We start from the raw sequence: 229,109 nt of genomic DNA on the forward strand, positions 1-229,109 counted from the left end.
TTCTTCGGATACCCCCTTACCAGATGAAGATTTCAACTTGGATATGCCACACGTTTTCGTCGGAGATGAAGCATATCCTTTGATTCGAAACTTGCTCCACCCATATCCCCGTTCACTACTCCATTCGGAAAAGGAGTACTTCAATTCACGGTTGTCCAGGACCAGAAAGTGTGTGGAATGTGCATTCGGCATTATGACTACACACATAACGTCATAATAGATCATGAAGGACTTGAATCCCTTTTGGACGAAAATGTTGACATAAATAGAGTGCATGATAAAAAAAATCAAGGTCCAAAAAAATCCAAAAAAAAATTGTACTAAAACTGGACGTTTTGTGCGAAACTATTTCGATGGTTTTGTGAACAAAAATAAACTTAATTAATTTTGAAAAACAGGATTTATTTAGTTTTGCGTTAAAGATTGCTTCAAATAAAACGTTATTAATATTAGAAAGTACTTGAATTTATCGTTATGTATCACTAGTGTTGTGAGATGGGAGATGGAGATGGAAGATGTTATCACGGAATAATATTGTCGCTTTGAAGTGCTACTCTCCTCATCATTGTTGTATTGCACAGTAACAACGTTTGGTTCGTTGGAATGTTGATAGCTGATATTACTACATGGCTGAAGTGTTCCTGGTACCTTGAGAAAAGAATCTTCTGCAGGACGTGTAGGCGTAGAATAATGGTTCAGTTCGATGATATTAGTATCATTCAGAAATCTGTTTTTCTTATAAGCATGGTCTTGGACCACCTTCTGTAAATCCATGCGAAGGTCGAATTTATCTTCTGGTCTCAATTTTCGAACATGAGGTAGGAGACTTTTAAAAAATGCTTCATCTTCATCGTCACAGCAATGGTGATTTCTTGTTCGAGTAGCTTTAGCTTCTGCGCCTCGATGTCTATCAGCTGTTGTTGTACTCCTTTTTTTCTGGTTTTTCTGTTTTTACGACATGTCTGGAACCTCCAAGTTGCTCATATCGACATCCTCGACGAGAACCTCCTCATTCGAATCAGGGTATGCTGGCTGATAATCTTCTGCAAACTCCATAATATCAGTATCGTTTGCCGTTTCCACCTGCTTTACGAGGCTTCACCAGATCTTCGATAAATAGCATTGCTTGGAAATAAGGCCAAGACGAATACACTTCAGAGTTAGATTTTTGAGTACTTACTTTGAGAACTTACTTGTGAGATTACCTCCTAGTTCATTGGCCAATTACGTCCAAAGTTTCTCCATCATTATACGATGCCTGAATTGCTTGAGAGTTTTGTCCCATAACGGTTTTCTCGCAAAAACTAGCGCAATTAAAATTTCGTTTTCACTCTCCATTCTGATTCAAACAGACTTACACGATTAGAGTAAAAAACCCATTGTTGTATATATTTTTACATTCACGCTCGCGAAAATAACTTCAAAAAGACAATGATTTAACACATTTTCGTGAAAAGCGGAACCACTCCACAACTGCACACTTTTTTTACAACTAGCATTTTTTAACAGTTCGAAATTCCTTTTATTTTCGAAAACATTTTTGCTTACAAGATCGGATAAGATGACCACAAGCCAAATTGTTTGACCGCGCAAAGCACTTAGAAAAACACAAACATCGTTATTTGAAATAATGTTTGTTTCACAGAACATAACTTTCCATAATTAATTGCATATTATGAAATATTAAATACTACTTACTATCGAGAAACCAAGTACAAACGACCCTTATATAGCATGAACTGAGACAACCAAACACCCTCATCAACTATAGTATCATAGAACGTGTGTTTGTTTGTAAACAAAGTAGGCGGTACTGAGGTGTGCTGGTCAATTTTTTCTGCAAAATTGCTGCTCTGAGGTAAGTTAAGGTCGAACGCAATGTACAAAAAGATGTTTATATGAGTTGATTTTATCTCATGTTTCAGACGGTCACTTAGGTGAAAATGAATAAGGAGTAGGAGATATAGTGAAAATGGTCGCTGTCCAAAAACCATCGAAAACTAAAAATCCGGTATTGCTGTGCTGCAGTAACAACAGAAAAATTACGACGGCTGCGATTAGAACTTTAGCAGACACAGCAAAATGTATCCTGTAATGTCTTATCGGTCGAAAAATTACCCTAAAAACGTACCTTCGAACCAGCAGTTTCGTTACAATACGAAGTTCGTATTGTAACTATTTGTTCGTATTCCCCTATTTGGGGCGAAACCGACATGTTGCTGACATTTTACGTAAATCAGACACCTACCAATCAATTTCTGAGACTTTTTTACTCCATATAAGATATAATTCGACTACCACTTTTAGATATTAGCGCACTTATGGTAAATTAATGCTAAGACATACTCGATATTATTCTGCTTTTTAAAATATACTAAAACCATGCCAAAACCGTTTTCGTAGAATCACCGTTTTGAACTCAGTTTTTGTCCGATTTAAGATCGGTTTTTTTTTTAAGATGTGTAAGAAGATGCTAATATGTGGACAAACGCTTAGAATATTGATATTACTATTTGATATTTGGTCTTAAAACAAAATGGTGTCAAAAAACATCGAAAATTTCCTATTTCTCGAAAATTCAAAATGCCGCCATTGTTGCCCCTTAAGTTAAAATATGTTTAAACTCGAGGAAATTTATTTTTGCATCAAACTGGGAAACTGATTAGAAGGACGCACAACGAAACATCTTCAGTAAATTTTGATTGGTGATATTTGGCAGAAGGAACGATGCTCGGTATAGTAGAAGAGTAAGCATGTAACAGGAAGAATAAATTTCAAATTACACACAAGCACGGATAAATACTAAGCATGCTCTCACCAAAGCGGTATTGCGAATAATAGAACTCTTCCAGTTGGTCTCGACGGACGATGCTAGCCCAACAATTCAGTCGATGTAGATTCCTGGATTGTAGGAAATTCAGACTAGGAAGGTTGAATTGTCTACTCGGGCGAAATGGGCAGTGAAGTTGTAGCTGAGCTAGCAATGCTGGCGTGTCATGAATTGATGTAAAATTCTATAAACGGTGGTTGATGTTAAACACTTTCGTCGGTATTCAAGGGTTTGCAGACTTACCAGAGCACAACTACACGGTAGAAGATTATCTGGCTTTCGTAGCGCACGACGAACAAACAGTTTCTGGATACGTTCGATACGATCAGTCCACACGTCCCATATTACACAGGCAGCCTCCAAAATTGGATGAACTAATGACAGAGTGAGCGCCGTGTACAAGAATCGTTGAAGCATTTTCCAGTTTTTAAATAATTCCTAATTGCTTGTTGGCCTTATTGATGATGGATGAAACAAGCTGATTGAAGGTTAATTATGTGTCCACCAAATCTCCCAGATCTTTAACGCAACGATCAGTGCGGTAAATATCAGTGCTTAAAATATTGGTGATGCTGAACGATAGAAGCTGATAACATTGTCATTGGTCCTAATGTACTTCCCTGTGGAACATCAGACTTATTGCAATACCATTCTGACTACGAAGCTCTAAGTTTAACCGCCAGCCGTCTCTCACAAAGATACGTACAAAACCATACAACAAATGGACACGATCAAATGCTGCCTTCAGGTCAGTGTACACCGCATCAATTTGAAGGCGTTGATCTTATGTGCGCAAGCAATGTGACGAAAATTCCAGTAAGTTGGTAGATACCGATCTGCCTGGAGAAAAGCTATGCTGGGAGGAGCTAATGTAATTCTTCACCTGAAACAAGAGGTAATTGTGCACGATAGACTTCAAAAACTTTAACAAATCGAAAGAAAACGAACGATTAACTTAAACGAACCAGACTCGCGGTAAAAAAAGAAAAAAATAGCAAAAAAATAACTGATAACTCCAGAAATCGAACATCAACAAAAATGATAAACATCGCGCAAGGTTGCCTTTCTATAATAAACAGAAGGCTAAGTTCCATACCAGAATGTAGCAACAAGGCTTTGCTTTTAGAAGTCAGCAGACACCCGGGCATATTTCACAATACATCCACGATTTTAGCCTCAGTGAGTCAGTTCATACAGAGAAAAAGCACTATGTTGTATAAGTCATATGTTGCCTAGGTGTAGCAATTATGCTGCATAAGCGTTACAATTATGTTGTCATTTTTGGTGTTAAATTTTGACATTGCAACCTATTACGATTTCCGGCTTCGCTGGATTTTAGGACATTTTTCTATATTTTTACATAATTTTGTTATCATTTGACGTCCCAATTTGTCTTCTGAATCATGAAATCATGAGTCGTTGTGATCATTTTCGAGTTTTAATTTCTACCCGTGTAAAGGACGGTGAAAAGAAAATCTAGAAATTAACTTATGGTCTCTCTTGCAAAAGACGAGACGAGCGGTGAGTTACTCGTCTGATCAATTTTGTTATTGCAGATGGCGTGTTGGCTGGATTTTGGACGAGTAGTTCGTCTGTCACTTAGCTGTAACCAGCAAAGTTTCACTCGCGTTCGTGGCGAGTTGCTCGCCTCGTCTTCTGTAATAGGGGCCCATATGTCATCCAATTACACTACTGCGGAACATAAGTGTTACATAGACGTTTGCTATGTACAGCTTTGACCTAACGTTTCATGTTGTTACTTAAGCGTTGCCCAAGCATTAAAAGTTGGTTTCATAAGTGTAACAATTACGTTAGATAACCGTTACATGTGTATTACATAAGCATTATCGCTAAGTGTTACATAAGTGTAGTAAAATGTTCTGTAAGCGCAGCAATTATGTTGCATAATTATTGCAATCATGTTGTATGTAAGATAAATATGTATAACAAGCAGAAATCATGTTGCACAGGAGTTACAGTTAAGTTGCAAGGTCTTTCATTGGAGTTGCATAAGCATTACATAAGAGCTCCAGGCGTGCTGTAATAATGTTTCAGTCAAGTTGCATAAATGATACGCGAGCGATTTCTTTTGGGCTAAAGTTATGTTGCATTGACGACACATTATATCACATGAACGTCCCAATAAATAACTCCTATAGCTATCTGCATAAGCGTATCATTTACATTATATAAGCGATAAATGAGTGCTACATAAACGTTACAGTTCTGTTGCATGGGAGTTCTATAAGAATTAAAATATGTTACATAAACGAATCGATTGTTGTATGTTTTAGAGTTATGTAGCATAAATGTTACAGTTATGTTGCATGAGCACTACAGTTTTGTTGCATGAGTGTAACATACACGTTACAATAATGTTGCATAAGTGTAACAAATGGATTACAGTATACGTGCTATTATGCGGTGCGGTGAAGCTTACCGCTTGTCGTAATGGATCAAAGTTGCAAGCAAAAAAAATTTGCGTTCTTGTTGTATGAAAAATCAAAACAATGTTTGGGGCCAGATATGCTTGAATTGTGAGTCATTTGAAGAAAAGTAAAAATAGTAGAATTTTTCTTCCTCATAATGCAACATTTAGGGTGAATAAGAAACATGTACGATAGTTATATTTATCACTGGTGTGTAATTTGATACACATTTCTAATATTTTTTGTAAGATTTCTACTATTTTTGGAAAAGACTGACAAGCAATGGTTAATCAGAGATACAAAAAATGCCAGATAAAATCAAAAAATAATTGAAAGTTTACTTCCGGGAATTAATTCGACACTCTGAAATAACAATTTGTACAAGAAAAATCGCTAAAAATACACGCGTAACACCCCTTTATCTGACATTTAAAGTTTTTGAATTTTTACTTTTGTGATTTTAAACATAGGGAATCGAATGGCAGTAGTATTATGCAAAAACTTCCCAAGGAAAACCACTGTCGAAGACGTTCGATTCCCTATATAATTGAGTTCATTGGAGTTTTTCCACTGATATTTTTGATATTCACATTTTCATCATTTTTGATAGTTTTAACACTTTGACCTTTTTGTGTCTGTATTTTATATAATTTTTTTCAACCAAATTGTAGATAAAATGAGATCAGGGAATTGAGAAAAGAAACATTCCTAATTGTTTGGCTCAATTTCGTAATATTGCACAACATTTTCAATATTGACTTTTTCAGAGATATAATCAAGAATTATATGTAAAAAGGCCATATTACTAATGTATAAAACCAGAGTAATTATTTTCTGTCATTTTAGGGAAAAAAATGACATACTTTTAGCGAACTTTTTTGTAACAAGTTCAATTTAAGTCGGTGTGAACATGGTAAACATTCTTGACACTCTCGAACCTGATGAACTCTCCCTCTGAACATCCGGAAGTTTCCAGAAATCACTTGTTGCGACAAACCTGGTAGCCCCCAGAGGCCCCAGCAGCGGCGTCCAGCTGAAGAAGTGTTCATCATAACCACTACTACAAAGGGCAAACCGTCGCCACCTCGCCATTGATACGGAGAAGCTATTTTGCATCGCATCGGACCACGCGCGTCACACAACCTATTAACGGAACGATGACGTACCCACCTTTCGGTCGGTCTTTCGATTCATTCATTCATGTATTCATTTCACGGAACGAAACGCAATTCGCACACACAGTCACTCCAGTTCTCCATTCGGTGTTAGTGGAAGAAAGAAACAAATAAAAAAAAAATCACAGGAAGGTTGTGTGCAAAGCCACGACCGCAAGGTTGAAGTAGAATACTTTTACAAGAAAGATAACCCGGCTGCTTGCGTGTCAGTCATTTTTTCTAGTAAATAAACGTTGACCGTTCATTGGCAGTATTGTTATTTCTTTTTTTCTGATATTTTGAATGAAGTTCATTGAATATTTTTGAATTTTGTGCAAATGAGAAGTTGGAGTGCTGCCGCATTGTAATATGCACATTTAATACGACATCATTAAACGGGAACGGAACAAAGGCTACGGTTATGCAGAACGCGAATGCCGGCGCGATGCGATTCGCCTTAGCGTGGTGAAATGTACAGCTCTTTTTAAGGCGAAGTAGAGCTATACATTTCGACACATTTCGTCTTGCCGAATCGCATCGCGCCGTTATTTGCGTACTGCATAACCGTAGCCAAACACTAAGCGACGCAAACACGTAATAATAGTCAGAGTATGCATGTAGATGAAGATAATTAACTTTGGATTATAGCGCAAAACGAGAAAATATTAACTCTTCAAATATTTATTTGTGTTCTTCAAATTTCAGTAGTTCAATTTAATATCCGATGAAATGTCTGTTTATTATCTGATGAAGCACTTATATAGGCCAAATGATGCATTCCCAATTTACTAGGTCCATAGCTCTACCGACCGTGCTTGGGAAAGCGCGGTATAACGACCAATCAGAGGTCGAATTTTGTGTTTTGACAAGGCTTAAGAGTTTTCAATAGTACAATAGTTCGAATGATAAAATTGCAATTTCATGCATTTGGTAGGAATCTTAGAAGATTTTCTAATCGATTGCTGCAAAAACGAAGGAAATCCATCGAAAACTAACCGATTTATTAGCATTTGAAATTTTTCTCACTTTTTTCAGTTTTAGATTTTCATTTCACATCCCTATGTAGCCGAACTTCCAGAGAGAAGTACAGTCAGGTTTTTTTCACGCGGGGGATACGTACCTCGTAAAAAAACGCGTTAATTCGAAAATTCGCGTAAAAAAACCGCGCTAATTCAAAAATCCACGTAAAAAAAACCGCGTTAATTCAAAAATCCGCGTAAAAAAAACACGTTTTTTTTAAATCCGCGTAAAGTAGTCCAGCAAGAAGGGCTTTAGAAAAAAGCCCGAGACACTCTAGAACCAGTGTTTAATACAGTATTTAATTGTCCTCTTTGACGGTCGTTCCGGAACTTTCGGTGGGCGGAGAGAATTTTTTGGACTAAGTCTTTTACTAGATAAACACTTAAACGTTTCTGGTTCCAAACCCACGTTAATTCGGAAATTCGTGAAAATTTTTTTGAATAAGCGCGGTAACGCGTAAAAAAAATCGCGTTTATTCAAAAATCCGCGTAAAAAAACCGCGTTAATTCAAAAATCCGCGTAAAAAACCGCGTTCAAAAAATCCGCGTAAAAAAACCTCGTAAAAAACCGCGTATAAAAAAACCGCGTATAAAAAAACCGCGTAAAAAAAACCTGACTGTATTCTAATTCAAAATTAAATCTTCATTAATTCATTTGTTGTCCTTATAAGGACATTTGTTGAATTTATCAAAGGATGTAGTGTTTATCTTACATTTCTGTGTTACCTTGACAGTGAGGACTAAGGCGCACGGTCAACACAATGAGAAAGGTGTTTTCACATTGAAAACTAGACACGGCTTTACTGGAGGAAGTGTTGGCAAATGCATCTACCGCTAATACCACCGCTATCATACGAAAGCGCGTCGTTTCATGTGGGGAATATCAACAACGAAAAATGACGCGCGTCTAAGCATAACCCGAACTGTTTCGCCGTGCTGCTCCCATTTACCTTTACATCGGCCTCAGGGAAGTACCAGGGCTGCATCTGCATCTACCGCTGAGGCTGTCACTATACTGCTATTGGTACCAAAAGCTATTACCTCTTCAAATAAGTGTTTTATTTGTTCTCAAAAGAGCAATTGTTCAATTCAAAATCGGATTTATGCAATCGCATCTCTGTAATATTACCGACAATAATATCCTTCTGAACAAAATGATACAACTTTCCCATTAGGCCTCTGCCATAATAGACGCGAAAAGCGACGCGAACCGATTCGCTCGGCTGTAGGTTAATGTACAGCCATCAGTAGAGCTGTACATTAACCTACGGCCGAGCGAGTCGGTTCGCGCCGCTTTTCGCGTCTACTATGGCATAGGCATTAGAGAAAGTTGTTGGCTGATGTATTCACTTCATGCAAGCCTGCTGCTGTTGCTTCCCGCTACCACACTGAAACAGTATTTTAGTGAAGGGAGTGTCGTTGCATCAGCTGACCCTGCTACTATCGATGCTGATATACCCGCTGCAACAGCTACGCTATGCATAGCCATGCCACAGTTGTGGCCGCTATACGCTGGCCCAACTGCTGAGCAACTGCAACGCTATCCGTAGCCATGCCACAGTTGTGGCCGCCATTGGTATCCGCTGTACCTGCATCTGCTGGCCCAGCTGCTATCGATGGTGAGATCTGCTGAAACTGCTACGCTTATCCGCAGCCATGCCACAGTTGTGGCCGCTATCCGCTATCGATGGTACCCACTGCTCGCTCCCGCTGCTGCTAAGGGAGGACTGCTGTCGTCGCTGTTCAGAACTATTATGAGCGGCTTCGACTAACACAGGCTCTTATATATAGGGATGAAAATAGGAATGAATTATTTTTCGTACATGGTGGAATGATATAACTTGAAAAATATGAGTGACTTCATTCCGGCTCAGAGCGATCATTTGATAAGCTCCACCTCTTTTTTCAGTTTCTAAAGTTTTTCCTCAGTTTCGTAGCACGGATGCACAAAAATGATTTCTTGTCGAGCCGGACCGATAGCACTCTCATTGAAGCAACAAAATAACATGTTTTGTGTCGTGTTGTGTAGCTTGGCTGAAGAAAATGTTCCCGTCCCCGTGTCGCATGTAAGCAGATTATTGCGTTCAGCAGACAGTAGATAGTGTATCCAGCGAATAAACACCGATGGTGCTCTCACACACGCAACGGTTTTAACCCGTATCTTATTGCGGTTTGTAACATCAAGCGATTTCGTTTGCTCGCTGTTGCGTGTTGCATCATGTTGCAACTAGGCAGCTGGGAGACGACAAAATTCTGTTTATGCTGATTGATTGAATCGACTTCATATTAGCTCTGCATAGTCGAACTAACTACTTTTGTGAATGCGTACTAACAGGGCAGTTAATTATTCAATGTCGGTTATGCTGATCGCAGCGTTTGCGCTGTCACTACAGTGGGGGGTTTACTAAATAAAGTGAAAATTGGACAACTACAACAGAATTTGATTGCATCCCGCACAGAATGTCTGCTTGTGTTGATGCCAGAAAATTATTAACCTTCAATTTTTCTTTATTTGCCTTGAAAAAAGCATGTTGCGGTTCAAAATCGGTTGCTAATTACAACCTTTGAGCTGCCCTAACATTGGGGGAATTAAGATACACGGACAACATGCACTGTGGAAGCTATTTCACATTCAGTAAATTAGACGGGTGCGACAAATTTTAATTGTTAGGATGCAACACAGAATGCTTGCTTGCGTTGACAAAAATTATTAACTTTCAATGACTTGTTTATTTGCCTTCAAAATGGCATTTTGATTTCCAAAATTGGATTTCCTGATGGCAATCTTCATGCTGCCCCAACACGGGGGGAAAAATGGCTGTCTGGCGACACACGCTGAGAAAAACTGCGCTGCTCCTGAGACGTGGTGACCAACCACAGGGCTAGCGCTGCTGCTAAGGAAGGACGACTGCTGTTGTCGTTGTCTAGAACTATTATGAGCGGCTCCGGCTGAAACAGGCTCTTATATAGGCCAAATAGCATGTTTTCAATTGCAAGGTATATGATCCTGTTGACCGTGCTTGGGGAGCAAGCATATAACGACCAATCAGAGGTCGAATTTTTCGTTTTGACAAGGCTTGACTGTTTTCAATAGTACAATAGTGTGAATAATAAAATTACAATTATCTTATTTTGGGAAGAATCTTAGAAGATTTTCCAATCTATTGCTGCAAGAACGAAGGAAATCCATCGAATACTAACCGATTTATTAGCATTTGAAATTGGACATATTTTTCACTTTTTTCGGTTTTAGATTTTCATTTCACATCCCTATGTAGCCGAACTTCCTGAGAGAAGTATTCTACTTCAAAAACAGACGTAAATTGCACATGTTTGCTGGTTCATTTCATTGCCGGATCTACATCTATATAGGAAAGCGTCCAACCTTGGCCGAGGCTGAGTTGTATTTCGTCGTCTGTCCGAAGCGGACGGTCCCGCGTTCTCATCGAGTTGTGGAAAATAAATACAAAAAACGGCGCGCGTGAGAGTTCGCGAACGCACGTAAAAGTGGAAGTGGATACAAGTTCAAGGTTATTATTAATTAGCAAAAGCGGGTTCCGAAGGCGCTGGTTTATCTTATCTGTCGAGGCAAGTTATTTCAACCGGATTGTTTCTCGATTCCTAAACCTTCTTGTCGACAGGGAGATAAATCACTGACTTCCGGCAACCGATCAACGAAGGAGGCGTTGTGACGTTAAAGTGACAGTTTGTGCGTGAATTCAAGCAATTAAGCAACAAAAGACAGAAGTGGTGAAATAGGCTTACTGTGATTGGTTCGCGTAAGAGGCGTGAATCAGCTTGCTCAAAAGTGGGTACATGATTCACGCCAATTTCCCCCGAATTTATCAGCCGTTGTTGACGTGGTAATCGGTGAAGGTATGAATCATTCTGCTGGAGGAGTAAACGATCTCACATAAAACCGCTAGTGCGCAGTGTGAATGGTAATGGATCGGGCGCGGGGATTTCCTAATGGCGTGTGACTGGAGCATGATACCACGATGCGTCCCGTGTCCGTGACAGGAGAAAAGTGATCCACAGCCTACACACACGCTCGGGTGTCAAAGCCAGCACACCAACTCTGTTATCTCGGTGATTTGATCCGCACTTTGACGCAAAACACAGCACAGACTAATAATATGGCTGTCGTAGGTTGTCACCGGCTTACGGAACGGACTCCTACCTACCAGCCATCCAACCACGCTAACCTCCGAGCGGAATTCTCCATGGGTCGCCGATCGGTGTAGGATTGGAGAGTAAACAACAACACCAACAACAACCACGAACGCTTTCTTGTCTGTTTTCTCCGAATTGCATCATTCAGGGCAAATTATTACAGTCACGACGCAAATGACGTCAATCCCCCTTTTCTACATGAACGATTCCAGTGCCTCCGTTGGTCACACAACACAGGCTTTTTTCCAGTGGGGGATTCCCACTGTGCGAACTATACTACTAGTCGTATGTGTGTGCTCTATGCGAAATTCTTAGAAATCCAGTTCAAGACAAAATGCCACCAGCTATTATTGCGAGGAATTAACATTAACTTAACCTTGACTTTTGAATCTGCATTTTTCGAACGAAATAAACTAGCCATATAATATCACAGTGACCTCTTTCGTGGGGAATTTCCGGAATGCGTGGTTGTTGCACATGACATTTACTGCCCACGACTCAACTCTAAAAAAGAACCAAACTTCAACCTGTTTGCGAACATAACCTTATTCCACCAAAAATAGATAGCGAGTTTTTTTTTGCAAACTAAGCAAAAAAAATCCCCGACCATCAAAACAGAATGGAACCGAAAACTATCAGGAAGGTGAGCCACACCGGGCGGAAAAACTTGAAAACGTATATCGACAACCGAAACAACTGGAAACATGTGTGAAAACAACAACACAAAACAGGCACGAACACGTTGGCGGTTCCGTCCGGGTGTCGGACGAACGGACAGACAGAGAGTATTATTGCTGCAAGTCATTCCAACAAAGGAGAAAATTTAACGCCTCGACGACCCTTCCGCCATCTTCAGTCCGACCCTTTGCGCACGCAAATTTAGACGACGACACGCGTGTTCATCCCGTGTTTGTGAGTGTGCGTGCATGAACTTCTTGAATCATAAGCAGCGCTTTGCGCTGATAAATAAGCGATGAACGGAAATGGGCTTCATTCCACGGAAGCGGGCGATGATTCATTGTGATTTCGTTCTTGAAACGTCATTCTGGGCCGATTGTCTCCACGTTTCTTCGCTTTCATGATCGGTAATCATCGATGGATGATGTAAATACCTATGTGTGTTTCCAGCTGACGATTCTCACGGTAGAGTTGTTTTTCTCGAGATACAACTTAGGCAGAGTTTCGAGTATAAATAAACGTCCATTCTAGTAATACAATTAGATGACAATATCCCTTTAAAATCGTGGTATCCCCGAAACAGTCTTGCAATGCGTTTCATCATCCAGAACAATGCAATCATAACCACGCACTGAGCCAGTCATAAAACTTGAATTCCGAAATCCAATCAACCTTACACCTATCTACAAGTAGACACCCAATTATACGCAATAGACACTCAATTTTAACAAACCACACCAAGACTTCTTGCAGTGATTCTTTTGGCAACAACTCTACTAAGGATAAGGATTCGGACAGTCGACAATCCTACTGTAGGGGTAAGCGGGGTAAGACCGCCCCCTTAAGCATTTCTGTTTATAGAAAAAAAAGTTGCGGCTGCAATTTTTTTTTTTTTTTTGCATTTTTTCTTCGCTATTCAATACCCGCATTTAAAAAATAAGAACTGAAATATTTTTGTTTATTTTCCAGCTTTTTTTTTTCAATTTTAAAAATTCATTGAAAATGTGCAGATCTTTTTCATGCGGGGTAAACCCGTCCACCAGCGGGGCAAAATTGCCCACTATTTTTGAGGATAACAAATATTTTTAGGGCCAAAGCGGTTGATTTTCTCGGTATAATGTCTTTGACAAAGTTGTAGATGGTATTTTTTTCTATTTAAATAAAATATACACTGTGAAAAATCTGAAAAAAATAATTTTTTTTTCTAAGTTTTAACTTTTTTTGTTTTTCGATTATCCAAGTTCAAATCAATGTTTAGGTAACTTTTTGTGGTTTTCAAAATAAACAGATTTTCCAGAATTGGGGTTTTTCAAAATATTCAATTTATAATAAACCTGTTTTTAAGCTAAAAATAGAAACTTAGTAAAACCACATACTAGAGATGGTCGGGTATGGGAAATTTGTTACCCGTACCCGACCCGTACCCGACTCAACGAAAATTTTCAAACCCGTACCCGACCCGAACCCGAAGTCTGGTTTGTTTAAAATACCCGTACCCGACCCGAACCCTAAAAATATCTATTCCAACTACCCGTACCCGACCCGTACCCGATAGAAAAAAACGCCGAAATTGCCGGTACCCGACCCGTCCTAGATTTTTTTTTTAATTTTTTATTTTAAAATGCCTGGGTACCTCGCGTATTTTTAGGCTAGAACCGAGTGTGCGTGTGAACGAATGATAATGAACCCAGAGTTTCAGGCGGGTGGTCCACTATAAGGAATCGGTCCACTATGAAAAGTGCATGTCTGGTAAAGTTTAAAATAAACGACGAGTCTTATAAACACAAAGGGAAAAATTTGATAATTCACTGCATTTGCCAAAAACCTGTAATTTTGAGTATAGATTCGGTGTCATCGATAAATTCTAAAAATCGGTAAAAAACAGATATTTCTGCACATGCAGCATCCTTGGTCACAGTACAAACCAAGACTATGCAATCGCTGTCAAATATCATATATTTGTTTCGTACTAAACATCTCAATGCACAGTGGGAAAGCGCTGGCCACCAAAACAAATGTTTAAACGTCAGCTGTTTTATATTATTTTTCCATTATTGATATAACATTTAAGTGCTTAAGTCCAAAATTTGGGTGCAATATCATCAAATTTGATTTTTTATAACTTTAAAAATATATCATAACAGGTCGGACTCGATTATCCGGAACATCAAAAAAATTTTCATTCCGGATAATCGAATTTTCCGGATAATCGAATCACACAAAAAATACTGAAATTTTGCGATTAACGAACATAAAATAAATATTTCTTTTCTTTACTTTACTTGTATAATGCAGTGGCGTAACCAGAAGTTATTTCTGAGGCGAAAAGGGTAAAAATCTTGAGAAGCAAAAAAAAAAAAAAATTGGACATTGATTATTGTCACTTAATTCGGACATGTCCCAAACATGCCGGAAGTGACTTAAATGGTAACAAATATGCCAGAAGGGATGGTAAAGGCAAAATTTCGGAATAAAAATTGAAAATGGACACCGAAAAAAAGAAATTCCGGATAATCGAGTCTAAAATTCCGGATAATCGAATTCCGGATAATCGAGTTTCCGGATAATCGAGTCTCCGGTTAATCGAGACTCCGGATAATCGAGTCCGACCTGTACTTTCGAAGAAAAAGTTGATTTGTATTTAGTTTTTATCTGAGAGAGATGTATATTTTTGATGTAGCGAAAGTAGATTCATGGATTCAGTTTCAATCCGTGCAATTAAAATTTAGTAGTTCTGATAATCTTCTGTGAATTAAGGTTGAATTCAATGGGATTTGTCTACATTTTTTCATCGACATTCGATTGATCCATTATTTTTAACGCGGTAGATAGAATTCAGCGACGTGGGAGACGGTTCGAAACGGACAAATGCATTGAAGGTATGCAACGTATGTTAACCAGCTCAAAAAAATAACCAATCCAGTCGATGTGTCGCTTCCCCGCAATGCTCTTCAGGCAAATAAATGTTACGAATTCAAAAGAATTTCAATTCCACAGTGACAGGCATCAGCAACGTGTTATTGTTTTTGGGTGGTTGATGCAAGTGCTTTTAAGCAGTGTCTTCAAGGTAAAAATAAAAGTTTAGGCAGATTGTTTCCGATATCAACTGTGCCATCATTGTCTAGTAAGATCCCGCCTATATGAGTTTGTCATCTATACTGTGGGTGTCATTATAATTGATTGCTATACCTTTCTAGGAGAACGGAAAAACCCAAGACAGATAATTGATTTTTTTTTATATATATTATTAGTAAATAATGAGTATGTGTGTCCAATCACAAATGGTGACTTCTCAACACTGTTAGTAATTTGTAATTTTAATTGTTAGGATTTGTTTGCTTTCGCAATTAGGACTTATCATTCGTAGGGATTTAAACCTACTTGTCAGAAAAGGGGAAGTAAACTTACAACTAACTTAATTGCTAACTTATTGGTTATAAAGACAGCTTATCGTAGCAATTGAGGATTGCAATGATTTTTGTCAAAACTTGACCAGATCGGTACAGCATGAAGTATTGCTGGACTAAAAATTTGTTTGTAAATCAGAAGTTTATTCTTTAAACAAAGTTTGGAATTTCTATTAATGAGAAGGTTTAAACATCTCGTATATTTGATGCACTTGGCTTGTATACTTTCAATGTGCTCTTTACATAAGTTTTTTATCGTAAATTAGTTCCAAGTACTTAACGTGTCATTATTATTATTGTTCTTACTTTGGGCTTATTCCAGGAGATGGTTATATATTATTTTACTAAAAAAAACTCCAACTTATTTTACAATATATGTGAAGAGATATCAACTTCACCGTCAATTTCAAATAATAAATAAAAATACAGTAATAATTGATTACATAGTGAAAGTTCATATTTACTTGTAAATTAAAAATTAACTATACAGTATTTTAATTCTAAATTTATGGTTGAGCGACGTTTTTTTAAAATATTGATATGCAGGGTTTTGATAAAGTGAGAGCTTTCGTAAATACGCTTAAATCTCCATAGCAAAAAAATGAGCACATTTACAAGTAAATTAGACTGCAAACAAACCAAGGCGAAAAATAGAACAGAAATAATTTATCTTTCAGAAATATTTATTTCAAAAATTGAAAAAATAAATGCTGGATTAATTTACATCGACTACGATACTCTTCATATTTTATTTCATCAGGCCTACCGGTTCCCAATTACATTTCTTGCCTGGTTCACTATGACATTCGTGAGCATAAAAACAAAGCCAGCTGGCGCCTCTCTCTCAGGTTTTTATTACCTATTATAATATATAATATTGTTTTAATTTTTATAGAAATAATTTTTTTTTTCGCGAAATTTGGTTGATTTGAGGAGTTGTGCAAAAACTACGTAATCTGTTTTTGTAAAAAGGACGCCCTGTGGCGTTGCTTGTGGTTGAAGATCATAAAATTCTGTTTAATAAAAAAGTGAGGGGAAAAGTGCTAAAAAATCATGAGAAATTTAGTCACGTGCTTTGTGAACGTCCCCAAATAAAAAGTGGAATGTAGATTCGTGTTCAGCACCCCAAAAATAAGTAAATACCATATTTTTGTCGTATTTATCGACACTTTTTACTTGACAAGCATTTGTATTAAGTCGCCTCACTGTGCAATGCTCCGTAGTTTTCCTGACAGTTATGAAAAAATCCCGACAAAAATTCCATTTAAATCAAAACCGTTGCAGGAAGAACTATTCAATCTAACATAAGAAAGCGATAGCATGATGTCATTCCCTTGGTGCATAGACTGCCGACAACTGTCAGAATATGTATTGGGCGATCCCTCGTTGAGTGAGGATGTGCAATTTTTTCTCCGATCTTACCGATTATCGACATTAGGAAAACACCCAGGCTTGAGATGATAAAAATTAAATTCTCATAATGCACGAAAATTGAATTACCCGTACCCGACCCGTACCCGACCAATTGAGAATTTTTCAAACCCGTACCCGACCCGAACCCGAAGCCTTGGTTTTTTAATTACCCGTACCCGACCCGAACCCGTAAAATATTTTTTGGCGTTACCCGAAACCCGACCCGAACCCGTCGGGTACGGGTCGGGTACGGGTTTCGGGTAAAAATACCCGTACCCGACCATCTCTACCACATACATAAGACATACGTAACACTCAGGAAGAAATCTTCCAAAAAAGTTGGTACAAAATGAACTACTCGAAAGTACCAACCTCTGTAAAAAAAAACTCTGTTTGAGTAGTTTATGGAGGTTGTGTACCTGCGCAGCCCTGCATTTGTCTCGTTCCCACTCGAAAAATGCAGCATTGATTTTGTAAACAACTTTTTGACAGTTTCGTGAGGGATTTTGTCGAGGGCTCGAGTAGAGCCGCTATTAAGAAAATTCATTCCGTTCATTTTCGTCGAGCAGTTCATACTCGTGTTGGTACCTCGGTTGGTGATGTGGGGCAAAGAGTACCAAAAAAAATCGCCAGTGTTACGTATGTCTAAGTATGTGGTAAAACTGTCTGTATGATTTTTTTGAAGACTTATTATGTATGGAGTAATACTAATAATTATAATTTTTTTATTCATATTTTCAATTTTTTCATGTTTTTTTTTTTTGAGGAACAAAATTACCAACGATTCTATACATCAAACAAACCGCCCAAAAAAATTCTTTGCAAAATTTGAGCTGGTAATATTTCTATTACTCCATGATATAACAACCATCAAATTTAAGCTTACCTTTTGCAGATTTTGCAGGCAAAAACATGTTTTTTTAAAATAAATTTAAAAAAAAATTTAATTCTATTTTTATATCTTTTCTTTGATTTTTTTACAGTGTATACTTTTTTCGGAAGTAAAAAAACTGCTATTTTCAACTTTGCTGGAGACGTCATATCGATCAAACGAACCGTCCTGGCTCTAAAATTATTTTTGTTCATTAATACCATTTTTACACAAGTTTACTTTTTTCAAAAATTAGTCGCGGTAAAAAAATATTACTAGAAAAGCTTCAACCAAATCGAAAGTGGTCGATTAACATCGATGTCTTATGTGGCTTGAAATTGCTTTACTGATACCCTTTGTAGTGTCGAGGCATTTGGGTTTTGAAGTAAAATAACAAGCAGTTGTACACGTGGCGGTTTTACCCCATGTATAGTGGGCGAAGTTACCCCCAGTGGAACATTTTCATATTCCATCGAAAAAGTAGTCAAAATTACAAGATCACTCACGGCCTTCGACATTTCCGAAAGAAGACAGATTCAGGCAAGCGGTTAAACGTATATTCACGAATAAAACAATAAATTTTTAGACGGAAAAACCTTAAGTCCCGTTGCCGCAAAACAATAGCGCATTGACTGGTTGCCAGCTGAAAGGTTGTTTTTGATTATTTCTGTGACCGTTCGCGCACTATCAAAAAAGAAAGGGGTGCAAAATGTTATGTAATTCTACTGTAATAGACATGTTAAAGAAATTTTTCAATTGTTACATAATTTGGTAGTAAAACTACGGGGGGCGGTCTTACCCCGCTGGGCGGTCTTACCCTGTTTACCCCTACTTTGTTATTCAGGAGACACATTTAAAAAGAAATCTGAGCCCAACGACTCAGACTGGCAAGGGTTTGTTGAGGACAACCTAACGATTGAATCCGCTGAAGTTACATCTAAGATTACCTGGCAATCGAAAAATGACACATAAGGTAGTGATCTTTTCTCAATAATCCACGCCGTCAAAGATGTAAGTATGACAATGCTGATTGAGACAATTTTGCAATCAGTATTGACAAACCCATCACATTAGGTACGGTCTTATCTGTTGAACCAGGTAAAACTGCTTATTGGTAGGCATGTTTTATAGTTGTTTCTTTGTTAAATTTATTTTATTTATTTATTTATTTATTTATTTATTTATTTATTTACTGGTCTTCGATAGTATCGTACAGACAGTTCTTAATATTAGCTTATTCTATATTTAAAGATAGTTCTACTAATATCAAAGTCATAATATACAGACACAGCATTAAACACACGACAACACATATCGATTGGATTGTTCTGGCCCAATAAAGTACGATGCATATAAAGTCTCAAGAAATCTGATCGTCCAGTCGTTCTAGATGGTACGTTGAAATGAACTCGTTCTAGTAGCTCCGGGCTATCCACATTGTTTGCCGAAAGATCAAAAATAAACAAACGTTGCAGTAGACTCCTCCTATTTGTCAGAGTGTATGAGGGCGCATCGGTGTTCATAGGGAGGTAGACGGAGTGGATCATCCCAAGGCAATTTTCTCAGAGCATACCGAACGAAATGACGCTGGATTCGTTCAATCCGGTTGATCTGAACAGCGTGATAAGGTGACCAAACCAGTAATCCATACTCCAGTATACTGCGTACTAGTGCACAGTAGAGCGACTTCAGGCAATAAATATCATTAAACTGCTGCGTATTCCTTTTGATGAAGCCCAGTACAGCATAAGCTTTTGCAGTAGTAACTGCAACGTGCTGAGCGAAACATAGTTTACTGTCCAGAAGAATGCCCAAGTCTCTCACCGAATTCACTCTAGTGATACTGACTGTCTCCATCTTATAATCGAATAGCGTGGTTTGCCTGATTCTGCAAAATGATATGATATTACACTTTTGTACATTCACTTCCATTCCGTTCAGTGTACACCAATTCAGCAGCAAATCAATGTCGGATTAACACAGCAGTCGACTCTCGATGCTACTACACGGTAAAACTTCAGATCATCGGCGAACATATACTTGGAAGATTTCATAGTGGAACACAAGTCGTTTACATACAGAATAAATAATAGTGGACCCAAGTGGCTCCCTTGGGGCAGGCCTGATTGAAGCCCAAATGGGAGTGAGCTAGTACCATTCACATGAACAAAAGCACTGCGATTGGTAAGATAAGACAGTATCCACCGCGTCAACCACACAGGAAATCCCATTTTTTGAAGCTTTTTGACCATCAAGATATGCGGCACAGTATCAAAGGCTTTAGCAAAATCAACATAAACGGCATCGATTTGCTGGCGCTTCTCGAGTGCTCTCGTCACAGCAGAAATAAAGGCCATCATGTTGGTGACAGTCGAGCGTTTTTTCATGAACCCGTGTTGCCAATCCGAAATAATATGATGAACCTTCGGGTAAAGCGATAAGGCTTTCAAACACTTTCGGCAGACAACTCAGAATCGAAATTACTCGGTAGTTCGTAACGTTATGGGAACTACCTGCCTTATGCACGGGTGTAATTGAAGCAGTCTTCCACACGCAGCGCAGTTTTTGAAGAGCAGAGGTGGTAGCCTGTCAGGTCCGGCGCCTTTCGATTCATCAAGCGATTGCAGCTTCGACGACACATCATCCGGCGAATCAATTGCTTCTCAGTTTTCTCGACAAAATTGTGAAAGTAGATCTTACGCTTCCGGTTTGCCCCGAAATTCTCGATGGAACACAGCTGGGGGACGTTGGGCGGATTCGCCGACTTGGGTACCACATCGATATTCAGCCGCTCCATTTTCTCCAACGATGTTTCGTATGGTGGGCCGACTCCAGATCCGGCCAGAGCACCACGTTTTCGCTCTTATGGTATTTCTTGATGACCGACGCAAGTTTCGGCCGGCACATCGTACTATGAATTTCCCCACAGCCACATCAGCACGTTTTTGGGAACTCGGTATGTGAAATGAATTTCACCTCAAAGTTCACTTCCTTCGTGGACGGGACTGCCGCTTCCTGGCATGTATGTCATGTAAGCGCACGCAGTTAAGCATCCTTTCGAGCTTCTTGTCGTTCGGCCGTTCGGAACAGGTTTTTCTTTCGATGCTCTGATTGTTCTCCGATAGTGCCAAGATGTTATAGATAACGAAACACGCATATCCGGCATCCACAAAGTGCTGCACGATGTCCATTTTCGACGCGGCGGGATACCGTTCTTTGAACGCGCATACTTCTGAACAGAGTAGTTTCTCTGTTTTCGCTATAACGGTTAGAGTTCGACTGATAGAGCTGTCAATTTTTTTCTGGTGACACATGGGTTACTATGATTGACGCTGCATGGGTAGTTTCGCCAGTGGGTGTAAAGGTAAACCCATGAAACTTCAAACTTCAAACTGTTATTACTCAGCAACAAACTCTTATTACTTAGCAACTACATGTACAATTCACACAAACTGACTGGATTGCGTATTATAGATCGATCTGTGCTCTTACTGTATAGAATAGTTTCATCGTTCAAAATATCAAGTATAATTGTTAAGCTGTAATCCAAATTTAGATGTCAGGTGATGCCCACCGGAAATGGGTTAACATGGGCTTTGGGAATGACCAGAAACTGCACAGGCCTTCTTCCTTCTACGCCTGTTATAATTGCGTGTATTGAAGCAACGGCTCTACCACTCAACGCCACAATAGCATTCGCTGTTTTTCGATCAGCAGTGGGATTCTTGAGCAGAAGCACCAGCCATTCTGCAATCCAAGAATACTCATACATCTCCCTTACAACTACAATTGGCCGTGTGCCGATAGCTCGCTCCACAAGTACAACTTGTAATCCTCAACTATCCTGCTACAAGTTTGTCGAAGAAAGCAATGCTCTGACTCTCATGCCTAAAGTAAGAGCGGCAATATTCAGTGGAATATTCAGTCAGAACGGAACGAGAAGCTAGATAGTAAGCGAGAAGTTGAACCGGAACCCCGAAAAAAGCAAAGTGAAAAATGTTAGATAGAGAAAGAAGAAAGTGGAAAGTAGAAAGCTGAATATAAAAGTTGTAAATAGTTGAGTGACTTCAACAAGCATTTTTCTGTAACTCGCGAAATTTCTCTCAAGAAAGTCGACCCTTACTTACCTTACCAATCAGACGAGAGCCGTGGTGGCTCGTACTGTATCAGAAATTTGTCGCCATGTTGCTCGGTTTTGGGCTGTGTTTCGTCAGTTCCCCAGGCGTCTCATCAGCCGCAAGTCTCCGCAAGTCACAAGTCTGGTCGAGCCATCGTGCACGCTGCACCCCTCTATTTCTGGTGCCGGTAGGGTTGCTGAAGAGAAGTGATTTCACAGGGTTGTCGTCCGGCATCCTTACGACGTGACCGGCCCACCGCAACCTATTGACTTTCGCCAGGTGTGCAATGGGATTCTCTCCAAGCAGCGCGTGCATTTCATGATTCATGCGCCGTCGCCATTCTCCGTCGTCCGTCTGTACTCCACCGTTGATAGTCCGCAGCACCTTCCGTTCGAAAACTCCAAGAGCGTTAAGGTCTTCCGCGAGAAGCGTTGTTGTCTCGATCCCGTAGAGGACTAACGGTCTTATCAGGGTTTTGTACAGCGTCAACTTCGTGCGTCGTCGCACTCGATTCGATCGAAGTGTCTTCCGAAGTGAAAAGTGGGCACGATTTCCTGCCTGGATGCGTCTCTGGATCTCTTCACTGGTGTTATTGTCGGCGGTCACCAGTGACCCCAAATACACGTACTCATCGACCACCTCAAGCTCATCACCGTCTACAGAGACTTGAGTTGGGAGGCTGATGTTGTTCTCCTTGGAGCCTCTCGCTCGCATGTATTTTGTTTTCGACGCATTTATCCGCAGTCCGATCCGTCCAGCTTCGGCTTTCAGTCGGGCGTAAGTTTCGTCTGCCGTCGCAAAGTTACGTGATATGATGTCGAAGTCATCCGCGAAGCCCAGGAGCTGAACAGACCTTGTGAAAATTGTGCCCCTCGTGTCGATGCCCTCCGGATCACACCCTCAAGGGCGATGTTAAACAGCATACAGGAAAGTCCATCACCTTGTCTCAACCCTCTACGCGATTCAAAGGGACTCGCGAGTATCCCCGAAACACGTACGTAGCACATCACTTGCGCCATGGTGGCTCTGATCAATCGAGTCAGTTTATCCGGAAATCCGTTGTCGTGCATGATCTGCCATAGCTGTTCTCGATCGACTGTATCATAGGCCGCCGTGAAGTCAATGAAGATGTGATGTGTGGGCACGTTGTACTCGCGACATTGCTGTAAGATCTGTCGGATTGAGAAGATCTGGTCCGTGGTGGTACGGGCTTGCATGAAACCCGCTTGGTACTGATACACGAACCTCCTGGTTAAAAGTGATAGACGACAGAAGAGAATCTGTGAGAGTATTTTGTAGGCGGCATTGATAAGCGAGATACCGCGGTAGTTGCGGCACTCCGGCTTGTCACCCTTCTTGTAAATGGGACAGACGACTCCCTCCATCCACTCGTCTGGCAGTTTTTCCTCCTCCCAAATCCTGAAATTGACCCAGTGCAGCGCTCTAGCCAGCGCCTCTCTTCCATGTTTCAAGAGCTCGCTCGGCAGTCCGTCTTTGCCTGAGGCTTTATTGTTTTTCAGCTTCCCGATCTCACAAAGAACTTCATGAATATCGGGGGCTGGTACTCGGTCATCCGCTGCTGGTGCTCCTAGGCCAGTTCCTGCTCTGCTTCTGTTTACTGTTTCGCCATTCAGGTGTCCATCGAAGTACTCCGTCCACCTGTCGACCACCTCGCTGGCATCCGTCAGAAGGTTCCCATCCGCGTCGTTGCACATGTCGGCTTGCGGCACATAGCCTCTGTGGGACTGGTTTACCTTCTCATAGAATTTCCGCGTTTCACTGGCACGGTACAGCTGCTCCAGCTCCTCATGTTCACGATCCTCTTGCTGGCGCTTCTTTCGTCTGAGAATCGTGGTCATGTCGTTCCGTGCCCGTCTGTAATTGGCCTTGTTCTCTCTCGTTGACCTGCCCAGGCATATCGCCCAGGTCCGATTCTTCTCATTCACCGCTGCCTCACACTCCCCGTCATACCAGTCGTTTCTGCCACTCGATGCTTCCACTCCTAGTGTCACCGTTGCGATAGCTGTGCGAATGCTGCACCAGCCGTCTTCAAGAGGCAATGCGCCCAGCCCCTCCGCTGTGGGTAGCACCGCTTCAAGCTGTTGCGCGTATTCCTCCGGGGGGTTCGGCGATGTCGCGCGTGATAAACGGTCGACAGTTTTGAGCGCAATGATACCGCAACTAGGTAGTGGTCCGAGCCAATATCCGCACCGCGATAGGTACGTACGTTTGTAATGTCTGAGAAGAAGCGGCCGTCGATGAGAACATGGTCAATTTGATTTGCTGTACGTTGGTCAGGTGATCTCCAGGTGGTTTTGTGGATGTCCTTACGGGGAAAGAAGGTACTTCGGACTGCCAGTCCTCGGGAAGCTGCGAAGTTTACACATCGCTGGCCGTTGTCGTTCGTCACGGTGTGCAGGCTGTGCGGGCCGATCACCGGCTTGTACATATCTTCCCTACCGATCTGCGCGTCCATGTCCCCGATGACGATCTTGATGTCTCTACGCGAACAGCTATTGTAGAGTTTCTCCAGCTGTGCGTAGAACTCTTCTTTTTCTACATCGGGTCTTCCTTCGTGAGGGCAGTGCATATTGAGGATAGTGTAGTTGTAGAACCGGCCTTTTATTCTCAACAAACACAACCTGTCGCTGATCGCCTGCCGCTTGATCACACGACTCTGCATCCTGCCCAGCACTATAAAGCCGCTACCCAGCTCATTGGTTGTGCTCTGGTAGTACTGTGCCCTGCGGCCACAAATTCTCCATACCTTCTCTCCTTTCCGGCAAAGCTCCTGGAGCGCAACGATGTCGAAGGGGCGATCTACAGTTCCATATACCGAGCTTCCAATCGTCGCCTAGGTCGCTGCCAATTGTTCCGGTCCGTATTCAATTCTTGATTGTTCGTAGTATTTTAATGTTTCGGAATGCTGCCTCACTAGGGCTGCGGATGCCTAGTCTCGCGACGGGGCTGCCGTCTTGGGTGTAGCTGGCGAGACGCCGCATTTCATAATTCAGCCGTCCGCTCCGGATCAGACGCTGTTTGAGCCGCCCCTAACATAGGAAACAGACGCTCAGACAAGCTGCCCTCCTAGGAGAGCAGCTCCCCCTTCCCTGTCAGCATACGACCAAGTTCCCACCGGTTCACCGATCTTCCCTTGGTTGCTCGTATCCCAGTTGGTACCACGTGGAGGTAGGGATAGGAGTTGCTGGGCATTATGCTTTGGACCACACTGGGGTCTATTTTATGCCAACTAGTACGGGTGTACTGCTAGTACACACTGCCCAGCCGTTTACCAACCCACAAAACTTTATGAGTGGAATTGAGCGTAAGGTGCAAACATACGGTTATGGCATTGAAGTTGAATGGAATAAATATGCCAAAAGCTTTTTTTTTAGGGGGGGGGGGGGATTTGTTAGTAGCTTAAGCATTTATGATAAATATTAGTAAATAATGAGTATGTGTGTCCAATCACAAATGGTGACTTCTCAACACTGTTAGAAATTTGTAATTTTAATTGTTAGGATTTGTTTGCTTTCGCAATTAGGACTTATCATTTGTAGGGATTTAAACCTACTTGTCAGAAAAGGGGAAGTAAACTTACAACTAACTTAATTGCTAACTTATTGGCTATAAAGAGAGCTTATCGTAGCAATTGAGGATTGCAACGATTTTTGTCGAAAATTGTTAATAATTTTATTTGACATAGCTTCTAATGGTTCAACACCAGTAAGTCTATGTAATTCGAGTGTACTAAACCAAGGAGGACACTTCAAAATCATTTCCAGAATTTTATTCTGAATCCTTTGGAGCGTTTTCTTCCTTGTTGAACAGCAACTTGACCAGATCGGTACAGCATAAAGCATTGCTGGTCTAAAAATTTGTTTGTAGATCAAAAGTTTGTTCTTTAAACAAAGTTTAGAATTCCTGTTAATGAGAGGATATAAACATCTCGTATATTTGATGCACTTGGCTTGTATACTCTCAATGTGCTCTTTGAAAATAAGCTTTTTATCATAAATTAGTCCCAAGTACTTAACCTTGTCAGACCAACTTAAAATAACCCCATTCATCTTGACAACGTGATTATTGTTTGGCTTGAGGAAAAAAGCCCTAGGCTTATGCGGAAAAATGATCATTTGAGTTTTAGAAGCATTGGGAGAGATTTTCCACTTTTGCAAGTAGGAAGAAAAAATATCTAAACTTTTCTGCAATCGACTGCATATGACATGAAGACTTTTTCCTTTTACGGAAATGCTTGTGTCATCGCAGAACAATGACTTTGTGCATCCTGGAGGCAAATCAGGAAGATCTGAAGTGAATATGTTGTACAGGACTGGACCCAAGACTGAACCTTGAGGTACACTTGCTCTGACAGGAAATCTATCAGATTTTGAATTCTGATAGACAACCTGCAGAGTTCGATCAGTAAGATAATTTTTTAAAATTTTGATTAGGAAAATTGGAAAATTAAAAGTTTGCAATTTCGCAATCAAACCTTTATGCCAAACACTGTCGAATGCTTTTTCTATGTCTAAAAGAGCAGCTCCAGTGGAATAACCTTCAGATTTGTTAGCTCGTATCATATTAGTAACTCGGAGCAATTGATGAGGTGTGGAATGCCCATGGCGAAATCCAAACTGTTCATTTGCAAAAATTGAATTTTCGTTGATGTGTGACATCATTCTGTTAAGAATAATTCTCTCAAACAGTTTACTTATTGAAGAAAGCAAACTGATTGGTCGATAACTTGAAACTTCAGCTGGGTTCTTATCCGGTTTTAAAATTGGAGTAATTTTTGCATTTTTCCATAATTTGGGAAAATATGCAATTTTGAGGCAGCAATTGAAAATTTTCACTAAAAATTCCATTGTGCTCTCAGGGAGATGTTTGATTAGTATATTAAAGATTCCATCGTCACCAGGTGCTTTCATATTTTTGAAATTTTTAATAATTGATTTAATCTCATTCAAGTTAGTTTCAATTATTTCTGCAGGTAAAAAATTCTGGGAAGAAATTAAATCAAATTGACGTGTGACTTCATTTTCAATTGGACTCACAAAGTTCAAATTTGAGTTATGAACATTCTCAAACTGCTGAGCAAGTCTTTGAGCCTTTTGTTCATTGGATACAAAAAAAACGTTCACCATCTTTTAAAACTGGAATAGGCTTTGAAGGTTTCTTAAGAATCTTCGACAGCTTCCAAAATGGTTTTGAATATGGTTTCAATTTTCCAACTTTAGTCTCAAAATTTTGATTTCTCAGAAGAGTAAATCTATGTTTAATCTCTTTCTGTAAATCTTTATAAATAGTTTTAAAAACAGGGTCACGAGAACGTTGATATTGACGTCTGCGGACATTTTTCAAACGAATTAGAAGTTGAAGATTTTCGTCAATGATTGCTGAATCAAATTTCACTTGAGCCTTTTAAACAGAATAATTCCTGGCATCAACAATGTGCAATTGTTTAATGCTTTAATGTTTTGCAAATCAAGCTCATCATTATTGAAATTTCTCTCAATATGAGTTTTGTATCTTTCCCAATTAGCCTTGTTATGATTAAAAACAGAGCTCATAGGGTTTAAAACTGATTCATGTGATAAAGAAAAAGTTATTGGAAGATGGTCAGAAACAAAGTCAGCATGTGTGATCAAATCACTACATACATGAATTTGATCTGTTAGCACCAAATCAATTGTTGAAGGGTTTCTTACAGAAGAAAAGCATGTAGGACTATTCGGAGACAAAATAGAATAGTATCCTGAAGAACAATCATGGAATAAAATTTTGCCATTGGAATTACTTTGAGAATTATTCCAGCAACGATGTGTAGCGTTAAAATCGCCGATTATAAAAAAAATCGTACGATTTCTGATGAGTTATTGTAAAACACCTTTAAAATAATTTTTGTGCTCGCGTGTGCATTGAAATGGTAAATATGCTGCGGCAATAAATAAAATCCCAAGTTCAGTTTGAACTTTAATTCCCAAAGTTTCAATAACTTTCGTCTCAAGATGGGGAAGAGCACGATGTTTGATTCGGCGATGAATAACAATTGCAACTCCACCGCCGGAACCCTGAATCCTATCATATCTATGAACCACGTAATTGGGATCATATTTTAATTTTATGTTAGGTTTCAAAAATGTTTCAGTAATAATTGCAATATGCACATTATTTACTGTTAAAAATTTAAAAGCTCATTCTCATTGGCCTTCAATAAGCGAGCATTCCAATTTAATATTTTAATTGTTTTATTTAAAATCATTGCTAAATTTTAAATTAGACACAATTTAAATAGTAAAATTTGTGCCTATCTGAATGGCTTCAAACATGGATTTTGCCTGCAACATGGCGTTCATAAGATCGAACATTGCCTGTTGCAGAAAAGAAAGTTTGCCTGCCGTAATAGGTCCCAGGCAGTTGACATTAGAAAAAATATTTTCGGCAGCAATATTAGCTGGAGTAATAGGTGTACAATTATTTTCTAGCGTGTTTTGCTTACCCATATTAACGGTCATTTTCGAACTACCAACACTAGGCGGTATAATGTTCGAACTACCTGTAACCTGTGCATAAGTTAAACGGGTATGCAAAGGAGTAGGTAAACTATGCGTCACTGGTACGCTTGGAGAATTTTGTTTTGAAGTTGGTTTGAATTGAGAAATTGAATTTTGTTTACCTTGCCTTGCCTTAACAATTGCTAAACGGACTGGGCATTGATTATAATTTGACATATGGTTGTCGATACAATTCGCACAGCGAAACTTTTTACTCTCCTTCACAGGACATGTGTCCTTTTTGTAAGAAGAGTCTCCACAATTAAGACATTTTTGGTCCATGTTACAGAATTTGGAACCATGGCCATAACGTTGACAAGTACGGCTTTGGGTGATATGCTTTTTCAAAAAAAAAAAAAAAAGCATGTGCTTTTTCAAAAAATTTTAAGTTGTTAACCTCATTGCGGTTAAAATGAATTAAATAATTAACAAGGGAAATTCCAGTTCTCTGACTGTTTTCGCCTCGTGATTTTTGTTTCATTAGAATTACTTGGGTAGGGGCTATGCCAAGTAATTCTGTTAAAGTAAGTTTGATCTCATCAACGGTTTGATCGTTGGTGAGACCTTTCAATACGACCTTAAACGGCTTGGCGTTCTTGGTGTCATATGTGAAAAATGTGTACATCTTGTCAGTTAAATACTGAACAAGACGATCACGACCCTTTATAGAGTCGGCTAATAAGCGGCATTCACCTCTACGGCCAATTTGATAGGTAACTTTAACGTCAGAAAGAAACGTTGAAAGTTCCTTTTTGAAAATATTGAATTCAGAAGAAACAGTTTCCACAATAGGTGGAACATTTTCCTTTTTTAAAGAATTGACATTTTGTATAGTTTCATTACTCATAACTTCCATTTCACCAGCTTCTTGCTCAGGCAAAATATCAAAAGGATTGTCACTACAGACACTCGAAGTGTCAGAAAGAGATGCCTCTCTTTTCCTCCCTGCAGCGATGCGAGGTTTCTTTTTCCGTCCAGCCATTTCAGGTGATACGAAAAAAGTTAAAACAAATGTTAAATTCAAAAGTAGGTAGTCTTGAGAAAGACTGATGAGAAATAACTTTCAGGTAGTCTTTAAAGTCAAAGACCAGTCCACAAGCAACCGAAAAAACGTCTGATCTGTGGGACAGTTCAAGACGCACTGATGCCAAAAGCTTACTAATGGGTTATATTTTGACGACTCAAAGGAGAAAAGGATATCGAAAGAAAGTTTCGGGAAGAACACTGGAACCAGAAGAAGGGAGAAGGAAAAAAAAGATGGAAGTGATTTCGTTTTGATTGTAAGGCTTTTATAATGTCTAAAAAGCTCAATGTTTCTTATTAAAAATGGTGCAAATGTGGTATGGTTATTTTGTTTGAAAAAACTGCCAAAAAATTATGGGTTTTTGAAAATTTTTCCTTGAATGTATAATACATAATCTTTTTATCTTGATTCTACTGCAACAATTTTGTAAATTTTGCCATTTACATTTTTTTTAGTTTACAATTAATAAGAAATTCTGTATTTAGTGATTATTTCTCAACATCAAAGTACACCGAAATCGAATCAGTTTGTTACGAATGTATATAACTGTGCATAGGTGTCAATAGTATACGTAATGTCTCTTAAAACTGAGGATGAAACAAGAACAAACAAGAAACAGTAAGCAACAGAAATAAGAAGAGAACTAGAAGAAAAAGAGAGATGGAGAGGAAAAGAAACATGGAGAAAGAGAGAAACATTATTTTGAATGGCAGACTTCACCAGCCAAGTTTCATGGAGTTGCTCGCCTCGTCTCCTGTAATTTTGCATAACAGAAGTAAAAAGAGTTTGCATTGATGTTGAAGTTATTTAAAGTATATAATTAAAAAAATTATCAATAATTGACACATAATAGCTCAAATATTATTTACAAATAAAGTAAAAATGGCTCAAACATGAAAAAATGAATGAAAAATGGTAAAAAATACCTAAAACGACTTGAAAATCATAAAAAATAGCCGGGAAAAAACCACAGAAATAAATAGAAGATTCCTTTAAAATGGTTTAAAAGTATGAAACACCCAAAATAATTCCAATATTACCCAAACATGATTTGAAAATAATTCAAGAGTGATCAAAATGGCAATCAAAACAGAATGTCACAAAAATCATTCAAAATGACACGTAGAATATTCATTCAATATCACATGCAACAATAAGAATTCAACTATATGTGAAGAAAAAAGAAAAAGATTTCAAAACAGTGGAACTCAATAGGTTATTGAGCAAGATCGCGCGAAATGACCTATGGTCGAATATCGACCATTTTTGATTTGAATGAAACTTTGCACACGTATTTGGCTTAGCAAACTGAGCATTTTTCACAGATGGAGAGATTTTTTACACCCATGAGTTACATTCTAAAAGGGCGTATGCCTTTTGGCATAGGTTTTATTCGAAGCATTGTAGCCCAGAAACCGTTGGTTGTATAGAAAAACTGTCTGAGAATGAGTTGTAGGGAATTAAAAATGTACCAAAAAAAAATATACACTGTACAAAAAAAATTTTTTTTGACCAAAAAAAAGGATGAATTTTTTTTTCTATTTTTTTTTAAAGAAACTTGACGTTAATACGCAACTTTTTAAAAAAAGTCCAGGATGGAGAAATGAAAAATAATTTTTTATGGTAGATTAATTTTTTTATAAAAATTCTAATTCAAACATTTTTCAAAATATTTGTATTCTGATGATTTTAAAAGATGCAGAGAGTCATTTTGAATCAAAAAGCTCTTGGTAGTAAACATTCTAAAGGCATCGGTTTTCGAGTTATTTTAAATTTAAGCTCGAAAAATTAATTATATTTAGGAAAATACACGTTTTTCTTAATTTGTCCATGGTTCTCCAGCAAAACCATACGTTCATTGGAATGCTTGATCAAAAATTTACAATTCATTCTTTGACAACAAAACGATTGGATAAATAACTCAAGCGCTAAACCTTAGCCTACCTACACGTTCCCCCTTGCCGAATGTTTTATAAAAAAATATGTTTGTCGGGCAACACTACCTACTTGTTTACTAATAATAACTGTTTGTAAAGTACGCAACCAATAACTACTGGGTTACCTACAATATCTGTTTTCGTATATAAATACGATTGCACTACTCCAGATGTGTTAGTAACAGTTTGCATTTTGTGAAGATGAATAAAGTGAAAATGGAATATGTACACCAAGCCCAAATGCTGTAAACCCTTTCCTGATCATCGGTGCTCATCAAGCTTACGCAAATTAAACGAAAACTTTATTGCAAAATTAAAAATATTGAACAGTCAAGCTCATTTTAATACGTCTTTATCAATTTGTAATTCGTGTAGTTATTGGAATAATAATCAAGCCACCATTCATCCCTTCGTTGTTTACTATTCAGAATCTAGAACACTGAAGAATATCAGCTTCATCATAATATCGAAAGTACTCCATCATGATACTGTTGCGGTTCAGATGTTCATTGCCAAATTAATGAGTTTTTTTAAAACAACAATAGAGTTGAAGAAAGCGATATTAATGTCTGATGGAGCTGCCTAACAATATAAAAATAGAAAAAAACTTTGCAAGTCTTTGCAAGTTCAAAACAAAATATAACGTCGATGCAGAGTGGCATTTTTTGCGACTTCTCATGGTAAAGGCCCATGCGATGCAATTGGTTGCATATTAGAACGAATGGCAGGAAATGCAAGTTTAGCTACAGAACATTGAACATCCCATTACAAGCGCCAAAGAATTGTATGATTGGTCTAATCAGAAAAGTAATAAAAATTCATCAAAAATGTCATTTAGTTGGGTATCATATGAAGAATATGAACAAGGAGTAACAGAATGGAGCAATATTTTCAAAAAATCTATAATAATAGCTGCCACACAAAAGTATTACTCTTTTGTTCCGATTTCAGAAAATAAGATACAAACGAAGCTGTATTCAAAAGATGACGAATGATTCACTATTCACTTATGATGTATATAAAATATAAGGTGAAACTAGTTCTGTAAAGTATCTATGTCATAAAAAAATATGTTCTTAAGATAATAAAACTCGAAAATAAATATTTGATTCTTATATATATTTATATCACTTAAAATATTTAACTCTGTTCTTGAGAACCGTTCGCCCAATCGTTTTGTTGTCAAAAAATGAATTGTATATTTCTGATCAAGCATTTCAATGAACATATGGTTTTTGCTGGAGAACCATGGACAAATTAAAAAAAACGTGTATTTTCCTAAATATAATTAATTTTTCGAGCTCAAATTTAAAATAACTCGAAAACCGATGCCTTTAGAATGTTTACTACCAAGAGCTTTTTGATTCAAAATGACTCTCTGCATCTTTTAAAATCATTAGAATACAAATATTTTGAAAAATGTTCGAATTAGAATTTTCATAAAAAAATTAATCTACCATAAAAAAATATTTTTCATGTCTCCATCCTGGACTTTTTTTTTTAAGTTGCGTATTAACGTCAAGTTTCTTTAAAAAAAAAACAAAATTCAACTCTTTTTTTTTTAAATTGAAATTTAATGTTTATTTTTAATTTTTTTTGGCCAAAAAAAATTTTTTTTGTACAGTGTATATTTTTTTATGGTGCATTTTTAATTCCCTACAACTCATTCTCAGACAGTTTTTCTATACAACCAACGGTTTCTGGCCTACAATGCTTCGAATAAAACCTATGCCAAAAGGCATACGCCCTTTTAGAATGTAACTCATGGGTGTAAAAAATCTCTCCACCAGTGCAAAATGCTCAGTTTGCTAAGCCAAATACGTGTGCAAAGTTTCATTCAAATCAAAAATGGTCGATTAAATTTTCGCGTATTTCCAGGCGATTTGAAATGATTCTGCTCTATTGAGACTTCGTTTAGTGCAACAAAACAACTGCAAGTCACAATGAGAGAGGAAAAGAGCACGCGTCTGAGCGGACGCAACTGAAAAATCACAGCAATCCAGCTCTCATCGCAGTCTCTGCGCTGTAAACCGCAACGTCATAACCACCATCATGATAAGGAGGCGACGACGACGACTAAGAGTATGTTTTTCCTGATTTGCTTTTGATATTATTTTCGGTTCTCACTGTAACAACAAAAAACATGCTATCAGTGCGTTGGCAACACGAAGACACACCCGAATACAGATAACGCTGTAGGGTTTCGCTAGGAAGGTTGCCAAATACTGTTTAGAGCGCCTAAATATTATTTAATATAATTTAGTGTTCAGGATTTATGTAATATAATATTTAGATCATAAATTGATAATAATGTGCATGTTCAGCTGGCAACACTGGCTGTCAATCAATTTAAATAGATTTATTCCACCGGGTCCCGAGTCAGTTTGGCTTGGATCGTCGTACGAACTGGCCGAAAGTTTCGCTAGCTTTCTGAAAGTATAAATTTTCCAGAAAAAAACTCATCAAGTCCACGTGTAAAAGGAAAGAAGAAAAAAATGTCCACCGATCATCGCAGCTGTCCGATGAATGGCCACGCGAATGGCGATGCCACTGAAACGAACGGTTGTCCTGAGACGACGGCAGCGCCGACGGAAACACGAGAAGAATTTTTGGCCAAATTCAAGCGTCCGGATCTACCGTCTCGTTGCACCTGGACGGTTGGAACGAACGAGACGAGCCCACACCACCATGATGAGCTGTGAGTACATAGAACATAGAACCGTGTGTAACGAAGGAGGCTGTGAAATGGCATCTTTGGACTAGATCGTGCATGGATTCTGTATTGTGTGTCTGCGTTTATTGTGAAGAGAACGATAATTTAATTATCTGTTAATATAATATATTATCTGTTAATATAATATATTAATATAATATATTATATTGTGCAAATTAATTGAAAAACTGAAACATATTATTACACCTTCGAGCAAAAAATTCCACTGCTACATTATTTATTATGTCTGTAGAACTGCTGCTTCACCTGCTTCGAACTGTTTTCGCTGCTCGTTTTTTGCAGTTCTCATCGAATAATAATAATCAATCAACCTTATTTATGTTTTCGTTTGAAACAAATTCGTACGAAAAATCATAAGTAATAGATAAAAATATAGGATATACAGTATTTTTATTTATATTAATATTATATGCGTTGCATGTTTTTGATGACGTGATTAATAGGAAAAAATCCGCAAATGCTGTGCCTTCATTTTAACTAGAAAACGAACGCAGATAACCTACTGAGCAGAGGGTCAACTTCCGAATTGAACGTTCGAAATAATCAGTTAAAAAACCCCAAAAATGGCGCGTCAACACGTCGCAAATAAAATTAGAATAAACACCATGAACTGTAACTTAGGAACATAAAGTTTTGGAACATGTCCAAGTTACCTGAGTTCCGTGATATAGATCCGATCCCACACCATTGTTGTACGCAGCTGCAGATTGTTACCAAATGACGAACTTTTTTGGGTGCATTAAGCTCCTTTTCGCTTATTGTGCAGTCTTTCGGAGCACCCTGTCGATCGAATGAGGTATTAAGTGTTGTTTACAAACACAAGCCGCTCGAAGTAACATTCTGTGTTAATTTAATGATGGATTCTATGAAAAGGGAAGGTAGTTTACCTTTTCGTGATAAGTTACTCGAAATCATGAATTTCAACACGTTTATCTCTTAGACTATCACTAATAAAGTTCGTCCTGACGGCGTCCCCGGACTCCTGTTGTTCACTGTTTAACTGTTTGACACAATTTTCCATGAGCAATTCCACTACAAGCTTCCGGACCCTTTTCATGCCTACTGCCGAGCATAAACAAACGTGAAACGTGCGTACGTACCTTTCCCAGCGATAAACTGTCAAACGGATGAACTTTTTCCTGATATGAAGTGCCTACTGTGAATCTATTCATTTTCATGTTCAACCTTCTAGAGAACGGCTAATTAACTCAGCCGCACGTGTTTGCCAAAAGTTCACATGGAGCTCGGGACACAAAAAAAATATTTTGTGGTTGTAAACAGCGAAAAAATAGTTATTCCAATTATATAAAGTTGTTATCAGTGGAAACCAAACCACAAAAAAAACGAAGGCAGAGCCGTATCAACTACTGTTTGAACGCGACCAACAGCAAAGTAATTTCGCTGTTGTGGACGCAATGCGATAAGCAAATGTGCACGCTGCCCCTGTCATGCGAGAACAGGTGCTTCCGTGTCTGTTATCTTCTTCAAAAGAAGAGTAACTATTTTATTTCGACTGATCTTTTTGTTAATTTTGTTGTTTTCGTACCATAGCAACAATCCATGGCTAACTTGACATTATGGTTATGTTATACCATTTCTTACGGACTTATCCATTTTGCTTTTTTTTCTCGAAAGCGTTCCTCGCCCGAAAGTGATGGAAACGATTCTGCAAGCCGTCGGAAACACACCGCTGGTCAAGCTGAATAAAATCCAAAAATCGGCCGGCCTGAAGTGTAATCTCTGTAGGTAACTGTAACGATTTCTGCCCTACCAGTTAGCACTCATGCATTCGATTTTTTCCCCAGATGCCAAGTGCGAATTTCTTAGCCCGGGAGGATCAGTTAAGGATCGCATTGGACTGCGCATGATCGAGGAAGCCGAACGACGGGGTCTGATGAAGCCGGGCTGTACCATCATTGAACCGACTTCGGGAAACACCGGAATTGGGCTGGCTATGGGCGCTGCCGTCAAAGGGTACAAATGTCTGATCGTTATGCCGGAGAAGATGTCCAACGAAAAGGTGGACACGCTGAAGGCTCTCGGTGCCAAGGTGATCCGCACACCAACCGAGGCGGCCTTCGATTCACCGGAAGGACTGATAGCTGTTGCCCAGCGGCTGCAACGGGAAATCCCCAATTCGATCGTGTTGAATCAGTACACTAATGCCGGTAATCCGTTGGCTCACTACGACGGAACGGGAACGGAAATTTTGGATCAGTTAGAAGGTAACGTAGACATGGTTGTTGTCGGTGCAGGGACAGGCGGAACCGTCGCTGGTATTGGTAGAAAAATCAAGGAGGCTAATCCCAATTGCGAGATTGTCGGGGCTGATCCGAAGGGATCCATTCTGGCGCAACCGGAGGAATTGAACAAATCAGACGTATCCTTCTACGAAGTAGAAGGAGTAGGATATGACTTTATACCGACCGTTTTGGACCGTAGCGTTGTGGATCGCTGGGTTAAGTTCAATGACAAAGCCGCTCTACCGATGGCTCGTCGGTTGATTGCCGAGGAAGGCCTGCTCTGTGGAGGAAGCAGCGGTGGCAACGTCGCATGTGCTCTGGAAGCTGCGAAAAACCTCGAAGAAGGACAAAATTGCGTGGTCATACTGCCGGACAACATTCGCAACTACCTGACGAAGTTCGTTTCGGACAATTGGATGGAGGCCCGAAAGTTTAAAACCTCCGAAAATGAGCACAATCATAAGTAGGTTTTTTCTCGAGTTCTCCAACTTAAATTATACTAAACTCAACGTTTTCAGGTGGTGGGATAACGCAATTTCCACGATCCCTTTCCCAAGCCCAGAGATGGTCGACCCAACGGTGTCGATTCAAGATGCGATCATGATAATGAATCGCGAAAACATCAACCAGCTGCCGGTTATCGATCAAGACGGCACGATCAAGGGTGCGGTCTATTTACCGAATTTACTTAGCAAAATGTTGAATCGCTTGGTCACTCCAAAGGATACCGTATCGAAAGCAATCTTCAAACTATTCGTCAAGATCGATCGGCAGGACAGCATTGGACTTGCGTCGCGTATCCTAGAGAAGGATCCTTTCGTGATGGTTGTGCAGCAGGAAAAAAGACGTGAGTACAGTAGGATGGTAATCAAATTCGCGAGTAAAAATTACTGATTTTTCTACAGAAACGGACAAGGAGAACTTCGTTCACGTCGAAACACTGGTGGGAATCCTAACGCAACGTGACATGATGCAATACTTAGTAAATCCAGACAGTATGACGAACAAAGGATCCAAGAACGGACAGGTGTTTTCGCAGATGCCCATGCCGGGGCCTTTTTAAATGAAAGGCAGGCCAACGAGACATAAGGAAAACATCTTCAGAAAAAATAAGCTTCGATGGTTAAGGAATTAAAAGACTTCAACAGGATAAAACTATATTGAATTTCTTGAATGATTTTTATATTCAGAAACACAAAAAATTCCTAAAGTTGTAGACGAAAATATCTTCGCGATACTTATGACAGTACTAACAGTTAATTTTTCAAGTCAAACTGTAAACATAGATAAAATTTTAAATCAGTTTAGAAGAAAATATAAAAATTCACCAGGAACTATAACTCATATTAGAATACTGAACTATTGAAATTGATGAAAATAAACAAGGTGCATACACAAAATTTTTGAGATTTTTCTTAGGGAATAGTCGAAACTCCAGACTGAGCTGCCGATAGCATAATATGAGCCTATAGTCTTCGGAAGTTGCATGAGCATGAGCATGATTGACCGCCCGCGGTTGCTACTCCGTTTTTGCCAGATCAGCTGTAATTACACAGAGAACCAATGAATGATGCTTGGGATTAACATTCATCCTCAATGTGTAAAAACTGGTGACCTTAATCTTTATATTAGGCAATACCAGCGCCGGCCGCATCGCATTAAGGATATTATACCCACCGATGGAAAAAATCACAGGAAGGTTGTATGCAAAGCCACGACCGCAAGGTTGAAGTAGAATACTTTTACAAGAAAGATAACCCGGCTGCTTGCGTGTCAGTCATTTTTTCTAGTAAATAAACGTTGACCGTTCATTGGCAGTATTGTAATTTCTTTTTGTTTGATATTTTGAATGAAGTTCATTGAATATTTTTAAATTTTGTGCAAATGAGAAGTTGAAGTGCTGCCGAATTGTAATATGTACATTTAATACGACATCATTAAACAGGAACGGAACAAAGGCTACGGTTATGCAGAACGCGAATATCGGCGCGATGCGATTCGCCTTACCGTGTATGCATGTAGATGAAGATAATTAACTTTGGATTATAGCGCAAAACGAGAAAATATTAACTCTTCAAATATTTATTTGTGTTCTTCAAATTTCAGTAGTTCAATTTAATATCCGATGAAATGTCTGTTTATTATCTGATGAAGCACTTATATAGGCCAAATGATGCATTCCCAATTTACTAGGTCCATAGCTCTACCGACCGTGCTTGGTAAAGCAATCGTATAACGACCAATCAGAGGTCGAAATTTGTGTTTTGACAAGGCTTAAGAATTTTCAATAGTACAATAGTTCGAATAATAAAATTGCAATTTCATGCATTTGGTAGGAATCTGAGAAGATTTTCTAATCGATTGCTGCAAAAACGAAGGAAATCCATCGAAAATTAACCGATTTATTAGCATTTGAAATTGGACATATGTCTCACTTTTTTCTGTTTTAGATTTTCATTTCACATCCCTATATAGCCGAACTTCCTGAGAGAAGTATTCTACTTCAAAACCGCGCTGCTCCTGAGACGTGGTGACCAACCACAGGGCTAGTGCTTCTGCTAAGGAAGGACGACTGCTGTTGTCGCTGTCTAGAACTATTATGAGCGGCTCCGGCTGAAACAGGCTCTTATATAGGGATGAAAATAGGAATGAATTATTTTACGTACGTGGTGGAATGATATAACTTGAAAAATATGTGTGACTTCATTCCGGCTCAGAGCGATCATTTGATAAGCTCCACCTTTTTTTTCAGTTTCTAAAGTTTTTCCTCAGTTTCGTAGCACGGATGCACAAAAATGATTTCTTGTCGAGCCGGACCGATAGCACTCTCATTGAAGCAACAACATAACATGTTTTGTGTCGTGTTGTGCAGCTTCGTTGAAGAAAATGTTCCCGTCCCCGTGTCGCATGTAAGCAGATTATTGCGTTCAGTAGACAGTAGATAGTGTATCCAGCGAATAAACACCGATGGTGCTCTCACACACGCAACGGTTTTAACCCGTATCTTATTGCGGTTTGTAACATCAAGCGATTTCGTTTGCTCGCTGTTGCGTGTTGCATCATGTTGCAACTTGGCAGCTGGGAGACGACGAAATTCTGTTTACGCTGATTGATTGAATCGTCTTCATATTAGCTCTGCATAGTCGAACTAACTGCTTTTGTGAATGCGTTCTAACAGGGCAGTTTATTATTCAATGTCGGTTATGCTGATCGCAGCGTTTGCGCTGCCCCTACAGTGGGGAGTTTACTAAATAAAGTAAAAATTAGACAACTACAACAGAATTTGGTTGCATCCCGCACAGAATGTCTGCTTGTGTTGATGCCAGAAAATTATTAACCTTCAATTATTTTTTTATTTGCCTTCAAAAAAAGCATTTTGCTGTTCAAAATCGGTTGCTAATTACAACCTTTGAGCTGCCCTAACATTGGGGGAATTAAGATACACGGACAACATGCACTGTGGAAGCTATTTCACATTCAGTAAATTAGACGGGTGCGACAAATTTAAATTGCTAGGATGCAACACAGAATACTTGCTTGCGTTGACAAAAATTATTAACTTTCAATGACTTGTTTATTTGCCTTCAAAAAGGCATTTTGATTTCCAAAATTGGATTTCCTGATGGCAATCTTCATGCTGCCCCAACACTTGGGGAATAATGGCTGTCTGGCGACACACGCTGAGAAAAACCGAGACGTGGTGACAAACCACAGGGCTAGTGCTGCTGCTAAGGAAGGACGACTGCTGTTGTCGCTGTCTAGAACTATTATGAGCGGCTCCTGATTTTTTTTTTTTTGGATTCAATATTCTTTATTTTTTTTACGGTATTTTCATTATACATTTGTTTTTTGAACATTGTGAGAGATTCAATTTTATCAACTTTTCAACTCTGATGTTTTTAATATACTATAAGTGTTACTACTTTTTCCTTTTCTACGTACATGATTTACATTTTAATGCTCGGCGTTAGAGTTTTAATTATTAAATAAATATACCTAGCTACTTATAAATAAAGCTCACGAATGAGCACCGCACTAGAGTTAAGTGCATTGTTTTTAGTGTTTTCAGCGTGTGCAGAGATTATGTTTTCGGTCATATCGGTACCAGCTATTTGATGCACTTCTGATGTTCGGGTTCCGAAGGGCACGTTCAAAATCATTTTCAGGAACTTGTTCTGGATCCGTTGAATCTTTTGCAGGTGGGTTCTCGCGCAGGTTCTCCAGATCGACGAGGCGTATAGAAGCATCGGCAGGATGACCTGTTTGTATACCGTCAATTTATTCACGACGGATAATTTCGATTTTCGGTTGATTAGCGGGTACAACTTCTTCATTAGCACTAAGCTTTTCGTTACTGTTTGTTCAATGTGGGGGCGATAAAGTAGCTTATGATCATAGGTCAAACCAAGGTAGCGAACATTTGACGACCAGGGAATATCCACATTGTTCAACCGAATCTTTGTTGTCGGCACCAAACGTTGACTATTCCGATGTGGGCAGACTATGGTCTGAGTTTTTGCTGCATTCACACAAATTTTCCATGAGGTGAGGTAATTCACAAAGACGTTAAGCCCAGTTTGCAGCTTTTTAACTATTTGGTTGATCTGTCTGTCCTCGTACATAATGGCGGTATCATCAGCAAACAGCAACAGGATGCCTCCATTGGGTAGTTCAGGAATATCTGAGGTGAATAAGTTGTACAGAACAGGACCAAGGATGCTGCCCTGTGGAATACCAGCTCCTACGTCGTATGGGTCAGACAAGCCACCCAGCACACAGACCTGAGATTTGCGCAGCGTAAGATAGTTTTGCACAATCTTCACTAGATAAACGGGATAGTTGTAGCGCTGTAGCTTGTAGATAAGCCCGTCGTGCCATACGTTGTCGAATGCTTTTTCTATGTCCAGGCAGGCCATGGCAGTTGTTTTAGATAGCTCCTTGTTCCGATTTATGAGTTTTGTTACTCTCTGCAGTTGATATGTTGTTGAATGGCCTCTGCGAAAACCGAACTGTTCGTCCAGGAATATGTTGTTCACTTCTGCGTGGCCCAGAATACGGCTGTAGATGCATCGTTCGAATACCTTGCTGAGGGCAGAAAGCAGACTGATGGGACGGTAGCTTTTGGGGCATGTGGGATCCTTTCCTGGTTTCAAAATGGGAATCACTTTCGCCAGTTTCCACTTTGTTGGAAAGTACGCCAATTCAAGGCATCGGTTGAACACTTTTTCCACCACAGACCAGACTGTTGGTCCAAGGTTTTTGAGCACAAGTTCAACCTCAACTCCGTCAAATCCAGGAGCCTTCATGTTCCGAGAGAATTTAATGTTGTTTTGTACCTCGTCCACTGTTATCCGCTGATCAGGTGGTAAGATATTCGGTGTGCGGGCCAGAATTACTATCGATTCACTGACAGCTGGTTCGATTCCACTCACAATATCACGACCAAGATTGTGGAAAGCGGCAAAATGCTGAGAGATAGCACAAGCCTTTTCGCGGGAAGTTAGCAAAGTTTCACTATTCACTATTAATGGCGGAATGGGTTTTGGTTTGTTCTTCAACACTTTAGCCACACGCCAAAATGGCCGTGAGCAGTTGGGCAAATTACGTAATTCGGTTGCAAACTGTCTGTTTTTCACTTTCTCCAGACGTTCTTGAACGATTTTTGTCAGCTGTCTAGCGTAGAATCGGTGCCTAGGGTTGCGGGTACGTTGATATTGCCTTCTCAGCGAGTTTCGCAAGGAAATTATGCGCTTGGTGTTATCGTCGATTTGCGCAAACTTACGTGTCACTGGAACAGATGGGATGTAGCGGCACTCTGCTTCCTGGATGACGTCTATCATGGACTGTAGAGTACGATCGATGTCTCCCGTGCTGTTCAAAGTGATGTCCGCATCAAGATGGTTTTCAACATACCGCTGCAGCTGAACCCAATTTGCACGATGGTAATTTCTTCTTTGTTGAACTTGACGCCGCTCTACGTTAGCACCAATCTCAGCGATGACCGGAAGATGATCCGAGGAGAGCTCTGTTATGGTTTTCGGAATCGAAAATCGATCGGTGATGTTGGTCAGAAAAATGTCAAGCTTAGAGCCTACACCACCAGGAGAGATGTAAGTTGGCAATTCCGGATGAGCGGGATAGTAATATCCAGCTTCGGAATCTTCTACGATGATGTTACCATTTGAGTTGCACCTGGAGTCACCCCAAGCGGAGTGGCGAGCATTGAGATCACCTGTGATGACGAAATTGCCTCCTCTTCTAGACAGCTTTTGGATGTCGTTCTTCAATTTCACCGTGGTTCCATTTGCCCGTCGAGACTGCTTCGGACAATAGACCGCAATAAATGTGAGTGGTCCATCAGTGGTGGTAATTTCGATTCCTACAGCTTCGACAAAGGTTGTGTTGAAACTCGGTAGTGATTTGTATGGTAGTCCTCTCCTTATGGCGATTGCAACCCCGCCCCCAGCTGAGGTTGTGCGGTCCAGTCTGACTACCGAGTGTTCCGGCAGGCAGAAGTTTATGTTCGGCTTCAAATGTGTTTCGGTTATTGCAGCGACATCGATGTGGTGTGTGTTCAGAAAATGTAGAAGTTCTAACTTCTTGTTGGACACAGAGCGGGCATTTCAGTTAAGGATTCGAAAGAATGGATCCATGACGGTAGTAAAAAGTCATCATGACCGCAATCTGTTCCTGGTTGGTGCGAAAAGCCTTTGTTTGCTGATCGAGTTTAAGAAACAGCGTAGCTAGCTGTTCCATCGAGTACAAATTGCTATTTGCTGGGGGCATGCTGGCAGCCTGTGCAGAACTCAAAAATCCGGGGGGGTCCCGGCTAGGAACACCACCAGTTGGAGGAGGTGGAAACGGCAACGTACTTGAAGTCGCTGGCGGGGTTGGTGTAACGCTAGGTTGTACACTTTTTCTATTCGACGGTCGCTGGCGATTGGCAATTTCACTTCGAATTTTGATAAATTCTGCTCGTTTTGGACAGGAACGGCTGTTCGTAGCATGCTCTTTGTCACAGTTGAGACACTTGATTTGTTCGGCATCCTCAACAAGACAATCCACTGTTCGATGCGGACCTGCACATTTCATGCAGCGACTCTTGATGTGGCAATTCTTTGTGCCATGTCCATAGTTCAAGCAATTGGAACACTGCGTGACATCGCGATGAATCGGTTTGTATCGCTCCCATTGCACGATGATGTTGAATAGGGCGGTGATTGTTTTCACTGTGCTCAGTGTAGTTGAACCCCTGGTCAGGTGGATCAGGTATAACTGATCACGATACTTGATGGCTTTGTTGTGTCTTATCATTTTGTATACTGCTTCCACTTCTAGGCCGCAAGCGACAAGTTCCGTTTTCAACTCGTCCAGTTCCAATTCCGGTAAACCACGCAGTACAACTTTGAATGGTTTTGTAGCTGCAATATCGTGAGTAAAATACTCCGCTTTTGTTTGCTTCAGGTAAGCCTCTACTGCCTTGTAATGTGGGGTGGATGAAACGACGATTTTGTAGCCGTCCGTGCATAGCCTCAGGGTAGCTATCAGCCGTTTGCTGATAAGTTCATTGAAGTGTTGCCTTAGTCCAGGCGGGAAACCTTTTACGTAGAAAGGCGGCATTTTCTCCTTCTTTTCCGTTTTCTCGGTAGTTTGGTCAGCCAGCGATGCAAACTTGTTAGCAGCTAGTATCTTCTTGGCGATTCCATCATCCTTTTCAGCAGGGTCACGAGGACGCTTATTGTTTTGCTCCTTACTGGAACCCGTTTTTCCCATTTCGTTGGGACACGACAACGTACTGTTGTATAACGAATGCGATAGGTAAAATAAACGAATGCGATAGGTAAACTAAAACTTTCAGTTGTTGTAACAAACACGTCTGTACACACCAAGCGTGAGACGAATAATGAGCGGCTCCGGCTGAAACAGGCTCTTATATAGGCCAAATAGCATGTTTTCAATCGCAAGGTATATGATCCTGTCGACCGTGCTTGGGAAGCAAGCATATAACGACCAATCAGAGGTCGAATTTTTCGTTTTGACAAGGCTTGACTATTTTCATTAGTACAATAGTGTGAATAATAAAATTACAATTATCTTATTTTGGGAAGAATCTTAGAAGAATTTTCAACCTATTGCTGCAAGAACGAAGGAAATCCATCGAATACTAACCGATGTATTAGCATTTGAAATTGGACATATTTTTCACTTTTTTCGGTTTTAGATTTTCATTTTACATCCCTATGTAGCCGAACTTCCTGAGAGAAGTATTCTACTTCAAAAATCGCTTCTAGCGACTAATGAATACGTATAAACCAAGCCTATGATGCGTTGACATCGTCGTCAGTGTGCGAGTTATTCTTATTCTTCGCACATTTGCAAACAGACCTCCATGGTAGCCCAGTCAGAATTCCCTGGAACGCGAGTCGGACCATCGGACCCATCTCTCTCAAAATTCATGCGGGTTGAACGAAATTCGCTCGAATTATGTGTTGGACGCTCTTTCTTTCGGTTTTTTCTGTCTTTCTCGCTTTGGCGCAGACCTTATTCTCACCGATAGCAAACGTCGCGCAAACAGATGCACGAATATATTAACTCAATGATGGGGATTTTTTTTTTCATGAAAGAGAGTTCGTGTTTTCCTACTCTCACTCAACTCAACGGGTTTTTTTTTGGTGGTAGCTGGTAGGTGCAAGCGCAAGTGCAAATTGCTAGTTGGTTAGAAGCTTTTGTGGGCTAAGAAAAAATAATGTATCCGAAAAAGTTCGGCAAATGTTTGTGGCGGAGAATGGCAATTTCCGGTGCACGGCGGTGGAAAATTGTAGCTATCGGCCAAAAGTCATTAACGTTACGAACTGCCATCGTAACTTTTTCTCTCTCAGTTTGCCATGATCAGACAACAAATATTTAGCTAACCTTTTATAGTGTTTAACATAACAAAAAATGAGATTTCGGAAATATTAACTTAAACAACTTTTTTAACAATTTTAAATTTTGTGTATTGATAATGTAAAGCAAAGCTTTGGTCCTACATACCGTCTTGAAATTTGAACTTCTGTTTATTATACACAGACTTCGCAGCCAACTGTTGAGTGTACAGGACAATTGCGGGGCTAGAGCTACGATCCTTCTGACACTATCAGTTTTCCCCGAGCTGGAGAGAGAGAGAGAGAGACTTTTTTATTTCGAATAAAGTTGTTCCTTGATCATTGACAAAATTGATTTTTTTGACGTAGAATACGTCTTACGGCAACATATATAGGGGTTCAACTTCAATACAGGGGTGGCATTGCGCAGCTCGATTCGAACGATTTTCGCTTTTTTCGAGTAGGTCACATACTGCCAGGTATGCTTTAAGCTTAGAAGGAGCTGTCATTGTCATTTGCCCTGCGGTTCATCTAACCCGCAAAGTCAAAAAATACGAAAACCGAAACATAACGCCCCCCAGCGATCATTTAGTTTTGTTCGAGTTGCTCGAAACGAAATGCGCAATGTCACCCCAGGGATCCAATTTCGAAAACCGAAAACATATAGAACGTCACGAAAATTGTCCAATTTCAAACGTTCTAAACTCAGTCAGTTTTCAACCGATTTCCGTCATTTTTGCAGCAATCGATTTGAAAATCATTTAAGCAACCGTCCAAATGCAGAAAATTGTACTTTGACTGTTCGAACTATTGTACTATTGAAAATTGTTGAACCTTGTCGAAACGTAAATGTCGACCTTTGATTGGTTGCTTGCTGCCTTTCCCTAAAAAGGACGACAGAATGGAGTACCTTGTTAGCCAGGAATGCACTCGTTGGGCTATATAAGAGACTGCTTCTTCTCGAGCAATCTCAGTTTACTAGCAGCAGGCAGCAGCGGCGGACAGTAGCAGCGATGGCAGTGGGCAAAGGCGGCGTGGAGCAGCAGCGGGCAACAGCGGCGGCGGTAGTGGTTAGCTGCAGAACCTAACTTTTCCAATTCGGCTCCCTTTTGATCTGAGTTGGACCCCACCAGTGGTAATTCAATTCAGATATCGTTGGGTGAATACAGCCAGAAATTAAATGAGACTCGCACCGCCAGGTGGATTGAGAAGCCACCATCTTCCAGGGTGTATATATAGGGTGTGTGCACATATATAACGTGTGTGAATATTTATAGCGTGTGTCGCTAGCGTGCGTGGCTAGCTATATAGCGCATGCATGTCTATAGCGTGCGTGGCTTGCGTGTGCATGGTTATATAGTTTCTGTGCTTGTCTATAGCGTGTCTGTGCATGTCTATAGCATGTCTGTGCATGTTTATAGCGTGCGTGGCTAGCTATATAGCGTGCGTGACTAGCAGTATAGCAATAAAAATTATCATATATAGTTTCAAATAAATCATCTCATGTTGATTTTACACAGTAAATCATTCAGAACTAAATCAAAAATTTGCCATGTCAAAAAACAATATTCAGTTGTCAATAAATGGCATTGACAAACATTATTAACCTCTTTTGATTTCAGCTAAGCCTCAAAGTTTACTGAGTGTATTTTAACATTTATTTGAAGAATGTTTGCGCCAGTGAACCTGAATCACATAATTTTTCGCTCAAGTCCTACTATTTGCAGCGATCAGTTTTAAAAATATCTACGCTACTGCAAACTGCAGAAAATTGTTCGTATTAAACCTAGGTTACCGGGAATGCACTATAGGCCCTCATCGTAGCCACTGCCTAAATTAAGCTTTCTCAGTGCAACTTGATACAAAAGACAGCCACAAAACAATAGAATTTAATTCTTGTTTTGGATATGGCGTCAAGTGAAACTGCTTAGTTGCACATAGCTTCTGCTGTTGTTCTTTGTCGTTACCGGTGCCGTCTGTAGAGGTAAACGTCATCTGGAACAGAGAGACCATTAAATTGATTAACCCCATTGAGTGTATTCCCAAACCTATTGCAAGAAATACATTGACTTAAGACAGGCTGTCGTATTCTAGGTTAACTCTGCGGTCGTGTCTAATAAACAACCTCTTCAACTTTTTCACGATGGGTAATTCCTTACATATAATTAGTTGGTGTTAAGTCAGATTAACATTTTAATATAAACAAATTCTAGATTTACTACTCTTTGAATTTCGGAGTGTTCAAGCTTTTGTGCAATTCTGATGTGACGGGCCCGTTTGATTTATCACTAACAGCATGTTTCTCCTACTTGACCCATTATGGCCAAACAACATCTGTCGTTACAAACCCAACCAACTTTTCAGAAACAAACCCCCTGTGGTCAATGAAAGCAAATAAATATGTTACCAAAATCGAACCATCGAACCGCACTGTGTCAACAGGGTGTGTTACAACTGATTCAATTGTGACGTACGGAGAACTTACAAAACAAATTTCTTCTGAATATGTATTAAGAATTTTTTCCTTACTGTTACAAGTGTATACAAATTTTAATAACAGTTCGAATATTTCCAAAACAAATAAAAACAAAGGTTCAAACTGTAACTGTTTTCAGTACAGAGCATATAGCTCTGAAACTAACCTTATAATCGTTCTGGCAATGCTTTCCGGTCGGAGGGCTGTGGAATGAGCGCGAAGCCTTTTAAGACCACTATTGTTGGCCCTAACTAGTGTTTCTTGAACTGGTATTCCGCGAACATTCGACTAATTGAAATCAGACCAATCAGGAAAAAAGCTTCGATGAGCTTTTTATCATACCAATTGTTTCTCCTCTATGTTTTTCGAACTGTTGTGAAAGATAGAAAAAGTTTTAATGATTTGCAAAATATTGCAGATTTTATCAGGTATTAATCAGGCATTAGACGTAAAAAACACTTGCCATATTTTGTTTGGATTTAAGTTGCATAACATTTTTACTAGGGTAAATATGTTTGTTAAATTAGCCGTTACAAATTTGATCTGTAAATACTTTATGTCATTTGTACTCAGAAATATAGAAAATTGGAAAGGAAGGGAAAAAAAGATCTGAGTTGTTATGCTTATATTCCAAGTTCCTTGTTGAATTTAGTATGAATGAACAAGTCCAGTGATGATAAAAATGTCGTTGCCAGCATATGTTTAATAAGAATGATAATTCTACAAGCCTCTACAAATTTTTGCTGAAGATTTTGCTAAAGAAGCCTTATTTTACCTCTCGGTGTTATTTCAAATATATTCGGTTCAACACAATTGGCATACAGCACTAAAACCTGAAAATCGCAGCACTGAAACGTGAAAATGCAGTATCAAAATCTGCAATAATGCATCCAAAACCAGTTCAAAAGCAAGTCAAGCATTATTCAAAGATTTTCAAAACTCCATCCCCTCTCACTCTTCCATAACGTTACTACCCAAATTCGTATGAGGAAAATATTCCATTCACTAATCATAACAAAAACTAGTGAGTAATGTCATTGACGAAATCGCAACGCAATACAACAAACGTATGATTTCTCGGTAACAAACATAGCACATTTTGGGATCTGTTTGGCTGCTATAGAAAACCTGCTGAAAAAAATACCTTCCGAACTACTTACTCTCCCTCCCATCATCACCGCACCGCATCATCGCTGCTGCGTCACTGCGATGCGAGATGCAATCCAACCAACATTTAAGGGCTATTCCCACTGCTTCCGTTCCGGGACCGGGCCGTGGCTGTTCCGCGTGTCGTCCGGGCTCGTTTGAGATTGATTGCATGCGTTCTTATGAACGCATTCACACCGACGCGCCGTGCCCAGACCGGGACAGCGTTGAGTTGCCGTCGTGCTGCTGCAGTGCGAGAGAAAAACTATCGTTGCCGACGATACTTTGTGTTGGCCGGAGAGTGCACGGAAGGCACTCGGGTGGATGCGTGTATGTTGTAGTGACATATTTCGCGCGGAGTGAGCTGCGGTATGAAAAAATGCAGTGTGAATGCATGAAAAGTCCCGGGCGAGCCCGGTCCCGGCCCGGTCCCGGAACGGAAGCAGTGGGAGTAGCCTTTAAGAGTATGTTTTTCCTGATTTGCTTTTGATATTATTTTCGGTTCTCACGAAAACACAACGCTGTAGGGTTTCGCTAGGAAGGCTGCCAAATACTGTTTAGAGCGCCTAAATATTATTTAATATAATTTAGTGTTCAGGATTTATGTAATATAATATATAGATCATAAATTGATAAAAATGTGCATGTTCAGCTGGCAACACTGGCTGTCAATCAATTTAAATAGATTTATTCCACCGGGTCCCGAGTCAGTTTGGCTAGATCGTCGTACGAACTGGCCGAAGGTTTCGCTAGCTTTCTGAAAGTATAAATTTTCCAGAAAAAAACTCATCAAGTCCACGTGTAAAAGGAAAGAAGAAAAAAATGTCAACAGATCATCGCAGCTGTCCGATAAATGGCCACGCGAATGGCGATGCCACTGAAACAAACGGTTGTCCTGAGACGATGGCAGCGCCGACGGAAACACGAGAAGAATTTTTGGCCAAATTCAAGCGTCCGGATCTACCGTCTCGTTGCACCTGGACGGTTGGAACGAACGAGACGAGCCCACACCACCATGATGAGCTGTGAGTACATAGAACATAGAACCGTGTGTAACGAAGGAGGCTGTGAAATGGCATCTTTGGACTAGATCGTGCATGGATTCTGTATTGTGTGTCTGCGTTTATTGTGAAGAGAACGATAATTTAATTATCTGTTAAACAACCGTGCTTATATATTGTGCAAATTCGTTGAAAAACTGAAACATATTATTACACCTTCGAGCAAAAAATTCCACTGCTACATTATTTATTATGTCTGTAGAACTGCTGCTTCACCTGCTTCGAACTGTTTTCGCTGCTCATTTTTTTGCAGTTCTCATCGAATAATAATAATCAATCAACCTTATTTATGTTTTCGTTTGAAACAAATTCAAATCATAAGTAATAGATAAAAATATAGGATATACAGTATTTTTATTTATATTAATATTATATGCGTTGCATGTTTTTGATGACGTGATTAATAGGAAAAAATCCGCAAATGCTGTGCCTTCATTTTAACTAGAAAACGAACGCAGCCTACTGAGCAGAGGGTCAACTTCCGAATTGAACGTTCGAAATAATCAGTTAAAAAACCCCAAAAATGGCGCGTCAACACGTCGCAAATAAAATTAGAATAAACACCATGAACTGTAACTTAGGAACATGAAGTTTTGGAACATGTCCAAGTTACCTGAGTTCCGTGATTTAGATCCGATCCCACACCATTGTTGTACGCAGCTGCAGATTGTTTCCAAATGACGAACTTTTTTGGGTGCATTGAGCTTATTGTGCAGCTTTTCGGAGCACCCTGTCGATCGAATGAGGTATTAAGTGTTGTTTACAAACACAAGCCGCTCGAAGTAACATTCTGTGTTAATTTAATGATGGATTCTATGAAAAGGGAAGGTAGTTTACCTTTTCGTGATAAGTTACTCGAAATCATGAATTTCAACACGTTTATCTCTTAGACTATCACTAATAAAGTTCGTCCTGACGGCGTCCCCGGACTCCTGTTGTTCACTGTTTAACTGTTTGACACAATTTTCCATGAGCAATTCCACTACAAGCTTCCGGACCCTTTTCATGCCTACTGCCGAGCATAAACAAACGTGAAACGTGCGTACGTACCTTTCCCAGCGATAAACTGTCAAACGGATGAACTTTTTCCTGATATAAAGTGCCTACTGTGAATCTATTCTTTTTCATGTTCAACCTTCTAGAGAACGGCTAATTAACTCAGCCGCACGTGTTTGCCAAAAGTTCACATGGAGCTCGGGACACAAAAAAATATTTTGTGGTTGTAAACAGCGAAAAAAAAAACGAAGGCAGAGCCGTATCAACTACTGTTTAAACGCGACCAACAGCAAAGTAATTTCGCTGTTGTGGACGCAATGCGATAAGCAAATGTGCACGCTGCCCCTGTCATGCGAGAACAGGTGCTTCCGTGTCTGTTATCTTCTTCAAAGGAAGAGTAACTATTTTATTTCGACTGATCTTTTTGTTAATTTTGTTGTTTTCGTACCATAGCAACAATCCATGGCTAACTTGACATTATGGTTATGTTATACCATTTCTTACGGACTTATCCATTTTGCTTTTTTTTTCTCGAAAGCGTTCCTCGCCCGAAAGTGATGGAAACGATTCTGCAAGCCGTCGGAAACACACCGCTGGTCAAGCTGAATAAAATCCAAAAATCGGCCGGCCTGAAGTGTAATCTCTGTAGGTAACTGTAACGATTTCTGCCCTACCAGTTAGCACTCATGCATTCGATTTTTTCCCCAGATGCCAAGTGCGAATTTCTTAGCCCGGGAGGATCAGTTAAGGATCGCATTGGACTGCGCATGATCGAGGAAGCCGAACGACGGGGTCTGCTGAAGCCGGGCTGTACCATCATTGAACCGACTTCGGGAAACACCGGAATTGGGCTGGCTATGGGCGCTGCCGTCAAAGGGTACAAATGTCTGATCGTTATGCCGGAGAAGAATTCCAACGAAAAGCTGGACACGCTGAAGGCTCTCGGTGCCAAGGTGATCCGCACACCAACGGAGGCGGCCTTCGATTCACCGGAAGGACTGATAGCTGTTGCCCAGCGGCTGCAACGGGAAATCCCCAATGCGATCGTGCTGAATCAGTACACTAATCCCGGTAATCCGTTGGCTCACTACGACGGAACGGGAACGGAAATTTTGGATCAGTTAGAAGGTAACGTAGACATGGTTGTTGTCGGTGCAGGGACAGGCGGAACCGTCGCTGGTATTGGTAGAAAAATCAAGGAGGCTAATCCCAATTGCGAGATTGTCGGGGCTGATCCGAAGGGATCCATTCTGGCGCAACCGGAGGAATTGAACAAATCAGACGTATCCTTCTTCGAAGTAGAAGGAGTAGGATATGACTTTATACCGACCGTTTTGGACCGTAGCGTAGTGGATCGCTGGGTTAAGTTCGATGACAAAGCCGCTCTACCGATGGCTCGTCGGTTGATTGCCGAGGAAGGCCTGCTCTGTGGAGGAAGCAGCGGTGGCAACGTCGCATGTGCTCTGGAGGCTGCGAAAAACCTCAAAGAAGGACAAAATTGCGTGGTCATACTGCCGGACAACATTCGCAACTACCTGACGAAGTTCGTTTCGGACAATTGGATGGAGGCCCGAAAGTTTAAAACCTCCGAAAATGAGCACAATCATAAGTAGGTTTTTTCTCGAGTTCTCCAACTTAAATTATACTAAACTCAACGTTTTCAGGTGGTGGGATAACGCAATTTCCACGATCCCTTTCCCAAGCCCAGAGATGGTCGACCCAACGGTGTCGATTCAAGATGCGATCATGATAATGAATCGCGAAAACATCAACCAGCTGCCGGTTATCGATCAAGACGGCACGATCAAGGGTGCGGTCTATTTACCGAATTTACTTTGCAAAATGTTGAATCGCTTGGTCACTCCAAAGGATACCGTATCGAAAGCAATCTTCAAACTATTCGTCAAGATCGATCGGCAGGACAGCATGGGACTTGCGTCGCGTATCCTAGAGAAGGATCCTTTCGTGATGGTTGTGCAGCAGGAAAAAAGACGTGAGTAGAGTAGGATGGTAATCAAATTCGCGAGTAAAAATTACTGATTTTTCTACAGAAACGGACAAGGAGAACTTCGTTCACGTCGAAACACTGGTGGGAATCCTAACGCAACGTGACATGATGCAATACTTAGTAAATACAGACAGTATGACGAACAAAGGATCCAAGAACGGACAGGTGTTTTCGCAGATGCCCATGCCGGGGCCTCTTTAAATGAAAGGCAGGCCAACGAGACATAAGGAAAACATCTTCAGAAAAAATAAGCTTCGAAGGTTAAGGAATTAAAAGACTTCAACAGGATAAAACTATATTGAATTTCTTGAATGATTTTTATATTCAGAAACACAAAAAATTCCTAAAGTTGTAGACGAAAATATCTTCGCGATACTTATGACAGTACTAACAGTTAATTTTTCAAGTCAAACTGTAAACATAGAAAAAATTTTAAATCAGTTTAGAAGAAAATATAAAAATTCACCAGGAACTATAACTCATATTAGAATACTGAACTATTGAAATTGATGAAAATAAACGAGGTGCATACACAAAATTTTTTAGATTTTTCTTAGGGAATAGTCGAAACTCCAGACTAAGCTGCCGATAGCATAATATGAGCCTATAGTCTTCGGAAGTTGCATGAGCATGAGCATGAGCATGAGCATGATTGACCGCCCGCGGTTGCTACTCCGTTATTGCCAGATCAGCTGTAATTACACAGAGAACCAATGGATGATGCTTGGGATTAACATTCATCCTCAATGTGTAAAAACTGGTGACCTTAATCTTTATATTAGGCAAAACCAGCGCCGGCCACATCCGAATGCAGGTCAAAGAAGGAGTGTGTTTGGGAATATGTTGACGTGATACTCGCTTTATTGGAAGCCGAGAACACCTCTGCACTTCCACGAAAAATCACTGGGATGTTGGAGAAAAGGGTAAGGTTTGCAGCAGGTTTCGTTTTGGTAAACGATGCGCTGAGTTCTAATACCGGGTTCATAATACCAAATATCGCGCGTACGAGTTCATTATATCTTCTACGGAAATCATAACGCGTTCCGAACTCATTCCGGTTGATGATGTAACACCGCAAAAATAAAGCGCACGCGAGGATACCGGACCTATAACCTAATTAAGACAGACTCAAATATTCGAAAATATGCTTATGAAGTCATTATGCAACTACCGAAACTAATCTCTCATTGATTTATCTCAGCTGACTACACAATGTTACGAAGCAACCAGATATGCATTAACCAAAAACAAGAAAAAAGTAAATATATAGACCCTCAACACATACTGCAAGCGGTCAGCAAGAGAGCTTCAAAAACGGCCTATTTGCTTCGCCATCGCCGTTAGAATCGAACGAAAAAAAAAAGAAAAAGAAAAAAAAAAGATGTGTGCGTTGGCAGACGAGTCGCGTATAATCCTGATATTAATTGCAAATAATTGCGATATTTGGTGGCGATTAATTACAATGTTTTGTCGCGATTAATTATTTACGATATTTATCGAACGAACGAAACCTACTCAGAATCACTGCGTGCTGGAATAGAACCTACGGGTGGACAGTCTACGAATAAATGGTTTGGTACACCTCGGAAGTCACAACACACCGAAAATCTATATTTGAGCAAAGCTCACCTGGGCCGAAAACACGTTTACCCCGGAAAGTTATGCGCGACCGCTCTATTCCCTCTTACCGACGCATACGCGCGGAGACACGGTATTTCGCGTTGATTACCACTTACTTCTTGAATAATAAAGCGAAGATACCTACTGAGTAGGAAAAACTGGCAAAGTTTCATGCATTCATAGCTAGAAAATTTTTAAAAATGCAAATATGCATATCTAACAAGACCGAGTACTAATTAGATTTAACAAAATGCCAAAACAATCGCAATCAAAATTTATTTGCCATGCTGACCGACAAGATTTCTACTTAATTAAATTTAAAATTGTCTATGTGTTTCAATATTTACTCAAAAGCTAGAAAAATCATAAAACAAGGGCATAAAACTGCTCAAAATGTTCGTAACAGCGTCTCCGTTCACCTGAGGAAATAATATCAACAATGAAGACTGACGCGCAACTGTTTCGACGCAGTTTCGGCCCAATCGGTAGATTAAAAAAATTCAAAACCGGCTTCCACGAAGCCGCGGTCACAAGCAGGGATGCCACAAACACAGACCAATCTGTGCAAAACAAAATTCCCACACAAGTATATGTACATACAGAACTGCAAACGCGCCCTTCAAAATACAGGCCGATGTTAGGCCGACGCCACACTGCAAAGGACGCGGCGCGAAATGCGTCATTTCTCACGCAAGGAGAAAAAAAAACAACAATGAAAACTGACGCGCATTAAAACACATCCCGAACTGTTTCGACGCAGTCATCCGAACAGCATCGGCACCAGTACGCACCGTACCTACTGTAAACGATTGAGTGAGAAAATTCCAAAACCGGCATCTAAAAAACCGCGATAACAATCAGAGATGCCACATATGTAAATTTAAATTTATTTGTGAATTATAAATTTCTCATCCATACAGTTTACAGTTTACAGATTTGTAAAGCCATATAGATTCCTACGATTTTCTACGAAATTTACAAATTTTGATACAGACTTTTATACTGGAAATCTGTAAAACATTTTCGATGTTCAGTATACAGAAATGTAGGATCCCCACAAAAGGAATTGTGAAAAGCAGAAAAAAAACATTGGTTCCCTTTTGCATGCAAATCAAACAAAAAAAACACAGGCAAAACGTCACCAACACTAATACTTATCCTTTAATTCTCGCGTCCTCTCTGAACCATCATGCTGGTGCGAGAACGTGCCGCACGCAAAAGCAACCTTGCACTTACTCACACACACTTATGGCATGGCAAGGGCTAGCGGGAAACGTGCTCCGCCACCGAAAAAGAAATGCAGCTCTCACAAATAAGCCACAAAATTGCACGAATCTTTCACGGATTTCAACATTGACGTCACTCTCACCGATAATACGAAACCGCCACATTTCGTATTACCTTTTACTCTACCCTTTGCACTTAAAATATAACGATTACGTGACGGGAAGGCTAAATAAAATACGTCGACATTATTGCACTATCCTCAATCGTACACGACAACCCTCGGAACACTTCATCGCGATTCAAATCAAACACTTGGAATTCACACAGAAACAACAGCGGCCTTCATTCAATAAACGTAGACACATCCCTTTTCCGGATAGAAAATATATCTTATAAAAACTTGAAAAAACGATGAAAAATTCCGACGAGAAACATTTTCACGTCCGTTCTTGATCACAGCTTGCTTCGATCCCCCTATAGTCTTCGGAAGTTGCACAGGAAAAAAGAAAAACTAAACGATACGTAAACTACCGAGATTCCTAGGATTTTCTTCATAGATGTCCTTCGGATCATACATGATACAGTCAGTACGTAGCTTTCGGCGTCACTGAAACCCTTGAGACGACGGATGTCTCCGAGTGGCGATGGGTACCGACCAAGCACAATGTTGCTGACGATGGAAAGGAGTACCAAACCTGACAAACGATATATGGCTGCGGGAACCAGAATTCCTTCGCCTTCAGAAAGGAGATTGGCCAACAAACCTGTTTTCTGCTAAGACCACTGAAGCAGAACTGAGATCGCATCTACTGGTGTACACCCAGCCTAGTGAACAAGCGATTCGTCTAGAGAATTTCTTGCGTGACGGCCTACGCGTGGCGGTTCATCAGCAATTCGAAACGCAGTTGTTACAAGAAAGCCTGCGTGGCTGGGAATCTACAGAAAAAGAACTACATCGACGCAGAAAACTATCTGTTTCGAAGTGCTCAGTTCGCTGCCTTCGCTGAGGGGAAATTGATACTTCTCCGATCTAGCCTGCTGTCCCTATGGGATGCGTTTCTAGACGATTCGACCTAGAGTTTCTAGACGATTAATCGATCGAGGTGCAACTGAACCGATCATTCTCCAGATAGATCATCCTGTAACTGGTTGCATCATCTGGCCAACAACACGGCATTAACGAAATTCTGGGACGTTTTTGGAACAATTTTCAGTCTTTTCTAATACGAAACATTTTTTTGCGTAGTAACTAATCCAGCTTTCCACGAGCGGTAATACACACTGCAATCTTGTCTCGATCTCGCTACGATCAGTACTGTGAAACTGTTCATTGGACCCTCTGTTTCCCGAATTTCCTCCAGACACGCACCACCCAACCTAGTTTTACTGACGACTGGTTCGCTGCTGCTGCCTTCCCGAATTTTTAAATTAGTGAGCAGCTTCACGTGCTCAACCATAAGTTGCCAGGTTCGCTTTCAATAGCCTACTGTTCCGCGATCTCTTCTTCAAGCAACGACGATGACGATCCATCATCTAAAAATACGAAAGTCTCGACTTGCTTCCCGTCTCCATACAGCGTGAAGGCCTATACACAATGGGTACGTTGCGGCTGCGTTAACGGCAATTTGACAGTTAGCCCATACATTTTCTGTCAAATTAACGTCAACGCAACGCAAACGTATCGATTGTGTTTAGGCCTTAACTGGGACATACCGGAACAGCGAATATGATTTTGTGCCGTATTGATTATGGTGAACGGTCTCAGCCGGTCTTGCGTAGCAATACTCAGAGGGAGAGAATGTTGTGAGCCAAACGAACATGAAAGGTGACACATTGAGAGGCATCAGGGTTCACTTCATCTCCTCCAACGATCGCTTCGAGTGGTATGCCGACGCCACCGTGTCTTCGCCCTTATGGCATTTCTTGATAAACGACGCAACTTCTAGCAGGCACCTCGTACTATAAATTCCCCGTTCACGACCAGCCCGGAGCGAAGGAAGAGCAACTTTGACATCCATTTCTCGCTGATTGTCAGCCACAGCCGCACCTTCTTGGGGAACTTGGTCGGTGAAATAAACTACACCTCGGTGCTCACATCCTTCGTGGGGGAGGTAAAATACGAAGTGCCCTGCTAATCGTTGCCATCCAAGGTGAGATAGGTCTCGTCGTCCATCACCACTGCCACGTCGCGATTCGCCGGGAAAATCGACTTGACCATCTTATTCAACCGCTGTCGCTGCGTCATTGCCTGCAGCTCCGAGACCAGTGGACGGGACTGCCGCTTCCTGACATGCATGTCCATGTTCTCCGGATACTTTTTCACTGTTTTACCGCATGCACCAACTTCCCGGCCAAGTGCACGCAGCGATTAAGGCACTTTTTCTCGGTCTTCCTCTTCAGCATCGCTTGAAGCTTCTTGTCGCTCAGGGTCGCTGGCCGTCCGGAACCGGGCTTTCTTTCGATGCTCTGATCGTTGTCCAATAGTGTCAAGATATTGTAGATGCCGGAACGGGCATACCCGGCGTCCACAAAGTGCCGCACGATGTCCGTTTTTGACGCGGCGGGAATACTCTCCTTTGAACACGCACACTTCTGAACGGAGTAGCTTCACTTTTTTCGCCATCACAGTTAGAGTTTGACTGGTAGAGCTGTCAAATTTCTTTATTACGTTATTGCTAAACAAGGAATGGAGAATGTTTCAATCATGATGTATAAAGACATGGTGTAACGGTATGTCAAAAGCAGAATCGGCCATATTAGAAAAAAAATTGCCAGCGAGTAGGTTTGTTTATAAACAACTAGGGCATAAGAATTATCGCATCTCATAATATATCATTTGGATGCATTTAAGGGGTAATATCCACCAAAAAAAAATTCTTCTTATTTTTTTATTGGCTTAAATCATGCTAAAACCACAGATAAACAGACGTGCCACTGGATGACGACTTCATCGACCAGAAAAATAACGATAATTTTGAAATTTTGCTTAGTGGGCAATAATGCCGCTGGGGTCGCTATAAGCAACTTCCCGAGCAGTTGCAATGGTGTGCGTAATACCAAAGGTAGCTGTCACTTTTGTTTTGGTCATTATCGCCATTGTCTTTTATCGCGTTTGTGCTACTGTTCGAAAAGTTTGCCAATTTACTGAAAAATCACAAAATAACAAAATAAAATAAATAAAATTCAACCTGATGTTCGACACGCGAAGAACAATAATCAAAGCAAACCGATTTTGACACATTTTTTTTTTATTTTGACACATACGTGTGAATGTGTTGGTGTCTTCAAAACTGCACTCTGTTTCTTGCGCGGACTGTCCGGGACAGAAAAAGGGTAGTCCGGGATAGTCCGGAAAATGTAAAAAAAACAGTGATAGGACAAAGTGTAGTCCGCGGGGTAGCTTCACCGCGAAAACGAAAACGACATAAGTTAGTAAGCAATAAGCTCACATGGTGGCGCATGAGTGTAACGGTTCGAATAAGGACGAAGATTTTTCAAAATTTTTGTTCGAAGAGGCACGTCTGTTTGTCTGTGCTAAAACTATCCCAGAATCAAAATCCACATCGCCCAAGTACTGATCTAAACTCAAAACTCATTTGAATCAATTTTTACCGAACAACTTTCATGCACCAAGACAACAATTTTCGTTTATTTTGGCGATGTTCGTTTTTTTTCTATTATTGTCCAGGACCGCACAAGGTGCGCAATAGTGAATTCAGTTCAAAACTATATCCACTACTACAAAAACAAGACACAAAAGTTTAGTAAAGCGGGCAATGTATGTAGTTTCGCGGGAATGCGAAGATGAACGGGAATAGAAGGTGTGACTAGAATTAGAAAAAACTACATACATTGCCCGCTTTACTAAACTTAAAATGTAAGTCAATATGACAAAAAAATGAAATTAGTTCGTAAAGTAAGACACAGAAGGACGAACTGACGAAATTCTGTGAAAAGGCAACGAAAACTACAAAACATTTTTTTAGCGAAAACCCAGATGTGATCGCAGTCCAATCTGATAAAGGTAATAAAACCAATCTGATGAAGGGACAAAACATATCTCACAATATCACGCCATCCAACATCTTGATATCAAAGAATTAACAATGAATTTGCTAAACGGTTGCTCAACCTAAATCTTATCGACAAACAGACCGCAACAAGACCAACTACATATAATATAATGCCCTATGCCCCAGAATATACGGACAGCCCAAAGCGCACAAACCAAATCTACCACTAAGGGCATCTTCAGAGGTGGTCCAAATCGTTGTTTTGTTCTATTTTGAAGTAGAATACTTCTCACAGGAAGTTCGGCTACATAGGGATGTGAAATGAAAATCTAAAACCGAAAAAAGTGAAAAATATGTCCAATTTCAAATGCTAATAAATCTGTTAGTACTCGATGGATTTCCTTCGTTCTTGCAGCAATAGATTGAAAAATCTTCTAAGATTCTTTCCAAATGCAGATAATTGTAATTTTATTATTCCAACTATTATACTGTTGAATATAGTCAAGTCTTGTCAAAACGAAAAAATCGGCTTCTGATTGGTCGTTATATGATTGCTTCCCAAGCACAGTCGACAGAATCATAGATCTTGCCATTTGAAATGTGCAGTTTGGCCTATATAAGAGCCTGTTTCACCCGAAGCCGCTCATTATAATTCTAGACTGCGACAACAGCAGTCCTCCCTTAGCAGCAGCAGTAGCAGTGCAGTGGATACAGCAGCAGTATCAGCATCGATAGCAGGGCCAGATGATGCAGGGCAGCGGATACCAATGGCAGCGAATAGCGACCACAGCTGTGGCAACGGATTTCACCATCGATAGCAGCAGGGCCAGCTGATGCAGTGGGGCATTTTAGTGAAATGCTAACAAATGCGTCCAATGAAAAGAACGTTCTGGAAAGCTGGCGTTCAAAATACATGAATCGTCTAGTTTTGAGTGTCAAGCTTTTCAGTGTTTATTTTCCCCCAAGGAATACTTTATTCATACTGCCAGTGATAACGCAAAGATGTGATCGGCATCTTATCCGCTGTAGCAGTGCAGTGGATACAGCAGCAGTATCAGCATCGATAGCAGGGCCAGATGATGCAGGGCAGCGGATACCAATGGCAGCGAATAGCGACCACAGCTGTGGCAACGGATTTCACCATCGATAGCAGCAGGGCCAGCTGATGCAGTGGGGCATTTTAGTGAAATGCTAACAAATGCGTCCAATGAAAAGAACGTTCTGGAAACCTGGCGAAATTTGGAGCAGAACGTTCTGGATACCTGGCGAAATTTAGAGCAGATGTACATTTGGCTTCATCTCCGTGTCTCAGAACGTACTGAATTATCTTTTCCTTCAGTCATGAGCACAACATCCGGAAAGCTTTCATTATAAGCATAAACATTAATTTTTCGCATAATCAAAATTCAAAAATTGTCAAGTCCAAATCATGACAAGTCACTTACTATATTAATGAAAACGGTCAATTCTTGTTGAAGCGCAAAATTCGATTGATCTGATTGGTCGTTAATATGATTGCTTCCCAAGCACAGTTGACAGAAACATAGATCTTGCAATTTGAATGTGCTGTTTGTCTATATAAGAGTAAGGATGGAAAATATTGACTGAAATGGCTATCGATAGTTATCAATGATTTCCTACCACTATCGATAACTATCGATAGCTTTTTCATCCCTATATAAGAGCCTGTTTCAGTCGAAGCCGCTCATAATAGTTCTAGACAGCGACAACAGCAGTCCTCCCTTAGCAACATCTTAGCGGGTATCAGCATCGATAGCAGCTGATGCAGTGAGGCACTTTAGAGAAATGCAGTCTCTGTGCAATAGTGTGCACTAGTTCATTCAATGAAAAGTTGACTCATTTCGACAACACATAAGTCGTCTAGTTTTGAGTGTTAAATCAGCCTTTCAATGTTTATTTTATCACAAGGAATACTTTATTCGCACTGTCAGTGATAACGCCAAGATGTGATTGGAATCTTATTCGATATTGAAGAACAAATGAAAAAATGACTGATACGCAAGCAGCAGGGTTATCTTTCTTGTAAAAGTATTCTACTTCATCCTTGCGGTCGTGGCTTTGCACACAACCCTCTTGTTTTTTTTGGAACAAACTCAAATTCACTGCTGCACCGGTGGTGTAAATTTTGTTTTATACCAGATATAAATTGAAAAAAATTGAAACTGGTATACGTTTTGGTCTATTTTTGTCACTTTTTGGAACAAGAAATAGATCAAGCTAAACTCAATGCTCACCTAATATTCTGAATGTATCTTAAAGCATTTTTTTTTCAGCTTTCCAATGGTGATGTCAAATTCAAAATCGGTGGTTGCGAACTTGCTCAAAAACACGTTTTTCTGATGAAATCCAAGATGGCGGCGAGATCCAAGATGGCGGTCTTTTTTTTCTACTTCAAATGAAAGCTCTATCATTCCTCTTGAAAACGATGTGTTGGTTGCAGGTTCAATGACAAATTTAAGAGAAATAAATCAATAAAAAGGTCAAGAATTGCTCAGAAAACAATTTTTGTAAAAACCGTTTAACCGATTTGTGCCCGAGGGGTCACTTAATATGAACTAACCAAAATGGTTTTCTCATTTTTTCGCTGCTTTCAATCATTTAGACATAAAAATATCCTTTTTGAAAGACCTCATGTCACCAGTGGGACGGTTTCAGCGAGAATTGCTCATTAGCAGAATGGACACCAATTATTTTTCAATAAATACATATATGTCAGCAATATACACTATTATAACAATTTAGTGAGAAAGTTTGGCTCGAGTAAGTAAAATGTTAAAAAACGTTTTAAATTTTGAGTGAAATTTATATAATATACATTATGCTATTTACCGCGATCATTGGTGCTTATTACGGGAGAGTTTACGGTGAAATCAGAGTGAAGTGAACACAATTCTACTACGGGACTCACGTAGGTTAACAAAACGTCGCGCAAAGTGACAACTGCTGTGAAGTCTGGGTTATGAGTTTCAAATCACTGAAATGAAAATTAGAATAGTGACGTTTTGCGTTGATTTTTTTCACGACCATTTTGAACAATGAAGTGAGTTCAAGAAGATGAGGAAGGTTTAAAATCCGATTGATTTGTGATCTAATGTTAATATATAGCAAATTTATTTTTCATTAACGAAACTCTCTTTGAGACTAACAAATTTTTGTGGCTAATGAAACGTAAGATAAAAAATTGATCTTTGAATTAAGTTTAGCGGTAGGACTTAAAAGCTTTGTCCTCTCGAAAAATGTCCTCATACAAAATTTCAGCTCAATCGATCTTCGGGAAGTGGTGCCTCAAAGCGGCCAAAGTTTTTTGACTTTTTTGACTGATGAAGTTCATGAACTGTTTGATATCGAATTTTTTTGTATGCCAAATGTCTTAGAAACGTATATAACGTCGAGATCTGGTCTTCTCTAATAAAAAAAATTCGAAGAAAAATTTTTGTGCTGGGAAACTCATTTCACTTGTCTTATTCTCATTTTCACTTCACTGTCAATCTCACTTCACGGAGATAGTTTCTGTCACCTCACTTTAAATGGAATCGGGAATAGGTCTCAAAAAGTGAAGTGAGCGTGGGAGTGAAATATATATTTTACCGAAAAGTAATTCCCGTAATAAGTAACATTGGCTGAATATCGCACTGAATATGAGCTGTCACAAACTTAGATCATTGCAATATTCGGCAAATTTGTAGTACTATTCGGGGACTACAAATTTGTAATATATCGTTTCTCAAAATTGTAGTGGTGGAGTAAGCTATCGGTAAAACGAAACGGCAAACGAAAAAACACCCAGAAATTGAATAAGCAAGCCGGATTTGAAACTCAAATAAAATTCATAACGTTTTCGAAATAATATGCAAAATGCTCGAAAATATTTTAAGAATTACGAACAAAATTGATAAAATCTAATTTATCAAGCCCGAACCAAACACCATGCGAGTAAAGCCCAGTACGCGAAGCGGGAAATCGCTTGAAGTCTCAAAAGCACACTTGTCCGATTATGATACATTTTTTGGTCCGATCATGATTCACCCTGGTCCGATCATGGTACAAAATCTATGATCAGGAAAAACGATATAATTAAATGAATTTACGTCGGATTTGCTATAAATTGTTATTTTTGTACACTAGACAAAAAGACTTTTCCGATAAATATATTTTATTTAGGATTCCATGTAATATTGATGGTGAAAATGTGACACGAAAAGCGATGTACCTTGAAAACAGTCTAAATTGGTCGGATCATGATACATTACCCTACTGCTTTTTATTATTTTGATGATTTCATACAATACTTTATACCCAAAGTTTTCGTATTGGATCCTAATCAGTATACGATTTATCAACAGGGTATGTAATAGTAACAGTTTTTACGAAACGACTGCTAAATAAAAGATGAATTAGGTGAATTCAACGAATATTTTGATAGTTTTACCAACAAATTTGCATTTTTTTTATAGCTCAACTGATGAAGACTTCACAGAAAGTTTTTTTGAGTTCGGTGAAAGAAAGCGTAGTCGTTTTTAATGTACTTACTACTTCACTTCACAATCCAATAAATATAGGTAATCGATTCGTTTAAAACACTTGGAAATAGCACTTTCTTCGTAATAATTTAACAAAACGATGATTTTTCACTTTCCAATAAATTGAAGGATGAAAAAAAGCAATGAAAACGTGATGCACTATCTTTCGCTACACCGTTTTCCACGGTCGCAGTTTAAATAATTGCACCGCTTTTAGTGCCACGCTAAACGCAATCTAACCAACAATTATAGTAAATTCTTTCTAAAGAATGTTCGAAAAAAATTATTTATAAGCGTTTATTTTGCAAACAGTGAAATGGCTATTCTATTGCTTCTTTTTTTTTTCTAGCAGTTTTAATTCTCAATATAATCGACACTAACGAACAAACTTGGCAACATTTCGCTTACTGAACTGATTGCTGCTTGCGGAACGCTTCAGGCGCTCACATCAGATCGCAACAGTTGTAGTAGCTAAGAGTACGAGTATTGGGGAGCAGTGCCTGCCAGCTGTGAACCGTTGCTTTCGCCGGAACAAGATACTGCCGTCAGTAGAGCATCGAACTGGAGGAGGCTTTTTTCGAGCGGAAACTGTTGGCCGCCATGCTCATACGCATATGCTGGAACGTGAGCGGGACGCTCAGTCTGCCGTCCCGATGCTTGTAGCACTCATTGTAATCCAACCGCATGCCCAGTTGTCGCAACGTTTCGCTGGTAGAAATCGTCAGCTGGTACAGAAACTGGCCGACGAAGTTATCGTACTCGTTGCCGATTTCCTGCAGCAGCGTTTGATGGGTGGCCAAGTGCTGTTCGAACGTTTTTGCCTGCTCGTCACGCTCGAGCATTCGCTCCGTGGTGGTACCGTACTGTCCCTTGCGTTCACTGGCTTTGATATGCTGCTGGAAGGCGCGACGCGCCTCATGCTCCTCGAAACACAACCGATAGAATCGCTCCTGCCATTCCTCGAGCTTTCGGACGGTGTGAAAAACGTGATCCAGCGTGTTCACAATCTGCTGCGAACTGTCGTCCAGAAAGATACCGATACGAATTTCCTCCAGAAACTGCTGGTGCGCTTCCAGGATGTCATCTAGTGCTTTAGCTTGATTAACCCGTGGTAAGAATTGCACCCAAGAGCACTCAATAACCTCGAACAGAATGTAGTACTGCATCTGACAGATGAAGTTAATCATTTGCGAGGTGGTCAGCTGTAGCCGCAGGATGATCGGACCGATGTGCTTCTGCAGGGGCCGAAGGGATTTCGCATCCAGCATTTGTCGCTTCCAGGTGCGGCACAGCATGAACTCAATGTGCTTCATGTTCCACAGGTGCTTGAAAAAGGTTTGATACCGGCACAACGAGGGTTCCAAGATTGTCGACAGCGGGCCGCTTACCTTGTACGTCAAACCGAACACATCCCAGCCGGATTCGCCATCGTAGTGGGAGAGGAAATGTACGTCCAGATAGTTTAGCACTTCCGGTTCGTCTTGCTCGGACGATGAAATGCGAACCGCCGACGCTAGTATGGAAAACAGATCGTGCTGGAAGATTTCGCTCGCCGGTCGGTCCAGCTCTGCATGGAGGTTTTCCATCAGTAAATCCGCGAAATGACCCTGACCCAAGAGGATGTAGTTGCGAAGGGCCTGCAGATGATCAAGCAGTCGGTGCGGTCCGAGAACTATGTCCAGCACCTGCTTGGAGGTGTTCAGATAAACGCTATCGATCAGCAGGTGCAACTTTGTCGTGCACACCGGTGAGAACAGAGTGTCCAGATTGTTCTCCAAACACTGCTTCAGATCGTTTCTCGCCTTGACGGGAGTTTTGTCCTGACAAACCTCGCGCAGAAAATTTATGCTCTTTCCGATAACCAGAATATGTCGCGCCATCGTTTCGGTGACAAAAACCGGCAACATGCTTCGCCGGATGCGATACTTCTGGTGCCACAGTTGATCGAAGCCAACTTCGCCGATTTCCTCGATGAAAAATTCGCAATTCGGATCGACGATTTCACCGTTGATCAGCCATCGAATGAGAGCATGCTGCAAGGGAACACAGGCTGCACGCAGCAGTTCAAGAGCACACTTTCGGTTTTCCGGATGGCCAGTGGTTGTGTAGTCGTATACGACCGTGGCCAGTGCACCCCCTTTAAGCTCTTTGCAAGAGTCGGAAATCAGTGCCAGCCACTGGAGCCGCTCCATAGGACCAGCCAGCCAGAGGCGTAGTTTTTTCAACGTTAAACGGTCACCATCTAGAAAACAAAGAGTTAAAACTTTGAGTTTTTCTTAGGACAGATTGCCAACCCACCTGATTCTCTCCGCTGGCGGTTTAAATCTTCCTGAAGAATAGCCAGCATTCCATAGTACTGCGTTAGTTCTCGCTGCAAAGCGGACATGTAGCCCTGACCGAAGTTACCCTTCATGTAACAGTCGCTTTTTGGATCGGTAAACTTCAGCACCCGGTTGTGGAAATGGCCAACTTCGGCCAACTGCAACAGCATTCCGGCATCGCCAATACTCAACGTTCGTCCCTTGATATGATCCAACTTAAACTCCCCTGTTACGATATGTTTACGCAGATACTTGCCCTGAATACCGGTGCAAGCGTAGATCACATCCTGGATCAGATGATCCTGGAGGTTAACGGAAGACGCTTGATTCTCCTCCTCCGACAGTTCCCCGGACGTTGTCGAACTGCGTCCATCTACTGCCATCGAACTTGCCCGGAAGGGCATCAATCTCATTCCTCCACCGGTTCCGCCATTATCTGTCGATCGGTTGCGCAGTTCAATCCTGGAGAAAATATTCTCCAACCCTCCTCCACAGGCATCCGATCCGAATGTCGTCCGAGAGCCGCCCGCTTGCGGTAAACTGCCTCCACTCATATCGCAACGCAAATCAACACTCAAATACTGACCGTGGCCGTTCAAACCAACTTTACCATCCGCCGAATCTGCCAGCAGTAGCAAAAATTCCAGGATCTGCGCCCTCCGTTTGCTTTCAGTCTAAAAATAAACTCCAATTAGGATAATTGGAACATAATCCTGAATTACTCACATATGCACTCAACTGCTCGTGCAACCCGTTAAACAGGGCACAATCACTCTGGCGATGGCCACCGCCCCCACTGCTAAGATGCTGCCCGATTCGGGCTACTATGGAGTTCTCATCACTGCCGGAGGCAGAAATCGAATTCGGCGTATTGGCAATCAGCTGCGTCGCACCTTTCAGCAGACCACCTAACAAATAAGCAAATTTTGAGACCCAACTTTTCGGACCCAGTAACATTACCGGGCAAAAATAAAAACAGATTGTCCTCACCGTGATGCTCGCCGCCAGCTAAGCTTTTGCACAACTTTCGCAGCAGCTCGTAGATTTCGGTGTAGTTTTGCTGGCGCTGGGAATGCATCTCGTCTCGCCAATTCGCAGGAATGCAGACAAATTTCGCTGCGGTCTGCGACCCCACTTATCGCGCTTTACTCGATCAAAAAAACAACACAAATACAGCACACAATAATTGGATCTATGCGCGAAGCGAATGAGGTGTGTGATTTTTTTTTTGCTCTTCTTGTTTTCTTTTACCCGCTTTTTCCAGCAAACCGAAACGGTAACTGTCAAACGTATCGAGAATTCATAGGGATGTCAAACTAACTATACGATTGTTTGCACCCCAGTGGACTTGGGTTTTACGAAAAAAAACGGGAACAAGGAAAACCGCAGCCTGGTTTTCAAATTGAGAACTATGTTGCATAAGGCTGCACACAATGTTTTGTTTCATGGATGAACTCCAATTTGTATCACATTTGTATTATCACACCTTTCTGAGCTTGATTCTTTGCTGTTTTGTTAAAAAAACATGAGTTTAATTTGGATTATTTTATTTTGGTGGCTAATTTGCCATCCTGGAATGAATTCAAGGACATTTTCATTGTTGGTTTTTTCTTGTGCCGTTATTTCGACAATCTAGGCTTGTTTTTTTCCTGACTTGAGAAAACGATTTTCCGCAATTCTTATCTCTATTCGAAACCCTTTCCGTTTAGGACTTTCAAAGCATCCAGTTATTTACGGGGTTATATACCTTTTTGCTCGAGAAAAAAGAGCAAAACTTGGAACTTTTTAAGCGTCTAGCACCGGTCCAATTGCATAGAAGTAGTAACTTTCTGAAAGTTCACGCAAAACACGTTTGTTCATAGAAATACCAATTATTTGGCGAGTAATGGCCGTTTCCTCGAAATGCTTTTTTTTGGCAGAGGTTTGCGGTGTTTAGGATAGCGACGCAGCAGATCAATTGAAATCAAAAACCTCATTTAAAAGTGTGCCGGGTTGTTTTCATAAGTATTTTGTTTTCAGTACAAACCGGGAACGTTTTTCCCGAAAAAAGTAGGAGGGTGGTATTCAAGACACGACCGCATGACGTTGAGTACCGTATTCTTATAAAAAAAAAAAAAAATATTCCATTGAAGCAAATAGTAGAGGGAATTGCAACACTTCTTTTACAAAACTTCTGTAACAAAATTTCGAGGCACCAAAAGGTACCAGTTGCCGATTATTCTCGTTTACTGGTTAGTCCGTCCAGAATTTCAGCCATTTTAGTATTTTGCAGTAGCCATTTACTACTAAAAGCCACCAGCATAACGGGTGAAACCGGCACGAGATGACCGGTACTATTTTGTCTTTCCTCCTTTCAGCTGCTAATACCTAGCATCCGCATGTCGCTGGTGCAGTTTTGGAATCAAAATGATGGGGCGCCGGCCGCTGTCGTAAAATTAACACCAACAAACAGATGCATATTTGCAGGGTTTTATCCGCTAGCAGCAGCATTTTGTAATAAAACAGAAAATTCAATTAGCCGCTTCTGTAACAAAAATTCGAGGCACCAAAAGGGGCCAGGTGCCGAATATATCCATGTTTTTGGTCAGTCCGTCCAGAATTCTTTCAAGATAGCGTCCGTATGTAGCCGGTACGGTTTAGTAATGAAACTGATGGGGTGAAATGTTCGAACGGTACGTTTTATACCAAGGCTTCGTCAGATAAATAAAAAGAAGATGGAGCTACATAGGTGATGGAATGGTAAGGAAAAATTTTTCTTGAAAGCTGCGCCGGCCGCTGTCGTAATATTAACACCAACACAAACATGCATTTATGCAAGGTTTTTTCCGCTTGCAGCAGCATTTGGTAAAACAGAAAATTCAATTAGCCGCTTCTGTAACAAAATTTCGAGGCACCAAAAGGGGCCAGGTGCCGAATACATTTTTGTTTTTGGTTAGTCCGTCCAGAATTTCAGCCATTTTAGTATTTTGCAGTGCCATTTATTGCTAACAGCCACCAGCATAACGAGTAAAACCGGCACGAGATGACCGGTACTCTTGTCTTTCCTCCTTTCAGCTGCTATCACCTAGCATCCGCATGTCGCTGGTGCAGTTTTGGAATCAAAATGATGGGGCGCCGGCCGCTGTCGTAAAATTAACACCAACAAAAAGATGCATATTTGCAAGGTTTTTTCCGCTAGCAGCAGCATAAACATCGGAAACAGAAAGTGACCACAACAATAACAACAAAGTCAGATCGATTGTATCCGTTAGTGTCGACTGTGCTTGGGAAGAGAGGTAGTGATTGGCTGCGCGGTATGATTTAGACAATCGATATTGATTACCAATTTTTCAATAGTGTATCTCAAAAAATAGTTTGTTTTTGTTACATAAATTTAACCGTAAAAGAATTTCTGATCGATTGATGCCAAAACCTCGAAAACCTGATTATAGATGACTGCAAAATAAGCGCTCAAAACCTGACCACTTTTCCCTGGTTTTCTCTGGTTGAATTACTAGATTTTCAAATTCAGGGGCCTAACTTCGATATAGACGTTAGTCAACGTCAAAAACATGTTTTAAACGCTGAAAATTGCATTAAAACTTTTTTCGGCAAAGTTAAGCTTCGTGTATCAAAAATCGATTATTTAGCGACCGAGAAATTTAAGAACGAACCTTAAAAAAAAGATGAAGAAAATCGGTTCAGTAGTTTCGCCGCAATCGTAAACACGGCAAAGTCATTTATTTTTTTTTGAGAAACACCATTCCGAGATAAACGCGTATAAAGTTTCAAGTTTAGCTTATGCGAAGAAGCGCGCTGCAAATTATTCTAACTTTCTTCCTTTTGCTCAGATCTTCATGAAATTTTTTAAAAATGTTTCAAGATGTTGTAAAGGATAATACAATAAAAAATCGGTGTTTCGAAAACTAAAAAGGTATATAACGCCTGATTGAGAAATGTTTTTCATGAGCTCAAAAAAAAGTTTTGACGTGGGACTACGTCTTTCTTCACTATACTAAGGTACATTCTATGAAAACTAGATTTAACATGTACCGTTTTTGGTTGGCGGAATGGAAGATTTTAGATGCTAATAGCACTCAAACAACTGTTCCGATTCCAATAGTTTATATACCGTTGGAAAGCTAAAATATACAAGATTTGTATAACATGATCATTTTAGTTACCATTTTCTTATTACTGCGTGAAAATTGCGGAAAAGTTTAAAGGTCGAATATCCACATACATTTTTCATACCATTGGTATATTTACCTAACGCAGACTTCAAAAACATAGACGAAATGACTTCACGCATTCAATCATTGGCTAGCAATGCCGCATTCATCACCCATAGTAAGCGACGAAGAAAGAAAGCAGAGATGCTTCCACGTGATTGGTTCTTACCCCAATCACCCAAGTTCCCCTTTAGTGACGCTATAAACTTTCCGTGTTGAGAGAAGATCATTCCCTGGTCGACCGCCAAGGCCATTGGAAGACTTGGAAGCCGTTTGGGTGCTGCCGATAGTGTAGGTATAGTGTGTCGTATATCAAGCGTGTGCTGAGTAGCGTGTGGGTGTGTATGTGTGGGTGTGTGTATATGTGTGAGTAGTGTGTGCGTGTTTGTGTGTGTATGTGTAAGTAACGTGTGTATGTATGAGTAAGTAACGTGTGTGTGTGTGTATGTGTAAGTAACGTGTGTGCATATGTGTAAGTAACGTGTGTGTGTGTATGTGTAAGTAACGTGTGTGTGTGTATGTTCAAGTAACGTGTGTGTATGTGTAAGTAACGTGTGTGTGTATGTGTAAGTAACGTGTGTGTGTATGTGTGCGCGTGTTTGTGTGTGTGTAGGTGTGAGAGCACCGGGTATGTGAAGAAGTTTGTGAGGCTTAAGCAAAAAGTGATGAGAAATTGCATGAGACTGTTATGCATTTATAGGCAGTTCATATACTATCAAAACACGAAACTTACGTCGTCAAAGTGTGAAGCAGCTTTAATGGGGGCATTATACGAAGCAAATATTTTCTCGAAATGACGATCAATATTTGCTTGCTGTGTTATATCAAATTAAACGAAAAATTAGGCAAATATTTGCTTCGTCTAATGTCATTCTTTGCCAGTTAGTTCACTACTGAGTGAAGTGATTTTTTTCTTTGTTCATTAATAAAATTGTTTGAAACCTGTGAATTGATAAAAAAAAAGTTTAAAACTCGTAAATCAATGCGACCAGAAATAAATAAATAATTAAAACTCAGTCTGTGCAACTTGGGTCGTGACCGTAGTTTCACATGAAAAATCATCTTTGCAGGTTAATAACGTAGACAGCATTTGATGCTCTTAAACTAACTTATTCAGAGCCGTTTTGAACGGATTTTTTAGTATTCCATCATTTTCCTACGGTTTGTACTGAATTTGCCTTCACACTTAATATTTCTTGCCGGGTCTCGGTAACTTATTGCCGAGAACGACACCACTGAGTGCTCGGTTAAAAAAATAATGACAGCTGTTATATTTTTTCGTAAATCTCGGTTCACCCAACTGAAATTCCGGCACAAAATATCCGAAATCTCGGTAGTAATATTTTGTGCCGGAATTTTAGTTAGGTTGAACCGAGATTTACGATAAAAAGTGACAGCTGTCATTATATTTTCAACCGAGCACTCAGTGGTGCCGTTCTCGGCAATAAGTTACCGAGACCCGGCAAAAAAATTTAAGTGTGTTGTTCAATGCCTGCCCAACACTCAGCTTACTCCCAATAAACTGAAAGTATTGGACACTCCAGTAAGGAAATGTAGCACGAGCAGGAACATTGGGCCCAACGGAACATTGTCAGCATATCTGAAGCGATTGTTTGATGACATGAAAACCCTGGAACCTACACTTCTGCAAATATTCGCAACAAAAACCGATCATGAATTTCGGATTTGAACTTGAAGAAGTTTTGTTTTTCATTTCGTTTTCATGCGAATTGATAATAAAATTGTAAACAATTTTTTGATACCTTTTATTAATAAACTTTATTTGAAATTAGTTGTCAGTTCATCCAACTAACGAACACGATTCGCTAGTTGGGTGGCAGTTGTGTTCCAACCAACGAATTTCTGCTGTATTAAATTTTAACCTGTTCCACTTTTCCGGCAACACTGCCCAACTCGTATCGAAAATCGAAATTTTTTCACAAGGGAAATTCATAACCATAAGGAAAAACAATAAGAAGCCCAAATGACACGTACTGTCTTATGTGATGAGCAGGGATGCCACATGTACAGATTAATCTGTATTTTACAGATTTTTGGCCGAAGTAACGGTACAGAATCTGTATATACAGATATACAGATTTTCGTCGAAAAGTACAGATTTACAGATTTTTCGAAATTGACATTAATTTTTAAAAACAATCCAAATTTTATTTCATTAAATATTAAGCAAATTGAACATATTTTCAACTCCTCACACATTTTAAGCTGAAAATTTCGTTTATGTACCATAAAAACTTAAAAAATACAAAGTTTTTTATGTTTAAACAATACAGATTTTTTTTACAGATATTTCTGTTCCAGATACAGATGCTCAGATTTTTTCAAGGGAAAACACAGATTTAAATGTGGCAACCCTGGTGATGAGCTCGCGAGTTGGGTTTTAAGTTGCGTGCGAGTTGTCGTGTGTGAGAGAGAGTCAAAGGCAATTTTTCGCTGCTGACTGTTTATCGTGAAAGCTGCAGTCTATAGCTGCGAACGGTGGCCAATCTGCACCGGATCCGATCCCGTCCATATTGACCAAACGAACAAACAAAACGACGGAGGCCAACAGTATGCGGCAGTAGGCCCGCAGAGAGACAAGCTGCTGATGGAAGAAAAAAGAAAGGCTCAGCCTGTGTACGAGTCAGCATAACGAGAAGGAGGAGGAAAAAAACACGAAGAGTAAGTAGCTAACGAAGAACGCAAAACAGTTCCACTTAAATCTAGTAGTAGCAGCTGGTTCCGCAATGGCACTACGGAAGGTGAAGGGAAACTTCGAACGGATGTTCGACAAGAATCTCACGGACCTGGTCCGGGGTATCCGCAACAATAAGGATAACGAGGCGAAATATATTGCCCAGTGCATGGAGGAGATTAAGCAGGAGCTGCGACAGGATAACATAAACGTGAAGGCGAACGCAGTTGCAAAACTGACCTACTTGCAGATGTGCGGCTACGATATTAGTTGGGCCGGTTTCAACATCATCGAGGTAATGAGCTCGAATCGATTTACGTGCAAAAGGATTGGCTATTTGGCGGCCAGCCAGTGTTTCCACCCGGACAGCGAACTGCTCATGCTGACCACCAATATGGTCCGGAAGGATCTCAGCTCAACCAATCAGTACGATGCCGGTGTGGCACTGTCCGGCCTCAGCTGTTTCATATCGGGCGATTTATCGCGGGATCTAGCGAATGATATCATGACCCTGGTGAGTCTCATAATTAAGTTCTTTTTTTTTCCTCCAATCTATAAAGTAATATATTTTAGATGAGTTCCACACGGCCCTACCTGCGCATGAAGGCGGTCCTCATGATGTACAAAGTGTTCCTCCGCTATCCGGAGGCACTGCGACCTGCCTTCCCCAAGCTGAAGGAAAAGCTCGAGGATCCCGACCCAGGTGTCCAGTCAGCGGCCGTGAATGTCATCTGCGAGCTAGCAAGAAAGAATCCGAAAAACTACCTTTCGTTGGCGCCGATCTTCTTCAAGCTGATGACCACTTCCACCAACAACTGGATGCTGATCAAGATTATCAAACTGGTATGTTCAAATTTTCCCCATCGTTTAATCCCTCACTTCGGTTTCGTTTGATTTCTTTATGATTTTCTTCACACAAGTTTGCCAGCCTGACGACAATCGAACCGGCACTCGGCAGAAAGTTGACTCATCCTTTGATTGAGTTGATTTCCAGGTTTCTGAATGCAGCAGCATGCACTGCTGCTATCTTACCGCTAGGCGCACTCGTGTGTGCGGTGTGTTGTGTTTGTTTTTATGTTGTAATGAAAACATACCATTCTCCCATTGCAGTTTGGTGCTTTGACTCCGCTAGAACCTCGACTAGGCAAAAAGCTAATTGAACCGCTGACCAATTTAATTCATAGGCAAGTGTTGTTTCCTTGTAGAATGTGTTATGCTAGATGAGTAGTTGGTGGTAGCTCGGGAACTTTCCAGTGGGAAAATCAGTACGTTTTCGATGTTTGTGCGCTTGTTGACTATTCCGATCAAAGCAACCTGGTCAGAATTATCAATTTTCCTGTCTTTTGATTCAAAGAAAAATATTTCGATATTTTCAAAGAACGTTATTAGTATTCGCCTTCATCTACGTATATTTATAAAAGTGTTGTATATTTATAAAAGACTTGATAATTGTGAATAATGTATCGGAAGATAGAGATTTTTAAATGCGCAAAATAGTTTTCACTGATCCATTCGGGAAACGATGCATAATAACAAAACCTTAAAGTCAGTTTGCAGTCCATTCCGTTTTGTTTCGGCAAATAGTCCATGGGTGATCTTAGTTCTTTCATCTGCTTGACAAAACGCCTTTAAGAACTGATAGCTCCAAGATACGATCGAAGCTTAAAATTTGCAAAATTGCGGTTGTCTTCGCTAAATCAGGACCTAAGCCGTCTTAGTCTATGATATGACCTTCAGATGAAAACCGTACGTTTTGATCCGTTACTTCATAAAGGTTTCGATTGTATTTTTCTGTCGTCCTAAAACGGCTCTACTCCATGAATACCAGCGACCATGCTGTCAATAATGAGCTGGGAGAAATAACGGCAGCCAGCCGAAATAAGTGAAAATATTATCTTCATAGTACTGGGCAAGATGCGCCAACGCGTGTTGAAGTAGCAGCCGATCAACGCAAAAATGTGTAAGTTAAGTATAAAGGCCGGTTCTTCCACTACTGCATTATCAACGTGCACTGCCCACATGAAGGAAGTCCCGATGACGAGAAAGAAGTGTCCTACGCACAGCTGAAGCAGGTTACGGTAGCTGCCCACGACGGGACGTAAAACTCGTCATTGGGGACATGAATGCGGATGCAATGTACAAACCGATAATCGGGCCAGATACAACCCGTAGTATCGTAGTCCGAAGTACCTTCCCCCGCAAAGATATCGTGGAGATCACCTGACCAACAGATAAAGAATCAAATCGATCCCGTTCTAATCGACGTCTGCAAGCGCCCAAAACTCTCGACGGTATAAAATACCCACAGAAGTCAAACGCCGCGACCAAACATCGAGTAACTGCGGGACGTCGGGGTTGCACAGGAATACGCGCAGCAGCTGGAGGCAGCGCTCTCAGAGATTGCTCTTAGAGATGGCTTAAGGAGCATCCGATCCGCTATAGGTAACACTACTGTAGCGCTACTAGGTACTAGAGCTCCGAATCATAGAATTGACTGGTTTGACGGCAAATGCAAACAGTTAGTCGAGGACAAGAATGCAACACGGGCGAGACTGCTGCAACACCGCACGAGACCGAACGTGCAACGATACCAACAGACCGGAATAGGCAAAACTCAGTCTTGCGGAAGACGAAGCGTCAGCAGGAAATCGAGATCGCGAGGCAGTGGAGGAACTGTACCGTGCAAATGACACACAAAAGTCCAAAGAGAAACTGAAAAGCTCCCGCAAAGGCTATGTTCCACAAGCTGGCATGTGCAGGGACCCAAACGGCAACCTTCTCACGAAAAAGTGTGAGATGACCGAAAGGTGTAAGCAGTCCTACGACGAGTACCTTAACAGCGATGTAGCAAAGAGCGTGGACGAAGTAACAGTTTGTCTCGGTGTATCCGCAGATAACGACGGAATTCCAGCCCCTTACCTTCAAGAGGTGAAAGAGGAGATCGGCCGGCTGAAAAACAACAAAGCAGCTGGAGCTTACCTATTCCCACCAGTTGTGGCTAAAGCGGGGGTTATTGTCAAGATTTTGGAGGAGGAGATAGTACCGGCGGAATGGATGTAGGGTACAGAGGGTACAAAAAGGGCAACAAGCTGGATTGCTGCAAATACCGTACAATCACGCTGCTGAGCGCCGCCTACGCTATGGCAGATTATGCACGATTACGGTTTTCCGGATAAACTGACACGGTTGGCAAGTCAACGATGGATCGGGTGATGTGCGAAGTTGAATTTCGGGTCCCGTCTGAATGCGGTATATTTTTCCAAGTCTATCATATTTTCAGTTCGCCAATTTTTCGTTTTCCCAGCTGCAAACACTAACTGCTTCTTATGAACTCTCGAGTCCCTTCGAATCTCGACGAGGAATTTTAGTGCTTTATTTAATATCGGAAGGTGTAAAAGAATGCGCGGATATTGGCACGAGTGGCACGATATTCAGGTGATCCGTTCAGGTTTTTGGCTTCACCAGCGACATCGACATCGACATCTCAAGGTTTCGTGCTTGAGAAGATGACGGAAACGTACATCAGTCTGAAGGATGAAGCCTGACCATTTGTACTAACCATAAACGCATCAAAGATTAAATATATGAAAGGAAGAGGTTCCTGAGAGGACCGTATCAACTTCCAACCACGAATTCATATTAGCGGTGATGAAATCGAGATGGTAGACGAGTTTGTGTTCCTGTTCGTGACTGCTGACGATGACACCAGCAGAGAAATTCGTCGACGCATCATGGTAGGAAATCGTGCCTACGCTCGAATGACATGCGCCGCCGCACGAAATTGACTATCTACAAAACACTGATCAGACCGGTAGTCTGGGAGAATCACTCATTCGTTCAAATCTGCTCAATAAAGTAGCCTTCACAGACGACATGGCTGGGGAGCTGCAAACATGGACCTAAATGAATAGAGACGACTTCTTCGAACAGCGAGGGACACGTCGGCTTGGAGCTGATTGGTAAAGTAAGTATTTACATTCGACTTAAGCTGTGCCTAGTTGTTCATTGTAGAAAAGAGTGTTGGCACTTCAAAGAAGCATGACAGGTAAACAAATTTCGATTCCCATTTGAAATTCGGTAGTAGGAGACTGTAAGGTCGTGAACATCCTGGCGCAGCCTGCGCTGCGAAGGCGACAGTTCTTCTTAGGGCTGAACATTAACCCACGGCAAGGCGAACCGTCATCGCAACGCAAGTCGCGTCAGTATGGGTCCGATCTAAGGAAAACCTATCCCAACGGAAAATTACAATTACAGGAAATCTGGAAAAAGTACAAGAAACTCGGATCTGTGGCTGACAAAACACGCAGAAAATGTGTGCGTAAAAAGGTTCTTCTACTGATACAATGATCATCTGCGAAATGAGAAACAAATCATCGGTGACCATTTGATCCATCAAGGAAAACCTCCAGTTTCAGGGTCCGAACACGGGTTACGGAGCAAGTTCGCATGCAAACTATCTAAACAACTATCTTCGGAAACGTATTTTGTGGACTGACGAATGGATGTTTAAGATCTTCAATCAGAAACGACGGGGGAAAACCAGGTGAAGCGTTACAGGATCGTCATCTACAGCCTACGATAAAGCACGGTGTTGGAAACATCATGGTCTGGGGCTGCCTTGTCTGGGCTGGAGTAGGAAACTTGATTCAAATAAACGGTATCTAGCTCAACCACTTCGCCATCAATAATGAAAATCTGCGTGAGACAAAACCAACGGTTAGCCTGCGCAGTTGCCTATGTGGGAATGAAATGGCCTGTTAAATAACCTCACGCTGCTATGAACAGCGATATCGGCAGATTAGGCAACACTGAACAGAAGTGAAGAACACGTCAGCTGGCTTCCCTGTACGACCATTGTTGTTGAGGGGTTCGTCATAATGGGGTTGTTGTCAAACTACAGGTAATAAAATTGCGGTGTCAGGGGGGTGGAACTACCTGATCAAAGTCCAGACTGGAACCCTATCGAGAATCTCTGGGCAATTCTGGACAATAAGGTTGACAAATCTTGCGTAGCGAACGAGGACACATACTTTACGTCGTTGGCAAGAGCCTGGAGGGATATCAATCCACAACACCTAGAGAATTTGGTAGAGACCATTCCGAATCGCCTTCAAATAGTGATCGAAGCTCACGGTTGTTATATTCTATACTGAAGATCTTAAGTTACATAACCATTGTTTCTCATTATGAAGTTCTTATGGGGATTTTTTCTTGTCGTTTTATCGATAAATTCTGATTATTAACTTCACGAACTTCGTTTGAAGCATAAATGATCTGTAGGGGGAATAGAGGCATAATGAGCACCCTAACTTGGATGCTGATTTAAGCATGGAAAACGACAAAAATTTTAAGCTGTCTCCAGTGCAAAACTTGAATTAACTATCTATAATTAAAGGTACACTTTTAACAAATTGAAAAGTTTATCGTATAATGGTGAAAAACACAAATAAGATTCATGCATCAAAAACTAGCAATCAGTCGATGTTTTGGGCACAATGAGCACCCCACTGGGGCATAATGAGCATTTTGCTTCTGGGCCCATAACCTACGGCTGTAGTGTTAAAATGGTGATGATCATATTTGAACATGATGCACATAACAGCTTTAATTAAACAAATTTAAGCATCACACATTTAAAGTAATATTTGAAAGACACCATCGGCATTGGTAAGTTTTTTCTCGAGCTACTCAAACCTAATAACGCTTAGAAGAGAATCCGTCATACCGTTCCTTTCTAAACTTCAATCTTTACTTGCTCCATTTCTCCCTCCCATACAACTAACAGCACTTCGGCGATGAGTTTGCTGTACGAGTGCATCAACACGGTGATCGCGGTGCTGATCAGCATCAGCAGCGGAATGCCGAACCACAGTGCTTCCATCCAGCTGTGCGTGCAGAAGTTGCGTATCCTCATCGAGGATTCGGATCAGAATCGTAAGTATTTCCACCCACTATTAAGCTTTTCACACCATTTATTTTACTCCACACAGTTAAATACCTGGGCTTACTGGCGATGTCCAAGATCCTTAAAACCCACCCGAAGAGCGTACAGGCGCATAAGGATCTGATCCTGGCCTGCCTAGACGATAAAGACGAATCGATTCGACTACGGGCTCTCGATCTGCTGTACGGAATGGTATCGAAGAAAAATCTGATGGAAATCGTGCGTCGATTGCTAGGGCATATGGAACGAGCCGAGGGCTCCGCATATCGCGATGAGCTGCTTTTCAAGGTGATCGAAATATGCTCCCAGGGATCTTACCAGTACGTGACCAACTTCGAGTGGTATCTGACCGTACTGGTGGAACTGATCCAGCTGGAGGCTGGTTCGAAGCACGGTAAAGTGATCGCCACCCAGTTGTTGGATGTTGCGATCCGTGTGCAAGCCGTTCGTACTTTTGCGGTCAACGAAATGTCCTCCCTGTTGGCGTCCTATCCAGTTACATCTCAGAACAGTACCATGCACGAAGTGCTCTACGCGGCGGCTTTTATTGTCGGTGAATTTGCGAATCATCTGGACAATCCGGAGCAGACTCTGAACACGCTACTGCAACCCCGCCAGGTGCCCGGTCATATTCAGGCCGTCTACGTGCAGAACACTATGAAATTATTTTCCAAATTGGTGCACGACTGTCTGGAGGAGGATAATTTGGAAGATATCCGGAAGTATTGCACAATGGTGCTTGAAGGACTTACGGTTTTCCTAAGTTCGGGGGACATTGAAGTACAGGAACGGGCGAGCTCGGGTTTTATGATTATACAGATGTTGAAGGATCAGCTGGACGGAACATCTGAGTCGGAGATTATCCCGGAAATCGGTGCGTCGGCTGAGCCAGAAGTACAAGTTCTAGGAAAGCCCTCGATCCCAGAAGATGTGGCGGATTTGATTCGGGAGATACGCGAACTGTTCGAGGGTGATTTGAATCCAGTAGCACCGAAGGCACAGCATAAGGTTCAGGTACCGGAGGGATTAGATTTGGATGCGTGGATTAATACTCCACCGCCGTCGAGTAGCGAATCCAGTGACGAGGAGAAAATTTCCCTCTTCGGTCAACCGTACGAAGATCACGAAGCGAATGGGAACCACAAGGCCTACCGCAAGACGGAACAAAGCCAGGAAGAGTTGGAAAGGGTAAAATTTATCACTGATTAGGTAGTTTTTGCTCAGAGCTAATTTTTTGTTAATTTTCAGATTCGTGAGGCTCGTATCCAGGAACAATCGAACAATCCTAACTATCTCAAACCAACGAAAAAGATTACTCCCAATCAAGATGACTACCAAAATACCGCGTCGGAGAACTACGAAGAAATCCCGATTGCGGAAATTGCGCTGGAAGTTCCTCTTCAAATTGTCTGTAAGTTGTTTTATTTTATTTTTGTTTTCTGTACCGGGGTTTCATCCTTTTTGTATGTTACAGCCACTAAGCGGTCGGACAAATACTTGCTGGAGCAGCAGCAATCCAAGTCTACCAAATCGGCAGCCGGGCAGCAGAGCAAAAAAAGCAAAAAGAAGTCGAAGCGACACAAGCGAAGCAGTAAAGCTAAATACAGCGAAACGGATTCCGACAGCGATGGTAAGCAAAGAGACAATATTTTGAAAGCATGCTAAAGTAAAACGATTTGATGTTCTAGATCCAAAGCCATTGCATGTCGTCAACACGGTGGTCGAGCTGCCGGAGGGTGCAATCATGTCTGACAACGAGGAAAAAACGGTCGAAGACCCGAACGATCCTCACCGGGCGTTGGACATCGATTTGGATATGTGAGTGTTTCCTACTGGTAATCAAATTTTTTTCTGAACAAAGAAATTCTTTTTAGACCAATCGTGGAGGAACGATCATCTCGCCGGTCAAAGGTCAAAGCTGCCCAGACTAGCGGCCTTCTGGTCGATCCCGTGGAAGGCAGTTCTGCTACGGCGCCAAGTAAACCGAGACGCAATCTCCCAAGTGCCGCGGATGCGGATGGCAACGAGGCGTCGGAAAAATCCGCAAAGAAGGAGAAGAAAAAGAAGGATAAAGATAGAGATCGAGAGCGGTCGCATCGTCGTCGCCACAGGCGATCAACAGAGGAGCAAGAAGAACCCCCCAAGGAAGTACAGCACGCAGCAGCAACCAAGTCCAACCGAGAGGGTTCTTTGGAACTGCTCGATCCGCTGGAGATCGAAAAACCAACCGAAGCAGAAGAGAAGAAAAAATCCAGCAGAAAGAAACATTCAAAGGAGAAAAAGAGTGCCAATCTGGACGAGTCCACTGGTGATCAGGAAGCGACGGAAAAGGTCCATCGCAAGAAGAAAAAATCCAAGAAGGAAAAATCCTCTCGGAGTGAAAAAATGGCCGACTACGAGGAGGCGCTTGGAATCTCCACTCCCAGCAAGGAGGTTATTTAATAGATACAGGAAGTTTAGCATACCAGCAGCAAGAACAAACCAGCCGGCCTTTACTGTCCGACCTACTATAATAGTCTATCCGTTTTTTCCTACGCCTAGTAACTCAAAGTACTCATTATCATTACGGTATGATTATCAGTTATGTTTCTTCAGACGGAACAACTTTATGCCGCCTTTTTCCCGTTTCCGTTGAGAGCTAATCTATTATATGCGCGAGAGAAACAGCAAAAAAAAAACGTAAACCTTAAAAGTAGTAGACATAAATACAGCCAATTTCCAGACTCGCGCGATCGTGCGAGTAGTAAATAAAAATTAAATGCCGAGAGAGCGAACAGACTTACTCAATTTTACCATGTTGGAGATTGACCACAGAGAAAAAAAAGAAAGAAAAAGCTGGGCCTCGGTAAAGTTTGTTGGCCGCCGATGTTTTGGAATACGCAATAAAGATAGTTTAACACACATTTGCTGCACCTACTGAATCGTAATCCGTAGACCTAAGAACGTAACATTGCGTAATGAACAAGAAAAAATACAGAGAGGACATACATCTTACCTAACAGATGATGATTGTTAATTAATCAGTAATTACAGGCATATGAGCATTATATATTAGTGCATTATTAAAAAAGTAAAACTGTCAAAATATATAGATAATTTATCATATATCTTGAAAATTGTTTGTGTTCGTGGTTGAATGGTATCACAATCTGCGTTGCTATAGAAAAAGGGCTTATTTACTTTGTTGGCCGACGGATCGTTTGCCGGTCTCTACTTCCACTGCGCACATCCACCGAGTGCGAGGCCTACCTCTGAGTCGACGGGCTCTTCTTGTTGACTATGTGTTCAGCCCACTAAAACCTACCCCGCTGTTTTACCTTTATTAGATCGGTAAGTTTGTATACCTGGTAAAACTCGTGTAATTCATGCGTCTGCGATCATAGAACTTTGCGCTCAAAAACTTCGAGCGCTCGATCAGCTTCCTTCAGCGTCCATGCTTTATATTCGTAGAGGGTAACCGGGAGGATCAGCGAGTTTGCAAACTACGGGACCAAAGCTGACTACGTAGACCGTAGAAAGCCCTGTTCGGAGCTGCAACTCATCGTTTAGCCTCGCCTCTTATATCGTTGTCACATGTAATAAGCGTACCAAGATAAACGAATTCTGCCACCACTTTAAATCGTTCCCCATCAATCTCCACTTCAGCACCAACATCACCGAAATTTCCACGCTCCCTGCCCTGCTTGTTTTGGAAAAGTTCATGCTGAGTCTCAACTTCACCGGTTCCCTATTAAAAGGTCTGCTTGACGGTCCTCCGATGTTGAAAATTGGAGAACGCATCTCCATCAACGTTACGAAAGCGACTGATGTCTTGCCAGCTATCCGCACGCATAATTTCGATCCTCTTGCGTCATACGGCTCAGCTTAATTAGTTTCGTCGGAAAACCGTGTCTAGCGTTATCTGCTACAGCTCCTTTCTTCTCACTGAGTCGCCCTAAAACCTACAAACTGATGGTCTGCAAGTTATACTCCCGGAACTCATCAAGGATCTGTCGCAGGGTGAAAACACATTACACATCACCGATACGGGTAAGTTCCTGCTTCTGACTCTGTTGACTATTCTACAGAAGCTCCTTACGTCGTTTCTAGCAAAGTTGTCTTCTGCACTGGCGAGTATCAGCTTCTTCCGACGGTGGACTCTATTTTCGGCAGCTCTTGCCTTCCTGTATCTTTCTATACTCTGACGTGTGGTGTGGGCAAGTGACTCCTTGCAAGTCTCTGTGCAAGATTTCAGCACGTTCGACAACCGTACGCGGATAACGGTAATGTTGCCACCTGACATGGATGTTTTGCTCGGGGTAGATAACGGTCAGAGTCAATGTTTGGTCCCCGAAAAGACCTAACATCAGTAACGTCCAAGTGCCGACCGTCAATCAGTACGTGCTCGATCTTGAGGCAGGCTTCTCCATTTGGATTGGGCCTCCAGGTGTGTTTCCGAATATTTAAACATGAAGCTACATGTGGACATTCCTCTGGCCGCGGCAAAGCCTCAGGCCATTTTCGTTGCGAGTGAAGGCTACACCCTTGAATGTCTGGACGGAAGTATCACTCCTTCTCAGGGGCGGATTAACGCGTAGGCGAAGCAGGCGGTCGCCTGCTCGTCAATCATCGAGGGGCGGCAAACAGACGGCTAATGCGTGTGTTTATTTTTTAAGCGACGAGGAAATTTTTTCTCTCTCTAGCAAGATTTCCATTCACGTGCGACGCGACCATCCACATTTTCATGTACTAACGTTGTACTAACACTCCACATGCCACAAGAACAACTGTCTTGCAAAATTTCAGCTCAGTCGGATTTGGAAAAGTGGTGCCTCGAAGCGTTCAAAGTTTCACTTTTTCGGCCGATAAAAAATGCACAGGTAGTTCGTAAAATGTTCGATATTGAAAAAAATGGTCTTAGAAATGCATAAAACGTCGAGATCTGTCATAATCTCTTAAACTAATTATCTTAAACTTTTTTTGTAAAAATCAACTTTTGTAAAAATCAATCCGTTCCATGCAGCAACCATTCTCTCAATCTTGTTGTTAGCGATGGTGCCAAGTCATGTTTTGATGCAGTAGACTTTTTCAGTGTCGTGCAAGAAATTTTCAACTTCTTTTCTGCTTCAACTCATCGTTCAAAAAACACAATACTTCTCTTAGGAACCATTCAAATATTACATAACGCGGAATTTGGCAATTTTCAATACCCACCCACCCCCATGTAACGCAATTTTACATGTTGGCCACATGCAATATAACGCTCCGCTGAATACCCTCCCACCCCCTAGAGCGTTATGTATTATTTGAATGATCCCTTACGGTAAAGCCTCTGAGTGGAACGCGTTGGGAAAGTCGAATTGATGCTGTCATTCCCTTGAGGTTTAATATAGGAGAAATTTATTATGCCCTATATGAAGCAATCGGGATCTGAAGCAAGATGCGTTCGCAAGAAATACTGCAAAAAGCCTAGCAAAAAAAATTGATAAAATCAAATTCTTATGCAGTTTAGTAGCTTGGCATTCAATTTTGTTCAAAATCAATTTAGTGAGTAAGTACCTTCAAAAAATAATATAGCAGTTTCGAAAACACTATAGACTTGATAGGCAACGTTTAAAACTTTTTGAAAAATATGAGAAATGAAGGTTTGAATAGCGTCATTACTGATGCTTTAGAAGTAAATCCGGAGTTTCAAACAGAAACACGAATTCGGCCGAGAATGATAAAGAAACAGTTTGCATACGAACAGTCAGATGAACCAATTACATCGAAAAAGCTCTCTTTCAAAGTGAATTTCTTCTATTCTGTATTGGATGTAGCTATTGCATCGTTCGATGATCGATTCCAGTTAATGAAAAATCACAGTGACAATTTCAGCTTCTTGCATGATATTCACAGTTTAATGGGTTGTAGTACAGATCAGTTAGAGAAAAGTTGTCTAAATTTACAGAAAATCCTCACACACAAGAAAGAGTGTGACATCGATGGACATGAAATGCACCAAGAACTTGTTAGTTTATCACCTTATTGCCAGCTGAGGCGACTCCAATGAATGCGTTAAACTACATCACAAAAAATCAACTGATTGATACTTTTTCAAATGTTTTTGTATCTTTGAGAATTTTACTCACTTTACCCATTAGTGTAACAAGTGGTGTTCTTTGAGCTCCTGAAAAAGACATACAATGAAAGCGCAGGAGACACATCCACAGTTCGATCAGCATTACAGCGCGAGAAGTGTTGGGTACAACTGCGGCAGCTGCGTCCAATGAGTGGTTCGACGCTGAGTGCCAGCGAGTGACGGAGGAGAAGAACCGCGCCAGGGGTCACATGTTGGCCACGGCTGTGACTCGTCAGAGCGTGGGTAGATATCGAGATGCTAGAGCCGCTGAAAAGAGACTCCATCGCCGGAAGAAACGACAGCATTGGGAGCGTCTTCTTGCGGAGGCGGAAGGTTGCTTCTCCAGGCACGATGCGAGGAGCTTCTACAAGAAGGTCAACGGAATTAGGAATCGAAACGTGTCAGCTCCTGTCATGTGCAACGATAGGGAGGGGAACCTGATAACCGATAAAACAGAGGTGGCCAGGCGTTGGAAGGAACCCTTCAGTGTGCTGTTGAACGGTGAGGGAAACAGTGGAGTCGAAAGGAGCAGGATGACTATTGAGGATGATGGTCAAGCTGTGGATCCACCATCCATGGACGAGGTGAAGAAAGCAGTGGAAGAGCTGAGAAACTGCAAGGCAGCTGGGAAGGACGGCATTCCCGCCGAACTCTTCAAAGTCGGAAGCGAACAGCTGTATCGTGCCATCCATCGGATCATATTGAGAGTGTGGTCTGATGAAGAATTGCCTTCGGACTGGTTGGAGGGTCTCATATGCCCGATCTACAAAAAAGGTCATCGCCTGGACTGTAGCAATTATCGGGGCATAACTCTTCTCAATACCGTGTACAAAATTCTCTCCCGCATCCTGTTCCACAGACTGAGGCCGTTGCAGGAGACCTTTGTTGGCGAGTACCAATGCGGTTTTCGAGGGGGACGCTCCACGACGGACCAAATGTTTACCTTGCGACAAATCCTCGATAAAATTTCGAGAATTCAACTTGCAGACGCACCATCTGTTCATAGACTTCAGGGCAGCGTACGATTCAGTTAAGAGAAATGAGTTATGGCGGATCATGCTCGAACATGGCTTCCCAACAAAGCTGATTAGGCTGATACGTGCCACCCTTGAAGGTTTTACATCAAGCGTCAGGATAACCGGTGGGATATCGGACCCTTTCGTGACGTTAGATGGTTTGAAGCAGGGTGATGGGCTGTCGAACTTATTGTTCAACATCGCATTGGAAGGTGCTATACGGAGAGCTGGTGCAGGAGAGGTGTGCAGAGAAGCGGCACCATCATTACGAAATCGCACACGCTTCTAGGTGGTCCCCGTGGTTCTGTGGTTAGCGATGTCGGTCGGCCAGCTCTCCCAAACGGTTGTGATATTGGGTTCGATTCCCGATCAGGTCGAGGAACTTTTCGAGCGAAAAATTTTCTCGACTCAGCACTGGGGCACGGTGTGTCGTTGTACTTATCCTACAACATGCAAAATGTGCCGAAAAACAATATCGATATCGAATTTTCTCAACTAATCTAGTTGATCGAGACCGCATTAGCCCCAGACTAGCGTGCGATATTGTTGTTTGTTCTAGGTTTTGCGGATGATATCGACATTATTGGTATTAATCGTAGAGCAGTGGAAGAGGCCTTCGGACCTCTCAGGCAAGAAGCTGCGAGATTGGGGCTTGTCATAAACTCTGCCTAAACGAAATACATGGTGGCTGGCAGAGTGCGTGGTAGTCCGTTGGAGGTTGGTGCTGCGGTGGTGCTAGATGGGGAAACATTTGAAGTAGTCGACGAATTTATTTACCTGGGAACATTAGTGACATGTGACAACGAGGTTAGCCGTGAGATAAAGAGGCGGATAGCAGCCGCAAACAGGGCCTTTTACGGACTACGTAACCAGCTAAGGTCCCGCAGTCTGCAAATCCGTACTAAACTTGCACTCTATAAAACACTGATTCTTCCGGTGGCTCTCTACGGCCATGAATCATGGTCGCTGAAAAAGGGCCGATCGGTGAGCTCTTGGTGTTTTTGAGCGTAGGATTTTGCGTTCAATCCTTGGCGATAAACTAGAAAATGGTGTTTGGCGCAGACGCATGAACCATGAAGTGTACCAGGCATACAAGTCGGCGGATATAGTCAAGCGGATAAAACACGGCAGGCTTCAGTGGGCTGGGCATGTAACGAGAATGCCGGATGAGCGTCAAGCGAAGGCTACATTTAGCAGGAATCCCGATAGAGGTCGTCAACTTCGGGGTGAACCCCGCACTCGTTGGATGTGTGCTGTCGACGAGAATGCACGCGAAATAGGTGTTAGGGGCGATTGGAGTATAGCAGCCCAAGACCGAGTGACATGGCGACGTATTCTGGATTCGGCACTGGATTGATAATCGGTCTGTCGCCTTAAAAGTAAATTAAGTAAGTAACAAGTGGCGAGAGAAGTTTCTCAAAATTAGAACTTATAAAGACGTAACTACGATCGACCATGTCGCAAGAACGTTTGTGTGGCTTGGCGATAATATCGATAGAAAGACAGGTGCTTCAAGAAATTGATATGTCGGAAACGATAAAAAAAATTTCAACATTGAAAGCATGAAATGTTCATTTTTGAATTGTTAACACAACACATGCTGTCTAATAAAATTTTCGAGTCTATAGAAAATGCGTTTCATATAAAATAAAAATTTGAGGGGGGGGGGGCGGCAAAATCAGTCTTCGCCTGCAGCTCAAATCAGCCTTCGTCCGCCCCTGCTCCTTCTCAACCTGTGCGTTTGCGTCTCCGATGACGCTTTTATGTCATGTTTAGGGGAAATGGCCTAGCCACTCGATGGCAAACAAGAAAATAGACTGTGGCGCAGGACACGAATAACCAGTTGTACGAAGTATAATTGGTTGGCCACGTAGCACTTACGTCAGGTGAGACCTCCATCTGATGGAAGTAGACCAGTTGAGTTTTATATCTTACGGTCTGGCCAACTTCGTCTCCGTTCCGGCGATGTACGAACCCTTACTAACACGCAGAGAATTTATCCCCAGGATACCTATAACTCGGTGAAGGAATCGTGAAAGAAATCGCAAACATGATCCGGGGGATTCCCACTCACGATTATGTTTTCAAGAATCCTAGAGCCATATACAAGGCATTCCTGAAAGTTCTTTTTCAGGAATCCTTTTCAAGGACGCTCAGGAATCCATTGTGAGGAATCCTAGAGAATCTATGCGAATCGTATGTATTCGTCCGGGAAGGATGCCATCTTTCACGCCTCGCTTGCGGTTATGGATTGCAACTGCCGACCGCTTCCAACCGACTTGCGATGTAACCTCTGTAACCGGTGCTGAAATTCACCCTCTTTCACGATAATTTCAAAAGGATTTGGAATCATTCGAGAATCGTGTTGCAGTAGTTGCACACCCCTTGTCATTAGATGACCCTGTATTGATACCGACACTTTGTTCTAATTTTCATTCGCTATTAGTACGTACTTCTAGACGGTTCAATAAATGAGTTTGGTTTAGTTATATCGCGTGTATTACTCAAATAGAACATGGTGTCAGAAGTAAAAAAGTAAAGTTTGTTTGTGAAAATAGTGTTTTCTGCGTCATTGACATCGCGAAACAAAAAGTAACAAATAATCGAGACTTTCAAAAAGCGTCACGGGAATAGTGATTGTGGGAAAACGCAAAGTCGCAATTAGTTCGCGACCATTTTGTTTTCAGCAGTTATTACGCATCCTCATTGAAATGGATAATCAGCAGTTCCAGCAACTTTTGGATCATCAAACCAGAATGTTTGAAGAGCTTTTCCGTGGAATAACAGCGACAGTGAATCAACAATCAATAGCCGCTACCGTATCGGCTAGTCGCCAGCCATGCACTGCAAGCGTTTCGGTACCTCAGCCATCGCCGCTTGCATTAGAAGGAGATATGGAAGCCAATTTCGAATTTTTTGAAAAGAGTTGGAGAGACTACGAAAAAGCCATTGGAATGGACAGGTGGTCAGCTACAGATGATCCTCAAGTATAATTGGTTGGCCACGTAGCACTTACGTCAGGTGAGACCTCCATCTGATGGAAGTAGACTAGTTGACTACGGTCTGGCCATCTTCGTCTTCGTTCCGGCGATGTACGAACCCTTACTAACACGCGGAGAATTTAACCCCAGAATACCTATAACTCGGTGACGGAATCGTGAAAGGAATCGCGAACATGATCCGGAGGATTCCCACTCACGATTATTATTTCAAGAATCCTAGAGCCATATGTACAAGGCATGCCTGAAAGTTCTTTTCAGGAATCCTTTTCAAGGACGCTCAGGAATCCATTGTGAGGAATCCTAGAGAATCTATGCGAATCGTATGTGTTCGTCCGGGAAGGATGCCATCTTTCACGCCTCGCTTGCGGTTATGGATTGCAACTGCCGACCGCTTCCAACCGACTTGCGATGTAACCTCTGTAACCGGTGCTGAAATCCACTCTCTTTCACGATAATTTCAAAAGGATTTGGAATCATTCGAGAATCGTTTTGCAATTTTTGATTTTTCTGGAATAAATTTCCAATGAATTTCAGAATCATTTTTAAATATAAATGTTTCGGAATGGTTTGAAAATCCTTTTAACTAAATCATTCTAGAAATATTTAAGGCTTTTGAAGTTGTTCTAGAATCATTTGAAGATCCTTATCAAGATAATAAACTGGTGTTATCTTTCTCATACGAAAGGACAATACGTTCAAAATCTAGGTAGGAAAGTAGATTGCGTTGTTTGCTTTGTATTTCGAAACTAAAAAAAAAATAAACTCAGCCACACGTCACGTATCTTTGCTTCTTCTAATGCTATCAAATTTAAAATTTAAATCGTTCAAAATCTGTCCACGTGGTACGTGGATGGCCCCTAAGGGACCATACTTAAATGACGTATCATTTATGGGGGGAGGGGGGATATCATCATTTTGTGACAAGCTGAGACAAGGGGGAGGGGGGGTTGGAGTAAAATCGACATAGCATTTTTTTAAAGACTGATTTTTTTTGCAGGAAAAATGTATTATCAATATACACTAAAACATTGCACAAAGCATTGCAGCGAGATCTGTCGAAATGTATTTATCTGTGGCATTCTGAAATCTTCTAAAAGCTCTGTTACATAAACAATCACTTGGATTTCCAAACACACAATCTGTTTTGAATACTAAAATCGTTGCTTTTTTGTTGCTTTTAATAGTGAAAATTACTAGATACTCGTTTCATTTCCGGAATAGTTTCTGTGTTTTCTGCAGACATGGATCATACTGAGTTGTTTAAACACCTTTACTCCTTGTACCAAAACACAAGCCCTTCGAAACAGAAGATGCAGTCACGAGTCTACAAGTTCAAAATAAATTGAATTAGACACGGTTTTTTTCAAGTATTATTTGTATGTATGTTACTACAGTTAGGTTTTTATTACGTATACCTCGTAAAAAAAACCGCGTTAATTCGAAAATCCACGTAAAATGAACCAGCAAGAAGGGCTTAGAAAAAAACCCGATACGCTCTAGAACCAGTATTTAAAATTGTCCTCTTCGACGGTCATTCCGGATCTTTCGGAGGGCGGTGGTTATTTTTGGACTAAGCTTCTACTAGATAAACACTTAAACGTTTCTGGTTCCAAACCCACGTTAATTCGAAAATTCGCGAAAAAGTTTTTGAATTAGCGCGGTACCGCGTGAAAAAAAATCGCGTTAATTAAAAAATCCGCGTAAAAAAAACCTCGTAAAAATCCCGCGTATAAAAAACCGCGTTTTTCAGAAGCGGAGAGAGGGGGGGGTATTCGAATGCTACGTTTTTTTTCAGGGGGGTTTAGGTTTTGTGACCAAATGCTACGAGGGGGGAGGGGGGGCTTAAAAATCATGGAAAAAATGCTACGTCATTTAAGTATGTTCCCTAACCGGTATTTAGATTAAAGTATGACAATGCGGCCGTCAGGAACTGATGACTGGAACATGCAAGCGCGAGAGAGAGGGAGAGTGACACGGAAGAACATACCTTTAGCGGATTCATAAGTGATGAACAGAGCTTTTAAACACGTTGATTGGGGTAGCTTTGATTCTATCCACCGTACTTGTAGACAAGGGGGTAACCCATCGGTTTGGGCCTCAAAGAGCGGGGCCAGGCTCAACCGGACCTCTTCGGGCCTTCTCCTCAAGAACGTTTGTTTCACCCTTTGCCTACGTGTGTCCCGACTATAGCCTGACTCGCCGGACACCAGCACCTCCGCCAGAATGACCAAATTCTGATGACACCCAACGCCTTTCCTATTGTTACGAAGTTCGATCGCCTGCTGATTCGGCCAACATCAAATCCCACGTGGCTCCGTTGGTCTCTCGTCCTAATGACCGCTTCTCCGCACCAGTGTAGCGATTTTCCTTCGGCAGTCACTTTTCGACGTGACTCCGCACCAGTGTCAGGGTTTTCCAGCGATAAACAGGTCGAACCTTGCCAACGTTCTTTCACTTGCACTTTACTTTTTCTCCAAAATCGTACCATTCACTGAGGATCATGCTACAACGATTCTTACTCCACGGCGGTCTACTTCTCAATCCTCGATCGGTTTTTACCATCCTTCTCTCAACCTCTCATTTTCCGTCTTCCTCTCCCTCTTCGCCAGAGAACAGGATACAGTCGTGCTCGAGTGTATGTTCACCAGCCCACTGCACTGAAACTGCTTCGAGATGTTTTGACAATAAATATAAATATTTGGGCTGGTGTAGATAATATTGCGGATAATATATAGGGCGGTCAGTTTAAAAAAAGAGGTACGATAAAATGTTTTAAAAATCGGCGTAATAGAATTAGGATTAAACGTTTTCGATAAGCGTGTATCGGCCATATACGATAGAATAAATCAATCGTGTGAAAGTGAATGAATAGCAAATCGCGTTGACGGCATTCAATTGTCTCGCTCATATGCGAGTATGAATAAACTCATAAACTAGACTTTTCAAGGTGGCAGCACTGTATTCCTCCTTGACCATTGAGTGTCCTTTGGGTTTCTTCTTAACCATCAAAAGTCCTTTAAAAAAGGCAGACTGGAAACCCGGTTCAGTTTTGAGACAGACGTGAACAAGAGTTGACGGGTTGTGAAGTGACCAGTTAAAAAATTATTTGAATAAGTGATCAAAAATGGAGAAAGCTGGGTGACTATTTACACTGATGGAAAATTTAGGGTTAATTCTAAACCTACTTAATTCTAAACAATAATTTTGGGAGCCTTTATTTATCTACAATAACAAAAAGTAATATTTAACATTTAACAACAATATTCTACAAAAAAACTCACAAAACGTATAGCATGCATGTGTTACAAGTTTATTGTTCCGATTTCAGCGGTAATAAGAGACAGTGAGTAATTTTGAGTTTTCCTGAGAAAACCTGAAATTTGAAGAGCAAATCTGGGTAACTCTCGTGTCTCCGAATATCTAACCTCAAACCTTTTCCCTACCGCGAATATAAACATAAAAAAAAATTCAAGGTAGTATTGAGTAAATTAGAGTTACTCCCATGCATAAGAGTAACTCAGATAAAAACTGTTTTACCCCTTGGTATTGTGCATTTAAATAAAAATTATCAAAACGTCGCTGATGAACTGGCAGTCAGGCTCACTTCCGATGTTTGTATGTTTGTTGTTCTCACAACACTGCAACCATCTCAGTCGCCACTGCGCTGTCAGTTCGGCTTACAAAAACAAATACATTGAAATCATTCCCGCAGTTCATGTTGTGTGAACACCGTGAACACGCAGTTATTCTATGTGTTTGTAAAGTCGGAAGCAAGTTCGGAAGTCGGAAGTCCGACTTCCGAACTTTAATTTAGTGCTGACGCCACAATATTTTCTTCAGACTTGGATCGGTTTACAAATAACTTTTCTTCTCGTACCAAAAGACTAATAATTTTTTTTTATAAGGGCTCATTCAAACGCGTTCAGTGGTGGGGGGGTATTCAGCGAGGCGTTACATTGCGTGTGGCCAACATGTAAAATTGCGTTACGTGGGGGTGGGTGGGTATTGAAAATTGCCAAATTCCGCGTTATGTAATATTTGAATGGTTCCTAAGTGTTAAAGCTTGTATTTCGGTACGGTTTTTTTTTTGGAACAGGAAGCAGAGTCAATCTAATGGGTTGGGAATTTTCTTACAAAATTCTACGAGGGGGGCGGGGCTGTGGAAATCATGGACAATGCAACGCCAAGAATGTTTCCTGTCTTGAAAGTACCTTCCCGCACCAGATGGTCTAAATACGTGAAAAATACGCATATTGAGGTGTTTTCATTTTTGTGTGTACTTTCGATTTGGCTCCAAAGCATCGATAATATTCCTCTTTGTTATCGATAAGTTTCGGTTGGCGAATGTACGAACGGTATTCAACATTGTTTCAAGTTTCGGTAATTCTATCTGGTAATTATTTGAATTTTTATCAATGGCAGAAAACAATAAATGTTAACTGCAACCATACTTTGATTGAATCTAGCAATTTGTAACATTTCTGTTTTATTTTAACTTTTACATCAAAGTAAAATTATCGCAGTGATGTCGGACGACAGCGATTCCAAGGAGTACGTAGTCGAACGGATCCTAGCCAAGCGGACGTCCCGTGGTGTAACGAAGTATCTAATCAAATGGAAAGATTGTGACTCGTCCGAAAACACTTGGGAGCCGGAACAAAACTTGTGCTGTCCAGAGTTGATTCGGGACTTTCTGAACGAAAAAGAAGCGAAGAAAAAATGGCGCCCCACTAGCAAACGCACTTCAAAACGTGCCTCTGATCCAGCAGTACCCCACAAGGTAGAAGATGTTGAGAAGAAACCGAACGACGTGGATAACAACATCGACGCTAGAGTACTCAGGAAGCGGGGCAGATCGGATCCCACCGTGAACCGGACAGCGGACCAACCTCCTGGCGTTGATGGTTTCCGGAAAGGTTTAGTTGCGGAGGATATTCTCGGTATTACATCTGAGGACGGCAATCTGTTTTTTATGGTTAAATGGAAAAACACTGACGAAATTGAGATGGTAGAATCGGCGCTAGCTCGGAAGCATATTCCCGCTATGGTCATTGACTTCTACGAGCGGCGAATCATTTGGAGTTCGGATCCTTCAGAATAAGTTGTAGCTTATGATGGAGAATTGTTCTATTTTCTAATTCAGTTTTATCCAAGTTATTTGTTACTAGTTTAGAGAAATTGAAAAAAGTTCAAAGATAGAAATATTTTTAAAATGTATTAATGTCACCTTTATAAAAAAAAAGAGAGAAACAATTTAATTGCAGTTTTAAAACCAAAACTTCTATTTCTATGATAGACGTATATTGAATACAATTTAAAATTTCCTAGCTTTCCCAGTACAATTTCCATCATATTGAAGTATTAGAACTCACGCACAGATGGCATTGCTTTACACGTGAATTGTTCAGGTTCTTACAAAAGTACACTGATTTTTTTCTTAAAATTAAAAGAAAAAATAAAACCTGAACTATCTGAAGGTGATGAGCTCAGAGTAAGAATTTTCCTAATATTAGTCCCAATTGCTTTACTCCGAAATTGTTAATTCAATCGACAAAAATAAATTTGACAGTTCAAACTAGTCTGAAATCCACTCCGCCAGTCTAGCAACACACTGACTATAGTTTCAACAGTTTTTACACGAGATCAAAACAACAGTTCCGGTAAAAGGTAAAAACTAGTTACATATTATTATATTTAAAATATTTTGTGAATTTACAATGATTCTACGCAGGTGGACTTCAACGAACGATGAGCACCTTTTCGGGATTTTTCGCTGAGCTACCGGCTGTTTCGGCTGATCGATTTCTGCCAAAAAACCGTTCGGAATCGGTAGTGTTCTTCTTATCGCACTGTCACTCTGATCATATGGCGGGACTGGAGCAACCTGAACCTCTTCCGGGTCCACTGTACACCAGCCCAATATCGGCGGTTTTCCTCAAACATCGTTTTCCCCATCTGACGGGTGGAATTCGTACGCTCGAGGTTGGATGTGAGTTGTCCTATTCAAATTTTAAATCTTGATTAAATTTATCGTTATTTAAGGTGTTACCTCAATCACGCTGACCACAGGAAACATCAGTCGAGAAGTACAGGTAACGGCCATCCCTGCGGGTCACTGTCCCGGTTCGATAATGCTACTCTTCGAAAATGAATCGCATCAGCAAGTTCTCTACACCGGTGATTTTCGCCTCTGCGCCAAAGATTTACGAAACATTTTGCCACTTCGCTCCGTCACTGTGGATGCCGTCTATCTAGACACAACCTTTTTCAGTCAATCTTACGCATACTTCCCGTCGCAGTCGGAAAGCCTAGCGAAGATTCTGTCGCTCGTCGCGGAATGGCTTGCCCGGGATGATCGCAACGTTGTTGCGATTAAGCTTCCCGCCCTATACGGTTCGGAGTATCTCTTTGTGGAGTTGGCCCGCAAGCTGAAGCAACAGATTCACATTCGTCAAGAGGAGCTGCAACAGTATCGGTATTTAGCTAGTCTAGACAATTACGTGACAGCGAATGGAAAGTTGGCACGCATTCATGCCTGCCAAGGAACGAATAGAATTCGTACCGAACGGTGGGTCTGCTCGTCATTGGAGGCTTCTACTAGTGGGCAGCATGTTCGCGTTATTCGACCATCCGCACTTCGGTGGCGTAACTTGCGGGCGGGTAAACCCTTCTGCAACAGACTATCGGAGAATTGCGAAGATTACGCCGTTTGTTATTCTAATCACGCCAGCTGTGCTGAGTTGGAGGATTTCCTTCGCTACTTGCGACCCAAACGGGTGCACTTTAATGTGCTACCGTGCGATGATTTGGAAGCGGAGCAAAGGATGAACCATTTAGTTGCAGAGATTTTACCCAAAGCTGATGAAGTCGTCACAGAGCTCGCACCAATGAGCTTCGAAGGTATCGTTTACCGGAAATCGGTGGGGAAATGTAAGCTGGTGCTTTCCGACGACGACGACGACGATAGTGGGAGTGGCCAGAAAGAGGTACTCCGACTGCCGAAACGGGTTCGAAGTTGATGTTTACTTCTACTAAGATATATTTAATTTGTTTTAATATTTAAAAATTCTGATGTTCACGAAACAAGAATGTTTTTTTTTTAAAGAAAATCACAACCTAACTGTATTATTTCTCTAATTTTGTTGACCAGTGTGATTGTTTACCTAGTTCACGCGCAAGCTAATCAGATTTGTAGATAGAAGGTATGTATAGCTAGTATCTATCAGCAGCTTGAGCAGCCTTTTCAGATAACGTATACAAAACAAAGGCGAGTTAGTGTCTTGTATGCTTAGACGAAAATTGGTCCGAAGCTTTTGGCTGAAAGCATCTCTCATTACGATGGCGATGTTTGCGGTTGTAGGAGTCCTGGTGGCGCTCATTGTGACCAGCAGTGCCAGTAGTAAGTGTTTTCCTTTATTTTGTAACTAATGTTAAGCTAATAGTACCACTTTTTTTTCAGGTGAAAAGCTGGAGACAGTGCGACGTGTCATCGTAGATGTGGATGCTGGAGCAGACGACGCGTGGGCGTTGTTTCACCTGTTGGCAACTCCGGGCGTCTTCGTCGAAGCTATCAGCTGCGTTCGAGGCAACACCAATGCGACGAATGTTGGCCGTAATGTCCTCAGAATATTAACCGCCCTCAACGGGGAGAAAAAAGTATGGATTAGTCTAAAAACAGCTCAGAAAGTAAAAATATTGTTTTTTTTTATTTGCCCAGGTTCCAGTGTACGTTGGCTCGAACGAGCGACTGATGACTGCGGTTCCGGTGGTCCTGCCCGAGAATATGTTCTTCGGTAGTGATGGCTTCTCGGATGTGGATTTTGGAGACTCCCAGCCGGACATGACTTTACTGAAATCCAATGGCACATTGGCGAAACTGTACAGAATAATCAGCGAACATCGCAACGATATTAGTTTTATAAGCTTAGGTCCTCTAACAAATTTGGCACTGCTGCTTAAGGTTTACCCAGAAACGCGTCAGTGGATTAGGGAGGTTTTTATAATGGGTGGTAACCGCCACGGTGTTGGTAATACCCAAAATGCGGCCGAAATTAATTTTTACAACGATCCGGAAGCGGCCAACATCGTGATCAACAACTATCAGGGGAACATTACCATTCTTCCGTGGGAGACAGCTTCCCGGGATAATTTGGTGATGAATCAGGTTGGGTTCAATGAAATTCTTCCTCACAGCTAATTATATCAACTTGTCTTCCAGACCTGGCGGTTCGATTTCTTGGGAAGCAAACCCAATCCATTTATGGCGATTTTGAACCCGGTAGAGCGGAAAGCATTGGGACCAACCGACAACTGGATGCCTTGTGATGCGTTGGTTGCGATGGCATTCACCCATCCCCATCTGATCACCGAAAGCAAACGGTACACAGCGAATGTAGAGCTGCACGGTTGGCTGACCCGTGGTCAGCTAGTGCTAGATCATGCCAACGAGGGAAAAGGAAATGTTACGATCATTGATAACATGGACACGGCTGGTGTGGAGCGATTACTAATAACGTTGGCTTCCTACTAGCACATGTTGGCTAGTTAGCAAAGGCTAAGATACTGCGAAAAAATAAAGATTGCTCTGTTTTTTACCCAGATTAAAAGATCATAAATCAAAACATGTGTCTGAAGGTCAGAAAGGCTACAATTAAAATGATCCTGAGATCCAGAAAAGGCAATGATCCTAAACTCCGATTAATAACGGGGCTGTCGACCGGTCACTGCCCGAGTAGGTATCACCACAAAAAAAAAGAATGCACTCAACAGAATGTTTGCCAATTTAAAACTACAACTGCTAAAGCGTGAAGCATTTTTCAATCAAAGGAGGTTAATATTGGGAAAAGATCGAAGCAATCTGCGACCGCGAGTGGACGTAAAAATTTTTTGCGTGCAAATTTTTGCTCAAATCTAGAAAATATGCCAATATTTTTTAATTCTGTACAGTGTCTTCCGTTTTTACCGGACATCCCAAGCAGAGTCAACTCATTGGCCTTATTAACGTGTAGTGAGTGTGTCAACCCGGGTACAAAGAACACTACCGAAACGAAAGAAACAGTCACGGCACGGCAAACATGCAGGACACGCTAAATAAGGAGATTGATCGACGAAATCATCAATACGACTCTCGGGGAGTGTTTGACGCAAGGAAATTTAGTGCACCGCGTGTGAAAAGTGTGAAATTAGTAAATTTCAAAGCAAAATGTGGATTTCAATGCGGTGCCCATTCGACTCGCCGAATTGTCTTTTTTTTCGTTTCACTATTATGTAGGGGGAAGTCCTCTATGTCCGGACCTAATGTCCTAATGTTGTTTTGACATGATGGGAGAAGAGTAAATGAAAACTTTTTGCAGTGTACAAATTTTGGCATCACTGTCTGCAAAGGTAAACAAACGAGAGCTGTCAAAAGTTTCAACCTGCTGGTACAAAGTGTAACGCCTAAACCTTATACTAATCTTGAAAAGACTTTTTTGGACCCTTAAGGGTGAATTGCACATAGAAGTCAGTGTTGGTAAGTTTGTTTTGCATTGCAGTGCATATTAAACGCATACCTAATCAAAAAATTCTATGGAAAAAACAAATTCTTCAAAACATTAGTGAGTCCTCTATGGCCGGACACTATCTCGTCCTCTGTGTCCGGACAAGAAAAAACTAAACATTGAACATGGATTTTTCAAAGACTCTTTCTTCTCTAAAACAGGATATGGAACGAAAAACAAAACCTTCTTGGTCTTCGGAGAATCTAAAGACTTCTCTGAATATGGTGCTCTCGAAACAGATGACCATAGGAGAAGCAGCCGTTAAGTACGGGGTACCTAAAAGCACTCTGCAGGATCGTATCAGTTGCATCAGATCTGGTAAAGATATGATTATGGGGCCCAAGCCCGGTGGATTTACAAGGACATTTTCCCCCGAATACGAGGAGCTGCTTGCGCATCATGTCACGGATTTGGCAAATCGTTGTATGCCACTTACCAAGAAGGAGTTTTCCAAACTTGCCTATGATCTCGCGGTAGAGCTCAAAATTCCACATCGCTTCAACATTGAGAAGGGTGAAGCAGGGAAAAATTTTTATTACAGTTTCATGAAAAAGCATGGCTTTACACTGCGAACTCCGGAGTCGACAAGTCTTATGAGAGCTGTTGGATTCAACCGTCCACAGGTCCAGTTGTTTTACTCGAACCTTGACAATATGATGACGAAGTACAGATTCGAACCGTCCAGAATATATAATTGCGACGAAACGGGAGTTACTAGGCATCAAAAGATTCTAGCTCCCAAAGGTGTTCGACAGGTTGGTAAACTAGCTTCTGCTGAGCGTGGAAAAAATATAACAACCATTTTTTGTATGAGCGCATCCGGGAACTACATTCCACCACTGTTCATCTTCCCAAGGCACAAAATGAACCCTAGACTCATGCTGAACGCCCCTGCACAAAGCATGGGAGTGGCTCAGCCAAAAGGCTGGATGACTGGGGATTTCTTTCTGAAATGGCTCGAGCATTTTGTGAACTTTGCACATCCATCATCCCAATCGCCAGTATTGTTGATTCTTGACGGGCACAGCAGCCACAAGACGCTACCAGTGATCAACTTTTGCAGAGATCATTTCGTCCATCTTCTGAGTCTTCCGCCGCACACGAGTCACAAACTGCAGCCCCTTGACAGGACATTCATGAAACCGTTTAAAAACTCTTATCATGAACGCTGTAACGCGTGGATGCGGAAAAACACAGGAGCTCGAATAACAGACTACGAAATTGCTGGGCTTGTGGGAGAAGCTTACGGGAAGGTGGCACGAATTGATATTGCAGTTTCGGGTTTCCGGTGCTCAGGAATTTATCCATTCGATCAACATATTTTCTCGAACGTTGATTTTCTTCCCTGTGATCTCACAAATCTTCCGCTGAAAGAATGTACAACTGACCCTGAAGATCTGGATGTCAACCCGTCAGCCCATTCGGTAGCTACAGTTGTCGCATGCATCCAAAAACTGTCACTTCTACCCGATGCCGCACAGAAACGTTCGGAATCTAGGAAGCGAAAATCAGAAAAAAGCACAATTCTTACATCATTCTCAAATAAAACACTGATTGAGGAAAAGGAAAAGAAAAAGCGAGTTAAGCAGTCCATGCAGAATTTTCGTAGAAAACAGAAACCAACCGAAGGACAGAGCGAGAACAACAAAGAAAACCACTTGGAAATAAAACGTCCTAGACGTGTTTGTTTAGTTTGCCAGAACACCAACAAGGAAGGCTTTGTAAGGTGTACATCATGCAAGGACTGGACACACAAGGCTTGTGCGGGTATTGTAAAGCGTCTCCCTACATTTTTGTGCCATTGGTGCAGGGTTTGATGAAGAAGATTGTTTTGTCCGGACATTGAGGACACTGTGTCCGGACATAGAGGACATGTTTCGTTTTGACTGAATATGAATTCAAAATGTTTTCAAGCACTAATCGAAACTAAGCAGGATTATTTTTTTCTCATGTTATTTCTTGATCATAATATTGTTTTTCTTTGAAATAGTAAATAAATAAATAAATAAAAAGTTGCGTATTTTTAGTTATTGCTTAAAAACCTGAAGTGTCCGGACATAGAGGACTTCCCCCTACAGTTCGCTTTGTACGTTCGTTCGTAAGTTTGTGTGTTAAGCCTGTATTACACTCTTTGACCGGGCGTCAAATATTTGGCACTTTTTGACATAAAAATTTGGTCAAATATAATTGTTTGCCACTCTCCAATTTTAACATGGGTCAAACACGGGCAAACAACAACCATGATGTCAAATAAGTTTGTCCATTATGTCAAAAGGTCAAATATTTGACCATTAGACAAAGAGTGGGTTGTCCGACTTTTCCTAGAAAACCATTCCCCAGAAAATAAAGTGTCGAAGGATTTTCCCCAGAATGAACCATTCTCCAGAATACCAAACCCCAGAATATACTAGTTACCAGAAATCTAAACCCCTGAAAGTACTAGTTACCACAAAACCGTTTCCCAGAATACACCAATGCCCAGGAAACTATTCTCCAGCATCACCGTAACCAGAAAAAAACATTAGTATTCAGTTATTATATTTTTAACATTCTAAATTATTTGACATTTGAATTAACACTTGCGTACCAGACCCCTCCAGAGCCGAAAATATAAAAATTCTTTTACCTGCCATTCCGCAAGATCTAAACCGAATTTGATCGAACCTTTTTCAAAGGATCACAAATTTATCATAGTTTTCGGGACAGTAGGGGACATTTGTTCCGGATTTTTCGAGGGGTACGGTGGAGTAAGTACCCTTCAAGAAACACAGGCTAAGTTAAAAACGGTAACGAAACCTTGCTTCCACATATCAAACTTTAGGTTTTTGCAAAACAACACTAGTGACGATCGGTATTTCGCCACTTTGTTTTAATTCGATAGTCGGATTCCCTCAGCCGTGCCATTTCTGAATTGACTGTTTATCGATGACTGCAGCCCCTAGCCGGGAAGCGTATGAACCCGGGCGCAGCGGACGAACGGGCGGCCCACACCACCACACGGCCGGACGCCCCGGAGTGCGTTGAGGCAGAAGCGCCGGCAGGCCCACGGCGCGACACCCGCACGAAGCGGGAGCACGACCGCAGAGCCAATCCTTATCCCGAAGTTACGGATCTAATTTGCCGACTTCCCTTACCTACATCGATCTATCGACTAGAGACTCTAAACTTTGGAGACCTGCTGCGGATTCGGTACAAGCTGTTGAGAGTTTGCGTGCCTCAGTCTTCGATTTTCAAGGTCCAAGAAGAGAATATCGACACATTAATTCAATACCATGCTCTACTAGCTTGTCCAACCATATCTCTCTATGAAAGACTTCCATGGCTAGTATGACTGTTAAACAGAAAAGAAAACTCTTCCGATATCTCTTGTTGGCTTCTCGAAGGAAAGGATTCATGTTGCCATGATTACAAAGGCGCTACCGTTTCCGGTGTGCACGGCAATGCAAACGTATACTCAACAGGCTCCGGAATTGTAACCGGGTTCCCTTTCGCTCGTTTAATATATACTAGTGGATGTTGCATCAACCCAGGTAAATGAACGAACCTCTACAGAGGTAATTTCTGCTGGGGGGCTGCACCCCATGTGAACTAGATTAACCGAATAAAGATAAGAAGGGGTATTTTAGATTTTTGGTCAAGGAGCCTCAGAAATCAATTCGCTACTGTGTGGTCGACTTGTGATGCTCATTCAGCCAAAAACGGTTACTGAAAGTTGTCTGATTTTATGACTATGGCCTGGTGTCAAGCGCTTACTTATTTACTCCATGAAAGAACAAATGTATTAGTTGACAATAAGTCGATTCAAATGATAGAATCGTTATACATTTCAGATATACAAAAACTCAGTTTTAACAGATTTTCCATGTTAAAAAAATAAAAATGCATATTTCTTCGTTTTTGGATAACAGTTTCCTGGAAAACGGTATTTTCTGGGAAATAGTGTTCTGGGCATTGATTCATTCCGGATAATAACTTTCTGGGGATTAGTACTTTCTGGGTAGCAGTTTTCTGGTGATTGGTACATTCTGGGATTTTGTTTTCTGGGGAATAGTTTTCGATTAATTGTTATACAATCAAAGAGTGTACTACAGGCTTTAGCATTGGAAACCGACGCTACGGTGAACCCTGATATGGGTGAATCAAAAACCAGTTCCAGTACGGGGAAACGGCCTCGGCCTGACAATACGCCTGATCCCGCGGTTGAAAAGTTTTTGGTCAACAACAGATTCGCTGTTCTGGAAAACGCCACGGATCCCGAAGTAGTGAAGAAGGAGAAAATCCCGCTTTTCTATGTGAAAGGCTTCCCGCGGTGCAAGAGATACTGCAGAAACACGAGGTGGAATATTTCTCCCACGATATCGGTGCAGATAAACCCCTCAAGGTTGTTCTCCGCGGTCTTCCTGACATGAAAGTTGACACCCTGTTGAAGGAACTGAAGGCAAAAGGACTCAAACCAATCCAGATCCATAAGATGACGCGTCACAACAAAACTCGGAAGTACCGTGATCAGTTATATCTCGTAAACCTGGAGAAAAATTCAACGTGCCTGCACACTTAAATTTTTTTGTCGGGTTTTGGTAATTTTTGCCGAGAACGGCACCACTGAGTGCTCGGTTGGAAAAAAAAATGACAGCTGTCACATTTTTTCGAAAATCTCGGTTCAACCTAACTGAAGTTTCGGCACAAAATATTAACGAGCCGAAATATCAGTTAGGTGAACCGAGATTCACGAAAAAATGTGACAGCTGTCATTATTTTTTTAACCGAGTACTCAGTGGTGCCGTTCTCGGCAATAAATTACCGAGACCCGGCAAAAAATTTTAAGTGTGGCAGACCTGCAGTCCATACGAGCACTTTTTCACATCATCGTAGCCTGGGAGCGCTACAAACCAGTGCATCGTGACGTCACCCAATGCTCTAACTGCCTGCTGTTCGGACACTGGACTAAAAATTGCCATATGGCGTACCGTTGCATTAAGTGTGGCCAAACATACGCCCTCGATGCCTGCCAGCTGATGGAGACCGCCGATCCGGTGTGCGCCAACTGTGGGGCTGCCCCCAAAGCAACCAGTAGAACGTGCCCGAAACGCGCAGAGTTCATCGAGATTCGTAAGCGGGCATCCACCAACAATCAACCAGGTCGCCGAAAGGTGCCCCCAAACAACACAAAGGAGTTCCCTGCCATTGGTTCCCGGCACCCCATACCTTTGCTCGCCCCACTACCGCTGAATCCAACCACCAAACCAATCACAGCTGCCTCTACGTATACTAAAGCAACGTGATCCGTTAGTCGTTCACCCCGACCAGGTTTCCAAGGGAACTCGTCCGCAATGACTTTCTCCCAAGCTGCAACTGGCACAACTGACAGCGAACCCGTGGAGCAATACGTTTCCCTGGTCGTGGAATGCATCAACACTTTTCGCAATTGCAAAAGTAGAGCTGAACAAGTGCAATCTGCGGTGATGATCGCTTCCAAATATGTACCGTGAAATCATTAAGATTGCTAACTGGAACGCTTCAAAAACAAGAACGAATCAGAAACAAGAATTACGAGCTTGTTGACTTTCTCAACGTACACAAAATAGACATTGCTATTATCACGAAGACGCATCTCAAACCTGAGGTGAACATCTTCCTTCCCGATTTCCGATTTGTACGGCTAGATCGAGCATATTCTTCTGGAGGAGGTGTGGCTATTGCTCTTCGGCGTGAAATAAACTGTCATTTGCTACCGAGTTTTCAACTCAAGGTAATCGAGACCGTGGGAATAGAAGCAACCACTGGAGTCGGTCCCATTACCATCATCGCAGCCTACTGCCCCAAGCAAGTCAACGTAAGAGCGGGTCGGCAACGAACCTAAGAAGCAACATCATCAAACTGACAGGCATGGAGGCATGGGCAGTTCATCATTGCGGGTGACCTCAACGCAAAACACCAAGCCTAGGGCGACATTCGACGCAACCAAATCGGCCTGATTCTCTTCAACGACCTACAAGTAGGCCACTACAAAATCCTAGGTCCGGCCGCTCCCACCCGGTTGAGCAGATCCGGAGTACACGCAACCATCGACCTGTTCATCTCCAATATGGGCAACATCACCGACCCGGTTGTTCACCAAGAACTCAGCTCGGACCACTTCCCAGTGGTAGTCGAAGTTGGATCCTCTGCTAACCGATTCCAAGTCTCTCGGCGTAACTACCATCGAGTCGATTGGGCGCGGTTCCAGCGATGTGTGGACAACACAATTGACTACAGCGTCCAGCTTGAGTCCTCAGAAAACATCGACCAGTGTCTTCAGTCTGTCGATAAGGCATTATCCCTGGCCCGAGATCTACATGTGTCGTCTTCTAGTCTGGTGAGTAACTCTCTGAACCTAGACAACACAACCAAACGATATATCCAATTCCGTAATACTATAAGACGACAGTACCAGCGCTCTGGCCTGCACCACCTTCGTCTCAACAAAATCATCAAAGCCAGGTTGCTGGATTTAAGAAACAAACATTTTTCTCATCATCTTCGCTCCCTCCCAGTCCGTGGAAAGCCGTTCTGGAGACTTACCAAAATTTTGAAAATCAAACCAAGATCTATCACCCCCAACAGCGATCCCCGGTCATTTCCTTCTAACAGCATCTGAAAAAGCCAATGCACTTGGTCAGCTTTTTGTCAACTACTACAATTTGGGTCATGCCATGGTTAGCCCGCACGAGCATGCCGTCCAGGAATGCCGTCCCGATGAATCTTAAACATCTGCTGATGAGGTGCTAGCTGCCATCAAGCGCACCAAGAACATGAAGGCCGCCGGCGTCGATGAGGTCTTCAACCTTGAGTTGAAAAACTTGAGTCGAGAATTTTTTGAACACCTGGCAACGATCTTTAATAAGTGTCTGGAGCTCAGCTACTTTCCGTCTCGCTGGAGGTTAGCAAAAGTGATCTCCATCCACAAACCCGGTAAGGACCCTACCAACGCTAAAAACTATCGTCCCATCAGCCTATTATCGTGCATCTTGAAGTTGTTCGAAAAATTGATTCTTAGCCGCTTACTAGAATTCGTAAACCAGGATAACATCTTCCTCCCAGAACGGTTCGGGTTTAGACAAGGTCACTCTACCGTTCACCAACTGACTAAAGTTACTCAGATCCTAAGGCGGAACAAGTCCGTTAGTAAAACATCTGCTATGGCATTGTTGGACATCGAAAAGGCGTTCGATAATGTCTGGCATGATGGCCTGGTGTTTAAGCTAGAGCGATTCAACTTCAAGATCATTAAGAATTATCAGTCGAATAGATCATTCCAGGTCTTCCTCAACAACATTTTCTCTGATACGTTTAACGTGGATGCTGGGGTTCCACAGGGTAGCCTTCTTGGTCCCATCCTGTTCAACATTTTTACCTCAGATGCACCTCCCCTTCCGGGTGGTGGCATCCTGTCTATGTTTGTAGACGATACTGCCATTATCTACGAAGGTCGAGTGATTAGAGCTTTGACGCGTAGACTACATGAGGGCCTGAATGTTCTGTCCGACTATTTCAACAGCTGGAAGATCTGCATAAATGCAGCTAAGACCCAGGATATTATATTCCCGCATTCAAAATCAACTCGACTTGTTCCACCTGCCAATGTGGGAATCCATCTCAATAACACTCCCATCGAATGGTCGAGTGAGGTTGTCTATCTTGGTCTCTCCTTGGACCAAAAACTTCCATTTCGTTGACACGTAGAGAAAACTGTTACCAAGTGCAACATACTGACCAAATTCCTCTATCCTCTCATTAATAGAAAATCCACTCTTTCCCTCACCAACAAGCTTGCCATTCACAAGCAAATAATTTTACCGGTCATAGAGTACGCTTTGCCTGTCTGGGAGGGCTGCGTTAAAACCCATCATCTTAAACTTCAGATTGTTCAGAATGAAATATTACGTATGACACGAAACTCAGAGATCAATCGCCTGGCTGGTCTTCAGGTGCTGGAGGAACGGAGAACAATATCGTTGACTAGGTTCGGAGAGTCCTGCGCCAGGTCACCTCACCAGATCATTCGTGAGCTGGTACCTTAGTTTTAAGTTAGTTTCAAGTTAGTTATTCGTAGTTAAGTAGGTTATCAAAATTTATTTTTCAATTAAGAACAAGTCCTATACTGCCGCCCGCATAATAAAAAAAAAAAATGTGCCTAACAACTAGTTCGGGATATAGTCACGACTGTATGGGCTATCGTTAAGCCATATGGATTATAATCCGTTTATGGTTATTAATTATGCGGGCGTTCCAATCATAGTAGTCCCATGTTCTACACAAATCTTATGCACGCTGGGACAACTATGCGTGAAAGGACAGTATAAGCGTTAACTGTAAAATTCTACACAAATAATGTAAATCTATAGAATTAAGTAATCAGCAAACCTCAAAACAAAGATACAGATCCTAAAAGGCTAAACAATTATTATGTAAACCATATGTAACCATTTAAAAAAAAATAGAAATAAATGTAAATGAGCTGAAAAAAATAGAGAGCTCATTCTTTCGGATACGCTGAAGCCGACATGGAGAGGACTACCAAGGAGCGGACTACAACCAAGGATCGGACAGCCAACAAGGAGCGGACTACCAGGAAGGCAGCAGGAAGACTGCCAAAGGCGAGTCAACCGATTTTGGAAGACCGTCTTCAGGTGGAAGCGGCTTCAGGACTGGACGGTTCGCCATTCCGGGCTTTAAACGGACCGCTTGTGGATGTTGCGGCTGGGGAGAGAAAACCAAAGATGATGCGGCCGGTGTTCTACGACTACCACGCTCGGGCGGTGATAGACGATGTCACTGCTACCGTGTCCTCCGCCGGTCACCACAGAGTGTAATCCAGCCTTTACTCGCGATTACTTTTCTTTACACGATTAAAACTAATTAAAAACTATTTTTACGACATGTTTAAACGACACAACTAATCGTAATGAACGGACAGCGACTTTGCGCAGCGTCGGTTGACCGAAAAAATGGACCGCAGCGCAATAGGATTGTCCACAACACCGGGAAGTTTAGGCTACCGTCCGCTCTGCCTCGTCGTTTTGATTGCATCGTCTCCATCAGATTTCATGATGTCTTTTCCTTCGCCTAGCTCTCTCCTTTCTCAGGCTGGATTCGGATCAGGTTCGAAACCAATCGGCTCAGGATGCTCTCAGAATCTGCTGCATCTAGCTTTTTGTTGAAAATCACATTCTTTGCAATCGTAAACTATCGCTTGCAGGGATCCCAGACGCGATAGCCATTTGCAGCGTAGCCAATCATGATGTTCTTTTCCCTCTTTGGGTCCAGTTTTCCTCGGTTTTCTATTTTCACCCAAGTAGGTATACCAAACAGTCAATCCGAGATTTTCGTCTTCATTTCTACCAGTCCATGCCTAAATAGAGTTCCTGTTCCTAAATGGCCGAATCTCCGTCCTTCATAGCCTTCGTAACCATCGCACCTGCTTCACATAAATTGTCAGCGACTGAGTCAGATACATCACGCAGCTCGATGTCCAACCTGTACAATTGACCGACTGGCCGGCTTCTCACCATCATTCTGTTTTCATCAATATGTCGCCTCGAGAACAGGGTACACTCCAACTGTGGTGCAGTGCATTTCGTTACCTTACATCCCATCATAAGGTCCGTCACACCTGAATCGCCTGTTTTCTGTGACATCATAGCAACGGATAAACGCCCCACGATTGTCGTAGCAATAACGTCAGTTTCTCGGCAACGTTCGCTCCAAACTTTTGCTGGCAAAATTTTCCTTTGCCCTTCCGGTTCCGAGTCACTCCGGCTTCTTCAGTAGAGCGATTTTCCGGACACTCAACTCGTTTATGTCCTAACTTTTTGCCGCCCATTTTTTTTACCAGCAAACGCCGATTGTCCGGAAACCGTCTGAAACCGCTTCTTCACACATTCCAGGGTCAGATGATTGGGCTGTATCGTCTCGAGGGCCGTAATGAGCGCTTCAAAGAATTTCGGCGCTAGTAGGAGCTGACACACCACATCTTCTTCCTGCATGTTTACCCAAGCAGCACTTGTAACATCTTTTTAAATGATAATGTTCAACATTTGTTATAATCATGTTGTATTGTAGTTGCATGAAATTTTGCTGGTTGCTATATTGGAATCCTGAACTAATGCTCAACTCGATGTTGATTTTAGGTAGTTTTAAGATTTTTCAACACATTTTTCAGATATTCGCTACGTATAAGTATATATTTAGTGACGAGAAACATATCACTTATTCTTTTTGAAACTTTATTTTAACTAATAAATAACAATATGGTTTAGATAACATTTAAAATACGCGTAGTTAACAACAGCAAGAGCAATCAACAATCAAAATCACATAAGAAGTTAACGATGAAGCAAATGGCCAGCAGTGGTTTTTCAGTTAGAAATAATAAAAATTCATGGAAAAGAATAAAACGGAATGGAAGTTTCAGGAGAAAAAAGTTGGAAATAGTGCAAGATAGTAAAAAACATTCACCATCGTCACTGGTTTGTAGTGGATCTGTTGATCGAATCGAACTGTGTCAGTCTCCAGAATTCTCGTCTCAGGAAAACCCATCAAAAGTACAAGAATATCCAAGGGTCCCGGTTATCGTCGACAGACCAGAACATCACAAAGAAAATGTAACTGACGCTCTAGACAATGGGAGTAGTAGCGAAGAAGATTGTATCAGTAAAGTCAATGTATGCGGGCTAAAGCAAAATATGTATGATTTCCGCGAAGAATTACGAGATTGGGCTGTATCATATCAAATCAAGCACTCCGCTTTGAATCCACTACTTTCTATTTTACGACACCATATACCGGATAACGTTCTTCCTACGGATTCCAGAGCACTTGTGAAAACTCCAAGAAGAACTATTGTACAATCAATTGATAATCAGGATGGAAAATACTGGCATTATGGGTTGAAAAAAATTCTAACAGAAATTTTGACAGGTGTTGGTAAATTTAACTCAACAAATTCACTCAACATTAACATAGATGGATTACCGGCCTTTAAAAGTTCCTCGATCTCCTTGTGGCCTCTATTAGTAAATATTCATGAAATGAGACGAGATATTCCGCCTTTTATTATTGGAGTTTTTGCTGGAATAAGTAATTCTCACTTGTAAATGTATACTTTTTCAAAGTAGTTACCTAGTTTTATACAATTTAAGGTAAACCTAAAGATATCAATGCTCTTCTTGAACCTTTTGTTCAGGAAATTATTGATGTTCTAGCAAACGGTAGAGTAGCTAATGGTGTAAATATATCATTTATACTGAGGTGCTTCATATGCGATACTCCAGCCCGATCAATGCTTAGAGGTAAATATATAAAAATTCAATTTCATAAATAATTTGCATTTACTTTGTCTTTGTACAGGTGTGATTGGTCATAACGGGTATAGCTCTTGCTTGAAGTGTGTTACTGAAGGCGAGTATTCATTTACTGCTAACACGATGATTTTCCCGGAGTTAAATGCACAACTTCGCAATGATGAAAGCTTTCGTGCCAGGAAGTATGAAGGTCATCATAAATTTGATAGCGTTTTGGAAAAAATCAACGATTTAGATATGATTAAAGATTTTCCAATAGGTGATGCTTTACACCTGATTGATTTAGGTATTACGAAACGGTTTTTAAGTGGCTAGAAAACAGGAACAATGAACAATTATAAGGCTAAATGGTCAACAAAAGAAATTGAGCAGGTTTCAAACTTTCTTAAAATTACCAAGTTACCCAGAGAAATTAGACGTCAAGGTCGAGGCTTAGAGCATTTATCGCGTTGGAAGGGAACAGAATTAGGGTAATTTTTCATGTATACGAGTGTTGTTGTGATTAACAGGTTTTCTGTTGAAAAAGATATATTTCACAATTTCCTTAATTTGTACTGCGCAATTTATATTTGTTCTAGATACGATCAAAGCAGGGATAACTACTGTATTGCACGAAATATTATATTTGATTTTTTAAAAGGGGTCAAAATACTATACGGGCCTCAAATGTTTTGCAGTAATATGCACAATCTGGTACATCTTGTTGACGATGTTGAGAGATATGGCCCACTTGAATCATTCGACGGTTATCCTTTTGAGTCTGAACTGTATAATTTGAAAAGCATGTTACGAAGTGGCAATTCACCTTTGTCGCAAATTTCGCGAAGAATAACTGAAGAACAATCAATCACACTTAAAACTAAAACGATGCATTCTCGACGAAACAGGCTAAACCCAACTTTGAAACACCGCTGCTCAAACTCATGTAATGTTGATCCAAAAATTCAAACACTTTTAGATTTTTCTTTTGCGTCAGTCTATCTCTTTGTTCATTTTGAAGATTTTTGTATCAATACTGAATCGTCTTCCGATAGTTGGATTTGTACGAAAGACTTTAAGTTAGTCTCTGTAAAGTATATTATTAAAATGTCTACCGATAACTTCATTAAACTATATGGAGCTTCTTTATCAAATATAAATGATTATTTTTTTAAGCCCGTTCGATCATCTTCTTCACAGATTTATTGTTCTTAACATTAAATGAACCTGCATTGTTTGTGTTTATGAAAGTGACTAGGACCGCGGGTGACTTCAAAATAATACGCAACTAGTTCCGAAAAATAAATTGTATTTTAGCGATTAGGTTCAGCCATTTTCTCTCACTTTATTGCTAGTATGGTTGAACGACATGCGTTATCTCTCGCTATCAAAACCGAACTGCCACTGCCCTCGAATTGAACGCGATATGATGGGTCAGTGGTGAATATAATTGGGATCACGATCGTCGTGTGATCGTGTCATGCCTACACAAATACAAATTTTGATTACCGATCTCGTATTGAATGATAAGGGGAAATGATCGCTACTGTGGATCACATCTTAGGGATGATCAAATAATCGGCCTTATTTTTAATTGTGAACATTCCGGCCGCCTTGAAATTATTAAATTTCAAATATTAAACTATCTTATTCAGCAAAAACTTTAACTAACTAATTGTTATTTCTCTGTTGCAATTCGATATCTGATTCGCTTATGGCTAATAAATGTCCCTTTTTCTGTTGGACATAGTGCTCGAAAATATCTTGGGTGGACTGTATACTTGTTGTGCTGCTTCCGTGCGGAAATGCACATCGCCGATGACCAATGAGGAACTGGTTGCTTTCTACTTGATGACAGGATCGCGTCTGCTTCACGACGAGGTAACTGCTACCTTTTCGGATTGACGTCTTGCTATCTGCTACTTTCGGATCGACGCCTGGGTGATCTACTAGTGGACTGAAGATTATATGCTGCTATGTATATTGCGTGCTGGAGGCTGCAACTGGTTGCTGATGTTGCCTTCTAGGGATGCACTGATGAGTGTGCATAACTGCTCGAGGGTGCTTTTACTCCTACTGACATCCTTCTCGGTTGGGGAATGATGGCATCACACGTTGCTACAAATGAGAGGGTGCTTTTTAAACCGAAAATGAGCACTTTAACATGACTTGCCTGGAGCGGAGGCTGTGCGCACAGTGCTCAGAAGAGTCCTACGTTTGCTGCAGCGCTGACATCATGTGAAACTAAAGAATAAATTGTGTGCGATACCAAAACCAACCGAGACCCAAAAACATGCTGGACGTCACAGGGCAGACTAAGTACAAGATGATTAAACGGACTGGCTTTTATGATGAACTAATGATGACTTCTTGGCGACAATTGCCCCGGAACCCGGGACAAGGTGGCTACGGGAGATGAACATTTCTTGAGTTTTTTGCAAATTAATATTAAACAACTACTTAACTGGAATGCGGAGGACCTCCGCTTGGAGACCTCCGCGGTGCCGCAGCACCAATGCCCCGAAGACTAACGCTCTTCTGTGTGGGACATATCGTTATCCCGAATAGGGAGGATGCAAATCTTCGAGATGCCTCTTGTGAAGACACCATCTTTAGTCCGGACGGCTACCACCCGAATGTTTCCATCTTGGCCCGAGAATATGTTGACTATTCTTCCCAACCGCCACTTCTGAGGAGGTGAATTGTCCTCTTTAACCAGGACCATGGTTCCAACCTTAATGTTGTCACGTCTTTGAGTCCATTTAGTTCTGTTGTGCAAATCGGAGAGGTATTGTGATTTCCATTTTCGCCACAGTTGCTGTACGAAGGCTTGCGTTTGTTGCCAGTGCGATAAACGATTTTCTGGTATTTCTTGCAAATCTGGCTCCGGAATTGCCGTGAGTGGTCTGCCTATCAGGAAATGACCTGGGGTTAGCACCGAAAAATCGTTCGGATCAGTGCTCAGTGGTGTCAACGGTCTAGAATTGAGGATGGCTGAAATTTGCTGAACCACGGTGTGTAGCTCATCGTACGTTAGTGTTTGGATTCCGATGGTTTTACGAAAATGGGTCTTGAAGGACTTAACGGCCGCCTCCCATAGTCCTCCAAAATTGGGGGGGCGAGGCGGGATGAACTTGAAATCAATTCCTTCCTCTTCAGCAAACTTGCTAGTGGTGTACTGGAACTGCTGTTCGCTAAGCTGTGACCGTAATTTTTCGAGTTCTCTGTTTGCTCCAATGAAATTGGTAGCATTATCGCACATGATGATATGGGGCTTCCCACGAATCGCAACGAATCGTTTCAAGGCAGCTATAAATGCTTGTGTAGATAAATCTGCCACAACTTCCATGTGCACTGCCTTGGTCACTAGACAGACAAAAATGCATACGAAGGTTTTGATTGGAATTCCTTTACGACCTGGGTATTTAATTTGAAATGGACCGTAGAAGTCTAGTCCAACCGACGAAAATACTGCTCCAGGTGTTACACGTACCGATGGTAAATCGGCCATTAACTGTTCGTGATTCGTTGGTTTGCTTCGGTAACAGGAGATACAGCGATGAATTACCTGGCGAGCGAGACTGCGAATACGAAGGGGCCAAAATTTCTCGCGTACTGTAGCTATCAACAACTGCTGCCCAGCGTGAAAATGTTTACGGTGATAGTGCTCAAGTACTAGCTTCGTTAGCGGATGTTGATGATGTAAAATTATGGGATGCCTACGGGTCTCTGACACGGGTGCGTGACTTAACCGGCCGCCAACACGAAGTATACCATCCGTCAGGCGGGGGTTTGTCGACAATATTATTGAAGACGACTTTAGTGGTTTTCCCTTGGAAAGGGCCGAAATTTCTTCTGGAAAACTCTCATGCTGAGATACACGTACGAGCGCATTTTCTGCTTCATTGTATTCAATCGAGGACAAGTCACCTGTGCGTAGGTTCTCGCGATTTCTTTTTGCCGAGTTGTACATGAAGCGACGTAACCAGCCAACCAATCTGATGAGTTCTGGCAGCGACGAACGTAACGTGAAAATTTCACAAGCGGTCATTACTCGAACGGGAAGAGCTGATGTTCTCTCCTCTAACAGTGATTTATCTAAATCAAGTTGTGTTTCTGATGAATTCGGCCAAGTAGCATGATCTTGACGCAACCACAACGGACCATTGAACCACAAAGATTGATATTGAAGCTGTACCGGTGTCATTCCTCGCGAAATGATATCCGCTGGATTCTCAACACCAGCAACGTGACTCCATACTCCATTTTTGGTGATATGCTGTGTTTCTGATACACGATTCGCTATAAATATCTGCCACCGGGACGGCAGTGAAGATAACCAACACTTTACAATCATCGAGTCTGTCCAGAAATAGGCGTTAGCGGGTAATTCTATGCTACTTCGCAGTTTTTCATATAGATGACTAAGAAGTAAGCTGAAGAGAGTTCTAAGCGAGGAATGGAGAGTTTTTTCTTTTTGCGAGAGAGGTCTTCCAAAGGAGCAACGCGAGATTTAGAGGTGATCAAACGCACAGTGACTGAGCCATCTTCCATCTCACACCGCAGATATAGACAAGCCCCATAGGCTGCCTCCGAAGCGTCGCAAAAACCGTGTAGCTCTACCGATCTTAAATCGTTGGTGTAGCATGTCCATCTTGGAACCGTCAGGGATTCGAGAGCTGCGATATTCCTGCGGTATTCATTCCAGAATGTTTGAAGATCTTCTGGTAACGGAACATCCCAATCGGCCTTATGCTTCCACAAATCCTGCAAGAAAATTTTAGCCAGAACTGTGACAGGACCGATCAAGCCAAGGGGGTCAAATATACGTGCTGTATCCGAAAGTACCACCCGTTTGGTGATTGTTGGCTCAGGGTTCCACTGAGGAACAACAAATAGAAAATTGTCGGAAGCTGGTTGCCATATCAGCCCCAACGTTTTTATGGGTGACGTAGACGAATCAAGTGCGAGAGTAGCTCGATCGTCCCTCAGAATCTGTGGTATAGTCGATAGGAGTTCTGCGTTGTTGGAGTTCCACTTCCTCAACGTGAAGCCTGCTGAATTCATGAGCTGTATGATTTCTGCTGCTAGTGCCTTTGCCTCTTCCAAATCATCTGTACCTGTCAGCATGTCATCGACGTAAAAGTCCTTTTTGATTACTCTCGCTGCAGCTTTGGTTGTGGCTTCTCCTTCAGATGCCAACTTTTGAAGGCTTTTGGTTGCCAGATACGGCGCCGAGGCTGTCCCGTATGTAACAGTGGTTAATTGGAAGGACTTGACAGGTTCGGTTGGAGAACTTCTCCATAGTATGCGCTGAAGTGATTGATCAGCATCGACTACCTTTACCATACGGTACATTTTGGCAACATCTGCCACCAATACGAATTGACGAAATCGAAACCGAAGAATGATGGAGAGTAAATCTTCCTGCACAACGGGTCCTACCATGAGTTCGTCGTTTAAGGATATTCCCGAAGATGTACGACAGGAAGCGTCGAATACAACCCACAGCTTAGTTGTTGTGCTATCGGGTTTTAAGACCGCATGATGAGGCATGTAGTACGAGGGATAGTCACTCGCTTCCTCGTGTACTTGTTGCATATGACCCATGGAGATGTATTCATTCATAAAGGTACTGTACATAATTCTCAACTCCTCGTTCGTAGCGAATCGTCTCTCCAGTCCGTAGAACCTTTTCAGTGCGATGGGTTTTGAATCCCCTAACTGACTAATTACGTAGTCCTTCTTGGGAAGTGTTACTACAAATTTTCCTTCACTGTCACGTACCGTCGTGCGTTCATAGAGTTCTTCACAGGTCGATTCTTCTACTGAATGCGTACTCTTGATGTTGCATGATTCTACTTCCCAAAATTTTGCTAGCAGCTCCCGAAGATCATGTGTCGAACCCGAGTGAGTAATGGTTCTAGGAACTTCAAGTTTACTACCAGGGATACGACCCGATACAACCCATCCTAAAACAGTTTTCTGAAGAGTGGGTCCGTCATCTGTAAGCTTCATCCGCTCATTCATCAGTAAATCGTAGTAGTATTCCGCCCCAATGATGAGGTCTTTCGGACCCGGTTGATGAAATTCAGGATCTGCGAGTGTTATGGTATCCGGAATCGCCAATTTCTGCAAATTCACTGCATGCAAGGGTAGTTTGGATGTGAGCCTTGAAAGTACATGTAATTGAACAGTTTCCACGTATGATGAAATTGAGAATGATCGAGCCGCAATTGTTGCTTCAACCTTTCTTGTAGATTTGACTACAGAACCACCAATACCTGCTACAGACAGGTAGCTGGCACCTTCCACTAACTTCAACTTTTGAGAGAGGTTTGTGGTTATAAAGCAATACTCCGAGCAGGAGTCCAATAATGCCCTGGCTAGCTGGACATTTCCATACATGTCTGACACACGCACTATGGCGGTGGAGAGTAAAACTTGCCTTGTCGAGGCAAAGATGTTGGTATTGAAGCAGTTGGATTTGATTACTTGATCTGTGGTGTTTGGTGTATGTTGCGAATTTGTGTTGGCAATAGGGTATGAGCTTGTAGATTGACTTGTGTGCTGAGTAGGTGTGGTTTGGTTCTGGGCTTGTGATTGTGTTTGCGGTGTGTTCATTGCCTGGGGACCATATTTGACTCGTGGGACGGAGGAATCATTCTGCGATGCTGCTGACGTTGCAGACCTTTCACCAGACGATGGCGCGTTATGCAGAAGCGTGTGGTGTTTCGTCTGCTGGCACACACCTCTTGTGCACACTCGAACCAAATGCGTGGGGGAAAAACAATTCAAACACAACCCACTTCGTTTCACCTTCTTATATCGTTCACTAACTCTCATCTTCAAAAATTTCTGGCACTTGAAAGCGGAATGCGGGCTCTCGCCACAAAATGGGCATCGTTTAAACGACTGTGTTGACGCATGAACAACGGTGAACTTCGACTTCTTCACCTCCGCATGTGCTGGTCTCAGCGGAGCGATTGATTGAAGGACGGAGCAATGATTCCGAAGAAAACTAACTAGCTCGTCGTATTTTGGAACTTCTTTCGAGCTATGATGCGATTCCCAGTGTCGCAGCGTGATTTGATCCAATCTCGAACACATCATATGTGCCAAAACAGTGCTCCATTGCGAAGAATTTTCTCCCACCTTTTCCAACATTTGCAAGTTTTTATCGAACTCGCTAATCACTTGGTTTAATCCGTCGTAACTCTCCCGCTTCATTGGCTCCACAGCAAACAATGCATCAAGATGCGCTTTTACTATTAATTTGCGGTTCTCGTAGCGCTTCTTTAGCAGATCCCATGCGATTTCATAGTTGGCTACCGTCATCTCGATGGATTCAATTTCCTGAAGGGATTCTCCTACAAGGGATGAGCGAAGATACGAAAACTTGTCCATCGCACTGAGTTGATTATTGTTGTGAATCAGGCTTTGGAACATATCTCGAAATGTAACCCAATTACTAGTTCTACCATTAAAGCTAGGCAGCCGTATCTCGGGGAGTTTGACCCTTGACATCGCCTCGGGAGCAGCCTGTACTATGGTCGGTGTAGGACACGACACTGGCTGGTCGATCGGTTTGGGAAGCAGAGCTTGCAACGATGACTTAAGCTCACAATAAAGGTCTTCTGTAGATTGCATTACCTCGACATTTTCGGCCTCACGCCTTTCAGCAAGCATCTGCACCCGCGTAGCCCGTTCAGCTGCAGCTTCTTTAGAGTCAGTTGATTCTTTTTCGTCAGCTTCCTCGACCAGCAATTCTATTTTTATACGAACGGTGTAAAACTTTTTCATTGCCGTTTCAAGAAGCTCTAGGCGACTCTCAACTTGCCCTATATGTTTCTCTGCTTTGAGTTTCTGTAAAAACTTTCTGGCACCCTCGAACGTTGCCAACAACTGCCTCTCCTGCCTTTTTAAATCACGCAAATCACTAGCCATACTTAATATTTTTGCACTCTCGAACTAATATATCAAATGGTAATGTTCACTATGTTAGTATACCTTCACTTCAGTTAGTCTATTATTAATATTCCATAAAAAATGTTTCACTTTGATTCACCGTTGACAATACGCGATCGCGATTCGACTCGACGTCCCACGGATGACAGAAAATGAATCAACCCAATTTGACTGCAGCGAGGGGAACCAACCAGGTGAACAACCGAGCGAAATTATAGCCAGCAGAACCAAGACCAACCGTCAATCTAAGCAGGGATCACAAAATTCGCATGCAATGAAAGTACCAGTTTTCACCAAATCATTTTAATTTTCTACCCTTTTTTGATGAGCATCACATGCTTGATGCCACCACAGATCTCATGCAAATGTTAACTTCCCTCTGACAGCTGACTTTGTAGTAGCTGAGCTCGTCCAAGCTGCCGATCGATGTCCTCATGTTGATTAGCCGCTACCATAATCCATCACCGTAACCACGTTATATCCAACAAAGCACTCCAACTGCAATCGCGATGGCGATTGTTCCGCGCACTTTCACTAGTCCGCTAATCACCGTACAGTCCCACCGGTTCACAGTATCCGGCTCGAAGGACCAAAAAATGTTTATGAAAGTGACTAGGACCGCGGGTGACTTCAAAATAATACGCAACTAGTTCCGAAAAATAAATTGTATTTTAGCGATTAGGTTCAGCCAATTTCTCTCACTTTATTGCTAGTATGGTTGAACGACATGCGTTATCTCTCGCTATCAAAACCGAACTGCCACTGCCCTCGAATTGAACGCGATATGATGGGTCAGTGGTGAATATAATTGGGATCACGATCGTCGTGTGATCGTGTCATGCCTACACAAATACAAATTTTGATTACCGATCTCGTATTGAATGATAAGGGGATATGATCGCTACTGTGGATCACATCTTAGGGATGATCAAATAATCGGCCTTATTTTTAATTGTGAACAGTTTGATTTAAAAGATTTGTATTGCAAAATGGTAATGGTATGTACCCAAGACAACAACAAGCCCAAAGCCGTATTTGTACCACTTATTCATACAATCCAAGAGCACTTGTTTTATTTAATTCGAATTGTAAACTCTAGAAGCAACTCGCCTGAAAAAGACTATGTATTGTTTTTATTGAATATTTATTTGTTAAAATAAAATAAATCAATCAAACTCCAACTAAAAATTGCACACGCAGGCTTTTCTCTACATTTCCAAACTTATTCGTCAAATCATCAGCGCTAAGATAAGTTTACCCTAACGCAAGGTGTCTAATGACACTAAATTTTAACAAAATTGATTTAGTAACAATTTTATTGCATTAGCGAACAATAGTCTGTTGACACATCTTCCAAATCCTGGTCGTTCGAGTGTACCACATCTTCTGTGCTTGCGGTATGTAATAAATCGTTGATCTTTCTTTTGCGCTTACACGCAACCCGTTTCACTGATTGACCGGAGCCATATCGTTTCACCTCTGTTAGTTTTTGTCTCAAAAAATCACTGAAAACCTTCTCGTTTTGTTCCTTGGTGTATTCGCAATCTTCAGCTTTAACTACACGGTTCAAAAACTCAACTATGTGAGGAAAACTGTCCCTGAAACTTTTATTCTTCGTTGCTTCAATCGTATTTTGTTTAGCACGACTATTTCCTTCCCATGAATAATCCAATAAAACCGTAGGATTAATTAATTTTCTTATAGCAGTTCGAAAAAAGGGAGCTCCTTCTTTTTTTCCTGTGAGGTTATAGATTGTATGGAAATACCTGAAATATTTGCCTTCGAAATCTGTATTTTTTAGACACTCTTCTAGCGCGTGTAGCTCTTAATCAGTTTCAATTTTTTCATGCTTTCGAATTCAGAAAAAAATTCAGCTTTGGCTACATGTTCTTTTTCCCGTGCAGGCTGCTGATACTCCAAAAGTTTGTTTATATTTGCCATAAAGCAAAGTATTTTCTCCAAAACTGCTTGCTGTGTATCGATTTTAGCCTCAATTTGAGTCAACCTATCCGACTCATGAATTTGATAATTTTGCTGATCGTTTTCCTCATCGATACCGTTTGATTGATCTGTTTGTACTAATTCCGTCAGGTAAGGCGGTTCATTGATACAAATAAATTCTGTTTCATCCTGCACATAAAATTCTGCTTGACTGGAATTTTCTATCTGGAAAAATAATTTAACTGTAGACAAAAAAAAAAACAAAAAAAAAAAAACTTCCAAAACATACTGCAATCGAGTCCGCCTGATCCGCTTTACCCATTGCACCTTCTGGTATAACAATATTTGGTGTTGGATTTATTTCATTTAATTCGAGCTGTACATCAGTGATGCACAAATTATTCGCTGCCTGTTAAACAGAGTCTGATCAGAATGTGAAACGTAGAAAAATAAATCAAATGAATATACCTTGTTTTTTGGCTTCAAGGTGTACAAATTCATTCGTATTTTTTCCAGCTTTTTCGGCGGTCGGCATCGCGTTCCTCTGCTCTGTTGTACGGCGTCGCCGGAATCCGTTATCTCTTCCAAATACTCAATTAGTTGCTCGGCTTGTTTATACGAAGAGCGATGTCCCAAAATTTTGCATTTACGTGTTTTCCATTCCTTACCGGGATAAGCCTGCTCATTTCTGGATAGAGAAATAAGGTTGTTCGGTGGCCATTTCACGGTATCTTCCGACACCCAAAGCGAGGGAACAATAGTTAAAGCAGGTTTCGACAACAAAGTTTTTCTCGTTTGTACTACTGAAAACGCCATTTTGTACTGGGTCTGATTCGTACATCAGAATGTTTTTCCAGACAATACGCCAGTGCAACCAGATGTTTTCATTGCGCGTGAGCATTTAACTTTGTGTGTTTCACAAAAAATTGTTTTTGTCCCGGTTTCTGTGCTGACATAAATTATAGCGCCAAGGGGTTCACAACATTCTGGCATTTGACAGGTATATTTGTAAGTAACATGCATTTGTTCGCATGCAGTTAGTATTCGTTCCTTTAATTGTTTTTTTTTTCAATTTTTGAGAAGATTAAAGAGATTTCAATCAGATCATAAAAGGTTCGTTATGGAATTGTGCAGTTTCCAATAAATCATTATTACTTATAGCACTGCAATATTGCAGTATTGTAAGGTAGTGTTCTCAAACTTAATTAAAACTTCATGTTTTTATAATGCGGTTAGTAAACAATATAGCTACATTATGTTGCACCTTGTTATTGCACGGATATATTTTCTTGATAAATGCAACAAGAAAATATAACTAAAGCAACATTGTGTTCGGCCATATTTTTTTTCTAAAAAGTAAAACCTTTTTAGAAAGCCATTTTCAACTCAAATGTATAATACACGAATATTTTCCCAAAAATCCTCAATGACTGTTTTTTTTTCCAATGCTAGTATTTAATGAAAATTTGTTTTCGGTTGCATATTTTCGATAAAAAAGTATTTTCAAACTTGCAAAATAATATTAAAATCCTCGAGACCTTTCAAATTACCATTTAAAAGAGGCGCTTGGAGAAATGCGCACTAAAAGCTTCAATTTCACGATAAATTTTGAATCGCATAACGATTAACTTCTCACAGATCGAGATTTACCAAAGTTGGATTTCACTTCCATACCTAAGACTTTCAACAACGTAAATATGTCTAAGCTACTTTGCATGATGCACCGAAATGCACGACGAATCGGCCATAGGATATGATCAAAGTCAAAAGACAAATCGATCGAAATGATTGGTTTTATCGGAATGACAACATCCTCGCCTTTTGGTTTCTGTACATCACCTCGATTCTTGAAATATCCAGGAGGCTGGCAACAAGGCTAACTGATAATACGTGCCCCGAAAGCTATCCGTTAATGTCATTGATTTATAAGTGATTTTAGGGGTCAAACTTGTTAAAAAGTGTAAAGTTGTGATCTGTGATGCTTCATCTAAGTGAGAAAAGTGAAGGTTTTGTGAAAAACACAGTGTTTCTTGAGTGGAAGTTATAATTTATCCACGAAATCAAATTGAAAATTGTAAGGCAAGTTAGGTTGCGTGAGTGTGAGTGCCAACTTCGTGCGTCGCGCTGACTAGCGGTTCATTATTAACGTGCGAAAATGGAGTGCATGGTGGTGTGATCGAAGAGAATTGCACTACCTGAAGAGCGGAGAGAGTAGCGTTGCGCTGTGCTAGTCGGCGTTTGTTTCGCTGGCATAGGCATAACCAAAATAAAACAGATGAGTATATGTTTTTTTTCTGTATCAAGAATGCATAGGCTCTGTGTGTAGTGGTTTTTAGCGGGCTTTGGACTTTGTCAGAAGTGTGAATGTGTGATCTGTTGGGTGCACGAGGTGTGGTAGCTTTTCGGCTGCGAGTAGTTTTTTTTTTTTTGTTTGCAAACCAGATTGTGCGATGATGTTTAACTGTTTAACTTTTTTCTCCCACAAGTAAAAGCACTAAGAATTGTCAGGTGAGTTAACTTATCAATGGGCTCGATACGACATACACGATTTGCGTTTGGTGTTATATTTATTTTCCTAAATGGTCCGCGTTCGAATATGGTTCACATCATGTGATGATCCATGATGATCGTAGCACGCCGTTTTGATTGTGCTCGTCATGAATGTTTAACTGTTACAGTTTTGAATGTCCAAATTGAAAACAGAGTGCAATTAAGGTGTTTTTCTGGGGCCTTTTTCTCGTGTAGTTTTGTGTAATAGTATTGTTTATTAGAATTTATGGTGGAATAGATTAAATGATATGTATTCACTGATATGTCGTGTGCAATGAATTTTTGAACGCACTGACTCTCGCATGACAGGTAATAGAAAATTCAATAAAGTTGAGTTTGACATCTGATGACTATTTAGTCAGCCTGAAATAATCATGATTGGTTTGGTCTTATCAATAATTTTAAGACTTTGGATTAGTATGTACATCTACACCTGATGTTTGCACTTAATGTTTTAGATACACCAAGCTTTGCCATTTTTCTATCTTTCCAACAGGATCACACCCAAGGTAATGAGTAGCTCAACTTAGTAATGAGCCAACATGACGCATAGTTCGCCTCGAATCCGTCATCTACCACGTTTTTGCACGGTCAGGCTTCAAGTAGGGTTCTATCAGCCAAACATGTGTTCACCTCGAAAGCAATGGTTGTGGATAATACATGAAATCTTATGCTTCACTTTTTCGATTTTTCTAGCTTTTGGGCTGCTTATGTTTTGTATACTATGTTCCAATAATGACTAGGTCGGCATTTTGTTAACAAACTTAAGACTATAATATCGATGGATGGTCAATATGGAAATTTTCATTTTTAAATTATTAAGGCTTTGTATGCATGAAACTTTGCCAATTTTTCTATTTAATAGGCAACATTCGCATCGACAACTAAGAGAGAATCGGCGTTAAATGTCGTAGTGTTTCGATGTAAACCGCGTTTCCGGCTCGGGAGAATTTTACTTATATTAACGTTTTCGGAATATAATGATTTCGAGGGGTATACCCAGATACTTGTTCATGTCTCACTGTGACTGTTTAACCGAAGATTTCGTCTGGTCGATAAATATCGCGATTAACGAAAACGCGATGTATACCTTCCCAAGAATCGCGACGGCCGACGTGCGTTCGTTTCTTCTCGGGATTGGGATTGACTCGGGATCGACAAATAGCTGATTGCTACGAGTAGCATGGGCTACATCGCGTGCGTCGTACGCAGAGGATCGCGACGTTTGGCTAGAAATTTGCTCATGGTTAGTTTTCGTAATAAGCGTTTTTCGCGGTATCTTATCTTTATTTTGGAGCAGACAAAGTGTATACGAGAAACGTCGTTGGTCGATCTGTTAGGTAGAAAATGTCCGGTTGACCGAACCCCTAGAGACTCCGCGTCGGTACCTCCATGAGGACAACGCGCAACTGATTTCGGTGTAAAAAGGATCACCTTACGAGGAGATATCATATCATTTGAAGTTGTCCCAATTTGATCAAAGGTCCAGTATCCTTGCGTACGATTTATTGTTGCGGTGTTACATTGTCAAACTGAATGACTTCGAATCGCATTATGAATATCGTGACGGATATAATAAACCTGTTCGCGCGATACTTGTTCTAAAGAACCCGACACTCGAAATCAGCGCATCGTTTACCAAAACGAACCCTGCTGTGTACCTTGCCCTTTCTCCAACATCCCAGTGATTTCTCGTGGAAGTGCAGAGGTGTTCTCGGCTTCCAATAAGCGAGTATCACGTCAACATTTTCCTATACAAATTCCTTCTTTGACCTGCATACGGATGCGGCCGGCGCTGGTATTGCCTAATATAAAGATTAAGGTCACCAGTTTCTACACATTGAGGATGCATGTTGGTCCCAAGCATCATCTGTTGGTTCTCTGTGTAATTACAGCTGATCTGGCAATAACGGAGTAGCAACCGCGGGCGGTCAATCATGCTCATGCTCATGCTCATGCTAAGCTACTTTGCATGATGCACCGCAAAAAAGGGAACACAAAAAAAAAGGAAATTTTATTCTTCTTTTCTTAAATTCACGTACTATATGATTCAACAGGTTATTGATGCTTTGTGTTGGTTTGTTTCATTGATGGATATGAAGCAATAAAAGATACTTGATTGTGGTTGTAGTTAAGCAACATGATGTTATGGTTAACTAATTATTAACATGAATAACACTATAAAACTGTGTTATACTGATGCACGCTGAAGCATCGTTGTGACTTTTGGTTACATATAGGCTCCACCTCTTGCGCTTTTTCAGTTACATTACAGTTGAATTGAAGTAGTGGATGTAATTTTGCACCCTTAACGCAAGTTGCATTAAGCGTAACGTTGCCTGCTATGTAACAACGTGTGCTGCTTGGAATACTTCCATTGCCCTTAGCTCTCGCAGAGACTTCACGACAAGAAATAAAAATGCCTTTACTTTTTCGCTTTCTGCCAGTTTCAGTTCTTGAAACTGCTTTTTCAGCATTAACTTGCCACGCTCCTAAGTATTTTTCAAAGCGTCCCAGACATATTTAGCAGTCTTTTTATATTTTGCATACTCCAGCTGGTCGGGATCGGTCACCAATTCTTCGCATACTCTTCCTCGTCGAATGGCTTCGTCAAACATCCGAATGGGTTCTGGTTTTCTACAATCCGAAACTTCCAATTTTTTACAATCCGAAACTACCAAATTCCGAAGTTAGTGCCTTCGAACAACTAGAGCTTCTCCTCAGACATTTTTAAAATCTTCGGCGATCTTGAAAAAAAAAACCTAACTGCAGACAGACGTTCAAGTCTTGTTCAAATTGCCGTTTCTAATATTTGCAAACTTTCGAATAACAACATAGTGGCTAGAAGAAGTATTTTGACTAATAGATTGGATTTCTCCTCAAATGGTAACCATACCAACATGGACATAAATAAATTCAGACAGCATGTGTGCTATGCGTTATAATTGTATCTTTATTTCACAACAACTGAATTTCCTTAGAAACAAACTTTGTACATTACGACTTCAACCTAAAACTGGGATTAAAAGTAAGTCATATAAAAAGGCAGTATGAGTTGGTTTAAAAAATGTGATTAACCTGAATACATGTCGACAGATCTGTTTTTTTTTTTCACAAATGAGGAAGCTAAAGCTGGTTGACAAAAAAAACTTCAATTCATCCGGAAGTTTGTTGCTTCTCACATTCATAGCACGTGAATCTTAACTACATTTTGGAAAAACTCGGCCGTTTGTTGAGTAAAATACTAGTGTACGCTATCTTTTATTAGCTCTTTTGTGCCGTTCTTGCGTTTTTCTTATATCGAATGTTAACTATCATTGTTATCATGTTTTCTACTATACTGATTAGTGGGTAAACCTAACATGGGAGAAGGAAATTATACACAGTTTTTGCTCCGTTGAAAAACTAAGGAACTACTTTCTCTAATTTGCTACTACGTTCGGAACCTATTCTAACAAAAACTTTTCTTTATCGCTTGCGACAGTTTCAAACTTAACTGGACTGGCTGTCTCATCGGAAACGTTAACACCATTCGCGTCAAGAAGACATTTGAGATAGCACGTGATTTTTTTGTGGAAGAATTTTTCGTTATTTTAATTATCGGTTTCGAGTGAAAAAATACTTGTTGAACAGATTAGCTTGTCTGAATAATAATAATTTACTGTGAAATTGTGAAAAAAGCTGGTGTAGTCGTGTTAAAGCGAGAGGACGCTGGGATTAATCTTGTGGCCCTCAAGTAGTGAACCCCATATTGGCATTTAAGGAAAAGAAAAGTTAGTGACGTGAGAAGAAAAGATGGATGGGGATGAAGATCCCCCGGAGGGCAATGAACGAATAGACAGTGGCCAAGGAACAACAAATGCATTCTCCTTTGGAGCTGTGGCTTCGGGAGCAACAAATTCAGGAACAATCCCCAAAACGAGCGTGCAGGATAGAAGCAACCCTCCGATGAACTACGAATACACGTATGAGGATGAAGGACCGTATCGATTGCTGTTTGAGCTCAAAGGAAAGAAGCCAGATGCGAAAATTAACAAGTTTTCCCTCGGAAACACCCTGCGGAAGATGGATACAGTAAAAAAGTTTATTGCCGACATGAAGTACAACGGGCGTCATACAATCATCGTCATGATTAGCAGTTATCAGAAGACAAATGAACTGATGAAATTGATCTACACAACTAGCAACACTTATAAATGTTATGTACCGAGACGGCTTATTAGCATCTATGGCGTTGTGGCTGGAATTCCAGCAGATATTCCGACGAAAGAGATAATGAATGATATGGTTTGCGACGTTCCAGTGCTTGGTGTGTATCGATTGCACCGCTGGGAAGAAGGTAAGGAAAAAATACCAATCAATCGTGTTAGTGTAGTATTTCGCGCAAAGACACTGCCAGAGAACGTAAAGACATTTTGCTGCCTTAGCAAGATACAGCCATTTATTCAAAAAGCAATTTTCTGCCAGAACTGCATGAGTAACAGTCACGCCACAAACAAATGCAGAGGCCAACAAAGGTGCGCAGTATGCGCAGAGAAACATGAGGAGGTGGATCGGTTTGGAAGCTGTCAGCAACCCACGTACTGTCTACACTGCAGGAATGGAGACCATCGTACTGGAAGCAATAAATGCCCAAAAAGAGAGCGACAAAATAAAATAAAGAAAATAATGGCTGTTCAGAACCTGACGTATGCAGAAGCCAACGAAATATGCCCGATCAGAACGCGCAACCAATTCGAGCTGTTGAGCACAACAAAGGAGTATCCGGGAATAGAAGAGAGCTACGCGGACCAGTTAGCTCATACCTCTACGGAACCACTAAGTTTTCAGTGGAGAAAAGCAAACAAACCAAGAGAAGTGGTGACTGCAGCTGTAAAAACGTATCCAGAAATCAAAAAACCATCGGGAAAAGGCGTTAAGCGAAGCAAACCGGATATGGGTACACAAGGCCCAAACAAGCAGGATTCAATTGTAATTATGGAGAAAACGGAAATGAAAAATGGAGTTGGCCTGAACAACAAAGAGAAAGTGACCGAACAAGAAAAATGGGAAGGAATCATCAGAGACACCGCGGCGAAGTCTGCGAGACAAAAAGTTACGGAAGGAGTAATCAATAGTTACACGGAATTCATTAGTCAACCAGAAGTCAATGAAAAAGTGAAGAGAAAATTCCAGATGTGCTTTAAGAAACATGTTGACTTGAGTGATGTAATTTTTTCTGATTGTAAGAAGTCCCAATCAAACGTTTAAAATGGAAGAACAAATAAAATTTGTTACAGTGTAATATTCAATCATTAAGTAAAAACAAGGAAGAATTATTAAGAGTGCTAAGAGAAGAAAATTATTTGGTTGCTATACTATCTGAAACATGGACGGCCATTGAACATGAAGACACGAAAAAATACAATGTTCCTAAGTATCATAAAATCTTATGCTCACGTAATGACAATTATGGTGGAGCTGCAATATACCTCCGCAATGATTATATATATATTTTTTTTTTGTTAGGGAATTAGAATTACGTTGTCCATTGATGTGAACTTTTGTAATATATATCCCAGTCAATTGCTATACGTGTCCCCTTGCAAAATACAATGACCACTATTGTTGAGTGATCAGGTACCTGCACCGACACGCTCCCAGTCAGGTGAAATATGGTTTATGAAGCCAATCACCTTCCCAGGATTCAAAGACCAAATCTCTTTGGGCTGTAAACAGCCACTGCCAAGAAACCTTGATCTGCGTTTAAATAATGCACCACAACTGCACAGCAGATGTTCCGATGTCTCGCTTTCCATATTACAAAAGCGACAGATATCATCCTGAACCCGGCCTATGTTCTTTAAATGATACTTACTCGGTCAGTGCCCCGTTACTAGGCCGACGTATGTACAAAGAGCTCTTTTGTTGAGCTCTAGGAGCTTTTTCGAATGATTCTCGTTTGGTGTGATAAATCTTTTAGATTGGGAACGCTTTTTGACATCAAACCAATTGGTTATCACCTTTTGTTCCTCCCAGCGTTTAAGCTCCATTTTCACTGCACAGTTCGATATACCGCAGAAAGGTTCTGGGCCGATAAACTGTGAGTTAGATCCTTGTTTTGCAAGTTCGTCTGCCTTTTCATTCCCACCAATGCCACAATGTCCTGTAACCCAATACAAATTTACTGAGTTTGTTTGACATAGCTGTCGCAACGTGAGAATACATTCCCAGACAATCTTGGATGTACATTTATAAGCATCAAGCGCTTTCAGTGCTGCTTGACTGTCAGAGAAAATAAAAATATTTGCATGTTTGTATTTCCTAGTCAGACACACATTCGCACATTCAAGGATTGCAAAGATCTCTGCTTGAAACACTGTTGGCCAGTGTCCCATTGCCACTGAAATATTAATTCCAGGGCCGAAGATTCCTGCACCAGTTTTGGTACCTATTTTTGAGCCATCTGTGAAAAATATCGTTGAACCGGGACGGACTTCAGGAACTCCGACTTCCCAGTCTGCACGCGACGTTTCGCATACCTTGTAGGGAATATCATGGTTATCCTGAGGTGCCATCCAGTCTCCATTCATACTCATCACTGGCCCTCTTTTGAAAAAGTCCACTATTGTCAGGTGACCCACAAGATCACCTGACAAGATAGTTTTTGTTCTTTTTAGCTTCAAGGCACTCTTTTCTGCTTCTAGTTGCACGTATTCGTACAACGGCAGCAGATGAAGAATTGCATCAAGAGCTTTTGACGGGGTGCTTTTCATTGCTCCTGCTATAGCAATGCACGCAAGTCGTTGAACTTTATCTAGCTTTGTTCTAGCGGTGGACTCTTTGGTTTTTGGCCACCAAACTAACGCAGCGTAGGTCAGTTTTGGACGTATAATAGATGTGAATATCCACATCACCATTTTCGGTCTCAAGCCCCACTTTCTCCCAACGGTTTTGGAGCACAACCATAATGCACTGACCGCCCTGTTGATTGCATAGTCACGATGTGCATTCCAGTTTAGCTTGGCATCAAGGATAACTCCTAAGTATTTAACCTGTTCACTGAATGGAATTTCTACTCCTCCAAGCTTGAGAGTTTTTAGATTGAATTTCCTCTTTCTAGTGAAAGGTACGATTACAGCTTTTGTCGGATTAATGCTGAGACCCTCCTTTATACACCAAGACTGGGTATACTCCAGAGCCTCCTGCATTCTTTCCGAAACTATGTTGTCGAACTTTCCTCTTACCAAGATGACTATGTCATCAGCAAAGCCCACAACTTCGAAACCTTTAGCTTCTAAGCTTTTGAGAAGATCGTCCACCACCAAAGACCACATAAGTGGCGAAAGAACACCTCCTTGCGGACATCCTTTCGTTGCCCTTACCGTAATAGGCGAACCTCCCAACTCAGAAGTGATTTCTCTTTTTGCAAGCATGGTATGAATCCAGTTAACAATGCTCGTGTGAAATCCTTTGTTCTTCATTGCACTAGACATTGAAGAATAGGACGCATTATCAAAAGCACCTTCAATATCCAAGAAAGAGCACAGAGCAATTTCTTCAGCTGAGAGTGACTTTTCAATTTTCATGACCAGCGTATGAAGCGCTGTTATAGTGGATTTTCCAGTTTGATAGGAAAACTGGAACTTTGAAAGCGGTATTGTTTGCATGTAAGATGTATGAATGAAATCATTCAGCACTTTTTCCATTGTCTTCAACAAAACCGAAGAAAGACTAATGGGTCTGAATGATTTAGGATGCGTCTTATCACGCTTCCCAGTTTTAGGTATAAAGATTACTCTTACTACCCTCCATTTTGATGGAATATGATTCAACCTCAAACTGGCCTTGAAAATCTCAATGAGAGAAGGAATTAGTATTGCTTCACCTTTTTGAAGCAATGCTGGAAATATTCCATCTACACTTGCAGACCTAAAAGGCTCAAAGGATCTCATAGCACTTTCCACCCTGGTTCTCGTAAAAATTTCATCCGCCACATCTGATACAGTATTTTCCGTTCTAGCAGACCAAGAGCTAGTCTGCGTAGAACAAATTTCAACTAAATCAGAGATGGCTGAATCCGTCTTTTCAATAGAACCGGGATGATTATAGTTATCAGATCGTACAGTTAGCGCAGCTGAGTCAGTACTCACAAGCGGTTGCAATTACCATACCAAAACTAAACCTAACGATTGCATCAGTGTACCTAAGTCCGATGGTTACAGCGAAAAACTTTGAAGTAGACGTGAAAAAGATTATCAATGGATTGAGAAACTGTAGAAGAGTTATAATCGGTGGAGATTTTAATGCACACCATGAGATCTGGGGTAATAAATCGAATGACGTAAAAGGCAGCATACTCATGGATCAAATTGCAATCAACGATGTCATAGTCATCAAGCTGAACTGGATAAACAGCCATCTGCAGTCGATATTACGCTATGTTCACCGCAACTGATGGGGACCAAATGGAGCACGCTAGAATTTAACATTGGAGATGGCCATCATATAGCCATCGAAGTTGAATTGCAGAACGAACGAAAAACTAGAGGAAAAAGAATATATAACATGAAAAAAGTGAGAGAAAAGTTGAGTGAATTAAACGAGCATGAAATAGGGAATATATGCGATCTACAGAAGTCAGTGAGTAGAATTTATAAGGATAGCAGTAAAAAAGACGTTCACACACCGAAGTTTTGGTGGACAAATGAAGTTGAAGAAGCGTGGAAAAAGAAATGTGAAGCCAGGAAAAAGTTTAACAAGCAGTCATCGATGGAAAATTTATTAGAGTATAAAAGAAAAGCTGCAAAGTTTCAGTGGCTGAAGAGAAATGAACAGAAGAAAAAATTTAAAGAATTTACAGAACAAATCACACCTTTCTTATCCTCAAAAGAGCTCTGGACGAAAGTGAACAGATTAGTGGGCAAATCGCGTTACACTAAAGAGAATAATATTGTACACGAGGACCCGCAAATGGCAACAGAATTTTTAGATATACACTTCGGTGGCCATGACCCCAGATACAGTGAACCTAATATGATCTTTCCCAACTACGACATACTATCGGAAGAAAGATGGAGGAAAATGACAAGCCGAAAAAAGAATACTTCTCCAGGAGAGGATAGAATATCATATGAAAACCTAAAAACATTGAAGGTAGCTGTTGTCAACAACGTTGTTAGAGACTTGAATCACATGTGGCGCACAACCTACTTACCAGCAGAGCTCAAAACCTTCAAAGTCGTAGCAATCCCCAAGCCGGGGAAGGATCAAAATACCATACAGAGAAAACGTCCCATTTCTTTAGTGCCTACTCTAACAAAAATACTGAACTCAGCGGTACTTGAAGATTTGCAGCTACATCTGGAAGAACATAAAATAGTTCCGGAAAAGTCGCTCGGATTTCGCAGAGGGTTTTCTACAACGACGTGCCTCTCGTATGTCATCAATGAAATCAAAAGTGCCAAAAGAAACAAACAAATGGTGGCGACTATTTTCGTGGACCTGTCAAATGCATTCAACACAGTGAAACTGGACACCCTGGAAGAAATAATGTATCGGAAAGAGCTTTCTTACGAAATAGTCAACTGGATTGTGAAATTTCTCCGCAATCGACGGATTAGTTTTCAGGTCAACGGAGAAAATATGATACGATTCATCAGTGATGGGCTACCACAGGGAGATGTGCTGTCCCCCACACTGTTCAATGTGTATACATCGGGCCTCCACGAGATCGAGCAAGATGGAGTAGTTTTGGTCCAGTATGCGGACGATTTTGTGGTGATCATAACGGGAAGGAATGAGCGGGGGCCTAGTGTGGTTGGTAACGTCTCCGTCAACCACGCTCGACGCCTGGGTTCGAATCCCACCGCCGACATAGGTGTCGATGGTTGTGAGGTGGCGTGATCCACTCACAACCAACCCAACTGGTCTAGATTCAATCCTAGCCGACACCGGGAGATTTTCTGAGGCGAAAAATCTCTGGGATCACGCCTTCCATCGCATGAGGAAGTAAAGCCGTTGGCGCCGGTCCGTTAATAAACGGGTCGTGAGTTAGGGTCCTGGGTGTGGAGTCGCCTCCCTGGGCGTCGGTGATTGGCCACAACAGTGGCGGAACTAGACCGACGGAAAATAAACGAGAATAAAAAAAAAAAAAAAAAGAAACGGGAAGGAATGAGGACGAGCTGAGAACAAGAGGGCAACAATTTATGGACAGCTTCGTGCAGTGCTCTAATGAATTGAGCATGAAAGTCAACGCGGAGAAAACCAAGGCAATAATTTTCACGAACAGCGACAAGCAATTGAATGTCAGGATTAATGGTTCAGTGATAGAAACAGTTCGTGCACACAAATATCTAGGGGTAACGCTAGACAGAACGCTAGGATTCGGCAAACACACTAGAGAAATGACGGGAAAGATAAATGATCGGCTCAACATGTTGAAGGTTATTAGTGGCACCAGAAATGGAGTGACTCCGGAGACTCTAACAGATGTATACCAGGCTCTTATTCGAAGTGTCATAGAATACGGATGTACTGTCACCAATAATGCTTGCAAAACGAACAAAAAGAGACTGGTGGTATCAAATAACCAGTGTCTTAGGAAGATAACCGGATGTACCAAATCTACACCGCTGAATACGTTAATTGCATTAGCCAGACAAGAACCACTTGAAACACGCCAGGAGTATTTGACAGCAAAGTTCATTACAAAATGTTTTACCAACAATAACCTGATAGCGAACCAGCTGAAGCAAATAAACCAGGAGGCTGATGAGGAGAAGCTGTCATATATGGAAAAAGTCTACCTGAAGCACAAGAAAATAATTGAAAAGGTAATGACAAATGTAAGTGGAAGACAAATTCAGGTCGAAGTGCAATCTACCATGGATGAAATGGATACAGCCAAAAGAAATTGTAATCCTCTACAACTTAGGCAACTCGCTATTCAGACTATCAACGGAAAATGGGAAAACAGGCCTAAAATGTACATTGACGCTTCAAAAATGGAAGGACTCTGCGGAATCGGTGTATACGATGAAGGAACAGGAGCCAGATATTGTTACAGACTGGAAATGGAATCAAGCATCACATCGGCGGAAATAAGTGCCATTGAAACAGCTTTAGACGTGATAGACCTGCAGGAGAAACAAGATTATATAATATTAACGGATTCAAGATCTGCATGTGAAATGCTATTTATAGCTATGGAAACGAAAAATAGGCCAGCTGTACTGAACGGAATCCTGGAAAAGGCTGAAAAATGGAGTGTAAGCTTCCAGTGGATTCCTGGACATGCAAGGATAACAGGAAATGAGCTGGCCGACTTTTTGGCAAAGTCTGAAACCAGTGATACAGCAGAGAGAAGAAACAATCAAAATTTTGAAAAAGATGCATTTCTATTATTTAAACACTGGAGAAAACAAACAGCTACAGAATGGTATAAAACGTATGCAAAGGAGAAAGGAAAAAAATATTATCAGATACAGCAAGAACTAGGCGAGACACCGTGGCACTATGGAAAAGGATTCAACAACGTGGGAACAAGACTGTTAAATAGATTGGTTGCAGGGCACGATTCTCCCCACACTGGCTGGCGATAATGAAAATTGTGCACCAAGGCTCCTGTGAAATTTGTGACGAGGAAAATACTGCTGAACACATTATTCTAAACTGTGTAAAATATGATCACGAACGGACAAAATACTCTTTCGAAGGTCGATTCAGGACGTTAGTTGAACTTTTTCAAAAGAGAGATGTTCATTTGTACAAAGAAGTGTGTGAATTTATAAAAGTCTGTTGGTTGGAACTGTGATTTGGAATTTGGAATTTATAAGAGGGCATATAGTCGCTAGTCACTAGCCCTAAATCTTGTGAACTGTCAGAAGACAGTTTACACAGAGAAAAGAAGAAGAAACGTTAACACTAGTTGAGCTAATACGATTTGATAATTGTGCTTGTCTTGGACTTGTTTTTTGTTTTGTTTTTTATTTCTGTAATGTCATGGAGGAGTGATAATTTTTTACCTAAACTCATCACAAACATTAACATTAAGGTTAGGTCAACCCTAATAGTCGTAACCTCGTACAAAAGTGGAACATTAGAACCCTGTATAGTTTGAAACTGTTCTAACACGTAGGGGAAAGTAGGTAAAGACGGACACTGCGGGTAAGATGGACACTTAATATTTCACAAACTAGAATGTATTATGATAGTTGAGTGATGCGAATACCTTCTTTATAGTGTGTTAATGCTTTTGAGTTGCATTATCGGTTTTCAGCAAGCAAACTGTCAAATTTGTAAGTAAAGCAAAGAATATTTTCGTGAACGCGCAATTTGATGTAATTTTTATTCCACGGAAAATAGTGAAAAACTCGTGAAACTTACGTGTTTTCATTTGTTCACAATAGTAAAGTGATTAATTAGTCTTTCCTCGGTTTTCTAGTGAAAATCCAGCAGATTTTCGATGTTCCGATGAAGAGCTACGATCGTTTTAAAAATTTACAACCAGGTCGGGCAAGACGGACACACTAAGGTAGGGAAAGATGGACACACGGATTTTCCAAGAATTTTCACATGTAGCATCTGTTGTGTACTACAGATGTTCACAAAGAACACCCGCGAGAGAAACCAGCAGATATTAATCACTTAGCAGTTAGAACAGGCCATATAGGCGGAAAATTTTCGCCTTCATCGAAACCCATCCTCTCAAACTGTTCACGTGATGTATAGATGGACTCCAATAACGTAGAGTAATGTATGGCCATCACTTAACACATAAATCAAAAGAATACTTAACGTACTACATCTTTTTTGTGAGTGTCCACCTTTACCTTCGTAGTGTCCATCTTACCCACCCCAAGTGTCCGTCTTTCCCAACCATGTCAAAAAACAGCAATTTTGTAGTCCTAATTTTGAAGTCCCAAAACACATAAAACTTGGAGGAAGTTCACTTATACCAAAAATGATTATGAAAACAAATGACCTTAAGTTTCAATTTGTATGACTACTGCGATCTGAATAGCAATACCTAAGTAATTATTTAGATTAAACCTTAGGGTGTCCGTCTTTACCTACTTTCCCCTACCTTTATTCAATGGATTTTGCCTACTAGTGTGTCTGTGTGTAGGGAAACAGAATTTTTCATTGTATTTTACTATTTTTTTTTCGAAAATAAAATATAAAACCTATCATTAGCTGGTAAAATAACGTTCTAAAATAAATCAGTGCTAGCTGGAATGCTGCTGAACCTGTTTCATATTAACGAAATTATCCTGCTGTTGAACACTGTTCCAAATATCACAACACAGGCACTCACTAATCCAACAACACATACAAAAAACAGGATCAAGCTTTCTGAACTGGACCTGGTTCGCTATTGCGGTGGACAACGAACGACGGTCGATGTGGCTAATTCATCAAATGTTTTGTCTATCGGTATTCGATCATCGTACAGCGTTGGAGCCTGTAGGATTATTCCCGCAGTTCCTGCTAGAACTGCCAGGGTGAAAATCCACAGGAACAACCGGTCGAGCACCATGGCTACGTATTTCCAGTCCTCTTTAACCTGAGGGCGAGTGTATTTTATACAGTTTTCTCTTCCATACATGATTACAATACTCACCTTCGTGGAGTCCTCCAGCATCTTCGTGTGCTCTGCGATGAACCGAACACAGAAGCAGCTCCGGTGCACCTCGACCGGACAGCGGGAATGGATGTACGGCGGCTGTTGGAAGACGGGACTTTTGATTCCAGACGGAACGGCCGTGTCGGTAGCTGTTGAGAGAGACATTTCTTCCGATTCGGAGTGCGGTACCTGCAGGGGGCCATGAATCTGACAGCTGCCACCGAATGGTCCCGTGCCTGACAGACTATGCAATTGAAAATTACTTCTATCAATTGTATCATGATTAATAATGCCATCGATACGTCGTTTTGATACAATTAATCGAAAGAAGAAGTATTTTGAAATCAAGGGTTTTTCGACCAGAAAAAAAGGAAAACAATTGAGAAGAATCAATCGAGAAGAGAGAGAAATAAAATTACGATTAATAACGTTCATAAATACCTTAGCGGCGATAGATCATCATCTTTTGATGATATCCTATTATGAAAACGAGCTACGCGGTTTAATGTGCTTGTTGAATAATAAGGATAAAAGCAAGCGTGTGGTTCTTTGGATAGCATTTTTCTACAAAAAGCCATGTAAAGATAGAAAAAGCCGTTAAATCTTTAAATGTGTGTGAAAAGTTCATTCAAAAGTATTGAGTATAAAAGTATGCAAAAAACATAACAAGTTTTTTTTCTCGGTAAAACCAAATGTCCTAAAATCGTACGGATGGATACAACGATACGCACCTATGGTTTTCGATGTACGCTGGTCGTTTCATGAATAGAAAACGAGGTAGAAAATCTGCAAGTTTTAAAGGGCGATGGTAACAAATGGAATTTTATGAATAGGGGTTTTACCTACCAATGAAAAATGATTTAACCCAAGGTGCCATTCTATGGGTTTGAGGTGATCGGAAATGTACGTTCAGTACCACGACCGTAACACATATACTGAAATGAATATATTGATATAATACTTACATATTCAGACCCTTAATTTTAGTTTCATTAATCACGTACAGACAGGTTTTTTTTACGCGGTTTTTTTACGAGGTTTTTTTGTACGCGGATTTTTGAATTAACGCGGTTTTTTTTACGCGATACCGCGCTAATTCAAAAAAATTTTCACGAATTTCCGAATTAACGTGGGTTGAAACCAGAAACGTTTAAGTGCTTATCTAGTAAAAGACTTAGTCCAAAAAATACTCTCCGCTCACCGAAAGATCCGGAATGACCGTCAAAGAGGGCAATTTTAAATACTGGTTCTAGAGCGTCTCGGGTTTTTTCTAAAGCCCTTCTTGCTGGACTACTTTACGCGGATTTAAAAAAAACGTGGTTTTTTACGCGGATTTTTGAATTAACGCGGTTTTTTTTTTACGCGAATTTTTGAATTAGCGCGGTTTTTTTACGCGGATTTTCGAATTAACGCGGTTTTTTACGAGGTACGTATCCCCCGCGTAAAAAAAAACCTGACTGTACATCAAAAATTCTTAACCTTGGGTTGCAATGAAAATCTCAATGTATTTGCTGCAGGGGCGAATGCAACTTGCAAAAGCAACGTAGTAGGCAGGTGTAAAACTGTCAGGTTGATTATTAAAGTTCTACCATAAGATTTTTCCTAGCGGCAGAGTAGGCAGTGTTACTTTGCAATCGTATCCAAGTGAGTTTTAAAACTTTCTTGCACATTTATTTTCGGTTTGCACGTAAACCCTACTAACAGTGCATTATGTTGTAGTATACAACTTACATCGGCTCACCCCTCACGGTACTTGGCAGCGCTGCATTACGTTGCCGTTTTTCTCATTTCCCTTTTTCATTCTTGTATTAGGGTTGTCGATATTAAAAATAAAATATCGATATTCGTTTTATCGATATTAGAAACGGCATCGATATTGAAATCGATATTACGTGTCGATATCGATATTTTATCGATATTTTCCTTTATATATTTTTTGTTTGGATTTTAGTTAGGCCTGAAACAAGCTGAACGCCGACGTGAGCGATCGGGCGAGATTCTTGCCGAAGGTTAATAAACAGCCGTGAGGAGAGTTGTTCATTAACCTACGGCGAGAATCTCACCCGATCGGTCGCGTTGGTGTTCAGCATGTTTCATGCCTTAAGCAGGTATTAGACGAAGCAAATATTTGCTATTTTTTAATACAGATTTTATTTTGTGCAAATAAAAATCGTACCAAAAATAGCAAATATTTTCGTCGTCTAATACCTGCTTTAGTATTGCATATTCCGGCGAAGTGTTTGCTATTTCATCTCGTCCGTTAGGACAGCGGGCCGATTGCTGACCGCTTTACGCAAGGTGCATTTTCCAATCAGATTAAACCGACGTTTCGTGAGCCGCGTCTCCTAATCCTCACTGATCCATTGACTAATCAGCAGCCAGTTACTGAAGCATCCTACCTGAACATTCATGTTATCGCTTATGTAACACCGATTCTTTACTGAAATTCATCGATCCTGCCATCCCAATGTAACACCAAGGCATCGCATTTGATCGGTTTAATGTGGTGGTAACTACCCCGAGAAGTTCCACACCCAAATTTCTGGAAATTCGCTCTATACATGCTGTCAATAAAAAAAAGAAATATGGCAGCCATATTTCTGTCGAACTGCTTACATTTTCCATCTAGCACTTATTGATTCTAATACCAACAATTCTGGTACCTACTTTTTAGTTGGTTTGCCCTAAAATAGCTGAAATAGAGTAAACGTCCTTTAATTTCTATTGACCTATTTTCGAATAAATATATTTATCAATGGAAAACCAAGCCTTAACCAGTGTGGCCACCCAACCGAGAAAACCGGGAAAAAACCTGGAATTGTTTGGAACCGGGGAAAAAACCGGGAATTTCACTGGATATTACAAGCCGGGGTGAGATTGTCAGCTATCTCATGGCGATCACTAAAATTCCTTGAATAAGTTTTCTCGAAAACGACCAAGAAAGACTGGTCTTCTGACCCGGAAGAGATGGCTGACAGGTCACGGGCTGGATGGCACAATCTCACCCCGGCTGCCAGTATATTCAACTCATTTCTCACAGTGCTTATATCAGTTCTGTTTTTATTCATCTTTCTCTTGGAAACTAACTTGACCACGGTAAGCTCCCCGGAAGTAGCAGTCAAACGGCTCGAGTTTTGCCTAGAGCAAATGGTTCACGAAGATAATCTCGCGGGAACTGTAGTTGACAGATTTCGCCAAGAATACTCGCAACTGTTGGGTATGCATTCGACGGAGACATTGCTGACTTCCTACCGCCGTAGTGAAAAACGCCTTGATACTTTCTGTAGAGATCTGATAGCTGATTTAGGCAAGAAACGTCCTAACTTGACCGTGTTTATTAAGGAGATTTTGATCCAGCGATTGGTTTACGATGCAGTACAGGATGCCGGTGGTGGAGACGAAATTGATATCACCAAGTCGTTAATCTATTATGCTCGCGTTTCACATAGCCGATATATTGAATTGTTGAAGACAAAGAAGAAGGAGAATTCAGATCAAGATGAAGAAGCCAGAAAGAAGAATGCCACGGCCCGTGCTCTTGAAGCTAATGTGTTTAAGTGTAATTCTTTTATATATTGAATCTTCGGTGGTTGAGGTAAAAACGGTTCCTACAAACTTAATTTGGCCCAGGAGTCCCCGGTAATGAGTATTATATGCGTTGTTTATAAGTTTTAAAAATTCTACGCCCCTGCGAGCGGCCTTCCGGCAGTTAACCGGAACATTCTCCATGGTGGACGAAAACCTGCGTGCAGGCTTGTTTTCAAGCTTTTTCTGTGTTTTTTTATTAATTCCTCCTCCGTTTTCGCGACAAAATTGTTGGAATAGATCTTGCGCTTCAAGTTTGCCCAGAAATTCTCCGTCACCTCCAAAGATCGCTTCGAGTAGTGGGCCGACGCCAAATCTGGCCAGAAAACCGTGTCTTTGCCCTTATGGTATTTCTTGATAAACGACGCAACTTCTGGCAGGCACTTCGTACTGGAAATTTCCTCGTTCACGGCCAGCCCGGAGCAAAAGAAGAGCAACTTTGACATCCCTTTCTCGCTGATTGTCAGCCACAGCCGCACCTTCTTGGGGAACTTGGTCTGTGAAATATACTTCACCTCGGTGCTCACTTTCTTCGTAGGGGAGGTAAAATACAAAGTGCCCTACTAATCGTTGTCATCTAGGGTTAGATAGGTCTCGTCGTCCATCACCACTGTCACATCGCGATTTGCCAGGGAAATCGACTTGACCATCTTAAACCTCTGTCGCTGCGTCATTGCCTGCAGCTCCGAGACTAGAACCAGTGGACGGGACTGCTGCTTCCTGACATGTATGCCCATGTTTTCCAACAACTTTTTCACTGTTTTACCGCATGCACCAACCTCCCGACCAAGTTCACGCAGTGATTTAGCCACTTTTTCCTCGGTCTTCCTCTTCAGCATCCTTTGAAGCTTCTTGCCGTTCAGGGTCGTTGGCCGTCCAGAACTGGGCTTTCTTCCGATGCTTTGATCATTGTCCAATTGTGTCAAGATATTGTAGATGCCGGAACGGCATACCAGGCGTCTACAAAGTGCCGCACGATGTCTGTTTTTGACGTGGCGGGGTACCATTTTTTTTTACCGCAAACGTTATCCTCTTGAGAAAGATGACGTCCGTCACATTTTTCGAATTTCTGCAACAATATCTCTGGATTAAAACAAGCCTGAACACGCTTAAAAAGTGACTGTATTAGAATGTAATTCGATAATGGGATGTAAATCGACAGTCACGCTTTTTTAACCCTTAACTGTATGAAAAAATGCAGAATTCTGAAGTACAAATAACCGGGAAAAATATTTGAACGAACCGGGAAAAACCGGGAATTTAATTTCGAGTTTTGGGTGTCACCCTGCTTAACGTTTGTTTTCAGTATAATGTGCACTTTCAATGAATATCTTATATTGTGTGTAAGCATTTTATATTTAATTTTGATGCCATGATGAATTCATGATCGGTAGGCAAAATTTTGCCGGTAGCACTCCCCTAATGGCAACCGAGAATATCGGACAGCAATATCGAGTCGCAATATCGAAATATCGATAATATCAAATGCGCCAATATCGGTCAAAAATATTGATATTGTGACGAGCAAATATCGATAATATCAAATATCGATAAAATATCAACAACTCTATCTTGTATGAGCATCTACACAACGAGGTTATAATAAAGTTTGTCTGACGACCATTATATTCCGTGTTTCATTTCGTTATCGTAGTCAACAGGTTATGAGCTCAGAATTAAATCCGCGGCGCGAGAAAACAGTTTTTTATTCCAATGCAGTACTGAATAATATTAATTTGTTTAATAACCGGTTAAACTTGTAAAAGTGCATTTGAAAGACAGTCAACATGGCGGACGCAAAATTCGTACTGGAAAAGTTAGGTGATACAAACTATACTACGTGGCGTTTCCGCATGGAACTGCTTCCAATTAAGGAGGAGCTGTATGAGATGGTGTCTTGTCAGAAGCCGGAGCGGCCGGATGCTGTCTGGTTGACGAAAGACGGAAAAGCACGTGCAATTATTGGACTTTCTTTGGAGAATAATCAGCTAACGCATGTCATGAAGGCGCAGACCGCTAAAGGGATGTGGGAAGCGCTTCAGAGCTTCCATCACCGGTCCTCATTAGTGAATAGGATCCATGTGTTACGGCAGCTACTTCGGTTACAACTTGAGGAAGGTGGCAATATGGCGAACCATATCGCGAGCATTTTGGAATTGTCCCAGCGTTTGGAGGCGATGGGTGATACGTTGAATGGATTCTGGATGGTAGCTATATTGCTCTCTAGTTTGCCACAATCTTACGACGGGTTGATCGTCGCTCTAGAAAGCAGAAAAGACGATGAACTAGATTTAGAGTATGTTAAAGGAAAGCTTTTGGACAAATGGAGACGAAGAAATGAAAATTCGATTCATCAAAACAAAGCTTTGAAAACTGATGGAGGTAAAATGTTTGGTTGGCGAGACCCGCGAAAGACTTGCCATTATTGTAAAATGGAAGGGCATTTTCGTAAGGATTGCCGTAAGCTGGTAGAGGATCGAAAGAAAACTGAACGAGAGGAAAGAGAACGTGTCACTTTTGCATGACACAAGAGCAAGAGGAAGAATTTTGTTTTGCTAGTGGCAGTGGAAGCATGAGTGATGGTGTGGCATGGTCCATCACATATGGCGAGTGACGTTTCGAATTTTAAAGCAACTGCAGGCGTGTCGATCACCTTAGCTGATGGCAGCGAAGTTTCATCGAATGGATCTGGTGATGCCAGTTTGATTACCGTTGATGGAGAAGGGAAACCTAGAAAGATATTGATCAAGGAAGTTCTGCGCGTACCATCGTTGAAAGGAAATTTGCTTTCGATTAGCAAAATGACTGATGAAGGATATACGGTAATTTTTGAAAGTTGGTACGCGCAAGAATGGTGTCGTTATCGCAGTTGGTGAACGAAATGCTAGTTTATACCAGCTCAAAGAATACAGAAAAGCGTTGTTAACTATGACTCAACATCAAGACAACTGTCAACATATGTGGCATCGTAAATTGGGCCATCGCGAACCTGGAGCTATCAAACAAATTGTACGAAACGAGTTGGGATTGAATTTGAAACTGGTTGATTGCGGAATCCGATCAGTTTGCAAAGTCTGCTGCGAAGGAAAAATGAACAGAGCACCGTTTCCTGCATCAGAAACAAAAACAAAAGCTATTTTAGATATGGTGCACACAGATCTTTGTGGCCCACTAGAAGTACCTACACCTCGAGGCAATCGATTTATTATGACGATGATAGATGATTTTTCTCGGTATACTATAGTGTATTTGTTAAAACATAAAAGTGAAGCGGAAGATAAAATTAAAGAATACGTGAGTTTGGTCCACAACCAGTTTGGGAAGAATACAAAGGTTATAAGAGCGGACAATGGTGGCGAATACTCGAGCTTATCTCTAGAACGTTTCCTAAAGCAGAATGGAATTATTCTCCAACAAACAATACCTTATAGTCCTCAGCAAAACGGTATCGCTGAGAGGAAGAACCGTAGTTTGACTGAAATGATGCGGTGTCTTCTCGCAGAAGCTAAAATGAGTAAAAAATATTGGGGCAGCTAACTTTTTACAGAACCGTCTTCCAACTGCCCCGGTGTCCAGAACACCGTATAAACTATGGACAGGTAGGTTGCCTAATTTTAAACATTTTCATGTATTCGGTTGCGAAGCACTTGTATATGTACCCAAAGAAAAACGACAGAAGTGTGACGTCAAGGCTGTGAGAATGACGTTCGTCGGATATGATGAGAATCGTAAAGGATTCCGGTTTTTGGATAAAAATAAAGATACAATACTTTTCAGCCGAGATGCTAAGTTTTGCGATAGCGAGTTTACTAATGAACCACTTCTTACTACAGCGCCAAAAAATTTGGAGATGGAAGTTGATTTGAAGGACGTGAACACAAGCCAGGAACTGGGTGACCCTATGCAAAAACCATTCATAGCGAATAGTATAAACGGTGATTCTGTAGAGGATGAAGAATCTACATACGATGGTACATCTAGCGAGGAGGAGCCATTCACTGGATTTCCACGGCGATCATCCCGGAATAACAAAGGAGTATTGCCGAAGAGATTCAGGCACGAATTGAAAAGCGCGAAAACAAATGGAGTAGAACCAAAAAATTTCGAAGATGCTGTGTCGAGATCCGACCACAAATCTTGGATAGAAGCCATGGAAAGTGAAATCACATCGCATCATCTGAACGAAACTTGGGAATTAGTCGAGCCACCAGCGAACAAGAAGGTGATTGGTTGCAGATGGGTTTTTAAACTCAAACGGAACGCATCAGGTGAAGTCGTTAAATATAAAGCAAGACTAGTGGCGCAAGGTTTCGGCCAACGCTATGGGCTAGATTATGATGAGGTATTTGCACCGGTTGCAAAGCAGTCTACGCTTCGTATGCTTCTTGCTATAGCTAGTGATCGTGGAATGTCACTCAAGCACTTGGATATAAGAACAGCGTATCTTTATGGAAACTTAGAAGAGGAGATTCATATGCGTCAGCCCCCTGGTTTCATACCAGCAGGAAAGGAAAAGTTAGTTTGTCGGCTACGGAAGAGCGTGTACGGCTTGAAACAGTCGGCACGCTGTTGGAACAAGTGTATCGACGATGTTTTGGTGAAAGCTGGGTTTCGACGAGGTGTTGCAGATCCGTGCCTGTACAGTAAAATGGTTGATGGAAGACAGATTTACATTTTGATATATGTCGATGACATTCTTGTCGCTTGCGAGGATGAGAAGCATCTTTCGGAAGTTCAGGATGAGCTGAAGAAACATTTCGAAATAACAGAGCTTGGTGATTTACGCAGTTTTCTAGGAATGGACATTGAATCTAAAAATGGTAAATATTTAATCAGTCTAAAGGGTTATATTGAATGTCTCACAGAAAAATACAATCTTACAAACGCAAAACCTATCAAAATTCCAATTGATCCAGGTTACGCAAGGGATGCAGGAAACAGTAAACTCCTCAAGAATGATAACGATTACCGAAGCCTGGTGGGTGCTCTTCTGTACATTTCCGTTAACAGTCGCCCAGATATAGCTGCGAGTATGTCGATACTTGGGCAGAAGGTGAGCTCACCGACAGAAGCGGACTGGTCAGCAGCCAAAAGAGTTCTCAAGTTTCTCCACACAACTAGTGATTTGAAGTTGACGTTCAAAAATAAAACTGATAAACGGTTGCTGGGTTTTGCAGATTCTGACTGGGCGGGTGATGTAGCAACGCGAAAGTCTACAAGTGGATATGTTTTTTTGTATGGTGATACAGCAGTTTCTTGGTGTAGCCGCAAGCAAACATGCGTTTCATTATCTTCCATGGAAGCGGAATATATTGCACTTAGTGAAGCGTGTCAGGAAGCTGTATGGCTTAGGCAGCTTCTACTGGATTTCGGCGAGCGACAAGAGGACGCAACAATTATCAATGAAGATAATCAGGGATGTATTTCATTTGTGAATGCCGGTCGCACATCGAAAAAATCAAAACACATCGAAACACGCCAATTCTTCGTGAAGGACATTTGTGTACGTGGAGAGGTTAAATTACAGTATTGCCCGTCAGAGCAAAACATAGCTGATTTATTCACAAAGCCACTTGGTATTTCAAAGGTAATGCAACACAGCGAAGCTTTGGGTCTATCCTCGGGTCTATCATAAAATATGGAGCAGCCGCATAAGGTAGAGGAGGAGTGTTGTAGTATACAACTTTGAAAGCATAAATTCGATCTAAAAACAAAACTCATCGCGTCACATTATCGCCTGCATCGTTGCACGCATTTAAACTCAATCGATCAGAGTGTGCGGTGCAAAGAAACTCAAACTATCGAGAGAAGGCAGATTCAAGTTGGATTCAAATCTGGAAAAGTGTTACTCAGTTCAACTTTGCACGAGTTCATGCCATCACTGCTAGAGCGTCTTACCCGGGACATCCCGGGGAAAAATCGATATAAACTTACAGACTCTGTAGACTGTTGTGCAATGGTGAATGAAATTGTATAGCCATGTGCTCATGAATGACTTTTATTTTCCTCTAATATATTTTGATTCGTGTAAGAAATGCGATTTGCCCATTAGTTGATATTTAACGCACATTTATTTCATCATCATGTGACGATTCGAAAAATACCATTCTTCCAAAACACAAAGGCTAGATTGGAGAAAGTAGAATATGAAAGCACTTTTACAAGTGATCGTAGTTTATAGGAAATGCGATTGAGGGAAGGAATATTCCATACCAACGCACACTCAGTATTCATCAATTCATCATCACGCAAGGAGTAGGAGAAATGCTTGCGCGGGAAAGTAGAATATGAAAGGATTTGCACAAGTGATCGTAGTTCATAAGAAATGCAATTGAGAAGAGCAATATACCCTACACTAGGGAACCTGTATATTAGAGAAATGACAAGACATCCACCGTCAGGGCAACTGTCAACATCAAAACGGATAACGGCAATGTAAAATTATACAACTCGCCCGTTTTGATTTTGACAGTTGTCTTAACGGTGAGTTTCTCGGCGTCTCTCTGGTGTATAGGCTGACTACCCTACACCAACGCACTCTATTCATTCATCATTTCATCCTCGCGCGAAGACGCGAGAAGTAGGCGAATTCCTTGCACAATTAAAAGATCGCCATTGTATCACCACGCGAGGACGAGAATGGGGAAAATAGGATCAGCGCATATAAAAGGACGTGCACAAGCGATTGTAGTTTATAAGTTTGATTGCAGCAGACGAAGTACACAAACAAGGGAACAAACAGAACTTCTAATTAGAGATTCCGCACGTGAATGAAAACAGTTATTAGTTTGTCACCGTCGTAAACAACAAGTCGAGAATGATCGTATTGAAAAAGGTTTGTCTGTCATCCAGCAGCAGTTTCGAATTTATTATTACAGTTAACTATTCATTATTGCAGAAATGGCAGGAGTCTGGCAATATTTCAAGAAGGTGCCCGGCGATAAGTAAGCGCAATCCTTGAAATGTCCACAGCAACTCTCGTGCAAGGGTTCATCTACCAGTGGTCTTTTAGGACACTTGCAGAACAAACACAAAATCACCGTAAAACGACCATCCTCTAAAGAAGCGGTAACTACAAACCCAAGTCCTCGTAAAGTGTAGAAGCTAAGTAGTCCTCCTACAGGATCTTCGTTGATGTAGTTTGTGAAACAAAAATTACCAGCCAAACTAATGAACTTTATTAAATTTTTCGAGAATTGATCATCTTTTTAAATTGTTTTAGGAATTCGATTCCTTTTTGCATTTTATGTGACAAAAATAAATTCCAAATTAAATAAATCGCAGTTATTTTACGTTTCGTTCAAAATTTCTTTTACATCCCGGGATTCCGGGATTTCCCGGGAAATCATATTTATATTTCCCGAATCCCGGGAAGCTAAAAACAGTCGGGAAATGGACGCTCTAATCACTGCCTAGCGGTGATTAAGAAGCGATTTCTCTCGAGCGAAATCAAACGACGCTAGTTAAACTGCCTGAAGGAAGAGTACCGATCACGTGCACATAGCTATTCACGGTGAAACAAAACGAAGGCAAAAAAAGCTGATGGGGAGGAGAGAAACAAGCCGAAGCACGTGGCACGTGGCTCGTGGCTTAGCTAGAAAGCAGGATTTGATTATGGTGGAATGGACACAGTGCGAGCTGTTCTTGCTGTAGCGAACAAGTCGAGCAAGGCAACAATCTGGTGCTAGGATAAACTTCGTTTTAGACGTATTTATCAGCAACCAAATCCTCGCTATGTCCTGTTTTAGTCTGGTTTACTGTTCGGCCACCGCTGGAGTTGTTCTGCCGAAAATGTCCATGTCATCAACAAAGCAAACGAGTTGACTGGATTTGTTGAAAACCGTACTCCGTGTGTTGATGTCCGCCCGATTTATTACGCTCTGTAGCGCAATGTTTAATGGCAGGCATGAGAGACTATCACCCTGTCGAAGCCCCCTGCGGGATTCAAATGGCCTCAACAACCCACCCAAAATCAGTTTCTCCGGAAAGCCGTCGACCTCCATATGTCTTTTCGGGCGATAGTGTCATACGCGGCTTTGAAGTCGATGATTAGCTGGTGCGTGGGGGTCCTGTATTCTCGGCTTTTCTGGAGGATCTGCTGTATGATAGAAATTTGGTCCGTCACGAAGCCAGCCTGATTACTGTCGCCTTTCTTATAGATAGCGCAGATAACCCCATCCAGTAGCTCTTCTGTATCCCATATTCTTGCCATCTGCCGGTACGAACTGCCTTCTCCGGACCCATCTTATAAGCTCTGCCCCGAGGCCATCCTTCGCATCCGATTTATTGTTTTTCAGCTGCTTGATGGCATTCTTAACTTCGCCTATCGTTGGCGCTGGCACGTTTTCTACATTTGTCGTGCCGCCGGAATCACTTTCTCCGCAGCCATGGTCCTCCTTCAGGTGTTCGTCGAAGTACTGCCTCCAATACTACCACCGTTATCCCAGCACATTTCGGCTCGCGGTACAAAGCGTCTGGGCGATTAAGTTTCTGGTAGAACTTTCGCGTTTCCTGAGAATGATGCAGCTGTTTCAGCTCTGCATGCTCCTCCTTCAGGCGGCGCTTTTCTCCCGGAAGATTTGGGCTCGCTGCATCTTCTTCTGTCTGTGTCTTTTTACACTCTGACGAGTGGCACTGCGCATCATCCATCACTCTCCTACATTCGTCGTCGACCCACTCGTTTCGTTGGGTTCGTCCCACATGGTTGATGACGTTTTCCGCTAGGCTGTTTTGGTGTTTCAACAGTCCTCGAGAGAAGCTTTCTCCGGCTAGTCCTCTTCTGACAGCGCAGCTTCGAGTAAATGCGCGTAGTTTTCGGCGACACTAGGCTTCTCAGTCGCGCGAGTCGACGTTAGCGCTCCTATAGGATCTGACGTCGATGATGTCTAAGAAGTGCCGAAAATCAATCAAAACGTGGTCGGTCTGTGTTTCTTTCTGATTTACTGACCTCCCGGTGTACTTGAGTAGGAGTTTGTGCTGGAAGCAGGTACTACGCACGGCCATGTTCTTGGAGGCGGTGCCAGCTAGGATACGAGCAACCAAGGGAAGATCGGGTAACCCCGGTGAGAACTTGACCGTATGCTGATAGAGAAGGAGGACTCTTGAGCTTCCGAGCATCTGTCTTCCATGTTAGGACCTAGGCAAAACGGCACCTATACTCCAGGTTAGGGGCGGCCGATTACCGTCCTCGTGCCAACGTGGGACAAAGGGTTGGTGCGCAGGCCTTACAAGCCGCCACCATAAAACACTCACAAGTAATGAACGAAGAAATTGGAACTGGAACAACTGACGAAATTAAATTGCGTGTTTATAAAGACTTACCCATATAAAAAAGGGACAGAGTTGATCCACTGATGTTTGACCGCCAACGAAATTCACTACAGGTGGGATAACAACTTAGATTCGTCTAACGGAAAACGCATTTGTATGCGTGAACGACGACAGAGACGCAAGCAACAATTCTACCACTAACCGATAAGAACATTTATATACCAGACATACCCCTCAAAACATCGGGGCGTCGGATAGACCCACTAGCCACCTCACGGACACTACGCGCGTGAATATAATTAAAAAAAAAAAACCATCAGCTAACTTTGGCTTTGACACTTTGTTACATAGCAGAAAATGTAACCCTCGGTGCAACATCAGCAGATAATAAAATATTGACTCCGTTACCTTAGCTCAACTGTTATGTAACTAAAAAATCGCAGCGAAGTTTCTGGAAACATCGCTGATTGCATCTAAGTCGCGAATTACAGACAACTTACAAGCAAAATGTAGATATAGATGAGGAAAAATAAAAAAAGCAAAATGTAGACAACTTGTACGTCAGATTCACATTATTATGTAGTAAATAAAGTGGTTGTTCAGTCGAAATGGTGATATTTCGGATAATAAGCATGTATCAAACATTTAAATTCAACGCTGCCAAAATCATGGGCAAATAGGAAAAAAATCCTGGGATCCTCAGTAATATCGATAAGCTGATCTCTGATGATGCACAGCCTGTTCCCAAGGCTGCCATTCTAGAAAGTGCTTCGTTTAATGTGGCTCCAATTACAGAATTTATGGATTTATCAACAGCGACTTTACAGAAAAAAGCTCAAACAACTAGAGGGAAAGCCGAGGTCATCATCGCCTCGGCGTACTTTCCTGCGGAACAAAAGGAAGCCTCTCCTAGAGAAGTAAGGAACTTATCAACCATAGAAAAGCAAACAGTTCTTAATAGGACGTGATGCGAACTCATCAGATCACAGGTAAATTCTTTTCGATTACTGTACAGGAGAAATCCACCAAACAATCACCTAGGTTACAAGCGCTCTATGGGTATGCAACAGAAAAGCTGGGGTCTCAAACCCAGCATCATACACTGAATGTATAAAACAATAATCAGATCATGAACCTACACCTACGCCTCATTAGTCTGGTGGTCCAGAACGACTCTCCTCTCAAGTTAAGCTTCGTAAAATCAAAAGTTGGCCTGCCAATCGATTTGTGGAGCTATGGGAAGTACTCCATCAATAGTTCCAGATCCTAAGCCTTCCCGCATAATCAATAACCATAAAATGTGCTTTACAACTAGTTCGGGGTATAGTCACGACCATGTGAGTTATCGTAAAATCATCTGGACTATAATCCGTTTATAGTTTTTGTTTATGCGGGTTAGAAATAGGGTGGTCGGTATTACCGACTTTTCGAAAAACCGGTATTTCGGTATTCATAAAAATAAAAACCGGTAGAACCGGTAAAAAACCGGCATTTTTCTTTTTTTCGGATTCATGCAAACCAGAGCGACTCGTGTTTTTTTAACCTACTTGCTCAACTACAAAAGTCTGAAAATCATAGTTTGGGGAAGTGATGACAATCATGTCCGCAAAAAACGCAAGTTATTCTCACTGTACTATTTAAAACAAAACTAAAAAATTAACATTAATTTTGATTTTGATTTTATTTTTTGCTCAGCGTCTCAGGTTGCATCTATGGACGTGTCACTGCATAACTATGATTTTGGATTTATGAGTACCTATGCTTTATTACGATCCAGATTTTTTTTTGTAAGATTTAAACCATTGCACATAGGAGTACGTAGAACAAAAACTTGGCCAAAATTATTTTTATGAGTTTCCAGATAGCAAATCTAGAGAAACATTTCAAAAGGTCTATCTGCTTTGATCGATTGTTTGATCGGTCACTTTCATTCAATCACCGCAACTTATTAAACATCTTTTTTGACACGTTATTTGCACAAGTTGATAGCGGAGGGATCACTCTATCATCTGAACAAAAAAACACGCTTGGGAGAGCTACTTAAGCTAAACATTTCCAAAATGAAAAGACGTTTCGGAAAAACGATGAAAGCAGATAGGACTTTTTGAAATGTTTATCATTTACATTATTTATCATTTACATTTCTAATGTGTTTTAAGAGCCAGTTCGCAAGAGGCGCAACCGCATGTTGTTTTGATGTTCTCCGATTGGGCTGAAATTTTCAGCTTTTGTTTGTCTATTCAAGGTAGGAAGTTTTGCAAAAATTCAATTTTTTTCATTGAGGTTAAGTGGGGTAAAACGGCCATTGAAAATGATATGTCCACAAACGTCCAAATTCTAAAAAGTGCAATAACTCCTGCTAGACTTGATGGATTTTCCAAAAATGTGTGGTATTATTCTACACTAAGATTACTTCAAAACGCATGGTAACAATATAGGGTAAAGAGGTGAATTGACGGAAAAAACGCATTTTTCTTTTAAAAATTGTCAATTTTCAGGGTCATCCTACTCTTTTCAACATCGCTAGAAAAAATATGGCGTTTTGTAGAGCAACTCAAGAGCTTTGATGTCATGTATAAGCCAAGTGTGCCAAATGGCGTAAAACGGCCCTGGAAGGTTTTTTTTTTTTTCAAAAAACTGTCAAAATCACTAAAATCATTTTACTTCCTGCTAGACTTGAAGGATTTTACTTAAAATTTGGATTATCACTGTACCTCACCAGAACTACCTACTTTACTAGAAGATAGGCAATTTGGGGTAAAACGTTCCTTGAAGATTTTTTTTGTCGAAAAATGCCGTCAAAATCACCAAAACTGCAACAACTCGGGTGAGACTTGATAAATTTACTGAAATTTTAGATTATAACTCTAGTTAGATACGAACTTAAGGGTAAGATGACAAAAGTGACAAATAGATTTACATGACGAGAAAAAATATTTTTCTTGGAAAATACTACTACATTTGAAAACTGACTAAAAAGGACTGAACTTTTTCTTGACTTTTTCACTAGGTTTCAAGAAAAGCATCAAACCCTGTAAAAGACAATATCGATGAGACGGTTGCTGAAAGACTGCAATATTTCGAGTTTTGTTAAAGCAAATGAAGTAAGTTATGGTTTGAGTTTCATGTTCATCTTTTTAATTTGATTGTTTTTAAATTTAATTTAAATCTTTTTAATTTGATTATTTTTAACTTAATTGTCATCGGTCTCATTCTTCGCTTTTTCCTGAGTGTTGGCCAAAAAAATCATGTTACTCTGGTTGCTGTTGTATCAACAAAAATGAACAATCATTTTGGAAAATCACGACTTCGAACATTAATGCTTAACAATTTTTACTCATGATGTTCTTCAACTTTCATCAAAGCACCATCTTCCTTTACGCTAAGTTTTGCATACATAACTCGTGCAAATAACGATTTTATTTGCTCCACGGATAAGTAGGTACTCGGTTGGAATTATTTATTTTCGCGACCATCATGTTGATAATATCTTTTACTTTGTTTGAAGCTTTTCGTGAAGTCAAGGAAAACTTTAGTCCTTTTGAGTCACTTCCCAAAAGATGCATCTGGATATTATGCCAAATAAAAGCTTTTTAGTTGTTTATCAAATGATAACTTCTGGTTCTGGACCTTTTCTGTAGAGAAAATAGCATCCCGAAAATCGCTAATTATTTCTCAAGAAAGATATTTATTTTCGTTAGGGGCCATCCACATAAAACGTGGACAGATTTTTAACGATTTTGACCCGCCCCCTCCCCCTCCGTCGACAATTGTCCATATAAATTCTAAAAAAATTGTATGGACCGTGGACATTAGCCAACCCCCCCCCCCCCTCCAAAGCTGTCCACGTGGTATGTGGATGGCCCCTTATGTAAATCTATTTGTCATTTTTGTCATCTTGCCTTTAAGTTCGTATTAACTTAGAGTAATTATCTAAATTTTCATCAAATCTATCGAGTCTAACCCGAGGTCTTGCAGTTTTGGTGATTTTGACGGCATTTTTCGAAAAAAAAAATCTTCAAGGAACGTTTTACCCCAAATTGCCTATCTTCTGATAGAGAAGGTAGATCTGGCAAGGTACAGTGATAATCCAAATTTTAAGTAAAATATTTTAAGTCTAGCAGAAACTACAGTGATTTTAGTGATTTTGACGGTTTTTTGAAAAAAAAACTTTCTAGGGCCGTTTTACCCCATTTGGCACACTTGGCTTATACATGGCATCAAAGCACTTGAGTTGCTCTACAAAACGTCATATTCAGATATTTTTTCTAGCGATGTTGAAAAGAGTAAGTATGAGTGTGTATAGAGATTAGCTGTTTTACTTAGAAAATAAATTTATGTTCAATGTTGCTTTTGTGTAAATGTATTTATTATATACACCGTCATATGCGTTTTTAACGCCTACCTAAATTGGTAGCATTCATTAGCCCTACAATGATTTATGAAAATTGTGACAAGTTTTCTTTTCAATTTTAAGAAAAATACCGAAAATACCGGGTTTTTCGCCTCTCCAATACCGGTATTGAAAAAAATATCGGTTTTAACGGTTTTACCGGTTTTTGTTTTACCGGTAAACCACCCTAGTTAGAAACCTAAAAATACTAAAATATTTCCAAATAAATTACCCAATAAAAAGCAGTAAGGTGGGAAAGAAACCAATCTTCGAAATTCCCTACAGAACATAAGAGACAGAACGGGAAAGTTGGGAAAAAGGTGGGCCCAGAATTCGTGACGGCTCACCTTGCTTCTACACAGACAAAAATTAACGATTTCGCGGGAGCGGGATTCACAGGGCCAAATAAAAATAAATTTTTCTTCATGGGACAACTGTGTTCTAGGCGGATATACGCGATAATAGAATGCGCGAATACGTGTTTAGAAAGAAATTATCGACACGCAAACATCTGCATTTTCTACGATAGTCAGGCAGCACTTAAACCCCTGAATTCTCCTGTTTGCTGTTTGCTCCAACAGCCAGCTAAGGAAACAAGGTTAATTTATACTTAGTTCCGGGTCACTGTGGGGTCGAAGGAGCCTTAGCCAGACGAGAGTCATCCACTAACTGTGTTGGCACTTTAAAAGCTGAACTTGCTGAATGGGAGAAAGCAACCATTAAAGCAAACTGGGTTAGCACAAGCGGGTTACGACAATGAAAAAAAGCAGAGAGCCAATTCGCGAGAAGAACTTCGTCTTCTAAGACTCATTAAAAAAGACCCGAGGACATTCACAGGTATAATCACAGGGCACTCTCCCAGCAAGTATCATCTGAAGAAGCTAGGCAAATCTGATGATGATAAATGTCGCCTTTGTGGTACCGAATCATTTTTTTCGCAAGTAGATAGCTTATTCAAAAAGCACACGACGACGAGACCTATCTCACCCTGGATGGCAACGACTGGCAGTGTCTTTCGTATTTCACTTCTCCCACGAAGGAACTGAGCTTCGAGGTGAAATTTATTTCACACACCAAGTTCAACTTATTTCGTACAGTGCATATATCAGTTTTTGTTTTTATTCAACTTTCTCTTGGAAGCTAACTTGACCATGGTAAGCTCCCCGGAGGAAGCAGTCAAATGGCTCGAATTTTGCCTAGAGCAAATGGTTCACAAAGATAATCTAGCTGATAGATGTCGCCAAGAATACTCACAACTATTGAGTATGCATTCAACGAAGCGAGAAGCGCCTTGATACTTTTTGTAAAGATCTGATAGCTGGTTCAAGCAAAAACCTTCCTAACTTTACCGTGTTTATCAAGAAGATTTTGATTCTATCGTATAGTAATGCCACGTTAGAGCAAAGTTTCTCCGTGAACTAAAAGTGCGTAGTCATGAATCTAAATGAGGAAAGACTTGTAGCGCAGCGCTTGGTGCACAAGATGCCGGTGGAGCAGACGAAATTGATATCACCAAGTCATTGATCCCTTACGCTCGCATTTCACATAGCCGATATGTTGAATCGTTGAAGGTAAGGAGAAAGGAGCAGTCAGATCAAGATGAAGAAACCCGGAAGAAGAATGCCATGCCCGTGCTATCAAAGCGATAGAAGCCAAAAGGCGGACACCAGAAGGAGGAAGCACTGATGAATGAGGCTCTCTTTTCACTCTAACACCCTCATGAATAAGCTATCCATAAGAGCTCACATATAGCTACAGCTCACACAAGGCAACGAAACTGTCTTGTGTTGCACACGACAGCTAATTCTTGCGCATGTATTTTGTTCGTTCGGACATGACAGCCTAGTTTACTCATTTTGAGGATGTCCTGTTGGCTTGGCTTGCGCTGTTGACAGCCTGCGGATCGGCTGCGGCTGTCATCGACTCGCACTTTTTCGTTTCTCCTTTTTCTTAGGCCGGTGACATATTGAAAACAAAGCAAACCGTTTCATATGTGTTTCCATTGTTGATATTATTCCTCACGTAGGAAAAAACGTGCTTCGCACCTTCTCACTTTTATTTTAGCATCGGCCTTACTGTCATGAATTATAATCACCTGACATCCCGCTCGCATTCGTGCGGAAGGGTGTCGATTATAGGCTGTCATTAGCGACAGCCCGTTTGGGATTGCATGTGTGTGCTGTCGTCAGTTACTGTCGAGTTATGTACCGAACGTACGGGGAGCAGGGAGAGCTGTGCAATGCAATGACAGCCGAATTGGTTGAAAACGTGCTGTCATGGATATGCAGTCTTTTTCAGAAGCTTGGTTAGTTTGCATTTGTGCTTGTGTGCCATGAGAGCAGACAACCAAATCGTGAATCAAAAGCGCATAATGAGAAGTAAAAGTATGCAGTAAAAGTAAGACTCTTAAGTGTTGTGAAAATCTGTCCCGGTAATGAGTACACGCAAAACTTTTCCTTATTACCTTAGAAGCAATAGCGCAAAATTGCCTTCAAGGTAACAAACCTATTACTAAAAAGGCAATAAAATTCTTCCCCAGTCAAGTAACAACACATACTGTCATATATTTAGCACGTGTTACGGAAGTACGATTATCTAATAATGGTCGTTTCAACCACATGCAACCACATGCAAAAACTGCTCCCTTTCCATCTTAAGTAAAAAAAAAATCACACACCGTCGCATATGTTGCACATGTTACAAGTTTCTTCAATCTCCAATTCATCCGGTGAGCGTGTATTAGTTCGCTCGCTGTATGCATACGGAGTAGAGACAGAATATGACAAGAGCTGCCAAGCAGCATTTTCCCCGTCATAGAGTATGCAAACGTTGATGATTTCAAAGACTTGAAATGCGTCTTTAAATGACCGGGAAAACCGGGAATTTAATTCCGGGTTTTGAGTGGCAACCCTGTGCCCAACGTCCCCCAGCTGCATCCCATCAAGAATTTCTGGGCAAACTTGAAGCGCAAGATCTATTCCATCAATTTTGTCGTGAAAACGGAGGAGGAATTAATAAAAAAAGAAGAAAAAGCTTAAAAACATGCCTACACGCATGTTTTCGTCCGCGTCCGCCATGGCGAATGTTCCGGTTAACTGCCGAAAGGAATTTTTTGCAAATAAGATAATAAAATTACCATTAATGGGAATTTTATTCAACTCCATAATCTGTCTTAGTTTTTGTTTCATCACCATCTGAAAACAGTCCATTTTTCAACCGCAAACGTTAGTTTTAGCTTAAATAATTAGCATTCGAGCTCTATTTAAATTGAAATGTTTAAGTAGATATAGATATTTAAAATAAAAACCCTCATATTATCAGAAATCAAAAAAAAAATATAAGGGATAAAAACTGTAGTGACACGGCTCCATAGAGCCGATCGATCAAGAGCATAAAATACGGCCTCAGATAAACGAGTGCTGATCAACAGATTGCAAGTTACCTCAAGAATAAATGTTCTCTTCTAGTTGAGACTCTAATCGAATAACACGCGTTTTAATAGTCAAGAAATGCCAGAAGTGGCTCCTGAACGGCTACAATATAGGGTAGGGAACGGCTTAAGCAGTGGCGGCTATTTAAATCAGTCGAAGAAAGCTGGCCTCAAACTCCTGGATTTTGATCAACATAGACAATTTCAATGATGGAAACGAAAACTTTGATTGTCTAGCTGTCTTACGAAATACCGTTAATCACAAAAAAACCACACAGAAATCACCATTCGAAACAAATCGACCTATATTGCAGCCATTCAGGAGCCACTTCGGGTGCTGAAAAAAAAACACCTGCAAAACAGATGGAAACTGCTTAAAATAGGTTCGGGGCAGCGATGGAAGAAAATCGTTTCTAGCGATTTTTGAATACATATAAATCTCCTTTGTGATGCATTAACATCTCTGTCAGTGTGCGATATACATTTACTCTTCTCACATTTGCAAGCAGATCTATGTGTAAGACGAGTTACGAGGATTGCAAAGGAGCACCATGTATATAGTATCCCTGCTGGCGTACTCTCTTTCTCTTCCTTCGCACTATTCGCCTCTTGTCGTGACCAAGCATGGAAAAGCTCACTCACTAGCAATATTTCATGCAAATGTGTTCTTTGATTCATCAGTTATCGTTCAACTATTTCCACTCGCGTACAAGTTTTCCATAGAAACGCTGTTGATTGTTTTTCGCTTCTAAGAGTTCCGACTACCATAGAAGGAGACTGAATGATTCAAACACGATAGTATTTATTGTATCCAAGTTCACTTGCATTCAACATTATCGCGAGAATCTTTGAGAAGTTATCGCCAGTGATACAAAGCTATGAATCCAAATGAACGTTAGATTGCGTTCAATTGTTTGCTTACCGGAGGAAGCAGATATCATCAATGCTAACGGAAATTGCAGCATGGTGCATAAGCATGTGATACTTGATATCACCAAGAATTATCGTGGTATATCACGGTGAAAGCACGACGTGGAGTAGCCGAATTCAGCCTACAATCAGCCAACATTTGAAAGAATCATTGCGATTGCTTGAGTGCAATCGTTTACGATTCTTTCGTGAAACACTCGCTAGATGTAGCTCGCTCCGCCTAAAGCAGGCAATACTGAAACAAAATCATCAAAGAAAGCTACCATATATTTCATTGCTTCAAGTTGTCTCTTGCAAGCTTGAGAATGTGTAACTTTTAATAGCGATGGTTTGCTAGGATTGAAAGCTTATAAATAGCACGTTCAGAAATGATACCTGAATGATTGTTATGCGATACGAGTTTTTCCATCCTTGGTCGTGACTGCTAACAACCACATCTGTATCTGAATATGCACAGCTGAGTATATGGGGTTAGTCGCAATATGTACATATGATGAACAAAGATCATTCATGATCATTCAGCCAATGGTTGAGATTTTTGTCAAAAAGAGAGGGAAAAAAAAGTGGGTTGTCTCCTACTCCCATAATGAGATTGTTTTGGTGGCAGGTTCAAGTTCCCAGTTGGTTTAGAGATCTTGCTTGTATAAAACGTGTGTCAGGATGGACAAAAAGGTAGAAAAGGTTAACATATCCGCAAAAAGTTCGGCAAGTTTTCGCAGTAGAGAATGGCGGTTTCAGATGCGGAAGGCGGAGTTCAAAATATTAAGAAATTATTTAATGAAATTGATCGCTAGTCTTTCGAAATAACCTGTAAAATGATATACACTATAACTAGCATCGAAAACATTATGATTCATTAGGGTGGTTCATTTATTTGACATAGAGTGGTTTATAATATTGTGTAAAAATGAGTATAAAAAGAAAAAAATCACTTTTCACTCAATACCAATAGAAAAACTCCTGAAAATATAATATTTGATACATCATTGTCGTTAGGGTGGCAATGTTGAATTGGAAAAAAATACCATGTAAAATGGCAAGATATTTCAAAACAAATTTACAAAATGTTTCAAAAAACTACTCTGTGCAAAAAAATATAACTCAACCAAAATTAAAATTGTGTCTCGCGGAAAATGTTGAATGCTTCCATGTCATTTACAAAATCACACACGGGAGGTGCATGGAATTTGAATAATGTTTTCTATTCCAAGTGTCTTGAAAGTACATGAAACGGTGGATACTGATGGAATATGTTTTTTTGATTTTGTTTGAAAAATATACTCTCTAGGACACTTGTACTTGTTTATGCGAATGCTGCACCAGACAATTTATTCGTTTTATTTAGGGGCCGTCCACATACCACGTGGACAGATTTTTAACGATTTTGACCCCCCCCTCCCACCGTGGACAAATGCCCATATGAATTATAAAATTTTTGTAAGGACCGTGGACATCACACAACCCCCCCCCCCCAAGCTGTCCACGTGGTATGTGGACAGCCCCTTACCACAATAATGTTCTTCGCCAGGGATCTCAATCAATAAGCAACACAATTGACTCGTTGTTTCTGAGTTTGCGTCGTTTTGACAGTTCAACCATACATTTTCTGTCAAGTTTACATCATCAGAACGTGAACGTGCCCATTGGCTGAAACTTTGTATAGTCGTTTTCATAGGCAAAAAATGCCCTTTTGTGCTATAGGTTCAATTTTTTGAAACACAACTCATATTGAAAAGCTATTGAAAAATGCTATTATGATGGTATTGATGATTACCAATACTTTTAGAGCCAACACGGTTCGTTTGAGCGGTGTGACGTCTTCGGCAAAGTTGCAACTTATAGTTTTGTCTTCCAAAAAAATATAGACTGTAAAAACATATTATTGGTTTTTTGAAAACAAATTAAAAGAAAATTAAAAATTAATTATCCAAAACAGCCCATTTGAAAAAAATCGATTTTTTTTTATAAAAACTTCGAAAGATTACCTGAACAACGAAACCGGTCATGGAGGAATTAGAAAAAAAAGCTATTTTTTTTTCACGGGGTACATCTTTTTTGGAAGTACAAAGTTATTATTTACAACTTTGCCAGGTACTGACATACTGACTGACAATCAAATAAACCTTTTTGACCGTAAAAATATTCTTAATTCCTCATACAGTGCTCTATTGGAAATTAAAAATATGTCTACAGTCGAAACGGTTTGTTTGATTGACATAGTGTCTTCGGCAAAGTTGTAGATAATATTTTGTCCTTCCAAAAGAAAAATATTCCTTTTGAAAAAACGATTCAAACAATTTGTTTTTTAAAAATTTTTTTTTTTTTTTTCAAAAAACGATAATTTTTTTTTTCTTAACTTCTGAATGGTCGGACTGGTTTCATTGTTTTTGGCAATCTTTTGTAGGTTTTATTAAAAAATCAGATTTTCAAAAAATGAGCTCATTTGAATACATAATTGTTTTTTTCGTATTCGATGCTACTTATAGGGTATAATGTATAGGCTATTTCGAGAGACTAGCAATCAATTTCATTAAATAAATTCTAAATGTTTTAAACTCCGCCTTCCACAATTGAAAAAACGATTAAGTCCCAGAGAGTCGATTTTTGCAATTTTTTTTTTCAGATGACACCAATTCTCGACGTTTCATGCGTTTCTAAGTCATTTGGCATCGAAAACCGATTTTTTTTTTGCTATGAAAATACAGTTATCATCCGATTATATCAGTACCCGATTTTATCTGCCCCCGATTTTATCACCTTTTTCACCCAATTTTATCATCATATAACATTGTATGCCCACCATCTCCGAATCTCGCAATTATTTACAAGTGCCAGTTCCACTGTCATTTAAGATACAAGCTTTCGTCTTTTAATGTCTGTAGACAGTATCCTCGATTAATTTTTATTTTTAAAATCATTGGTGTTGTTTCAACTACTTCATCGATTTTTTTCCCTCTCTAGTTTTGCTCAGGCCTATCGGTCCAAAAAGCCAGGGATTGTGACTGTTAGATACGTTACGTACGTCATCGATTTGTTTCTGCTTCTGGGTGAATGAAGAAAAAGTACAAAAAGTCTCAATTTTCTTGTGTTTTGAAATGTATTGAAGAGATATTTTGTGAAAGGGCTATCAGTAAACCACAAAACACATTTTGGGTCATTTCTGATCCCTCTTCCGTAACCTTAGAAAATAGCTGAAACTAATTTTTTGAGCTGCTTGAGATATGTATGACACTAAGAGAACAACTTCACAGCTTTATGCAAACACTAATACCTAACCTACGAACTAGTAGTGAAATTTATGTTTTACTTATATGAGAGCCCTCCCTCTTCCAGAGGAGGGATGGGTGTCAAGTGACCATTGACATATTTCTTACTCCTAATAACCTCACCATGTCAAATTTGGTTCCATTTGCTTGATTAGTTTTTAAGTTACGTAGAAGTTTGTGTTATATTTGTATGGAAGCCCTCCCTTTAAGAAGAGGAAGGGGTCTCGAGCTACTCTAATAACCTTTTCCGGCCTCAAAAACCCCTACATAAAAATTTTCACGCCGATTAGTACAGTAGTTCCCACGTCTATAAGGATCAGAGAAGCAGACAGACGGATAGAACTGCTTTTTCATATGATTCGATTTCTTGTAGTAATCGAAATCGCTGATTTTACGTGTTAAATTATTGGTTTACCATCTTTTATAACAAAATAATAATAAAAAAAAAATTCCCGATTTTATCACTTTCCCTATTTTATCACTCCAAACATCATCAAGGGGGTGATATAATCGGGTTATCACTGTATTTGCAATGGTCGACTAAATTGATTGCCCGGTTTTGTGATGGAATTGCTCTGATATGAAACATGATGGTGCAACATCGACGTGTTATATTACAAATTACGTAACGCTGAAAATCTAGATTTCAGACCCCCCCCCTCCTATGTAACGATAGGTAGCGTTCGACATGACTCCCCCCCCCTAAAATTACTTACCACTAATCAGTCTGACTCCTCTCCGAAATTTTCAATTTCGAGCAAACATGATAGTTACGTAACTGTCTCTACTACCCCCCCCCCCTCCCTCCCTCCCTCCTACGTAACAATAAGTAACGCAGTGATTCTTTGTAAAAAGTCAATCCGAATAAAAAATAAAATATTACACGTAGGTACCCTGAAACTTATTGTTGCTTGAAAAGAATTATTGTTATGTTTACTAAAAATCTTAGTTCAATACGACTAAAAAGAATTTAGTTTTAAGAGATAGGTTCAAGCATTTGAATGTCTACTATCAATCACGCAAACTATGCCAAACTTGCGTTTTTTAAATTTATTTATATCAGGTAGCCACCTTCTCTCTCTCTCCTCTTAGCACTACCTCTGAAATTAATATGAGGAAAATGTTCCATTCACCAAACCATAACCAAAACGAGAGGTAGATAAATTCTTCGGCATAACCGCAAGCTTAACGTAGGATAATTCGATTAATTGAATAATAGAAAAGTTTGGTACCTATTAATTTCTGTATTACCTGCTTAAGCAGCCTTTTTTTAAATGAATAAAACAAAAAAATATTATATAATATCATGTTTCACACTACTCCAGCAGTTTTCCATTAATTGGTGTAGCAAACCTGCTGAAAACAATCGTTGCCCAAGTAGTCCGATAGCCTAAAATAACTCTCCCTCCCGCCGTCACCGTACCACATCATTGCTACTGCGTCACTGTGATGCGAAGGGGACAAGTCAAGTTTATTATTCTCTTTTGCTATCGTTTTTCCTCGTGCGACGAGCCACGTACGGAGAAAAAAACACAACGAGTTGCGCGGATCACTCTCTTCTAAGAGCTGTATATAGTCTAGTTATGTATTTATTATTTCCGAGTGAGCAATGCATCAACATTTTGTTACGTACTGAGAGGATTCAAGTTTATTCATTACTTGAACACATCGCAATCTGTACAGTTTGGGACAAAACGACAATCGGGTCATAATCGTTTCGTTTCCATCGCTGGTTCGGGGTGATTGGAATAGTGTCCCTCGATGGGTAACTTTAATTGATTATTGTTAAAGTTTGCTAACTTAGTTTTACAATCTAAACACAAGTTCTGACAGAGAAAAAGATAGAGTACAGATTGATATACTTCTGTTTGAATTTCACCCACCACATTTCGAGTATTTCGTCTCAATACACAGGCGGTTCCTAAAGCTGCTTAGAATATGTTCCCTACCCTAGGTCGATTTGTTTCGTTTATTGTTTGTGCACAGATTTCTTTGTGATCAACGGTATTTTTTATATTCGTAATACAGCTAGACAATCAAAGTTTTCGTTTCCATCATTGAAATTTTCGATATTGATCAAAATGCAGAGTTTGAGACCTGTTTTCTTCGACTGATTAAAATAGGCGCTACTGCTCAAGCCGTTTCTTACCCTATTTAGATGTGTATTTCGTAGCTAAAAAACCTTCTTTTTGGCTTGCTTAGCAACTCAACTTTTAGTGCCACGAAAGCAAAAAATAGACAAATCTTTTAGTCACTTACCTAATCGAAACGAGAATCATGGCAAATATCAAATATTTGCCCAACAGAGGTACAACTAACGAAGTAGGTGGAATGATTTCTACTACCAGTAGGAAGAACACATGGAGACTAATGAGAATTGATATCGAGAGAGTGACCTGAAATCAAGAAAACTTATTTATTAGAAAACCATTTAAAAAAAGTGTCTTAACCGGTACCTTTTCTCCACTATCAGAGGGTAGATAGAAAGTCAAAACGGTCAGAAACGATATTCCCATGCAGGGTATAATGATATTAACAGTGTAGAACAGAGTCTTCCGCCTCATGGTGATGTTAAAAGTGATGTCCAGGTAGGGTTCATCACAGCAGGTGTAAAATTTTTCGTTTCTGAAATCAGAGTTTTCGTAACATTAAGAAGGTAAAGTTAAAAGTTGCGCTACCTACCGTACAGCGGGTACTTCGAGGATGTCCCATTCTACGGACATGTAAAATTCGGACAGATCAACACCGACGTCTACCACGTTGCTGCCCGACTGTTCGTCCATGTGGCGTAAGTCAACCTACAGCGTGGCGACAAAAAGGGGAACCAGTTAGGAACGGTACTTTCCGGCCCGGTGAAAGCTGCGAGCTTACTGGGATAATTAAACGCATGCGTAGTTCAAAAAACAAAACAACATCATGGGCATGTCAATGTAAATATAACATAGCAGGTTTAATTTTCAACCAAAAATTATAACTGCTAAGGACATCCATATACATTTAAAAATCGTAAGGTTTTTTTTTAACATGTCAGTTATGTAGCATTGAGAAATGGTTTAATTATCAACTGATTAAGAATAAAAGATATATAATATACCGAATGCATTGATTATAAACATATAGTTATTTATCAAAGTGGGAGGTAGTATTGAGAAACTGTGTTATCAAACAAACCTTAGTGTGTAATGTATTTTTTTTTTTTTTGGTACCCGAGGCCTGGTGTGAATCGTGTTCAACTGGGAAACTTAATGCTAGGTTGGAAATGAGGCTATTTTAGGTAAAAATCTTTTTTTTTTTTTTGAGAAATTTAGCATAACAATATGCGTCTAACTTAAGCTTTATTCAACGATTGAGTCGGTCGATATAAGCCTAGTAAAGTAACAAAAATCTAAAAAAAACAAGTTTTTAAATTGTGAAAATAGGGAAAGAGATGAAAAGAATAAAAAAAAAATTACTTAATAGCAACCTGTTTAAATTCGAATTAGGTGTGTTTTATGTATGTTTTAATAAGCTTAATTTATATATTTTTAAAGAACAGGAATTCATTGTTTGTCCGCTGGTAAAAGAAAATCTTTTTAGAAGAATATAACATTACAATCATTACGGTTTTGTATAACTCATTTCGAGAAATCACGAGGGGCAAGACAGTGAGAATCTCGGAAATTTTTCAGAGAGGTACAAAGACTGTCTTGGTTTCAACAGTACGATCGAAATTATTTTTGCAGCAATCCTGATAACTTGCGTTGGAAAGGCTATAGCTCATTAGCTATAGAATTCGTTTGTCATATTGACGGCTGGCATTATCGATAATCAAAAAGGCCAGAATGAGAAAAGGATTCCAAATTGAGCACAGAATGGTGAACAAACTCTTTAAAAAAAAAGAGAAATCCAGAGAAAATCTAAAATTAAACTGGAATAAGCGGAAAAATACTTCTAAAGGACAGAAAAGTTCGAAAAATAAAACGTTTCTAACTTTCTAACGATCAGAGAAAACTAAAAAGTAGCAAAGACCTTACGAAAATTATCCCAAACAGACTACTAAAATAATTTGAGTTCGATGTAAAAGTTGCGAATACTTTTAAGTTCAGTAACAATCAAGTTTGTTTGCTCGGAAGTTTGTTCTCTGTGCTTATAGAAGTAATAATTCTGATAAAATTTTCACGAATACAACAAAGTCGTAGAGTGGATTTTGATCATAACCTAAAGTGTAGAGTTAAAAATTTACAAACAACACCCAAACCAATCAGTCATGCATATGTCAAAACAAAAATTAATTCAGCCAATTCATTCGAAGTACATGGGAGAAGCGAATTTCAAGTAATTAAAAAAGAAAAATACACCAAAATAACTTTAAACCAGTTCAAGAAAAAAAATGTGATCATGTGAAAATGTAGACAGATGTATCGTACAATTACGCGTGCCATGCCTTGTGCTTTGTCAGTCGGTAACAACCATGCTACTGCAAAATGCTCACAAGATTAAAGTATCTCAGTCCGTCACCACTATTCCAAAAGCTTGTTCAGGCTTCGCTTCAACCAACATGTTCAACTTGTTCTATAGGCGTTGCAGTTATGAATCGAAACGAAAGACGATAATGGAATATTTTTTTAAAGGAAATAATAACGGAAAACAAATCGCTGGTGTTCTCTCTTTGGTTTAGGTTAATTTGGGGTTAGAATTTGGTACGCATTTTAGTTATTTGATTATAAGCATTACCATACCAAAAATTTTAAAACCGTTGTTGGTTCTTGCAACATTTAAACATCAATCAAAAGCTGAAATTTGCATTCAAACTGAATACTACGGAAGTGTTAGCCAAGTCATAATGATTTTTCGTACACCCCTGCATCGAGCACTTGACAGTTTGACATTCAATCAATCACGCACTTGAGTCTGAATTTTGAAGCTTCTCTCCGTAACCTAGGTGAACGTTGGACAACAGCAAAATGCGTTTACACATATGCAAACATGGTATCTAAATTTAGTATTTTCTAAACAGCACTAACTTAGAATAAAATGATAATGAAAACAAAAATCTGCATTCACAATCGCGTTCGTGCTTTAAAACTAGGTGACATGAGTTGCGGTTAATCGCAATGATTTATGACAAAATCAGCGGAGAAAATGTAACATAGCGATGCTAAGTAAAATGAAATTGAAAAAACAGAATTGCTTGTCCGCTTAGTGAAGCGTAAAAGGAACGATGATTATTGAACTTTGTTCAGTTTCGAATGACTTAGTATCACTGAAAATAATGGCTTTACAGGGAAGAGAGCCTCCCAAAGAAGTGACCCTCGAATAGAGTTCTGTTAAGCAACCTAACCTATTTGAGTAATTTCGCTTGAAATTATGTATAATTGTAGATGAATTTACAGATGCCATTTTTCCAATTGATTTATTATATTCTCAACAATTTATGGCGATTTATGCTCGATTGATCAGATAACATCGTTGAAGATCATTGATCAGATGAAATCGTTAGCTGGTACTGAAGGGGAAGACACCTTAAAAATTTGATTAAAATATGTATCCAGTTTTTTGTTAAGATTGAGCAGATTGTAACCTCAGAAGAAAGGCGACATCTAAAACTCGTTTAAAATCTGTCCACGTGGTATGTGGATGGCCCCTAATAAAAATGCTCGTTCTGGAGAGTCTCTCCAGAGATTTTTTTTTACGTAACGCTGATCTTATGTCCCCCCCCCTCCCCTATGTAACAAATCGTAACGCTCAAGAAAGCTCCCCTTCCCCTTCCCCTATGAGCGTTACGTAATTTATGGATACCGCCAAAGCGGTCTTGCCCCTCGGTATTATTCAGTTTTTATTTGACAGAATTAATATATTCTTATTTCAAACTCCGACCCTTTGTCATTAGTTTAAGCGTGTCGATCTACAACACTTTTCATCCACTCCTAACATTATCACCTTATTTATTTACATTGCTCGATTGGTACCTTCGTTTGACACTGATTTGGTTCCTTTGGTTTCATCTTTGCGGGACTCCTATTAGACAACATAGACTCTGGTCTTATTCTGCTTCATATTAATTTCATTTAAACTACATGCCGTAAGCAAAACTGGTTTAATTCAAATGTATTGGGAAAAAACTTCAATAAATATGGTTGTTGAAAACCATTAATAATTTATTAATGATGAACTCAAAAACTGCTGATATACACACTTAAAATTTTTCGCCGAGTCTCGGTTATTTATTGCCGAGAACGGCACCACTGAGTGCTTGGTAAAGAAAAAAATGACGGCTGTCAAATTTTTCGTAAATATCGGTTCAATCTAACTGAAATCTCGGATTTCGCATATTTTGTGCCGAAATTTCAGCTTGGTGAACCGAGATTTACGAAAAAATGTGACTCAGTTTTGCCGTTCTCGGCAATAAATTACCGAGACCCAGCAATACATTTTAAGTGTGTAAATGAAATTCATTGGTTCCCCTGACAAACTTCTTGGAAAACTTAAATTCAAAATAATTCTGTCGTCCTTTCCAATTTTAAACCATGCGAAATTCATAATTCACATAACTTATTCCACGTGACTGAAACTCACTTGAATTAACCGTTATTTTGATCCACGAAAATAAATTTCGTGGTACGTCTGCTTGTGTATGAATACGATAACTTGTGGTCGTGTCTTATACACAATCCTTTAGCTTTTTCTTCGAATTTTTATAGACTGACACTTCGAAATAATCGTTCAGATTTTCTGTTGGGTGTCGTACACAGTGTTATGAAAATGACTGCAAGACAATGAGTTGCAATTGTTATTCATCGACGGATCAAACATCGTGCTCTTCCCCATCTTGAGACGAAAGTTATTGAAACTTTGGGAATTGAAGTTCAAACTGAACTTGGGATTTTATTTATTGCCGCAGCATATTTACCATTTCAATGCACACGCGAGCTCAAAAATTATTTTAAAGGTGATTTACAAAAGCTCACCAGAAATCGTTCGAAATTTTTCATAATCGGCGATTTTAACGCTAAACATCGTTCATGGAATAATTCTCAAAGTAATTCCAATGGCAAAATTTTATTCGATGATTGTTCTTCAGGATACTATTCTATTTTGTCTCCGAATAGTCCTACATGCTTTTCTTCTGTAAGAAACCCTTCAACAATTGATTTGGTGCTAACAGATCAAAGTTATGTATGTAGTGATTTGATCACACATGCTGACTTTGATTCTGACCATCTTCCAATAACTTTTTCTTTATCACATGAATCAGTTTTAAACCCTATGAGCTCTGTTTTTAATTATAACAAGGCTAATTGGGAAAGATACAAAACTCATATTGAGAGAAATTTCAATAATGAGCTTGATTTGCAAAACGAAGTGAATATTGATTCCGCTTTGGAAGCATTAAAATGTGCAATTGTTGATGCTAGGAATTATTCTGTTCCAAAGGCTCAAGTGAAATTCGATTCATCAATAATTGACGAAAATCTTCAACTTCTAATTCGTTTGAAAAATGTCCGCAGACGTCAATATCAACGTTCTCGTGACCCTGTTTTTAAAACTATTTATAAAGATTTACAGAAAGAGATTGAACATAGATTTACTCTTCTGAGAAATCAAAATTTTGAGACTAAAGTTGAAAAATTGAAACCATATTCAAAACCATTTTGGAAGCTGTCGAAGATTCTTAAGAAACCTTCAAAGCCTATTCCAGTTTTAAAAGATGGTGAACGTTTTCTTGTATCCAATGAACAAAAGGCTCAAAGACTTGCTCAGCAGTTTGAGAGTGTTCATAACTCAAATTTGAATTTTGTGAGTCCAATTGAAAATGAAGTCACACGTCAATTTGATTTAATTTCTTCCCAGAATTTTTTACCTGCAGAAATAATTGAAACTAACTTGAATGAGATTAAATCAATTATTAAAAATTTCAAAAATATGAAAGCACCTGGTGACGATGGAATCTTTAATATACTAATCAAACATCTCCCTGAGAGCACAATGGAATTTTTATTGAAAATTTTCAATTGCTGCTTCAAAATTGCATATTTTACCAAATTATGGAGAAATGCAAAAATTACTCCCATTTCAAAACCGGATAAGAACCCAGCTGAAGTTTCAAGTTATCGACCAATCAGTTTGCTTTCTTCAATAAGTAAACTGTTTGAGAGAATTATTCTTAACAGAATGATGTCACACATCAACGAAAATTCAATTTTTGCAAATGAACAGTTTGGATTTCGCCATGGGCATTCCACAACTCATCAATTGCTCAGAGTTACTAATATGATACGAGCTAACAAATCTGAAGGTTATTCCACTGGAGCTGCTCTTTTAGACATAGAAAAAGCATTCGACAGTGTTTGGCATAAAGGTTTGATTGCGAAATTGCAAACTTTTAATTTTCCAATTTTCCTAATCAAAATTTTAAAAAATTATCTTACTGATAGAACTCTGCAGGTTGTCTATCAGAATTCAAAATCTGATAGATTTCCTGTCAGAGCAGGTGTACCTCAAGGTTCAGTCTTGGGTCCAGTCCTGTACAACATATTCACTTCAGATCTTCCTGATTTGCCTCCAGGATGCACAAAGTCATTGTTCTGCGATGACACAAGCATATCCGTAAAAGGAAAAAGTCTTCGTGTCATATGCAGTCGATTGCAGAAAAGTTTAGATATTTTTTCTTCCTACACTCGAATTACATAGACTTACTGGTGTTGAACCATTAGAAGCTATGTCAAATAAAATTATCAACAATTTTTGACAAAAATCGTTGCAATCCTCAATTGCTACGATAAGCTCTCTTTATAGCCAATAAGTTAGCAGTTAAGTTAGTTGTAAGTTTACTTCCCCTTTTCTGACAAGTAGGTTTAAATCCCTACGAATGATAAGTCCTAATTGCGAAAGCAAACAAATCCTAACAATTAAAATTACAAATTTCTAACAGTGTTGAGAAGTCACCATTTGTGATTGAACACACATACTTATTATTTACTAATATTTACCATAAATACTTAAGCTACTAACAAATCCCCCCTTAAAAAAAAATGTGGAATTCCCTGCAAACCTCAACAGTAAGGTAGTGGAAGACCGGCCAGAGTAGTGGATACAAAAAGACTTTCTCCTTCTTGCCTAAATCACGGTTCAAGCTTAGTGATTTGGATATCAATCAAGATGTGTATCAGAAGTTCTAATCCACATCTTCATTGATTAAGAACAATTGTTTAAACAAAATTTCGATTCGATTTGTTCCAAAACACCATATCGATGAAAAGTATGACCACTCGACTCTATTTGTACCCCGAAGCTTTGTCGATCAGCCGATTCACTGGTTGATAGAAAACTTGAAGTTTTGGCCAAAAGATTTATGGCCCCCGATCAACCCGGACCATGAGGAAAAACTATTGCGCAAAATAAACCTGCTTGGTGCCTCTGACAGCTTAGTTGCACGGTTTAGTTCATACCTGTGTGATCGATCACTTTAGGGGAGTGTGCATTTTAACTCCGTTTGTTAATCTGAGTGGTGTACCTCAAGGAAGTAACTTGGGACTGGGTTGCTTTTTACAATATTTTTAAATGATGTCAGTATTTTGCTTGGCAATTGTTGTAAACTTATATACGCGGATGACCTAAAACAATATTTCGTCGTTAGAAGATGCATAGAAGATTGTCACCATTTGCAGCAGTTTGTAGAATGGTGCTATCGTAATAAGCTGAATGTCAGCATCCCTAAATGCTCTGTACTGACATTTGATCGGAATTAGCAGCCTATAATGTTTAACTGTTGAAGTCGTGGCCAACAGAGTTGAAAAGATGAATGGCTTGGGTGTGATAATGGTTAAAAAACTCTCCTTAACCAGTCCTCGATCCGTCGTCATTGCTAAGGCTAAGTTGGGATTTATAACCAAAATAGCCAAAGTTTTTTTATGATCCGTCCTATCTTATAGAATGCTTCACTAGTATTGCTTCTACATCAACTGACCCGGAGTCTACGAATCGGAAGAGTTCAAAAACGATTTCAGAAGGCAAAATTTGTTGCCAAGCTTCTGAACAATGAATTTGACTGTCTTATATTACTACCATTACTTGATATTTGTGTCCCATCGCGTGCTCTAAGGACTCCTTTGCTTCTGCCAACATGGACTTATCGCACATCATTTGGATTCAATGCGCCTATGTCTTCGATGATACGTGAATTTAATTCTGCAGAAGTTTTATTCGAATTTGGTGAGCGTTCCGGTTTTTGATGTTGACGGTAACGATATATTCATCAAGACTTTATGTTCGATGGATAAAATGAACCAATAATCTTGACCCGTTGGATTATTCGATTTGGGCGTATGTTGAAGCAAAAGCCTGCAAAACATCTCACCCTAGTGTGAGGCCGGAGGACTACGTTCGAAAGGAATGTTCTAGCTTCCGGCGTAGTCTCGCGGATATCATTGCTAAAAATGGAGGACACATCGAGAAAATTTGTTGGATAGGACCTTAACCAGATAACTAATGTTTTAAGAAAAGAGGGCCTCTCAAACAAATTTGCCCCGGGTCCCCCAGCGTCTAAATCCGGCCCTGGTGTAAATTTTCACAATCAGGGAAATGTGTTTCTAAAAAAAATCTTGTCTTAGGGATCTTTACTGGTGGACTACGAATAAAAATAAACTTTCCGGAGGATTCTCGCAGTAATTTGTGCCTAATTTCATACATAATGACAGCCAGTGTTGTCTGGTATCTAGATTGAATGTCCAATCTTCCAGATTTTACAGATTTTATTTTCTAGAGACTAGGCTAGACAACATTCTTTTTCTGAAAACTATATCGTTATTGTCCTTGATTCTCGAAACTCTTACTCTTATTTGTAAACAGTTCAAAATATACCAACGGTGTCCTGCCCCTAGTGAGGTCCTTTATTCGTTTATCTTTCGGGTCTATTTCTAAAATTTAGGATGAAAATGATAATACATTTTCAATTTTGATCACAATAATGTGAATAAAATATACGTGCCCTGTTCTGCAAATCTGATAATTTTAAAAGTCCATAGTTGTATTTGCGCACTGACTGGCGATTATTTATAATTGCTGGCCTAATGAAGCGCTCAAATAACGCAGTAATCGTAATTTTTGAACAACACATTGCATAAAACATTCTCAAGCAGTATGGCATTAAAAACCCTGATTTCGGAGATTAACTCTAATGCCAAACCCCTTTAGCTGATGCTGAGAAGTAGATTGACGAATCAACGTGAGTAATTAGGCGAGAAACAATGCTGTTCGGCAGTTGAAAATGCCGTTTTTTCAGTTATCAATGGTTTCGAGAAACCACGCAATCACAAGACATCATCTAATAAGCTATGTGCCAAAACATTACATTATTGGAAAGCGGACTATACAATATGCTAGGATGCTATATTATAGTGAATGACCCTGCAGTCTATTATATTTTTCGGATGCGCAAGTTGAGATTTTTTTTTACTTATAAGGCGAACAACTACATCATTAAACGAATATGCTAACATTAAAAATATGTCTAAATGGAAAAATAATAATAAATCATTCATCTATTTGAGAACGACGCACAAGAGTATGTTTTGTTTTTTTTTTTTTTTGTAACGAGAAGATGCACTTTTAATCATGTAGCAATATCAAATTTCATATTCACACAAACAGCAATGCCAATACTATCTCAAATTTGAATATCAAAACTCAATTGGACTCATAGTTATATAAAATGCTTTGCAATACTGTCAGTCGGTTAATAGTGGCTAATAAGAATACTAACATGTCATAAATCAAAACGATAGTTAAATTTCATTATCGTTTGTAAAACATTGTCGTAATGCACGGCATTCTAGAAACATTTTATTACGTTTTTATCTAACTTGCAGGTTCATTTAAAATCATAACAAATACGTTTGTTTTTTTTTTTTTTTTTTTTTTTTTTTGAGTAGATAAGAATAGTTCTTGCACCTTAAACCCGTCATAGGTCCAGCTTCCCAGCTTTAAGACACATGTCTGGACATCATATGGAAAATATTCCACATCGATTGAACACGACGATTTGTACACGGCGGGGGGCTGCCAAATAACCAAACCAGTATTATACACTGTTGCCTTAGTCATTAGGGTTACTTCATAATGACCATCAGCACTGTGAAGAGAAGAAACGCACAGAATAGTGAAAAAAAGTCCTCGAAGAAACAAAAAAGAGACAATGATAGGTGTAATTGCAATTGCGGAAACGAAAAAGAAATAAATCAGAGTAGGCCATGAAACCTGTCAACGACCGAAGACCGCCTACACGTTTTCATTTGAGGTTTACTTGTAATCGATCACTGGAAATCTCAGATGAGACTAAGGCAAGGTCTTCAGCCGGTGGCTGATTTTTCCCTGTTTGGTAGATTATTAGATTTGGTGCAAGACTGAAGACGAAAAAACTGAAACAGAAGAGAATAATAACTTTAAAAACCCCCCAACGTCGGGTAGTTTTTTTTTTCTTCATAAAATGACTTTTTGCTCAGAACCAAGAGCTTTTAGCAAAAAGCTAACGAGAAGAGAGAAAGTACATGCACTCAAAAAATGTTTTGGTAATTGAAGTTTCATAATTCACCTAAATTGGCTGTGTAGCTTTTCTGGTTTGACGGCAATAGCTTTGGGTACGACGTTATTTACATGTTTCCTCCGGGTAACCAAAACATTTAGTAATTATTTGTAAGTCATACGTGTGAGAATGTTTGTTAAACTGAACGGCACATTAGAAACCCAAAAAAAGCCTTATGGTTAAGCAATGAAGGTATAAATGGGCATGATCATCTGCCTCAGGGCAGGAACACATAATGATTTAGAAAAGCACATGAATATAGAACCAAAAAAAGAAAAACCATATTACAAAAACTGCAATTTATTACTATATACATTTGAGTTGTTTTTGTTTAATTATTATTGTTTGAACAATAAATTACGTGCAGATTTTTTATCAATCACAAATCGCTGTTATATATTTAGCAGAAATCTCCCCCAACCAATTATTTACAATCTTCGTTCGTGTGTTAACGGGAATAGAATTGTGTTTTGACAAATAAGCCAGCAGCTGACACTGATCCTGGACGGTACACTGTTGTTGTCCTTTTTTTTTGTTTATTTTGTCACTCGTAGCATATCTGTTTTTTTCGGGCGTAAACTGCTACCTCCCACTATGATCTGTGGGATTTTTTTTTTGTTTTTTTCATGATAATGCTTTACCAATTTTCGAAAAGTCAGAAAATGACAGAAAACAATAATCGGATTCTTTATTTTTTTTAATAAAAGGAAATACAAAATCCAGAATAGAAACGTATAACGGAGCAAATAAAAAAACTAAATGTGGATTTCTCTGAGACACAACAAATGATAAATGCTTGAACTAATTTTGTGAAGGTGCATTTTGCTAAAGCTCGTCAATTGGCAATGAATAATAGTTAATATATATTTTTTTAATTAGCTATACAATGACTATGAGCTACTATTTACAAGGGGAAACCATTATGTGACATATGTTTCAGTGTCTGGTTTTTTTTCTGAGAAAAAATGTCTTGTTTCGGTATTGATTATTTTGTAAGTTGAGAGAAAACATAACAGAAGTCTTGGGGCTAAGAAATATTATTTGGCAAAGCTAATTTTTGTTTTTTTTTTTTTTGGTAAAAATGAGAACGAATCCAAGTGAAACCTAAATTTGCTAATTACCGAAAAACCTACCTTAAAACCATCATATGTCCAACTTCCAAATTTCAATACGCATGTTTGCTCATCAAATGGGAAATACTCTACGTCAATTTCACATGATGATTTGTATATGGCAGGAGGTTTCCATTCTACTAAACCTTCTGAATATATTGTGGCTTTTGTCGCTAATGTCACTTCGAAATTACCGTCCGCGCTGATGATATTTCATAATCAATTTAAGGGCATCGAAAGGGGAGATTTGGCGCATGAATTTAAGAATGGAATTAAATTGATTTTAAAAATTCTGTTTATATCTCATTTTATTTATTGTTTTAAAACGTAAAACCAAAAACGGTAAATTATGAAAATGGCGATGAGAACGTGAAAAACCAAAATTCTATGATGTAATTTATGTTGTTTTTAACATGAAAGAATGAATGAAAAAAAAAACTGGACTATGGACACGCTTTTATTCCAATGTTCTGATAAACTCGAATTCAGCAACTATAAAATTAATTTTTTTTCCTAGTCTGTAGAGCATGTTTAACAACAACGTCGTCAGGAGTGCTTACAGGGTTATGTACAGGAAGCTTAACCAGATAAAAATGAGATTTTTTTTGTTTCAACATAAGATTCCTTATGATCACAAGAACAGCATCCTCCCGTGTGTTTGGGTGTGTGTGTGCGTGTGTCTGTGTTTCGTAACTCGATGTGATAATCAAATCGAACGAGAAAAGGTTCTAATGTACTCACTTATTGTACAGCACAATATCGGGACGCCAGATGTGATCCGATGGAACGTGCAACATTTGAACTCCACCGTACTCCTTCGGCTCCCATCGTAGCTTATAATCATACCATGACTAAAATTATGAGAAACGTTATTTGAGGAACAGAACGGAAGTTGAAAAAAATAACAGGAATATCTAAGTGTTCTTTTAACGGGAACCTATTGCTGCTTACTACGGGGCAAACTTTATGCAACACAGTCACTTACTTGCTCCACCCAGAGATTCGTAGTCATAATCTGATTTTTGAGGTTCTGAAAAAAATGGTATAAGAATTTATACATTTTTGTTAATACAAATTCATTCAAAACGTTTCACTAATTGTTTACTTTAATGCAACCCTGGATCGACAAAACAGGTGCTACTGAAATAAACTCAATAAAACTTTCACTTTGCGTCCCAAAACAAGTAAAATTTCGCTCCCAACAACCAGAAGCATTGAAAGAAGTGCTTCTACATTAAGCCCAGAACGTGCCGTTGTTTAAAAAAAACCAAAATAAAAGATGATCTTAAAACAGGATCAAATGACAGAAAATGTTTCTAAGGGTCAGAAAAACTGAATTTAGAAGTGTACCCGATTTGAGGTGAAATGGCGATAAAACGGTTATGAAGGCTATAACAATCGAAAAAAGCCGAAAATATATGATTACAAATTGAGAAAATGATCCCAAATTAAGACCAGAATAGCGAAAAAAAACTCTCTTCAGAAAAGAAAATGATCCCAAACAAAGCTTGAAATGGTGAAAAGCTATTCCGACGGCCAAAAGCACACCAAAATAGAGGATAAGATGGGCAAAACAGGGAATGTAATCCAAAACTGAACCAAAACAGCCAGCCGAGGTTGAAAAAGGAAATATAAGCTTAGAATTGAGTTCCGAAAAGCTTCTATGGGTTAGAGGAGGGCTAAAAATGATTGAAACTTGATCTCAAAATAACTGATGGTCCATTTGAGCCAGAACTGAAAATAATATGAAACTAAGCTTAGAACACTACGAAAAACGGTTTGAAAGGTCGAAAAAGTGTTCCCAAATTGGCTTAGATTGATAAAACATTGAAAATGTCATAAATATTATCACAAATTGAGCTCAGAACTGAAAAAAAATCAATAGGCCAGGGAAGCGTAAAAGGCCAAAACAGGAAACGATTGAAAAACATGTTGCTTGAGGCAAGCGATGAGGAAAAAAAGGAAATAATCTCAAACGAAGCTCATAATAGTGAAAAAATGCTGCTGATGACCGGAATAGGTCAGAACCGAAAATGATTAGCAGAATGAAACAAAACGCTCCCAATGCCAAAAAGAGTTGAAGTCGAAAATTATGTCACATTGAAATTAAAAAAAAAACGCGTTGAAAAGCTCCAGAAAAGCATAACTACACTTTTACTGCACAGGAAAAAATATTCACGAATTAAGCTCAAAATGACAAAACACTGAAATTTTTGCAAGAAAATGGTCCCATATGATACCTAGAATAACGAAAAAACGCAAAATTGGAAACATCCTCAAACCTCACAATGAAAAAAGAATGTTTGCTTCTTGAGCCAAAATAAATTACCTCAAATTGAGTCCAGATTAGACTAATAAGTAAAATGATTCCAAGTTCAATTGAGAATGGTGAAAAAACGGTCAAAAAAATTAACAAGGTCAGATATAACCAAAAAAATAATAATAGTTCAGAATAACGAAACTGCGAAAAGGCACCAAAGGTCACAATAAAACACATTATATCAAAAATAGCGCCACTAGTTTATTTATATTTATATTTCATCATCCAAAATATGTAATTTTATCATCCAAAATATGTAAAAAACACCTTCGATATTTGGTAAAAAATGGAAAATGATTGCCGATTTTCCATGGATTTACCTTCACACGCACTAACGAAACTACCCATGCAATCATAGTAACCCATGAGTCAGCAGGAAAAATTTGACAGCTCCATCAGTCGAACTTAGTGATGGGAAATATCGCCCAAAATGGATATCGATAACAATCGATAATTTCGGGGATTTTATCGATATTATCGATAAGTATCGATAATTTGACGGCTATTTGACAAATAAAATTTTGCTATGTAAATCCACTTAAGTCGCTTTTTATGCGGGGGTTACATGCCGCGTAAAAAAAATCGCGTAAAACAAACCGCGTAAATTCCGGAGTCTACGTAAAAAACCGCGTAAATTCCGGAACCCGCGTAAATTTCGGAATCCGCGTAAATAACCTGCGTTATTTTTGCGATCCGAGTGAAGAGAAACCGAAATCCACGTAAAAAAAATACCGCGTAAATTCTGGAATCCGCGTAAAAACCCGCGTAAATCCCGGAATCCGCGTAAAAAAACCGCATAAATTCCGGAACCCGCGTGGAAAAACCGCGTAAAAAGCGATCTTAGTGTAAATCTGCGAAAATCAGAGACAGTTAATGACAAATTATACGATACTGCGAATGAAAATTCAAACAACCGGACGAGTTAAATAGTTTGTTTTGGAAAGTCTTCGGGTTTTACACCGGAAGTGCTTTCAACGGGGTAGTTTCAAGCCGAAGTTCATTTTAAAGGTTGTATAATTAGGGACACCATGGGGGGTAGACAAAATAATTGAAGCAGGCAAAATTTTATCAATATTTAAATGGCCAAAACATCACGAAAAATGAATCAATTTTGACGAAACAGGTTTCATTTTACTGGAAAACTATCCTAGTTTCCTAGTATTACCTGAGAACTGGACGTGACCAAGGGACACTGGAAATGTTTCGGATTTCAGGAGTGTGTGTCAAAGTGTACATTTTTACAACGCGTAGAACTTTTTCTGAAATTTTGTTTCTCTAAGGCTTATATGTTGCCAAAAATTTAGAATTTATTTCTAGTTCATTGGTACCTAAAGATTGAAAATTCGCCAAGGAATCTTCGAGGTAAGAATTTATTAAGTATGGGTGAAGATTTTGACGGTTTTTTTTCCCTGTTGGGTACAATTTTTTTTTGAGCTTGCAGCACCCTAGTCGAACTCAATAAACATGTGGGTGTGTCGGTCTTATTCGCGACTACGATGCTCAAAAAGAGCTCTCGTATAGATTGTCAGAGTATGCGTGTTGACCAAGGCAGGAATATTTCTTTCCTTCACTCTCTTATGCGAAAAATCGAACAAATATCAGCAGCTTCATAGTCCCAAAACAGCTTTGCAAATTTGCATTTGAAAATTTAACTGGACTAACATTTGAAAAGGTCAGATTTTTTTTTCGCAGATTTTTTTTGGAGGTTAAATATTTACGCTGATTTTCAAATGACCGTGGTTTTTTACGCGAATTTTTCAATTAAAGTGGTTTATTTAACGGCTCACTGAGAAACGCGGTTGTTTCACGAGGTATATATCCCTCGCATAAGGAAACCTAACTGTATTTGAATCTTCTTATGAATCAATATATCCAAGTAAAGACGAGAGATATAGAATGGTTATCAAAGGATAACTTTCCAAAAATTATCTGAACTTTCTTTCAAAAATATAAAAAAAATAAGTTTAACATCCTACACTGAAAAAATATAGTTTTAACCCTCTAGTGCCCAGTGCCGCCTTTAGACGGTCTCCAGTTACACCTCTAAAAAGCTTCAATCAATACTTAAATGATTTTAAAGATTTTAAAGATTCATAGTGATTTTTTCGAAGCTCGTCTGAAAATTAGCTTGGGCACTAGAGGGTTAAGAACAAAAAGTGATTTCTAAAACATATTGGTGATCTCAGGTTTTTTAAATGAAGTATTTTAGGTAGACAATTTAGTTGCCTTAAACGATCTATGCGTTGCAAAAATGTACACTTTGACACACACTCCTGAAATCCGAAACATGTCGGGTGTAGGTTGGTCACACCAAGGTCCCAAGTAATACTAGGAAACTAGGATAGTTTTCCAGTAAAATGAAACCGGTCATCAAAATTGATTCATCTTTCGTGAAATTCCTGCCATATTAAAAATTGACAAAATTTTGCCTTTCTCAATCATTGTGAGGGTGAGCCCTGTATAAATCAGGACACTTTTTTTCGGTGCGACAATTTTGTTGATTGATTTCATGAAGCTACATTTGGAGGAAGTTAGTGAAACTAAAATTGTTTGTTGGGTAACCGATACTTCAAAAGTAAACTAAACGATTACCAGAGAACTACCAATAGACTGCCGCTATGCAAGTCCATTTTACTAGCTTACTCTTGTAAGTAAGCATGCCGTATCATTGCTTCTTATGAGATGGGGCAAAAAGTTTGGATATTTTTTTAAGTTCTCCAGTACTAAGTTGTCCAATTCATCTGTTCTTAGGAAATTGAAAACTATAAATACCTAGTTAGCTACAATTTTTTCTCAGAAACTCAGTGACACGCGGGGCGAACCTTCGCACCACCAACAATGCTAAATTTTGTCGTATAGCAGCATCCAACAAATACCTAGGGGCAGAAGCAACTCCTGGGGTAGGGTAGGTGAGGTCTCCTTCTTCTAGGTCTCCTCCAGTAACCAGCCGCACTGACTTGCTCGTCCTTATAATATCGATAATTATCGTTAACGTCAAAAAGTTAACGATAATATCGATGACTGGAACTTATCGATTTTATCGATAAGTATCGATAAGTTTCCCATCACTAGACTCGAACTCTCACCGCGATGGCACCGCGTACAAAGAACGGCACCCCGCCGCGTCGAAAACGGGCATCATGCGGCACTTTGTGGACGCCGGATACGCCCTTTCCGGTATCTACGACATCTTGGCATTATTGGACAACAATCAGAGCATCGAAAGAAAATTTGGTTCCGGACGACCGACAACCCTGAGCGATAAGAAGCTCCTAAAGATACTGAAAAGTAAGACCGAGAGAAAGTGGCTACATCGCTTCTTGGCCGGGAGGTCGATGCAACTGGCCGAACAGTGAAAAAGTACCTGGCGAACATGGACATACACTTCATAAAGCTGCAGTCCCGTTCATTGGTATCAGAGCTGCAGGCAATGACGCGACTAAATAAGATGGCTGATCGTGGAACGAATTCGGTAGACTTGAGTGGTTTTCAGTTCCATTTAGCGTACCTGAAGCACTTCTGATTGTATCTTTCGGAATTTCAACCACTAAATACCGATGAGGATTGTAACCTTTGGAAAAGGTTCCACCGTATAGCAATGCGTGACAGTGTTGCTATACTATAATCAGACCGAATGTCAGTAAATGTAAATCCCCATGCCAGAAATTGTTTGAATTATCTCTTATATATAAAATAAGGTTACATATATGTGCGACTGCCCATAACTTTAAAATGAAGCGTCTGATTTGAGCTGGCTTTGTTTTTTTGTGTTCGTCTTTGTCCAAGGCAAAATGTTACGGCGAGAAAACTAGGAAAATTCAAAGGAAAAGGGTGGAATTCACGAAAATAGAATTTCCATACAAAGATGAAATGAGATCGCAGAAGGCGCAATGAACAACAATAGGTAATATGACAGCAATTTAAAACAGTTCACTCTCGACAGTTATTTTGACATCATCCTTTAGAAGCTACTACCGAAAATTAAATACAGATATAAGCACGCTCGACTGGTGGCTACCATCACGGTAATCGGTTGAACTATCTAAACATATAAAAATGCAGCTTTGTGTCTGTCTGTCTGTCTGATCCATATAGGCTTGGAAACCACAAAACCGATCAGCGTGAAATTTTGTGTATAGAGGTTTTGGGAACCGAGAATGGTGACTAAGATAGTTCGAGACCCCTCTCTTTACTGGAAGGGAGGGGTTCCATACAAATGAAACAAATTTCTGCACGTCTCGAGAACTAACCAAGTAAATGGAATCGAATTTAGCAGGTGAATATTTTTAGGGATAACAAGTATGCCCATAATGGTTTAATACCCCTCCTTCTCCTGGAAGGGTGGGGTTTCCTACAAAAGAAACTCAAATTTTTTCACAGCTCCAGAACTAATCGTGTAAATAGAACCAAATTTATCATGTGGAGGTTTCTGGGGGCAAAAAATATTTTAATGGTGGTGCAACATCCCTTCCCTTCTGGATGGGAGGGCTCTAATACAAATCAAACATAAATTTTCTTTGGTGGTTTGATACTCCTCCGTACTCTGAAAAGGGAGGCAGGTCTCCCATACAAATTAAACAGATATTCAAACCAGGTTTTCCGGGAAACAGCCTGCAATGATCGGGTCAATGCACAGGAGCCAAAACTGGACTCCGGACGCCATTTTTAAATTTAATATGGAAACTTCTGGTTTCTAATATGGGTATTTCCGGAATCGTAATGGTGCACTGAAGCCATTAAAGAACCATTAAGGTCCGATCCTATTTTAAATATTTGCTCGAGATTTAGAGGCCTCCGAAATAGTGAGTCATTACCACGTCGATAGAGACACCACTGCAAAAAGATTCGATGTGCCCTGAAATGGGACCATTCACTATTACGGGCGGCCAATCAGGAGCTAGTTAGCTTGCCGAAAAAGGTAACCGAAGGGATGCTAGGCGACTTACTGCTGCAACTTTCAACGGCGATAAGCCAGGACAACAACCTATGGTGGCGCGCAAATCGTCGTTGTTCGGCAGGCAGCGTGATAGGCAAAGCCAGAGAGACTGGTGTCAGCCGAAGGTGCGAGATTCAGTGTGACGTAGGCTGGAGAGAACCCGATCGGGATGAGGTTCCAGAACATTCCAACGGTTATATGAGGAGGATCCCAACGTGGGACAAGGGAGGCCGTTTTAAACCATCAAGGTAACTGGTCAAGTTTCACTATTTTCTTAAACAAGTAATACCAGACGACGTTTTTCCCGGTTAGATTTTGCGCTAATACTTCTAATACCAAAGTGCCGAGTAAGTCCGCGTGTGAGCCAGAGTGATTTAGTGCCGCCGGTGCCGTAGGAAAGTTTACCAATCGCCTAGAGCTCCAGCCACCCCAGCTATCCGCGAAAGGAGCTCCTGGACCGTGTTAGGTTTCACGAGCAAAGGACCTGGAGAGCCACGTGCACCACTTCCAACAAGCCTCACCGCCATCGCAGCCACCTCCACCGCCTCCGTCGTAGCCACCTCCAAAGCCATCATCGCCTCCGCCGCCACCGTCACCTGCAAGTTCTCGCCGTTCGCCACCCGTAGGATTCATCGCAGCCGCAGTCAGTGAGTCGAATATATTTTTCCGTTAAAAGTGTTTAAATAAAAAAAAGGGAATTTAGTTATAAGAATCTTCGATTTTTATTTCGGACGATTTGCGATCACTTTCTGGTGTGCACCAAAGCTATTGTTTTACAGGTGGTGATCTTGTCCGAGCGAAGTGTTTCAAGTGAGTTTTCCCTAGCGCGTTTGTCGACCCAGAGAGGTCAGAAATATAAGTAGAGTCTTATCCGACTGGGATAGACTACATGATGTATGCCAAATTGTTACCCGCTGCTTAATCAATGAAGTCCCAGTAGATATTGTCAGAGTGGTTTCAAAAGGCAAAGATATAGGAACCTTGACATGTGTCTCTTATAAAGTCGGTCTTTCTCCTGCCTGAAACTGTTGGTAAATTTCCAGTATCGGTGCGCTGATGAACTTTTCGCCCATCTATAACCACATACTCTTTACTAGTGAACAAAGAAGGTCCCGTGTCGACCTGTCATATTTTTTTCTCTTTCTTTTGTACAACAATACGAATAAAACACGTTTCCACAGCAAAGTATATTTTTCACGTTTTCTAACGCGGATTACAATTCCCTGCGATTATATTTCTCTGCATTGGCCAGGGATTGGCCGACAGGTTTTGGTCCCAGTATCAGACCGTGAGAATTGTAGCGTTTTTGTCGCGAAATTCGGAAAAGTTTTTTCGGTCGACGGCGTTAGGTGTTTTTTTCGGTTCGTGCGTGTTGTGTGGTGGCAAAATGGCGGACCTAGGAAAGTTTTCCTTAGTTAAACTTAACAACACGAACTACGCTACATGGAAATTTCAAATGGAAATGTTTCTTGTGCGAGAGGACCTTTGGCATGTCGTTGCACAACCAAAACCGGAACCGGAGACATCGGTATGGCAAAAAGCTGATAGAAAAGCTCGCGCTACGATCGGCTTGTGTCTTGAGCAGACTCAGTACACCATAATAAAAGATTGTGCTAGTGCTGTTGCGGTATGGAATGCTTTGAAAGCATACCATGAGAAGTCGTCGACAACTTCACAGTTGTCACTATTGAACCGGCTGTGTGACACCAAGCTTCCGGAGGGCGGTGACGTCGAAAAACACTTGCTTGAGATGGACTCAGTGTTTGAGCGGCTTCAGAATTGCGGACTGAATCTGGATGAAAAATTAAAAATTGCGATGATGTTGCGCAGTATGCCCGATTCGTACCATAGTTTTGCATCGGCGTTAGAGGCACGACCCGATGAAGAAATAAAGTTGGAATTTGTCCGGTCAAAGCTGGTGGATCAGTATCAGAAGCGATTGCAAAGAGAAGGGAAACAAGTTGTTGGCGAACAGGTACTGAAAACGCAACAGGTAAACAGAGACATTGTTTGCTTCTTTTGCAAAAAGCCCGGTCATTTCAAGAAGAATTGTCGGAAGTGGCAAGCGGCAAAAGATAAGCAACCGGTACCAGGGCCTTCTGGAAACAACGCAGGCAGCTCGGGTCGGAGCAATAATCAGCCAGTGAAAGCGAAACAGGCTAACTCGAACACGGAAGCCGTGAGTTTTTTCGCGCAGGAGGAGACTAATGTTATTCGTTCGGCAGTGAAGCAAAATCATTTCTGGACGGTGGATAGTGGTGCTTCGTGCCACATGACTAGCTGCGACAGTTTTTTCGAAACCCTGGACGATTCGTCGAGTGTGCAGGTTATGTTGGCGAACGAGAAGTGTACTAAATCCGGTGGGCATGGCGCTGGTACCGTGTCAGGTTTCAATGGTTCGGGAAAGCAGGTGAATATCCGTCTCGATAATGTCCTGTACGTACCGGAACTTGATAGTGGACTCCTGTCGGTGAGTAAAATTGCCGATAAAGGCTCTAATGTTATATTTAAGCAAAATTGCGTTGAGATCCATGATGAGTCCGACAAGATTGTCGCTGTGGGTGAACGTAATGGTGGATTATATGTGTTGAAAAATTCGGAGCATGTTGCAGTAGCTGCAGGTGGTAGTCACACTATGCATTGCCAGCATACGTGGCATAGATGATTCGGTCTTCGGGATCCAACGATTATAGACCGAATACAGAAGGAAAACTCAGCTACAGGTATGAAATTAGTGAACTGCGATATGAAAGTCGTGTGTGAACATTGCTTGGAAGGGAAGATGGCGCGCTTGCCGTTCCCACAGCAAGCAGAACATAGAGCGAGTCAACCACTAGAGCTCATTCATACAGACCTCTGCGGGCCAATGAGTAACGTTACACCTGGGGGAAACAAGTATTTTATGGTGCTCATAGATGATTTCAGTCGCTATCTTGTTTTGTATTTGTTGAAAGATAAGGCGGAAGCAAAGGAATGTATTAAAAGCTTTGTCAGGTTTGTTGAAAATAAATTCCAGCAGAAACCACGAATAATTCGTTCTGATCGTGGTGCAGAATTTGTTAACAAGGAGCTACAACAATTTTATCGCGAAAAGGGTATTCAAATGCAGCTGACTGCTGGCTATTCCCCCGCAGCAGAATGGCGTCGCTGAACGTCGGAATAGATACTTGCAGGAAATGGCAGTATGTATGCTGCTGGATGCAGGACTGGGAAAGCAGTACTGGGGTGAAGCAATTGCGGCGGCAGCTTACATTCAAAATCGCTTGCCTTCGCTGGTTGTACAGAAAACCCCAATGGAGTTATGGTGTGGAGAGAAGCCTAACTTGAGTGAGCTAAAGGTTTTCGGGTGTGAGGCGTACGTTTATGTGCCTGATGTTAAACGTAGCAAGTTGCAGAGCAGAGCCGAAAAGTTGACCTTTGTAGGGTATGCTTGTGGATCGAAAGCGTACAGATTTCTCAACAAGCGTACGGGAAAAATTACCATAAGTCGTGATGCGAGGTTTCTCAAGCTCGGCGTGAAGATGCAGGACGAGCCAAGCAATAGCTCAAGGCAGAAAGCTGAAGTGAGTGATGGAGATTCAATGAAGAATCGGGAAATTGGTGATGTGCAATGTGGAGAAAATGGCGATAATCATGATTTAGTGAGTGACTCTTCCTCGGACATGAATTTGTCAGATGAAGAATACCATGATATTGATGACACATATAACGAGGCTGGTAGTGCTAGTGATGAATTGCAAGGGAGAAGATCACAACGGCACCAACGGGTTGGTGCGCTGTTGTACGTAGGGACTAACTCAAGACCAGACATAGCAGCATCCGTGTCAATCCTCAGCAGAAAAACTAAACAACCAATGCAGCGAGATTGGGTGGAACTAAAGCGAGTAGTACGTTATTTAATGGCTACGCAGGATTGCCAGCTGAAATTAAGCAGTGATGCAACGAAGAACTTGGAACTGATCGGGTACAGTGATGCGGACTGGGCTGGGGACACAACCGATAGGAAGTCCACCAGCGGCTTTGTGTATCGGATTGGTAAAGCAAGCGTAAGTTGGGCAAGCCGCAAACAGGGATGTGTAACAACATCTACCATGGAAGCTGAGTATGTAGCTCTCTCGGAAGCTGCACAGGAAGCGGTTTGGATGCGAAGACTATCATTGGAGTTGGGACACAAACAACAATCTCCTACAGTGGTCAATGAAGACAATCGTAGCTGTATCGATTTTGTGTCACTTGAGAGGCAGAATAAAAGAAGTAAGCATATCGATACGAAATACCATCATGCCAAGAGCCTAGTTTCTAGTAAGACGATTCAACTGTGCTATTGTTCGACGGAAAATATGGTGGCTGATATTTTTACCAAGCCACTAGGATCAGTGAAGATGCAGCATTTCAGGCAAATGCTTGAGCTACGTCAGACGAGAGAACAAAAGTAATCAGCGAGGAGGAGTGTTGGTAAATTTCCAGTATCGGTGCGCTGATGAACTTTTCGCCCGTCTATAACCACATACTCTTTACTAGTGAACAAAGAAGGTCCCGTGTCGACCTGTCATATTTTTTTTTCTTCCTTTTGTACAACAATACGAATAAAACACGTTTTCACAGCAAAGTATATTTTTCACGTTTTCTAACGCGGATTACAATTCCCTGCGATTATATTTCTCTGCATTGGCCAGGGATTGGCCGACAGAAACAACAAGTTTTAATGCCCTCATCATGGCCAATAGGTCTTCTTTTTCATTGAATTCATTGAAAAAGACTCGAACTACAGACCAAAAGCAACCAAAGATATAAACTTGCAAAGCCCTGCAGTTCAATCTTAGGCATACCGCATTGTGACTCAGACGATGGAAACTTTTGCTTTTCTAACACGCTGAAAAACTCTTCAAATGCTTTCATCAACTCATTGGACCCAGGACACCCTTCAATGCCTTGTTCAATAACCCAAACAATGAAACCGGTCCGATCATGGAGAAATGTGTGCTTGCTCAAAGTTGTTTGAAATTATTGTGAATGACGGCTTGTTTGCCAGCTCTAAGCAGCATGGTTTTTTCTCTAAACGATCTGTTGCCACTAATCTCATGCGGTACGATTCTTGCTTTTTGCAAAGTATGGATACTAGTTCCCAAACCGACGCATATTAGGCCTAAACCTGAAAGCATTATTTGGAGCTGCAGGAGCATCTGAATACATTTGTTAATTGGTGGGCAACAAACATTTCAACGTTGAGCGTGGGGAAATACAATATGATTTCTTTTGTTAGAAAGCGTGTGCCTATCGAATTCGACTATTCCATATCATAACAGCATCTTCTCCGTGTGCGGTGCGTGAAGAAACTTGGAATAAACTTTGATACCGAGTTGACCTCCAAGAACCGCTATAACAACATTATTGCCAAGGCTAACCGACAATTGGAATTCATATTCAAGATTGCCGATAATTTCGTGACGATTCGTTTCATTATGTTTTAAATCATTTTACTATACCTTAGTGCGATCAATCCCCGAGTCTAATTCCGTGATATGAACCCCTTACCATGCAAACTGGTCCAACAGAATTTGCGTTTGCGATACCTTTCTCAGCCTGGATGGCAACGACTGGCAGGGCAATTCGTATTTTACTTCCCCCACAAAGGAAGTGAGCTCCGAGGTTAAGTTCATTTCACACACTAAATTCCCTAAGAAGCTGCAGCTGTAGCTGACAATCAGCTACAAGGGGATGTCAAAGCCGGTCTTCTTTCCCCTTGGACTGGCCGTGGTCGGAAAATGCACAGTACAGTGCCCGTCGGAAGTTGCATCGATCACCAGAAAACACCATAAGATGTGGTGTTTTAACCGGATCTGGCATCGGTCCATTACTCGAAGCGATTGTTGGAGGAGATGGAGCGGCTGAATATCGTGTGGAAGCTATTCCAAAAACTTTTTCACGAAAACTGAAGGGGGAATTGATAAATAAAACTAAGAAATAACTCAAAAACGTGCCTACACACACTTTACACGAGTTTAACCATGTTACGGCTATTTACTTATTAAAGTCAAAGGATAAAGTCCAAGAGCCTCGAGCATTGCTTTGCAAGTGCAAAGTGGTCTTTGCCGTGAAGGTGACACGGCTTCAAAGGCGATGGACGGATGACAGGATTGAAAGAACGTCACCAACAGGGAGCTGGAGTTGTTGTGGGAGAACCATACTTGAGAGCTCGTGACGGAACTCACTGGTAAGAATCCGGTCAACTACAAGAGGGTCTACAAGATCAAGCATGACGAAAAAGAATATGTGGAATGTTAAAAACCCCAACTAGTGGCAAAGGGAAATTCCCAAGAGAAAAAAATGGGTTCGGTGGCAAACGAAGCGGGGTTTTTGGTTCACTACTTTAAATGGTCTACTTAACCAGGAGATCTACATCCATTAACCTTGAGGATATCAGAATGGTGATCCACAGCTCGTATGCTGCCAATCCGAATATACTTCAAGTAAAATATCAAACTTTCAATCCAAAATTAGGCTCAGAAGGACGAAAACAATACTTTTAAAATCCGAAATGATAGAATTGAACTCAAAAGTGCCTCTGAAGACCAAAACCTAAAATATCTTAATTTAAAATTGAGCGCAGCTGAGAAAACGCTTCTAAAGACGAAAAGAAAAGATAGTTTATCAAACGAAAAATATATCCGACACCATTAGGGTTGCTTATTCTTCATAAATCTCAAAACTGACGTAAGTATTTCTCAGCTGCTGAGTTGGCAATTGAGCATAAGTGTGGTATGCAACGGTCATGATGATTTTCCTACTCATAGCAATGCAGTACTTACCACATCGATCAACTGGGACAATTTGAGCTTAATACAAACGCGCAGAACATCAGATGTGTTGACGACCGGTCGTACCAGCTTGTTATAGTTACTTAGCAGATCATCGTACAGCCGTTTGGCATCCGGATTACCGGCTACTGCTCCGTGCACCACCAGGGCGGATAGTAACCACAGCCGCAGCGTTTCACCAGCTGTCAGGAGCATTTTACTCATATCTCCAATAGGAAAAGTCACGGGCTAAGTTTTTTTGTTTTCTAGAAGTGTGTTCTAAAGCTGGAGTTACATGAAGCGGTTTTTAGCGTGTATTGCTGACAGTCATTCTGGGGTAGCTGAAAATGAGAAGAAAATATATTATAGATTCACTTTGACTTTAAAATTTGGCAAACGCAATAAGAGCTAGCATGTGATGATGTAGATGCTTTCGGTTTCGGTTCTATTTGTATATCGACATAAACATCAAACTTTCAAATTTATGAATGAAAGCAAAAATATCACTGCAACCGCATGTTCGTTAAAAGTTCTTGTGTGTAGGTGCCACGCATAAAAAAATGAGTGTCCGCAGATAAAAAAATATTTGAAAGAAATGGCAAACAAATAACGATTCGCTTTCTCGATGTTCATCGAACCAATATTATTGCATGCAAATAGGTTATTTTTTTGAACAACTTTTTCTAATCGATTTAAAATTGCTTGTATATAGAGATCAATTATTTGAAAAAAATACAATTACATAACTAGTGATAGATTCATATTCATTTGCAAATGTTTTATTATTTCACTCCGGACACAAAGAAGTCAAATTCACGCCCGATCGTTCTGTCACTCACAGCATCACTAGAAATCGAGTTCTGCATACTGTCAAACTCCTCCAAATTTATGGGTACCTGAGTGACCAATGAATATCAACAAAATGTAAACAATAAATTCATCACATCACAGCACAACACATACATCAACGCATTCCGGTTCGCGGAAAGGAACTGCGCAGGTTTGTGGTGGCGGCAAATCAAAACAGAGAAAACTCTCGTGATAACTCTCAAACTTAACTCGAAAGCATTGTTTTGAGTTGCAACTTGCAATATGCACTGAAAATCTCATTCATGTAAGCTCGTTAGACAAGAGGTGAAGTTAGCGATTGATAATAGTTTTACCTCCGTGAGATGCCAAGCATCACCTTCTATTCGCCATTCCACTGAAAAGAGGGAAAAGAACAGAAATTAAAGCGAAAACAAAAAAAAAAACGAGCAAAATGGCAAAAATTAACAATGGATGGTATGAAAGTAAAGACTAAGAAAAACAGAAAAAGTGACCGGTCAGATAAATGCGTGAACAAAAAAAAACATAAACACAGATATAACTAAATACTGGTTTTCTATTGCTGATTAGTTTAATTTAAGATTGTTTTTGATATCTTTTCTAGCCTCTAAAAGCGTTTTTTGCCAACCTATACAACTTGCATGGGCGTTGAAAAAATCTGTCAGAAATAAACTGATGGTAAAATAAGAGAGTATTTTTGACGTTGACTAACGTCTATATCGAAGTTAGGCACCTGAATTTGAAAATCTAGTAATTCAACCAGGGAAAACCAGGGAAAAGTGGTCAGGTTTTGAGCGCTTATTTTTCAGTCATTTATAATCAGGTTTTCGAGGTTTTGGCATCAATCGATCAGAAATTCTTTTACGGTTTAATTTATGTAACAAAAACAAACTATTGTTTGAGATACACTATTGAAAAATTAGTAATTAATATCGATTGTCTAAATCATACCGCGCAGCCAATCACTACCTCTCTTCCCAAGCACAGTCGACACTAACGGATACAATCGATCTGACTTTGTTGTTATTGTTGTTGGCACTTTCTGTTTCCGATGCTTATTTACGTTCCTTGTCATTTCATTAGCTACTTAGCTCCTCCTTCTTTCTTACTAACTGATGAAGCTTTGGTATAAAGGTACCGTTCGAACATTTCACCCCATCAGTTAAGTTTACTAGCAGCAGGCAGCAGCAGCGGACATCAATACCGATGGCAGTAGGCGAAGTGGATCAGCAGCGGGCAACAGCGGCGGTGGTAGTGGTTTGCTGCAGTTCTTACCTCTTTCAGTTCGGCTTCCCTTCGATCTGAGTTATACCCCACCAGCGGTAATCCGATTCAGATATCGTTGGGTGAATACAACCCGAAACTGAAAGAGACTCGCACCGCCAGGTGGTTTGAGAAGCCACCATCATTCAGTGTATGTATATATAGGGTGTGTGCACATAACGTGTGTGAATATCTGTAGCGTGTGTCCCTTATATATAAGGTGTGTGGCTAACGTGTGTGGCTTGCTATATAGCGTGTGTGTATGTTTATGGCGTGTATGCATGTCTGTAGCGCGTGTGTGCAAGTTTATAGCGCGTGTGGCCAGTGATGCCACATATACAGATTTATCTACATTTATACAGATTTTTGCGTATTTTTCACACAGATTTTCTGGAAATAATACAGATTTATACAGATTTTTTTGGTATTCATTGGGTCGTAAATTAAACTTCTTTATATAGTTGAATAAAATAACTCAAATACGGTGGAGCGTGTCGGAGGTTTTATTATATTCATATGCTACGCATAAACGTGTGCATGGATGAATCATGGGAAAAATGTTAAACAAGCTATATTGCATTTTTTTCGAGAAGAATATGTTCAGTACATATGCAGATTTCATTTTACAGATTTTTTCAAATTTTACCAAGATGCTAGTATTTATATGAGCAGTTCTAACGTAAGAGCTTCACAATACAACACTGATAGAACGGACACGTAAACGGGACCAGACATCAACACTTATTGCTCTTACTTAATATTAAGTGAGAGCAATAAGTGTTGTTGTCTGGTCCCGTTTACGTGTCCGTTCTATCAGTGTTGTATTTACCAAGATGATAAGATTTTTTGAGCTCCAAAATACAGATGAAAATGTGGCATCACTGCGTGTGGCACCGCCACCGGTACCGCCAGGTTTGAGAAGCCACCATCATCCAGCGTATGTCTTTGGGCTATATAAGAGACTGTTTCTCCTCAAGCAAAGCAGAGGGACGAATGACCGTTTGGGGTTAAAGTCCCTTCAAAAGAAATCAATCAATCAAACCCCATCAGTATCATTACTAAACCGTACCGGTTACATACGGACGCTAAATGTTAGCAACTGAAAGGAGGAAACACAAAATAGTACCGGTCATCTCGGGCCGATTTCACCCGTAATACTGGTGGCTGTTATTAGTACATGGCTACTGCAAAATACTGGAATGTCTGGAATTCTGGACTGACTAACCAGTAAACAAGAATAATCGGCAACAGGTACCTTTTGGTGCCTCCAAGTTTTGTGATAGAAGCGTTGCAATTCCCTCTACTATTTGTTTTAATGCAATATAAGAATACGGTAGTCAACGTCATGCGGTCGTGTCTTGAATACCACCCTGCTACTATTTCTTTGCTGTCGTTTTTCTAGGCTCTAAATGAAGACCTGGAAAATTGATAAAACAAAAATATTTCTCTTTGGGCGAAGAAAGTCTAGTGGTCCTTGATCCCCTAGGCGACGGGTTTTGAGATCTTTTGCTTGGTGGAGCACTTTCTCAAACCAAGTATTTGGCGGAGCACCTGCATTTTTTATTCAATGAGGAAATTGAGGAAATTTTTCTCATTGATTTGAAAATGTAGGTTTTTTTTTTTTTAAGGGGGGATTTGTTAGTAGCTTAAGTGTTTATGATAAATATTAGTAAATAATGAGTATGTGTGTCCAATCACAAATGGTGACTTCTCAACACTGTTAGAAATTTGTAATTTTAATTGTTAGGATTTGTTTGCTTTCGCAATTAGGACTTATCATTCGTAGGGATTTAAACCTACTTGTCAGAAAAGGGGAAGTAAACTTACAACTAACTTAATTGCTAACTTATTGGCTATAAAGAGAGCTTATCGTAGCAATTGAGGATTGCAACGATTTTTGTCGAAAATTGTTAATAATTTTATTTGACATAGCTTCTAATGGTTCAACACCAGTAAGTCTATGTAATTCGAGTGTACCAAACCAAGGAAGACGCTTCAAAATCATTTTCAGAATTTTATTCTGAATCCTTTGGAGCGTTTTCTTCCTTGTTGAACAGCAACTTGACCAGATCGGTACAGCATAAATTGAAAATGTAGGTGTTCTGCCAAATATTTTGGTTTAAAAAAGTGTTCCATCCAGAAAAAGATCTAGAAAGCTTACAGAAGAAAAATCTGTTTTTTAAAGTCGATTTTGGTAGAAAAAACATGCAAAGCAGCTAGAAAGGAAGGCCTCCAAGTCGGACTGGTTAGAAGGACTCATTTTCCCATTTTATAGAATGGGACACCGAATCAATTGCAGCAGTCATTTAATGTACGAGTCAACGAGGATGAGAAAAAAGTTTCCATTGGACCCGCGAAGTCTAGATGCAGTCGTTGCCACGGTTCGACACCAGAGTGTCGCGGAATCACCAACCCGTCGCCGTACCTAGGTAGAACTGTTGAATACCAGGATCGGTAATGCTTAATTTCCTCGAAGGACAACCTTGGTTGACGTAGTGGAGCTGCAAACTCTCATCACTCTTGGTTTCGCTCTGGATGTCCTTGAGAGCAGAAATATCTGGAGCGATACGTTGATAACGGTGCGAATGCTGTGCTTCAGTTCTAGATTGGCTATTCTATACTCCTCTTCCGGATGCACGTAACGATTATTCAGTCTGAATGAAACGTCTGCGTGGTTGAAACTGTCCGTAGAGATATAGCGGATTTCAAAATCGTAGAGCCGGAGAGTTAAGGCCCACCGTTGAAGCCTTTTCGTAGTATAGATGAGAATGCCCTTTTCCGAGTCAAAAAATTGCAGAAGAGGCTTGTGATCGGTCTCCAAGACGAACTTCCGGCTGAACAACATCCGGTGAAACCTAGTCACAGTGAACACCAATGGCAGGCCTTATTTTTCCTTTGCATCCGGGTCAGGGCTGTAACTGTCCGCATCCAAAATTTGGCCGAGAATTTCCAGCTGGCGCATGTTAAAACTGCCTTTTTTTGTGCGCATAGTGAACCCAAAGTTTTACAGGCGAGTGAGGACTCGATGAAGGTTTCGTTGCTGTTCTTCTTTGGTCCGGCCACCTACCAAGATCGATGTGGCATGAAATACTGATAACCAGTTATCTTCGTGAACATATCGTGAACCAGCTGGATCGGACTTACATAATAAACCCTAATTCTGAGATGAAGACTTGTGGGAACTAAGAACGAAGGGCTACAACGTCATTGCTGGCTGGGTTGGTTGCGGAACAACGTCATTGACTAGTTCCACAATCCAAACATGTCCATCGATCGATTCCTAAAATATCTAGATTTACGTTAGGAGCAACGCAACAATTACCCTCTCTGGTGATGTTATTGAGTGTAATGCTGCATTGGAGTTGAGGCTAGTTGCAGAGATTTCTCAGACACTGTCCTGACCCGACAAATTGTAGGCTTTGTATAGAGAAGATCGATTCACGGACTGATGGGAGATAACAACTGGTATTCGTAACATAAAGGCTCCAAGTTTCTACGGTGGCCACTATAACATCAAAAAGAACCTTGGACCTGAAGCTCGTAGTCTACTGGCAAATGGTATTTAATCGCTGTCTGGGAATTGGGTAATTTGCTTCCGCTTGGAAGCCGTCCAAAGCAGTCCCTATCCTTAAGCCTGGCAAGGACCCGATCAGTCCTTTCCCAAATCAAATCTCTTCAACCTGACGAAAATAAGGATAAAGTAGCAAGTCTCTTCTCACTTGGACTAGTACGTTAAAGCGTATGAATACCATCGTAATCAGTTGGAAACGAGTACCTGATTATGGGTAACACGTAGCCCGAAACCGGTCGACTTTTAAAGGTTAATTCAAATATGTTTATTTCATGTAAGAACGATTAGTCTTGTATCTTGTAACGCGTCGTATCAAAAATCATGTTGAAGGCCCCTGAAACTCACTTGTTGGTAGAGAATAGTGATGGAAAACTTATCGATACTTATCGATAGTATCGATAAATGCTGGACACCGATATTATCGTTAATTTTTTGACGTTAATGATAATTATTGATATTATAAGGGTGAGCACAAGTCAGTGCGGCTGGTTACTGGAGAAGACCCAAAAGAAGAAGACCTCACCTACCCTACCCCAGGAGTTACTTTTGCCGCTAGGTATTTGTTGGTTGCTGCTATTCGACAAGATTTAGCATTGTTGGGGGTGTTGTAAAGGTTCGCCCCGGGTGTCACTGAGTTTCTGAGAAATAATGGTAACTAAAAAGGTATTTATAGTTTTTAGTTTCCTAAGAACAGATGAATTCGACAGCTTAGTACTGGAGAACTTTAAAAAAATATCCAAACTTTTTGCACCATCTCATAAAAAGCAATGATACGAAATTGTAATAAAATGCATTTTCTTTGGCTTGCCAACTCTCATAATATGATAGACATTCATAGCGGCAGTCTATTGGTAATTCTCTGGTAATTGTTTAGTTTAGCTTGGAACTGTTTAAGTTTAAAGTATCTGTTATCCAACAAACAATTTTTAGTTCCAAAAAAAATCCAAATCAACGAAATTGTTGCGCCAAAACAGTATCCGGATTTATACAGGGGGTAGACAAAATAATTGAGATAAATTAAATTCTCTCGAATTTTGAATGGCCAGAACTTTACGAAAAATGAATCAATTTTGATAACCGGTTTCATTTCACTGGAAAACAGTATTATATTAGTAATACTTGGGTACTTAGTGTGACCAACCTACACCTAAAATGTTTCGGATTTCAAGAGTGTGTGTCAAAGTGTACATTTTTGCAACGCATAGAACGTTTTAGGCAGCTAAATTGTCTATCTAAAATACTTCATTTAAAAAAAACAGAGATCAAAGAGAGAGAGAGAGAGAGAGAGAGAGAGTTTTTAAAATTAAATTTTTCTCAGAGTAGGATCTTAAACTCATTTTTTCATATTTTTTAAGAAAAGTTCAGATAATTTTTACTAAGATATATTGATTCATAAGAAAAAGGTTCAAATACAGTTAGGTTTTCTTGCGCGGGGGATGCCTCGTGAAAAAACCATGTTAATTCAGAAATCCGCTTGAAAAACCGCTTTAATTCAAAAATTCGCGTAGAAAACCACGTTAATTTGAAAATCTGCATAAATAACCTTTTAGAGAAAATCCGCGTGAAAATAATCTGACCTTTTCAAATGTTAATCCAGATAAATTTTCAAACGCAAGTTTGCAAAGTATTTTGGTTTAATAAGACCTACACACCCACAATGTTCGATTGAATTCTGCTAGAGTGCTGCAAGCTCAAAAAAAATAGTACCCAACAGGGAAAAAACCGCCAAAGTCAACACCCATACTTAATAAATTCATACCTTGTTGATTCCTTGGCGAATTTTCAATCTTTGGCTACCAATGAACCCGAAATAAATTCTGATTTATTGACAACATATAAACCTAAGTGAAACAGAATGTCAGAAAAAGTTCTACGCGTTGCAAAAATGTACACTTTGGCACACACTCCGGAAATCCAAAACATTTCCAGTGACCCTTGGTCACGTCCAGTTCTCAAGTAATTTAAGGAAACTAGGACAGTTTTCCAGTAAAATGAAACCTGTTTTGTCAGAATGGATTCATTTTTCGTGAAGTTTTGGCCATTTAAAAATTAACAGAATTTTGCCTGCTTCAATTATTTCCCTTATTATACAACCTTCAAAATGAACTTCGGATTGAAACTACTCCGTAGAAAGCACTCCCGACGTAAAACCCGAAGACTTTCCAAAACAAACTATTTAACTCGTCCGGTTGTTTGAATTTTCATTCGCAGTGTCGTAAGATTTGTCATTCAAGGCCTTAACACAATGAATACGTTGCGGCTGCGTTTGCGCCAATTTGACAGTTAGCCCATACATTTACTGTCACATTGACGTCAACGCAACGCAAACGCATCCATTTGTCAAATAACGTTTGCGGTAAAAAATGGACAAAAATTGCCGATTTCACAGTGAAAAAGTATCAGGAGAACATGGGCATACATGCAGGAAGCGGCAGCCCCGTCCACTGGTCTCGGAGCTGCAGGCAATGACGCAGCGACAGCGGTTGAATAAGATGGTCAAGTCGATTTTCCCGGCGAATCGCGACGTGGCAGTGGTATTGGACGACTAGACCTATCTTACCCTGGATGGCAAGGACTAGCAGGGCTCTTTGTATTTTACCTCCCCCACGAAGGAAGTGAGCACCGAGGTAAAGTTTATTTCACAGACCAAGTTCCCCAAGAAGGTGCGGCTGTGGCTGACAATCAGCGAGAAAGGGATGTCAAAGTTACTCTTCTTTCGCTCCGGGCTGACCGTGAACGGGGAAATTTATAGTACGAAGTGCCTGACAGGAGTTGCGTCGTTCATCAAGAAATACCATAAGCGCGAAGAAACGGTGTTCTGGCCAGATTTGACGTCGGCCAATTACTCGAAGCGATCGTTGGAGGAGATGGCGTGGCTGAACATCGATGTGGTACCGAAGTCCCTCACCTGCTTCCCATCGAGAATTTCTGGGCAAACTTGAAGCGCAAGATCTACTCCAACAATTTTGTCGCGAAAACGGAGGAAGAATTAATAAAAAAACGAATAAAGAGCTTAAAAACATGGCTACACGCATAATTTCGTCCGCCATGGCGGATGTTCCTTCCTTCCATGGGAAATTTATCCAACTCAATTATCTGTCATAGTTTTTTTTTCATCACCATCTGAAATACTTTTTTCTCACCATCTGAAAAAAAATTTTTTTTAACCGCAAACGTTAGCTGTCAAATTATCGATACTTATCGATAATATCGATAAAAGCCCCGGAATTATCGATTGTTATCGATGTATGTTTTGGGCGATATTTCCCATCACTAGTAGAGAGAGATGCCAGATATACAGACAAATCTGTATTATACAGACTTTCTGTGTTGCGATACAGACACGCATAAGCCTACAGATTTTATACAGACATTTAGTATAATACAGATATTACACAGATATCTGATATTCTACATAATGGTTTTACCAGTATACACAAAAAAACAAACACAAAAACCAAAAGTCACTGTAGCCGTTGCTGGAAAAAGTGAACTAGGAACTGAACACTTTGCTGAACATATTAATCTTGCGTTTTTGAGAGTGAAATCATGACAACGGGAATCGAGTCAGGCTATCGGGGTTTTTATCGGCCCCGTGGGCACTGATCTGCTTGTTTCGCCCCCAGTAACAAACAGCTGATTGTCTCGATCGATTGCCATGCAGGTTATATTGGTGAAAAGACCGTTTGTTCTATTCGGAGCAGAATCCAACGTTGAAGAATTGCTTAAAATGTCCCAAACCTTGAAGGTACTATTTTTATAACCGCGAGACTTCTGCCATCATGTATCAGTTTAGCTACATTACGACGAACGACGATTTTTATCACGGGAAAGACTCTTACTTCTATGTGTTACTTAGATTTAAAAGATAAATTAGTTATCGATTAATCGACCAACTATGATAGACTCGAAAAAGAACAATCAAAACAAGCAATAAAACAAAACAATCTGACAGGTCGACAAATAATTAGGTATCAATGTATCGGTAACTTTTTTTCGCAGCGGTATACAGACTTATACAGACATTTTTATGGATTATACAGACTTACCAAAAAAAAGTCTGGCATCTCTGCTAGTAGAGAACCCACTTCACCGTCAAAACAAAACAACGCAGTGTGAGTTTTCGTGTCAATTTGGTTTTGAGTGAAAACTTTCTAATTGTTTACTAAAATGTTGCGAGCGTGTAATGATGACATTTCCATCTGCATTTAGTACTTTGAGTTTTCGTTTAACTGGCAGCGGTGTTGATTTCGTGCTTTGTTTCAAAATTTAATGCTAATTTTTTGAAAATGTCAAAAAGAAAGTGTCATTTCAACGATGAATTGCGACGGAAGTACCCTTGTTTCGCAGGAGAACGTAATGATCATGAGGCTAAGCGCTGCGTATGTGATTTATACGTATTGTTGGCTAATAGTGGTATTTATAATTTGTCTCAATTGAAACCGAAGTTTGAATATTTAACAGGCATCAGAAGATTTGGGCTGCAGAGGAAACTCCTGCGTTTCATACTTTAACGCATCATTACAGTTTCAAATCCATGGATTTTACTCCAGCAATATTAGCATGATTTTTGATGACTCAGAAACCGCTGAAAAAATCTCCTGTGCTCGTACAAAAACCGAGGCCATCATCTCTGGAGTATTTTCATCGCACATTGAGTTACTTTGAAGGAACTTTCGAATTCCTCCGTTCATCAGTGTTAGTACGGATGGGAGTAATCACGGGAACATCAAATTAATTCCAATCGTCGTACAGTATTTTGACTTATCGAAAGGTGGCATCCAAGTGTGGATTCTGAATCTTTATAAAGTGTCCAATGAAATAGTTTGTACAATTGCTGGAGTTATAGGAAATGTGATTAAAAAGAACAATTTGCAAGCAAAATTGGTAAATGTCCCTGCGTAAAAGTAATATCTCCTGTCACGAGACCAGCCGCCTGAAATTTTTCACAATTTCTTCAGCGATTCAATAACTGAGTGTTACCTGCTGTTGACGCACTCACTAATGTCGCCATTCAGTGAATAGATAAAATTTCTTCAGAGTAGAGGTACTGCGAACAATTGATTAAGTACCTAATGATTCTCTCGACGAAATAATCAGAGCTAAGTTTTTACCTCTGACAATCAAAGCAACACTCGCCAAGTTACACAAGGAAGGCGAACAAAAATGCACAGAGTTTGAAGGCATGGCCCTGGAAATTTATCGAGCTACAAAATACTACTTGCAGAAATGAACGGAAACTCTAGAAGAATTCAGGGTATTGACCTACGAAACTGAATATGTATTGTTTACAGGTATTCCAATGGTTGTACTTCAAATGTGTGCCGATAGAGTACGAAGATGTTGAGAAAACTGTCAGATATCTCAAGGAGAGGAATATTTCCTTTCGATTCCGGGACATAATGCTCACTGCGAGCGAATTGCGAGCGAATGAGGTGCTTATTACGGGGGTCACTTCACGGTGAAATCAGAGTGAAGTGAATAAAGTCCCATTACGGGACTCACGTAAGTGAGAAAATAGTCGCATAGTGACATCTGCCGTGAAATTTGGGTTATTATGAGTGTCATATCACTGAAGTGAGAACGGAAAAAGCGACGTTTCGCGTAGAATTATTTCACGACCATTTTGAACGGTGAAATGATTTCACGTAGATGTGGAAAGTTTAAAAATCGAATGAGTTGTGATCAAATAAAAATTTATATGGGATTTATTGTTCAGTAACAAGACGAATAATTTATTAAAAAAAAATCACCTCTTTGGGACTTAAAAATGTTTAAGCTGCGGCCAATAGAACATATGGGGAAGCTAGTCCGTTCAGAAGTGTGTCGGGTCGAAAAAGGAACATCGTACGGATTAAGAGAGAGAATTTTTCGATATTCTACTTGCTTGCTTAATAGAGTTAGTTCTGTAATGCGTCGAAAAAAGTTACCGAGTTTATGAAGCAACAAAATAGTTATTTTGTTCATTGTAGGCCGCGGAAGCGGCTGGTGTTCACTGGTTGCAGCAAAGACAAAAGTTGCGCCACATCGGGTGCTCTCAAACCTCCGCTTGGAGCTCCAGAAAATTGCAGAAAATTCGTACGGCACTAACCCTCGATGTTCTGTGGCACTTTCTGTGGACCCGGACAGTCACCGATATCAACAATTTGTTTCTTTTCGGGTTGACGAAATTCTCTCGCTCACCTGAATGCTCGCTAGCGTGGATGAATTGCGCCAAAAAGAGGAACTTGGGGTCATCATTTGACCCAGAAAACCGTTGCTACCAGCGACCATCGTTCCTATGAAAAAGAGCAGTGGTCCAATTGGGATCGTTTGCTTAAAGCGCTGGCTTATGTAAACTGGGCAGTCAGCATCTGGAAGCGAAATCTGGAGAGAGAAAGTCGACGGCAAGTCCGGGAAGATATCGTAAAGACGATGAAAACACTTTGGCGCCAAGCACAGAGTCAGGCTTATGTGGGAGATGGTACTAAACAATGGTCGCAGCGTAGATAAAAGTAGTCCACTGTATTCACTAGTTCCGTTTCTTCACGAACACGCGTCGGAACGGACCGCACCGCTACGCAACAAAATGGTTGAGAGACCATCTCATTACCTTTCTACTGATACAGTCGGTTCACCACCGGTTCCTGCATGCTAATGGAGAAATTACAACGAGCTGCGACAAGAGTTTTACATCCCGAAGCTTCGGATGTTCTCGAAGAAAGCTCCAAATCGTAACGAACGGCAAAATACGGAGGGTAAGTTACGCGTCCAGAAGCTGTACACCTAGAATTCTCATTGTCTTATCATGGTTGATGAGACTTATGTCAAGGCAGACTTCCTGCAGCTTCCGGGGCTACTGTTCTTCACTGCCCAACACAAGTTTGATGTTCCGGAGGAAATAAGGAAGGATAAACTTTCAAAATTCGCCAAGAAATCCCTAATTTGGCATACAATCTGCTCATGTGGCAAAAGAAGTGCACCGATCGTGACTACATACAGGGACTGTGAATGGGAATCTACCTCAAGGAAGCGCCTGCTTCCTCTGTTGGAACAACACGAGAAACCTACGATCTTCTGCTCGGATCTAGCTTCCCACTATTCAAATTATGTCCTGGAGTGGTACCAAGCCAACTTGGGTCACTTTCGTATCCAAGGACTTGAACTCCCCCAACGTACCGGAACTTGAATCTGAGGAAGATTAGAAGAAAAGTGGGTTTTCGTACAGAAAAAGCTGCAGCCAGATATTTACAAAACCTAATGAGTGAGGTTAAGGTGCGAGCTTACGGTCATGGCATAGAGCTTTCTGACAGCTTAGGCACGCACACTAAATGCGGGTTGTTTGCTTCATAAATGACTCTTGCTCAACTCTACCGGGGTTAAGAAAATCGAAATATGTAATCTTTCTTGAGTTGCTCGGCACTGGAAATAAAATATTCATTTTGTAAGATACTATCCGTAAACCAATAACACAACTCGCGCAGCGATTAATTGACTTTAAAGTCAGCGGAAGAAAATAAAAATTTTGCAGTCAATACAGGCATTTTGACAGCGCTTTGTTGGCCTCCTTTTCCATCCGACTTACACGGTGTACAGTGCACCAATACATGCACGATTGGAAAGGTCTATTGAAGTTGAATGAAATAAGTATGCTAAAAGCTTACTAATGGGTTATATTTGATTGTCTTGAAAGTTTGAAAAGAATCGGGAACCATACCCTTTAGCATGAAGCGCCGTGATAATCAGTATATATTTTTCTTGCTATATGTGCTATGTGAACTGAAATTGAAAAGGGATTCAAACTCCCACACGAAATGTTTATTCGAATTGAAGACAATGCAGCCGTCGAGGGGCAGGACACTTTTATCCTCTAATAAGATTTGTTCGCAAAGTTTCTCCGGTTGGCTGAACTCCCACTCTTATGACAATAACTAGAATAGCAGAACAAAGTCCACCAAAAAGCACATAAGGTTACACCCAGTTTTTTTCAACCTGACTCCGAATTTCTGCGAGTTTATCACCTCCAACCACTTCCAGGAAGGATATGTGTGATTCGGTATGTGATAAACTTTTGCTTTCCACATACGGTGCTAACTCATGAATGAAAGCAAGCATATCACTGAATCCACGTGTACTTTGTACATGAAAGTTGTTTGGTATGCGTGTGTGGTGTGTGTTTGAGATCCTGTCTGTATCCTAAACATAGTGAAAAGTGAGTGCCTAAGACCTAAGTGTTTTATCTATATAGATGAGGACAAATATCGATTCGCTTTTACTTTCTATTGTTCGAACAGGCATTGAAGAAATAGAAAATGTCTAATCCGTAGATTTTTTCTGCACTACATTCGATTTTCAAATCAAAGGTGAGCCGTTATAATTGTGACATACTGAGTTGAAACTTGTAGAAAAAACTTTATAAGATTTATCTTATGTAACATCGCAGGTTATTTTGTAGAAAGTAATCTTTTTCATGAAAGTTTCATTACATCACTTTTTCAACAACTCATTCTCTTTTATAACTACTGTTTTCGAAAAATAAAAAAAAACATGCTAAAGCTTGCAAAATTCACACCTTAACTTAATGCCACACCTGAACACAAATTTCTTCTTCAAGCTAGTCTCCACCTTTCGCACAGCAGGATTAAGATTCACACCCGATCATTCTGACACTCACAGCCTCACTAGAAAATCAAATCCTTTTGGGTCTCGTGTTACATCTTTACACCGTAAAGATGTTAGAGACATAGACAAATCATCTATCTGGTTGTGTCTACGTGCGGAGAGAGCTCTTCTGAGTGACCTGGGTTCAAACATCAGCCAAACATAAACAATAAATTCATCTTACATGAGATGATAAAGTCAGTGCCAAAAAATAGCCCTTTCCGAGTAGAACTGCGCAGATGCAGATTCGGAAGGGGGAAACGTGGTTTTGCCAAAAACCAAAACAGAGAAAATATTCATGATAACAGTTTGCTCCTGATTTCAGTCAACCGAATTTATGCTGAGAAGGTAAAACACATTTGGTTTTGTAGTATTAAGACACAAATTTATAGCAGTCCTATGACCGCAGTATGCTTTGACTTTCATTCATCTGTCCCGCGTGCGTTGTTGTGCTACTTAGTGATGGGAAATATCGCCCAAAACGTACATCGATAACAATCGATAATTCCGGGGGTTTTATCGATATTATCGATAAGTATCGATAATTTGACAGCTAACGTTTGCGGTAAATTTTTTTTTTTTCAGATGATTAAAAAAAAAAACTATTTCAGATGGTGATGAAAAAGAAACTATGACAGATAATTGAGTTGGATGAATTTCCCATGCAAGGTTATCATGTTAGCTTCCTCGCAAAAAAATATTACGTCCTTGCGTGCGGCCTTCCGGCAGTTAACCGTAACATTTGCCATGGCGGACGAAAACATGCGTGTAGCCATGTTTTTAAGCTCTTTCTCCGTTATTTTTTATTAATTCCTCCTCCGTTTTCGCGACAAAATTGTTGGAATAGATCTTGCGCTTCAAGTTTGCCCAGAAATTCTCGATGGGAAGCATGTGGGGGACATTGGGCGGATTCACCGACTTCGGTACCACATCGATATTCAGCCGCTCCATCTCCTCCTACGATCGCTTCGAGTAGTTGGCCGACGTCAAATCTGGCCAGAACACCGTCTCTTCGCGCTTATGGTATTTCTTGATGAACGACGCAACGTCTGTCAGGCACTTCGTACTATAAATTTCCCCGTTCACGGTCAGCCCGGAGCGAAAGAAGAGTAACTTTGACATCCCTTTCTCGCTGATTGTCAGCCACAGCCGCACCTTCTTGGGGAACTTGGTCTGTGAAATAAACTTTACCTCGGTGCTCACTTCCTTCGTGGGGGAGGTAAAATACGAAGAACCCTGCTAGTCGTTGCCATCCAGGGTGAGACAGGTCTAGTCGTCCATCACCACTGCCACGTCGCGATTCGCCGGGAAAATCGACTTGACCATCTTATTCAACCGCTGTCGCTGCGTCATTGCCTGCAGCTCCGAGACCAGTGGTCGGGACTGCAGCTTCTTGTATGCATGTCCATGTTCTCCAGATACTTTTTCACTGTTTTAGAGCATGCACCAACCTCTCGGCCAAGTGCACGCAGCGATTTAGCCACTTTTCCCTCGGTCTTCCTCTTCAGCATCCTTTTGGTTATCAGCAAGCTTCTTGTCACTCAGGGTCGTTGGCCGACCAGAACCGGGTTTTCTTTCGATGCTCTGATCATTGTCCAATAGTGTCAAAATGTTGTAGATGCCAGAGCCGGCATACCCGGCGTCCACAAAGTGCCGCACGATGTCTGTTTTTGACGCCATTTTGAAACCCATGAAATCGGGAATTTTTTGTCCATTTTTTTACCGCAAACGTTATTGCGGTTATAGTAACGGCCCAAACAGACTGGATACGTTTGCGTTGCGTTGGCGTCAATTTGACAGTAAATGTATGGGCTAACTGTCAAATTGCCGCAACGTATCCATTGTGTTAAGGCCTTGAATGACAAATCTTACGACACTGCGAATGAAAATTCAAACAACCGGACGAGTTAAACAGTTTGTTTTGGAAAGTCTTCGGGTTTTACGTCGGGAGTGCTTTCTACGGAGTAGTTTCAATCCGAAGTTCATTTTGAAGGTTGTATAATAAGGGAAATAATTGAAGCAGGCAAAATTCTGTCAATTTTTAAATGGCCAAAACTTCACGAAAAATGAATCAATTCAGACAAAACAGGTTTCATTTTACTGGAAAACTGTCCTAGATTCCTAGTATAACTTGAGAACTGGACGTGACCAAGGGTCACTGGAAATGTTTCAGATTTCCGGAGTGTGTGCCAAAGTGTACATTTTTGCAACGCGTAGAACTTTTTCTGACATTCTGTTTCACATAGGTTTATATGTTGTCAATAAATCAGAATTTATTTCAGGTTCATTGGTAGCCAAAGATTGAAAATTCGCCAAAGAATCATCGAGGTATGAATTTATTAGTATGGGTGTTGACTTTGGCGGTTTTTTCCCTGTTGGGTACTAATTTTCTTTGAGCTTGCAGCACTCTAGCAGAATTCAATCGAACATTGTGGGTGTGTAGGTCTTTTTAAACCAAGCAACTTTGCAAACTTGCGTTTGAAAATTTATCTGGATTAACATTTATAAAGGTCAGATTGAAAGTTGAGACCATGATAATTGTTAGTCAAAATTTCGATCATCATGTGACAAATTTCAGGAACTCATTGCTGAAAATTGCACTCTACAGGTTGGGTAAGTTCATCGAAGCAGTCCCAATTGTTTGCATGCTTTGGTTGGAAAAAAATTTCAAGAAATTAACATGTGCACCGTTTTTTGAACCCGTTTGTCCCGTTTTTATCCCGAGAAAATCTGGTCAGCCTACTTCAAAAACATAAAAAAATGAATTTAAGATCCTACTCTGAAAAAAATATAATTTTAAAAACAAAAAATGATTTTAGAAAATATCGGTGATCTCAGATTTTTTTAAATGAAGTATTTTAGATAGACAATTTAGTTGCCTAAAACGTTCTATCGTTGCAAAAATGTACACTTTGACACACACTCTTGAAATCCGAAACATTTTCGGTGTAGGATGGTCACACCAAGTTCCCAAGTAATACTAATATAATACTGTTTGCCAGTGGAATGAAACTGGTTATTAAAATTGATTCATTTTTCGTAAAGTTCTGGCCATTTAAAATTCGAGAGAATTTTTTTTATCTCAATTATTTTTTCCACCCCCTGTATAAATCGGGATACTTTTTTTGGCGCAACAATTTCGTTGATTTGGATTTTTAGTTGAACTAAAAATTGTTTGTTGGGTAACAGATACTTTAAACTTAAACAGTTCCAACAGTTAAACTAAACAATTACCAGAGAATTACCAATAGACTGCCGCTATGCATGTCCATCATATTATAAGAGTTGGCAAGCCAAAGAAAATGCATTTTATTACAATTTCATGCCATTGCTTTTTATGAGATAGTGCGAAAAGTTTGGATATTTTTTTAAAGTTCTCCAGTACTAAGTTGTCGAATTTATCTGTTCATAGGAAACTAAAAACTATAAATACCTTTTTAGTTACCATTATTTCTCAGAAACTCAGTGACATCCGGGGGGAACCTTTACACCACTCCCAACAATGCTAAATCTTGTCGAATAGCAACAAATACCCAGCGGCAAAAGTAACTCCTGGGGAAGGGTAGGTGAGGTCTCCTTCTTTTGGGTCTCCTCCAGAAACCAGCCGCACTGACTTGTGCTCCCCCTTATAATATCGATAATTATCGTTAACGTCAAAAAATTAACGATAATATCGATGTCAAGCACTTATCGATATTATCGATAAGTATCGATAAGTTTCCCATCACTAGTGCTACTAGGCAGTAAGTTACTGTATCGCAGTAAGCATTGAGATTTGTGACACGTGCTTTGATGTCTCGCACCTCATTTGACAGAAAGATGAAAAATACAATTTTTCAAATGATGTAAAAAGGAGGCATTGATGAAAATGACTAAGGATGATCCAAAAAAGAAGCACAAAATTATGACGAGTAATGTTGTTTCAATCCAAAATCGATCCGGTAAAATAATATATATTAGTCTGAGTAACCAGTCCTTGTACTGGAGCGATTGGGAGTGTCAGTTTAGCACTCTAATTTCACACCTACTTGCAGTGGACTGCAAAACCATTCGGCTCGGAGCAAATATCGATTTACTTCCACTTTCATACGCTTGCAGGAACAATGGCTAAGTTTATCGCATTATTACTGTTTTACTTGATTCCCATTTAATTTTCCACTTTTCGATGAATATAATTTTTGAAAATTTAATATTTTACATGTTTCTTTAGAAAAGAACTAGTTTTTCATAAGGTATTTATGACAATACCTTATATAGATTTTTTAAATTTTTCCCCATATAACTTTTAATGAAATTGTCACAGGACAAAATTCTCGCACAAAAAAAAAGATTAAAGCAAACCGTTTATGTTACATAATCAGCGACGAAAATTCCACAAGGAAGCTCACAATGAAAGCACCACAGCTATGCTTCGCCCATGATGGAAAACGAATTATTCCAAACTGCTAATCCACGAACTGCAAACGGTATCCGAGAAAATGTAATTTTTCACCGATTTCCAACTTAACAGACACTGATTGAACCACAAATTACTTCCAAACTAGTTTCTCCAACTGACGAACTGAGGAATAAAACTATGGACGCCCGATCCTCTTGACACGCACAGCCTCACTGAAAATCTTTCGATTTTCATTTCTCTGTCACATCGTCCATCTCCAGAGCGTCCTCCGAAGTTTGGGGGGAGGGGAGATCCTTCAGTTTGTGAGTGACAGACAGATAAAAATGAACCAAACAACAGTAATCAGGCATCATCTTAAAACAAAGAGAGAGAGAGAGAGAGAGAGAGAGAGCGATGTTTATGTTTATGCTACAACAAAGCATGTAACAAAATCCGGCTTTCTTCGATAGGGAGAATTGCGCAGGTGTCGCCCTCCATCCGCCGCCAAACCAAAACAGAGAATGTTCGGAGTTGTTACAGGAGTTAGCTCCAGTATAAACAAAAGTGTATTGCAACAATCTGTCTTAGATACATAGTAATAACCGGTATTGCAACTGTAACAGACGCTGAAGTTACAAATGAAACATACTTTGCAATAAAACATTTTTTCATTTGTAAAAGTTACCTGGGCAGGGTTTATATATATTTTAGAATTTTCTGTTGATTAACACCAGGAATTCGGACATAAAAATTGATTTTCACAATATAAACACACATTCGTATGCAGGATTCATTTCAACACCACCAATCAACCATTTAAAACAGTTCCGTTACTCAAATATTATCTGCCTCAGATCATATCGCTTGACTGAGTCGTACGTCGCATCAAAAACCACAAACATAGGCTTGATAAATTTTGTTATGTAACACCTTATTAAGCTTTAGTTCGGCCGAAATCCTCCGAATAGTAGCTTAATAAGCTGTTAATCAACAAAACTGTTTGTTAAGAAAATAACTTCTGATAGAGCACAGAATTGTGATATGAGGCTTATAAAGGTCAGAAAAGGTTAAAGGAAATTATTTCGAACTCAGTATACCTAGCAGAGTTTTCCTTATGGTACTTCTTCAGATCAAACAATGCCGTCGCTGAATTCGTCTCTACGTTCTCTGCCAATACAATCTATCGCAGCTTGGATTGTTGTAATTGGTATGATTATCGAATCTATTCGACCATCTTGTCCTTCAATATTTTCGTTCCTTGACCACATCGGAATCAGTAGGATCCTTTTCAATCGCTCCATCGGATACTACAGGGCCATGCTCATTATCACGTACTGTTTTGCAATGCATTTTTTCAAATCAACATTATTAGCGCCAAAAGGAAACATACCACACGATTTGAATCTGTTTTAAATACTGTTCTTTTTAATTCCATCGTTCATCGCGTAAATCTAATTCTGATACGGCATCCACCCAGACCTTCTTAAGAGGCCCAAATATAGCTACGTCTGCTGACTGCGTAACACGAGTAGTGTTTGGATAGAGCGGAATCAACACGATACCCAAATCCAAGCATAGTTCAGCTACCTCCGCATCCGTATGGGAGGAGTAACCATCCGCAAAGTACAGCACAGGTAATTGCACTTTATTCTTCAGAAGATATGCTTAGCTTAGCTTAGCTGAGGTAGACTGCTCGTAGTTGCACTCCGTGATTGGTCGAACCAACAAAATTGCATTAATGAACCAGATGAATGATGCTTGGGACTAGCATTACACTCTCATTGTGCAATTTTCAGTGTTTCTTAATATTTTCACCACTGACCAATAACGACACCAGCCACGACCAAAAGGCTGTAACAAATTTTTCGAACGTTGTGGAATGGGATAGCTGGAAAAATAGGTGTGACTAAACTATTTCCAGTTATACCATTCTATAACGTTCGAAAAATTTTATTTCGTATGTCGTAATACTAGTAACGAAAAATACATCTCATTCATTCTGGCTCAGAGCGATCTTCCGATAAGCCTCACATTTATTTTTAGTTCCTACAGATTTTCTCAGTTTCGTTACACGGATGTACAAAAATGATTTATTGTGAACATTCTGTCGAGCCGGACCGATAAAGCTCTCAAGGCAACGAAATAACATGTATTGTGTCGTGTTGCGCGGCTTGGAAAGAAAAAATGTTCCCCTCCTCGTGTCGCATGGAAGCAGATTGTTGCGTGTTTGATATTGCCGACGGTAGACATGAGTATGAAGGTCGAAATTCTGCTGTGATGTCTAACCATAACCGTCTTCAAGGAGTTACATCCTTGTTTTTATTTATTGCAACTACCAACAGCCATAAATAATTAGTCCTAATGGTTAATTAATATAAAATACTACGAAACAGAGAAATAAATTTGGAACGTAAAACTCGATGCGATAGACGAAAATCAAAGGCAGATGAAACTCGGTTGAAAGCTCGCTGAATACCAATGATGGCACCGTTAGCACTGTAGCTAGTGCGGCGGAAAGGAAGTTGCAGCGTAGATGACCTCCGCAAGTTTCTAGATGGCGCGTTTAGGTTGATCAAGCGGAGAAAGGCTGAGCAATCAATCCGGGATGTCAAAATGTCTGACACTACCATGGCGCGTGCTGTTTCTCGGCGAAGCTGGAGAGTATCAAGCTGGAGGAGCTGGCAGCGGTCCTCATATCGGGTATTGCGCATGGGCTGTCGCCAGGGGAGCATTCTAAGTGCGTAACGCACAAACCGGCGCTGGATGCTTTCGATGCGATGAATTGCGTTGTTGTAGTGAGGAATCCAGACAGTAGAGCAAAATTCTAGCGAAGACCGAACAAGCGAGCAGTAGAGCGTCGTTAAACATTGTATATTTCTAAAGCAACAATGAACGATATGTGTTGCTCGAAGGTGAGTTTGGAATCACGGAGAACTCCAAGATCCTTGACGCATTCCACTCTCTGTATTGGAGACCCATCCAACGTGTAATCGAAATGGAGTGGGCGGTGCTTTCTGGTAAACGTTATCACAGAGCATTTCTCGAGATTTAGTATCATGCAATTCAATTTGCACCAGCGTGCAAATAAGTTGACCTGTAGTTGAAGATGAGTGGTGTCTCTCAGTTAATGAAATGTTGTGAATTTTCTAAAACAGACTCAGTGAGCAGAACGTGCCGAACTTTTCTGTTTGAAATCGGATTTGTTTCGTATACCTATACCGCTTGTTATGTACAGTATCAACAAATCGTAATAAACATCACACTGCTGTGCATTTGCAGCAGCATCAAATCTCAGTTGCAGTTTATTAATAACCATTTATTATGCTCTTCCAAAAACATTTAGTGGCCTTGAAAAAGGCCGATTGCTGCGATTGCAATTTTCATTCAATTATTGCATAAATGCTTCATGGTCAGATATACCCGCTGCAACTGCTACGCTATTCGTAGCCATGCCACAGTTGTGGCCGCTATACGCTGCCATTGGTATCCGCTGTCCTTGCATCAGCTGGCCCAGCTGCTATCGATGCTGAGATCCGCTGCAATGAGTGCGCTATCCATTGCTACGCCAAATGGCCTGCCATCGCTGGTATCCACTGCACTGCTACTGCTGCTGCTAAGGGATGACTGATGTTGTCACTGTCTAGAACTATTATGAGCGGCTTCGGCCGAAACAGTTTCTTATATAGGCCAAATAGCATATTTTCAATTGCATGGTATATGATTCTGTCGACCGTGCTTTGGAAGCAATCATATAACGACCAATCAGAGGTCAGGTCGAGTTTTTCGTTTTGACAAGGCCTGACTATTTTCAATAGTACAATAGTTTGAATAATAAAATTACAATTATCTTCATTGGATAAATTCTGTAATAGGTAAAAAATTTAGTTCTCTATTTAGCAGAATTGCAGTCCTTGGTTTGGACTGCGTGTCACAGTAGATTAACCTACCGTTAGGAGCGTTAAGTCCGAGAACTTTGGATTCGTTGATCCACGGCTCCTGGATGAAAGCAGCCGCTAGCTGCTCTTTGGCGAATCTCCTGCAAAGAACACCCGAGGCGCCTTTTGCGTGATGGAGATTCGCTTGCAAGCAGCGAAGGCTGCTCACTTTGCAGTGAAGTTGCCGTCTTTGTCCGGATCAGAAGATGATCCTGGTATTGGCTGACGGCTGCCAACAGCGGTTTGGCTGGTTGATGGAAGTTGCTCTTCCTCACTGTTCGGCTTCGGTTGCAGCAGTCGATTGGCAACAGAAGGTCGTCGCGCACACTGTGGCGGTTTTTGACTCCGGGGGGTGCGACTTTTCGGTGGTTGATGCTTCACACTCTTGCGAGTCTTCGGCGGAACCGTCCGAGCAGCCGCCGAGGAACCGCGTTTGGGTGGTTGTGGGGCACTCCCGGAGTAGTTTCCCACGCGAACCTTTAGCCCATTCGCAGGATCGCTTTGCCTGGGTGGTGGCAGAGTACTCCCGGAGGAGTTACCCGCACGTACCTTTCCTGACATTGCGACGGAGTCTTTCCTGCCTGTGACGTTCGGCCTTCCGCTTACCTTTCGGATGCGTGCTTTGCCGAAACCGTAGTGCAGTTCATTATTTCTACTCTCAACGAGTTTGGCCGATTCTTCGTCAATATCCAGAACTAGTTCGACCAAGGTCGTTACCAATTTGCGGTTACAGACTCGACACATTTTGGTAGAGAGATGGTCGTTCTGATTCTGGAGTGAACGAAGAATCTTCTCGTCCGGAGAGTTCGCACTGTCCGCGAGGTAACCGACATACCGTCTGGCCTTCGGCAGATCCTTCATGTGGTATACACGAAGTTGTGCTCCCTCCCATGGTACGAGAGAAGGTACCTCCCTTTCCAACCATTGCACTGTGTCGTTGTCGGCACAGGCAAGTTGCAGAAAGCCATTTTTTAGATGGCAACCGTTAAACTTGGGCTTGGTGGTTGGATTTTCCTGGTCCGCAATGTGATCGAGGATGGAGGTCCGGACAGCCTGAAGCTGGTCCGTTGTGAGTAGGGAGCTGGGGTGGGTAGCAGAAGTAACCGCAAGGCTTATAGCTCCCACCATGTCCCTATATGTGGCCTTCGGGAGCGGCTTCGAACCCGATGACCCCAAACCAGTGCCGTTCCGCAGTTTTTTAGGCTGTGGACACTTAGTACTGGTGTTTGGGGACACCAAGTCGTCCGACCGCTGTCGCTTGACGGCAACTTGGTTCGATTGAGCAGGCTGCTCTGTTGTAAGGAGGGCCAGCTTCCAGGCTTCTTCGTACGAGAGACCGGAGCGAAGATTTTTGCTCAGTCACCGCCTTTGCGCATTTGAAAGTCGCTTGACAAGAGGTGCCGATGATTCGGGTTTTCCTTCGTCATCGGGCCTTGTCTGTGGACCGGGAACTAAGTCCATTTGACTTTCGTCATTCCCTTGTGGAGAAAGTAGGATTAAGGATGAAGCAGAGGGTCCTCCGTCCAGCGATTCGCTGTCGAGGTTGAAATCATCCTCATGCTCCATCTCCTCCGTTCTGTCCGGTGCGTTTGTTTTTATTGGACTACGCTCCGATGAGTTCATGGGTTCCAGCAAAGAAAGGCTGCCGGTGGCCGAATTTTGTGAAGTTTTGTCGTTCATAAAATTCCCATGAGTCGCTGGGTAAAGAAGAGTCCGCTGCATCAGTGACCCGCGTGATGCAGTAAGGGCTAATTACTGTGAAGGGTGCCCTGGTACTCCACAGGCTCCGTTAGAGGCTGAGTATTTCTTAAACGCTCAATGTGATTGACAGTTGTGCTCGTACTTTTTTCGATTCCCAGTATTCTATAAATCCGTTGCTCCGAAAAGGTGGCCCGCTATCGCCTTGCAATATTAATGGAAGTCCCCACACAACGAATATTTTGCAAAGTGCAGCACTAGTGCACCGAGCATGTGTTAGCTTCATCCCTTCCACGTGCAAATATCTGGAGTAAATATCGACACACATCAATACGTTCCCAGAACCACATTCTGAGGTTAAAAAAAACCTATCTGGAGGACTTCTCAAGGGCAATTGGGAAGCTGGCAAATTGATAGTGGTATGGGCAGGTTTTTTTTTTTTGAGATATCACTAAATAGGTTCCACATCGAACTACAAAATTTTCGGCCTCTTTAGGACACCAAAAATACTCACGGAGAATACCCTCAGGCTCCGTAGCCAATATGTTCTTCATGGGCAATTTTCAGCACCCTTTTCCTGGGCCTTTAGGGATGAGATGATTTTTCAGTACTAAAGGCCCAAACATTTTCAAGTTCTTCGACTGGGATTCGAAACGCATAAGCTCGTCTGGCTATCTTTCCGTTTTCAGCGCTAGTTTCATTTCACCAATCTCATCATCGTGTTCAGCAGCTAGTTGAATTTTGGCCCAAAAAATACTCATAATACCCGCGTCAAGAGCATAAAGCATATGTTTATCATTATCCTCGTCAAACTGCTCATCAACTTGTGACCTAGGAATGAGTTCAGACAAAGCATCCACAACGTTACGGTCTCCAGGGATACTTTCAATACGAAAACGGCAAGGAAGAAGCCACGGTCCTCATGCTTTAGCTTGTCTTGTGTAAGCCTCCAAAAATATATTCGTTAGCTTCCGAATCCGTTCTGACAAAAAAATTTTTTACTTGTTAGATATTAAGTGAACCGTTCGCCACCCCATACAATGGCCAGAGCTTCCTTTTGTGTTTGAGGACTCCGCTATTGTTGTCCGCTATGATAAGAGGATCACTATTGGAGTTACACCGCACAACAACTGCTTCTACCCCGATTGACGATACAAAGCGAAGCTACATTCCGATTCGGAATTTGACTTTGTTTTTAATACACAGACTTCGCAGCCGACTGTTTAGTGTACAGGACAATTGCGGGGCTATACTACGATCCAACTTACACTAAAGGCCTAAACACAATGGATACGTTGGGGCTGCGTTTGCGGCAATTTGACAGTTAGCTTACATTTTCTGTCAAAAGAACGTCAACGCAATGCAAACGTATCCATTGTGTTTGGGCCCGTACAGTCTGTCCCAAGCCGAGACTCGAACCTACGACGACTGGCTTGTTAGGCCAGCATCGTGCCTCGAGATCATCTGTGAGGATCTCTATTGGAGTTATGCCGCACAAGAACTGCTTCTACCCCGATTGATGATGCATAAACGTTATTAATGGAGGTTACCCTACACACTAATGTGATAGCTAACTTTTTGGGTTGCGCTATTTGTCCGGCAGGCCCTATTTTACAGGACGGCAAAGTACTTCTCTTGGATTTCGGACTCTTGCTAGAACACTGAAAAAAAAACCAAAAAAATACACCAAAAACTGACGATTAATCTTTGAAGCTACTCATTCAGCTAGCGTTATCCAGGAGCTGCAACGATGGTCTTCAGCGGAAGGGTATCTTCTTTACTGATCCTTATAACTTAGCCGGAAGTAGTCATTAGCGCAGCTTACCCTATCCGGCAAACAAAAACCAGAGTTTAAAATATCAGAGATTGTATTTTTTTTCACAGGTAGAGCTCTTATGCCTTCCCGCATAATCAATAACCATAAAACGTGCCTAACAACTAGTTCGGGATATAGTCCCGACTGTATGAGGTATCGTTAAACCATATGGATTATCATCCGTTAATGGTTATTGATTATGCGGGTTGCCGTCTATTCGGCAGCAGACGGTGCTCTGAGCTTTCAATTTACAACTGTTTTTTTTTTTTCAGTGCATACGACTTCAAAATAAACAAGATTTCAAAACAAAAATTCTTACTCATCTTGCCCAGAATTATCTCCTCACTGCTTTCTCCACTATCCCGGTTAGTAGGGTTGCTGATATTTTATCGATATTTGATATTATCGATATTTGCCTTTCACGATATTGATATTTTTGAACGATATTGGAGCACTTGATATTATCGATATTTCGATATTGGGACTCGATATTGCTGTCCGATATTCTCGGTTGCCATCAGGGGAGTGCTGCCGTCGAAATTTTGCCTACCAATCATAAATTCATCATGGCATCAAAATTGAATTTAAATGCTTACTCTGTCGGAATCTGAGAGAGGAAATGTCTCAACTTCTAATTTACTTGACGAAATTTTCTCGTCGACCAGTGTGGAAAATACTGTTAGATCTTCCCAGCCTTTTAAATCTGCAGGTGTTGACGGAGTGTTTCCAGCGTTACTTCAAAAAGGTGAGGCAACTCTGATACCGTTACTAACCAAGATTTTTAAAGCCAGTTTAAGATTTAACTACATTCCATCGAAATGGAGGGCAGTACGGGTTATCTTTATACCAAAAACGGGAAACAGAGATAGAAATAACCCCAAATCTTTTAGACCCATAAGCTTGTCTTCGAGCCTACTGAAGACAATGGAAAAAGTACTAAAGGAATATCTATATGCAACAAACATGCAACGACCTACTCTTACATGGAAAAAGCGATGAAGAAGAGGATGTTCCACACGTGCATAGTCAACTGGATTCATACCATGCTTGCACAAAGAATAATCTCTTCGGAGCTAGGGGGAACATCTATAACTGTAAGAGCCACGAAAGGATGCCCTCAAGGTGGAGTACTTTCACCACTCCTGTGGTCTCAAGTTGTGGATGACCTTCTCTGCAGCTTAGAAGATAAAGGTTTTGAAGTTGAAGGCTTCGCAGACGACATTGTCATTATGGTAGGAGGAAAGTTTGACAATGTTGTCTCGGAAAGAATGCAACTTGCGTTAAACGTAACTTATCTCTGGTGTAAAAAAGAGGGTCTGAACATCAACCCGGCAAAAGTAACAACAGTACCTTTCACTAAAAAGGGGAAACTTAACCTAATGCCTCTTAAGCTTGAGGAAAGTTCTATCCAGTTTAGCGAAAGGGTTAAATTTTTAGGATTAACTCTAGATGCGAAACTTGACTGGAACGCCCATCTCGACATTGCAGTAAGCAAAGCGGTCAGTGCGTTCTGGTTATGTTCAAAAACGGTTGGTAGGAAATGGGGCCTAAGACCAAAAATGGTCAGATGGATCTACACATCCATCATACTACCGAAAATAACATACGCTTCTTTAGTGTGGTGGCCTAAAACAAAAGAGGCTACTGCAAGAACAAAGCTAGCAAAGCTTCAGAGACTGGCCTGTATTGCCATAACTGGAGCAATGCGCAGCACTCCATCGAGAGCGCTGGATGCAATTCTTCACCTGCTGCCTCTGCACGAATTTGTGCAGTTAGAAGCGGAAAGGAGCGCCTTGCGGCTCAAACGTCTTAAAGAGATCTTACCTGGTGATCTGGTTGGTCATCTGAGTATTTTGCATCACTTTAAAAGAGGGCCTTTGTTGAGTATGTGCGGAGACTGGATGAAACCTTTGGACAACTACGACATTCCCTACAAATTGCGTGAAACATCGCGCTCCGACTGGGAGTGCGGAGTTAACTTGTCCGTCAGGGGTCAACGATATTCTTCACGGACGGCTCAAAAATCGGTTCGAAAACTGGAACGGGAATCTTCGGTCCTGGTGTACAGATATCAGTGGCAATGGGCAACTGGCCTACTGAATTCCAAGCGGAGATTTACGCTATAATCGAATGTGTCAACGTTTGTCTGAAGAGAAACTACAAACATGCGAATATTCTCATTTTCTCTGATAGTCGAGCGGCACTAAAGGCTCTTTGTGCTCACAAGTGTACGTCAAAAATAGTGTGGGAGTGCGTTCTCTCACTACGGAGGCTGTGTCGTATGAACTCTGTTAATTTGTACTGGGTTCCCGGGCACAGCGGCATAGACGGCAATGAAAAAGCAGACGAACTGGCCAAACAGGGCTCCAACTCGCAATTAGTTGGTCCGGAACCTTTTTGCGGTATCTCAAAATGCACTATAAAAATGGAACTTAAATACTGGGAAGAGCAACGGGTGACAGCCAACTGGAGGGCTGTCAGAGGGTGTCACCAGTCGAAAAGGGTAATTACGCCAAACGGGAAAATTACTAAAAAGCTCCTAGAGCTCAACAAGTGGGCTCTTTCTACCTACACAGGACTAATAACTGGGCACTGACCGAGTAAGTATCATTTAAAGAACATTGGTCGAGTTCAGGATGACACTTGTCGCTTCTGTAATATGGAAAGCGAAACCTCGGAACATCTACTATGCAGCTACGGTGCATAAACATGAGCAGAATCAAATTTCTAAGCAAGGGCTGCTTGCAACCGGGTGAGATCTGGTCTGCCAATCCTGGTAAAGTAGTTGGCTTTATTAAGCACATTCTACCTGACTGGGAGCGCGCCGAGGCAACCGGACATTCACTCGATCAATAGTGGGTGTCTGGTTTTCTACATGGTACGTATAGTAATGGGGATATACTACAATAGTTCAAAATAATGGACGCAACAGTCTAGTTCCACTACAAAAAAAAGGACGTTTACTCTATTTCAGCTATTTTAGGGCAAATCAACTAAAAAGTATGGGTACCAGAATTGTTGGTACTAGAATCAATAAGTGATAGATGGAAAATGTGAGCAGTTCGACAGAAATATGGTTGCCATATCTCCATTTTTATTGACAGCATGCTTAGAGCGAATTTCCAGAAATTTGGGTGTGGAACTTCTCGGGGCAATAACCACCACATTAAACCGATCAAATGCGATGCCTTGGTGTTGCATTGGGATGGCAGAATCGATGAATTTCAGTAAAAAATCGGTGTTACATAAGCGATAACATGAATGTTCAGGTAGGATGCTTCAGTAACTGGCTGGTGATTAGTGAATGGATCAGTGACGATTAGGAGACGCGGCTCACGAAACGTCGGTTTAATCTGATTGGAAAATGCACCTTGCGTAAAGCGATCAGCAATCGGCCCGCTGTCGTAACGGACGAGATGAAATAGCAAACACTTCACCGGAATATTCAATACTAAGGCATGAAACCACATCCCTGTCACGAACGTCATCCCCATACATTTCGCTTGAAGCCGTTTTTCTCTGGCTCTCTGGCTCGATTATCCGTCAAAAGGCTGTCAGTGCTTGCGAAACAGCCGAATAAGCTCCGTCCATGCGAGATCAACTGTTGCTGCAAGTGGTGTGTAGGAATGCAAAAAGCGAAGAACGACTGTTTTGCTTTGAACGTTCTATGGATTTTGTGCGGGACACAAATGGTGATGTTCAAACATGTTTCAACACGTTCTGGATAGCCCTAAATTCAATATAGTTAGAAGCACGAAAAAAATCTGTACAGTAACACATGCGGCACAATGAACGGAGCTTATGATCATATTTTCAACACTAGCGTCATCATCATCGGCGGCGGCTTCAGGAAACAGTTGCCATGACATCGGTCTGCATGAAACATGCTGAATGCCAACGCGACCGATCGGGTGAGATTCTTGCGGTAGGTTAATGAACAACTCTACTCACGGCTGTTTATTAACCTTCGGCAAGAATCTCGCCCGATCGCTCACGTTGGCGTTCAGCTTGTTTCAGGCCTAACAGAAAGCCAACCCGGTGGCATCACTGACGTTTACGTTCAACATGAGCGAAGCCAGCATTAGCTGGATCACTGGATAAGTTTTACATGTAATTTCACAGCTGATTCATCGAAACACGAAAAAAAGCAGTGTTCATACAGTATCGGTGTTCAGTGGCAGTGTACTTTTGTATTGTTTTCGGGTGATGTATTTATTGCACGAAACGTCGAGTGCTTTGCTCGATGAAACAAAAAAAAATGCGTTCCATTATTTTAGAATGTACACAACGTTTATTCTTGCCGATTGCGAACGGCTGTGTTTCTTGCAGGCAGCTGACATCGCGCGATGATTTGAGGAATAACATTTCAACGTACGTGTAAATGAGATAGCATATCAGCGCCACTTTTGAACATTTACAAAGCTAAGCTAAGCTTTTTTTTTAAATAATTAAATTGATTTAAGCGCATAACTCTGTGCAACACTGCTGTGTGAACAAACCTTCAAAAACATAAATGAGATTAGCGCCACTGTCTTTCACGGAAGAAACAAGGCCGATGCTGAAAGCCAAACAAAAAATATACACTAAAGTCGCTTTTTACGCGGGGGTTACGTGCCACGTAAAAAAACCGCGTAAATTCCTGAATCCGCGTAAATTCCGGAATTCGCGTAAAAAACCGCGTAAATTCCGGAATCCGCGTAAAAAAACGCGTAAATTCCGGAATCCGCGTAAAAAAGCCGCGTAAAAAGCGACCTTAGTGAATAAGGAAAAATATCGATATCGGCACGCAATATCGATTTTAAAATCGATGTCGCTTTTAATATCGATAAAGCAGATATCGATATTAAATTTTTAATATCGACAACCCTACCGGTTAGCTGCGCAACTTAAACTTAAAACTTCCACTAATTACACTGATATACTTTGAAGAAAAATGTCCTCAATTAACAAAACTTCACGCAGAACAAAACGCGCACAACACAACTTCAGAGATGCTAGATGTTTTTAAAAAATGTCTGAAACTGCTCGAAACACCCTTTTCATAATTCAAAAAAGCTGCCCTCGCACACTGCAGACATGTCAAATATCTCAAATTACCCAGAACTTCAATCATAGGCTTTCGAAAGCCAAAAACAACCAATGGAAACTATCTCAGGCTCAACTTTAAGCCTGTATTACACTCTTTGACCAAGCGTCAAAAATTTGGCACTTTTTGACAGATAAAAATTCGGTCAAATATTGTTTGTCACTCTCCAATTTTAACATGGGGCAAACGACAACCATGATGTCAAATAAATTTGACCATTAGACAAAGAGTGTACTACAGGCTTTAAACTGTAGAAAAGGGCTTCTAGACGTAAAAAGAGACACAAAATTACTAAAGTATTCTTGAGGTTTCTAAAGACGAGAAGAAAATAATTCTAAAATGAACTGAAAAAAGCGTCTGAAGCCCATGCGTCTTATTAAATACAAAAATTTCAAGCTTAAACTTTAACTAAAAATTATGTCTTAAAAAGCTAAATCATGAGTGTCACCTAATTTATCAGAGAATAAATCATTCAAATTAAATATAGTTGAAATAAAAGAGCCTTTATAAGCATTCGGAACTGAAAATGCCTTGAAGACAGCAACTTCTTGACCAAAGTTTTCATTAATTTGTTTAATGATACTCTAGTAAAAATTCATAAAATTTTTAATGTTACTTGAGTAGCTCCACCCTAATTGTGAGGGTGTTTCCAATATTCGAATCTTCCTAATGTTGTCCTAAATTTAAGATCCACACATAAACTTCGAAACTAAGTTACAGAAGCGATTACCAATGAGGGTATTTTTTCACCCTTTATTAAAGATATTTGAATATTAAGTACCTAATAACGATTCGCAAGACAAGCATTGGCAGTCTGAGAATAAATTAGTTCATTTTTAATTCTCACTTGACTAGCTCAAAGTCACAAACTTTTACCTCATCTTATACTTTTTGACAATGCATTAAATCAGGACACCCGCTCTTCAACTAATGTTAAGTCTGTCTTTCCTCCATTTGCGGTTGATATTTATTATTGCTGTAACAAATTAATAAATAGGTGTCTTCTACCTAAGAAGGATATTAGTTTATTTATACACCTAACTCGTGTACAAGAACCTAATTATCATAAAGAAAGGAAGCAATGAAACTATTACATTTTCTCGTTAACAACACAATTTTAGTTCTCATTTTATTGTTGGCTCAAATTATAACGTAATAATATTTTGTTTGTTTGTTTTCCGTAATTAAGCTCTATAATAATTATGGTTTTTGTTGTTCCATCGCGGTTCAGTGTGGGTTTTTACTTTTTGTTATTTTCGCTCAAATCTATAATATAGTTTGATCTAAAAGCGGAGATTTTAGAAAAAGTGGGTAAGGGGTTGATGTTCCATTTCAAATTTCATTGATTATATGTGGTTCTTAACTCTTTTATTACACATTGCGTTGGTAAAGTTGGATCAACTAAACTGGCGAGAAATAGATGCTGATGGTTTCTGAAACATCACACTAGTTAAAGGTTGGGGGGCTGGAAATTTACATATACATTTTATAACTTAGCGAAAATATCAACCGAACTGTTTCTTTACTGCATTTTTTTTATGTTTCAACATACTGTTTTTTTTACTTGAGTAAGATGGAACAGGGCAATGATCCTGTGGAAACTATCCGTTTTTTTCTCTCTTTCTCCAAAGCAATTACAGTAGTGCTAGACAATTCGCTAGGGACCGTGGGTTACCTAACCAGTTTTTCTTTTCACTTGCTTGCTGTAGGTTTACCAATTGTTATTTGCGAAATAGTACTTCGAAAAACAATAGTTTGCTCCATTGCCTGAAACGTAGAAAGAATAATAGCATTAGTCATAAGGTTATAGGTATTAATATGATTTATTACAAATAAGTCCTGCCCTAGAACATATTGGTAAATTTTCTAGTTCTATTATGAATCAAGCAAAAATAAAGTTTCTAACTCTGCACTTAGCTAGGATAAATATAACAGAGAACAAATGCGCGTTTACCATTGTTATAATTAATATTAAGCTTTTCATCGTTTATTGTAGTTATTCGATCTGATTACAATTTTATTGATTACTGCCTTTCATGGAGGACGACGGTGGAGGCATTTGGCCGTTAACGATGGGCGCAAAGTAGGGATGTTCCATGGCTTCTTTCGCGGTCAGACGCTCGTAGTGATCGTAGCGAAGCAACTTGTCCAAGAAATCGAGCGCCTCCGGCGAAACCAGATGTTGATTTTCCGAGTGCACAAAGCGTTCCCATCGCTTGCGGGAGTGTCTCGAGAGGATATCGTTGAAGCGAGGATCGAGTTCAATGTTGTATTTGTCGAGATACGCAAACAAATCCTCGGTACCGAGGACCTTGGCGATGCGCACCAGCTGGTCGTAGTTATCGTGACCGTGAAAGAATGGTTCCTTTCTAAATATCATGGAGGCAAGCATGCACCCAAGGGACCACATATCGAGCGAATAGTCGTACATTTGATAATCGACCAGCAGCTCGGGCCCCTTAAAATAGCGACTAGCAACGCGTACGTTGTACTCCTGGCCGGGATGGTAGAACTCAGCCAATCCCCAGTCAATTAACCGCAGCTTTCGGTTCTCATGATCAATCATCACATTGTGTGGCTTAACATCCCGGTGCATAATTCCCATACTGTGACAATAATCTAGCGCTTTCAGCAGCTCATACAAGTAGTACCGGATGTCATAGTCGGTAAGTGTCTGGTAAAGCTGCTTAAAATCCGTATTATTAACATGTTCAAAAATTAGCGCCGGTGTGCGTGACACCGGATCTTTAACCACAGCTAGCAGAGTGATAATATTTGTGCCGCCGCGCAAATTCTCCAGAATCTTAATTTCCCGTTTGATTTTCTTCTTTTTGACTGGTTTCAAAATCTTCACCACACACTTCTCGTTGTTGGTAATCTTAATCGCCTCAAACACTTCACTATATTTGCCTCGGCCCAGCTTCCGAACCAGTTGGTAGTCGTCCTGGTTGGCCCAGTCGACGACGTAATTCTCGTAATCCCAGTACTCGCGCGGTTTGTGCGAGTTCACATCCGCGTAAACCCGTGCACTGCTAGGCAATGTCATCCCGCTGCCGCCGTTTGCACTCCTTGATGATGTTACGAAGTGCTTCCGCCCCTGGCAAAAATCGTCACTACTGCTGCTGCTGCTGCTGCTCTTCTTTCCTTCTGCTGCTGCTGTCACCGCCGCGAGTCGACTCCCAGAATGCAGAAAAAGCACAAACTTCAGGTGCGGAAAACGGTAACGGGCATTTGCCTGCAAAGGTGCCGAACCGAAAAAAATGTTCCGTAAAATGTACACTATCTTGAACTCGGTTTCTAGCCGTACCGGAATCGTACAGACTGCGCAAATCGGCCACCGTTCTCGAGGTACTGTGAACCGACTTTTTCCTCAAGCAGCAAGGCTGATTCAAGATGGAGGCAGTGTGAAAAAGTACGTAGAACCTGGTATGGAAAAGTGACACGAGAGTACAGTGTAGAGTCGGTGAGCGGCCGCAGACTGGCGAATGATGCGGGCGGCCGGACTTTGACAGCGCGAAATCAAAACACGGCAAGGAACGGTGCAAATTGCAACGCGCCACGGTACGTTTCGGGAATGTGTTTCTTCGACGTAAAATCTAGAAAATGCTATCATTTCTTTGCTGGGCCTTTAGTATCATTTTGAAATTATTCTGAGTTTAATTTGGGAATATTTTCTATTTTCGCCTTGCCGTGGGTGCGGTAGCTAAGTAGAACTGTACATTGACTCACGGCAAGGCGAACCGTTTCCGTAACGCAGAACGCGCCAGTATGTAAACGACCTTAGAATCATTTTTCGCCATCAAATCGTGTTCTCTTTTGCTCTCTTCTTGTCTTTGGAAGTATTTTTCATTATACTGAGCTTTATCATAGATCAGAAGCGCCTTTCCGAGCGTAATATGAAAACTATTTTTGTCTTTGAAAGCATTATTATCATTTTGAGCCATTTCTTTTTTTTTTTTCGTTCATCTTATGCCGAGATATTTTTGTGCCAAATAATATCTTTTATTCTGATTTGGCTATCAGCGCTTTTAAAATTTGTTCAATTTTTCGCCCGTGTGATAAACGTTAACGATTCATAAGAGACGAACCAGTCTGAAGACTGAGAGTCTCTAAAGTAAACGAAAAAAAAAATTAATTCATGCATGGAATTTAGCGATTTTTACAGATTTACAGATTATTTCGGATTTGTGTAATTGACTAGTAGTACGATAATCGATAACTGAAGACCAAAAATACACACTTAAAACTTGATGCCGTGAGAACGGCACCACTGAAACTTAAGCACAAAATATCCGTAATCTCGGTAATGATAGCTCGGTAATATCTTATGCCGAATTTTCAGTTAGGTTGACCCTGGGAGGGAGAAACGGATACGAAGCTGTGTGAGTGTCAAAATGAACCAGGATGAGCTGTCATTGACTGTCAATTTGAACCAAGGAAAAATAAGCATTTTTTTGCGATGAGTATTGTTATAACTGAAAGGTATCGCGTTGCTCGAAAAATATTCATCGCAAACAGTTTTTGTATTCATTGTCGTTTTACAAAAAATTTTGGTTTGTTTTTACGCAAAATAATAAATTTCATAAGCTTTAAGAAATAATCATGCTAGCGTACTTCGATTATCAAACTTGCGCTTCTCATGATTTAAGGCTTTGGTCATGGGCGCAACTAAGGAAAATTTCTAGGGGGGGCTAGTTTTCATACACTTCATTTAAAAAAATAGAAAAAAGAATTACAATGCGCCTATTTGAAAGCGCATGAAATAGTGTCATAACAGAAGACAAAATCACTTGAATCGGGAATAAATCTCCGAAGATGTATTGAATATCTTGACCATCTCTTTCAGCTGACACTGATTCGATATTGAGGCGAACTAGGTTTGGTAAACGGCTGGGCAGTGCGTACCAGCAGTACACCCGTGCTAGTCGGCATAAAATAGATCCCAGTGTGGTCCAAGGCATAATGCCATATTCTTAACTCCACGTGAAACCGACTGGAATACGAGCAACCAAGAGAAGATGGGGGAACCGGTGGGAACTTGGTCGTATGCTGGCAGGGAAGCGGTAGTTGTTCCCCTTGTCTGAGCGTCTGTTTTCCAGGATGGGGGCGGCTCGAACAGCGACTGATCCGAAGTGGACGGTGAACTATGAAATGCGGTGTCTCGCCTCTACACCCAAGACGGCGGCCCCGTCGCGAGACTAAAGCAGCATGCTAAAATAAACAATCAAGAATTGAAAACGAACCGGAATTACCGGCAATGATCTATCGACGAAATAAAGACGACTAGATGCTCGGTACATGTAACAGTAGATCGCTTAACGCTCCGGGTGCCGATCAGATTCGGCTGGATCAGCTAGAACAGCGGCTCCCAACCTTGGGTACGCGTACCCCTGGGGGTACTCAGAAGCCTTCATGGGGTACGCGAAAGAAAACTCAGCAATGGCGGATAAAGAATTTTTTTTGTAATACTTCATTTGTTGTTCAATCTTGCTCTGAATCTGACTGTAGCAATCAAACATACGACGATAGTTGAATTTTAAACTTGAACTAGACTACCACGGCATGATCTAACAATACACTTTCCCACTCTGCGAGAACATTCCAAGTCAGAGGGTACAATCGATATGAAAAGTATCGCCAAGGGGTACGCGGACAAAAAAAGTTTGAGAACCGCTGAGCTAGAATTTCACCAGTTCGACATCGTTGCGCTTCAGGAGCTTCTCCGGAAAGGGGAGAAGGTACGGCGAATTTGTGACCGCAGGGCACAACTTTACCAGAGCGGCGGCACAAACAATGAGCTGGGTACCGGTTTTATAGTGCTGGGCAGGATGCAGAGTCGTGCGATCAAGTGGCAGGCGTTCAGCGACACGTTGTGTTTGTTGAGAATAAAAGGCCGGTTCTACAACTACACCATCCTCAATGCCTACTGCCCTCACGAAGGACGTCCCGATATAGAGAAAGAAACGTTCTACGCACAGCTGGGGACACTCTACGATAGCTGCTCGCGTAGAGACATCAAGATTGTCATTGGGGACATTAACGCTCAGGTCGGAAGGGGAAAACATATATAAGCCGGTGATTAACCCGCACAGCCTGCACACCGTCACGAACGACAACGGCCAGGGATGCGTCAACTTCACAGCTTCCCGCAGACTGGTAATCCGAAGAACCTGCTTTCCCCAAAAAAACATCCACGAAACCACCTGGAGATCACCTGACCAACGTACAACAAACCAAATTGACGCACGCACCAATTGTGGTGGGAGTATTGGCATGACCACTTCGAACGAGTCTAGTGCGACGAAGTAAAAAGTTGACGATGTACCTGATACGACCGGTAGTTCTCTGCGGAATCGATACATCAACGCTTCAGGCCTCAATGCTCTTGGAGTTTTCGAACAGAAGGTGCTGCGGAATATCTATTGTGGAGTACAGACAGACGACGGATAATGGCGACAGTGCATGAACCATGAGCTGCACGCGCTGCTTGGAGAGAACCCCGTTGCACACCTGGCGAAAGTTAATAGGTTGCGGTGGGCCGGTCGCGTCGTAAGGATGCCGGACGTTGATCCTGTGAAATCACTTCTCTTCAGCAACCCTGTGGACTAGGGGGCGCAGCGTGTACGATGGCTCGACCAGATCGAACGAGACTTGCGGGTGATGAGACGTCTGGGGAACTGGCGAAACACAGCCCAAAACCGAGCAGCATGGCAACAACTCCTTGATACAGCACGAGCCACCACGGCGCTCGTCTTATTGGTAAGGTAAGTAAGAGAGCTAGGGTTGAGAATCGGTCCTGGGCACAGTACTAGTTCTCAGCCAATGAATGATGACTTCTCAATTTGTGTTGATTTTGATGCTCTGATAGGAAGTATGGAATGTATTTATATTGACTACAATTATTCTCTGGGGAATTCTAGAGGGGGCTTAAAACTTGCTAGGGGGGGCTGTAGCCCCCCCGTAGTTGCACCCATGATTTTGGTTACAATTTCGAACACACTTCATCACGGTCAAACTCGAAACTTTGAAAAAACTTTTATGCAATGGCAAATTGAAGGAAACACAGACTCGAAAAATTAGTCTGTAATATTTGCACATTCAGTATTTCTTCGTTTGAGTCATGCATGCGTTACAGCAAGAACACACGCTATCAGAAAACGACGCATGTGCATGTTCTCTGTTTTGAGTGTAGTATTCGTTTCTTCCTCCCAGGGTTGACCCGTCATTTGACAGTTTTAGAAGGTAAATTTTGCGGAGTTAGTTTTATTTCCGATGGAGCCGAAAAATGTTTTTTTTTCTAATGCTTTTCGGGATTGATTTACTCTAGAGATACTCAGAGAGAGAGAGAAAGATAAGCGATGAGGAAATCGCTAATTTGGCAACTGGGTTTCACATGTCAGAGGTCCCAGATCTCTTCTCGAAGCGCTATGTTGACTAACTTTTTCATTCGACTCGTATAACTGATGTTGACGGTGTAATTCCTGGGGAATAATGAAGTGCATCACGAAAACCGTGAATGTGTTAAATTTTATGTTAATGTTTAACTTGATAAACTATCACCATAATTGATCATTGTTTTGTTGATCATTGGTTAGGTTGGCAAATGGCTGGACACGTGTAACTTGAGACCCTAATGTGGCCATTCACCTCTGTCCAGCAACTCCTATCCCAACCTCCATGTGATGCCGTCCGGAATGCGAGTAACCTTAGCGGAGATCGGGTAACCAACCCCGGTGGAAACTATGGTCGTATGCGGATGGTCGTATGCTGACTGGGGTCTTACGCGGCTGTATCCCCATAGGGCGGCGTACAACAGCGTCTGACCCGGAGCGGGCGGTTGAATTATGGAATGCTGTATCCCTCCAGCTACTCCTAAGATGGCAGCCCCATCAGCAGGATGTAGGTATTCGCGTTGACGGTGTTGCTGATATTTGTTTGGTTTTTGGCTTGCGAAAAAGAAGGAAGGAAATATTTTTGCTTTTGTCATCACGCACATTTTGACAATTACATATAAGTGTTCACGTAGGTGCGAACAGTCTTCAAAATCTGTTTCAACGCGAATAACCCGAATCGCGACCCTGGTAAGGTAGCATACCGAAACCTTTCATCAACCACGAACAACGAATTTAGAAATACGGAACGGATCAATTGGCAAAGACCTAGGCTACGAACACGGAAAAAGATTAAGGTAAACGATTGGTAATTGGGTATTTAGAACGCCCGATCTCTCAATGAACCGGCGCGGGCTGGCTTGCTTGCTCGAGAACTACAGCGGCAGAGAGTCGAAATCGCAGCGATTCAGGAGGTTCGGTGACCAAATTCCGGAGAAAGGGAATTCCGTGCAGTAGACCCTATTGCACGCACTTCTTTCAAGTACCACATCTTCTACAGTGGCGGCAAAGCAGCGGAACGGGGCGTCGGTTTCGTAGTGCTGGGAAATCAGAAAACAAGAGTCATCCGGTGGAGGCCCGTAGATGACCGTATATGCGTGTTGAGGATTAAGGGCAAATTCTTCAACTACAGTTTAATCAATACCTACGCAC

At 40.7% G+C, this 229,109-nt stretch overlaps 10 protein-coding genes across 21 annotated transcripts; 4 read left to right on the top strand and 6 right to left on the bottom strand.

Annotated features, from left to right (window-relative positions):
* The first annotated feature begins 33,876 nt into the window (after positions 1–33,876).
* On the top strand, positions 33,877–53,654 carry LOC129717980 (uncharacterized). The gene is made up of 10 exons (XM_055668335.1): positions 33,877–34,308; positions 35,980–36,086; positions 36,150–37,050; positions 37,106–37,434; positions 37,493–37,643; positions 49,838–50,098; positions 51,669–51,775; positions 51,839–52,739; positions 52,795–53,123; positions 53,182–53,654. Exons 1-10 carry the CDS (start codon positions 34,106–34,108, stop codon positions 53,337–53,339), a joined length of 3,447 nt encoding a protein of 1,148 aa, XP_055524310.1. The 5' UTR covers positions 33,877–34,105; the 3' UTR covers positions 53,340–53,654.
* Positions 53,655–64,835: 11,181 nt separating this feature from the next.
* LOC129722199 (gamma-tubulin complex component 3) lies at positions 64,836–68,123 on the bottom strand. The gene is made up of 4 exons (XM_055675490.1): positions 67,851–68,123; positions 67,587–67,768; positions 66,838–67,534; positions 64,836–66,781 (listed from the first exon to the last, which is right to left on the bottom strand). The coding sequence occupies exons 1-4, from the start codon at positions 67,936–67,938 to the stop codon at positions 65,085–65,087; spliced, it is 2,664 nt and encodes an 887-aa protein (XP_055531465.1). The 5' UTR covers positions 67,939–68,123; the 3' UTR covers positions 64,836–65,084.
* A 5,328-nt stretch (positions 68,124–73,451) lies between these two features.
* On the top strand, positions 73,452–82,815 carry LOC129730745 (AP-3 complex subunit delta). Of its 5 annotated transcripts, none has more exons than XM_055690324.1 (10): positions 73,452–73,753; positions 73,802–74,280; positions 74,340–74,609; positions 74,877–74,950; positions 79,552–79,700; positions 79,757–80,898; positions 80,959–81,121; positions 81,185–81,340; positions 81,399–81,528; positions 81,585–82,815. In XM_055690324.1, exons 2-10 carry the CDS (start codon positions 73,819–73,821, stop codon positions 82,150–82,152), a joined length of 3,114 nt encoding a protein of 1,037 aa, XP_055546299.1. In that variant the 5' UTR covers positions 73,452–73,753; positions 73,802–73,818; the 3' UTR covers positions 82,153–82,815. The 5 variants fall into 5 exon arrangements, with proteins under 5 accessions (XP_055546299.1, XP_055546289.1, XP_055546305.1 ...); XM_055690314.1 differs by having other exon boundaries at positions 73,805–74,280; XM_055690330.1 differs by having other exon boundaries at positions 73,808–74,280.
* Positions 82,816–94,158: 11,343 nt separating this feature from the next.
* On the top strand, positions 94,159–95,338 carry LOC129718027 (chromobox protein homolog 3-like). Its single transcript, XM_055668406.1, has 2 exons — positions 94,159–94,221; positions 94,338–95,338. Exon 2 carries the CDS (start codon positions 94,354–94,356, stop codon positions 94,927–94,929), a length of 576 nt encoding a protein of 191 aa, XP_055524381.1. The 5' UTR covers positions 94,159–94,221; positions 94,338–94,353; the 3' UTR covers positions 94,930–95,338.
* Positions 95,339–95,388: 50 nt separating this feature from the next.
* Positions 95,389–98,622, top strand: LOC129718026 (pyrimidine-specific ribonucleoside hydrolase RihA-like). Of its 2 annotated transcripts, none has more exons than XR_008726790.1 (4): positions 95,389–95,495; positions 95,560–95,817; positions 95,871–97,227; positions 97,288–97,429. XR_008726790.1 is itself a non-coding variant. In XM_055668405.1 (4 exons), exons 1-4 carry the CDS (start codon positions 97,113–97,115, stop codon positions 98,356–98,358), a joined length of 1,071 nt encoding a protein of 356 aa, XP_055524380.1. In that variant the 5' UTR covers positions 96,984–97,112; the 3' UTR covers positions 98,359–98,622. The 2 variants fall into 2 exon arrangements, 1 of the variants encoding a protein (XP_055524380.1); XM_055668405.1 differs by lacking the exons at positions 95,389–95,495; positions 95,560–95,817 and adding exons at positions 97,546–97,992; positions 98,047–98,622 and having other exon boundaries at positions 96,984–97,227; positions 97,288–97,484.
* A 14,593-nt stretch (positions 98,623–113,215) lies between these two features.
* On the bottom strand, positions 113,216–114,895 carry LOC129718121 (uncharacterized). The gene has a single exon (XM_055668553.1). The coding sequence runs from the start codon at positions 114,893–114,895 to the stop codon at positions 113,216–113,218; it is 1,680 nt and encodes a 559-aa protein (XP_055524528.1).
* A 185-nt stretch (positions 114,896–115,080) lies between these two features.
* On the bottom strand, positions 115,081–118,635 carry LOC129718167 (uncharacterized). Its single transcript, XM_055668626.1, has one exon. The coding sequence runs from the start codon at positions 118,633–118,635 to the stop codon at positions 115,081–115,083; it is 3,555 nt and encodes a 1,184-aa protein (XP_055524601.1).
* A 1,056-nt stretch (positions 118,636–119,691) lies between these two features.
* On the bottom strand, positions 119,692–122,873 carry LOC129732738 (uncharacterized). The gene is made up of 3 exons (XM_055693899.1): positions 121,066–122,873; positions 120,887–121,006; positions 119,692–120,822 (listed from the first exon to the last, which is right to left on the bottom strand). The coding sequence occupies exons 1-3, from the start codon at positions 121,411–121,413 to the stop codon at positions 120,466–120,468; spliced, it is 825 nt and encodes a 274-aa protein (XP_055549874.1). The 5' UTR covers positions 121,414–122,873; the 3' UTR covers positions 119,692–120,465.
* Positions 122,874–133,152: 10,279 nt separating this feature from the next.
* Positions 133,153–208,279, bottom strand: LOC129718238 (acetylcholine receptor subunit alpha-like). Of its 6 annotated transcripts, none has more exons than XM_055668812.1 (13): positions 208,042–208,279; positions 189,364–189,692; positions 176,284–176,328; positions 176,040–176,149; positions 173,556–173,736; positions 164,310–164,425; positions 164,084–164,252; positions 163,887–164,023; positions 137,600–137,688; positions 137,485–137,539; positions 137,195–137,317; positions 136,751–136,997; positions 133,153–136,693 (listed from the first exon to the last, which is right to left on the bottom strand). In XM_055668812.1, the coding sequence occupies exons 2-13, from the start codon at positions 189,574–189,576 to the stop codon at positions 136,502–136,504; spliced, it is 1,677 nt and encodes a 558-aa protein (XP_055524787.1). In that variant the 5' UTR covers positions 189,577–189,692; positions 208,042–208,279; the 3' UTR covers positions 133,153–136,501. The 6 variants fall into 6 exon arrangements, with proteins under 6 accessions (XP_055524787.1, XP_055524785.1, XP_055524784.1 ...); XM_055668810.1 differs by having other exon boundaries at positions 136,751–137,018; XM_055668809.1 differs by lacking the exon at positions 173,556–173,736 and adding an exon at positions 175,320–175,500 and having other exon boundaries at positions 133,157–136,693; positions 136,751–137,018; positions 208,042–208,278.
* Positions 208,280–221,661: 13,382 nt separating this feature from the next.
* On the bottom strand, positions 221,662–224,030 carry LOC129727171 (casein kinase II subunit alpha). Of its 2 annotated transcripts, XM_055684719.1 has the most exons (3): positions 223,874–224,030; positions 222,521–223,801; positions 221,662–222,333 (listed from the first exon to the last, which is right to left on the bottom strand). In XM_055684719.1, exon 2 carries the CDS (start codon positions 223,610–223,612, stop codon positions 222,584–222,586), a length of 1,029 nt encoding a protein of 342 aa, XP_055540694.1. In that variant the 5' UTR covers positions 223,613–223,801; positions 223,874–224,030; the 3' UTR covers positions 221,662–222,333; positions 222,521–222,583. The 2 variants fall into 2 exon arrangements, with proteins under 2 accessions (XP_055540694.1, XP_055540684.1); XM_055684709.1 differs by having other exon boundaries at positions 222,521–224,002.
* Between the last annotated feature and the right edge of the window lie 5,079 nt (positions 224,031–229,109).

Source organism: Wyeomyia smithii, chromosome 1 (assembly GCF_029784165.1).
Source record: "Wyeomyia smithii strain HCP4-BCI-WySm-NY-G18 chromosome 1, ASM2978416v1, whole genome shotgun sequence".
In the NCBI taxonomy this organism is placed as follows: Eukaryota; Metazoa; Arthropoda; class Insecta; order Diptera; family Culicidae; genus Wyeomyia; species Wyeomyia smithii.

Bases quoted from the DNA above. Each gene is read 5' to 3' on its own strand.
- LOC129717980 (XM_055668335.1), top strand. From the start codon at position 34,106: ATGTCCACCGATCATCGCAGCTGTCCGATGAATGGCCACGCGAATGGC. The intron at 37,051-37,105 runs GTAGGTTTTTTC...CAACGTTTTCAG, and splicing joins GAAAATGAGCACAATCATAA to GTGGTGGGATAACGCAATTT. The intron at 37,644-49,837 runs TTTTTAAATGAA...GCTTTCTGAAAG, and splicing joins CAGATGCCCATGCCGGGGCC to TATAAATTTTCCAGAAAAAA.
- LOC129722199 (XM_055675490.1), bottom strand. From the start codon at position 67,938: ATGCATTCCCAGCGCCAGCAAAACTACACCGAAATCTACGAGCTGCTG. The intron at 67,769-67,850 runs GTGAGGACAATC...CTTATTTGTTAG, and splicing joins AGCTGGCGGCGAGCATCACG to GTGGTCTGCTGAAAGGTGCG. The intron at 67,535-67,586 runs GTGAGTAATTCA...GTTTATTTTTAG, and splicing joins ACGAGCAGTTGAGTGCATAT to ACTGAAAGCAAACGGAGGGC.
- LOC129730745 (XM_055690309.1), top strand. From the start codon at position 73,819: ATGGCACTACGGAAGGTGAAGGGAAACTTCGAACGGATGTTCGACAAG. The intron at 74,281-74,339 runs GTGAGTCTCATA...AATATATTTTAG, and splicing joins CGAATGATATCATGACCCTG to ATGAGTTCCACACGGCCCTA. The intron at 81,122-81,184 runs GTAAGTTGTTTT...TGTATGTTACAG, and splicing joins AGTTCCTCTTCAAATTGTCT to CCACTAAGCGGTCGGACAAA.
- LOC129718027 (XM_055668406.1), top strand. From the start codon at position 94,354: ATGTCGGACGACAGCGATTCCAAGGAGTACGTAGTCGAACGGATCCTA.
- LOC129718026 (XM_055668405.1), top strand. From the start codon at position 97,113: ATGCTTAGACGAAAATTGGTCCGAAGCTTTTGGCTGAAAGCATCTCTC. The intron at 97,228-97,287 runs GTAAGTGTTTTC...CTTTTTTTTCAG, and splicing joins TGTGACCAGCAGTGCCAGTA to GTGAAAAGCTGGAGACAGTG. The intron at 97,993-98,046 runs GTTGGGTTCAAT...CTTGTCTTCCAG, and splicing joins ATAATTTGGTGATGAATCAG to ACCTGGCGGTTCGATTTCTT.
- LOC129718121 (XM_055668553.1), bottom strand. From the start codon at position 114,895: ATGACACCGGTACAGCTTCAATATCAATCTTTGTGGTTCAATGGTCCG.
- LOC129718167 (XM_055668626.1), bottom strand. From the start codon at position 118,635: ATGGCTAGTGATTTGCGTGATTTAAAAAGGCAGGAGAGGCAGTTGTTG.
- LOC129732738 (XM_055693899.1), bottom strand. From the start codon at position 121,413: ATGGCGTTTTCAGTAGTACAAACGAGAAAAACTTTGTTGTCGAAACCT. The intron at 121,007-121,065 runs GTATATTCATTT...TCTGTTTAACAG, and splicing joins CCTTGAAGCCAAAAAACAAG to GCAGCGAATAATTTGTGCAT. The intron at 120,823-120,886 runs GTATGTTTTGGA...TTATTTTTCCAG, and splicing joins ATCAGGCGGACTCGATTGCA to ATAGAAAATTCCAGTCAAGC.
- LOC129718238 (XM_055668810.1), bottom strand. From the start codon at position 189,576: ATGAGTAAAATGCTCCTGACAGCTGGTGAAACGCTGCGGCTGTGGTTA. The intron at 164,426-173,555 runs GTGCAAGAACTA...GCCACGCTGTAG, and splicing joins GGACCTATGACGGGTTTAAG to GTTGACTTACGCCACATGGA. The intron at 137,019-137,194 runs GTATTTATGAAC...TACAATTGATAG, and splicing joins GATGATCTATCGCCGCTAAG to AAGTAATTTTCAATTGCATA.
- LOC129727171 (XM_055684719.1), bottom strand. From the start codon at position 223,612: ATGACATTGCCTAGCAGTGCACGGGTTTACGCGGATGTGAACTCGCAC.